Consider the following 288,358-nt stretch of genomic DNA (forward strand, 5'->3'; position numbering starts at 1 on the left):
AAGGTACTTTCACAGGCATAGCAACAAGCACTGAAAACTGGGCATCTTTAAAAGTAACTCTTGCCAGGACCATTTCCTGCCCCAGGACAATGGCTGCTTTTCTACACTGGAGAGAGCTTTCTGCTTCTCTTGCTGAGGTATCTTTTGACTACCAACTGGGAAACTGTAGGTCAAACTCTGGAATTCTATAAGCCCTAAGTGGGGAGAATGGTAAAAAAAAAACAACAACATGGAAAGGAAAAAGCCAGAGGAAGATTATTTGCAAACAGACTGAGGGCAGGCAGGATTTTTCATCACCCCTCCCCAACAAGATCAGCACTTTACCTAAATTTGAATACTCCTCTGACTTCAGAATTCCTTTTCCTGCTTATTTCTTATCCAGGGGAAAGATTTGTGATGCAGAGTTTAGGCCTATAGCTGGGTGTCATGCTATAAGCATCCCTGCAATGCCCTGTATAATTGTTTTAACCCAGAAATGCCCTAGATGGCCCCCAGTCCACCATCAGGTACACTGATCAGGTACATCAGGTCACTCCTCTCTGGCTGGGGCCTGATGAATGTACTTTGGTTATGTCAAGGGGATGTCAACCTTTCATGTCAGAAGGGCTGAAAGATGCAGCCTGATTAGCAGGGTAGGAGGTGTACCACCAGGACCAACAATCCATGGGCAGCACAGACACAGCTCTACCAATTAAACACTAGAGTGCTTCCAATCTGGGTGGGAAACACACACTGCCCTACACTCACCTGAGTGCCCTCCTGGGGCTTCTCCCAGGACTGGAAGCTAAAGGGCTAATGCCAGGCACAGGGAGGGAGCCCCTGGGACCCTATACAGCCTTCAGCCTGCACCCTGTCACCTATTTTCAGTAACATCCCCTAAATATACAGCCTATAAAGGCAAGAGACAGATGAAATGCAGGGCAATCCTGAGTTACCCTTTCCTCCGTGACGGCTCTGTCACTCAGACACAGAGCAGGGCTCACCTCTCCCAGGCCCTAAGTGATTTGTGCAAGTGACTGTTGAATGCAAGTGGGAGTGCAAGAAGCGGACACAGAATAGAACAAAATGGAGCAAATGGTTGTTGAACTACAGATAGCGATGGCAAAGGAGTTGATTATTGATGGCTTAGTGGAATTTGGATGGTGCAGAATGTGCAAGGAAAGATTGATAAGTTGACAGAAACGTGCAAAAGAGTAGTTGTTTGGCAGTGAGTGTGCAAGCACTGACTGTTAAGTGGCACACAGTGGCTGTATAGGAGGGGAAGCTGGAAGAATAGTGAAGAGTAGTTGATAACACGGCCCCAGGGAGTATTCAGTGACTCTTGCAGTGGGTGCAACAAGACTTTGTTGAATAGCACACAGTGGGTGTGTGAGAATAGAAAATTTGATGGTGAGCATGGGAGGAGCAATTGTTAAATGCTGCAAGAGTGTGCTGGAGTGAAAGTGGGATGCACACGCATAGATTGGCTGTTGAACTGCACATGGCGAGTGTGTAAACAGTGACTGAATGGCAAAGAGGTGTGCAAAGTGTGAAGTCAACTGGAAATGACAGTCATTGGCTTTTGAATTGCACAGTGAGTGAGCAAGGAGACACTGGTCAATGTCATAAGAAGTGGGCACTGGATGAAGCAGAGTGACCAGTGAATATGCGGGGAGTGATTACAATGGTCCATTTTATGTGCCAGTGTGGTCAGGTCATGGTGCACAGTTGTTTGGCTAAATGCCAGTGTCTGGATGTTGCTGTGAACTCAACAGACTTTAAGCAGATTACCTTCCATAATGTGGGTGGGCCTCATTGAATCAGTTGAAGATGTTAAGAGCAAAGGACCTAGGTTTCCCAAAGAAGCACTTCTGCCTCTAGACTGCAACACAGAAACCCTGCCTGAGTTTCCAGCCTTCAGACTCAAGACCGCAAGGTCAACTCTTCCCTGGGTCTCCAGCCTATCCTGCAGATTTAACAATTAACAGCCCTTAACACCTCTCTTTCTACACATATTCTATTGGTTCCATTTCTCTGGAGAATCCTGAAACTCTGACTATTGAGTGTAATATAGGTGTGCAAGAAGTGGAAACTGGATGGTACATACAAGTGTAAAGAGTCTGCAATGACAAAAAATTCTGGACAGGGCAGAATGAGTGCACAAAGAGTGGTTGCTGAATCAAACACTGTTTGCAAAGTGACTTTAGATGGCGGATAGTGGGTGTTCAATGAGTTGAAGTAGTATGGTGCAGAACAGGTGTATGAAGTGTGGAAGAGGCCCAGGTTCCAGCTGGCCTTTTGGGCCCTACCTGGCCTGCAGGGAGACCTTGGGCAAGGCCCTCTCCCTCACTGGGTATGCAGCTGCTAGGGTGGGCTTAGAGTCTCTGAAGGGGAAAGGTGGTGCTGTAGCAAGCAGGAGGGGGATAAACTCACTGGTGCTTTGCCTTGCCCTACTGCCAGCAGGGCCCAGGTGGCATGTCAATGATGTACCTATGACACTTGGGGGGCTTGCATGAAGGACAGCACATGAGGCCTAGAGCCCTGACCAACAGACATCTTTGGCTCAGTGCTGGGGAGGAGGGGGGCACAGGTGGTTCTAGTGTGGGACAGAGACACAGGCCTTTGGTCTTGGGGCTGCCTTGGGCCCCAGTGTCTCCACCCTACACTGAGGGTCTTGCTCCAGTGGGAGATGTGTGGACTCATGCAGGGATGTGGTGCTACTGCAGAGGGGGCCCTGCTAGACGAGCCAGCTGCCCTGCACAGCTGAGGATGGGAGGCCTGTCAGCTTGGATGCTGGCCTTTGCTGAGGGAAGGCTGGCGGGGTGGGGGAGAAGAAAACCTAGCCACATGCCACCCCCACTCCTGAGTCCCCAGCACATTCCCAGCCTCCTTGCCGTGGGTCCAAATGACCAACACCTCCCCATGCAACCCCCCTCACCGGATCCAGTTCCCAGTCCTGGCTGGGACTCACGAGGACAAGGAGCCTGGACCCTCTGGACAGGCATCGGGGCCCCAGGGATGCCAACAGACAGCCAGGACATGTCAGACCCCAAAGAGCAGGAATTGTGCCTGGGACGCCGAGGTGACAGTTCAACAGGGAAGTGACACATCCCAGGCCACACAGGAGGACAGAGCTTTATTTCCAGAAGGGACCCAGCACAGGGTGACTGCCTTCCACACTGGTGCCTCCAGGGTCCCCCAAGGATGTGCTGCACCCGATCCTTGCAGCATGCACTAAAGGGATGTGGTGGCGGCCACAGCCTCCCCCAGCTGCTGTAGGAGCTCCTCTGGCCGTGGTGAGAATGCACTGGTGTCCACTCTCTGGAAGTCAGGGTGGGCCACCACGGACTCCAGCACCTCAGCTATGCGGCCGATGTCAAAAGCGGCCTGCTCGGGGCCCAGCCTGGTGCCCTTGCCGCCCTCCACCTTGCCAGGACCCATCCCCTTCGCCAGGAGGAGAAGCCTCCTTTCAGCAACGACCTTGAGGAAGTGATAAAATTCCTCGAAATTAATCCCGGAGCAGGACTTCATGATGACCTGGGCCAGAAAGGAACAACCAGTGAGCTGCTGCTCACTCACAGCTCTCGGCAAGTTCTGCTGATCCTGCATCGAGTCCAGGCTACAGAGGGCCCTGAGACACGGTCCAGTCCTCGAGGATGGAGACACCTGGGTGCCAGCCGGTGATCACACGGGTCTGAGTCCTGCAGCCTGGGAAGCCCCAGAACCCTCACTCACATAGGTAGGCCTGGTTGCCACCAGGCCCCCAAGACTACAGATCTGACCTTAGAGACCACACCCTCCCTTAAGACTGCAGGCTGTCCTGGGGGCTTTTCCATACCCTCCCCCCACTGACGCCCTGGGCCAGGTGAGCACACTCTTGCCCTTGCCTGTGGTCCTGGTTCAGGTGAGCCCCCTACCAATCCCCCCACCATAGCCCTGGTGAGCCTCATCCTGTGCCCCCCTCCTGCTCAGACCAGTTGTCCCACCTGGCAGTGGTGGTGCCAGTCGGGCATGCTGTCCCTCCAATCAATGATCTCCTGCTGCACGGCACAGAGCTCCTGCTGCAGGAAGTGCCACATGTTGGCCAGGTTACAGCCGTTGACCCAGTTGTGGTTGATGGAGATGGTGTCCTCCTGGAAGGGGGAGGGCACAGGCTGTCCCCGTGAGCCCACAGGGGGCACCGCCCCCTCCCCATCCTGAGGTCCTCTCAGCCTTCCTCAGCTGGGAGGAGCTGCTTCCATCTCCCAATGGGAGCCAGCAGAGAAGAGGGAGCTGGGATCATTTGAATCCACCATTAGCCCAGAATGGGGCTCCCTAAGGGCTGGGACAACCCCACAGTGTATGGACCCCTTGCCCATTGTTGCCCAGGAAAGCAACATGGGAGGGAGGGAAAGAGGCTGGGGGCCCTCAGCAGTGCTGCATGCAGGGAACCAACACAGCCACATGCAGTACCATCCTTGCGCATGGCCTGCCCCATCCCATACCCAGGCTCTCCCAGAGGGACAGCCTACCCACTCTATGGGATCAGGGCGGGTGGGCTCGGCCCTCTCTCTGCAGGAACGCATTTAGGAAGGTGCCGAGGACAAGGAGAGCTGCTGAGCAGGCCAAGGGGCACAGGTGAACAGGGGTAAGAGTCAGCCCAGTGAGCCCTGTGGCCTGTCTCCCTGACCCGTCTGGGCCACGGCACATGGGGTAGGGAGTGCCCAGCATACCAGGTTGTGGACTTGATGGTGCCACCCACTGGGCACAAACACCATCTCGCCTGCCTCCTGTGTGACCTCCAGTGGTGGGCTACAGTGATCTCGCATGGGGTGTAGGCGGCTATCCAGGAGTGTGGGGGAGGTCACATCGTAAGGCAGGCTACCGTGGCAATCCCGCAGGGCTTCTTCTTGCCCCGGTGGGAAGAAGAACCACTTTTTCCTCCCGCAGATGTTGACGGACCAGCTGAAGGAGCGGAAAATGTCAGCATGGAACGGCGACCTGTGCAAGAGCTTCTGTTGGTGCTGTGTGGCTTGGATGTGGGCTTTGCTTCTTCTGAATAGACTGGCCAGGCTCAGAGGCCTCAGTGGTCCCCAGCTCTCACACCTGGCCTGTGAGCCAGGTGGGAGGGCCAAACCTCCCCCACCCCAGAACATCACACAGGAGGTGCATGAGCTCTTTCCACAGAGGAAAGAGGGTAAGTGGGCTTAGAAATGCCAGACCTGGCAGCCAACTCCATGACCTGGCTAACAGGAATCTCTGAGAGGCTCTGGGCAAGAGCTGACACACCAGCAGGAAGGTTCAGGAGAGTGACCAGGGACGGGGTGTAGGATGGTGGGTGGGAGCAGACAGGCGGTTACCAGGTGCCGGTGGGCCCCATGTAGATGAAGCGGTAGTCATCCACGTCCAGGGCATCCCAGTACTCGTTGAGCCAGTCAGATGAGAAGTATATGGGCAGGGTGAACACGCCCTCCGCCGAGGAGTCCCTTTAGAAAGTGGCATGAAGCTACAGCAGAAGTGGCTACAAGCCAACCTCCCGGCACCCACGTCCTGAGTGCATGAAATATCATGAGAGCTTTGAAATTATGTGAATGACCCTGACCTGCCTTCTGGAGTCAGCACCAACCGCCAGAAGTGGGGCCACCTCAGACCACTCAGCCATAGTCCAGCCACCAGATGACCACAGCCCCAAGTGGCCCTAGCTGATCCCTGCCCAAACGACTGAACCAGAGTTGTAAGCAGATGAAATGGCTTTTGGGGGTGCTGTGACACAGCCTAGACAACTTGTACAGGCAGTGACCTAGATGTTCCGGGCCGCTCCCACACCCATTCCAGGATTTCAGCTTCTGGCTGAGCTGGGGTTTAAACGCATCATCTGCATCGTGCTGGTTTCCCGAATTTGGGGGCCTCCTCCACTTTTTTAACCACACCAGTGACCTTGATTCTGCCGAGCAGATTCAAAGCCACAGGCCCAGGCATGAGGACAGCCGAGGTACACGGAGGTCCTTTTCAACCCCTCACTCCCCTGGATCCATCCCTACAACCCAACCAATGGGCTCCCAAACAGAGGAGCATTCTAAACCAGCCCAAGGGAGAGTGCAGTTCTACCAACAACATGGTCACACAACACTCTCGGTCAGAGGCCTGACAGGGGAGAGCCTTAGTAGTACCAAACCACCAGTAGTTCCCCAAAACACCATGCAGGTCCCTCTGCTGCCATGCCTTTGTACAGTGACAGACTCGTGCTTATCGTTCAAAACCCTGCTCAGATATCACCTCCCCTGTGGCTACCCCTGCATGCCTGATCCAGGCCTTCCTTTGTTCTTCTTGTTTTTGGGGTTGCCACGGAAAACGCAAGACACTTCCTCAAGACTGAATTTCAAATAAACAGTGAACAAGTTTCTAGGATAAGTATGCCCCTTGTAATACCTGGGAAATACTTATACCCAAAAAACTACTCGTTGCTTATCTGAAGCACAAATTCACAGTGCACGAGTGTCCGAATCTAGGAGTCCCCATCTGTGCTGTTGGAACATGAGTCCGTGAAGTCTAGGACCAGAGTCTGGTTGCATCCTAGTGACTGTCTGCTGGGCCAGGTCTCTCTGACAAGTAAGAAGCTGTGTGGCAGATAGTACCAAGGGCAAGCTTTGAGCAGGATGCTGGTGCCCTTCATGTACTCTTGGATTTCTCTTGGGAAACACAAGGGCCTGAATTTTTTTTTTTTTTTTTTTGAGTCTTAGTTCCTGCATCAGCAAAACAAGAATTCGACTGTTCACTCATTCATTAAATGAGCACCTGATCTGTGCCAGGGCCCTGTGCTAGATGGCGGGGGTCTGACTAGGACCTACTCTCTGCTTGTGAAAAGCACACCCCTGGCAGGGGAAATGGCTACAAAACCTGAGGACCGTCTCAGAGAGTGGGAAGGCCAGCAGAAGGGGTGGGGCTGCCCACAAGAGCGAGACGTTTCTCAGAGCACATCCTTTGAGCTCCCCAGGTGGAAGAAGCATGTGGTGAGTGGCAACAGATCTCGGAAGGCCTTGTTAAAGAGTTGGCATTGCTTGTTAGTGATGGAGATTTTTAAATGGGTGGGGCACAGTCCTGCTGGAAAGCTCACTTGGACTTTAGCAGCGGGGTGCAGGACTTGAGGCGGGGCAGCTAGTCTGGAGACTGGCAACAGCCAAGGTGGATGATAACAGGCCTGACTTGGAGAAGTAGGTCTGGACAGGGGAGGCTGGTCCCAGGGGCATCTGAGAGGACAGGCAAAGGCTGGATGCTGCCAGTTAGATGGAGGTGAAGCTGACAAGCATGGTTCTGGGCAAATGTGACAAAGAAGAGGTGGGTACCACAGCCCATCTGTGCCTCTGCCAGGCCCACATTCCTCAAAGCAATCAAGCCTGTGCAGGCATGGTGAGATGGCCATGATTGGAGAGAATGACACTTCCAACCACGCCGAGGAAAGCAGGTTAAATTCCGAACTGGGGAAAAGATGAGTTCCTCCGTGTGCAGCCAGGGCTCATTCAGAACTGAAAAGCAGTGCTGTGGCCAGTGCTCCAGGCTCCTTTACCTGCACAGATGCCAGTCTTTGAGATAGAGACAGCCCCGTGAAGAGGAGTAGTTTCCCTGAATGTACTCTTTCCAGTAGCTGATGTAGTCTCTGAGGGGCATGTGTTCTTTGGGGTTGGAGTTGTATTCCCGGACCCCACAATTTGCAACAGGTACAACCACGTCTCCTGAAAGGAAAGGGTCAGGGACAAGACTTTTCTGAGAGTCCTCCAGCCTGTCAATCCTCCCTGACCCTGTCCGCCCTCCCTCACATTGCTACACCGTCTCCAGGTGAATTCTTCTGGGGACTGACTCATGCCTTGCCTCCCTCAAGCCCTCTGTGGCTGTCCTCATTTGCGCCCTCCCTCACAGTCCGACCTAAGAGTCTAGTCCTGTGTTTGCACTGCATGCTGTTCTTGCCCGGGGCACTCACGCTCAGTCCTTACCATAGTTCTGAAGCAGATAATCGAAGTTGGGCTTTCCGCTGGGTGTCACCCAGAGCCTCCTGCTGCCCCAGCCCTCGGTGAAGGCGCTGGAGAAAACACACGGTAAGTTAGGGAGCAGGTAACCCTTGAAGAAGTCGGCGTAGGAAAAGGAGTCCGGCTTCTCGATGAAGTCCACACGGTCAAGTTGCGGGCCGACCCTGCGGGGGAGACACCCCTCGAGGCCTCGGAAGTGGCTCTCGGCGAACACGCGCGCCTCCCTGTCCATCCCCGGCCAGGTTCGGCGTCCTGGCGTGCGGGGTGCGTGGGGTGGGAGTCTGCCGGGGGGATCTGGAGGGCTGCCGGGAACAGGGCGGGGCTCGGAGGGGGGGTCGGAGGAGCTGCCGGGCACAAGGAGGGCTGCGGGGCGGTCACAGGGGCTGCGCGGAGTCGGGAGGGGCTGCTGGGGACGGAGCGAGTGCTCCTGGAGGTCCAGAATGCGGCTTCCGGATTCCCACTTCTCTGCTCTTTAAACAGGGAGGTGAAAAAGGAAGTATTTGCTAAACCTACTTCCGGAGTACACGCTCTGAGCACCCGCGGCTCACAGCCCCCCGCCGGCCAGAGTGAAACCGGCGAGGTACAGGCACTCATAGGCCGCAGTCGTCCCGGAGCAGTCGAGCGGAACCAAGAGCCCGCGGTCTAAGTTCCTGCCGGAGCCTGAAACACAGCGAGCCAGTTCTTGGGCGCATGCTCGCTGCATGCTACAGCCCTCACCCGGCGCAGGTACGGGAGTGGCCCACAGCGCCATCCTCCCAGCTCCGGGTCCCCCGCCCTCCGCGGCTTCAGAGATTGTTGAACGGTGTCGGCCTCGAGTCCTGTCGACTTCGCGCCTCCCCCGCGACTCAGGTAAGGTGTGTCTCCAGTCTGCAGCTGGGCCTGTGCCCTTCCGTCAGGGTCCCTCCTAACGCAACCGCCGAAGTGAGGACTCCTCCTCTTTCCAACGTTCCAAGGACTACGGAAGGTGGTGGGATGTGGGCTGGGCTAACAGAGAGGCACAAGGGCCAAAGGTGGGGTCTTGAGGGATGCTGGGGACCTGGAGGGGATGCTGGGGGACTAGGGCGATGATGGGGACTTGGAAGGAATGCTGTAACTTGCCGGTGATGGTGGGACCTGGTGGGGATGCTGGGGGACTAGGGAGGTGCTGAGGGCCTAGGGCGATGCTGGGGACCCGGAGGAAATGCTGTGGGCTAGGAGAGGATGGTGGGGCCTGAAGGACATGGTGGGGACCTGGAGGCATGCTGGGGGACTAGGGTGATGGTGGGGACCCGGAGGGGATGCTGGGGGAATAGGGTGGGTCTGAAGTGAAGGTGTGGGGGATCAAGGGTGGGGATATGAGGCTGTGCACACCAGCAGACCTGAAATGGGGGACATCAAAGAGGGACTTGGGTGGGGGTGACACGTCAGGGTCTCAGCATATTGGAGAAATAGATGTCCTTCCTACCCATATCAATATGGAAAGGAAGAAAACAGTTTCATTACTGTATGAGCAGATTACATGCATGTAAGGCATCTTCAAGAGAGTACAGAGCTGGGCAGAACATCATACATCTTACACACAAGAAAGCAGAAGAATGAACTGTTAAGACCTCTCTGATCTCCTTGAGGGAAAAATAGATGCACCTGTGTCGTCTGCGGCTGATGAGAGACTCCTGCCTCAGTTCTGGAGGTCCGTGTTTACCGCTCTGAGTCAGCAGGTGGTGACTGCCCTGTAAAATCTGAACACTGAATTTGTTTCATTCCTGACGAAAGGAAACACTCAAAGGGCAGGGAAGGGGCAACTTCTTCCCCTTTATTAAACAGTGAAGATGTAATCTTGTTTATTTACCCTTATAGATGGCATAAGTGAGATTCTGGGGATATGAGGGCTCTGAGCTTTGGAGCGGGGCTTGAGGGGGGACTCTTTCCAAAGGGTATGAAGCTTATGCAGAAGGTGAACAGCGAGGACCAGAAGTGGGGAAAGGCAGAGAAGCGGAGGACTAGGAAGAAAGTGAGTTAGGGAGAGTCTGAAGTCCAGGCAGAGGAGAGGTCTAAAGTGGGAGCTGAGAACATGGGCAAGATGGGACAGTGGAGAGTTCGTTGCAAGCAGAGCAGTGTGAGCGGTTGTGTGATTCTGCGTGCACTGTACTCCCTTCCCAGTCTGTCTCATTGTACCTCACATGGTCAAGCTGTGGAATTCTTCATTGGGCCAGTGTTGGGCAGAAAGTTAGAATGCACTGGGAAGTTAAAATGGAGAAAAAGAGTCACCCTTAATTCCATCCAGAGATGAGCATTTTTTTGTTTCTTGATATAGAGTTATCCTTCCAGGCATGCACTCGTTCATTTTTTTTCTCTTTGTCCCTCCCTGCACACACACACACACACACACACGTCTCTCTTTCTATTTTATATGTATGTAAGTTTATATATGTAAGCTTTTGCTGCTTTTAACTTTTTAAAAAAATTAACAGATGTCAATTTCTTGCCACATATTGACCAGATGTTCCTTAATTATTTGATTTTAGTTGTGGTGAGTGCAGATCATGGAAGGCAAATAGAAAAAGTGTGGGAAGCAGAATGTTCATAATTGTCTAAAGAACTGGGAAATATGGCTCAAAGTTTGCCTCACAGGGGAAATATGAAACTCAGATGGACATTGCCTGGGAAGAATCCCAGGATTCCAGCTTCTGAAGCTCTGTGGTTGAGACTAAGTTTCATAAGAAAGGGGACACTTTAGGCCAGCAGGTCCACATGCTCCCCAGGATTGTTGGGGCAACTGAACCAGTAACTCAGGGTAGGAGAGAAGGTCTCCTTTCTTGAGCATTTGCCCTGGGCCAGGCATTTTGTCCTGTATTTCCCCTAGTTCACATGATGGCTCGCTGGTGTTGACAGTATTATCACAGCTGTACGCATGAGGCTCTGACATAACTAGGGAGAACAGGGGACTGGAACACAGGTCTGTGTCCCTCCAAGGCCACTAGACGGCAGCCCTGGCATCACCTGGGAACTGGTGGGAAATGCAGATTCCTGGGCCCCACCCTGACCTGACTCAGAATCTGGGAGCAGGGTACTGCTCTAAGCCTTGTCACATCTCAGTGACACAGCCACAGAGGGCCAGAAAGAAAAATGGCAGGAGGGGAGTTTAAAAGTTAGCATTTTGTGGGAAATGCAGTGGGAATAACATAAAATCCTAGTTCTCTGCTCTGAGAGGTTAGAAAGATAGCACGTACCATGTGAATAGGCTATGTTATTGCAATGAAACACCCCCAAACCTCCCTGGTTGAAAGTGGTAGCCTCTGAGGAGCAGGAGGTGAAGGTAATGGAAAAGACTGGCCACTGGTGCCTGGAGACACTGCTCCCACTGTTCTGACTCTAAGCCTTCTTGTGGTCAGGAGTTATTGGAAGGTGTATAAAATGTTGCTTGGTCTGTTACTTTGGAAATTAACTAAAAATAAGATGTTTACTTGATACTGGGTCTACTCCAGGGCACAGGTCTGATGGAAGTGCTAAAAGAGATCCGTTATACTAATTGCAGTGTGTTAATAAGTTCAGTCCCTGTGACCTTTCATTTCTTCTCCAGGAGCATCACTGTGTGAATGAGTCTCAGACACTCTTGAGGTACCTTGCCATGACCTCCCCTCCCCAATTCAGCAGGCATGTTGTGTTTTCACTGGGAGATGTGGGTTCCTGTTTACAGCAGGTGAGGACCGAATAAGAACTCCGTGAACTTAGCATAGAGTGAAGACCTAGTTCAGCAGATAGAGGGAAGAAAACTGTCCACAGAGGACACAGTTAATGTTTTCACATCATACGATTTGTGGTTCACTCAACACATTTAATGGGTTCCTATGATGCACCAGCATTATGCACAAGGCACCCTCCTTGTAATGTTTGCCTTCTCCATTGTTTTGACTGAGTTGGTCAACATGTAAGCACATTCACAGGCTTTTTGGAATTATGGTGAGTGCTGTGGTTGGTGAAGGGGCAAGGATGCCACTGGAGCAGAGACCTGGAGAGTGAGGTAAAGTTGGCTGTTCAGAGCCCTAGGAGCAGCAGGTGGGGAGCCTGAGACAGGAACAGAGCAGAGTAGAGAGAGGGTACAGGCTGGGCGGTGAGGCTGTAGTTAGTAAAGCCTACGTGACTTGGGTGGCGACTTTGGAGTTTACTCGAGGTACATAGGGAAAGGTTTCAGCAGAAGAATGATATTTTCTAATTTTGTTTTATGACTGTCACATTGGCTGCTGGCTAGAGAACGGGTAGTGGGGGGCAGAGTGAAACAAGGAGGTCAGGTGGGAAGTTGTCCAGGAGAGTAATGACAGTGTTGCATAGTCGTGTGGCTGTGGGGATGGGGGGCGGTGCAGAGGGCAGATGTGAGATACAACTGCCAAAACTTGCGGACGGATTGAGAGGGATGAGGAAGAGGGGATCCAGGAGAACTCACCTGGCAGTGCCTTCACTGAAATGCAGGAGCAGATGGAGGGGCTTGCTAAATTGCAGATGCCTGTTAGATGGTCAGGTGGAGATGCCCAGGCAATACTTAAGTCTCAGAGAGTCTGGGCTGGAGAGGGAAGTTTGGCAGGGCAGGCAACAGCTGGAAGGTGATATTTAATGCCGTGAAACTGTGTTGACTGACTTAGAGAGTATTGATTAAGAGGACCAAGGTTGTGACCTGGTCATTCCAGCATTTAGCAGTCAGGTGGAAGAGGAAGAATCAGCAGAGGAGACTGAAACAGGCCCCAGGGGGTGGGAGACCAGGGGAGCATGGTGTCCAGGAAACCAAGACATGATGTGTCTCAGGAGATGGGCAGGTGTGTTGGACAGAGGTTAGAACAGATGTGGGCATTGGATTTGGCCACCTGGAGGCCTGGACAGAGAAGTGTCAGTGAGTGGCGGGGACAAGAGCCTGTCTAGAGGGGGAGATTCCTGGCGGGTGGCTGGGGGGCAAGCACCGGGAAGCATTTGGAGTCTCTTGGAGGAGCAGTAAGTGGAGAGGACTGCGGGGATGTGGGGAGGGTGTCTGTTTTAAGATGGTCTTAGAGCGTGAGTGTAAACTGATGAGATGATCTAGGACAGGTTGGTAAACTATGGCCCATGGGCCAAGTCTGGCTGCCACCTGTTTTATAAGTGAAGTTTTATTGGAACAGCCACACCCCTTTGTTTCTGTATTGTCGCTGGCTGCTTCTACTCTACAATGGCAGAATAGTTTAAGGGAGACCATGTGCTCACAAAGCCTAAAATATTTACTACCTGGCCCTTAGGAAGAAAACAGCATGCCCTTTCCTAGTGTTGAAGGGATGGAGACCAGACTAGAATCTGGTCTTTGAGGGAGGGAGCGGGGACACTGCTTCCCGCAAACTGTGCACGGAGACCAGAGGAAAGGCAGGACACCCAGGGACAGGTGTGGTATCAGAGTCCTCAGCTGAGGGAGAAGGGAGGGTGTGGGTGGGGTCATTCTAATGCACACGGGAATGTTGTTCTCACTTTGGCCCTTCCACTTAATCCTCATTTATTTTGGTCTGTTGGGAAAGCTGCCATGGAAATCTGTGGTAGGAAAAGTTGTGGCCACAGGTTTTTCCTTTTGCTTTTTCCTTGGTATTTGTCAAACCTGAGTACTTTTCTCATATTTCTTGTATTAGTACAATCATGAGAAGTGTTTTCGTTCTTCTCTTAAATTTTCTTTCCTCTAACTTTTATCTCTTTTTGGATTTTAGAATAGTTTAGAGCTGATATTGTCCTTGGGTCTTTTAGTTATTTTCATGGTTAAACAGAGGCCCAGAAGATGAAATAGCTTTTCCACAGTCATAAAGTTTGTGGCAGAGCTGGAGTTGGAACTACAGCATGGTTCCTTGGATGCTGCAATGCCAGACTCAGTAATTCTTTGGGGAATTTGTGCATAATCTCACTCAGTGCTCAAGGAATACCTCTCAGAGTACACATTCAGGAATGACAGCTCGGGTCAGGCAATTGTTAATATAAATTCAATTTTCATGCTAAATCAAAGTCTCAAAGTATGGGGAATAGCGGTAAACAAGATATGGCCCCTCCTCGACTCTCTTGGGGGTGGTTTATGGCAGACAGGGGGTGGCCAAGTGGCAGGAGGCTCTTTTCAGCCAGGAGGACCAGAGTCTAGCTGGTTTCAGGGGCTGACCCGAGCTGTGAGCACGTTGCACTGACTGAGGCCAGAGGTGCCTTGCCTCTGACATTTGTCTTGGATGTGGAAACACTGAAAACCGTGGTTGATGGGGTTAGTAGTCCCTAATTCTGAGAGTAAAAACTTTTCTATTATTCACATCTGAATAACTGCCGAGTGGCCTCATGGCAGGACAGTGCTAGCAGGTTGTGCAGGTGGCTCGCCGGGGACCTCACAGCTCATGGGGGACTGTAGGTGTGTCAGTCATAAAAGCTGAAGGTCTACACGTCCTTGCTTCCCTGTCCTGTGAGAAGCCCTAGTCCAGCGACACTCTGTAGTCTGTTTTATGTCTGTTTCAGAGTGCTCAGGTGAGTGTCCTTCTCACTAGGGAGAAAGGTCTGATGAAGACACTTTGGCTTTACAGTTCCGTTTGTCCAGAGTGAACTATTGTTAAAGAGGAAAGGCACCCTCCCAGCTGATCTGCCCCACGCAGGGAGCTTCCACACAATCCCACTGTGTGCAGGGAGCTCACAGATAAAGTCCCTAAAGAAGATGACACCAGTCTTCTGTACAGGAGGTCAGGAGTTTTAAACACCTGAGATCTTCATTAGCTTTCCAGTGACATAAGAGCATGGGTTTCCTGGATCCTTTACAGAGCCCTGCTGAGTTGGGAGTATGAGATTGTTTGTTTGTAGTGTTGAGATTCTCCTTGGTCTGGCATTCATCATCACGTTGCCTAAGAAGATGGATTCTTGGGTTTGTGTCTCCTTGGGGAAGTTTCTGACCCCATAAGCCTCAGGCTCCTCTGTGACTCAGAATGGTCATTCCTACTGACGCACAAGAAGGTGGCACCAGACCTGAGAGTGGAAAGTCTCTGCTTCTTCCTGCTCCAGCCCTGCTACATTCTTCAAGTAGGAGGTTTGCCTTCCTTATAGTCTTAATCTGCAGTAGTCTCTTCTAGAATGTTCTTTACCACTTACTGTTTTTGCAATTCAGTGCAAGTATCTGCAGTCTTATTGTTGCTTATCTTTAACTGTATATGTTCTGTCTCCTTACCCCTGTACCCTCTGGTCCCTGCACTGTATTGTATGTCCTTAAATATGTAGGTCCTAAGGCTATTACTTTTTCAGAATTGACACTCAGAGAGAACACTTGAAGATGCTAATGCTCCTGAAAGAGTATTAGCCAAGCTATCAGTGGACTTTTAGAGCTTCTGCCATGATAGAGTTGTGCTCATTCATTTGTTGAATGAAGTGAGTTGGAGATGATCTCTGTGGTCCCTCCAGCCCTGACATCATTTTGTTGTGATGACAAAATTCTCATGCTTAATATGGCAGCTTTCTTTTAGGTTTGTCCTAATTTCAGGTATTAGTACTTAGCAGAGCTGGTAAACTGGACTGATTTGTAGTACTGAGTAACGGGTTGATTGGCACATATGCATATCTGGGAAGTTTGGGTCAGTCCTTGCTACTGTGATTAAGAGAAGTTCTAGAGTGTACTTGGGAAGTACTTCAATCTGATTAACATAGGAGTTAAATTTATTTCTCTTATAATGGAATCAAGTTGTTTGGCACTTTAGTTTTGTGTACACTAGGCATAGTCTTCCTTTTTTTTTTCTCCTCTTTTTCACTGTCATGTTTGTTTTTGTGGCCAGGTGCTGTCTATAGCCAACTCTGATCAGGTGGTGAAAACTAATGAGACCAAATGACAGATTCTGGGTATGGTGATGTTTTAGCAGTCGTTAAAGAAATGGAATCAAGAGTAGACTCTTCACATTCCTAATAGATGAGCTGAGTTAGTTCTGTAGATACTTTGTAGTATTCACAATGATTGTAATAACACCTGTAGCATATATTAGGTGCCAAGTACTCTTCTAAGCACCTTTCACGTTATCAGTTCAGTTAAGCCTTACAGCTGCAGTGTGGGATAGGTACAATTATTATCCCATTGACAGATCAGGAAGTGGAGGTAGCGGTGCTGAGTAGCCAGGGGTCACACACAGATGAGTGGGAATACCTGCCATTGTCCGTATGAAAGGTTTGTGCTGTAGTCTTCCAGCTGTGCTGCTACCTAAGGCAGTGATTTCAGATGTTTTTGAAATTGTAATGCCCAGCTGAAATTTAGTTTTGGTATATCTTTCATATGTACATTTATTATTAATTTTTAATAAAATTTTATATTATTACTAAATATTTAGTAAATCCTTCATTGAAGTATTAATGAAGAAAAGTGAACAAATCATGAGAACAGAAAATGCACAAATCTTGAATTATCACAAAATTAATACACCCAGGGCAAGAAATAGAACATTACCAGCACCACAGAGTCAAGGCCTCCTTTCTCTCTAGTTATAACCACCATTCTGACTCCTGTTTCTGAACTTTTCATACTTATTTTTAAAATGAATTAAAGTTTGGGGAAAGTTTTAATTCCCATAAGTCAAATAGAAACATGCTAGGGTGTTATGAATTGATAGAGTTGATTTGTAGAGTTTGCTTCCTAAATATTTAGCTTAATAGAGATTCTCATATGAAGAACCCATACCCAAAGTAGAATGATCTTTGCGTTGCACATCACTGTTGGGGATTGTGAAGGGTCTGAGACTTTGTTGCGGGTTGAAGAGTGAGCCTGTCATAGTTTTGTAGATGTGGCAGAAGAGAGGAGGCCCTCTGTCGGAGAGAAAGGGCCTGTTATGCGTGGTACAGCAGGATTCGTGTGTGCATCTGTTCCCCTTGCCCCCTGCATTCTGAGGGCCCAGGTGGATGCTGCATGTACCATGGGTTTGTGTCACAGCTCATGAGGGGACTGCTAGCAAATCTGCCCAGCACTTGCCTTCAAGGGGACACTGACCTATTATCCTGGTCAGGAAACAGATCTTCTTTCAACCAGGAGGGAGGCACTGTCCACAGTTATAAGGAAGATAGTCTGGGACAGTTTTTGGTACATAAAATTTTATGTTAGTTTTTGACATAAAATGTGGAGAAGCACCATGAAGAATTGCCTCCATAATGTCCATACCTTGTATGTACAGTATTTCATTAAGCAGTAGGATGAGACCAGCCTGAGCATTGACCTCAGCTATGCTGAGGGTCACAGACGGACAGATACCATAAACCACGAGTGTCTGTTCCATTCATTCAGCCACAAAGTATTTCCTGAGTTAGGATTATGAATAAAATATGGTCATTGCCCTTTGAGAGCTTGCAGTCAAATAACAAGTGGTCATCCTACCATTTAACAGGTACAGTAAGTGTGTGTAAGTTCCATACAGCCCCACAAGGGAGAGAGGATGGGAGAGGCCGAGGGCTGGATGGGGCCTCTCTTACTCTGGAAAGAAGATTGCAGTGGCAGTGGGGGGGTATTTTGGAGTACCAAGGGCAGGAGACCAATTAGACTGCCACTATAGTCCACTTAAGACTTCCTTACATTCCTTATCATGCCTACAACCCTATGAGCTTTGGGGTTTTGTTTGCATTAACATACTTCATATTTAATGATACATTGCCTAATCTCAAACCACTTTGTTTCTTTATAATTAGGAATCTCAATTCAATGCAGGTTCTTCAGGTGCAGGTACTACCTTTTTGTTTTTTGCTCTCCAGGCTTGTGCTGCTTGATGTGGCATCTAGTACAGTAATTACATTGAAGAGTCTGAGTCTTTAGAATATAACTCAATGAGGAAGTTTATAGAATTCCAGTGGACTCTAAGCTCCATGAGCCAAGGACTGTGTCGTTGTTTCTTTTGTACTTGCAGCCCAGCATGGCATGGTGGGGGCTTAAAACTTGTTAACCAAATGCAGAGAATCCCTGTACCCATTCTGTGAAAGTCCACACATTTCAATATTTTTAGAGATAATATGTCTTCTCCTATTTTTATAAGTGAAATCATGTCATAATTAAACTCGTGTGTGTGTGTGTGTGTGTGTGTGTGCACGCGCACGCGTGCGTGCATGCAAGAGAGAGAGAACGAGGAGGGAAAGAAGGAGGGAAGGAAGGAAAGAAAGAAGGAGAGAAGGAAGAGAAAGGAAAGAAGAAATACCATATTACTGGTGGACCTCTAATTGGAAGAGCATTGGACTAGGCATTACCCTGCCTAGTTCTAGCCATGTTAATATCATGAACTTGTGGTTTGACCTTGTACAAAGTCCTCATCTTTTCTTGGCCTTATATTGTTTATCTGTACAATGAGAAGATTGGACTAAGTGTTCTACAAGGGTTGTTTCAAATCTGTCATTCATGACTTTTTAAAATGCATCGATAGGGAATTCCCTGGCAGTCCAGTGGTTAGGACTCCGTGCTCTCACTGCCGAGGGCCTGGGTTCAGTCCCTGGTCGGGGAACTAAGATCACACAAGCCGTACAGCACGTCCAAAAAAAAAAAAAAAGCATTGATAAGTGCAAATGGTAGATAAGAATAGTACACCTTTGTTGTGTATAACTATATAAAACTATATATAAAATATATACATATAATTATATAATCATGTAGAACCCTGTAAAATTAGTTGGGATTACAAGAATGGAAAAGGTTGTCTGTAGGATTGTTTTCTGTATGAAACTAAGTAAATTTATAAAAATTTCAAAAGGAGAATGTTAGTTTGGAAACTTGTAGAGTGTGTAGTTGATAGGGGTCATCACAGCTGATGGTGTTCCTATGAAGAATCCTTGGGTGGTCGTTTCCAGTGATTTTCTTCTTTCGGTCACATCAGCTGTGGACCCTGGTCCCAGTGGGGGCGCTCTGGTGGGTGAAGAGCCCCTGGGGACCTTGATGCTTTGGGTCAAGCACAAGTCTGGCCCCAGCCCTTACCTCTCTGCTGAGTAGGGCAAGGTCTTCATCCTGCCTATCACAGGTGGTGTGAGAGTCCTTGCTAGGTGAGGACCTGGCCATGTGCTGGAGTCTCCAGTGTGCTTGGAATCCAGACCATACCGTTGCTGTCGGTGTCCTAGTGTCTCTAGTCCACGTGTGATGTCCTATTTTAGGCTCATCTATCCACTAATTTGTCCCCCTCTCCTTCAGAGGCAGAGTGACCTTGGCCGTTGTACAACTGACCTAGGAACCAGATGAGCAGAGACATCTGCGTCCACACCTGGCCATGCTCCTATTATTTAGAACTTGAGAAGCAATGGGTCCCTGGAAAACTTTCATTAACTTCTCTCTCACTAAAATTTATGACTGATAAAACTAGAGAAATTCTTGTCAACTTTCCCCTTTCTAGTATAATTGAGATCAAGAAAGAAGCTTCTCATTTTATCTTCAGTTCTATTACCATCCTGGAAAAGGACCACAACAAGCACTGGTTCAGTTCCTTGCAGCCTAGTCGAAATGTCGTTTTCAGCATCATTGAGCATTTCTGGAGAGAGTTGCTGTTGTCCCAGTCAGGAGCTGCTGTTGAGGAATCATCCTCCCCCATGACCAAGGGGAAGGAGTTGACTGGTCTGATGGCCTGTACCCAGAAGCGTCTGGAAGACACAGCCAGAGTCCTCCACCATCAGGGCGAGCAGCTTGACAGTATCTCGAGAGGCCTGGACAAGATGGAATCTGACCTGGATGTGGCTGACAGGTAAACAAACACTGTAATCCTAACCTGACCTTTGGATGGCTGTGGTATGGTATCTTTTCCATCATCCTGTATTTATTACACATTCAGCCTTCTGAAAACACAAGCTGTGCCCCTGTTGTGGACAGTTACACTGGGCTGACTGCTGTGGGCGTGCAAGTAATGAGGGCCAGCGTTCGCTAAGTGTGCAGTATGTGCCAAGGACAGTTTTAAGTGTTGAAGGGGGATTACCTCACTGAATCAGCAGACAAGCCAAGAAGAGTGTGTTGTTCTTCATTTTACCCATGGGGAAACTGAGGCTGAGAGGCCGGGTAATTTGTTCAAGATCACACACACTAAGTTTGTTAGCGTAGTTTATCTTAATTTCTTTTCCATAGCTGTAGAGCAGCAAGGTTTGAGCCAAAGCATTTTGGCTTCAGAAGCTGCCATCTTAGCCACTGCATTAGCCACTCTCAAACCTTCAGTCTTGGGGACCACCCCACCCACCTTACAAACTGAGGACCCAAAGGGCTTTTGTTGATGTGGGTTATATATACCGCTATGCATCATATTTTTTTAAAACTAAGAAATTAAATAATTATTTATTTAAAAAGTACAATGATAAATCCATGACCTAGTAACGTAAATAACATTTTTTTTAATGAAAAATAACTTTTTTTTTTAACAACAATTTTTTTTTACTAGCAGCCTTTTATTTATTTATTTATTTTTTTTTTAAGTTTTTTTTATTTATTTATTTATTTATTTATTTTTGGCTGTGCTGGGTCTTCGGTTCGTGCGAGGGCTTTCTCTAGTTGCGGCAAGTGGGGGCCACTCTTCATCGCGGTGCGGGGACCGCTCTTCATCGCGGTGCGAGGGCCTTTCACTATCGCGGCCCCTCCCATTGCGGGGCACAGGCTCCAGACGCGCAGGCTCAGCAGCTGTGGCTCACGGGCCCAGCTGCTCCGTGGCATGTGGGATCTTCCCAGACCAGGGCTCGAACCCGTGTCCCCTGCATTAGCAGGCAGATTCTCAACCACTGCGCCACCAGGGAAGCCCGAAAAATAACTTTTATAAAGCAAAATGTGTAGTGAGAAGAGTGGCACTGTTTGAGATTTTTGTACCTCTCTTTAAAGTAAAGCTTAGCAGAAAACAGCTGGATTCTCATGCCTGCTTCTGCAGTCAGTCTGCTGTGATATCACAAGTCACAGGGTATCTGGGAACTCCACTCTACACTCATGAGAGAATGAGAGTAAAAAGCCAAATAGCCAAATAGTGTTGTAGTATTGTATGAGGTGACTTTGACCTCCCAGACTCCTTTGGAGGGTCTCAAAGACCACACTTTGAGAAGCGCTGCACTGACTATAAGACATATAAAGTAAGTCAGGGATCTTAGAGTCTAGTAGGAATAACCTCTCTCGCATGTCTGGAATGGTTGCTTGAGAGCTCAGGATGAGGTGGCAGCCTCTCAGTGATGGGCCCTGAGTGTGGGCCCCCCGTCTCTCAGACCAGGGCTGCATGGCTGCTGTTTGTGAGACCCCTTGCCTCTGAGTGACCCCACTCTGCAGTTACCACCTGTTGCTATTTCTAAGCACTGTATGGTAAAGGGCATCGTGCTAGAGCTACAGGGAACAGGGCCCTGCATCTTATTCTTAGAGGGGGTGCTTATGGTGGTTGAGACGTAAGATCACCAGACCTTTGTGAGTTTTCCTCATGGGAACATGGCTAGACATTTTTCCACCCTCTTTTGCAGTTTGGGGTTTATATGACTGAGTTGTGGCAGAAGTGATGTAGGTCACTTGCAGGCCTGGTCTCTAAAAGCCCTCCTACCCAATCTCTAGTACTGTTTTCCCCTTTACCTGCTGGAATCCCCCAGGACTTGAAGGCCTTAGGACAGAAGCATTAGTTAGGCAGAGTTTAGGACCTCAAATGGCTTCCCAGAGCAGAACCCTGACCCCAGCCCTCAACTGGACTACAGTGTGAACAAGAAATAATCCTCTGTTGGGGCTAGGCCCTTAAGATTTTGGGAGTTGTTTGTTATAGCAGTCAGCCCTCGCAGACTAACACAACATTCCTGTAGGAAATTGAGACACCTATTAAATATCTTCAGTACATAACAGGACATAGAGAGCAGAGATTTAGAAGAATGTTCATTTGCACTGGAAATCAAAGAAATGCACACTAAAATAATGGAAATCTAGGTTTTAACGATCAAATTAGTAACAATTAGAAGTAAGAATACACAATACCAACTGAGGATAGTGAATAAGCATTTTCATACACTGCTTATTAGGAATGACAATTGGTATAATCCTTTTGGAGGACAATTGGGTGGTTTGTAAATCTTCTTTTGACAAACAACAAAGTGAAAGGATGAACCTGAGGCTGGGAGAAAGTATTTGTGATACCTACCCATATCCCAACAAAGGATTAATACCCAGCTAGTTAAAGGCAAAATGAGAAAAAGGCAATTCAGCAGAAAAGTTAGTAAAGGCCGTTGATTGGAGTTTAGGCTAAGAAGCTACTAGAACAGAGATCCAAAAATATTGTGATTGAAATAAGCTAGACCTCCATATAATGGTCCAAAGGAAGGTAGTTATCCCAGGCAGGTAGAAAGCTCTGCTTTGGGCCTTCACCTCTAGCTGCATGTTGTCTAGAAGGTCTCCTGTCTTATCCCATGGTACCATCACTACATCAGAAGTTGCTGGTATCACTCATTCGCAGCCAATGGGAAGGGGGAACAAAGAGGGAGGCCAGGGAACCTCGTCTTTAAGAAGGTGACCCCAGAGTTGCACATATTACTTCTGCTCGTATCCTACTGGTAGGACTTAATCTCATAGTTACACCTAGGAACAAAGAAGCGGGGTAGTTGTGAGAGATTACTCAGGTATTCCATTATGGAAGGAAGAACAGGAAAATGGATACTAGGGATCATTAGTTGTCTCTGCGACAGTGTCTCACAAATGAGAAATCCCAAAAGACCAATGAAAAGGGAGTTCAGCATCCCTTGTAATTAGGGAAAGGTACATTAAACCAACACGTGTATTAGTTGGGTAACACCAGCTGTTGGTTAAGATGTGGGGTGATAAGCACTCTAATGTTTTTGTCAATAATATGAAATGGTTCAGCCACTTAGGAGAGCAGTTGTCAATACCTAGTGAAGCCAGAGGTGCACAGACCCCATGACTGTGACCTTGCTCTTTCAGATGTGTATCTTAGGGAAACATTGGCACTTGTGCACAGTGTGTGTGGACATGAACTTTCATTAAAGGATTGTGGACGGTAGCAAGCAATTGCAATCAGTTGCTTCTCAAGGGGGATTGGGTATCTAAGCTATGTTTTAGTCACAAAATAGACTAATTCTTTCATGGTAACTGTTATATGTTAGATCTATACATATCAGCTTGAATAAATCCCAAAGCAGTATTAAAAAAACAAAGCAAATTGCAAAGAGATGTGTACAGCAGGATACCATTTATAAGGTGTTTTTTTAATATGCCAAATAATACTATAGGAAAAACATAGAGTTAAAATACGAAAACCTGAACAGGAAGGGTGCATGCAGGCCACCATACTGTGTAGTTCTGTGGTGAGTTATCCAGAGAGCAGCTGACTGGTGTTCCTGGAGTGGTCTTGTGGTTCATGATGCTCTTTGGTGTGGGTCCTTTGAAGTCGATTGTGGTAAGCCCTCAGTGAGCTCTCTAATTTGTCCATCAGAGCTGGGAAAATTTCCTGTATTATTTCTTTGATAATTTTTCCCCCTCAGTTTTTAAAATGTGTTCCTTTTGGAACACCCCCTTTTTTTGTTATCTGACTTCCTGAACTGATCTTCATTTTTCTTTCTCCTCAACCTTTTGTTCTGCTTTTATTTCTTGAATTTTATCTTCCTACCTTCTATTTCTGTTATCATGTTTTTAATTTCCAAGACTTATTTTTTGTTTTCCAATGTTCCTTTTGAATAGCAGCCTATTATTGTTTCATGGATGCCCTATTCTCTTATCTCTTGGGTTGTTATGGATAGCCTTGTCTTAGTATGTTATGTCTTGTATGGGAAGGCCTGGGTGGACTGTGAAATTTTTGGTTCTGCTGAAAAGGGCTGTGGTCACAGTGTTTGAGAGCAGTGCTCTGTGGTCTGAGAATATCTGGTCTCTCTTCCCATGACAGTCCTAGATTTATGCAGTTATAGTGTTTTCAGTAGTCTTCACAAAATGTGGTCTCTTCTCTCTCTCTCTCTCTCTCTGTCCCTCCGTCCCTCTGTCCCTCCTTCCCTCTCTGTCTCCCTTTCTATCTCCCTGTCCCCCTCCCTCTTTCTTTCTCTTTCTGTACTGAGAGTGAAGGGTGAGTTTTCTGAATTCTACGGTTTTTGGAATCTCTAATCTGATTAGATTTAAAGCAACTAATAACTCTTATTTCAAGTGGTATAGAAGGCACTGATGATGTGGCAATGGTGATATGTAAAATAATCATCATGGGATACTCGTAATCAAATATTTTAAAAAGGCTCTGAGTGACCATGTATTTGATACCTAATAACATTTTTGTCAGACTAATGAGTAATGAGATTGGCTGGCTGCTCTAACTCTACTGGACAAAGTGTGGAAAGGAAAGGATGGGTTCAGAGTGCCCCATAATGACCTGAACATTTCTATATCTGCCTTGAAAGAAAACCTTAGCTCCCGTAGCTGCAGCACTGAGATCTTTGAAAATCAGATCCGGTGTGTGTCATCCTGTGAGTGACTAAATTACAATGTAAATTGAAATCCCAACTTTGCATGGTGTCTGCTGTTAAACTGAGGGTATTGATAGGGGAGAAATGGGATCCTGAAAATTGGAATGTAGACATATGGGAAGATCCTGATGAAACTGAGAAAACAGAACCCCTAAATTCTGATGAGTCTTCTTTGCCAGTAGAAGCAGCCCTTCCTCCCCTATCTGAGGCGATTAACCACACTTTGCCTGAGGAAGCTGTAGTGGCTTCCCCCGAGATAATTGCTTTGCAGGACAGTGCAGATTTCCTTCAAGACCCCCCCCCCCTTTGCTTCCAGGTATATTGTTAGAGTTAAGTCTCAGCACATCCCAGAAGATGAGGCATAAAGTGTGGCCCATGAAGAGATGCACTGCACTCTGAAAGAACTGCATGATTTTTCCAATTTATACAGACAGAAATCCAGAGGGTATGTGTGAGAATGGATATCTTGTGTGTGGGGTGATGGTGAGAGGAATATGAAGTTGGATGGGGCTGACTTCACTGAAATGGACCCACTAAGCAGAGATCCTGGATTTGTTACCATGGCTCGAGGAGTTAGAAAGGCTCTAACAGTTTGGTTGGTTGGCTGAGATGTGGACTAAAAAGTGGCCTACACTAAATGGAGTTTGAAATGTCAGAACTGCCTTGGTATACTCCAGAGGAAGGATCCAAGACTGAGGAAGATTGGAATGGTAGAATAGATATATTACGTGAGATCTCTTCACCCATCCTGGCAGGGTCCAAGAAGCCACACTTTTTACCATGACTGTGAGCAATAAATTTTTAAGGGGAGCCCCAGCATCCTTGAGCTGTGTGGTTGCTCTTCTCTGTAGGCCAGAAATTACAGTGAGAAGTGGCTGCCACTGAGCTGGGATCCTTAAATGCAGCAGGGATAATTGGATCCTGGGGTGGCAGGGCTAAGTGGTAGCACTTAATCACCAAAGACAGTTGGGGTTGGTTACCATAATGGACAGCAGAGTCAAAGCAGCAATCAGAATAGTCTGACTCCCAGAGACCTATGGCATTGGCTAGTTGGTCATGTGCCCCTAGAAGAGAAATAGTTGGGCAGTCTGCTCAATTCTTACTTGATCTGTTAAGCAGAAGAGTTTTAGGTCATGTGAACAAGCATCTAACCTGAATTAAACAAAAAAAAAGTCACGGCTCCTTAATTGATTTTTAGATTTGAACTGGTTTACACACCCAGAACCCCTTGAGTGATGGAGAAGGTGGGTCCCCTTGTGGAAGGACCCCAGTATGCTACCAAATTTTGTACTGTTAATCTTTCTCCCAGCCTTCCCCAGAGAGACATATGGCATTTTACCAGGGTGACCGTGCATTGGGGAAAAGGAAATCAGATTTTTCAGGGACTACTGGACACTGGCTCCAAACTGACACTGATTCTAGGAGACCCAAAACATCACTGTGGCTCACCTAGGGGCTTATGGAAGTCAAGTGATCAGTAGAGTTTTAGCTCAGGTTCATCTCACAGTGAGGTGGCCCCTGAACCCATCCTATGGTAATTTTTTCTAGTTCTGGAGTATATAATTGGAATAGACATACTCAGTAACTGGCAGAATCCCCACGCTGGTTCCCTGACCTCTGGAATGAGAGAGATTCTGGTGGGAAAGACCAAGTAAAAGTCACTAGAACTGCTTCTACTTAGAAAAATAGTATACCAAAAGCAATTTTGCATTCCTGCAGGGATTATAGAGATTAGTACCACCTTCAAGGACTTGAAGTATGCGTGGATAGTGAGTCCTGCCCCATCTCCATTCAGCTCACCTATTTGTGCAGAAAAAACATGGATCTTTCAGGACAGTGGATTATCTTAAACTTAACCAGGTAGTGACTATAATTCCAGTTGCTACTCCAAGTATAGTTTTACTGCTTGAGCAAATTAACACATCCTCTGGTACCTGGTATGCAGCACCTGATCTGGTAAATGCTTTTTTTCCATCCCTGTTAGTAAAGACCACCAGAAGCAGTTTCTGTCAGCTGACAAGGTCAGCAATATACCTTCACTGTCCTACTTCAAGGGTATACCAACCTTTCAGCCCTATGTCATAATTTAGTTCACAAAGATCTTGATGCCTTTCTCTTCCACAAGATAGCATGCTATTAATGCTGATTGGACTGTGTAAGAAGTAGCAACTACTCTAGACTCATAAGACATTTGCATATCAGAGGATGGGAAATCTGACAGAAATTCAAGGGCCTTCTACTTCAGTGAAATTTTTAGAAGTCCAGTGGTGTATGGCTCATTGAAGTATCTCTTCTATGGTGAAGGTTAAGTTGTTGCATCTGGCTCTTCCTACAACCAGAAAGGAGGCACAATGCTTCTTAGTGTTTCGGAAGCAACATAGTCCTCATTTGGGTGTGTTACTCTGGCACATTTACCAAGTGACTCGAAAGCTGCCGGTTTTGAGTAGGGCCTAGAGCAAGAGAAGGCTCTGAAACAGGGGCAGATTGCCACAGAGCTGCTCTGCCACTTGGGCCATATGATCCAGTGGTGTATGATGGGTCAGTGGCAGATAGGGGTGCTCTTTGGAGCCTTTTGCAGACCTCTATAGGGAATCTCAGTGCTCACCCTTAGGATTTTGGAGCAAAGCCCTGCTATCCTCTGCAGGTAACTACTTTCCTTTTGAGAAACAGTTCTTGGCCTGCTACTAGGCCTTAGTAGAGACTGAACACTTAACCACAGGCCACCAAGCTGCTATATGAGCTCGGCTGCCCATCATGAAGTGGATGTTATCTGACTCACCAAGCCACAAAGTTGGGCATACTTAGCAACACCCCATCATCAAATGGAAGTGGGATACAAAAGATTGGGCTCAAGTAGGCCCTGAAGGCACAGGTTAAGGTGCCTGAGGAATTGGCTCGAATGCCATGGCCGCCCCCACTCCTGCTACACTGCCTTCTCTCTCCCACCCTGCATCTGCGATGCATTCCTTACTTGGGGAGTGCCCTACAGTCAGTTGACTGAGGAGGAAACACTGGGGCCTGGTTCACAGAGGAATTTGAGAAATATGTAGGCACTACCCAGAAGTGGACAGTAGTGGCATGACAGCTCCTCTCTGGGACATCCTGAAGGACAGTGGTGAAGGGAGATCCTCCCAGTGGGCAGAACTGCAAGCAGTGCACCTGGTTGTTCATTTGTGTTGGGAAACGCAGTCGTGTGCATGCAGTCTTTTTTATCCCTACTTGGCCTCTTAAGAATGGGCCTTGGGGCTGGAATACTTTATTACCAAGAGATAAAGAGCCCACACAGCCTATGCCAGGCTTATTACCTTGTGGGGGAATAGCTTTCCCTTTTACAGTCTCCACCAGTTCTTCTTTTGTTCTGCTTAAGCCTGTACATCAGTGGCCCTCAAGCACACCCCCAGCTTTCAGTTTTTCAGACTCCATGGGGGTAGGGGAGGGGTCCTTCTGCTGTGGTACTGAGGGGTGTGCATGGGCCAGTTGCCCTCCATTAACTGCTGGAGGGACCTGCTGGCCATGAGGGACCTATGCCCACTATTGGAGCTGATCTTGCTCTGTTTCTTCTCTATATGAGTAAAGCTCAGTAAGGCGTTACTCCATCCAATGCTTAACTGTGCTGTGTTTCGTGGTGACTCCAATGCCAGGGCGCTGTGGGGAGACGTGTTTGGAGTCCTCCTCTGGGATTAGTGGCCGATGAGCAGTACTCTGGTCAACAATTGCTTGGAAGGAGGAATGGCCAGGGGCTGAATTGTGTACTGATTGGCTGTGGCCAAGTGGTTTGGCTGGAGGTTCAGGGACTGGAAGAAACACGATTGGAAACTTCATGATGAAGAGGTCTGGGCTAGAATTATATGGAGAGATCTCTCTGAGTGGGCAAAAAGGTGAAGATATGTCCCATGTGATTGCTCACCAGAGCACCTCCTCAGCAGAAGAGAATTATAAAAACCAAATGGATAGGAAGACCCATTCTCTAGATACCGGTCAGCCTGTTCCCCCAGTCCATCCTGTTATCGCCCAACGGGCCCATGAACAAAGTGGACATGGTGACAGGGATGGAGGTTATGCTTGGGCTCAGCAACATGAATTTCTACTCACTGAGGCCACCTTGGCTCTTGCCAGTGCTGTGTGTCCAGTCTGACAGCAGCAGAGATCCAACACTGAGTCGCCAATATGGCGCCATTCTCTAGGGTGTGCAGCCAGCTGCTTGGTGGCTGGTTGATTACAGCGGGCTACTTCTCTTGTGGATTCTTTGTATATGGCAAGTCACTCTTGCTGCTTTCAAAATTTTGTTTTTGAGTTTCAGCAATTTGATTTTAATATGTCTCTTTTTTATCCTCCTTGGAGTTTGTTGAGCTTCTTGGATGTGTCCGTTCATGTCACTCATCAGATTTGGGAAGTTTTCAATCAGTGTTTCTTCAAGTATATTTTCTGCCTCTTTCTCTTTTGTCCATCCGGAATACCTGTAATACATGTGTTGATCTGCTTGATGGTGTCCCGTAAGTCCTTCAGGTTCTGTTCATTTTTCTTCCTTCTTTTTTTCTTTCTTCCCCTCAGACTGGATAATTTCAGGTGTATAACCTTCAAATGTGCTGATCCTTCATTCTCCCTGCTCAGATCTGCTGTTGACTCCTTCTAGTGAGTTTTTCATTTCAGTATTGTACTTTTCAGCTCTAGAATTTGTTTGGTTTCTTTTCATAATTTCTATCTTTTTATTGAGATTCTTATTTTGTTCAGACATTATTCTTCTGATTTATTTCAGTTCTTTCTCCATAGTTTCCTTTAGCTCAGTGAACATATTTAAGACGGTTGGTATAATATCTTTGACTAATAATTCAAATGTCAGGGCTTCCTCAAAGATGGTTTCTGTCAAATTTTCTTTATTTTCTGTGAATAGCCATATTTTCCTCTTTCTTTGTATGTCTTGTAATTTTCTTTTTAGAACTACACATTCTGAAGATTATGTTTTGCTAGCTCTGTTGTGGACCGAATGTATGTGTCCCTGAAATTCGTGTATTAAGTCCAAACCCCCAATGTGATGATGTTAGGAGGTGGGGCCTTTGGAAGGTAATTAAGTTTAGATGAGGTCATGAGGGTGGAGCCCCCATGATGGGATTAGTGTCCTTGTAGAAGAGGAAGAGACTGGAGAGAAAGTGACTGTCTGCAAGCCAGGGAGAGAGCGCTCACTAAAAACCAAATCTGTTGACACCCTGATCTTGGACTTTTCAGCTTCCAGAACTGGAAGAAATAAATATTTGTCGCTTAAGCTACCCAGTCTGTGGCAGCCCAAGCTGACTGATAATACTCTGGAAATCGAATTCTCCTATGCCTCAGGGGTTGCTGGGTTTTGCTTGCTGAGGGTTGGAACTGACTTTTTGTGACTTTTCCAAATTATTTTTGCAAAACGTGTATTCCTTGTTAAGTGTGGTCACTGAAGTTCCGAAGAAGGAAAAAGTAAATAGGTTTTGTTTCTCTCAATTCCCTCCTGGCTGGGAAGCCACTTCAGCTCATGGTGGTAGAAAACTCTCTGCCAGCCTCTCAGCAATCAAAAGCCCCAATCAGACTCACAATCCCAGTTTTTGGAGGAAAGGTCTTTATTGCCCACCCTGGCTCCAACAGGCCATACTAAGAATACTTGCGGCTGTCCCACAGCTGCCAGCTATGGATTTGTGGGATGGGGGTTGGTAGCTGCTACTGCTTGAAAGCAGAAGTTGATTGAAATTATAGTGGTCTCTCCATCAAACTCACTGCTGGAGGCTGCAGATGTTCTCCTTGACCCAGAGTTCCAAAATAGTTGCTTCAGACAGTTCTTCCAGTTCCTTCATTTTGCTGGAGGGACAGATTCCTGCAGCTTCCTATTCCACCATCTTCCCTGCTGCCACTAACTATATGGCTTTTATGAATAGATGCTGCCCTTCATGTACCATTTCATTCTGCGGCAAATTTCATGGAGGTTTGCTGTTTTTCTGTATTTAGCAGTTTTCAAGGTAATGACTTTGTTCTTTATCATCCTCAAAAGATGTTCAATTATTATTTTTAATATCCTTTTGAATCCCTGGATTTACAAATATTTGAGTTTCAATCCGTTGCAGTTAGTATCTTATTGAACTTTAAACTGTTCCATCTTTGAGCATGTTGTGACATTTTTAATCCAATAATTTAGCAAGGAGTAATGTCTAGGATTGTAAACCTTAAATTATATAATATCATGGGTTCCTGGACAGTTCCTGTGACCATTTTTTACACTTTAAATATAACTCTGTTGGGTGAATGGTCTGCAGACAAATTCCAGGTAAAGTCCACATTACAGAGCAGAAGCAAGGGGTGGCGCAGAACGTCAGAGTGACTGGAGCAAGTCTTGTCGGTGAGGTTGGCGTCCAGAGGCTTTATTTGCAGCTGCCTTTTGGGAGGGAGTTAAGAGCCCTGGTTCCCTAATGCTCATTCAACAGCCATGCAATTCTTTAATCAGATCTTTACCACTTCCTCACGTTCTGTGGTAAAATAAGGACTACATAGTGAATTTTTAGAAAACAAAGTTTATTTACATATATTAAAATTCTGGATTAGACACTTCCTACTTTTTGGTATTACGTATGTCAACCGAGAAAAGAGGCACAGCTAAAATAAACAAAAGAATTTATTTGGTGTCTTAGAACCATTACCTCAGTTGTTTGTCAAGACTTGTGATTGGAAGATACAATTACACTTTACGTTTCATTGGGTCTCTAAGCACTTTGCATAGGATACTAGGAAATCTGTTGTTGGAGTGTCCAGATTTCATCTTGGAAATGCGGCCCCAGCAGTCACGCGGTCAGTCATCTGCCTTTGCCCAGTACAAGAGTAAAATTTGCTTCCTGCTACATCAGCATGAGGTGGAGTTCAAATCCAAAAGGCAGCCTGTTCTGTTCAGTTAAGCACACAGGGTCACACATGTCTCTTTAAATGAAACGAGGACATGTTAGTAACGCAGATTTGATCGCAGTTTGCTGGAATCTACTTGGTGAAATAATTGGTCTGATTCTGTTTTCACTGGGGTCTGTGAGTAAGTAGTATTGTCTCAGTCTTTATATGTTGGAAAATGCCTTTATTTTACTGACACTGTGAATGATAATTTGGCTCTTCACAATTGAGCCAAATTTAGCTCAACATTTTGAAAATGTTTTTCCATTGTCCTCTTTGCATATATTATTGGTAAAGAGAATTTACTGTTTCTTTCTGGCTAATGTTTTTTTCCCCTTATTTTAGATGTTCTGATGTTTTTTTACTCCAATGTGTCTGTGTAGATATTTTAGAACAGCTTTCTAATTTACATACCGCAAAATTCACTCATTTTATATGAACAATGATTTTTAGTAAATTTACAGAGTTGGACAAACATCACTATAGTTCAATTTTAGGACATTTCTATCACCCCTGCAAGTTGCCTCAAGCCCATTCTCTTTCTGTATTGTATAGGGTATTATCTTATGGGACTCTGGACATTATCTTCTGTTTTAGCAGATCTTCCTTTGACACATTGCCCCGGGGAGTAAGAAGCTGATTCTTCTTACTGCCATGTGGGGATGAGCATCCAGATTCTCCTCTTGGCCCTAGTTTATGCCTTGGGATGGAAAAGGACACCTGTTGCTACTGACTGGGAGTGGAATTTCAGGTTTCCCCACAGGCCTCTGCTAATACCACCCTGATTGGGAGAATGACGGCTGTCTTGTTACCCCCTCCTGGCCTATGTTGACCTGTAAGGTTTCCCTCATTACTGCTGGCTCCTCACATGGCCTTCTCTGACACTACCCCAGTTAAGAAGAAGTACCCCTCAGTGCAGGTAGGAGAGGGTCCATGTCTAGGCTCCTCATGTGTTTGCTGATGAGGGTGGGAGTGGGCTGCACTTCTTTCTGGGGAGTTTGGCTGGAGTAGAGATGTTATTGACTAAAAGTTCTCTGTCTTGACAGCTTCCCCTTTTCTATCGGGTAGGGAGAACAGGCTTTCTTTTATTTATTTATTGTCTGTTTATCCAGGTTTCTGGCTTCTTCAGGACTCAGTTCAGAATATAGTTAATAAAAAGAGAACTCGCTTCCTCAAAGTTTCTGAAGTCCTGAGACCTAGCCAGCCTGACTTTTTCTCTCCACTCTCCATAATCTTATGTGTGTTTCATATATAATATCCAGGGTTTTAAGCTGTATTTAGTGGGGAGAACAGGGAGAAGCGTATCTACTCTATCTAGTCCTCAAATTGGAAGGCCTTCAATTGATCTTGTCTTGTATCCAAACAACTTTCTGAATTTGTTTATTAGTCCTAGTGGCTTCTGTGTGGATCTGTAGGATTTTCCACCTGCAGAATCATGTCTTCTGTGAATAAAGATTGTTTTACTTTTTTGCTTCTAATCTTGATGCCTTTTATTTCTATTTCTTACCTAATTGTACTATCTAGAAGTTGTAATACAGTGTTGGCTGGAAGTGGTGAGTGCAGACATCCTTTACTTGCTTCCAGTGTTAGGAGAGAAAGCATTCAGTCTTTCACTGTTAAGTTTGATGTTGCCTGTAGGTTTCTGATATCAGATTGAGGAAGTTCCCTTCTGTATCTGGTTCATTTAGTGTTTTTATTAAGAATGAATATTGGGTTTTATCAAATGCATTTGCACCATCTATTGAGATGGTCATGTGGTTTTTGTCCTTGATTCTGTTAATACAGTGTAGTACATTAATTGATTTTCAGATACTAAACATTTCAGATATTTTTGTTCTTGTGATAAGTCCCACTTGGTCATGGTACATAGTCCTTTTGGATTTGGTTTGGTAACTTTGTTGGGGATTTTGTGTCTGTAGTCATGAGGTTTATTGGTCTGTAGTTCTCTTTCTTGTGATGTATTTATCTAACTTTGGTTTGGGTAATACTGTCCCTCATCTGTAGTTTCTGGAGAAATTTGTGAAGGATTGGTATTATTTCTTCTTTAAATCTTAATAGAATTTACCACTGATGCCAACTGGGCCTGAGTTTTTTTTGTGTGTGGAATATAATTACCAGTTCATTTCTTTACTTGAATAGGTATATTCAGATTTTCCTTTTCTTCTTGAGTCAGTTTAGTAGTTTGTGTTGTTCTAGGAATTTTTAAATGTTATCTAAATTGTCTAATGTAGTGTAAAGTTGCTTGTGGCTCCCTTTATAATCCTTTTCATTTATGTAAGGTCTGTATTAATGTTCTGCTTTCATTCCCAATTTTAGTAATTTTTTTAAAAGATTATTTATTTATTTATTTATTTTGGCTGTGCTGGGTCTTAGTTGTGGCACGCAGGATCTTCATTGTGGCGTGCGGGATCTTTTAGTTGCCGCATGAGGGCTCCTTAGTTGCGGCATGTGAACTCTTAGTTGTGGCATGCATGTGGGATCTAGTTCCCCAGGGGTCGAACCTGGGGCCCCTGCACTGGGAGCGTGGAGTCTTACCTACTGGACCACCAGGGAAGTCCCGATTTTAGTAATTTTTGTGTTCTTTCTTCTTGGTTGGTCCAGCTGAAAAGTTTGTCAATTTTGTTGATATTTTCTAATAATTAACTTTTGGTTTCAATGATTTTTCTTTTATATTTCTCTTTTCCATTTCATTGATTTCCTCCCCTCTTTAATTTGCTCTTCTGTTTTCTTGTTTCTTAATGTGAAAGCTTATGTTTTTGATTTGAGATCTTCTTTTGTAATACAGGTTTTATGGTTATAAATTTCCCTCTAATTACTGCTTTAGCTGCATCTCATAAATTTTGGTATGCAGTATTTTTATTTTTATGTAGCTCAGACCATTTTCTAATTGTCCTCAGGATTCTTTCTTTTACCCATTGGTCATTTGGAAGTGGGTTAATTTCCAAATATTTGTGGTGTTCTGAAATTCCGTTCTGTTGATTTCTATTTCTTTCCATCATGGTCAGGGAACAAAGATACTTTGCATTATTTAAATATTTTTAAATTTATTGAGACCTGTTTTATGACTTAGTAAGGAGCTGGCAAATGACAGCCTATGGACTAAATTCATCCTACCTCCTATTTTTAGAAATGAAGTTTTATTGGGACACAGCCATGCCCATTCATTTGTGGTTGTTTTCCTGGTCTAATGGAAGAGTTGAATATTTGTAACAGAGGCAGTTGGTCCTCAAAGCCTAAAATATTTATTGTTTGGCCCTTTGTATAAAAAGTTTTCTGACCCATGGTCTAGCATAGTGTCTATGTGGGAGAATGTTCCATTTATACTTGAGAAGAGTGTACATCCCAGTGTTGTTGGATGAAGCGTTATTTAGATACCAGTTAGATGGAATTGGTTGATAATGTTCAAGTGTTATGTATCTTTGATGGTTTTTTCAGTCCATTTTGAGAGGAGAGCATTGACGTCTACAACTATTATTGTTGAATTGTCTATTTCTCCTTCAATTCTGTCAATTTTTTCATCATGTATTTTGTGATTCTATTGTTAGGTGTGTATTTATTCATAATTGTTGTTTCTTCATAATGAATTGACCCTTTTATCATTATAAAATGACTCTCTTCATCTGTATTAATTTAAAAAAAATTTTATTTTGTCTAATATCAATAGTATAACTCTACACCTCCTTTATGATCACTGTTTGTGTGGTGTATCTTTTCTCTTTTTACTTTCAATCTATATCTTTGAATTTAAAATGTGTCACTTATAAACAACATATAGTCTGATCTTTTTTTTTTAATCCAGAGTGACAACTTCTGCCTTTTGATTACAGTGTTATTCATTTACATTTATTCTAATTATTGGTATGGTTGGATTTACTTCTATGACTTTGCTATGTGTTTTCTATATGTCTGTAGCTTTTTTTCTTCCTGTTTCTCCTTTACCACCTCTGTGTGTGCATTAGATTTTTTTCTAGTGTACTATTTAAATTATTTCATGATTATTTTAAAAATTATTTTCTTAATTGTTATGTAAGATATTACAATATACATCTTATGATCTATTTCAAATTAATACCAATTTAATGTACTCCATTATAGCTTCATTCCCTCCCCCACCTTTGTGCCATTGTCATATATAGTACATCTATATATATTTTAAACCCAATAAAACAGTACTATAATTATTACTTTGTACAGTCTTGTATATTTTAAAGAAATTAAGAGAAGAAAGAAAAATATAGAATATTTTATTCTAATCCAAATACTGCTTTCAGTACACATCATTTCTACCTGTGGACTTGAGTTACCATCTGTTGTCACACTCCTAACCCCCTTTTATGCCATTATTTGTCATATATATTATATCTTTATATGTTATAAGTCTCAGTATAATTTAAAATTATTATTTTATGCAATTATCTTTTAAATCAGTTAGGAAAAGTAAATAAAATACTTACATTCTCTAATTACCTGCATGATCTCATTACCAGTGCTTTTTGTTTCTTTGTGTGGATTTGAGTTTCCTTCTGGGGGTGTCATTTCTTTTCAGCCCAAGGAACATCCTTTAGTCTTTTTTTCAGGAAACAGGCTTGCTAGCAGTGAAGTTTCTCAGCATTTATGTGTTTGGTAATGTATTTTCCCTGATAGTTTTGCTGGTGTAGAATTCTCTACTGACAGTTTTATTTCTCTCAGAACTTGGCTTTTGTCATCCCACTACCTTCTGGTGCTCATTGTTTATGATAGAGGTCAACCATTAATATTATTATGATTCCCTTATTCATGATAAATCATTTTTCTGTTGCTGCTTTCACAGTTTTCTCTCTGTCTTTGGCTTTCAGTGGTTTAACTAAGATGTATCTTACTATTGTTTTAATTTGAGAAATTCCATTTGGTTCTTTTTTATATAATTTCACTCTGATTTAATAGTCTCTGATGAACCATTGTCACCATACGTTTCTTTACTCTTTTTAACATGGTTTTCTTTAACTCTTGAACATTTATAATTACTTCTTTGACATCTTTACCTCTTAAGTCCAGTATATGAGTGCTCTCAGAAATGGATTCTGTTGACTTTTTTTCTACTCCTGTGTATGAGTCACATTTTTCTGTTTCCTTGCATATCTCATACTTCTTTGTCGAAAACTTGGCATTTTAAATAATACATTGTTGCAACTCTGGATTCTGATCTCCCTCCTTGCCACAGGATGGTGGTGTTGGTGGTTGTTTTTATTTGTTTACTCATTTTAGTAACTTGCCTGAACTAATTCTGTGGAGTGTGTTTCCACTGTCATGTGCAGCTTTTTTATTTTTGTTTTTTTTAATGTTTTAGTTTTTAAACATGGCTTGGTTCCTGGTGGTTGTCCCTGCATCAGCATAGCTTAGTGGTCAGCCATTGATTAGTCAGAGGTTATGTTTAAGTGCCTTGTGCTGACAAGGCTCTACCCTTTGCCATTGGATCTCTGTGTAGATTTGGGGAATACTTTCAAAATTCAGATACTTTAGAAGTCTGCCCATTTTTTTAACTTTGTTTCTGATCTTAGAAGACATTGACTTTTTCAACATGAGGCATACTGTTACATGTACGTTTTTTATACATACATACATGTATGCTTTTATAGATGTCCTTTATCAGATTGAAGAAATTTCCTTCTAGCTTGCTGGGTTTTAACATGAATGAGTACTGAATTTCGTCAGAATCTTTTTTTGCATCTTTTGTGATGATCATACAGTTTTCCTTTTGTTTTTCTACCAATGAAATAAGTTGCGTTGATTAATTTTCAAATGTTAAACCAACTTCAGTTTCCTAGGATTAATATCACTTAATCATGATGATATATTCTTTTTTATATATTATTAGATTTGACTTAATATTTTCACGGAACTCTATATCTACATTACTGAAGGATATTGTTATGTACGTATTTCCTTGTAATGTCCTCATCAGGTTTAGGTATAGGAGTTATACTGGTCTTGTGAACTAAATGGGCAAAACATTCACTCTTGTTCTATTCTTTGAAAGAGTTGGTATACAGTTATGATGATTTCCTCTCTTTATATTAGGCAGAATTCATCAGTGAAGCCACTTGGACCACAGTTTTCTCTATGGCAAGATTTTAAATTACAGATTCAGTTTCCTTGTGAGGCTATTCTTATTATTAAATTATTTCTTGCCTCAGTTTTGAAATTTGGGGTTTTTCAAGTGTCTTGTCTATTTCATGTAAGTTGTCCAATTTATTGGTATAGAGTTGAGTATAAAATTCCCCGTAAACCTTTCAAAGGCTAAATGATCTGTGGTGATGCACCTTTTTTTATTCCTGATATTGGTAATTTCCATTTTCTTTATTTTTTTCTTTATTATTTCTTGCTAGGGGTTTAATTTTAAAAATTACTTCAAAGAACCAACTTCTGGCTTTGTTAATATTTTGCATTTTTTCTGTTTTCCATTTCATTGATTTTTTAAAACATAAATTTATTTATTTATTTATTTTTGGCTGTATTGGGTCTTTGTTGCTGCACGCAGGCTTTCTCTAGTTGCAGCAAACGGGAGCTACTCTTCATTGCGGTGTGTGGGCTTCTCATTGTGGTGGCTTGTCTTGTTGCGGAGCACGGGCTCTAGGTGCGTGGGCTTCAGTAATTGTGGCACATGGGCTCAATAGTTGTGGCTCATGGGCTCCAGAGCGCAGGCTCAGTAGTTGTGATGCACGTGGGCTTAGTTGCTCTGCAGCATGTGGGATCTTCCCAGACCAGGGTTCAAACCCGTGTCCCCTGCCTTGGCAGGCAGATTCTTAACCACTGTGCCACCAGGGAAGCCCCCATTTCTTGATTCCTACTTTTCCTTTCTTCTACTTACTCTGGGTATAATCTGTAACTTTTTGAGGTAGAGACTTAGATCGCTGATTTTAAACCTTCCTAAGAAGTTTTCAAATATATGCATTGAGAGATATGCATTTCCCTCTTATGACTGCTCTATTTGCATCCCCCTGTTTTTTTGTGTATCATGTTTTTAGTTTCATTCACTTCAAATATTTTCTAATTTCCTTTATTTTAGAATTGTGTTTAGTTTCCAAATATTTGAGGATTTTCTAGTTAACTTTTTGTTATTGATTTCTAGTTTCATTTCTTTGAGGACAAAGGATATGCTCTATATAATTTCAATACTTGAAATTTATTGAGACTTGTTATACCCTTTTTTTTTCTTCCCGTTTTATTGAGATATAACTGCCCTACCATACTGTGTAAGATTGAGGTCCAGTATAATGATTTGACTTACATACATTATGAAATGATTACCACAGTAAGTTTAGTGAACATCCATTGTCTCCGATAGATACAAAAAAGAACAGAAAAAATTTTTTTTCCTTGGGATAAGAACTTTCAGGATTTACTCTCTTATCAACTTTCATATAGAACATACATCAGTGTTAATTAAATTAATCATGTTGTATACATTACATCCCTAGTACTTAATCTTATTATTGGAAGTTTGTACCTTTTGACTAGCTTCATCCAATTTCCCCTTCCCCCAGTCTCCACCTTCAGTAACCACAAAACTGAGCTCCTTTTTTATTAGTTTGTTTTTTTGTTTTTTGAAGTGTAATTTACCTACAGCACTATATTAGTTTTAGGTGCACAACATAAATGTTGTGAAATTTCTGTACATTACAAAACAATCACCACGATAAGTCTAGTTACTATTTGTCACCATTCAAAGATATTACATTATTATTGACTATATTCCCCATGCTGAATTTCATCCCTTTGACTAATTTATTTTGTGCCTGGAACTTTGTACCTTTTAATCTTCCTCACCTGTTTTACTCATCCTCCTCTCCCTTCTGGCAACCACCTGATTGTTCTCTGTATCTTTGACTCTGTTTCTGATTTGTTATGTTTGTTCATTTGTTTTGTTTTAGATTCCACATATAAGAGAAATCATACAGTATTTGTCTTTCTCTGACTTATTTCACATTGCATAGTACCCTTCAAGTCCATCCATGTTGTTGCAAATGGCAAGATTTCAATCTTTTTTTATGGTTTCCATTGTATATATATATACTACATATTCTTTATGCATTCATCTGTCAATGGGCACTTAGGTTGCTTCTGTAGTTTGGCTATTGTGATTAATGCTTCATTGAAAATAGAGGTGCATATATCTTTTTGAATTAGTGTTTTTGTTTTCCTCAGAAAAATACCCAGGAGTGGAATTGCTGGAACGCATGGTAGTTCTAGTTTTAATTTTTTGAGGAATGTCCATAATGTTTTCCATAGTTTTCTGTAGCTGTACCAATTTACATTCCCACCAACAGTGCTCCAGAGTTCCCCTTTATCCATTTCTTTGCCAGCATTTCTTATTTGTTGTCTTTTTGATAACAGCCAACTGACAGATGTGAAGTGATATCTCATTGTAATTTTGATTTGCATTTCCCTGATAATTAGTGATATTGAGCATCTTTTCATGTGTATGTTGGCCATCTGTATGTCTTCTTTGGAAAAAATGCCTGTTCAGGTCCTCTGCCCATTTTTTTAATTGGTTTGTTTAGTTTTTTTTGATGTTGAGTTGTATGAGGTCTTTGTATATTTTAGATAGTAACCCTGTACATGTACATTGTTTGCAAGTGTCTTATTTTTGCTTATGTTTCCCTTGCCTGTGGAGACATATCCAAAAAATATTGCTAAGACTGATGTCAAAGGGTGTACTACCTATGTTTTCTTATAGGAGTTTTATGGTTTCAGGTCTTAAATTTAACTCTTTAATCCATTTTGAGTCTATTTTTGTGTATGGTGTGAGAAAGTAGTCCAGTTTGATTCTTTTGCATGTAGCTGTCCAGTTTTCCCAACACTGTTTATTGAAGAGGCTGTCTTTTCCGGATTGTATATTCTTGCCTTCTTTATTGTAGATTAATAGACCATATAAGTGTGACTTCATTTCTAGGCTGTCTGTTCTGTTCCATTGATCTTTGTGTCTGTTTTTGTGCCAGTACCTTACTTTTTTGATTACTGTAGCTTTGTAGTATAGTTTGAAATCAGAGCATGATACCTCCCACTTTGTTCTTCTTTCTCAGGATTGCTTTGGCTACTCTGTGTCTTTTGTGTTTCCATACAAATTTTAGGATTTTTTTTCTAGTTTTGTGAAAAATGCCATTGGTATTTTGATAAGAATTGCATTGAATCTGTAGATTGCCTTGGATAGTATGGTCATTTTAATAATATTAATTCTTCCAATCCATGAGCATGGTATCTTTCCATTTGTTTGTGTCACCTTTGATTTCTTTCATCAGTGTCTTATAGTTTTCCAAATATAGGTCTTTTACTGCCTTAGTTAGATTTATTCCTAGGTATTTCATTCTTTTTGATGTAATTGTTATTGGGATTATTTTTTAATTTCTCTGATAGATTGTTATTAGTGTATAGAAATGCAACAGATTTCTGCATATTAATCTTGTATCCTGAAATTTTACTGAATTCATTGATGAGTTCTAGTAGTTTTTGGTGGATCTTTCGGATTTTCTACATGTAGTATCGTGACATTTACAAACAGTGACAGTTTTAGTTTTTCCTTTCCAATCTGGATTCCTTTTATTTCTTTTTCTTGTCTAATTGCTATGACTAGGACTTCCAATACTATCTTGCATAAAAGTGGCAAGAGTGGGCATTTTTGTCTTATTCCTGATCTTAAAGAAAATGCTTTAAGCTTTTCACTGTTGAGTATGATGTTGGCTGTAGGTTTGTCATATGTGGTGTTTATTATGTTGAGGTATGTTCCCTCTAGACCCAATGTTGAACATTTTTATCATAAATCAATGATGAATTTTATCAGAAGCTTTTTCTGCATCTTTTGAGATCATATAATTCTTATTCTTCAGTTTGTTAATGTGGTGTATCACATTGATTGCTATGCAGATACTGAACCATTCTTGCATCCCTGGGATAGATCCCACCTGATCATGGTGTGTGGTCCTTTTAATGTATTGTTGAATTTGCTTTGCACATGTTTTGTGGAGGATTTTTGCTTCTATGTTCATCAGTGATACTTGCCTGTAATTTTCTTTTTTTGTAGTGTCTGTCTGGTTTGGTATCAAGGTGATGCTGGCCTTGTAGAATGAGTTGGGAAGCATTCTTTCCTGTTTAATTTTTTGGAATACTTTGAGAAGGATAGGCATTAGTTCCTCTTTAAATGTTCTGTGGAATTCACCTGTGAAGCCCACTGGTCCTGGACTTTTGTTTGTTGGGAGTTTTTTTTTTTTTTTTTTTCTTTTTTTAACATCTTTATTGAAGTATAATTGCCTTACAATAGTGTGTTAGCTTCTGCTTTATAACAAAGTGAATCAGTTATACATATACAATATGTTCCCATTTCTCTTCCCTCTAGCATCTCCCTCCCTCCCACCCTCCCCATCCCACCCCTCTAGGTGGTCACAAAGCACCGAACTGATCTCCCTGTGCTATGCGGCTGCTTCCCACTAGTTATCTATTTTACATTTGGTAGTGTATATATGTCCATGACACTCTCTTACCCTGTCACATCTCACCCCACCCCCTCCCCATATCCTCAAGTCCATTCTCTAGTAGGTCTGTGTCTTTATTCCCGTCTTGCCACTAGGTTCTTCATGGCCTTTTTTTTTTCCCCCTTAGATTCCGTATATATGTGTTAGCATACTGTATTTGTTTTTCTCTTTCTGACTTACTTCACTCTGTATGACAGACTCTAACTCCATCCACCTCATTACAAATACCTCCATTTCATTTCTTTTGATGGCTGAGTAATATTCCATTGTATATATGTGCCACATCTTCTTTATCCATTCATCTGTCGATGGACATTTAGGTTGCTTCCATGTCCTGGCTATTGTAAATAGAGCTGCAATGAACATTTTGGTACATGACTCTTTTTGACCTATGGTTTTCTCAGGGTATATGCCCAGTAGTGGGATTGCTGGGTCGTATGGTAGTTCTATTTGTAGTTTTTTAAGGAACCTCCATACTGTTCTCCATAGTGGCTGTATCAATTTACATTCCCACCAACAGTGCAAGAGTGTTCCCTTTCCTCCACACCCTCTCCAGCATTTATTGTTTCTAGATTTTTTGATGATGGCCATTCTGACCGGTGTGAGATGATATCTCATTGTAGTTTTGATTTGCATTTCTCTAATGATTAATGATGTTGAGCATTCTTTCATGTGTCTGTAGGCCATCTGTATATCTTCTTTGGAGAAATGTCTATTTAGATCTTCTGCCCATTTTTGGATTGGGTTGTTCGTTTTTTTGTTATTGAGCTGCATGAGCTGCTTGTAAATCTTGGAGATTAATCCTTTGTCAGTTGCTTCATTTGCAAATATTTTCTCCCATTCTGAGGGTTGTCTTTTGGTCTTGTTTATGGTTTCCTTTGCTGTGCAAAAGCTTTTAAGTTTCATTAGGTCCCATTTGTTTATTTGTGTTCTTATTTCCATTTCTCTGGGAGCTGGGTCAAAAAGAATCTTGCTGTGATGTATGTCATAGAGTGTTCTGCCTATGTTTTCCTCTAAGAGTTTGATAGTGTCTGCCCTTACACTTAGGTCTTTAATCCATTTAGAGTTTATTTTTGTGCATGGTGTCAGGGAGTGTTCTAATTTCATACTTTTACATGTTCCTGTCCAATTTTCCCACCACCACTTATTGAAGAGGCTGTCTTTTCTCCACTGTATATGCTTGCCTCCTTTATCAAAGATAAGTTGACCATATGTGTGTGGGTTTATCTCTGGGCTTTCTATCCTGTTCCATTGATCTATATTTCTGTTTTTGTGCCAGTACCAAACTGTCTTGATTACTGAAGCTTTGTAATATAGTCTGAAGTCAGGGAGCCTGATTCCCCCAGCTCCATTTTTCGTTCTCAAGATTGCTTTGGCTATTCGGGGTCTTTTGTGTTTCCATACAAATTGTGAAATTTTTTGTTCTAGTTCTGTGAAAAATGCCAGTGGTAGTTTGATAGGGATTGCATTGAATCTGTAGATTGCTTTGGGTAGTAGAGTCATTTTCACAATGTTGATTCTTCCAATCCAGGAACATGGTATATCTCTCCATCTATTTGTATCGTCTCTAATTTCTTTCATCAGTGTCTTATAATTTTCTGCATACAGGTCTTTTGTCTCCTTAGGTAGGTTTATTCCTAGATATTTTATTCTTTTTGTTGCAATGGTAAATGGGAGTGTTTTCTTAATTTCACTTTCAGATTTTTCGGCATTAGTGTATAGAAATGCAAGAGATTTCTGTGCATTAATTTTGTATCCTGCTACTTTACCAAATTCATTGATTAGCTCTAGGAGTTTTCTGGTAGCATCTTTAGGATTCTCTATGTATAGTATCATGTCATCTGCAAATAGTGACAGCTTTACTTCTTCTTTTCCGATTTGGATTCCTTTTATTTCTTTGTCTTCTCTGATTGCTGTGGCTAACACTTCCAAAACTATTTTGAATAATAGTGGTGAGAGTGGGCAACCTTGTCTTGTTCCTGATCTTAGTGGAAATGGTTTCAGTTTTTCACCATTGAGGACAATGTTGGCTGTGGGTTTGTCATATATGGCCTTTATTATGTTGAGGAAAGTTCCCTCTATGCCTACTTTCTGCAGGGCTTTTATCATAAATGGGTGTTGAATTTTGTCAAAAGCTTTCTCTGCATCTATTGAGATGATCATATGGTTTTTCTCCTTCAATTTGTTAATATGGTGTATCACATTGATTGATTTGCGTATATTGAAGAATCCTTGCATTCCTGGGATGAACCCCACTTGATCATGGTGTATGATCCTTTTAATGTGCTGTTGGATTCTGTTTGCTAGTATTTTGTTGAGGATTTTTGCATCTATGTTCATCAGTGATATTGGCCTGTAGTTTTCTTTCTTTGTGACATCTTTGTCTGGTTTTGGTATCAGGGTGATGGTGGCCTCGTAGAATGAGTTTGGGAGTGTTCCTCCCTCTGCAATATTTTGGAAGAGTTTGAGAAGGATAGGTGTTAGCTCTTCTCTAAATGTTTGATAGAATTCACCTGTGAAGCCCACTGGTCCTGGACTTTTGTTTGTTGGGAGTTTTTAAATTAATAATTATAATTAGTCTGTTTGTATTTTGTATTTCTTCCTGACTCAATCTTGGAAGTTGTACATTTCTAGGAATTTATCCAGTTCTTCTAGATTGTCCATCTTATTGGCATGTAATTGTTTGTAGTAATCTCTTACAGTCCTCTGTATTTCCGAGGTCTCATTTGTAACTTCTTTTTCATTTCTGATTTTGTTTATTTGGGTCCTCTCTCTTTTTTTCCTTGATGAGTCTGGCTAAAGATTTATCTTTTCAAAGAACCAACTCTAAGTTTCATTGATCTTTTCTATTGTTTTTTTAGTCTCTATTTCATTAATTTCCACGCTGATCTTTATGACTTCTTTCCTTCTAACTTTGGGTTTTGTTTGTTTTTCATTTTCTACTTCCTTCACGTATAAGGTTAGGTTGTTTATTTGAGATTTTTCTTGTTTCCTGAGGTAGGCATATATCACTATAAATTTCTTTCTTAGCACTGCTTTTGCTGTGTCTTACAGATTTTGGATTGTATCTTTCCATTTTCTTTTGTCTCCAAGTATATTTTTATTTCCTCTTTGATTTCTTCCATGACCCCATTGGGTTTTCCTAGCATATTGTTTAGCCTCCATGTCTTTGTGTTTTTTGTGGTTTTTTTTCTTATAGTTGATTTCTTGTCTCATAGTACTGTGGTATGAGACCAGAGTTATCTTAAACTGTCCCCATTTTTTAAAATTTCTCTTTCTTTTTTCTGTTCAACTTGGGTGATTTCAACTACTCTGTCTTCCAGATCACCTGTCTGTTCCTCTGTATCATCTAATCTGTTGATTCCTTCTAGTGTATTTTTTAGTTTCAGTTACTATTTGGTTCTTCTTTATATTTTCTGTCTCTTCTTAAGCTTCTCACTGTGGCCATTCATTCTTTCCCTGAGTTTGTTGAGCTTCTTTATGATCATTACCTTGAACTCTTTACTGGGTAGGTTGCTTATCTCCACTTCACTTAGTTCTTCTCCTGGGAGTTTATCTTTTCCTTCGTTTGGAACATGCTCCTTTGTCACCTCCTTTTGTTTACCTAATTTTCTGTGTTTATTTCTATGAATTAGGTAGATTGGTTATGTTTTTGATCTTGGAGAAGTAGGCTTGTGTAGGAGACATCCTATGGTGCCCAGCAGCACCAGAGTTATATGATCTAGGGATGCCCCTGTGGGCATGTTGGTAGGCAGGGCTGTCCCTGTCCCAGTTGGCTGCCAGGCCTTGCCTCATACAGAGGCTGTTGGCCACTGGTGGGCAAGGCTAGGTCCCAGAGCGGCCAACTGAGTGGCCCTGGGGTTTCCTGAGGCTTATCTCAGCCTGCTGGTGGGTGGTGCCTGGTCCCGGTGCAGTTGACTTTGGGGCCTGGGGGGCCTTGGACTGCTGTCTGCAGGTGCTGGCAAGTCCCGGTACTGGTACCAGCTTGCTAGTATGTGGAGCAAGGGCCTTGAAACTCCTGGGGCTGGTGCCAGCCTGCTTGTGGGCAGAGCTGGGTCCCAGTATGGTCAGCTTAGGGCCTGAGGTCCCGGGGCTGGTTCCAGTCCATTGGTGGGTGGTGCCAGGTGCTTGTGTGGCTGACTACAGGGCCGTGGGTCCAGGACTGGTCTCAGCCTGCTGGTAGTCAGGGTCATTTCCTCATGTAACTGGCTGCTCAGTGTGGGAGGTCCCAGGACTGTGGCCGACCTGCTGGTGGGTGGGACCGTATCCCGGTGCAGATAGTCTAGTCACCAAAATGACCCTTGCCAGCACCAGTGTCCTCATGGTAGAACCTAAATGGCTCCCATAAATGGCTGCCACCAGCATCTATGTCCCAAGGGGGAGTTCTGGTGGCCTCCTGCCTCTCTGGCAGGCTTCTCCAAGTTCAACAAGTGGGACTGACCTAGGCTCCTTTCAAATTACTCCCTCTGTGCTGGGTCTAAGAGCATGTGAGATTTTGCTTCTGTTGTTTAAGAGCAGAGTTTCTGTTTCCTACAGCCCTCTAGCTCTCTCTTATGCAAGTCCCACTGGCCTTCAAAGTCAGATGTTATGGGGGCTTATCTTCTGGTGTAATACTGGGCTGGGGAGCCCAGTGTGGGGCTTGGACCCATCACTCCTTGGGGAGAACCTCTGCAATTGTGATTGTTCTCCCTTTTGTATGTCACCTACTTGGGGATGTGGGTCTTAACTATACTGTGTCTCCACCCCTCCTACCCATCTCATTGTAGTTCCTTCTTGATAACTTTAGTTGTGGAAAATTTTTTCTTCTAGTCTTCAGGTCCTTCTCATCATTAGTTCCTCTGTAAGTAGTTGTAATTTTGGTGTACCTGTGGGAGGAGGTGAGCTCCAGGTGTTCCTTCTCTGCCATGTTGACCACTCTGTTATATATAATCTTTTTGTCGTTATTGTTTATATTCTGAATATACTTAACAGAGTGCATTCAGCATTTGGATGATGTTTCTGTAAATATCAGTCAGGCTTGAGATGGTTGAATAGTGTTGTTCAAAATTTCTATATTCTTATTAATTACTTTTGTCTTCTTGCCATATCAGTTGTGGAGAGCAGTTTGTTAAAATCTACAACTACAGGTATGATTGTCTATTTCTTCTTTTAGTTTTTGCTTAATGAATTTTGAAGTTCTGTTATTAGATGCATGCATATTTACTATCATTAAGTTTCTCTTTTGGATTGATCCTCTTATTATTATGCATTGTCCCTCTTTTTCCCCAGTAACACTTCTTGTCTTAAAGTTTACTTTTGGCATGATATCATTTTACTTTACTTTTCCAATCCCTTTACTTTCAGTGTATCTGTATCTTTATATTTCACATTGCTTCTTGTCAACAAGATATAACTGTGTCTTGTTATAGACTGACCATCTGCCTTTAAAGGCTGACAGTCTGCCTTTTAATTAGAGAATTTAGTCCACTTACGTTTAGTATGATTACTAATATAGTTGTGATAATTCCACCATCTTGTTATTTGTTTTCTGTTTATTCCATTTGATCTTTGTTCCTTTGCTTTTCCTTTCCTGCTTCCACTGTTTTCCTCTCTTATTGGCTTTTTAGATATATCTCTTGATATTATTAGTGGTTAATTTAGAGTTGTCCAATGTAGTAGCCACTAGCCACATTAAAATTAAGTTTAAAATTCAATTCATCATTGCATTAGCTACATTTCAGGTGCCCAGTAGCCACATGTCCCCATTACTGGATTAAGCAATACAGATTACTGAAGAAAGTTCTATTAGACAGCTCTCTAGAGATTATGATCAGGATTTATTTTGGTCAAAATTACCCCAGGTCAAGTGTGAAAAGAACAATATTCTAGTCAGAAGATGTGTGTTTTTGTTGTGTGTCTACTTCTGGTTAGTTTTGTATCTGTAGGCAAATGTCCCACTGCTCTTAGCCTCAGTTTTCTTTTCTAAAATGTGGGGATAATAATTCCTGCTTTTTCTGCTTCATGGAGTGCTTGTGGAAAAGAAAACTATAAAATGGTAACATTCTTTATAAAAGTCAAAGCAGTTTTCAAAAAAAAAAAAATTAACTGATTGACTACTTTCTGTGTTTTGTTTGCTTTTTTAGGTTGCTGACAGAACTGGAGTCTCCTTCTTGGTGGCCCTTTAGCTTCAAGCTTTGGAAGATGCCATCAGAAACAAAGCCCAAGTGGGACGCCTCAATGGCTAGTTCCAAAGCTTTTGGAAAAGAAGGGATAGTGATCAAAATTCCTGCTGTTATTTCCCAAAAAACAGAATCTCATGTTAAACCAGGAAGGCTCACCATCCTTGTTTCTGGGTTGGAAATCCACAACTCAGATTCTTTGCTCATGCACAGATTTGAAAGAGAAGAAGTAGATGACATCAAGGTTCATACACCTTATGAAATTAGCATCCGCCAGCGGTTCATTGGGAAGCCAGATATAGCTTATCGTTTGATATCTGCCAAGATGCCAGAGGTTATCCCCATTTTGGAAATGCAATTCAGCAAGAAGATCGAGTTTTTAGAAGATGCCTTGATGCTCAGAAGCACTAGAACCTCTCCCCTAGCAGAGAAGGGCTACTCAGTCTGGCATGCAGGTGAGTGATCATCAAAACAGTCTGTGCACAAGACCTCTAAAGTCACAGTCAGACTCAACACACCCATGGTGCGTTACCATGATGCATCACATAGAGCAACTGCCGGTTTCAGCTCACTAGTGACTACCTATTTGTTTGTAAATAAAAATAATTTCAGGCCATTTTCCTTAGTACTTACCATCTGAATCTCAAATCACTCAGGTTTATCATATACTTGAGAGCTGTGCCTTTTCAAATAGGTCAGAAATGGTTTTGGTGATGCTTTCAGAACAAAGGAAAGCTCCAAGTTAGATGTTTTCACCTCTTTCCTCTGTTTGATTTGAGAACCAACACTTTAGGGTCTTAACTAGCATCATCCCCACCTGCTCTGGTGTGTCTCCAGTCCCTTCCCCCGACCCAGCATCACACTCGGTTTTCTTGGCACTAAATTGAGTGCCAAAATGTGCACATTTGGATATCAGATGTGCATTTGGATATCAGAATTTTTGAAAACTATGCAGCATAGTTTTTGTGTGTTTTTTTTTTAGCATCCCAAAAGTGTTGTGAAACCCTTGCTTTTCTTGGCATTGTGGCTGCAGTATCCTCTTTTAGGTCTCTGTGGGGCATGGAGGGTACAGCTGAGTTTGGACTGAGGTTCGAGTGTGGGTGGCAGGACATGTGGATATGTCCCCAGGTCCCAGCCTCCTCCCTAGCATAGAATAACTTAGTGGTATCTGACTTCTCAGATTTGCCATTCTGATGGATGTCAGGTGGTATCTTAAAGGCATTTTTATTTTTTTGATTGATTGTGAGGTGGAGCATCTGACGCCTTTTAGTTGTTTTTTGGTCCCACAGATTTTGCTCTGTGGGTTGCTTGTTCTGGTTTGTTTTGTTTTTTTTTTCCTACTGGGCTTTTTTTGTTTTTCCTCTCTGATTTGCAGGAGTTCATTATTCATTCTAGATATTCATCCCTTGTTGACTTTCGAAGCTACCAATACTTCTCCTAGACTGTCAGCTTCCATTACAGAAATCTTTAATTTTGCTGAGGTCAGATTTATCATTTTTCCCCTTAAGTTTATTTTTGAGCCCTGCTTAAGAAATCCCAAAGTCATAAAATATTCTAATACTAGCATTATAGGTGACATTACTTCTATGTTAGAGTGATTTTTCTAACAAGTAATAGTCTTTTCTTATTAACTTCGATTGCTAGAGTTTGTTTAAAGTAAGAGATATGTTTGTTACTATTCCAGTTCCTTTTCTTTTTTCCTCTTAAGTGATTGATTTCAATTCCAATATGTAATCTGTTTCCCTAACATATGAATATTTTGATGTTATTCTAGATGACTTCAAGTTTCAAAAAGAAATTACTTGATAATAGATCTGGTCCCATAAGTATGAAAATGTTGGAAATGTTAATGTAAAAACTTAATTTAGAAACTTTCTTAATTTAGAAACTTACGTTTCCAGATTTTTCTTTGGCCCCTCATTCAAGGCAGGACTCAGAAGCTGGCCCATAAAAGAGCCAAGAAGGGTACACTGTACCAGCCAACATAAGATCCTGACCGGAAGGGCCCTTCAGGAAAGGCCATTTGCAAGCTCAGCCGGGTAGCCTCTCTGATACCCCAAGTCTCTGAGTCCCTCTCACTGCTGTTTTCCTCTGGGAGGAGCCTCAGCAGTGAGAGGAGGGAGGAGGCCCCGGCTCTCCAGATGCAGAGCACCATGGGCTCTTGGTTCTGACAGTGCTGTTGGAGAATCCCCCTGTGCCAGGCGTGGTGCCGGGTACCCACAGTCCTGAAAACAGTCCTTCTTACGGAGCTCTACCACATTCGTGGGTTTTATGTTAGGCGTGGTGGTTTCAGAGAGAGAACACGGCATAGAATGTTACACATGAGATGGCAGATGCGAGCATGTCACGTGTGTCACAGAAAGTCACACTGTACAAGCGAGAAGAGTGCAAGCTTGCTGCGCCTTGCTGTCATGGAGGGTGGGTCCCGAGGAAGATGGGATGGTAAGCTCTGACTCCAAGCATACAGGTGGCAGGTGGGGCTAGAGAGGAGGGAGTGAGCGCCAGGGCCTCTGCAGCCATAATCAGACTGCAGGAAGCTGAGTGAGTGCAAATTCTGCAGGGCCACCAATCAGGAAGGGGAAAATGGACCTCTTGTGCACAAGCTGAGGCTGCTGACCTGAGGCTGAACGTCTTTCTCCTCAGGGAAGCTACAGATCTACTTTTAACGTTTTTCAGCTGATTGAACCAGGCCCACCCGATTGTCTAGGACAGGCTCTCTTCACTAAAGTCAGCTGACTGAGAGCCTTCACCACGTCTACAAATACCTTCCCAGTAACACCTAGATTAGGGTTGGATTGAATAACTGGGGACTATGGCCTCACCCATCACAGTAACGGATTGTATATGTATGGAATGAGCTGAGCCACATCCACAGTGACAGATGGGTTTTCATCTCAGTGCTAACTTTAGCCTGTGGGTAGGATCTCTACAATGTGTCTGAGTCTGGACTGAGCATGAAGTGCCATTCTCCCCTGGTGAAGCCTCCCTGCGAAGGGGAGGCAGGTGTACCTTACAGCTGTGGATTTGGAGAGGTGCAGGTGACAAGGAGTTACGTTTGGAAGAAGCCGGCATGCTGAGTTCAATAAGCAAGATGGTATCTCATTTGCTTGGAACTTCACAGTAATCCTGCACAGGCCTAGCAATGAGAACTTACTTCTCATTGTTACCTCTCTTGTTGTTGTATCTGTCAGCACCTCTGTTTTTACTGTTCTACACTGGAAACTACAGAAACAGTGGCGGTAGAAACCATGACTTTGACATCTCAGAAACATATTTCTCTCCTCGATGAGCTATTTTGGTAAATTGTGTGGCCAGAAGGTGGCAGTCTAGTAACAGGGGACCAGTGTTAGGAACCAGTGTCCTAGAAGAACTTTCCAGAGACCTCTGTAGTAATGTATAGAGTAGACAGGTTGAGGGCCTGGGGTGGCCAGGCCAGGACTGGGAGAGGAAGAGAGTCTCCTGGGCGTCAAGGGCTGGAAATGATACAGGTGGGCAGATCCCACCTTAAGGAAGAGCAGTTGCAAATTGCTGTTTTTCTGCATAGTATCTTTAAAATAATCTTTTAAATTTTAAAATAGTTTCAGACTTGAGAAAAAGTTGTGAGGATAGTACAGAGAGTTCCCATGTCTCCCACACCCAGTTTTCCCTATTCTTGTCATCTTACATTAGTATCGTTCATTGTCACAACTAATGAACCTGTATTGATACACCTTTATTCACTAAAGTCCATATTTTATTCAGATCTCCTTATGTTTTACTGTTCCAGAATCCCATCCAGGATCCCACAAGATATTTCAGCATTTCATCTCCTTGGACTCTTCTTGACTGTTACAGTTTCTCAGACTCTCTTTGCTTTGATGATCTTGATGGTCTTCAGGAGTAGTGGTCAGGTTTTGTAGACTCTCCCCTGGTTGGACTTTGTGTCATATTGTCTCATGATCCACTGCGGTGATGGGTTTTGGGAGGAAGCCCACAAAGCTCTTATCATATAAGAGCAAGGTCCGTGCATAGCATTTTTAAAGAGTTTTTTGGTACTGATTTTTGTTTTCACTGTTTGCGAACTGTCGCCTTCTGAGAGGGGCCTTCTCTGACCACCTAATTTAAGAGGACTAGTTTCCCATTCACTGATTCTATAGAAATCTTGCCTAACACTTGCCCTCTGGTTTGCTGTTCAACTTCCCACACTGGGATGTGTCCTCCAGAATCAGACACAAGTCTGTCTTTTCTCACCCCATCTCCAGCACCCAGGACAGGCCCAGGTAACCAGAAGGCACACGCATCTCTGTGTAATGATAAATAAACTTCTGAGGCATTGAAGTCTCTGCATAGGGTCATTAATTTAAGATCATCTTTTGAAATAGTAAAGTTCTGACCCTGGGACACAGCACCATGCTGACCACCAACAGCCTCCATGTGGTCACTAGGACACAAGCACTTCACTGACTTCAGACAAGCCCCATGTTATTAGTTTATTAGGACACGGTGACCCCCTGACTATCGACAGACCCCCGGAGAGTTGCTTGACCCTCAACCACTTGATCCCTTCCAAGGACTCATGGGTCAGTTGAGACTGCTGTCTCTCTCCATTTCAGCTTTCTCTCTGTTACACTCCCTGTTGTATTGAGGACATGGGGCGTTTTGTGTTTTTTTTCTGAAAGGGCTTCCCACCCCAGTTATATAAGCTGCTGGATCCATCCCTGGGTAGAGTAGGCATTTTCCTGTGTCATCAATGGGGCGTTTGGGGCCCAGAGACAGGGAGAAAGATTTGCTCAAGGCTGGACAGGCTTGGAGCGGTTTTTCTGCTCCCAGGTCAGGCCCTGGTGGTCTTTGGTCTGAACTTGCAGTGAGGTCAGGAGTCTATGTCTCATGCACAAAGGAGACTGGCGTCCCAGTGCTGCCCCTGCCAGCGCAGTCCTTACTCAGGGTTTTCCTCGATGCCTCCTTGTTCTTGGAAAGTGGAATCCTCTGTAAGGTAGCATGTAGCTTGAACAATCTGTGATTATTTTGTTTAACTGAGATAACTAATGACTTTTGAGACAAAAACCATACTATACTGAACTAAATTAATTTTTTCAGAAGATATTTCAAAGCATTGAAGTAACTGAGTCAGCAACCCAAGTCTCAACACAGAGTTTGTGGGGGTGGCCGAGTTTTGTATTAGGCAGGATCCTGCTGATCCCACAGCTCGTTGTGAAAAACATCTCTGATTAGTATATTCCAGGAAGAAAAATCCTCAGTTTTGGTTTTCTGATTGTTTAAGTAATCCCATTTGTTAAACATTCAAAAATAGTATGTCTCTAACTGTAACATAGCTGTAGGTGTTGAAATGGAAACCAGAGTGACAGTGCAGGAGCACAGTGCTGGGCACAAGTGTGAATTAGACATGGGCCGTGCTCTCAGAGAAGCTAGTTGGGGAGATCCCAGTTTGAAAAGATGCTGAAAAAAGATAAATAGCAGTGCAGTACCAAGCAAGTTACTGTCAAAGGTGTGTAAACTGAATGGTACCAGGACAGATGAGGGAAGATTGCTGTTAATGGAAGGGCTGAGTGGAGAACATGTCTCCAGACTTGGGCTAGGGGACATCTGTCTGTATGACATGTGCAGAGCAGGGGCATGGTGGGCAGGAATAGCATGCTGGGGTCAGGGTGCCGGGGTGGCTGGAGCAGGAGTCTGCAGGATAAGGAGCAGACTGGGAAGGAGGAGAGTATAGGCTGGATGAGGAGTTTGCTTTCACCCATTAGGCCATAGAATCACTGTTAACATAGACAAGTGAAGTGCACTTTGCCATCATGTTATCACTGATAACGTTTTAACGTCAGGTATGTTAGTTGGCCTTTCCTTTAGGCTAATAATATCTAGTAGAACATGTCCTCTGTTGTCTAATTTAGCTCTGATGGTGTCCTGTTGCTGTTTTAGAAAAGTGCTTTTCATTATGTAACATCTTAGTGACATTTAGATCATGTAAGACCAGCCGACAGTGAGTTTTATGCTATGGAAAGTTCTGTGCTAATTAATAAGCCCTTAGGATGTTGGAGTAGTGGCACTTTGGAGATTCCAGGACACAGGTTGTAAAATCAATTTGGTTGGTTGCAACCAGCTTTTATATAAAGAATAGAATAGAAAAGCACATCTGAGTACATGGTGTGTACTAAGGTTTTTGTCTTGTGAAACTTTTTCAGACCTCCAAGGTGCTTGTACAGGTGTAGTAGTTCTGTGTAGGAAGCACTTCGCACAGTGGTGCACAGTTAAAGGGCATGAAGACTCTCACAAAGGGCCTCCTTCCCAGTGGAGGTGGGCCTGGGGAGGGCTTAGGCCCACTGTGTGGAACCCTCGGGTCTTGCCTCCATGCAGGTTTTGCTTCGCATCAACTGGTTCCTGAACTCACTCCATCTGGCCAAGACCCTTTTCCTCTCTAGGATCCCAAGAAACATGCTTTCTTGTCATCATGTCTTCTTTGCTCAGCTAGGTAATCTCAGGGATTGTTAATTTGTAAGAAATTTTTTGAGAAATAAGAATAAGGGGATGTTTGTGTACCTGTTGGAGGTGGCTGGTCTCTCCCCAGGGAGGAGGGGCTTGTGCAGTTGGTGTGTCCTGGATTCACCACCTGGGTTCCTGCTCTTCAGGCCCAGCAAGAGCTTTACCCCAAGATGGATTTCCTTTCCTAACAATGCATTTATCAGTTGCTCCAGGCTGCTCGGATGAAAGGCAGCTCTGCTGACTGCCACTAGGGTCCTAGGAAGGAAGTGGGGTGTCCTGCTTTTGCCCTCCCATTTTGCTGAAGCAGAGAAATCTGCTCAAAGGAGTTGGTGCTGGAATCCACACTGCTGGTTCTCACCCCAGTATGCTTTCAGCTTTCCAGCATCCTAATAAATAAACATGGCTATATTGACACATCTGAGGTGGTCTGTATTATGGAGAAAAGCAGGTGACAGACTCTAATCTATGCTCTTATCTGGGCCTTACAGTGCCAGGGTTGCAGATGGAGGCAGCGCTTTAAATAAAGGATTATCACTGTTCCTTGCCCAGCTGCTCTTCTGCTTCTTAGAGAGACTACCCAGGCATAGATGTGTGAGTGGAAACACCCCTGAGCAGTGCCTTGCCACGTGCAGCAGTCTGGCTCACCCCTACCTTAGCACAGCTCCACATTCAACTCTGCTTGACCTGACTAGCTGACCATTTCATGTGCTCTCTAGAACCACAGTGTTTTGTGGGGTAATCAGATGGTAATGCAGTTCCTAGTAGTGTATTTCATGTACATTTCACCAGGGCTCAACAAGTATTATGTTTCATACTCCAATCTATTGTCCTCTCAAAAAAAAAATCACTCCTGTATAAAGCATCTTTCTTCTAAAAGCCAGTTATAGAACTAGATCCTGAGTATTTACAGTATTGCACACTCTGATCAGTGTGGGGTAAGGAAGCAGCCCTGGATTGGGGTAGAAGGCAAGGCTCAGGCAGGTCCCACATTCAGTCAGCTCAGCAGAGGTTCAGAGAGGTGGACTCACTGCTCCCGCAAACACAGAAGCTCTAAACCAGTAGATGCCTGGGAAAACACTTCGTCAACCCAAAGAGCTCTGACAGTCTTAAACACCACTTTTTGTAAAGTTCTGAATGCCCTTGCGTTGTTCACACCTTCTAGAAGATGCCACCCTGTTTGACTTTCCATTTCAGCATCTGGGCTGATGGACCATGCCATGCACTGTGAGCCCTCCTCAGGGAGCCATGAAGGGAGGCCACTTCAGCTACAGACGAGCGAACCGTTAATTTCCGAGGGGGACAGCCAGGAACTGAGACAGGTAACATGCATTCGTAGTGTCGTGTCCTCCCCTGCAGGCAACTCACTTCTCTTTCTTGCCTAAAAACAACTCTCCACTGATTTATGCTTGCCTGTCACCTACACGGAAATGCTGGGACATCCACCTAATTTGCTCAGCTCCCTATAGCTTGAGGAAGGGCATTGCCCATTCTGAGTCCTTGCGTTTTGTGGCATGCAGACACACATAGCATTCCTGTGCACACACAGTGGTCTTGGCAGCTGCCTGTGCCTGTTGTACGTGTGTATATGTCTGTACATGTGGGCTCAGATGCACATGTAGGCTGTGTATGTGCACGATGTGTGTGTCCACGTGGGCTCTGTACACGTACATGTATGCATGTGTGGTGTGTGTACTGTGTGCACATGTGCACACCTGTATGTGTGTGCCATCTGTGTGTGCACTGCCTGGGCATGTACAGTTGAGGGCGCTTGCTCTCAAGTGCTCAACATAGGTTCTTGCGGAGGCTTGCCACTTTTTGTCCAGGAAGTTGAAATTTAAACAATATTTGATAGAAATACTTGCAACTTATCTTCCTATGTTAATGCTGGACAACACAGTGGCCTATTCTTTTTCCTTTTTTAATAATTATGTAACAAATACCTAGATGTTATATCATTTCATTCATAAATATTTCAGTATATAGCTTTAAAAGATAAGAACCGTTTTAAAAAATCGGCACAATACCATACTCACCTTAAAAAAGTAAAAAGTAAATTCCTTGGTATCATCAGACATCAAGCCAGTGCTCAAATTTCCATAGTTACCTCATTTAGGAAAATGTGTTGTATGTTTATTCAGATCAGGATCCTCATGAGGCCGGCCTGTGTGTTGCATTTAGTGAAGTGCCTTTAATGCATAGCTTTCTTTCCTCTGTCATCTTGTCTTTTTCCTTTGCAGTTTATTTGATGAAAAAACTAAATCGTTCCTCTGTCAAGATTTTGCAGCTTGCATCTTCCTGACTTGGTTTCCCCAGCTCCCAGCAGGTGGTGAACTGCCTGCTCTCTGCCCTGGTACTCCTGTAGGTCGGTTTGTAGCTCTAGAGTCTCCGTCAGATTCAGGCTCCATTTTGGAGAGACTGTTTCATTGGTGGCAACCCACACTTACATCAAGGCATACAAGAGACTGTATGTCTTTTAAACCTGTTTTTAAATAATTTTATTCTATGTGTCTACATAGGCATAGACTCCTTTAAGCTCAGCCATTTCCATTTTGGGAAAAAAGTGTTCATCTTTTGCTATGAGATATTTTAAATATACATGAATTGTCACTTTTTCCTTCTGATCTAACTTTTTTTTTTTTTTTTAAATTTTTTTTTTTTTTTTAATTTTATGGCTGTGTTGGGTCTTCGTTTCTGTGCGAGGGCTTTCTCTAGTTGTGGCAAGCGGGGGCCACTCTTCATCGCGATGCGCGGGCCTCTCACCATCGCGGCCTCTCTTGTTGCGGAGCACAGGCTCCAGACGCGCAGGCTCAGCAACTGTGGCTCACGGGCCCAGTTGCTCCGCGGCATGTGGGATCTTCCCAGACCAGGGCTCAAACCCGTGTCCCCTGCATTGGCAGGCAGATTCTCAACCACTGCGCCACCAGGGAAGCCCCTGATCTAACTTTTAATCACTTTTAGTAATGCCACGGAGACATGCCGCTTTCTAGCTGCAACTAGCAGATTCTACAGGTTACTAATCACTTCTTTTGATAGGCTTAGTGACTCCAGAACACTGCAGATCTTGTGTGCCTTGGGGCTTGAGAAACCCTCATACTATAAAGGCAAACTTAACCTGTTCTCATGAAAGTGGGTAAGAGTGCATATAGGCCTCAGCCTGGTAGGATCTGAGACCCTCCTCTCCCACCCTCCAATGAAGGTGTCTGTGGCTGAGATGAGCTCTTCTATGTCCCACAGTTGTGTTGAGGCTGAAGCAAGAACATGGGTTTTTCATGGGAAATGTAGGAATTTTATCTGTTAATTCTAGTGGTGGCCATGTAGTTTGAGAGGGCCCTTGCAATTTCAAATAACCAATCTCTACTACCATGTATATACAGTGTGCCCTTCCCCTAAAAGCTGTGATAGAATGGGAGAGGTCAGGATGAGTGCACCAACAGCTGTGAGTAGAATAAGATTCCTCAGTGACCACTGAGGTCACCATTCTTTCCCATGAAAGTGTGTTTCTTATGTGGTTGGTCCTGACTGTCATCAACAAGTCTTAGTGAGCCCTGTGGCATCCATGCTGGGAACAGCAGACGCCATGGTCATGAATCAGGATGCTGGCTTCGGGGCAGAGGACACGGTGATCCCTGAGCAGTTAGGCTGGGAAGACCCACCCACAGGAGGGGCAGGTCTTTGTGCTAGTTAGCTGCCTCATTCTCCTTCCCTGCAGGGAGAACCTAATTTCATAAGAGGTTGTCCTTTTGAGGTAAAACACATGTTTCATATTTAGAGAAGAATTCTGAACTGTGTCGTTGAAGCTCAAGCATAGGTAGGAATGAGTTAAATTTCTGGGGAAAATGAAAATGCAAGAAAATCTCCCTCCATTCATCTGTGGTTTCTGTTGCAGATGCTATTAAAGTCATTACGTGGAAATGGGTTTTGGTGACTTAAACTGCAGTTGGGGTGCTAGAGAGAAGATTTGCCGTGATTTCCTCAGGGAGCAGCCGTGCTTAGTGCAGTGTGCCAGCTCCCTCTGTGCTGGGCCCCTGGAGCGGGCATGTGGGCTGCGGTTAGGCCCCATCTGCTGCGTAGCTGTGGCCGTCCACCATCCGCTGTGGGAGGGCACGTGGTGGAGGAGGCTGGGAGAGGAATCAGAGTCCCTCAGATGGGTTTGGCAGAGTCCCTCAAATCATTTCCAATGTCTGATGTGCTAACCTTTCCTGCCTCAGAACTCCTGCTCTTTCGTTACTAAGTCTGTGGCTACCATATATTTGATACAACATTTGGAAGTGATAAAACAAAAAGCGGTGTGGCTCTGTCCTGAGGACATTGCAGTTTTACATAAAGTTTCTTCATAACTTCTTAATCTCCACTTCTCTGTCTTGTCCTGTGTTTGGTGTTTTTTCATCCTGCCTCCCTCTTTCACCAAGAAGGAATCAGAATGAAAAGCTGACCCAGGTCTGGTCTCATGGTTTATCAGGCTCTGCAACAGCCCTGGCACTGGGAACAGCAGTGAAGGAAGACTTGCACTGGATGTTCTCATCATTTCCAATAAAGAGGGATGCACAGAGTGTGGATTCATGGCAAGTTTTTAGGTCATAGTTTTGAACTTTCTGTTTGATCATATTCGGCATTTAGTCTGCCTACTGTATGTGGTATCTTTATAAACAATAAATGCAAAACACAAAAATTAAAAACTGAGGTGATTAATTCAGTTCAGTCAGAAGGTTCGTTTACTGGAAAACCTAGCTAGTCAGCTGGCGTGAGGGGAAGAGTTTATTGAAAAATCAGCCCTGCGGATGCCTGTGCTGGGGAGATGAGTGAGGCCCAGGGCTTTTGTCTCTGTGTTGCTCAGCAGAGCCAAGTTCCACAGGTATCTGCACGGGCAGTTCACTGGATCTTTCCTGAAATAATTCTAGGCCGGAAAGGATGCTGTGGTTCTCTACTTGCTGTGAAACTATCTTAAGAAATTAATGTCCGCCTTTTCTTTTTTTTTTTTTTTTTTAACAAATATATATATTCATTTTCACATTTTTTTCCATTATGGTTTATTATAAAATAATTTTATTTTCTTTTTTTAGAAATTATAGAATACATTTCATCTTCTGTAACTCTACCATTCTGGTCTTTTCCCCTGTACTATGTTCCCAGTTATTTAAATTTGTCCCAATTCATCTGTCTCCTCTCCTAGTCAGGAAAAAAAAAAAAAAATCTGTCATTTCTTGCATAACCTAATCTATGTAAAAGATTGTGTTTAACAAGTGTTCTTCAGCCTAAACTAAATGTCTGAATCAGTGAATTATTTAGCCGTGGCTTCAGTGAGTTATTTGGAGAAGACAACAGATCTGGGTGTCCTTGGATAATTGTCAGAACAAAGTCATGAGACAATGAGCAAGGGGTGATATCCATGATGCTTCTCATCAGTTGTGGCAATGGACTAGACCACACTTCAGGGATGCAGATTCCAGAACTGATACTTCTTAGGAAGGAGGGGATGGCTAAACTGGTGGGCCCTCAAAAGTAGAAAGGCAAGGGCAATGCACTCCAGCTATAGGACCACCGAACAGTGCTGGGACGGTGTGCAGACACCTTTGTTGGAGTGGGCTCTGTAGAGGGGTCTGGGGACAGAGAGCTGGACATGTCCACTCTCTTATCAGTACCTTCATTTAGTCTGGGTTTTGTCCTGTAAGCAGTTTGGAATCATTGAAGATTTTTAAGCAAGGAGTCATGAGATAATTTCAGATTTTTACCCGTTCTCCTCAGGTTCTCCTATTGTCCTCTGCTGCCTTCTGAATCTTTTTCTGACTGTATCATTTCATTCGTTAATTATGGGGCACAGTTAGATGGTTAGTGTTTTTATTTGTGGCTTTGATACCAGCCTGGATATTAGCAATGAACTAGGCCGTTTATTTAAATATGTGTTACTCTAATTGTGAATTATTAATAAATGTTTCTGATATCATATCCTATGTCATTTCTAAACGTTAAACCATAAGAAGAGCCTTGGTAACCAGGAAAACATAGCTAGTAACTTTTGAGGTCCACACACAGTGGACATTTCAATAAGAGGTCATATGTCCTAGTATGAGCCCTGGTCTAGGAACCTGGCATCCTGGTACTGGTCCCAGCCCTCGCTGTCAGCTCTGTAGTCCTGGGAAGGCTGGTTTGCTTCCCTGGCCTCAGTCTCCACCTCTGAAAAGGGCACTGACTCGTAGAGTACTCCAGTATCTACCGTCTAATGTAGAATCCACTGCAATGAAATGAAAGCTGAGTTACAGAAAAATGTCACGCCTTACTTTTAAGTATTCGTTCATGGTTTTCCTGTCTGCTCTGTTGGTTAACTAGGTCACTGGTAACGATGAGCATTAGTTTGACAGACAGGAGACAGACACGCGGTGCCCCCACCGCTAGCCCAGCCCTGCCTGCTGTGGTTTCATGTGCCTCCCACTGCTGCCTTCTGTAATTGCCTGGGACAACCAGCTCTTCTCCACAGCAGCCTTCAGAGCTCCCATTATGTTGGATGTGGTCACCACTCTAGCAGAGGCCCATGTTGCCTGTGGTAGTGGTTGTTTGGAGTGGGAGGACCTGTCAAAGCGTGTGGCTGTGTGTCCTCTGCAGTTGACAGAGAAGGCTATGTGGCCACACCGGACCTCCCTCACATAGAGGCCATGGTGTAAACCTGAGCTGCATGGAGGTGGCATCTGCCCTTTGGGTCCAGATACCCAAGCAGATGAATCTTGGGGATGTATTCTGTCCCTTCCACTGCCCCTGGGAACTGTGGACGGGGAGGAAGCTGCCAGATAAGGAACTCTAAGATACTGTGCCAAGGACAGGATTCCAGAATGTACCAGCATCTCAGTGAACAAATTCTAGAGCAGCTGCTTGGCTGTGCAGAAGGTAGAATGCCAAGGAGCAAGAAACAGATGCTCAGGCATTTAGACTGGGAGGATGACTTGTTCCCCCTTTGGAACATTTTCCTGTGCTCTTGGTCAGCTTTTAAATGAACCTCAAGTCTTAAAATCAAGTGTTTGATTATATTGTTATTGAGTGCCTGGCTATGGAAGGTTACATATATTATAACCATGTTTTTTATTGTGGTAAAATATATAGAATAAAATCTTGCCATTTTAACTATTTTAAGTGTATAATTTAATATCATTAATTACATTCAAAATATTGTGCAACCATCACCGCTCTCTATTTTATTTCCAAAGCTCTTTTATCACCCCAACAGAAACTCTGTTACCATGAAGCAGTAACTCCACATTTCGCCTCCCCCCAGTCCCTGGTAACCTCTAATCTTCTCTCTGTCTCTATGAATTTGCCTATTCTGGGAACCTCCTATAAGTGTAATCCTTTTGCATCTGGCATTTTTCACTTAACATAATGTTTTCAAGGCTGATCCATCTTGTAGCATGAATTGGTACTTCTTTCCTTTTTATAGGTGAATAATATTCTGTTGTATGGTTAAAACATACTTGGTTTATCCATTCATCACTGATGGACACTTGGATTATTTCCACCTTTCAGTTCTTTTGGACATACACCTAAGAGTAGAATTGCTTGGTTATAGGATAATTCTATGTTTAACTTTTTGATGAGCTGCCAAATTATCTCCTTAGCAGCTACACCATTTTACACTCTCACCAGCAATGTATGAGGATTCCAGTTTTTCCACATCCCTGCCAACACTTATTTTCTTTTTTGAAAATTTTAAAATTATTCTAACTATCAAATAGAATAGATAAGGAGGTAAGGGTTGGAGGTAAGGGTCCAACTTCATTCTTTTGCATGTGGCTGTCTAGTCATCCCAGCACCACTTGTTGAACAGACTATCCTTTCTCCGTTGAGTAGACTTGGCACCCTTGTCAAAAATCTGTTGATCTGAGGACTCTATTCTATTCCATTAGTCTATTCTTATGCCAGTACCAAGCTGTTTTTATTACTATAACTTTGGGTAAGGTTGAAAATTGGGAAGTGTGAGTTTAATTTCATTCTTCTTTTTCAACTTGTTTTGACTATTCAGGGCCCCTTGCAATTCTATATGAATTTGAGGATTAGCTTTTCCATTTCCGAGTAGGGGGGCTGTTGGAAATTTGATAGGGATTACATTGAATCTGTATATCACTTTGAGGAGTATTGCCCTCTTGCCAATATTGTCTTCCAGTCCAGGAACACAAGATGTCTTTTATTTATTTAGATAGTCTTTATTTCAGCATGATTTTATAATTTTTAGTCTTTCACCTGCATGTTTTTTTTTTCCTAGGTATTTTATTCTTTTGGGTGCTATTATAAATGGGATTATTTTCTTAATTTCTTTTTCTGATTCTTCATTGCTGCTGTATAGAAGCACAACTGATTTTTTTTTTTTTTTTTAGAAATTCACGTTCTTTTATTTATTTATTTATTTATTTATGACTGTGTTGAGTCTTCGTTTCTGTGCAAGGGCTTTCTCTAGTTGCGGCAAGTGGGGACCACTCTTCATCGCGGTGCGCGGGCCTCTCACCATCGCGGCCTCTCTTGTTGCGGAGCACAGGCTCCAGACGCGCAGGCTCAGTAATTGTGGCTCACGGGCCCAGTTGCTCCGTGGCATGTGGGATCTTCCCAGACCAGGGCTCGAACCCGTGTCCCCTGCATTGGCAGGCAGATTCTCAACCACTGCGCCACCAGGGAAGCCCCAGCACAACTGATTTTTGTGTGTTGCTCTTGTATCCCGTAACTTTGCTAAATTTGTTGATTAGTTCTTCTAGTTTTCTTGTGGATTCTTTGGGATATTCTATATATATAGGGTCATGTCATATGAAAATAGAGATAGTTTTACTTCTTCATTTCCAGTTTGGATACCTTTTATTTCTTTTTCTTGCCTACTTGCTCTGTCTAGGACTTCCAGCGCATAGCAGTTACTGTGTAGCAGTGTTGAAAGTAGGCATTCTTGTCTTTTCCTGATCTTAGGTGGGGAGGGCTTTCAGTCTTTCCCCATTGAGTATCCTATTAGCTGAATTTTTCATAAGTCCCTTTTTTTGTGTGTGTGTTTTAAGTTTTTATTTTATTACAGGCTTTTCTGTTTCTAATCATTACAAATGTTTTCAACATTTCATTTATCTGCTCTGTTGTATTCCATTTACATTTCATTATGATTCCCATCTGTCTATCATATATTCAAGTCATGTCTACTATTTTCTTTTTTTTTTTTTTAATTTTTATTTTATATTGGAGCATAGTTGATTAACAATGTTGTGTTAGTCTCAGGTGTACAGCAATGTGATCCAGTTATACATATACATGGATCTATTCTTTTTCAAATTCTTTTCCCATTTAGATTATTACAGAATATTGAGCAGAGTTCCCTGTGCTATATAGTAGGGGTTTGTTGGTTATCTATTTTAAATATAGTAGTGTGTACATGTCAATCCCAAACTCCCAATCTTTCCCTCCCTCCCACCCTTCCCCTCTGGTAACTATAAGTTCATTCTCTAAGTCTGTGATTCTGTTTCTGTTTTGTAAATAAGTTCATTTTATCATTTTGGGGTGGGGGGGTTCTGCATATAAGCGATATCATATGATATTTGTCCTTCTCTGTCTGACTTACTTCACTTAGTATGATAATCTCCAGGTTCATCCATGTTGCTGCAAATGGCATTATTTCATTCTTTTCAATGGCTGAGTAATATTTCATTGTATTATTTCATAGTAATATTTCATTTCATTGTACCACATCTTCTTTATCCATTCCTCTGTCGATGGACATTTAGGTTGCTTCCACGTCCTGACTATTGTAAATAGTTCTGCAATGAATGGGGTGCGTGTGTCTTTTCAAATTATGGTTTTCTCCGGATATATATGCCCAAGAGTGAGATTGCTGGATCATATGGTAGCTCTATTTTTAGTTTTTTAAGGAACCTCCATACTGTTCTCCATAGTGGTTGTAGCAGTTTACGTTCCCATTAACAGTGTAGGAGGGTTCCCTTTTCTCCACACACTCTCCAGCATTTATTGTTTGTAGATTTTTTTTTTTTTAATTTTTTTTTTTTTTTTTTTATTATGTTTATTTTTGGCTGTGTTGGGTCTTCGTTTCTGTGTGAGGGCTTTCTCCAGTTGCGGCGAGTGGGGGCCACTCTTCATCGCGGTGCGCGGGCCTGTCACTATTGCGGCCTCTCTTGTTGCGGAGCAGAGGCTCCAGACGCTCAGGCTCAGTAGTTGTGGCTCACGGGCCCAGTTGCTCCGCGGCATGTGGGATCTTCCCAGCCCAGGGCTCGAACCCGTGTCCCCTGCATTGGCAGGCAGATTCTCAACCACTGCGCCACCAGGGAAGCCCTGTTTGTAGATTTTTTGATGATGGCCATTCTGACTGGTGTGAGGTGATACCGTATTGTAGTTTTGACTTACATTTCTCTAATAATTAGCGATGTTGAGCATCTTTTCATGTGCCTCTTGGCCATCTGTATGTCTTCTTTGGGAAATGTCTATTTAGGTCTTCCGTCTGTTTTTTGGATTGGGTTGTTTGTTTTTTTTTGGATATTGAGCCACATGAACTGTTTGTAAATTTTGGAGACTAATTCCTTGTCAATCACATTGTTTGCAAATATTTTCTCCCATTCTGTGGGTTTTTTCGTTTTGTCTATGGTTTCCTTTGTTGTGCAAAAACTTTTGAGTTTCATTAGGTCCCGTTTGTTTATTTTTGTTTTTTTTCCCATTCTAGGAGACGGCTCAAAAAAGATATTGCTGCGATTTATGTCAAAGAGTGTTCTGCCTAGGTTTTCTGAGTTTATTTTTATTTTATTTTTTTTAAGAGATTGGAGTTTATTTATTTATTTATTTATTTTTGGCTGTGCTGGGTCTTCGTTTCTGTGCGAGGGCTTTCTCCAGTTGTGGCAAGCGGGGGCCACTCTTCATCGTGGTGCGCGGGCCTCTCACTATCGCGGCCTCTCTTGTTGCGGAGCACAGGCTCCAGACGCGCAGGCTCAGTAGTTGTGGCTCACGGGCCCAGTTGCTCCGCGGCATGTGGGATCTTCCCAGACCAGGGCTCAAATCCGTGTCCCCTGCATTGGCAGGCAGACTCTCAACCACTGCACCACCAGGGAAGCCCTCTGAGTTTATTTTTGTGTATGGTGTTAAATAATCTTCTAATTTCACATGTAGCTGACCAGTTTTCCCAGCACCATTTACTGAAGAGACTCTCTTCTCTCCATTGTAGAGTCTTGCTTCCTTTGTCATAGATTAATTGACCATAGCTGTGTGGGTTTATTTCTGGGTTTTCTATCCTGTTCACACATTGGTCTATATTTCTCTTTTTGTGCCAGTACCATACTGTTTTGATGACTGTAGCTTTGTAGTATAGCCTGAAGTCAGGGAGCCTGATTCCTCCAGCTCCATTTTTCTTTCTCAGGATTGCTTTGGCTATTCGAGGTCTTTTGTGTTTCCATACAAATTGTAAAATATTTTGTTCTAGTTCTGTGAAAAATGCCGTTGGTAATTTGATAGGGATTGCATTGAATCTGCAGGTTGCCTGGGGTAGTATAGTCATTTTGACAATATTGATTCTTCCAATCCAAGAACATGGTATATCTTTCTGTTTGTATCATCTTTGATTTCTTTCATCAGTGTCGTGTAGTTTTCAGAGTACAGGTCTTTTGTCTCCTTAGGTAGGTTTATTCCTAGGTATTTTATTCTTTTTGATGCGGTGATAAATGGGATTGTTTCCTTAATTTCTCTTTCTGATCTTTCATCGTTAGTGTATAGGAATGCGAGGGATTTCCGTGTATTAATTTTGTAACCTGAAACTTTACCAAATTCATTGATGAGCACTAGTAGTTTTCTGGTAGCTGTTTAGGATTTGTTATGTATAGTATTATCTCATATGCAAACAGTGACAGTTTTACTTCTTCTTTTCTAATTTGGATTCCTTCTATTTCTTTTTCTTCTTTGATTGCCGTGGCTAGGACTTCCAAAACTATGTTCAATAAGAGTGGCAAGAGTGGACATCTTTGTCTTTTTCCTGATCTTAGAGAAAATGCTTTCAGCTTTTCACTGTTGTGTATGATGTTAGCTGTAGGTTTGTCATATATAGCCTTTATTATGTTGAGGTTTGTTCCCTCTATGCCCACTTTCTGGAGAGTTTTATCATGAATGCGTGTTGAATTTTGTCAAAAACTTTTTCTGCATCTATTGAGATGATCATATGGTTTTTATTCTTCAATTTGTTGATGTGGTGTATCACACTGATTGATTTGAGGCAGTGAAAAATCCTTGCATCCCTGGGATAAATTCCACTTGATCATGGTGCATGATCCTTTTAATGTATTGTTGGGTTCAGTTTGCTAGTATTTTGTTGAGGATTTTTGCATCTATGTTCATTAGTGATATTGGTCTGTAATTTTCTTCTGTGGTATCTTTGTCTGGTTTTGGTATCAGGGTGATGGTGGCCTCATAGAATTAGTTTCGGAGTATTCCTTCCTCTGCAGTTTTTTGGAATAGTTTCAGAAAGATAGGTTAAGTGCCTTTTATCATGTTGAAGAAGTTCTCTTCTAGTCCTAGTTTTCTGACTTTTTATCATGAAAGGATGTTGGGTTTGTCGTTGCCATTTCTCCATCAATTGAGTTGATTGTGTTTTTTTTCTCTTTGTTCTAATAATGTGGTATATTGCATTAACTGATTTTCTAAGGGTGAACCACCCTTGTATTCTGAGATAAATCCTACTTGGATTCAGTTTGCTAGTATTTTAGTATGTTGTGGTTTTGTTTTCATTTGTCTCAAAGAATTTACTAATTTCCCTCTTTGGCCCACTGGTTGTTTAAGAGTGTGTTGTTTGATTTCTACATACTTGTGACTTTTTTAGTTGTCCAGATTTCCAGTTTCATTTCACTGTGAAGGTACTTTCTATTACTTCAATCTTAAGTTTGAGGTTTATTTTGAGGCCTACCATGTGGTCTGTCCTGGAGGATGTTCTGTGTGCACTTGAGAAGAATGTGGGTTCTGCTGATTCGGATGGAGTATTTCATGTATGTCTGTTGGGTGCAGATGGTCTATAGTGTTGTTCAAGTCTTCTGTTTCCTTATTGATCTTCTATCTTGGTGTCTTATCCATTATCAACATCTTTTTATTAACTTTTAAAAATAGTTAACAAGTATTAGATGGTTTTTGGTTCAGGCTGGGAAGTTGGTTTTGTGCGGTTTTTAAATGTGAAATTGGACTGAATGCATGAACACAGTGTTGAGGAGGCTGCGTGGCCTTGGGCAGCATATGTCTGTCCATCCCATCTGTGGCATAGGGCTGGGGACTGATTGTTGGAAACATGGTTTCTGGTAGCCAGTAAGTACCTTTGCCATGTTAGCCATGTGGCCTTCAGCAGGCTTCACATTTCCCTGAAAAAGTACTACTATCACTTTTTACACAACAGGGTCCTGCCTTGAGGCTTGCATGGGTTTGAAGTGAGGATGAGGCCTGTACCATATGGAGCAGAATTCTGGCACATATTGAGTTCTAAATAAATGTATCAGTGGGGCCCCAACTGTCTTTGACCCAGTCAACTCTGAAGAGCCCCAAACTTAATGCATTTTCTGTTTGTTTCATATTCTGAGAATGTCCCTGCTGAGGCATTTACTTCTGCATGTAAGATGAACCTTCAGTTTATTGAGCATTTCACTTGGTAGGGATTCCATTGCTCTCTTAAAAACGTGGTTCTCATCATGGGAAGCTCAATTTATGGTCTGATAGCAGCTTGGCTTCCAGGACCCCTCTCTAGTCCTGGGAGGTGCTTTCCCTGCCCAGACCTTGAGTTAGAGGGGCCATCTTTGCTGTGGGCTATTGGGGCCATTTGTAACTGGAGACCAGTCAGCAGACTTCAACTGAGGGCTAATAGATCCCTGAAGACTCAGCTCTCAGAGTCTTGCTGTACAGATGCAGCCATGGTGCCTAAGGCAGGTTTGTGCTCAACTCCTCCACCCTCTGCACTGAGGGGGGGTCGTGAGGAAGGGAGCACCGTGGTGGGGGGAGCTCCTTAAGAGAGAACCCTGTGCTGCCCCTGTTCATCCACAGAGCATCCTCAGGTCCTCAAGGAATGCAGCAGAGAGGACAGAGTGGGATGCGGGGGCGGTCTGTGAGTGCTGAATGTGACAGATTGTAGCCTAGAATATTCTTTACAGCCTCCAGAGCTTTGGCTGAGAGGGAGCCAATTTTCCCCTCTTTACCTTCTCTACAGCATGTTAATAGCCCCAACTGGTAGAATTGCAGACAGCTTGATTTATCCCAGCTCTATTCTTAAATGGTTGCTAGTTTCTCACTGCAAGGAAATTCAGTTTTTCAGTGGGGCAGTTTAATAACAAGATCAAGGCAAACAGTCTAGCTAATACTAACTCACGTTAGGTGCTTAATATTAATATACTAATACTCTAAATCCTGGAGTTCTATCATGAGGTAGAGCAAAACGTTTTTTTTCAGACTATAAGTTGAGGCAACCACTAGCATATTGTAGACATTTTAGAAATATTAAGGCCCATACTTGTATGTACCATGTCCTTACACAATGAAAGCACAAGCCTGGTTGTTTCAGGACCCCCTTGGAGGCACAGCTTACAGCAGAGCTTGGGGCCTCTGATTCCCAGACTTTCACACCTTGATAGCTGGCATGAGGCATACAGTTAAATACATCTGTTTTGGTAAGTGAACCTCCTCTACTGGATGAGCTATTTTTCCATAATTTATTTTCTGTTTTTATAAACAAAATGGGAATGGTTGGAAGGCTAAAATGTCTCCATATCAGCTCTTATATCAACCCAGACGGTGTCTGTGCCGCCTTTCTGAGGTCTGTGGTATTGCAGAGATGGAGGTCGCTGTAGCATGTGACCAAAGCAGAAGGTCTTCCTCTTCCAGAGAGGACAGTAACTTCTGCTCTGTCCTGGGGACCATGTGCTGCCTCCCACTTCCTGCCTGAGTCATCTCGGCTATCCCCCTTGCCGGTTACTGACGCTAGTGAGTGAGCCCAGCATCCTGCCTGTGGGGAACCAAGCCTCCTGCTCTGGCTTTGTTGAGCGCCTGTGACCCCTGAGCTGAAGAGCACTGAGTGTTTCTGTGGGTTTTTTTCCAAGATGCTGCTCCCAGAGGTATTGGCATGTATGTTTTTATGTCTTAACTTGTGGTTATGTGCATTATATATTTCTTTGGAGTTAGTTTCTCCTAAAACTCAACGTACTATTAATCAGGTAATTTCTGTGTAGGTGCAAATGTGGCTAGAAAGATGGCTGGCTGCTAGGTTTATTTATTAGTGGAGCAGAAACTTGGGGAAAAGTCCATTTTGACCCTGGTCTTTGACTCAGAGCCCAGCGAAGGCTCATCTGAGAAGCCAGTTGATATTCCAGAGGCTGGCAACATCATACATTGATGACTAGACAGCTTGTCATCCTGGGCCGCAGAAGTAACAACTGTTTTTAAGGTTTGGCCAGACTTCATATTCTCCATTCTTTCCATCCCATGTTATATGGAATGCACACGATGCCATTTAATTACTTCAGTCCCTTTCTTAAAGGAAAAAGACACTGGACCAATATTCCAGAGGTGCTAGTAGTTTGAAAGTTTACTCAGTAATTTTCTTTGCAGACTTAGTAGCTGTAAAGATCTTGCTTATATTTTTGCGGTATTAATTAATTTCAAGTGCAGTTTTGGCAGACCAACCAAGGGTCTCAACTGGCTGCATAGAATGGGTGCTATTTTTAAGGCCATCATCTCAGTGAAGCTTTTTCCAAATGAAATTCAACAGGAACCAGCCTTTATTTGGACTGTACACTCAGTAAAATGCTCAACTTTTGTAGGCATGTCAGCAGTTCTTACAAAATAAGTTGTATGTGCCTTTTATTACTGTGCTTATTAAGTGTAGACTCAGGAATGTAGGTGTTCTTGCTTTTGCCACTGTTTCATTTTGGAAAGAGGCAGTTGATTCATCCTCTAGAGAAAGATGGCCATGGAAACGTAGGACACATAAGGTCAGTCACACAAAGTGGCCCTTGGTGGAAGTGCTATCATGTGGTGATGTGGTCCTGTGCTACCTGGCACAGTAGCCACTGGCTACATGTGGCTACTGAGCACTTAAAAAGCAGTTGGTCTGTGACTTCCCTGGTGGCGCAGTGGTTAAGAATCTGCCTGCTAATGCAGGGGACACAGGTTCGAGCCCTGGTCCGGGAGGATCCCACATGCCGCGGAGCAACTAAGCCCATGCACCACAACTACTGAGCCTGCACTCTAGAGCCTGCGAGCCACAACTACTGAGCCTGCCTGCCACAACTACTGAAGCCTGCACGCCTAGAACCTGTGCTCTGCAACGAGAGAAGCGACCACAGTGAGAAGCCCGCGCACCACAATGAAGAGTAGCCCCCGCTTGCCATAACTAGAGAAAGCCCGTGCGCAGCAATGAAGACCCAACACAGCCAAAAATAAATAAATAAAATAAATAAATTTATTTAAAAAAGCAGTTGGTCCAAGTTCATACTAGCTTGCTAGGACTTCATATAAAAAAAGAATATAAAATATCTCATTAATAATTGTTTATATTGACTTCATGTTGAAATGATAATGTTTTGGGTTGATTGGTTTAAATAAAATATATTATTAAAATTAGTTATACTATTTACTTTTTATTAGAAAATTTGAAATTGCAGTTATGGCTCTCCCCTAACTGGACATCTTGCCACAGTTGCTCAGGGCTCTAAGAGCTGGCACAGGTTCTGGGGTGTGTGAATGGACTGCCTATCCCTGGTGGGAGCCCTTTTGCCATTTTTTAAGGGTCTTATGCAATTTCTTTCAGTGTCTCAGTGATGTGACCTCTGAGTCATGGCCATGACATCTATTGTCCACGCATCGGTCATGTCAGGGCCGCACTGGGAGCTGAACCCCAAGAGCTTGAGCAAGTCGCCCACCCTTCTCAACCTCATCTGTGAAACAGAGTTAGATTGAGGATTAACAGGGAATAGTTAGGGCACATTGCAGGGGTCTCATAACTCCTATCCTTATTTAGGATAACTGGGGGATGAGGAAACAGAAAACAAAACCGTGTATATATATATACTTTAATCCCCAGTTTTCCTTTTCTCTGAGAGTGTACGGATGTTGGGATGAGAAAGCAAGATGAAAAGGCCACACAATATTATCAGCAGTGCTTATGTGATAGGCAGTAATTTGCATTTGGATTTTGGAGGAATTTTATTTTCTCCTCTAAGTTCTGTTTCCTGGTTTTCTATGTGCACTGTTATTATCGGAACAGAACAGGACAGTTGACTATCTGCAGGCACTAAAGGGAATACGTGGCTGCCTTGCTGAAGGCCCATCTCCTGCCACCAGCGCACGTGCAAACAGTGATTGTTTACAGTTCAGAACCTGGTGGTCCTGAAAGACAGTTCAGTTGAAAATAAACTTGACCACATTCTGATGTGATTGACAAGGATGTAGAGGTAGCAAAGAGAGCCGCAAGGTCTGTGCGGGCTGATCACTCAACGTAGGAGAGAGACCTCCTCAAGGGTGTCAAATCGGATGCAGGTGTGTGACAAAGGGGACATTTTGTGCAAGTTCCTGGTAGAACGGCCTTATTATCACACTAAAATGGAGGTAACGAGGAAGGAATAGTTGACCAGAGAGAACAGCATGGAAGACCTGCCTAACATAGTGATGAGTGGTGACTTTTTTATTATGCTCTCTGGGCCTCAGCCATATGAGATCATAGAAATGAGAGATGGAAAAGACCTCCTGTATTAGGTCATCCAGCCCATCCCCTCCAGAGCTGACTGACCCCACAGTGTACTTTCCAGAGCTCCGTCCAGTTTTTCAAGTGACTCAACTGATGGAGTTTCCACCAGCTCCCAGAAGGTGCAGAAAGGTGGTGTCTGAGACGGCTAACTTGGATCTGGATTTATTCCTCTTTCTCATGACGAAGATCCCAGCGACGATGCTTTGTTTGAAGAGAGATGTGGGGGTGAATCCCACCTCTGTCACTAACTTGCGGATGACTGTGGGTGACCCCAGCTCGCCTCATCTCCACATCCCCCTCCAAAAGTTGGGGTGCTTTGCTGGGCTCCTTCAGTCTGAGCATTCTAAGACTTGGCGGCGGCACCTTACATAGCACTTTATGGTTTTCACAGCTTGTTCACATTTGTGATCTCATTTGAGCCTCACCATTCTTAGGGCAGGAGTTGATCTTATTATCCTCCTGGCCATCTCCCTGCCTTTATTCTGTTTCTTGTTCATCAGATGAAGCAGTTCTCCCAGGCAGTGGGTGCTGGGCCAGGTGGTCAGGCATTCCTTTTGATTCTAAGCACAGAGCTGCTTCCATTTGACCTCATGGGTACTATTATGCCTTCTGAGACACCACACGGGTACAGTTTACTCTCCTTGAGGTGTGACCTCCTTTCCCGGCAGTAGCACTGCTCAGGATTGTCCCAGGCCACCTGTGGAACCTAGAGCTTTCTTGCCTGTGTCACCTGGTGGGACCTCTGGGGGTAGGGGGTGGGATTTCAGTGTGGAGTATGATATATTATCAATAGATTGCACTTGGGGTCCTCTGAGGTGGTCACCCAGGCTGTTCACTAGTGACATCCATCCCTGTGTGATAAAGGACTTTGAATGGATCTGTAGGCAGGTTAATCCACTGGGAGTTAGTAAGCAGGGCACCACAGGCTCATCTTAATAATTCAGATTCTGCAGTTCTTTTTCTTGACCTAACCAATGATCTGAAACTTTCCCTAAAAGAGGAGAGGTATTAACATTTATTGCAAGTAGTTGGTCATTAAGATTCCTCTTAAAAATCATTTCTTTTTGTGTCGGCTTGGGGATATTAAATTTTTAAACCCAGGTTCGGTAAGTATGTAATTAAAGTACATTTCACAATGCAACTAGTCCCAATAGAATTGTAATACAATGCTGCTCTTAACTAGTTTACGAAACTATATGAAGGATGACATGAGTCACAGAAATGGGGACGAGGGGCTGCCATCGAGCCTGGTCGGCTCCCTTGGTCTAGCCATGCTGGAGCAGCCCTCCACGCTGTGGGTGCCATCCTCCCCTGTGGCATCACTGTGTGTTTATGGTATTTCTGAGTGTCCTCCACGTGTCTGCGCCCACAGATATCTTTTTCGCCTCTCCACAGAACCCCGCCGTCTCCCAGTTTTTCTCAGTAGGCCCACGGGGTTATGTCGTGTAACCGCTTCATCACCTTGGGTTATTTGTGCTGTGTTTTGTTCTGCCTTTTGTATTTGTATGTGAAATATTTCAAACATATAGACAAAAAAGTGTTTTGCCTTCTTAAATTTTGTTTTTCCAGCTTCAGTCTGCAGTTAGGCACTTGGATGCAGAAAGGTAATGAAAACAATGATTGGGTGAGAGCTGGAACTCAGATCTGAGTTGTAGGATCCAGATCCCTGGTTCTGCCCTGTGCCGCTACTGTTTGCAGGAATTCCACGTGGATGTGGTAACATTCCCAGCAAGGCTGTCAGGGTTGGTGAAACAGCAAACCGTGGGTTGGAAACAGCAGTGCCGCAGGGGTGCATCTCCTGGGGCTGTGTGGTCAGTCTCCTTGCTTATGGCCTGGAGCAGGGCCAGAGAGCAAATACGTCATCTTCCAGCAGCTCTACCTCGCTGAAGGTCAGTGCCAGAAAGTGGCAGACCTGAGACCCAAACCCAGGGTCAGAGCTGCAAGCCCTGGCTCTGTGCTCAGAGTGTTCATCATTCCCATTGACTTACAAATTTTCTTAAGTACTGTAAAAATAAGGGAAAGAAATATTGTCTGTTTTTGAGAGTATAAGAAAAGGCACCCCTCCTATCATTTGTGCTTCTCTTGCAGATCCTGAGGAAACTAAAAGATCTCGCGTTGGATGCCGAAACAGAGCTGGAGAGACAGGATGAGGCCTTGGATGGCATCACTGCAGCTGTGGACCGGACAACCTTAACCATTGACAAGCACAATCGACGAGTGAAAAAACTGACCTAGAAGGACAAGAAAGCATAGAGGTGACTGCTTTTGTTGAGAATCACTTCTCTGAGTACGTTGTTCTCAACTCCTGCATGCTTCCTTTGAGATGAAGACCCCAGGAAGTCATTCCAAGCGCCCTGCCCCAGGAGGTGCACAGCTGCCCCAGGGTGAAGGGCTGCTGTTGACGGCTGTGAGCAGCTTAGCTTGGGGTGATTGTGGCTGCCACCAAGGGATTCCCTTGCAGGGAGCTGAAAGTGCAGCTGGAGGAGAGGAGTTGTGCCTGCAAATACAGCGAGCCGCTTCCTCCCAAGGCCCTCTCAGGCTGCCTGTGGAGTCAGGAGCACACACGCATTCAAACATGGGCTGAGCCCTATTGAGGTGGCCACGACAGCGAGGCGGCTCTTCATTCTGAGGGTGGGCTGCACCCAGCACTCAGGGACCACTTTGCTTGGCCACAATCCCAGGTCTCCAGTGGCACAACTAGCTGCATTTTCATCCTTTTTCCATTCTTGATAAGCATAGAAAGGATGGTTTAAGTCTCTGTGAAAGAAATCTACTTATTTCTAACCCTCTGCCTATCTGAACACTGCAGGCATAGCCTATGTCAGCAAAATCTCTTCTCCAGGATCACATTCAGGTCTGAGCCTGCCTCTCCTGCATGGGCTGCTCAGCACAGACCCCACTGCCTTCACTTTGTTCCATTTTTCTTTGGTGGACAGGTCAGTTTCTTTCTGGTTGTATTGTAATTTCTAACCAAAGCTGAGTCTAGTATACCTCGAGGTCATCCTATAAGCATCTGAAATATTCTTTCACTGCTCAGTTTTTAGTCAAACATGAAAATAGTACATACTGCACCTATTTTAAGAAGTGTTAATTTTTGCTTTTTTGCCCCATTTCTACCCGGAAACAAAAGAGAAATGCTAGCTTTAGAATATTTTTTGAAGCTATGCATTGATGCTGCTTTTTGCTTGGTTTTGGGTATCTTAGTGTGTCCCTGGGAGAGCCCCTCATGGGGAGACAAGAGGAAAGTAGAGAAGTGGGTGACCTCCTCCCATTCTCACAACAAGCCACCTCCAGACGGCTTTGAAATAACATCCCAAAGAACCTTGCACGGAGAGGCTCAGTTAGACCTTGTAGAGATGTTACTTTGAAGCGCCTTTCCTACACCCCTCCTGGGATGGCGCCCGCAAGCCCTGTGCTGCCCTGCTGCACCACTCCACTTGCATACTAAGTCCTGGATCGTTTTAAGAATTAATTCACAGATGCAGTGTTAGTTTTCTGGGGGCTGCCCCAACAAAGTACCACAAACAGGAGGCTTACAACAATAGGAATGCACTTCCGGAGGCCAGAAGTCCAGGATCGAGGTGTCGGCAGGCTGTGCTCCTTCTGGAGACTCTAGGAGAGGATCATTCCTGCCACTTCTAGTTGCTGGTACCTCCATGTATCCCTGAGCTTGTGGCCACATCACCCCAGTCTCTGCCTCCATTGTCATGTGGCCATCTTCCTGTGTTTCTGTGTCTCAAATCTCCCTCTCCTCTCTCTTATAAGGATCCATCCTAATCCAAGGTCATCTTATCTTGAGATCCTTACCTCGATGACATCTACAGAGACCCCATTTCCAGATAAGGTCACATTCTGAGATTCCCAGTGAGTATGCATTTTGGGTCACCTAGGGATGCCCAGCCTTGTCGTAGCTGACCCATTCCAAAAAGACATGGAAAGTAGCACTTTCAGAAGGTAATGTTCATAAGGGTCTTTCAATTCTTATCTGTTTTGCAATTTGGTAAATTATATTCCTAGTCTCTGTTTGCCTTACTTGGTTTGTACTTACTAACCTCCAAAATGAGAGGTGGACCTGTTCTTTCAAGGTTTCCCACGCTAATGCCGGCATGTGAGCAGTTGCCCTTGACCTTTCCTGGCACATCAAGTGGTGGAGCTCTTGGAGCTCATGCTCATTGCAGGGGGTCTGAGCCCCGTGCAGCCCCTTCTAGTGCTTGATGACAGGGAGGTCGGGGAGGACACGGCAGATGTGAAGATGTGTCAACAAGGACAGTTACTGAGAGCTCATGCCTAGAGGCAGCGGCAGCTGGATCACGTCCCTAGGGAACTTGGAGGAATGCTGGAGGAAAGGCAGCTCGTGCCCTGGGCACAGGGCAAGTGCAGGTGTGCAGGCTGTGCCCAAGTACTGTAGCTTCTCACAGCAGCCCATGAAGAGTGAGTCCCCCTGAGGTAGAGTATGTGGTTCTCACCGTGGCCACACACTGGGCTCATGCCAGGGACTCAGAAGATACAAACACACACGCACACATGCGTGCACCGACCCCAGGCCCCTCAGTCAGAATCTCTGAGGGTATATACATGACCCAAATGTTTCTAATGAGCAGAAGGGGAAGATCCACAGGCCAGGTGACTTACTGCCACCAGACCTGCTCTCTCTCTACAACTAGCTCTAGAGAGCCCTGAACAGCTGAAATGAAAACGAATCTGTCCCACTCATCATGCTGTTCTGAATCCAGGTGGGCACTGCTCAAGAGTTCCCAGTGCAGCCTCCAGCGGCCAGCCAGCCTCTGCTTGTCCTGAAAACGTACCACCCAGCACTCATGTGGCATCAGGGCCGTACACACCTCGGCTGCTAACAGGCCTCTGGAAAGCAGGGGGCCAGGACTCTGTTGGTGATCCCTCGCCAGGAGCAAGCCCTGAGCTCTCTGGGCCTCACGCTGTCCTAATCCATCACCTGGGGATGCATAAAGCCCAGACACTCTGGGCATGAAGGTGTGTGGTACAGAAGACATTGTACTGTTAGAGGATTATTCTCCGGGCCTTTTCTCTCCCATGAATAGTTAAATTGATAGAGACTATGGTCTGTTTATGTGGAGACTTAGAGTGTAAAAAGAAAAAAAAAAAAAGGCCATCAAGAGCCATTTTATGCTATTTTTTTTTTAACCTTGGCCCCAGAGTTAACTATTTTAACCTTAACCCCTTCCAGTAGCAGAAAATCCATGTGCCAAACTGTTAGTCACCAAGGCTGAAACAAAATTGCCAGGAACCATATAAAAACCAGGCACTGATTCCCACAGCACACTAATTCCCCACCCCAGGTGCACTGATTCCACCTCCCATTGCTCCCTCAGCTTATGGTGCACTGACTCTGCCTCCACACTTTAGACATGGGAAGGACACGAGGGGGAACAGATGTTGTGATGCTCCTAGAAGCAGTAGCAGGGGAAGGAGATGAGCAGGTAGGCTGGTGATCTCTCCTGCCATCCTCAGGCAGCCCAGGTGGTAAGTGCCGTGATGGCTAGAACCAAGTGGATCCCATCAGCTGAGTAGACCCTCCGGAGAGTGGCAGGAAGGGCACACTGAGCCTGTTGGCATCATCATGGCTGGTGTTTGGATCAGGGCCTATTGTGTCTCCTGTTTTGTTTTTTACTTTCCTGATGTGGAGTGTGTCCTCTGACACTGACATTGGATTTGTGTGTGGGGTCAGGCTCACCCACATGAGTACCAAAATCTATTTGCCGCTGTTTAGCCTGTGACTGAGGGAATTATGAGGGGATTATGTTAGTTTGTTGTCACCCCGTAAGGTGTTTGTACTTCCTAAAACATATAACACTTTGAGCGCAGTTTTACCCTCTGTAAAGGTGGGCAGAATACAAGACCCACATCTAATGCAGCTGTGAGACCAATATTGAGCTGAAATGAAACTGCTTTGACATTCATCAAAAATGGCTGATCCTTTTGTTTGTTTAGGGCAGAAGTCAGCAGACTTTTTCTATAAAGGGCCAGGTAGAAAATACTTCATCTTTCAAGCCATATGGTGTCTGTTGTGAACAAATGGCCGTGCTATGTTCCAGTAAGACTACCTGTGAGATTAGAATTTCATATATGTCATGTGTCCTGAAATGTTATTCTTGTTTTGATTTTCTTCGTTCAACCATTTGAAAGTTCAGACATGTCCTTAGCTTGCAGGCCATAGGAGAACAGACGGCAGGGCTTTGTAGTCACCTGCCCAGGTAGGTGTGTTCCTTTTGAGGTTTCACATAAAGTTGTCCAGCATTGTCTGTCCTGGAGGGCAGCTTACTTCCCTCCTCAGCCCCAAACTCAAGCATGGCCTTAGCTCTTCACATGGCACTGCTGCTGGTGGCCAAAGCTGAGTCTAGGGTTGCGGCTGGGAGGGTTCTGGGTATCTTTGCCATAAAAGATAAAAAGGGCATAATGAAAAAGGCAAAAATGACATAATGAAACATGAAAAATTAATGACAAAATCTTTAAAAGATTTTATTGTGGAAAAATGAAAATACTAAAAATATTTTAATACAATTAAAATGTGTGTAGATTCATGGTTATAGTTGTATTTGGGTATAACTTAGAGGAAGTGATGATACTTCCTTTCTCAAAGTCAGTCATTAAGGATTCAGGATCTAATGTCAGTTGTAAGTTCTTTACGATATAAAAAAATCTTTTGTCTCTTCAGGTTTTTCTGGAAGTAAAATGAACAGATGAAGGATGCTATTTCTTATCAATGTATTTCTTGTGTGTAACTGGTAGTACATATCTGGACTACATTTAAATGTTCCATCACATGTCCAGTTCTTACATTTAACCAAATCATCTAAGCAAGATCTGTGCCAAATGCCAAAATTCTGGCTACATCATGTACTCCGCTATCAAATAGCAAAAAAGTTTCACCATTTTCAAGAAACTTATGCTCATCAGGAACCACATAACCATTTATTTTTGTGGGGGATAGGAGGTCCTAGATTCTTCTTTTCCCTCCGACTTCTAATATTGCATAAGTTTGGTAAAGAAAGCGTTAGAGAACAAGCTGCCATATCTAAATTAGCTAAAGAATTGATCATTAATGCTCTCAAAGACTGTTGTGAATTAGTTACTTTATCTTTTATGGCAGAATTGCCATACAGCCAATTAGTTGCGTGACCAAACTGCTTGCAGCAAAGATGCTCACAGCAAACATACCGTTCATAGGCTGGGAGACCCCTACCACCTTGTTTCCTGACTGTGCTCAGCTGTTCAGAGCCTCAAAGCCTGCGCTGATGGCACAAAGTCAGACCTGTTCCTTTTAAAGGCAGAAACGGGGAACAGTAGAGAGAGGGGAGTGAGACGGGAAATGGCAGGTACTGGTTTCCACAAGTGATCTTCTCTGGAGGCCCAAAATCAGCACACACACAAATTTTAGGAGAGAGGAAAAAACAAAAGTCAATCCTTGAGACATTTTCAAATAACACAGGAAACTCAACTATATGCAGTCAGTTGGGGTGGGGGCTTTGGTTTTGGGTTTGATGAAATGGCCTCTCGGAGACAGTTGTATTGATTGGGGCATCAACCCTGGCATGAGACCACACGACAAGCAGGTGCCTCCAAGGACCCACTGGCCTCACCTGTGAGGAGTCCCCTCCCCTCTCACTGCTCCCAGTTTAATTATTAGCTATGGGTTTGAATAAAACTTGAAACACTTGAAAATTGTAATCAGTTTTCACATTTGCAACTGATTTCTACAGCCACGTAATATCTCAAGCTTTTGGCACCCATCTGGAAACTTAGAACAGCAGTGTGTTTGCCCAGGAGGTAATTTTCCCTGATTCATTTTGAAAGTGAAAAGTCACAGGGTTGGTCCTTCAGCTAGGGTGGTCCTGCTTCCCAGAAGGACTGCTCAGTCTCATCCCTCAGCTTCCTCAGTGAGAAGTAGACCGGCCTGGGCAGAGTGGGGGAGGCATAGATGCAGAGACAGCAGGAGCTGCTCGCCAGCCCAGGAGAGCCATTCAGGGGCCACATGCAGTGTCCAGGTGAGGAGACCCAGGCTGCAGGGGTGGGGAGCTATGAGCAGGACCATGGTCAAGGCTGTGTTCTGTGGGCCTGACTCATGTCCTGGGCTCTCGATGGTTAGGCAACCATGTCCAGGCCATCCCATCATGAGTGGCTACTGTCCTGGGGGGCACTGGTGCCGCACTAACTGTCCAACATGTTCTCCCACCAGGTCTGAAGCAGCACTTGTTCCTCAGAGCCCGCTGGATTTTACTCTTATCACCTATCACAACCTCTGCCCCTTTGTCTCACCCTGGGGAGGCAAGTGTGGGCTAGGGAATGGGCAACTCACTTCCCCCATCTATCCCTTCTGGAGGTCGGAGGGTTAGGGAGGTCTAGGGCATGTTTCCTAGAATGAGTAAAAGGCAGGGTGCAGAAACCCAGCTGTACATGAAGGAGGGTCAGGGCCTCACAGGTGTCCCAGGATGCCTCTTCCTCCACACTCTTAGGCTGTTTCCACCCGTCAGCAGTGGCTGTTCTGTTCCCACGCCTGGCCCATGGAGCTGGTGCTGAGAGATTAATGAGGCTGGCCCTTTTTTAGAGGCTCAGGGCAGATGCCTTGGAAAGGGGTGGGAGGTGGGGTGCAGCCATTGGGCTCCCACACCATGGAAGGTGAGGACAAGCAGAGAATGCACAGCCTTGTGAAGTCCCTTGGGTATAGTTGTTTGGCCCTTGCGCTGCATTTTCCAGTGGAAATGACGCTCTAGAGGGCAGTTTGTTTCCTAATGTGATGGCAGCATTGAGATGCACAGCATGGGAATGAAGATGATAGGGATGGGTCAGAGGGCAAGGCCAGGGATCCCATTCTCAAGTGCCCAGTACATGGGTCATCTGTGAATCAAACACTCAAGTCTGCTCATGTGTGCTGGCCTTGCTCTGAGTGCTTACAGAAGCTCCCCAGAGGGGAGCTCTGTTTACCTTTCTTATGGGCAAGGAAACAAACACCTAACTCCCACCCAGGGTCGGCACTCAATCCTCTGGGGGCTGCTGAGATCCTGACTGCCCAACAGGAACAAACCCACAGGAAGGGCTGTGGGGAGAAGGGAAGGTGTCCCAGGTCGTGGGTGTGGTCTGGATGAGCCAGGGTTACTTACAGACCCAAACCCACCCATTTATGGCCCATCTCATAGAAAACTGGTTTCTCTTCGGAAGCAGGAGCTGCCTGCTAAACTTTCAGACCACCTTTCTTACCAATTGGCTTGTTCATGTAGGACATTGCCTTGGTGCGGGAGGGTCACAGAGGGGGGGTTGAAGCAATAGCTGGGGAGGCGGTGAGATTGCCCTCTGGGACACTCACTGTCCTGATCCCTCCAGCTTAACCCCAGATCAGGAGGTGCCTGAACCTGGAGCCTCACTCGCTCTGTGTGCTTGCTGGAGTGTGCGGTCATGAGGAAAGACACCATGGCATCTTGTTCAAGCCCACTCTGATCTCTGGGTCCTATGAAGTAAGCACTCTGCCCTCTTGGCATCATAAGCTAGCCTGAGGCTGCTGACAGCTCCACCCACTCCTGCTTGCTCAGCTCTCCCTTGTCACACTGCCCAGCACAGGAACATCATCATGGGTGGGGTCTCCCTGTTACTCTGCCCTCAGGGTCCACAGACCTCAGCATGGGTGGGGTCTCCCCATCACCCAGCCCTTCACTCTTACCAGACCTTACAGCATGGAGTAGGGTCTCCCCATCACCTGGCCTGGCTGCAAACTGTACAAAAGAGCAGATGGAGGTGTATGATCTTCCTGGAGCTGCTGTAACAAAATACCACAGACTGGGTGTCTTGAAACACCAGAATTTAAGCTCTCACAATTCTGGAGGTCAGAATTCTGAAATCAACGTGTCGGCAGGGCCCTGCTCTCCTCAGAGGCTCTAGGGGAGAATTCTTTCGCCTTTCCACCTTCTGAGGCTACGTCTCTCCATTTCCACTGCATCTTCGCATTGCCTCTTCCTCTTCTGTGTGTCTGTCTCAAAATTCCCACTGCCTCTTTCCTATAAGGACACTTGTCAGTGGATTTAGCATCCACCAGGTAATCTCGCATGATCTGCTCATCTCAAGATTCTTAACTGCATATGTAGAGACACTTTTTCCAAGTAGGTCATATTTACAGGTTCCTGGAATTAGGATTGGACATATCTTTTGAGGGCAACAATTCAGCCTATTATAGTCTGCCTGCTGTTCCTCCTAAATTCACATTCATCCCACATACAAAATACATTCACTCCATCCCAAATCTCCAAAAGTCTCAACCCATTACATAACAGCTCTTCATCCAAAATCTCATCTAAATATCATCAGCTCTGATCTCATCATCTGAATCATCTAAATCCAGTATTGGTGAGACTCTTGGTATGGTCCATCTGGGGCAAAATTCCTCTCCATCTTTGATCTGTGAAACCAGAAAACAAATTATCTGCTTCCAAAATACAGTGGTGGGACAAGCATGTGATACATGATAGACTGTTCCTACTCCAAAAGGTTGGGGGAGGGGAGGGGGAATGGAAGTTAGGAAGGGTCACTAGAGTTCCTGTTTCCTGTCTGGCATGTGAGGAGCTGGGAAGTCGCTACTCCATCCTAACAATTTAAAAGCTGAACAAACTGAAAATCAACAACCCTTCTCGGATCCATTAAAGAAGTGAGTTCACAGGGCAAAACTTCCTAACTCATTCTATGAGACCAGCATTTCCTTAATACAAAACCAGACAAAGGCATTACAAGAAAACTACAGACCAATATTTCTCATGACCATAGATGCAAAAATCCTCAACAAAATATTAGCAAACCAAATCAACAATGCATAAAATGATTACACACAATGACCAAGTGGGATTTATCCCATGTTTGTAAGGCTAGTTCAACATTCAAAAATCAATCAATATCATCCATCACATCAACAGAATAAAGAAGGAAAATCACATGATCATATCAATAGATGTAGAAAAAGCATATGATAAAATCCAATACTCATTCATGATAAAAACAGCAAGCTAGGAACAGAGGGGAGCTTTCTCAACTTCATAAGGAACATCTACAAAAAAATCTACAGCAAATATAATGGTGAAAAACTAGAAGTTTTCCTGCTAGGATCAGGAACAAGACAAGGGTGTTCCTTCTCACCATTCCTTTTCAACATTGTACTGAAAGCTAATGCAATAAGATAAGAAAAAGAAAAGTATACTGATTGATTGGGAAGGAAAAAATAGAACTGTTTATGCTTGCAGAGAATATGATTGTTTATGTAGAAAATCTGATAGAATTGACCAAAAAAACCCAAACAACCTGCTGGAACTGATAAACAATTATAGCAAATTTGCAGGATACAATGTTAGTATACAAAAGTCACTTCCCTATTTCCTATATAGTCACTTTCCATTGATGAACATGTGTAATTTGAAATTAAAAACAATGTCATTTACATTAGCACCCCTCCAAATGAAATACTTAGGTAGAAATCTAACAAAATATGTACAAGATCTCTATGAGAAAAACTACAAAATACTAATGAAAGAAATCAAAGAAGAGCTAAATAGATATTCTATGTTCATGGATAGGAAGACTCAATATTGTCAAGATGTCAGTATTTCCCAACTAGATCTATAAATTCAATGCAATTCCAATCAAAATCCCAGTAAATCATTGTGTGGATATCAACAAACTGATTCTAAAGTTTATCTGGAGAGGCAAAAGACTCAGAATAGGTGACTTGATATTGAATGAGAAGAACAGAGTCAGAGCATAACCTGACTTCAAGACTACTGTAATGCTATAGTAATCAAGACAGTGTGGTATTGGTGAAAAAATAGACAAATAAATAAGTGAAACAGAATAGAGAGCCCAGAAGTAGACTCACATGAATATAGTCAATGGATCTTTGACAAAAGCGCAAAGGCAATACAATGGAGCAAATATAGTCTTTTCAACAAATGGTGCTGGAACAACTGGACATCCACATGCAAAAAATAAAAAATATGAATCTAGACACAGACCTTACATCCTTCACAAAAATTAACTCAAAATGGATCATAGGCCTAAATGTAAAACATGAAACTATACCTAGAAGATAACATAGGAGAAAACCTAGATGACCTTGGGTATAGTGTTGCCTTTTAGATACAACACCAAAGTCATGATCCATGGAAGAAATAACTGATAAGTTGGACTTCATTAAAATTTAAATTGTCTGCTCTGTGAAAGTTACTGTCAAGAGAATGACAAGTCAAGCCACAGAATGGGAGAAAATATTTGCAAAACACATACCTGATAAGGACTGTTGTCCAAAGGACTGAATGAACAAATAAACTGTGGAGCATTTAGACAATGGAATGTTACTCAGCACTACAAAGAAATGAGCTATCAAGTCATGAAAAGACATGGAAGAACCTTAAATGTGTATTACTAAGTGAAAGAAAACAATATGAGAAGGCTACATACTCTACGATTCCAACTATATCATGTTCTGGAAAAGGCAAGACCATGGAGACAGTAAGAAGACCAATGGTTTCCAGGGATTGCAAGGAGAAAGGGATGGATAGGCAGAGCACAGAGGGTTTTTAGGGCAGTGAAACTACTCTGTTTGATACAAATATAATAATGGTTATATTTGTCAAAACCCATAGAATATAACACCAAGAGTGAACCCTAATGTAAACTATGGACTTTGGGTGATAATGATGTGTCAGTGTAAGCTTATCGATAATAACATGTACCCCTCTGTTGTGGGATTTTGGTAGTGGGAGACACTCTGTGTATGTAGGGACAGGGAGTACCTTCTCTATACCTTGCACTCAATTTTGCTGTGTAAAACTGCTCTAAGAAAGAAAGACTACTTAAAAAAAAATACAAGGAAAGGAGGGAAGGAGAGAGGGAGGTAAAGGAAGGAATGAAAGCAGTCTCCAGTCCCAAGCAATACTAAAATCCAGCAAAGTCCCTTCAGTTTCAAGACCTGAGAATAATCCTCTGTGATTCAAGGCTTTGCCCTCTGGGCCCAGCTCCACTCTTGGAGTTATTATTCCTTTTTCTTGAAGGATAGAACATGTCAACAGCTCAGTAGCTCTATCAGCCTGTTGCCTGCCTGTAGAATTTCAGAAGTCCAACAGCCCTTTTTCCGCTCCATCCCTTTCCGTTTAAGCTGTCAGTGTTTCTGCTGATTAACATTCTCAAAAAAACTTGTGGGTCTCCTGTGTTTGTCATGGGGATCCACACCATAGACAAGAAGATCCTCCATAGATCCTTCCTGGGTAACCCCATCTCTATTCCTGGCTTCTGCTGAGATGGTTGAGTGCATCCATGAGGTCACACCCTTAATCTCTTCAGCCACACTGTTGGCTTTCTCACCAGTGCACACTTTCCCAACCATGAATCTCCTAATTTTAGCCTCTTTTGCTATCTGAACAGGCTGAGAATTTCCCAAATCATCAGGTGCTCATCATTTCTGTTTAACAGTTCCTTCCTCAATTTGTCTCTTCCCTCTCAAATGTTACTGTAAACAGCCAGGAGGTACCAGGCTACACCTTCAAAACTTTGCTTAGAAATCTATCTCTTCGTGTTCATTTACAAGTTATGCTTTCCACCCAACAGTAGAATACAGTTCAGCTGAGTTCTCTGCCACTTTATAATAAATTTCCTCCAGTTTCCAATAACATGTTACTCATTTCCTTCTGAGCACTCACTGGCAGAGTTTTTAACATCCATATTTCTACTAATAGTCTATTCAAGGCAGTTTAGGCTTCTTCTATCACGTGTCTCAAAACTTTTCAAGGCATTACCTAATTCTAAAGCCACTTCCTTATTTTTAGGTATTTGTTGCAGTGGCACCCCACTCCTGGGTAATAGAATCTGTATTTGTTTCCTGGGACCATAACAAAGTACTACGAACTGGGTGGCTTGAAACAACAGAAAGTTACTCTCATAGTTTCGGAGGCCAGAATTCTGAAATCAGGGTGTTGGCCGGGCTGCGTCCTCATATGGGCTCATCTGGGGCTCCAAGCTCATCCAGGTTGTTGGCAGAATTCAGCTCCTTGCAGCAGTGAGACTGAGGTCCTCATTTCCTTTCTGGCTGTCAGCTGGGCTGCTCTGAGCCCCTGGAGGTCACCCATGTTCCTTGCCACATGGCCCCTCCATCTTCACACTAGCAGCAGAGGCCAAATCCTTCTCATGCTGTGAACCTAGGACTCTCCCTTTGCAACCAGTTGGAGAAAACTACTTTTAAAGGAAGTCATGTGATTAGGTCAGGCCCACCTGGATATCTTCCTATCTTAAGGTCCACTGATCTGGGACTTTGATACTATATATCTGCAAAATCCCTTTGCAACAGCACCTTATTAGTGTTTGATCAAATAACTGGGAGAGGCTGTGTGTACACCAGGGCAGCAATTTTGAGGGTATCTTAGGATCTGCCCCTCTCTTTCCAGCATCCAGGAAAGCTGTGGCCCGGCCCTCACTCCTCACCCACAAGGAGTAGACGCATCGACCCACAGTTCTGGCTCTCCTTGCTGTCTGTAGGACTTCAGTAAGTTACTTCCCACCTTTGAAGATTCATTTCTGCACCTATAACATGTGGATTCTGAAGATCCACTGTCACAACCAGGCAGAGCCCCTGGCCCAGGCTTACTTCCTCTCTGTTTATCTGGGAGACACCCCCACCCCTGATGGCTGTGAGATGTCCTCACACTGGCTTCAGGAGCTAGGAGAGAGTGAAGAAAGGGCTTTGCGAAGCCACTCCTGTTCCAGGAGGCTGTTAGTGCTGAGGGCCTGGGAGAAGTCCCCTTCCTCTCCTTCACACGTTTGAGGAGATGGAAGGAGCACAATGAAGCCAATCATGAGGGCTGCAGCTGTGGGGAAGAAACCCCCTCACCCTCTTGGCCTGGTGAGCGAGGTGACCAGGTGCCTTTGTCATGTCAAAAGGAACCTCTTGCTATGGTTCCAGCAGGCTGTTTTCAGGGTGACAGCCAGACCAGAACCTGCAGCGGGCCAGGGAGGTACAGCTGGGGACTTCCAATGAAAATGGCCAGCTGGACACCAGCCCCATCCACAGAAATGTTCCTATTTGTTCCACATGTTCGGCGTGTTTTTAGTTTAATGGTTTCTATTGTGGTGCAGTGTTTCCAGCAGTAAAGTCAGGGCAGACAGGAGGTAACTGTGGGCCCAGGATCCCCATATAGCGAGTAGGGCACTGCCCAGTTGCCAGTGATCAGGGGTGTGAGTAAGGGTCTGAGAGGGGACATCATGGTTTGCTGCTGTTTGTGGGTGCAGCTCACGCCAACAGAAGGGCAGTGCAAAGGGAGAGGACAGCAGGAAGAGATGCAGACCTGAGGGGTGAGGCCTCTTCGGAGCTCACTCTGCTCCATGTGGGGTCCCTCAGCGCTCTGCATGCTGTGGATGGATTGGCGAGACAGTGTTTCTGATGGGGAGCTGGCTCTGCCTGATTGGAGAGCAAGTCCAGAGCACCCTGCCCTCTGGGGCTTGAATCTTGTCTGTTTGAAAGCAGGATCCCCTTGAGTTTAGTTCCTTCCCACAGCATTTCAGTGCAGTAGACATCAAGCATTTCTGACAGTCATCGAGCACAGGTGGTGAGCTCCTATCACTGGAGGTGTTCCAGGAACCAGGGCACTCTCAAACAGTGACTGTGCTTTTTTTGGAGAAACTGCCATAGGGACCTGTCCATCATGTAACATCATGTAATGCTGTGGTTCAAAAACCCGCCTTCCTACCTGCTTGTTACAAGAGGGTCCCTAACTCAAACTGCTCGTGTTTGGGCCTGAGACAAGTCTGGCCCTTCTGGCCAGCACTGAGATCATCACTTTGTTCAACAAACACCCCTCAGCTTCTGGGAGGGAAGAGAGGCAGTCCCTGCCTTGGAAAGGCTCAGCATCCATGGAGAGAGGGGCCGAGGCCCAAAGCGGGGCAGAGATCTTCTGATAGCACCCAGAGCACTAGGAGGCGCCCTCTGATTGAAACAGAACGGGGAGAACAAGCCAGGGCGTCTGAAGTTCTGGGTGAAGTGCTCAGTGCCGTTGACACATCTCGTGATGAATCAACTGACTGCATGGAGCAAAGCTCACCTGTCCAGTGCCTGGGAACCTTTCTGGAAATTGCCATGGAGTGAGTCTCTGGGAGACAGAGATGCAGATTCTCAAGGTGGCAGGCCCTCGGGACTACCATCTTCTCTCTCCTCTTTGCACCAGGGCTGCAGGAACCCCGTGGGGAGGGGCCCACCTGTAGGAGGGTGCTTGGCAGAGGAAGCAGAGACAAGGCCCCAGTCTGTGTTCTCTGCTTTTGGCCCCCACTCCCCCTGGGGAGATAGGGCAGGTGGCTGCAGCATGCTGGTATTCAGGGTGAGCCCTAAGCAGGCCCAGAGGTGATACTGGAGCCCCCATTAGGGTCTAGGTGCATCAGCTATACCCACGTGCAGCTGGGTTCCTCCACCCTTCCAGTGGGGCCTGCCAGGGGTGAAGTGGGCACATTTATACCCATAAGGGCATGCCTGGCACACAGTTGGCATCAAACCCCATTTAGGGTCATGGCTACATGAAGTCCAGTTGGATGGCATGGGGGAGGGCTCCTGAGGGGGTATGCCACTGGGAAAAGCTATTTTTATTGCCCTAAACCTCAAGCCTCCAGCTTGGGTGTGTCTCTGAGCAGGGGAGTGGTGAGCATGGCGTGGTGGGAGTGAGGAAGCAGAAAGCAGAAGGCCTGGGCAGTGTCCTGGGGAGAGGGAGGGGTGGGCGTTCCTAAGGCCCCTTCCTGTAAAGAAGAAGGCCCCATTGCTTGGGACAAGCACAGTCCTGCAGGAGGGTGTCGGCGGTCCCTGTGGAAGGACTCCACACTTGGCACCCGCCTCTGACCAGTCTCTTATTTTAGAAAGAGGGCCGGACATTTTGTGCATTTGTACGACTGAAGTTGCTGTGTGCTTGGCATGACTAAATCGCAGACTCTCACCAAAAGCAGATGTTTATCTCCAGATGCCATCCCAGCGAGCACATGGCCTGAATAAATAAATAAATTACTCTGCAATTTCAGAAGTAAAGCATGCCTGTCAGTATTGGCTTTCAGTAATTTTCAAGGGAGAAAGTTCCAAAACAAAAGTCTGCTTGGATTTGGAAATGATACCTCCTTCAAAGCTTAATTCTTTCCTTATGTTCAGAGTCTGATAAAAATGAGATACAGATTGAGGCCTATTTTAATACAGTCCTGCTATCTGTATAGTGCTAAAGGATCAAGATAAAATTTTGTGCGGGAAGTATTTTGCTCATTCATTTGTTGAGCACACTCACCTCTGAGTGTGGGCTTGCCTGGACCCCCGCCTCCGGACCCCTGGGAAGATGTGAGAGTGAGCTTATAGCCACAGCGAGGCAGAAGTGGGCTGGGCAGTGGTCAGATGGCAGGGAATTTGGACATGGGCAGGGGGAGGGCATCCAAATGGAGGGGACAGGCGACGGAGGGGGCAGGGTGCAGCTGGTGCAGAGCTCAGGTGGCATCTCCCAGCAGCTGGAATCTGGAGTGTGTGGAAGGTGGGAAGGGGTGGGCTGTGAGCTGCTTTTCTTTATGAGGGAGGTCTTTGGTAAGCATCAGGGTGGGGGAAGCAAAGGACCCACACCCTCCAGGCACCACACCTAGACAGGCAGACAGGGTGAAACCCTGACAGGTGTTCTGAAAACAATAACTGAGGTGATACAGTGTTACCTGCACGGTGGTACACCGTGGAGCCTTCCGGACAAGTGTGTCTGCATGTAGGCCACCCTCAGCTTGGGCAGACATCAGCAGACCACGGGAGGCTCCCTGCTCCTTGATGAGGGTCCCACCTTCTTTTTTTTTTTTAAACTTTTTATTTTATGTTGGAGTATAGCCGATTAACAGCGTTGTGATAGTTTCAGGTGCACAGCCAGGCAGGTCAGCCACACGTATACATGTATCCATTCTCCCCCAAACTCCCCTCCCATCCAGGCTGCCACATAACATTGAGCAGAGTTCCCTGTGCTATACAATAGATCCTTAGGGTCCCACTTTCTGAGCAGACCCATGGCCTCCTCAAGCCCTAACCTTCAGCTCCTCAGGCCTTGGTCACCAGGATTTGCACAGGATACTAACCAGGAGCCCTGCCCAGGGCCGGCCTCTCTCCCTCCCGATTCCAGAGCTGGGTTTGGTCAGGGGAGGCATGCCTGGGGTGTCCAGGGGTGCAGCAGGAACAGCCTTGTGGGGTGGAAGAGAGAGGGCTAGCCTGGCTCTAGGGCAGAGGAGCCAGTGGGAGAGAGTGTTCTGACCTGTAACCCACCAGGCTCCCTTGGTGCTGTTGCTGTGTGTTCCTGAGCCTGGGTGAAGACACATCACAGGACAATGGTGTGTGTACGTGAGTGTGTGTGTGTGCGTGTGTGTATTGGGTGTGGGGTCAGGTGTGTGCGATGGAGGGTATGTGGGTGGATTTAGAGGTGTGTGTGCATGGGTATGTGTGTGGGTTTCAGTGTGCATTAGTGTGCATGTGCATGGGTGTGTGTATATGTGTGTGTGCATGGTGTGTGCAAGGGTTTGGGTGTGTGTGTCAGTGTGTGCACATGTGGTTTTAGGATTTGTGTGAGTGTGTGCATGAGTATGTACATGGATTTGGGTGTGGGACCTATGTGCATATGAAGGGTTTGGGGTGTGAGTGTGTGTGCATGGGTGTGTGAGAGGGTCTGGGTGGGTTGGGAGCCTGGACCAGGGTGCCCTGTGGCAGGACAAGGAGTTCTGCCTTCTAATAACCGAGGTCAGCCATGCTCTGTTCTGTCATCAGGCAGTGGCTCCCAAAGAAGCTGTGCAGCCCTGGGCAAGGGTGGATCTGAGGCTGTCTGCTCCAGACTTTCCCCTCTACCACCCACAGTACATTAGTTGCAACATCTGAATTAGGAAATGTGAGTATTCTCAGCCACGGCGGTTGAGGGAATGGTGCTCGTTTGGGTGGCGTGCCCAAGATACTCAGCAGCCACTACTGTCAGCTGCACATTGGTGTCCCTTAGGGAGATGGAAACCTGTGTCTGGGGCAGAAGTGTTGTCGTCTCAGAGGGACTTGAGTTTGGTCTCCATGTGTGTGGTCAACTCGTGCTCCTTGCCCACTCCAGATCCAGCGTGTGATACACGTGCTCTGTGTGGGCTCTGGCTTCCCATCCAGGTGTGTGGTCCTTCCGTCTGATGTTGAAGCCTTCCTATTGGTGACAGCCAGGTTGTACTGGCACTAGTAACCATCATTCTCTTTTTCATACTCTGTGCACTCCCCATGCAACAGTTGACTAGTCCCACCTCAGCACAGAGCACAGCAGTCCTTGGACTACATCACTCCATCTGAGTGGCCCGCCAGTGTGAGTCACAGGTCACAGCGCCCAGTAACTACGGAAGACCAGCAATCTGTGCCCTATCCAGTGGACACCAAACAGTACTGCTTTCATCAAGTTTTGGGGCCACCATAAGAACTTTTTACTCTTCTCCCAGTCTTCTGCTTCAGTCACAGACCCTGGACCTTTCACACCCCAGGGAGGAGTTTCCCAGGATGTGGGACTTTGGCATGAACACTAGGATGTCACTTCCCTGTCCTGGGACCTGAGGAACCCTAGTGAATGCAGGGTCCACATGGTCCCTCTGAAAAGGCACAGCGGTAAAGAAATTCATTAGCCAAAGTGGCTTCACAGCGCTAAAACCTCCCACGTGTGTTTCTCAAATAAGCAAGGCACACACATCCTTTGTGGGGGCATACTACACTAGTTTCCTGTGCTCTCCCAGCTCCACCTCCACTGCTTCCTCCCTCCATGGGAGAGGGACCGCATGCTCATCAGAGCACTCCAAGGACTAGCTGGGAAGGGCACAGGATGTGCACAGCCACGGGGCTCCCTTCAGCCCATCTGCTGCTGGCTTTGAGCGGCCCAATGCCCCACCGGACACCAGGGGCCCTGTTCTTAATGCACCACCCAGGGAAACTTGGGTCGAGCTCTGGACTCTGGGAAGGCTGAGGAAGCTGGCTCAGACATAGAATTTCTCTTGGAAGGACAGGAGTTGTGGCACCCCAAGTTCTCTGCAGAGCAGCAGAGAACGGTATCACCATCTTCCCCGGTATCACCCCCCACTCCTGCCCCCCAGGGCGGGGTGCCACTCCTAGCTGGCCAGGCTTTGGCTCCTGGCTGGCTGAGAGCTAAGGATGGGGGAAGGAAATGTGCAGTGAGACAGCTACGCCAGCTCACCTAGGCCCAGGATCCAGACAGGGATGGTGACTCCCGCGGGTGGGCCCACACCCAGCTCCTCACTCTAAGGGGCAGTAGGACCCTCATGGCCTCATCTCTTGGACCCCGTCCTCCCTGAGTGCTGTCAGTTCCTCCCCAATTGCTGTTGGTCCCACTCCCCACTGCAGTATACGCAGTGCCTTGTTACAGCCAAAGGAAGCCTTTGGGCCAATTTTCCACTGAGGAAAGGGAGGCTGCTGTCCGTCCTCCCTTCCTAAGCCTGGCTCATCTTCTCCTTGAGTGATGGACGATACTGCACAGAGCTCAAGGAGAGGCAGCTCAGGAGGGTTTAGGAGGAAGAGAGGCTCCCGATTTAATCCCCACCCCCTGACAAAGGGAAGGGAAGCTGAGGTTCTGCAGAAGGAGAGTGAACCATCCCCTAGGCTGCCCAGGGCCCCGCTGTGGTGAGAGCCAAAAACAGTCTTACCCTGAGAAGGAGCATAGGGGAGACAACCTCTGAGTCCACCGTCTGGGCAGAACCATCCTGCCCAGGAGGTCAGGCGTTTCTCCCCAGCTCTAGTCCTGTATTTTCAGGTCTTCACTGAAAGAGGCCAAATGAGTTTCAAAAGGTTTAAGGAAATCAAAATTAAAAAGTAGAAAAATTCACAAATACAGAATCTGCAAATAATGAGGGTCAACTAATTAATGGTTTGTGTTTACTTTCTCTCAGGAAGGATCATGCTGGCTTAAAATAAAAACATGTATATGGAATGCTTAAAACTGGAAAAAAGCTTAGGAAACTCTGGCTTGTGGAGGAGGAAACAAACCAGGATACTGGGTGGAGTCACCTTGGGAGGCTAGGCCAAGGCCAAACGGGCATGTGAATACCTACTTTTGTCATATCTCTGGATGAATGTGGGCAAGCTGAAGAGTTCACGGCAGAAATAGGTTTTTCCCACACACCACCTTCCATGCAGATCTGTCTGGGGTCCTTCTTTAAGGTACTAACTGCATGCTGCAGTTCTGGAACCCTCCTGGTTCTTCCGTGACCCACAAACATTGGAACTAAATGTCTGCATAGATTAGGGATGGCTCCAGGGTCCTTGCAAGCGTTGGGTGCTTCTTTACTGACTTTTCTAATTTATAATTAAAAATGCAAGCAGCTGTGTGGAGCTTTGCAACACAAGTTTTCCTTCCCTGGAGCTTCTGGATCAGTGTCTTGATATTGCAAGGCAAACTTAAAAACAAAACATTAAATTTCCTGTAAAACCAACAAAATAAATTGTAGCTGAGACTGACCATAAAACAGCCTCTTCCTTGACTACCATGGTAAAAGTCACAGTTTAAACACATAGTAGTAAGTATATCATTAGACTGCTTTGAAATCAAGCTTTAAATCCATGATCTCCTCTCTGGGATTGTTCTTCAATTGCAATTCTCATCTTATTTATGGATTGACCATTAAACATTAATTCCTATGATAATAACTGGTCCTGAAGAACTGTTTGCAGTAGTAACTGTGCAGACACATTCTCACCAGGTGCCCTGCAGGGTGGGAGCCTGTGCACGTCCCCTCCAGAACTGATGTTTGCCTTTTAGTACACCTTGTGGTGATATACTCAAAACTATTTTAGCAGATATTCTTTGTGAGAGGAAAGAAGAGGGGAAATTTATGCTGGAAAAATAGTTTTCTTCCCTAGTTACTTTTTAATCTACATAAGGAGAAGGAGGTTATTTTCAGGTCAAACTCTGACTTGCAGACACAGCTAGAGTGTTTGACTCTGGAAGCCCATGCTCCAAGGGCCATCAGAAGAACTTTCTGGCCACGCATGCCCTGAGGAGCAATGCCAACCATGAGCTGCTGTCAAGTTTCATGTCTTCCTATGATGTCAGGTACCTTTGTAATGTTATGCAATGTTTCTATACATTCAGGATTTTGTCACACAAACTTCCTTCCCATGGAACTGGGCCCAGAAGGAGGAGGTTGTGTCTTCATCACCTTTGGTGGCCACTCCATGGAAGCAAGCCTTCCATCACATGGGCTCCTGGAGCATGTGCTACTCCACTAAAACCAATGTGGGAGAGCTGTTCTGGGACTTCATCCCCCACCAACTCAGAGGTAATTATGCAGTTATTTATTCATATGTGCGTGTGTGTGCGCACACAGAGGCATACACACACACAGACACATATGTGCAGACAGACTCAGGCACATGATGCTCATGGAGACACAGATATGAGGAGACCTGCAGTCCCACACAGAAACATGCAGACACACAGACACATGGAAACGTGCAGGCACATGCAGACAGGCACACACACAGCATATACTCAGTGTACCTTGTTCCAAAAGTTTTTAGAGCAGCTTCTAAAGGATGCATAAAATATCTCAGAAAATAGATTAGTTACAAGAAAGAAAATTTGGGAAAAGGATAGTGACTTCAGATGGAGGTAGGAATAAAAGCTAACAGAAAGCATAACGATGCTAATGCAGTGACAGCTAGCTCTCCTACATTACTCACCATGTGCCTGGGCTGAGGCATGTGTGATTATCCTGCGATCCCCAGGTGAGAAGCTGCATGTTCAGCCACCTCTTCGGGCATCTTTTGATGGTGTCATCATGTGAAGCACAGAACCCTCCATCAGGAACCCCTCTGAGCCACGTTTGTGAGCAGCACCAGGCAATGCCTCGCACAGGTCGGTGCCTCTTGGTGACAGAACGGGATTCCCTCCTGAGGTCTCTGTGTGTGTGCTCTGCTCCCGCAGCCTGGGTCTGGCATCTCTCATGCCCCAGATGAATGCTGTGGCTTTGGCATTTACAAAGGCCATTGCTGGAGCATTGTGGGCTGTTCTCTTGGGCCCAAATACGGTTTGGAGTCAGAGAAGATATTTTAAGGAGGAGTGGGGGGTGGCTCATGTTTGGACACCCCCTGTGTCACCATCTCTGTCCTTTTTGTTCAGAGGAATGATTGGCAGCCAAGAGACCTGTCCCAGCTGTGCGGCCATGTGGTCCCAGGCATTTCCTTCCCTCTCCAGGCCTTTCCAGCTTGGCCACCTGGTCAGTAAGGGCCTGCTGCTTCTTGGGCCCTTTATTTATTTATTTTTTGAGGCAAGGAATACGACTTTATTCGGAAAGCTGGTAGATCGAGAAATGGCAGACTAGTGTCTCTGAAAAACCATCTTCGGGCCCTTTAAATGAGCTTGTTTTTCTGGTCAGACTAGACTCCGCACTCACATGATGGGAATAGAAACCACAGGCGGGACCTCAGAACAGAACAGGTGCAAATCCTCAACTGATAGATGCCACCTGGCAGCCTGGAAAAGCTAGAGTGGAAGAGAAGCAAAAACTCAGGTAAAACCCCACCAAGTGAACAGGATCCTCATGGGGCAGGTGCATGATCAGGATCCTGCCAGTCTTTGCAGCACTCATACTGTCTGAAGCTCTCCTGTTTGCTTAAATCCTTATCCATCCCCACCCAACAACTGCGGTGTAAGACCCATAAGACCTGGGACTTTATCCAAAATTATTGATGAGTGAGTTGGAGGTTCCATCTCAGGTGCCCATTGGGCCTCATAGGCAGCCTGAGTGAGGTGGAGCAGCCCAAATGAGAGGGAGCAGCATGAGTGAGAGGGAGCAGCCTGGGTGAGGTGGAGCAGCATGAGTGAGAGGGAGCAGCCTGAGTGAGAGGGAGCAGCCTGGGTGAGGTGGAGCAGCCCAAATGAGAGGGAGCAGCATGAGTGAGAGGGAGCAGCCTGGGTGAGGTGGAGCAGCATGAGTGAGAGGGAGCAGCATGAGTGAGAGGGAGCAGCCTGGGTGAGGTGGAGCAGCATGAGTGAGAGGGAGCAGCATGAGTGAGAGGGAGCAGCCTGGGTGAGGTGGAGCAGCATGAGTGAGAGGGAGCAGCGTGAGTGAGAGGGAGCAGCCTGAGTGAGGTGGAGCAGCCCAAATGAGAGGGAGCAGCGTGAGTGAGAGGGAGCAGCCTGGGTGAGGTGGAGCAGCATGAGTGAGAGGGAGCAGCCTGGGTGAAGTGGAGCAGCCCAAATGAGAGAGAGCAGCCTGGGTGAGGTGGAGCAGCCCAAATGAGAGGGAGCAGTATGAGTGAGAGGGAGCAGCCTGGGTGAGGTGGAGCAGCCCAAATGAGAGGGAGCAGCATGAGTGAGAGAGAGCAGCCTGGGTGAGGTGGAGCAGCCCAGGTGAAGTGGAGCAGGTAGTGAGACAGAGGCCTCAAGAGAGGAGAAGGTCCAAGGCCTGCACATGTGTACTTCACTCTCTGAGCAACAGCATGCTGGAGTTGAGTCACAGCTATAGTCCCCCAAGGGACAGTTTGAAGGGTGCTCAGCTGTCATACTTGGTTGTTTCTGTCCAAGCCTCATCAACCATGCGGTTTCCTTTAATAAGGACAGGAGCACATCGTGTAAATCTTTCCCATCCTCCCCAGTGGCCCCCGGTGGCTTTAATCTAGCTGATTATGGTCTCTGTTACAACTAGGTACTTAACTCTGCCATTGTAGAGTAGAAGCAGCCAGCGACAATACAGAAACAAAGGGGTGTGGCTGTTCCAATAAAACTTCACTTATAAAACAGGTGGCAGCCAGACTTGGCCCACGGGCCATAGTTTACCAGCCCGTCCTAGATCATCTCATCAGTTTACACTCATGCTCTAAGACCATCTTAAAACAGACACCCTCCCCACATCCCCGCAGTCCTCTCCACTTACTGCTCCTCCAAGAGACTCCAAATGCTTCCCTGTGCTTGCCCCCCAGCCACCTGCCAGGAATCTCCCCCTCTAGACAGGCTCCTGTCCCCGCCACTCATTGACACTTAACATCTACCTCTGAGGTGCTTGGAGGGTACCACCTATGAATTCTATCTGTGATGTCCTGTGAGGGGACTGAACAACGGGATACAGGGTGGGCTCACCACTGTAGAGAGGCCCACAGTGAGTGGGAGCTCCGTGTACACTCACAGTCAGGTTTTTGCAGTGGGGAAGGGGACACCTGGGGTCTCCTGACCAGAGTGGGACTCTGGGTGCTGACCAAGGGGTGCTCTGATTCACAAATCGTGCAGCCCTGGATGCCTATGGAGTGTTGACAAACTGCTGGGATGTAACGGGGTTTGCAGAGGGTGGCAGAGGGGCCTTGGCTCAGGAGGACATGCTGGAACTTCCCTAGTCAGAGACAGCAGGGCAGGCCAGGCCCAGGGTCCAGGAAGCTGCTCTGAATCCCAGTTCCTCTTGGCAGAATCTAGACTCAGGTCCCCAGATGCTGGAGAGGCACTCGGTGGGCTCTGTGGGGCAGAGCAGTAGGGGTGGGATGTCTGGGCTGCAGTCTGGAGGAGAGAGGGAAGGGACCAGCTCCTGCTGTCCCTCAAGCCTGCTGCTGACCCATGTGATGGACCGGAAACGTAATTTAGAAAATCCTCATGGCATCCCCGGAACTAGACTGGCCTGCTGCTTCCAGGAAGGGTGGAACCGCCCTCTTGTCCCCTGGGGTGGGCCAGGACCAGTGGGACCACCAAGATGACTCACAGGAGGGCCAAAGGCCCACAGCCAATCCCAGCCTTGAGTTTCTGGTGTCTTAGGCCCACAGGTATATGCTCTCTCCTGGGCAATCAGGCCTGGGCTCTGCAGTCAGGGTTTTCCTTGTGCTTAGGCAACCCCTGGGTTGGCTGGGACTGACATACACGTCACCTCCTTTAACCTGCCCCCTATTGCCCTTGGAGGGGTCCCTATACCCCAGGCTGGCTGCACTCTCTGAGTAGGGATGGACCTCCTGAATGAATGAGAGGGTGATGCATGAAAGAGAGCTGTACAGGCAGGAGAGAGGCCCGAACTTGCCCTGGGCAGCTAGGAGCTGGGATCTCCCAGGTACCCCCAGCAGCCGGTCCTCAGGCCAAGTGGGTCTTGCAGCCCCAGCTTGGCCACCATGTCCCACCCAGACCCTGCCCCCCCCACTCTCGCCTGAACTCCCCACACCAAGGATGCTAAGCTCATCAGTCCCCTCCTGGCCCTGCCCCAACTCCCCAGAGACCCCTCCCAGGCAGGGACCTTACCTCTCTCTGCCAGCGGTTCCCGGCACCCTGCTCCTGCCCTCTCCTGCTGCACAAGCTTGGCCAAGACCCCCAAGGAACCGGGATAGTTCCTCCTCTCAGAGCTCAGCACAGGCTGTTCCTCCACATAGCCTCCTGGCCCACTGGACCCCAGGGCTTCATCCCTCAGAAGGGCTAAAAGAGGTGGGCTGCTGCCCAGGGTCTCACCCAGTGCTGCTGCCTCTGGCCCCGCGTTGTCTCTTGAAAGTTTTTGGAAAGTCCTGAATGGTGAGGTACTCAGAGTATCTGATTTCACACATCCTCGACAGACTTCAAAAACAGGAGTGGCTGGGATCTCTGCTTCCTTCTCTGGAGTTATCCTGCCTTAGCATCCAGAGTGTGGGCTTCCTGAGGGCCGTGTTGGTTTTCTGGGTGTCCTCCCCTCAAAGAGCCAGTTGAAGGAGGAGGCTCAGCTGTAGCATCCAGCACATCAGTGGAGTTGCTGGGTCACAGAGGGGAGGGGCTTCAGGGATGCAGGTGAGGCAGGGGAAGGGGTGACACCCTCCAGCACCTGAGGCTCACTCCTTCAGGGTCTGTACGGCTCTGAACCCTCCCTGCCTCACCTGGGTTTCAAGGTACAAATACAGATTCCTGGGCCCCACAACAGACCAGGACCAGAAGCCTAGGGAGCCCAGAGATCTGCATTTGCAGCCTAATGACTCTGAAGCCTGTGGCGTGTGAACCCCTTTCTCCAGAAACGATAGTACCCAGTTACTAAGACCCCTTCCCCTGAAAAATGTCTGACGGAAGTACTCCTTGTTCCACATGACCCACGCAACCAGGGAGTGGTCACCCATCATGGCAGTGTGCCCTGGCCGTGGGCTCCATGACTGGGGTTAGGGCAGAGTAGGCTAGAGGACTCACCTGTGGTAGGGTCTGGAGGGTGTGGCCCAGGGCCTGTGGGTGCAGTAGAGGGGCCAAGGGAGACTGCTGAAAAGGCCGCAGGGTGACCAGGGCCCTGGTAGGGGAGGGAGCCTCAGTTTGGACACCTCTGAGCTTTCCCTGAGGGCTGGTCCAGAGGCACTAAGACAGGTATCACTGAACTTGTATGGACCAGCTGGCCTGCCTGGGGTGGGAGATGGCTCCCTGAAAGCCCAGGGTGGGCTATGATGCTGGGTACATGGGCCAGGGGCTTCCAAGTCCTGGGCCCCACCCTCAGGCAGCAATCTGGTGTCCACTGGGGGAAGCCAACACTACAGGCAGGTTTGCTGACCCCCCATGGCCATCTACCCTAGGCAGGTGTGGCTTGGCCCTGTCTGACTCTCCTCCTGCTCCTCGCCTGTCTTGAGTCAGCACAGGGGCCTGGGGTGCAGAGGTGTCGATGAGGCTGAGGTGCTATGGGGGAGGTCCCACCCTTCCTGGGACCCCCCAGTCCACACTGAGCGGGCTGTCAACAGTCTCTGAGAAGACACCACTGGTGGTCCTCTCATCCCTACAGGACAGAGTCTCTGCTCCTGTCCTACTGCACTCTCTCTCTGTGCACCTTGTCCTGGTCACCCCCAACTATCCCACCTGCCCTTATACTTTTTATTGAGGTGAAATTTGCATAACATGCAAGTAGCCATTTTTAAGTAACCATTTTAAGTTCAGTGGTGTTTGGTGCGTTCACAATGTTGTGAAGCCACCATCTTTATCTAGTTCCAGAACATTTTGTTACCCCCAAATAAAATGCCAATAAACAGTTTCTCCCCATTCCTTTCCCCCTGGCCCCTAGCAACCACCAACTTGCTTTCTGTCTCTGAATTTACCTACTCTGGACATTTCATATAAATGGAGTCAAATAAAATGTGGCCTTTTGTGTCTGACTTCTTTAACTTAGCACAATATTCTTGAGATTCATCCATGTTGTGGCATGTGTCAGTACTTCATTCCTTTTTATGGCTGAATGATCCATTGGTGGATATTGGGCTGTTTTCATTTTTTGGTTATTGTGAATAATGCTGCTGTGAACATGGGTGTACATGTATTTGCTCGAGTCCCTGTTTTCAGTCCTAGGGACTCCATCACCTAGGAGTGAAGTTGCTGAGTCATATGGTAATTCTATATTTAACTTTTTGAGAAACCATCATTCTGTTTTCCACAGTGGATGTACCACTTTACATTCTCATCAGCTGTGTACACAGATTCCAATTTCTACACGTCCTTGCTGACAGTTGTTATTCCCCCCCACACACACCCTTTTTCTTGTATCTCAGCATGTGTAAAGTAGTATTTTGTTGTGGTTTTAATTTGCACGACCCTAATGACTGATAATAATGAACATCTTATTATGTGCTTGCTGACCATTTGTATATCGTCTTTAAAATGTCTATTAGTCCTTTGCCCATTTTAACTGGGTTGTTTGTCCTTTTGTTGGTGAGTTGAAAGAATTCCTTATACTGTATACTAAACTCTTTTCAGATATATGATTTGCAAAATTTTTCTTCTGTACATTGTCTTTCACTTTATTAATAATGTCCTCTGATACACAAAAGTTTTTAATTTTGATGAAGTCTATTTTTCTTTTATTGCTTGTAGTGTCATATCTAAGAATTCATTGCCAAATCCCAGATCATGATTTGTCCCTGTGTTTTCTTCTATGAGTTTTATAGTTTTACATCTAGGACCCATTTTGATTAATTGAGGTGAGGGTTAATTTGAGGTAGGGGTCCAACTCCATCTTTTGTGTGTGGCTATCCAGTTGTCCCAGCATCATTTGTTGATGAGATTCTTCTTTCCCCAAATGGTCTTTGTACTCCTGGTGAAATCCACTGGCCATAGATGCTTGATGTGTCCCTGTACTCCCAGCTCCATCCCATTGGTCCTATGTCTATCCCTATGCAACAACCTGCCTTGCATTTGAACCACCACTGTTCCCTCAGCTTCACCAGGACTCACATTCTTCCTGGGTACCTGGGTCCTGAGCCTCTTCCCAGCTTTACCTCTGATTGACTGTCCCTGCCTGAAGGGGGGTTAGACATGCTTCACACTAAGTCTACTCCAGCTGTGGCCTGTGGGTATCTGTGCTGGCCCTTCTCCACCACTGTTACCTGTGTCCATCCTGGGTAGTGCCCCACTAATGAGGAGGGCAGTGGGTCCTTCTCACCCACTTCTCACCCTCCTCCCCTCCTTCCACCTCCATGCAGTTGGCCCTTTCCTGAGCGGGGCTGGGCCTGGGTCCCTGCTCCATGTTCAAGTCTCAGAGCAGAGGTCCAGCATCCCTCATCCATGAGCCATCCTGGTCGGGAGTGTGGTCCCATCAAAATCCTAGGGCTATGGGGAAGCCCCAGATCTGGGAACTCAGGACTTGTTGGTGAGCCTGTGTATGTACATGTAAAGGCCCAGTTCTGACATCCACGCCCATGGGCTCAGCTCCCAGCTCGACCACGTCCATGGTCTGACCCTGGACTGGGTGCCCACCCTGTAGTAGACAGTGACCTAGTGCCGTGAGGGGCTGAGCCCATCTTTTCTACCCCTGCTTGGGCCTGAGCCTTCAGAGCCCCTGGGAAGACTGCAGCCAGGGTGAGTCACTGCTGATTAAACTAGGCAGGAATTTCCTGGGTGGGGTTATGGTCCTGGAACAGTCCTGCCCTCAAGAGGCATGTGGGGACAGATAACCACTGCTCAGGTATAGGGTTATAGATAACCACCTGAGAGGCTTGGCATTGCAGACTGGAAGCCTGTAGGAACTGGACCCTGAGGGCAGACCACAAGCTGACCTGATAGAGGGGACAGGGAGGGTGTGGGGGGCAACTGAAACTCAAAGTCCAGAGAAAAGGATGGCTTGTATGTGTGAAGGTGGGCACAGCTGGTGTGACCAGAGCACATGTGAACCTGAATTCTTATGAGTTCTTATGAGTGTCATCACATGTGTGCAAGTGTACCTGTGCATGTGCAAATGTATGCATATACATACAAGTGTGCATACATGCAAGTGTTTGTGTGTGTGACTGCATGGGTGTGGGTGTAATGTATACATGTAATTGCATGTGTGCAAGCATGCCAGAGTGTGTGCAATGTGTTCATGTACGTGAATGCACGTCTGAAAATGTTCGTGTGTGTACATGTATATTGTGTGAACATGACTGCATGTATGCCAGTGTGCTCGTGCATGCAAGTGTACTAGTGTGAGTGCATGTGTGTGTGAATACAACTGTGTGAGTGTGTTGTGCAAGTGCACCTACAAGTGCATGTGTATGCATATGCAACTGTTCATTTGTATGTTTGCCCGTGTGTGAGTACAAGTGTGTGTGTGTGCACAGTGCATATGTATGAGTATGTGTGTGCATGTGTGCATTCCAGAGTACCTGCTTGTGTGTCCAGTATGGACCAATGCCCTAGATGGTTGATAAAGGGCAGGGGCTCCAGCAACACCCTCCAGGTGGACATCCTGCAGCATCAGTGAGGCCTCCTAGGGTGTGGAGCAGAATTGCTATAGATTGGTGCAGACAGGCTCCTAGAACCCAGGTGGTGAGGACCAGGGTCAGATGGAGGCTGAGAGCTATGGTCCAAACAGTAAGAGGGATAAGCCCATAGCACAAGTGAAATGGACAGATAGGTGGGTACCCAAGGGAAGTGGTGACCCTCAGTTGAGAGTCAAGAGGTCTCAGGACTTGGGAGCAAGAGACCCTGTCCTGCCAGATTCCAGGTAATCTGGAATCACAGAACCCCATGGCTGGATTGGACATGGGCCTGAAGTGTCCCTCTCAAGGGCGGGTCCTGGCTGGCTCCCAGACTGTGGAGCAGGGTCAGCCCCACCTCCTGAGTCCCTGCTGGTCTCAGCTAAGGTTTGGATCATCCTCCAGCACAGCCTGGCTGGCACTTGTCCCCAGGGTCCTGAGCCCCATGACCAGGATCTCCCAGGGCCACCAGCCACCCAACCTGTGCTGCCTCAGGGCCTCCCCTACAGCTGTAAGAGCCCTGGTACCTGAAGGCAAAGGGTCCCAGGACCTAGAACAGTCTCTAGCTTTCTCCTCAGTGAGACCCAGTGCAACCCCAGGAGGCCCCTGGGGTCAAGAAGCCCTAGGGGAACGTGCCCCAGGGCAGGTGGGGAATAAGGAGAAGTGGACACTGGGCATGAGGCCCAGCCTAGAACAGGAGCTCAGTGCCCCCTGCCCCACCTGCCCTTCTCCCAGCAGGCCCCACCAAGAGGCCACAGGGTCAGGAATAAGACCAGGTCTGAGAAGAGGGGCAGCATGTTTGGCCAGGGGCAAGCTTCATTTCCTGTTCTAGAGAATGAAGACTCATGGCAGCTTCCCTCGTGGGCCTCAGGGACAGTGGCTGAGGCCTCTGCTCTCTGGAGGGACATGCCAGTGTGAATCTCCCCTGTCACCAGGGCCAGGCTGGGAGCTAAGAACCAGGGGCACCAATGGCCCCTTCATGGTGCCCCCAAGAAAAGTGCACAGGACACAACCCCTGTACCCACACATGGCACCCACACACAGCTCCACACATGTGCACAGCAAGGCCACAATCCCTGCTGTGCATGCATGGCATGTCCTGAGGACCAGCTTCCCTGGGGTCAGTCTTTCCCCATCCCTTTAACCTTCGTCTGTACAATGCCAAGGAGCCCCCGCAGTGGTGTGGGGAGGACGTAGCAACCTCCAGGCAGGTGGTGCAGGGAGCTCTGCAGCAAGCAAGGACACTGGACCCTGGTCATTCCAGCTTGGGTCTCCTGGACAAGGGACGATGCCCCATGGCTTGGCCTGGCTGGGGGCAGACACAGGCCAGGCGGACAGAATGGGGAAAGAAGACAGGCTGGGGCAGGTGGAGATGTGGGGCCACAGAACAACGTGTGCAGTGCTCAGAGTTATGACTCCACAGGCACAAGCAGGGTGGGCTTCTGGGGGTCCTGGGGCAGCTTCTTTCCTTCCTTCTCACTGGGTAGGCCCTCGCAGGGTAAGGGGATCTCTCTCACATCAGAGGACAGGGTGGTGTTTGGTCCTGGAAGTGGGGCAAGCAGCCCAGCCTCTCTCAGGGCTGTAAAAAAAAATTAATGAACAGAAACCCCAGTTAAATGGAGTCAGGAGACCAGAAGGGGGAGCTCTCACACCCTGCAACTCCTCTTCTTTCCTGGCAAGGACTCAGCCAATGAAAGGTCATAGACTCTTTGTTTACTGTAGCCCCCCCCCAACTTCCTTTTCCCCTCTATAAAAGTTTTCTCCTACCCTAGCCACACAGGGACTTGCCTGTGGCTCACCATGGTTGCAGACCCCAAAATGCAATTCTCTGCTGGAGTAATAACTGGCAGTCTCCAGTTATTTCACATTTTTGCTGGAGAAATAACTGGCAGTCTGTTTCAGGTCAACATTTTGGTGGCCCATATGGGGGTCAGAGAAGGCTCCAGAGCTAGTAAGCAAACAGGTGTGGGACCCCACTGTCGCTCACTGCTTTTCTTGCTGACCCTGGGGTTTGAAGGTACATCTTTCTCCTGGATCTGAGCTCATGTTCTCTTTGCATTTTGAAGCTCTCCAGGTTTTACTTGGGATCAATTTAAAGTTTCATCCTTTCTGGTTAAGGCCTTGTTCTGTATGTGAGTACTCATATGGCATTCTGTGTTAGCTTTCAGCAAATTCCCTTTGGAACAGGGGCTTTTTCTCCTGGAAGTGGCTAGTCTTCAACCCATTCCTTTGGGAATGGGGTAGGGGGGTGAGGGAGAGGCTGGTTTATTGGAGCTGTGCCAGTTCAGCCTTTGGCCCATTCCTTCGAAATAGGGGTTGTTCTATGGGAACTGGGCTGAGCCTTCGGCCTGGCTCCTCCAGGACCAAGCTGTTTCCTTAGAACTGGCTGCTATTAGGCCTGCAGGCTGTTTGAGTTGCAGGCCTCCAGAGCTATCTGAGCTCTTTAAACTGTTTAAACTGTAAACTGTTTGAGCTGTAAGCTGTTTAGGCCATTTGAAAATTATTCTTCCACTCTAGAGAAGAAACCCTGATAAATGGGATCCTAGTTACCTAAATATTTTGAGGTTACCCCCCGACACAGGGACTTTGGCTGATTTTATGTTTAAAAACCACAGTCCTTCCTCATGCACAATTCTAACTAAATGGACCAACCTAACCAAAGGCAATTTAGAACATTAATTACCATTATGGGAAAACTTGAAATCCCCCAACTTAATTTTCTTAAAACCAAATTAGACTACCATAGCTCTAAAATTTCCCAAACTGAATGGAATGCCTATTTTGATTGGTATTTTGAGGCTATACTCTCAATTCCCCTATATTATTTCTGTCACCAAATTTCCCTTTTTTCTGAAACTCTCTCCACTTCCCTTTCCTCTGAATTTGTTAGACTCTGTTCCTTTAAAATTAAGTCTTCTAAGGATCCAGAGGCTATATCCTTAATTTCTTATATGCCCTCCACTAAAGCTGAACTGTGAGTCATAGTCAAGGAATTTCCCCAAATAACCAAAGATCCTCAGATATTTTCTGAGGAATTTAATACAGTTATTCAAACTTATCAACCTGGTTTCTCTGACTTACATCAGCTAGTTCATATGCTTGTCACTGAAGGCCAGGCCCAGCATTGGATGAAAACCGATAACTGGGAAAACCTTGAAAGGTCTCTAGTATTACAACCAGGAGATCAGCCTGCTAACTTATTATATGATTAGGTTCAGGCAATCACTACACAACTTCATTGGACAATTCCTAGGGCTTTTCCAAAGCTTGTTGATTGGGACAAAAGTCAGACTTGCACACAAAAATCTGAAGAACATGTTCATGACTATTATAATTGACTTCAGATTATTTTTAAAGAAAATTCTGGTCTTCCTTCAGATGTTGATTCCACCAAGGTAGCTTTTAACTCTATGTTTATTAATGGACTGAATCAGGGCCTTACCTTTCTAGTAAAAAGGACCAGGATGGAATGAGAAACTGTGTCTACTCCACATTTAGTTAATCTGGCAAACAAACTTTCTAAATGAGTCACCTAAACGGAAGACTGCTAAAATGCTTAATCTTCAACTCCAGCAAATGATGGCCCCTAAGGGAAACCAAAACTCTTCTTGTTTCTGCTGTTATAGCAAAGCAATGATATTGGAAAAGAGATTGTTACAAATTTAAGTGCTTTAGGCACCTGCAGCCCTTTGACCAACTTTTCCAAAGTCCGTCCAGTTCTCAATGACGAGGCTCGAAGGAACAACAAATGCTCTTCCCAATATCCCCTCTTAATCAGCTTGGAGAAACACTTCTCCAGATTAGGGATGGGTCTCTTCCAGTACTAACTGACAAGAGAGCCACACTCTAGTACCAAAACGTTTAAATAGTGGGGATCTCTAATGAACCTCAACAGGTTCCTGTTTCTGAACCTATTCCCTTTTTCTTAGGCCCTCTGAGAGATCCACGCCCTTTTCTCTTTAGTTCCTCTGCCTCTATCCATTTATTAGGCCAAGATTTCTTAAAGAAGTATTATGCTGGAATTTTCTCCAAAAAAGAGGAAATAATTCTAGAATTTGACAGTAGTCATCAAAGTAACCAATCAGGTGAATTAAATGACCTTTTGACACTTTTTATTTGCTCTGTCTCTGATAGCAGAGCTGATTCTGGAAACACTGATAATTTGTCCATATTGAATTAGCTACCATCCTCCTTTGGGCAAAATCTCCAACTGATTTTGGCAAAATTCACATCTACCTCTCATCAAGATTCAAATATATCCTTCAAAGCCTCTTCCCAGAATGTATATATATAGTAATATAAGTAAAGAAGCCCTTTAAGGCACAAAGCCCATAATAGAAGATTACAAAGTTCAAGATCTTATTATCCCTTGGACTAGCCCCTGTAGCACTCCCATTTTATCAGTGATAAAACCTAAGGGCCTAGGGTGGAGGTTTGTCCAGGACCCCCAAGCAATAAACAACATTGTACACCCTGTTGTTCCTAACCCTTGTACTAACATCCATTCCCACCGGAATTGATTTGTGCAGTGCATTCTTCATACTCCAGTTGATAGAGCTAGCCGATACCTTTTGCCCTCACTTGGGAAGAAAAACAATTCACCTGGACAGTATTGCCTCAGGGTTTTACTGGGAGTCTCACAAATCCTGAAGGCTGATATGGATGACATTATGTTCCCTAGAGGGTCTACTCTGTTGCAGTATGTGGATAATTTGCTTCTTTGCTCTCCTTCTCAAACCTCCTCACAGGAAGGCACCTTCCACTTGCTAAAACTTTTAGCCTTAAAGGGATATAAGGTCACTAAAGAAAAACTGCAGTTTGACCAAACCCAGGTTTGATATTTAGGGCATCTGATATCAGAACAAGGGCTATATCTAGATCCAGATATGCTTCATTGTGACCCAAGTTTCCCAAAACCCAAGAATAACTGCCAACTGCAAGGTTTTCTTGGGTTAGTCAGTTATTGGTGAAATTGGATTCCAAATTTATCTCTTATGGCCAAATCTCTGTATTTTTTTTACTAAAGAATAACAACCCCAACCCAATTTTATGGGAAGAACCAAATAATATAACTTTTAAGGCCTTAAAGGAGAGTGTGATGAACTCACCTGCCCTTGGGCATCATAATTATCAGATTCCATTTTTGTTTTTTGTATGTGAAAAGAAAGGGTATGCCCTTGGGGTACTCACCCAAAAACAAGGGAACCACCATCAATCCACAGAGTATTATAACCAGAAGCTGGGCCCTGTGGCATGCGGATAACCCACTTTGCCTTAGGGCCATTAGTGCCACTGTCTTTTTGGTGAAGGTCACCGAGAAAATCACGGGATCTTCTTTAACTATTTTTGTACCTCATACAGTAGAAGCTCTCCTGAACTTTCATCCCACCCAATATTTCTCAGCCAGCTGCCTCACCTCCTGTGAAGTCCTTTTGTTAACTGTTCCTCATGTAATGCTTTTGCATTGTGGTAACTTTAACCCTGTTAATCTTCTTCAACTGCTTAATGCTGATGGACCACTTCCTGACTCCTTGTGATGAAGCTCCTCTGCGTAATGCTGAGTCTCATGGTTCACTGATGGTTCTTATTTAAAAGGTAACAATGGTCACCACAGAGCATTGAGTAGAGTTCCCTGTGCTATAGAGTAGGTTCTCATTAGTTATCTATTTTATACATAGTAGTGTATATATGCCAATCCCAATCTCCCAATTCATCCCACCACCACCCCCACCCCCCAGTATACATACGTTTGTTCTCTACATCTGTGTCTCTATTTCTACTTTGCAAATAAGTTCACCTGTACCATTTTTCTAGATTCCACATATAAGCAATATTATACGATATTTGTTTTTCTCTTTTTGATTTACTTCACTCTGTATGACAGTCTCTAGGTCCATCCACGTCTCTGCAAATGGCACAATTTCTTTCCTTTTTATGGCTGAGTAATATTCCATTGTATATGTGTACTGCATCTTCTTTATCCATTCCTCTGATGATGGACATTTAGGGGTTGCTTCCATGTCCTGGCTATTGTAAATAGTGCTGCAATGAACATTGGGGTACATGTATCTTTTTGAATTATGGTTTTCTCCTGGTATATGTCCAGGAGTGAGATTGAAGGAAATTCAGAAAAGAGGGGATATATGTTTACATATAGCTGATTCACTTTGCTGTACAGCAGAAACTAACACAACATTGTAAAGCAACTATACACCAATAAAAATTAATTTTAAAAATTTAAAAAATGAGGTTTAATATCATCTTAGAAGTAATATCACCATATTATAATCCAGATAGTCATCATGTTTATGTATTTTTCTTTTACCTTTCTAGGGATAATCACATAATTCAGGATTAAAATGTAGCAGCCTTTTATAAGAAAATAAATAAAAGGTAACAATGGTAAATATTGTGCTGGGAATGCTATTGCAACCCCTTTTGATGTTGTTGAGGCAGCATCTTTACCAGTGGCTACCTCAGCCTGATACATTCTTACATAGGCTTACCCTTTAGCCACGGACAAAACCACCAATATTTATGTTGATAGTAAATATGCTCTCAGATAGCCCACGATTTGGGGATCTGGTGGAAGCAATATGTCTTCCTTACTTACAGCAGAAATAAAATTTAAAATGGCCCCTATGTTCAGGAATGATTGGATACGATATTTTACCTGAGCTTTAGCTATTTTTAAGATTCTGGGACATCCTATACTTGACTTTCTGGAAGCTAAGGGAAATCACCTTGCTGACATTTCTGCAAGGAATGCTGCCTTTAAAGGAACCAACAGCAGCCAAACCTCTGTCGTGGTCCAAAGGAATATTTCCCCCAAAGGATAACTTAGAAAAACTGGCTAGAGAAGCCCAACAACTGGCCTCAGAAAAGGAAAAATAAGATCGGAAATCCAAGAATTGTTGGTTCCATAAAAAGAGAAAGCTCTGGTTCAGACCAAATAATTTGGTTCAGACCAAATAACAGCCCAGTCCTACTGGAGACTCTAAAATTCCCACTCCTCACCACTGTACATGCCTTAATCCAGTGGTCTACTGAAAAAAGATAGCCTTCATGAATCAATATTGATGGGGAAACATTAACAAGGCTACAAAAAGTTCCTACCTCACTTGCCCTGCTGGTCCAAATCACAACCCAAGGAGGCCTACTTGTACTGCTCCTGGACATTTTAAACTGCCTAATGGACCATTTGAGTTCTGGCAAATGGATTTCATACAACTTTCTCTGTCTAGTGGATATAGATATGTTTTAGTCATGGTATGCATGTTTTCACACTGGACTGAAGCTTTCCCTTGCAGGCAGGCTACAGCCTCTTTTGCTGCTAAAGCCCTTTTGGAAAAAATTATCCCTATCTGCGGAATTCCTCTTGAATTCATAGTGATCAAGGAACCCATTTTATTGGTCAGGTACTTCAACATGTCTCTACAGGTTGGCTGGTTTTACGACTCTTTTACTGCACTTACCACCCTCAATACTCTGGTTAGTTGAATGCACTAATGGCACTATTAACACTCAACTGGCAAAATTCATAGAGACTCTCCAAATATCTTGACCAAAAGCATTTCAGAACTCATAAACTCTCACCCACTGAGATAGTCAGAGGATGCCCAATGTACTTACCTCCTGTCTCTTTTTGCCCACTACTGATAAAAGGAGAGATACTCCAATATTGCAAAGACCTAATTGCTTCTATTTAAAATTACCATGTTTTGGTAGAACAATCTTTTCACAGTGCACTCTCAAGAGATGAAGACCTTAAGCATCATACCTTGAAACCTGGATACTTTGTATATTGGAAAAGATACCTACAGAAAGACTCTCTTCAACCTCACTAAAAAGTGTCCATCAAATACTTCTAACCAACAGTTGTGCCACCAATCTCCAGGGAATAAACCTTTGGATTCACATGACACACCTAAAGAAAGCACCAAACTCTGACTGGACCTGCACATCATCTGGTGACCTGAAAGTAAAGATTTCCTAGAATTAAAGCAGATGACATCTGATGAGACAACTTTCCTAAGATATCCAGACCAAGCCTTGATATGATCTTGATAACATATGGACTTTAGATAAAAAGTGCTTGAGAGTTCTCCCTCCTACCCCTCCTTTTTACTCAAATGTAACCTCAATAGGTTTCCAATCTGTGTACTTACCCTCCGACATAGGACACTACACCCAGGAAAGGTCCTTCTTGGCTCTGAGAGAAAAAAAGCTGCTGAAACCGGAAAACCTGACTCTTGATCTGCAACGCTTTCAGAGATCAAAAAGGGAGAAATGTAAAAAACTAATAAACAGAAACCTCAATTAAATAGAGTTGGGACACTAGAAAGGGGAGCTCTCACTCCCTGTGTCAATAACACAACCCAATGGGAAGAAGAAAGACTCCTCTTTTTTCCTGGCAAGGACTCAGCCAATGAAAAGCCATAGACTCCGTGTTTACTGTAGCCCTCCCAACTTTCTTTTCCCCTCTATAAAAGAGTCCTCCTTTCCTTGCTGTGCAAGAGCTTGCACATGGCTCGCCATGGTGGCTGACCCTGAATTTCAATTCTCTGCTGATCCCGAATAAACCCATATTCGCTGGAGAAATAGCTGGCAGTCTATTTGTTTTAGGTCAACAGGACTCAAGCCAAAAGCCAGTGGCCCCAGAAGCTAGGCCATGAGAAGGGGGCTCTCCAAATAGCTCTCTTGTTGGAATGGGCCACATCCAGGGCTCCTCTTCCTGGGAGTCCCTGCCTGCCCTCTGTAGCCGGTTGAGAATAAAGGTCCAGGAGGGCAGGGTTGAGGAGACAGGAGCATGCTGCTCCGCCTGCTCCCAAGGCTGGAATGTGGAATGAGAGAAGGATCAGGTTTCCTCATTTGCTTGACAAGTTCACTTAACCAGTGGGATCTGAGCCCTGTTCTAATGGGAACCAGCTGTGGGAGGGGGAAGCTGTGTCTGGAAGGAGCACAGGCCACGTACATCCTGCTCAAGTCATCTCCCAGGGAAGACTTGGTGTAACCCTTCTTTTACAGCTGGGGAAACTGAGGCCCAGGGAGGTGGGCCACAATAGACCCATGTCCAGGGCTCCTCCACACAGACTGCAGCTGGGGATCCTTCAGCCAGGCCTCCAGATGGCTTCTCCTTGAGGTCACTGCCCAGGGGGACTGTCCTCAGGCCCAGGCAAAGCTTCCCAACAGGGTTGGCCCGGCTCCTGGTCTGTGTGCCTCTCACCCAGCCCTCCTTGACCAGAACCTGCCTGTCTGGTTTCCATGCTCCCCAGGGTGAAACTTGGATGTTCTGGCTTGCTCTTGTTTGCTTTCCTTCTCTTTAGTACCCTCACAGCTTCCCCTCAGGTTAGGGCACTCAGGAGTGAGGAGCGTTTCTTCCCACACCAGGTCTTGGGGGCACACAGGCTTTGTACATTGGGAATAATTCACAGGTCTGTCAGCTTAGGGTTGTTTCTGGGAAGGGTGATAGCCATGATGTGGGGAGTGTAACCCCAGCAGCCTGCCACTGGCAGTAGGAGAATCCAGGCTTATCCAAGCTGCCTGATCTTACCCCACCACATGATCTTCAGCCCTAGACATCCTCAAATTCAGCTCTTACTACCTCTTACTAACTATGTATCAGTTCGTTTTTGCTGCATAACAGACCATTCCCAAACTTGATGGCTTAGGACAACAAATATGTCTCATTTCTCATGATTCTATGGACTTCCCAGGTGGCTGGCTGGAGCTGAGTGTTATGATGTCTTCACACAGGTGTCTGGAGGGCCACAGGGGTCAGAGGCTGGATGGCACTGGAGTTACAGCTCATTGGGGCTTCCAGTTTGGCTGAGCCCTCCTGAAAAGGGCTAGGGACAGGGGTGGGGAACTGCAGTGGTGTGAGAGGTAGAGTGAGGATGCCCCTGGCCTGGTTTAGGCCTGGCAGAGGCTCCCAGGCAGGAGGCAGGTGGGAGCTACTTGGCCCAGCCCCTGGGTCTAGGCTCTGAGCACAGGGACATGGATCAGACCTATGTCAGTCCTGAGGATAAATGATGACCACACCTGGGGCTGATGCCTGGACCCAGGACGTCATGCCACTCGCAATCACTCAGGACCTATTGCAGGGCCAGGCCTCGCCCTCCTGGCCTCCTAGGTATGTCCTGGGTCTGTCTGGCATGGAGTTCATGGGGGCGAAGAGTGGATAGAGAACACTGAGGGCATGAAGCAAGGTGTGGGTGGGCTGGTCCCCGGACAGGAGCCCAGTATTGTTCCTGATATTTTCCTGCTACGCTGGCCTCAGACAGCGACTCCAGGGGATCAGAGACAGCCTGGTCTGAGCCCATCTTGCAGCTCATCCACCCCACTAACTCTGACTAAGGCCCATGAGGCCCAGCATGTGGGGCAGGGAATCCTCAGAACTGATCCTGGGAGAGGTCGCCCAGCAGAAAGCCCCCACAAGGGCAGGTTCCCAGGGGTGGCCTGAGTCCTCCCACCCAGGGGCATCATCCATGCCAGCTGGAGGCCAGCGTGGCTCTGCAGAAACAGGCCCATGAAGTGGAAAGCGCAGTCAGGAGGATCTGCGGGGCCACAACGGACTCCTGGGTCAAGATGAACAGAGGAAGAGCCATAACGCAGGGGTGGGAAGTACTAGTAGCGGACAGCCTGGGGTGGAAGGAGCAAGTCTATGGGGGACAAGTGGGTGGGGCAGGAGGGAACATGGAGGATGGAAGGAGTAGGCCTGTGGGGGACAGTCGGAGGTATAGAGGGGGACATGAGGGTAGAAGGAGCAGGTCTGTGGGAGGACAGCCCCAGGAGGACAGAAGGAGACATGAAGGATGCAGGAGGGGACTTGGGGTGGTGGGGAGGAATAGGCCTGTGGGGAACAGTTAGTGGGAAGGGTAAGAGAAGACATGAGGGGTGGAAAAGCAGGCCTGTGGGAAGGACAGTCAGGAGCTGGAGTAGGGGACATGGGGGATGGCAGGAGCAGCCTTTACGTGGGGACCCACACTCACAAACAACAGTGAATTCCCATGGTTTTCATGAGCTGTGTCAGGGGTCAGCAAACTTTTTCTCTGAAGGGCCAGAGGCCTGGGCCCTACAGTCACATCCCTTACCTCTGTGGCTGTCTCAGAAAAGCAGCCAGGATGACGCATAAATGATTGAGAATGACTAGGTTTCAATAAGACCTTATTCATGCACACTGAAATTTGAATTTTGTATAATTTTCACGCCATGATATACTTTACTGTTTTTTTTTCATTCATTTAAAAACATAAAATCATTCTTAGATGGCAGGCAATCCCAAAGCAGGTGTAAACCAGAGTGTTAACTTGAGCTAGAATGGCAAAGCTTTTAAGAATAATAACATGAAAATACAATAATATGCAATACTCAGCTGGCCGTGGAGATGGGCAGCTGTGTGCACTGCTGGTAAATGCTGCCAAGCAGCCCAGATTCTCCTAGGAAACTCCTTGGCAGTGTATTGGTGGGAGTTTAAGCTAGTACAGTCTTTTCAGGGGAATTTGACAGTGCCCACCAACTTTTAAATATGCTGACCTTCCAACCAGCAATTGCATTGAAAAGAAAATCCATCCCACAGGAATACATGTTGAGAGTGCAAGAATGTGGCATTATCTGTAAGACTGGAAAACTGTGATTTTTACTAGGGGGTTATTGAGATAGTTAACATTTGTGAAAGGATGTGTTGGTTACATGCATGTTAAGTGGGTTTACTTCCATTTCCACCTGTGTCTACATATTATCCCCTAGTGATGGGCGTGAGGATTGGGGCCTCTCCCTGGTCGCGGAGGAGCTGGGACAGCCTTCGTTGGGAGGCGGTGGAGCTGGAGCAGCAGAGGGGAGGGGGCCTCACCCGTGGCCGCCCTAGCTGGGGCGGGAGGCGGATTAGAGAACATTCCGCGGATGCCGCTGCCGGGCCTTCCTCGCCTGCCTGGCGGCAGCCTTTTGAGGCCTCTGGCTGACCCAGCTCCTGGCTCCTCCTCGGAAGGCAGCCCGAAGTTCCTGTCAACGTGCACCTGGCCAGGCCCCTCCTCATGATGCGATGCTCATCTCTGAACGCCTTAGGGGAGGAACCCTGCCAGGTGAGGGAACCCTGCCAGGTGAGGAGTCGGAGGAGGGAGGGGGAGGAACCTCTTCGGGTCACGGGCGGCTGGATAGCATATATCTGTGCGGCCCCTAGGGACAGTGGTCACTGACAGCTCCCTGAACAGCTGTCGGGTGTCCTGGGTGAGGGCACAGGCCAGCACAGCGCGCAGAACCCAAACTTAAGGCCCTAGCAAGTGCAACAGCCTCTCGGGTCCCTCTGCCAGCCCCCAAAGTAGGAGATGCCCTTGCAATCACACTGTGGTCATGGGTTTTTTTCATCAGTGCAGCTCAGGTCCCGACCCCCAGGTCTCATGGAATCTCCGAACACTGGTGGTGAAAGTGCCAGGAAGAGGTCAGCGTGGCCAGCCACCAGCCCTCACTATCCCACCATCAGACGCTTTTCTGACCGTAGGAATCTGCCTCCCATTTTCCCAAGTTCAAAGGCAGATGGCTGATCTGGGTGTGTCTGTCCCTGCTGCTCCCGTCTCCCAGGTCTTGTCTCATTAGCCGGGGAGGCAGGGGCTCTTCTCTGTGCTGTCCATTGCTCTGCTCTGATTGAAGGCCCCTGACCCACGGAAGTGCTGCAGGAGCCCTCTGACTGGGGCCCCAGCAGCAGACTTGATTTAGGTGCTGGGCTGGTTGGAGCAGCTCTGGCTCAGCTGGTCGCCAGTACACGGTGCTCTGTACTGACTCAGCTCCTGGCTGACCCACATTTAGGGCCTCTGAGCTTTCAGAGCTTCTCAGCAGATTCTCCCATAACCTCTGTGCTAACCTAAAATTCAGAGTTCAGGCCTCCACAGTCCTGCTCACACATGGTCCCCTCACCAATAAAAGGATATTTACGAGGTGTCCCCACATGGCAGGTACAAGGAGGACCTACCAGGCTGTGAGCTTGGGTGGCCTGCGCTTCTCCCACCTCTTACCTTAGCTCTGAGTTTGAGCTTAATAAAAGCCCTTGCTGCCTCCCAGGCAAGTTCAGAGCTCCCTGCCACCCCCAGGCCTGTGCTAGGACTCCCTGCCTCTTCCAAGCTATCCTAGAACTCTCGGCCTCAATCAGGCCAAAAGGTGGAAACAACCTAAGTGCTCATCAGTGGATGAATGGATAAACAAAATGTGGTATATCCATACAATGGAATATTATTCAGCCTTAAATAGAGATAAAATTCTGATACATGCTACAGCGTGGAAAGTCCTTGAAAACATTATGCTAAATGAAATAAGCCAGACACAAAAGGACAAATATTGTATTATCCCACTTACATGAAGTTTCTAGAAGAAGCAAATTCATAGACATGAAAGTAGAAGAGAGGTTACCAGGGATTGGGAGGAGGAGAGTAACAGGAAATAATTTAATGGGTACACAGTTTCTATGTGGTGTGATGAAAAAGTTTTGGAAATAAATGGTGGTGATAGTTGCACAGCATTGTGAATGTGCAACTTAATGCCACTTAATCGTATACTTATAAATTGTTAAAATGATAAATATTATGTTATGTATATTTTACTATAATAAGAAGACATATGATAAGAAAATTCACTAAAACGTTATTTGTAGTAGCGAAATATTAAACTATCAGTCAATAAACTATGGAAAAACATGCAGTGGGACATTGAACATTAAAGAGGAAGGAAAGCTAAAAACATTTGCCAGCTCTGATGACATTTATGGCTCAACATTCTTTATACCCCAACATGTCATGATTTCTGTTATTATTGGCACTTCAGTCCTAATAATAATTTTTTCCAATTTTATAGGTTAATTTAGTTCTTGAAATTAAGCACAAGTTTTTACATACTTCAGGTTAATCTTTTCTCCCTATATGTTTATGAACCAAAAACAGTCAAAACTGCTCATTTTATGTATTGTTTGCACACATGTAGGTAACATGCAGGTTTGAGTAATGGCATGACAGATTATTTTTTACTCTGAAGTCCAACCAAATCCTATTATAATCCCGTGAATAGTATGAGCTTTAACTTATGCCACTTTATGAGCTTTAAATATTTTGGAAATTTTAAAATTACCCTTTTTACTTACTTTTTTACTTTCTTGCTTTCTGATAATATAGGCATTTTAAAAGTGCTTCTTTGGGAAAGATATTTGTTTCTTTTCTTAACTTTTTATTGTGAAATGATTATAGATTTATAGGAAGCTGCAGTTATAGTACAAAGTGACCCAGGTAACTTTCATCCAAGATTGACACCTTTCACAAGTGTAGCATAATGTCAAAACCAGAAAATTGACATTGATACAATACAGGGAACTAGACTACAGACCTTGGTCAATTTTCACCTTTTTAAAAACCTACGTTCACGTGTGTGTGCATGCGTCTAGTTCCTTGCAATTGGATCTCATTAATAACCACCATCAAGGTACAGAACTGCTCCGTCACCATAGAGGAGCTCTAATACTGCCCCTTTAGACTTATACCGCCCCGAAAACCCACTTCTCCATAAAGCAACATCAAAAGTTGTCAAAACCAACTTTCTGAGTACTCTGGAAACTAATCAAAAGTTTGCCACAACCCAAGGAGCATTTAATAAAGAAAAATATATGATAAAGATTATATACCATGATGAGGTGTGATTTATATCGCATTTAAGAAAACATTGGCTAACCCAAAGTCATGAAGATTTACTCTTATGTTTTCATCTAAAAGTTTTAGCGCTTACATTTAGGTTTTTATGATCATTTTGAGCTAATTTTTATGTGTGATATCCTTATGCCAACACCACACTGTCTTTGTGTCATTTTGTAGCTTTAAAATCAGGAAGTATGAGTCTTCCAACTTTGGGTTTTGGGTTTTTTTTTTTTTTTCAAAATTGTTTTGGCAATTCTGAATCCTTGAATTTTCATATAAATTTTAGGATCAGTTTGTTGAATTATGAAAATAATAGGCAGCTGGAATTTTGATAGGAATTTTATTGACTGTAAATCAATCTGGGGAATATTGCCATCTTAACAATATTAAGTCTTCTGATCCATGAACATTGAATGTCTTTCTGTTTATTTAGATATTCTTTAAACTCTTTCTAGAAGGCTTTATGGTTTTCAGTGTGCATAGCTTCCACTTCTTCTATTTAAGTATTTTTTTCTTTTTGATGCTATTGTAAATGGAATTGTTTTATTAATTTCATTTCAATTGTTCAGTACTTCTTATTTTCCAAACTGGATACTTTTTATTTCTTTTCTTGTCTAATTTCCTTGGCTCCAGCAAAATGTTGAATAGAAGTGGTGAGAACAGACATCTTTGTCTTGTTCCTCATCTTATGGAGAAAGCATCCAGTCATTCACCATTAAGTATGATGTTAGCTGTGGAGGTTTTGCAGACACTCTTGATCACATTAAGGAAGTCCTTTATATTCCCAGTTTGTTGAGTGTTTTATTGTGAAAGGGTGTTGAATTTTTTCAAATGCTTTTTCTGCATCTATTGAGATTATCAATAGATAATGTAGATATGTAGACTTTGTTCTTAATCTATTAATGTGGTTTATTACATTAATTGATTTTGGGGTGTTAATCCAACCTTGCATTTCTGGCATAAATCCCACTTAGTCATGGTGTATAATTCCTTTCATTTGTCACTAGATTCGGTTTGATAGTATTTTACTGAGAATATTTATGTCTATATTATATGAGATAATAGTCTGTAGTTTTCTTGTGATGGTGTTGTTTGTCTTTGGTAACAGGGAAACACTGGCCTCAGAGAATGAGTTGAGAAGTGTTCCCTCCTCTTCTATTTTTGGAGGAGTTTGTGAATGAATGATATTAATTCTTTAAATTATTGGTAGAATTCACCATTGAAGTCATCTAGTCCAAGGCTTTTCTTTGTGGAAAGTCTTAAAAATTACTAATCCAATCTTTGTAATAGCTCTATTCAGATACTCTCTTTCTACTTGAGTCTAGGTTGTTTGTGCCTTTTTAGGAACCTCTCCATTTCATCTAAATTGTCTCATTTGCTGGCATACAGTTGTTCATAGTATTTCCTCATAAAACTTTTTTTTTTTTTTTTGGTAAATCATTCCTGATTATAGTAATTTGAGTTCTTTTTTTCATTGTCAGTCTAATTAAGATGTTGATCAATTTTGTTGATCTTTACAAAGAACAAATTTTTGGTTTTGTTGATTTTCTCTATTTTGTATTCTATTTTTTTATTTAATTGATTCACTCTAATCTTTATCAACTCCTTCCTTTTGTTTGCTTTGGGTTTAGTTTCTGCTCCTTCTTATTACTTAAGGTCGTTATTGATTTGAGAACTTTCTTTTTTTCATGTAGGCATTTGAAACTATAAAGTTACTCTTAAGATTTGCTTTAGCTACGTCTGATGTTCTGATGTGTTATGATGCTGTGCTTTATTTTCATTTATCTAAAAGTATTTTCTAACTTACCTTGTCATATTTTCTTTGACCCATTGGTTATTTAGAGGTGTGTTATTTACTTCCCATATATTCATTAATTTCTCAGATTTTATTCTATTATTCATTTCAGACAATTCCATTTTGGCTAAAGGACATAAGTGGTATGATTTTAATCCTTTAAATTTATTGAGGTTATTTTTTTTGACCTTGCATGCAGTCTATTCTAGAGAACATCCCATGTGTTCTAGAGAAGAATTCGTATCTTGCTGTTTTTGGGTGAAGCATTCTATAGATCTTAGGTCTAGTTCGTTTATGGTATTGTTCCAGTATTGTTCATCATTGTTTATCTTCAACTTTTGTTTTATCTATTATTGAAATGGATTATTAAAGTATTCATCTTACCATTGTTTAATTATCTATTTCTCCCTTCAATTCTATCAATTCTTGTTGCATGAATTTTGGACTCTGTTTTGGATGCATATATGTTTATAATTATGGTATCTTCATGATGAATTGACCCTTTTATAATTTTTTATATCTTTATTGGAGTATAATTGCTTTACAATGTTGTGTTAGTTTCTGCTGTACAACAAAGTGGATCAGCTATATGTACACATATATCCTCATATGCCCTCGCTCTTGAGTCTCCCCCCACCCTCCCTATCCCACCCCTCTAGGTCATCACAAAGCATCGAGCTGATCTCTAGCAGCTTCCCACTAGCCAACCATTTTACATTTGGTAGTGTATATATGTCAGTGCTACTCTCTCACTTCGTCCCAGCTTCCCCTTCCCCCACTGTGTCCTCAAGTCCGTTTTCTATATCTGCGACTTTATTCCTGCCCTGCCACTAGGTTCATCAGTACCGTTTTTTTTAGATTCTGTATATGTGCATTAGCACCCGGTATTTGTTTTTCTCTTTCTGACTTACTTCACTCTGTATGACAGGCTCTAGGTCCATCCACCTCATTGCAAATAACTCAATTTCGTTCCTTTTTATGGCTGAGTAATATTCCATTGTATATATGTGCCACATCTTCTTTATCCATTCATCTGTTGATGGACACTTAGGTTGCTTCCATGTCCTGGCTATTGTAAGTAGTGCTGCAATGAACATTGTGGTACATGTATCTTTTTTTTTTTTTAAACATCTTTATTGTAGTGTAATTGTTTTACAATGGTGTGTTAGTTTCTGCTTTATAACAAAGTGACTCAGCTATACATATACATATATCCCCATATCTCCTCCCTCTTACGTCTCCCTCCCACCTTCCCTATCCCACCCCTTTAGGTGGTCACAAAGCACTGAGCTGATCTCCCTGTGCTATGCGGCTGCTTCCCACTAGCTATCTATTTTACATTTGGTAGTGTATATATGTCCATGCCACTCCCTGACTTCGTCCTATCTTACCCTTCCCCCTCCCCATGTCCTCAAGTCCATTCTCTACATCTGCATCTTTATTCCTGTCCTGCCCCTAGGCTCTTCAGACATTTTCTTTTTTTTTTAGATTCTATATATATGTGTTAGCATATGGTATTTGTTTTTCTCTTTCTGACTTACTTCACTCTGTATGACAGACTCTAGGTCCATCCACCTAACTACAAATAACTCAATTTCATTTCTTTTTATGGCTGAGTAATATTCCATTGTATATATGTGCCACATCTTTTTTCCCCCTTTTGTTGTATTACTATACGTGTTTTACATATATGTGTGTGTGTGTTACAAACCCAATAATACATTGCTATAATTGTTAATTTACCTAATTTTATGTCTCTTTAAAGGATCCGAGGGAAGAAAGAAGAGCAAGCGTATAGTTATAGAGTTTATGTTAACTTTCTCATTTGCCATCTCTGTCTATCTTCATGTCTTCCTGTGAATTTGTGTTGCCATCTAATGTGATTTCCTTACCCACCCACCACCTTTGTGCTCTTATTATCATTATCAAATGTATTACATTTCTATGTTAATGACCCCAAAATACAATTATATACATATAGCTTTATGAAATTGCTCTTAAAATAAGTTAAAGGAAGAAAAGGGAGGGTGTATACATTATACTGTCTTTTGTAATTACTTATATAATTACCTTTACCAGAGCTCTTCATTTTTTCATGTGGATTCAAATTGCCATCTGTGGTCACTTGCTTCCAATCTAAAGAATTTCTTTATTAAATCTTGTGAAGCAACTCTGCAAGCAGCTAATTATCTTATCTGGGAATGTTTTTACTATGCCTTCATTTTTTAAAGATCGTTTTACTATATAAGATTCTTAGTTGATGGTTTTTGCTTTCAGCACTTTGAATATGTTATCCACTGCCGACTGGTTACCATTGTTTCTGATGAGAAGTCTGCTGTAAATATTTCGGAGTTCCCTTTTGATGATTCATTTTTCTTTTTCTGGTTTCAAGATTTTTCTCTTTGTCTTTTTCTTTCAATATTTCGACTATGATGCGTCTGGGTGTGTATCTCTTTGCGTTTCTTCTACTTGAAGTTCTTGAGCTTCTTGGATGTTGTGTTAGCTTCCTATTGCTGCTGTAACAAATTACCACAGACTTAGGGCTTAAAACAACACAAATTTATTATCTTATTGTTCTGGATGTCAGAAGTCTGAAATGAGTCTTACAGGGCTAAAATCAAGATACTGTCAGGGCTAGTTCCTTCTGGAGGCTCCTGGGAAGAATCTGTTCCCTATCTCCTCTAACTTCTCTAGGCTGCTGATATTCCCTGGTTTATGGCCACAGTAATCCAATCTCTTGCTACTGTCATATCTCCTACTACTCACTCTGACCCTCCTGCCTCCCTCTTATAAAGACCCTTGTGATTACATTGGGCCCACCCAAATAATCCAGGATAAATCTCCCTTTCTCAAGATCTTTAATTTAATCATTTCTGCAAAGTCTCTTTGCCATACAAGATAATGTTCTCTGAGAATTAGGGTGAGGACATATTTGGGGAGGCCATTCTTCAGCTTACAACAGATGTGTCAATTACTATTTTTCACCTAATGTGGAAAATGTTCAACAATGATTTCTTCTAACATTTGTTCTGTTCCTTCCTCCTTACCTTCTGGTATTCATGTTATGTATATGTTGCCCTTAATGGTGTCTAACATTTCTTGGAGGCTCTGTCAGTTTTTCTTCACTCTTTTTTCTTTATTCCTTCAGATTGCACATCTCTCTTCAAGACTGATGATTATTCTTTTACTTCAAATCTACTGTTGACTTCTCTAGTAAATTTTTCTTTTTGGTTATTGTTCCTTTTAGCTCCATAACTTTATTTGATTCTTTTTCATGATTTTTATCTCTATTGATATTATCTGTTTGGCCAGACATTGTCATCAGTTCTCTGAACATATTATAATATCTACTTTGACATCTTTGTTTACCGGAATGTTAGTGGCTTAAATATACAGGCCCTTTCACAGGCAGTTTCTATCACCTGTTTTTTATTCTTGTGTATCAGTCACACTTTACTGTTTATTTATATAGATTTTGTTAAAACAGGACATTTCAGATAATATATTGTAGTAACTTTGGATACTGCCCCCTCCCCCAGAAATGGGGCTTGTTGTACTGTTTGCTTGTTCATTTGTTTAGAGACCTGGCTGGTCTAGTTCAGTGAAATCCATTTCCCCTGCAATGTAGCCTCTGGTGTTGCTCCACGGAGTTAACAGTCTTGGGAATGTGTGCAGTCTCCCTGTCCACCAGGATGACTGTGGTTTTAGCTGGCTCTCTTTGTCTCTGTCTCCAATCTCCCCATTAAGTTTTTGGCTGGTCTGCCTCTACTAGTATCACACCCAACTGTTAGCCTTCACTAACTGCTAGCTGACTCCTCCAATGTTTATAACAACCCTGTGACATAAATTGCCCCACAATCTGATCCAGTTAAAGTCAAGCTCCTTGGTAGGGGCAAGGATGTTGCCAGTCTTTGAGTCTTGCTCCACCCATCCCCTAGGAAGAACTTTTGAGCTATGGAATAGGAGTTGTGTGTAGGGGCGGTGCACAGGAACAGGTATTGCTTTCCAGTTCCTGGCACTGCCCACTATGGAGCTTCCACAGCTCAGAGCCAGGAAGGAGGGGATCTGCATATGTTCACTGGCTGTTGAATCTACCTAGAATAGTTCTTCTGCCCCAAGAAGCTGGGGGAGATGGGAGTTTCAACTCTGCTGCTAAGACCACCAAAGTAGCTTCCCCAGTACACAAAGCTGTTTTGGAAAGAGTTTCTGCACTCTTCACCAGGCACCCACCCAGATCCTCCCTACATGGTGGAAGGTGAGGGTGGGAAGATGGATGTTGCCTGGCTGCCACCACCCACTCAAGGTAGGTCTTCTGTAGCATTGAGCTATGGAAGATAACATCTGCTGATGTTCACTGGCTGCCAGACCAATCCTGAATAGCTCTTCTATGCCATGGAAATTGAAGAGATGGGAAACATCTCTGGGAACTGAAACAGCAAGACAGAGATGTGAGGGACCGGATGCAGTCCCTAGCTCGAATGCCACAGTCTCTCATTTACTGAGTTTCCGTAGATTTTTTAAAATAAATATTTCTCAATTTGTTGTAAGCCCTTTGATCAATATCTAGTCTTTAAATGTTTATATCTGCAAATTTTGGCCAGGCTAATAGATGTCTTTCCAGGGGAGAGTTTTCCTTAAGCTCCTCACACCACCATTCTGGAAATCTTACCACATTCTTTTTATTGCTGAGTAGTATTCTTTTGTATGGATGTACTAGAATTTGTACAATCATTCACCCATTGAAGGACATTTAGATTATTTCCAGTTTTTTGCTATTATGAGTAAAGCTGCTATAGACATTCACATATAGATTTTTGTGTGAACAAAAATGCTCATTTCTCTGAAACACATGTGCAAGAGTGCAATTGCTGGCTTGTATGGTAAATGCTTGTTTAATTTGGGAAGAAACTGCCAAACTATTTGCCAGAGAGCCTGTGCTATTTTACATTCTCACCAGCAATCTTTGAGAGGTCTAGATTCTCAACATACTCACCAACATTTGGTATTGTCACTATCTTTTTATTTTACCTGTTATATTAAGTGTGTAGTGATATCTTATTCCCCTAATAGCTAATGATGTTGAACATCTTTTCATTTGCTATTTACCATCAATTTTACCATCTCTTTGATACAATGTCTATTCATGTCTTCTGCCCATTTATAATCAGATTGTTTACTCTTGAGTTTTGAGAGTTCTTCATATAGTCTAGGTGTGAGTCTTGTGTCAGATATATAATTTGTAAATGTTTTCTCCAAGTCTTTATCTTGTCTCTTTATCCTCTTGGCATGGTATATCATAGAGCAAAAGCTTTTAATTTTGATTATGTATAATTTATTAATTTTTCCTTTTATGGATCATACTTTTGGTGTCTCATCTAAGAACTGTTCACCTAGCTTTAGGCCCTGGAGATTTTTCTTCTAAAATTTTTTTAGCTTTTAAAATTTATTCATAAACCCATGGTCAATTTTGAAATAATTTTTTATGAAGTATAGAGTTTGGTTTACATTTTTTTACCTTATGAATGTCTAATTGCTCCAGCATCATTTGTTGAAAGACTATACTTACGCATATTTAAATGCTTTTCTGCCTTTGTCAGAAATTAGTTGGGCTTATTTCATTGGTATATTTCTGTTTGTCTGTTTTATTCTAGTGATCTATGTGTCTTCCCTCCACTAACATCACACTGTCTTGATTATCGCAGATATTGTAGTAAGCCTTAACATTGGATAGAGTAATTCCTCTCGCTTTATTCTTCTTTAAAAATTTTTTTTAAGTATGCAAAAGAGCCATTGCCTTTCCATATACATTTTAGAAGAAGCTTATTTAGGTCTACAAAATTTTTTTTCTGGTATTTTGATAGGAATGGTGTTAAATCTATAAATCATGTCCAAAATAATCCTTGGGGCTTAGGTTTTATGGATTTTACTCCCATGATTATTTATGTTATATGGCACAGTTGACCTTAAGATAGGAAGATTATCCTGATGAGTCTGACCTAATCACATGAACCCTTGAAAAGCAGAGAGCTTTTCCCAGCTAATAGCAGAAGGAAAAGTCAGAGAGATGCAAAACACAAGAAGGATTTGATACACTGCAGCTGACTTGAAGATGGAGGAGCCATATGATGAGGAATGTCAGTGACCTCTAGGAGATGGAAGTAGCCCCTGGTTGACAGCCAGCAGATAAACAAGGACCTCAGTTATACAGATTCAAGAAATTGAATACTGCTAACAAGAATAAGCTTGAAAGTGAATTTTTGCCCAGAGCCTCCACATGAGAACTCAGTCTGGCTGACAAGTTGATTTTGGCTTTGTGCAGAGAATTCAGCCACAGCATTCTGCACTTCTGACCTTATGAAACTGAGATAATGTATATATGCTTTTATTTAAGCTGATAGGTTTGTGATAATTTGTTATGCACCAATAGAAAACTAATACAGATTTTGGTACCAAGCATGAGCCGGTGCCTTAATAAGTACCTAAATGTGGGGTGGGTTTGAAATCTGGCAGTGAGTGGTGGCTGGAAATATTTTATAGAGTATAATGGGAAAAGACTAGATTGTATAGAAGAAAATGATAGTAGCAAAGTGGATGTTGAGAATGCTGCAGGTGAGTGGAAGAAGGAGGATCCTTGTTATGTAGTGGAAGAATGCTTAGCAAAAATTGTTTCCAAACTTCAAGAGAAGGCCTGGTTTCTACTTATTGCTACAGGAAAAATGTAAAAGGAGAGATAAATTGAGGGAAGATCTGTTAAACAAAAAGACACCAGGGCTTGATGATTTTGAAAATTCTCATCCATGCTCTTGCTTTTATTAGTAGTTTTCCCTTTACATTGCACAGTAATATTCTGTCATATCAGTGTACCACAGTTTGTTCATGCATCTGTCAGTTATAGGACACTTGGATTGTTTACTCTTTTGGCAATTATGAATAAAGCTATAAACATTTATGTACAGGTCTTGAACAAACACAAGCTTCCATTTCCTTTGCATAGATATCTAGATGTGGGGTTGCTGGGTCATACGGCAAATGCACATCTAACTTTACAGAAGACTATCAATGATTTAAAAGTGGCAGTACCATTTTGCATTCCCACCAACAACGGTTCAGAGTTCCAGTTGCTCCACATCCTTGCCAGCACTTGGTAATATCAATGGTGTTGTATGTATAGCAGTATCACATTGTTGTTTTAATATGCATTTTCCTAATAACTAATGATGTTGAGTATCTTTTCTCATGCTTAATTGCCATACATATATTTGATGAAGTGTCTTGAAATATTTTGCTATTATATTTATAACAAAATATATTATATAAATATATTATATATTTATAATATATTATAAGTATATTATATTATATAAAATATATTATATTTATAACAAAATAAATATATATAAATATATTTATTTATATTTTTGTTGTTATATTTTGTTATAATATTTTTATTTTCTTATATTAAGTTTTGAGATTTTTATATATTCTGGATATGTCACCTATCAGACATGTGTCTTGCAATTACCCCTACCCTCATGGATCGTCTTTTCATCATTTTGCCAACTTCTACAAAAAAAAAAAGCTTGCTGGGATTTTTATGAAGATTGTGTTGAATCTATAGGTCAATTTAGGGGAAACAGCTACTCTTAAGCAATATTGAATCTTCTAGTCCATGAATGTGGTATATCTCTACATTTATTTAGGTCTTCTTTGACTTCCTTTATTATACACATCATTCAGCATTTAGATATTACACACTTTTCTATATTTATACCTATGTACCTTATGATTTTTAGTTACTATTACAAGTAGTATTTTTAAAACTTTCAGTTTCCAATTGCTCATTGCTAGTATGTAGAAATACAGCTGATACTTGTGTACTGATCTTGTATCCTGCAACCTTGCAAACTCATTATTTCTAGTGGCTTTTTTTTTCTTAAAAGTTTTTTTGATCTCCTTGACTGTAGCACACACAAAAAGTGACAGTTCCCCCAGGCTCCGCCAGGAGTAGAGGAAGAGCAGAGGACAAGAGTGCAGAGATTTCTTTTTCCAGGCCTAGGCTTGTGAAAACCGATGGCCAAGTGTTAGTCCTCAGCAGGGCCCACAGAGGGGCTGTATTCCTAGTCAGCCCTCTTGAGTCTGGAGCATCAGCATCTTCAAGAATTCATTTATATTCAAAAAATACGGGGAGGGAAATCCACTGTTACTTGTTGAACTGGAAAGAATAAACTCCATGGTCTGAGGGAGCATCCATGGTCACTTGATTTTGCTGGCCGTTGTTCTCCTCAACCGAAAAAGAGGAAGGCACAGGGGTGTACTGGGAGATGTAAGCTCCTTGCATAGCTGCAGCTGTTGGCATATATGTGCCCTTGCTGCTCAGGGAGAGGTGGGCCAGTTGCTGGGTAAGAGATCCCATCATGGAGGCAGGCTGGAGAGAAATGGGATGATCGATATCCTGGTGTCAGAACTGAACATGAAGGCTGCATGAGATATGACTGGTGGTGCATCCAAGACGGGTTAGGTACTTGTAAGAGGAGATTTCTGAGTTACTCTCTGATATGAAGACACAGGAGATGGAAGATACGGGGACAGTGCAGACTGAGCAAGCATCCTGTTGGGGGTGATGTTATAAGGAGCTGAGTAAAACCCATCCTGAAGAGCTGTGGTGGGGTCATAGGTCAAGGCCATACCACGCATGTCTGCATTCCTTGGCCAGGCTGTCCATTTTGCATAAAATTTCCTTGGTTCTGTCGTTTCCTTGGACCCCCATCAGCAAATTTGCAAAGCAAGGGATCAGATGGGGCTGGTACTCCAGGAGGTGTCTTAATATATTTTCCATTAAAGTGGGTGATGATAGCTTTACACTTCTCTGTGGGGACTCCATCCTTGCAAAGCCAACCCCTCTGCTGGTCCCACTCATATCTCGAAGGATTCAAGTAGAGATAACCTGACCAAAGGACTTCAGCATTCCCTTCAGTTCTTGCTCATCCATTGAAAATGGGAGGTTTGAGATGTGTAAATTTGTGGGTTTCTGCTCCTGTTGCTTTGCCATCTGTGCTTGTACACCACTGGCTTTCAGTGTTTGTACAACTTTCTGTGTTGCTGAAGGGCTGTCAAAGTCCACAAGGCCATAGCCTTTGCATTTGTTTGTGGTCTTGCCCAGTATGGCCTTAGTGGAGACAAACTTGCCGTTATGACTGACACAACTTAACTAGGTCCTGGTCAGTAGTGCTTGGCTGCAATGCCCGGATGTAGAAGTTGATTTCACTCAGCTGGTCATTTACAGGTACTCCCACTGCTGCTGTTAGGGGTACCGTTGACTGGACTTGGTGGTGCCATTTGCTAAGACAATGGCACATATGACCAACCTGAAATTTATGCCCAAGCCGAAGTTCACAGAATTGGGATGTTTGTTCAGATTGTCTCTGAGCAAAACCGCATGCTGGAGTCTAGGTGTTTGTTCGACCTCCACGCCACGCTGTGAGGTGGGGTACTGAGGGCTGCATCTGGCCTTCGAATGTCGAAGTTCACTAAGAGACCTCTTGAACAGAGCTCACTCTTATCCGAGTGTAGAGAGGTACTGCTCTCCCCTCTCCCTGAGAATTCCATCATTCTGACGCTGCCGCGTCCTCGGCCTTCGCAGCTGTCCCACCTCAGCGTTCCCGCCCACAGCCTCTAGTAGCTTTTTGATAAATTATTTGGAATTTTCTACATGGGCAACCATGTGAACAGAAATGGATTCACTCTTTACTTTCTCTTTTTAGAAAACTCTTTTTATTTCTTTTTCTTCTTTTGTTACACTGGCCAGGAACTCCAGGACAATGTTGAATAGGAGTGGTAAGAGTAGACATCCCTGTCTTCTTTCTGATCTTAAGAGGAAAGCCTTAACTGTGATGTGAGTGGTAGGTGGCTTCCTCTTTCACCCAAGAATCCTCTAGAAGTTGTGGGTGGTTTTTTTTTTCTAGGTTTAAAGATGTTTTGGAAAAGCCCCACATTTTATTACTGATTTTGAGCTTTAAGCCATTGTAGTCAGTGGACATGACCTGTATTATATAAAAATTTGAGACTTGTTGAGATATTGCTTGTAGTCTATTATAGGCTTTTATTTTAAAGACATTCTACCTATATTTTAAAAGAATGTGTATTCTCTCCCCAGATTTCACAGTTACAAATCTTAATCCAACATTACAATAAGAATAGTATTTTTCTTCATCTATCTGTAAATGAACATTCCACTTTGCAAGCCCAAACTGCTTGTTATGTAAAACTAGATCTCACTTAGTTCAGGAGTTGTCCCCATCCTGGGAAGGATGATGACTTTGGTTATGCCAAGGCATTGACATGAAGATATCTCATCTTTGGTCATCATTCATCTTGCAGATGTGCATGGACTTTAATGGGACTCTGGTCATTGGCTCCTGTCCTTTCCTGGATTGACCTGATCCAAAACACATGGCTCCCACATTCACTGGTCTCTGGGCTCCATTCAGCCTCTCAGAGATATATCTCCCTGGGAAACTTGAGCTGCCCTCAAGCCCACCACTGATATGCTCGACACCAATACGCTCCCTATACCCATAGGGAAACTCTGGTTTTGATACTTTATGCATACTTATTCAGGAAAAGGGAGTGTATTTCCACTACAGCTCTCATGTCCAACACTTTTGTGGGAGTCTGGCTTCCCAGAACAACAAGGCACAGGGCCCTTTTGAGAGCTGTTTTGAGATGTATCTCTCTTGCTTCCCCTCTGTCACCTGCCCCTCAAGTTCAGACAATCTTTCCATACTCTGAGGGTAGACAATTATTTTAATTTTGAAAGAAAATAGATTTTTATATTAGACATATAAACATTTGGTGAAAATATAGTTTTATTCCCTTCATAAAGATTAGATTAAAATTTTTATTGTGATGAAATAGACATAGTATAAAATCTCTTTTAAAACATTTAAAGTGTACAGTCAGTGGCATTAAGTGCACTCATAGCATTGTGCAGCCATCATCACCATCCATCTCCAGAACTTTCTATTTTCCCAAACTGAAACTCCATCCACATTAAGCTAACTCCCCATTTCCCACCTCCCTCTGCCCTTGGTTACCACCACTCTACTTACTGTCCCTATGAATTTGCCTGTTCTAGGGATCTCATATAAGTGGAATCATACAGCATTTGTTCTTTTGTGTCTTGCTTATTTCACTCAGCATAATGTTTTCAAGGCTCATCAATATTTTAGAATGTATCAAAATTTCATTCATTTTTAAGACTGGATCTAAACTGTTGTTAAAGACATTCAATGAATTCTGAACTTTGATTTTTGTGTTTTTCATTTTTGGTTCTTTTTTGAATCTTCTATGTCAAATTTATAGTTTCCAGTTGTTAAAGAAATTTACAAGCTTGGTTTTATCCCCTTGAACATAATAAGGACATTTGTTTTATAGTTTACATTTGTCTTACTGATAATCCAAGTATTTGGATTTCTTCAGGTCTGTTTTTCTTTTTAAAAAAAAATTTAGTGTTTAAAATCCTTTGGAGGGAATAATAGCTTTCAGTTGCTATTCTACCTGGAATTTTATACCTTTCCCTGGTATAACTTTTTATATTTTGAAAGTATTTTGAAAGTCTGGAATGAGATTCAGAATTAGTTTATCTATACCAGATGAGTTCTTTTTAGAAGGACTGACAGACTAAATTAAAACAAAGAAAAAGAGAGAAAGAAAGGAAGGAAGAAAGAAAGGAAGGAAGGAAGGAAGGAAGGAAGGAAGGAAGGAAGGAAGGAGGATGGAAGGGAGGGAGCAAAGGAGGGAGGGAGGGAGGGAAGGAAAAAAGGAAAAGAAACCCTTAGAATGGAATATTCAATAATTTTTCTTTTGTTTGTTTGTCTCAAATATACTTTTCGTGTTTTGGAGTTTTCTGCATGAAACTTATGCTGTTTTATCAGCATTGTTTTACAATTCAAACATTTAGAAGGGAAATAATGTTTATATGTAGTGAAAATAACATTTATTATCTTCTATTCCAAAGCATCTCCACCCTTTGAGGGCACTAATATCTTCTTCATTACCTACTAAAGAATACTGTTTATTCTATTCCTATGTTATTCTCCTTCATCTGTCTAAATAGTTCATATCTAGTAGAGTGCAACCTATTTATAAACTTTGAAAACTTACAATTCAAAAAAATTTGCCTAATTATTCCCATTTGATTGCTTTAGAACAGAGGAAAATATTTTGACAGTATGGCCTGTGGGTCTTATCTAGCCCTTCACCTTTTACTTATAAATAAAGTTTTATTGAAACACAGTTGTGTTCATTTCTTTATATATTGCCTAAGACTCTTGCCCTATAATGGCAGAATTGAGCAGTTGTGACAGAGACAGTGTGACACACAAATTGTAAAATATTTTTTTATCTGGCCCTTCACAGAAAAAGTTTGGAGACCCCTGCTTCAAAAGATTGCTGTCCACTAAATCTTACTAATTGTGGAGGTCTGATTACTTCCTTTCCCAGATTTTTCTTTTTTTTATAGAAGTATAGAGGAATTACAATATTATATTAGTTTCTGGTGTACAACATAGTAATTCAATATTTTTATAGATTACACTCCATTTAAGGTTATTACAGATTAATGACTAAATTTCTTGGGCTTTACAATATGCGCTTGTTGCTTATTTATTCTATACATTGTAGTTTGTGTCGCTTAATCTTATACAACTATCTCACCTCTCCCCCCTTCCCTCTCCCTACTAGTAACCACCATTTTGTTCTCTATATCTGTGAGTCTGTTTTGTTATATTCATTACTTTTATTTTTTTAGATTCCATATACAAGTGATAACATGGAGTATTTGTCTTTCTCTGCTGTCTGACTTATTTCACTAAGCATAATATACTCTAGGTCCATCCATGTTGTTGCAAGTGGCAGAATTTCATTCTTCTTTACGGCTGAGCAATAGTCCACATCTTCTTTTTCCATTCATCTGTTGATGGATACTTAGTGTGCTTACATATCTAGGGTATTGTAAATAATGCTGCTGTGACCATTGGTGTGCATGTATCTTTTCAAATTAGTGTTTTTATTTTCTTTGAATATATAGTCAGCAGTGAAATTACTGGATCATATGGTAGTTCTATATTTAGTTTTTTGAGAAACCTCCATACTGTTTTCCATAGTGGATGCACCAATTTACAATTCCACCAAGTGTACTAAAGTTCCCTTTTCTCCACAGCCTTGACAATATTTATTATTTGTAGACTTTTGATGATAACCATTTTGACAGGTGTGAGGTGATATCTCATGGAGGTTTTGCTTTGCATTTCTCTGATCATTAGTAATGTTGAGCATTTTTTTCATGTACCTGCTGTCCATCTGTATATCTTCCTTGGAAAATTTTCTATTCAGTCTTCTGCCAATTTTTAAATTAGATTCTTTGTTTTCTTGATATTGAGTTGTATGAGTTCTTTATATATTTTGGATATTAACCCTCATTGGTCATATCATTTGCAAATATTTTCCCCCATTCAGTATGTTGTCTTTTTGTTTTGCTGATGGTTTCCTTTGCTGTGCAAAAGATTTTAAGTTTAATTAGGTCTCATTGGTTTATTTTTGCTTTTCTTTCTTTTGCCTTAGGAGACAGATTTCAAAAAATATTGCTACTATTAATGTCGAAGAGTGTTCTGCCTTTGTTCTCTTCTAGGAGTTTTATGGTTTCAGGTCTTACATTTAGGTCTTTAACCCACTTTGAATTTATTTTTGTACATGAGATGAGGAAATGTTCTAATCTCATTCTTTTACATGTAGCTGTCCAGTTTTCACAGCACCACGTGTTGAAGAGACAGTCTTTTCTCCATTGTATATTCTTGCCTCCTTTTTTATCAATGAATTGACCATAAGTGTGGGTTTATTTCTGGGCTCTCTATTCAGTTCCATTCATCTATGTGTCTGTTTCTGTGCCATGCTGTTTTGATTACTGTTGCTTTGTAGTATAGTCTCAAGCCAGGGCATGTGATACTTCGAACTGTGTTCTTTTTTCTCAAGAATGCTTTGGCAATTCAGAGTCTTTCTGTGGTTCAATATAAATTTTAAGATTATTTGTTCTAGTTCTGTAAAACTGTCATGGATATTTTGATAGGGATTGCATTACGTATGTAGATTGCTTTGGTAGTATGGATATTTTAACAATATTAATTCTTCCAACCCAAGAACATGGGGTATCTTTCCATTTCTTTGAATCATTTTTAATTTCCTTCATCAATATTTTATAGTTTTCAAAGTATAGGTTTTTCACCTTCTTGGTTAACTTTACCCTAGGTATTTTTTTTTGATGCAATTTTAAACGGGATTGGTTTTTTAGTTTCTCTTTCTGATAGTCATTATGTTGAAAAGCAACAGATTTTTGTCTATTAATCTTGTATCTTGCAATTTTATTGAATTCACTTATTAGTTCTAATCATTTTTTGGTGGAGACTTTTTCTTTTTCTTGTCTGATTGCTGTGGCTAGGACTTCCAATACTATGTTAAATTGAAGTGGCAAGAGTGGGTATCTTTGTCTTGTTTCTGAATTTAGAGGAAAGACTTTCAGTTTTTCACAGTCGAGAATGATGTTAGGTAAGATTTTGTCATAAATGCCCTTTATTATATTCAGATGTGTTTCCTCTATACCAACTTTGATGAGAGTTTTTATCATGAATCGATGTTTTGTCAAATGCATTTTCTGCATCTATTGAGATGATCATGTGATTTTTATCCTTCTGTTTGTTAATGTGGTGTATCACATTGATTGAATTCACCTTGTGAATATTGAATCATCCTTGCATCCCTGGAATAAATCCCACTTGATCATGATATATAATCTTTTTTATACATTGTTGGATTTGGTTTCAATATTTTTTTTTACATTTATAGGCACATGAAATAGCCTTTACTATTATTTCTGTTAACAATATATAACAGATTATCCAGTTGTTAATGATTTATTTCACACGTCAATTTGGATTTTTAAAATTTATAACATTTCTTCAATTTCCAGATATTTAAGAAAATAATTTATCTCTTTATCTCTTATTTTCTTTATTTAAGAAAATTATTTTTTAATTTGATTTTTATTTTATATTGGAGTATAGTTGATTTACAATGTTGTGTTAGTTTCAGGTGTACAGCAAAGTGATTCAGTTACACATATACATATATCCATTCTTTTTCATTTTTTTCCCCATATAGGTTATTACAGAATATTAAGTAGAGTTCCCTGTGCCATACAGTAGGTCCTTGTTTGTTATCTATTTTATATATAGTAGCGTGTATATGTTAATCCAAAACTCCTAATTTATCTCTCCCCCCCAATGATGTTTCATCTATCTGTAAATGAACATTCCACTTTGCAAGCCCAAACTGCTTGCAAGCCCAAACTTATGGTTATAAGTTTGTTTTCGAAGTCTGTGTGTCTGTTTCTGTTTTGTAAATAAATTCATCTGTATCATTTTTTTTAGATTCCACATATAAGTGATATCATATGATATTTGTCTTTCTCTATCATACTTCACTTAGTATGATAATCTCTATGTCCATGCATGTTGTTGCAAATGGTATTTTTCATTCTTTTTATGGCTAATATTCCATTGTATATATGTACCACATCTTCTTTATCCATTTCTCTGTTGATGGACATTTAGGTTGCTTCTATGTCCTGGCTGTTGTAAATAGTGCTGCAGTGAACACTGGGGTGCATGTATCTTTTCAAATTATGGTTTTCTCCAGATATATGCCCAGAAGTAGGATTGCTGGATCATATGGTAACTCTATGTTTAGTTTTTCTAATGAACCTCCATACTGTTCTCCATAGTGGCTACATCAATTTACATTCCCACAACAGTGTAGGAGGTTTCCCTTTTCTCTTCACCCTCACCAGCATTTATTGTTTGCAGACTTTTTCATGATGGCCATTCTGTTTGGTGTGAGGTGATACCTCATTGTAGTTTTGATTTGCATTTCTCTAATAGTTAGGGCTGTTGAACATCTTTTCAAGTGATTTTTGGGCATCTGTCTGTCTTTTTTGGAGAAATGTATATTTAGATCTTCTGCCCACTTTTTGATTGGGTTGCCTTTTTTTTGTTTGTTTGTTTTAAATTGAGCTGCATAAGCTGTTGGTATATTTTGGAGATTAATCCCTTGTTGGCTGCTTCGTTTGTATTTATTTTCTCCCATTCTGTGGGTTGTCTTTGTTTATAGTTTCCTTTGCTGTGCAAAAGCTTTTAAGTTTAATTAGGTCCCATTTGTTTATTTTTGTTTTGATTTTCATTACTCTAGGAGGTGGATCCAGAAAGATATTGCTGAGATTTATGTCAAACGTGTCCTGCCTATGTTTTCCTTTAAGTGTTTTATAGTATGCAGTCTTACATTTAGGTCTTTAATCCATTTTGAGTTTATTTTTGTGTATGGTGTTAGAGAATGTTCTAATTTCATTCTTTACATGTAGCTGTCCAGTTTTCCCATCACCACTTATTGAAGAGCCTGTCTTCTCTCCATTGTATAGTCTTGCCCCCTTTGTCATAGGTTAAATGCCAGTAGGTGCATGGGTGTATTTCTGGGCTTTCTATCCTATTCTACTAATCTATATTTCTGTTTTTGTGCCAGTACCATACTGTTTTGATGACTGTAGCTTTGTAGTATAGTCTGAAGTCAGGGAGCCTCATTCTTCCATCTTCATTTTTCTTTCTCAAGATTGCCTTGGCTATTCAGGGTCTTTTGTGTTTTCATAAAAATTTAAAAAAATGTTTGTTTTAGTTCTGTGAAAAATGCCTTTGGTAGTTTGACAAGGATTGCATTGAATCTGTAGATTGCTTTGGGTAGTATAGTCATTTTGACAATATTGATTATTCCAATCCAAGAACATGATATCTCTCCATCTGTTTGTATCATCTTTGATTTCTTTCATCAGCATCGTATAGTTTTCAGAGTACAGGTCTCTTATATCCTTAGGTAGATTAATATCTAGATATTTTATTCTTTTTGATGTGATGGTAAATGGGATTGTTTCCTTAATTTCCCTTTCTGATCTTTTGTTGTTAGTGTATAGGGATGCAAGAGATTTCTGTGTATTAATTTTGTATCCTGACACTTTACCAAATTCATTGATGAGCTCTGGTAGTTTTCTGGTAGCATCTTTAGGATCTTCTATGTATAGTATCATGTCATCTGTATACAGTGACAGTTTTACTTCTTTCCAAATTGGATCCTTTTTATTTATTTTTCTTCTTTGATTGCCATGGCTAGGACTTCCACATCTATGTTGAATAAAAGTGGTGAGAGTAGACATCCTTGTCTTGTTCCTGATCTTAGATGAAATGCTGTCAGCTTTCCCCCCACTGATACCAGTGTGAGCTGTGGGTTTGTCATATATGACCTTTGTTATGTTGAGGCATGGTCCCTCTATGGCCACTTTCTTGAGAGTTTTTATCATAAATGGGTGTTGAATTTTGTCAAAATCTTTTTCTGCATCTATTGAGATGATCATATGGTTTCTATTCTTCAATTTGTTAATGTGGTGTAGCACACTGATTGATTTCTGGATATTGAAAAATCCTTGCATCCCTGGGATAAATCCCACTTGATCATGGTGTATGATCCTTTTAATGTGTTGTTGGATTCCGTTTGCTAGTATTTTGTTCAGGGTTTTGCTTCTATGTTCAACAGTGATATTGGCCCATAAATTTCTTTTTTAATGATATCTTTGTTTGGTTTTTGTAGAGGGTGATGGTGGCCTCATAGAATGAGTTTGGGAGTGTTTCTTTGTCTGCAATTTTTGGGAAGAGTTTCAAAAGGATAGGTGTTAACTCTTCTCTAAATATTTGACAGAATTTACCTGTGAAGGTTTGCTAATACTTTGTTGAGGATTTTGCCTCTTCATTTATCAAAGATACTGGTAATTTTTTTTTTGCCGTGTCTTTGTCTGGTTTTGGTATCAGGGTAATGGTGGCCTCATTTATTTTTGATTTTACAATTTCTTGGCTATTAATCTTTGTACTAGCATATTTAAGTGGTTGATCCTCAGCCTTTACTATGTATTTGGTTTTTAAAAAAATTTTATTGGAGTATTGTTGATTTAAAATGTTGCATTTGTTTCTCTGTATGGCAAAGTGACTCAGTTATACATACACATATATCTGCTCTTTTTTAGATTCTATTCTCATATAGGTCATTACAGAGGATTGAAGCTATAAACTTCCCTCTTAGAACTGCTTTTGCTGCATCCCATATGTTTTGGATGGTTGTGTTTTCTTTGTCATTCGTCTCTAGGTATTTTTTTATTTCCTTTTTTATTCCTTCAGTGATCCATTGCTTGTTTAGTAACATATTGTTTAGTCTCCATATGTTCGTGGTTTTTTTTACAGTTTTTTTCCCCCTGTAATTGATTTCTGATCTTGTAGCCTTGTGGTTGGAAAAGATGCTTGATATGAGTTTTCTTAAATTTACCAAGGCTTGATTTGTGGTTCAAGATGTGATCTATCCTGGAGAATGTTCCATGTGTACTTGAGAAGAAAGTTTGCTCTGCTGCTTTCAGATAGAATGTTCTGTAGATATCAAGTAAGTCTGTCTGATCTAATGTGTCATTTAAGGCTTGTGTTTCCTTATTAATTTTCTGTCTGGATGATCTGTCCATTGGTGTAAGTGGGGCATTAAAGTCCCCCACTCTTACTGTGTTACTGTCAATTTCCCCTTTGATGGCTGTTAGCATTTGCCTTATATATTGAGGTGATCCTATGTTGGGTGCATATATATTTAAAATTGTTATATCTTCTTCTTGGATTAATCTCTTGCTTATTATGTAGTGCCCTTCCTTGTGTCTGGTAACAGTCTTTATTTTAAAGTCCATTTTGTCTGATATAAGTATTGTTACTCCAGCTTTCTTTTGATTTCCATTTGCATGGAATACCTTTTTCCATCCCCTCACTTTCAGTCTGTATGTGTCTCTAGATCTGAAGTGGGTCTCTTGTAGACAGCATATATACGGGTCTTGTTTTTGTATCCATTCAGCCAGTCTATGTCTTTTGATTGGCACATTTAATCCACGTACATTTAATGTTATTATCAATATGTATGTTCCTATTACCATTTTCTTAATTGTTTTAGGTTCGTTTTTGTAGGTCTTTTTTCTTCCCTTCTTCTTTTGTTCTCTTCTCTTTGGTTTGATGACCACTTTCAGTATTGTGTTTGGGTTGCTTTTTCTTGTGTGTGTGTGTGTGTGTGTGTGTATCTATTGTAATTTTTGGGTTTGCTGTTCACATGAGGTTTTGATTCGTCTGTCTATATATATATAAGATTGTTTTAAGTTGCTGCTCTCTTTCCCACCTAAAGATTTTCCTTTAGCATTTGTTGTAAAACTGATTTGGTGGTGCTGAATTCTCTTAGAGTTTCTTGTCTGTAAAGCCTTTGATTTTCCATTGAATCTGAATGAGAGCCTTGCTGGGTAGAGTATTCTTGGTTGTCGGTTTTTCCCTTTCATCACTTGAAATATATCCTGCCACTCCATTCTGGCCTGCTGCGTTTCTGTTGAACAATCAGCTGATAACCTTATGGGCATTCCCTTGCTTGTTATTTGTTGCTTTTCCCTTGTGCTTTTAATATTTTTTCTGTCTCAAATTTTTTTTGTCAGTTTGATTAATATGTGTCTTGACATGTTCCTCCTTTGGTTCATTCTGTATGGGATTCTCTGCACTTCCTGGACTTGAGTAAGTGTTTTCTTTCTCACGTTAAGGAAGTTTTCAGCTATAATATGTTCAAATATTTTCTCAGGCTCTTTTTCTTTCTCTTCTCCTTCTGTGACCCCTATTATGCAAATGTTGGTGTGTTTAATAATGTCCCAGAGGTCTCTGAGACTGTCCTCACTTCTTTTCACTCTTTTTTCTTTATTCTGCTCTGTGGCATTAATTTCCACCACTCTGTCTTCCAGCTCACTTATTCGTTCTTCTGCCTCCGTTTTTCTGATATTGATTCCTTCTAGTGTAATTTTCATTTCAGTTTTTGTAGTATTCATCTCTGTTTGTTTGTTCTTTAAATCTTCTAGCCCCTTGTTAAATATTTCTTATATCTTCTTGATCTGTGCCTCCACTCATTTTCCAAGATTTTGGATCATCTTTCCTATCAGTACTCTGAATTCTTTTTCAGGTAGATTGCCTATCTCCTCTTCATTTAGTTGTTCTTGTGTGTTTTTATCTTGCTCCTTCTTTTGCAACATATTTCTCTGTTGTCTCATTTTGTCTAACTTTCTGTGTTTTGGTCTCCTTTCCACAGGCTGCAGGATCTAGCTCCTCTTGTTTCTGGTGTCTGCTCCCTGGTGGGTGAGGTTGATCCAGGGGCTTGTGTAGGCTTCCTGGTGTGAGGGACTGGTGCCTGCCCTCTCGTGGGTGGAGCTGGGTCTTGTCCCTCTGATGGGCAGTGCCATGTCAAGGGGTGTGTTTTGACGTGGCTTTGAGCTCAGTACAACTTTAGGCAGCCTGTCTTCTGATGGATGGGGCTGTGTTTCTATCTTGGTGGTTGTTTGGCCTGAGGCTTTCCAGCTCTGGTTCCTGCAGGTTGTTGGGTGGGGCTGGGTCTTGGTGCCAAAATTTGGACCTCTGGGAGATCTCTCTCCAATCAGTATTCCCTGGGGCTTTCACTACCAGTGTCCTTGACCTCACAGTGAGCAATAGTCAACTTTCACCTTCCCAGAAGACACTCTAAGACCCCTAGGTAGGTGTAGCCCTGGGTTCTATTGAGGTACTGCTTTGTGCTGGGTCCCAGTGCAAGTGAGACCTTGTGTGAGCCCTCCAAGAGTGGAGTCTCTTTTCCCTCAGCCCTGTGGAGCTCCTGAACTCAAGCCATGCTGGCCTTCAATCCTAAATGCTCTGGTGATTCTTCTGCCTGATGCCAGCCCCTCAGATTGTCTTGGAGGACTATTTTATGTAAGAACATCCTGTGTAGCATGTGTGGGTTTAATACTTTTTGGCGCAAGTGTTGTTTTTATTATAGATGTCTGCCACCTCTCTCCTCAGTGTATGCTGGCCATTATCCCCTTTATAGGAGGTGTGACTGATGTTGTGAGGACCAGAGCCTGCACTGGATATTGAGCAGGGCCTCCCCTTTGCTCTGTGGTTGTCACTGTCCTGTCAGAGGAGGGGTCTGCTCCTTGGATGTTGAAGTATAGGCCCCCAGTTCTGTTTCTTAGCTGTGTTTCTGACCTGCAGTGTGAGGTAGGTGGGATTGGAGCACTCCCACTGGGAGGGAAGCCACTGAGTATTCCTCCTCTGGAGCTGTTCACCTGTGGGTGTGCTCTGTTGTGTCACCTTTCACCCATTGTGTGAGCTCTCAGATTACACTGCTGTTGGCACTGCCTATGGCCCCACCTTAACTATGGGTATGCTGGCAATTGGCCCTGGTGTCTCTCAGACGTACTTTTCACCAGGCCACCAGTGTAGATCCACTGAAGTTAGGTCCCAGGATTGCAGTAATCATGGATCTGGACCCACTGTGGGTGCTATGGGGGCAGCTCTGAGTCTAGCCTGGCCCAACCCTCCTGTGTATGTGCCCACAAAGTCTACAGCTGCTAAAGCTAGGCCTGTCTTGGCTGTGGGAGCACTCGTTGTCCGTTCAGATGTTCTGTAGGTGCTGAGTTGACAAGGCCAGTCGCAGGGGTTTCAATTCACGGTTTGCACAGCTGCAAAGAGAGATTTCAGCTTTACTTCCTTAGTTGCACGTCCCCAGGGGCTCAGCTGTGGTTTCAGCCCCACCTCTGCATGTGGGCCACCCACACGGGTCTGCTCCTGAGGCTGCCCTGGAGCACACAAGTCTGCCCCAGTGTGGAGGAGGCACAGAGGTGGCACAGTGACCAGGGATGCAGGAGGCACAGTGGCAACAGGTGCGCAGGAGAGCCAGAGGCCATGGGCACAAGAGTTGGCCCTGGCAGGGGCCCTTCCTACTGCCTGGCCGCACATGTGAGACAGCCGGCCCCAGCAGTGACTAGGCACCTTGGGGAGCCAGCAGTCATGGGCATGATAGTCATGGGCATGACAGACCCAGCGGGGACCCTTCCTATTGCCTGGCTGTGGGTGCAAGAGAGACGGCCCTGGTGGTGATGATGCACGTGGGAAAGCCAGCAGCTGTGGGGTGAGAGAGCCGGCCCTGGCGGGGGCCTTTCCTAACACCAGGGGAGGCAGGGGCAGGTGCATGGGGAGAGAGGCTGCAATGGCAGTTCTGCCCTGTACGTCACTTAACAATGGAGCTTTGATTCTATGGCAGTCTGGGTTTCCTCCACAAGCATTCCCAGTTGCAGATTTCCTCACTCCCATCCCCTCAGGCTGTCTCCTCACAGCCAACAGCAGTACTCTTCCTAGTTTGCTCTCCAAACCCCATGTTCCAGCACCCAGCCCTCATCTGCACTGGAGACACACGTCTCAGCCTGGGGCATGCAGCAGGGCTGTGGCACGGACCATGTGTGTAAGTCTTACTCTGTCCTGCCTGCCACAGACCAGTTGCTGTACTCTCTTCCGATAGCACCCAAAGCTCCCCTTCTTATCCCAACTGGTCTCTGTGGAGGTGAAGGGGGCTTCCCTGGATGCGGGAACCTCTCCTCACCTACAGCTTCTCTCCCAGGGGTGCCGTTCCTGTCCCACTTCCTCTCCTCTTCTTTTTCTTTTCTTCTTTCTTTCATCCTATCCATTTACGTGGGTATCTTTCTTGTCCTTTTGGGTGTCTGAGGTCCTCTGCTAGTGTTCAGCCAATGCTCCATGAGAGTTTTCCATTTGTAGATGTATTTCTGATGCATTTGTGGGGAGAGATGAACTCCACATCCTCCCACTCCTCCACCATCTTGATCCCACCTACATTTGTCTTTACTAGTGGGATTTTTCCTTTCCTATATATACTTCTTATTATAGCCTTTTCTTTTCCAATTAGAGAAAACCATGTAACATTTCTTTTAGAGTTGATTTAGTATTAATGAACTCTTAGTGTTTGCTTGTCTGAGAAGTTCTTTGTCTCTCCTTCAATTGAAATGATAGTCTTGCTGGGTAGAGTATCCTAGGTTGCAAGTTTTTCCCTTTTAGCACTTTAAATATGCGTATTATGCATATCCCTTCTGGCCTGGAAAGTTTCTGCAGAAAAATCACCTGTTACCCTTATGGGAGTTCCTTTGTATATAACTCTGTTTTTCTCTTTCTGCCTTAGATTCTCTCTCTAACTCTTGCTGTTATGATATGTCTTGGTGTAGCTCTGTTTGGGTTCATCTTGTATAGGACCCTCTGTGTTTCCTGTACCTGGATATTTGTTTCCATCTTCAGCCTTGGGGATTTTTCAGCCACAATTTCGTTAAATACATTTTCAAACCCCTTATCTCTCTCTTCTCTTTCTGGGACCCCTATAATGCAAATATTGTTACATCTCATTTTATCCTAAAGATCCCTTAAATTGCATTCATTTATTATTTGTTTTTCTTTTTCGGTGATTTTCATTATTCTATTTTCCAGATCACTTATGCATTCTTCTCTATCACCTAGTCTGCTGTTCATTCCTTGCAATATACTTTTCTATTTCAGTTATTGTATTCTTCAGTTCTGCCTGTTTCTTTTTTATATTTTCTGGTTCCTTGTTAAAATTCTCACTGTGTTCATCTATTCTTTTCCCTAATTCAGTTAGCATTCTTATTACTAACGCTTTGAATCTTTATCTGGTAAATTGTTTTTTTTTTTTTTCTGTTTCATTAGTTGTTTTTTCAGGTTTTATTTCTCTCTCTGTCAGTTGAGACAAATTCATTCCTCAGTCTTCTCATTTTGCTTATCTCCCTCTGTCTCTATGAATTAGGTGAAACAGTTACCTATGGTAGTCTTGAAGGATCCCTATACAGTCTGTGTGTGTCCACTGGCTTTGGTGGGAGAGCTGGATTTGACACGAACACAAGTCATGTTTTTCCTCAAGGTGTGCTGGCAGCTATCACCTTGGTAGGAGGTTGGACTAGAGATGGGGGTGTTAGGGCAAGAGCTAGGTGTGAGGTGGGGCTCCTCCCCTGCTCAGTGGCTGTCACCACCCTATTGGGGGTGGGGTCAGGTCTTATGTTGCTGGAGCAGAAGGCCTGAGGGTCATGTCCTAGCTGACTCAGTTTCCTTTAAGTGTGTGTTCTTCTCCCCACCAACACCAGCACCCTTGCCCCAGAGGGGAGCAGTGCTGGAGCAAAAGGAGCAAGTGTGGGTATTTGGCAAGGGTCAGGGCACAGGCTATTGTGGTCTGGCCACCCTCAGAAATCCAGACTGCCTCTGATGCACCACCTTTGCAATCGCCAGTAATGGCTGTCCTCTCCCTGTTCAGAGTTCCCTCAACATCTCACCACTGACTGAGCTCTTTCCTCAGTCATAGTAGCTCTCACTCCAGTGTGGAGCTGTGACACGAGGCAAGTGGTGCTAGAGCATTCCCTTTGCTCAGTCTGGGGAATGTGCTGTGCTGGTCACAGGAAACAAGTCAGCTACCCATGCAATTTTAATTTCATTCTGCTCTCTCCACCTTGCCTTGGGAGCAAGTAAGTGTCTCCACACTCCTCACAAGTGGAGTCCAGGCTTCCTACAGCCCTACTGTTAGTCCCACCAGCCCTCCAACCAGCCAAGGGGGTTCAACCCCACTACTGGGGTTCATCTTCCCTTTGTTGGACCCCAGGGCTCAGGCGCCCAATAGTGGCTTGAACTCCTCACTCCCCAAGGAGGGTCTTCCAACTTTCCTTCTGAGTCCTCTCCCAGGGGCACAGGTCCTGGCCTGATTACTTTTCTTCCCTTCCTCTTCTCTTCCCACAATTCTATGTGGATCTTTCCTACAGCCTTGGTTGTATGGGAGTCTTTCTGTTTATCTCCAGTTAGTTTTCAGTAAGAATTTTTCCACATGTAGATGTATTTTTGATGTGTTCATGGGGAGAGGTGAGTTCCATGTCCTCTTACTCCACCATCCCGACTCCTCTTTAGGGCTGTTTTTCTTCTGTTTCTCAGTCATGGTATATTGTCTCAAGTTTCTGGTCATCTCTGTTTATGTGCTGGAAAGGAATTTAAATGTTACTTTTGGAAATAATTTAAAGCTAAGAATGATATTACCATTTTTCTAAGAGGATTTTTGCTTGTTTTTGCTAGGCACAGGGTGCACTTGCAATCTGGAGTTAACTTACACCAAGTTCGGTTTTGAGATTTTCTGAGCCACCAGTGTGATTCAAGGCTAGGCTGCTGGCCCTCTGCTGACTCATTCCTAGGGTGAATCCTTTCTTGTTTCAAACCAAAGCAGGTGTACTTCGTCATGGTCCATAACCTTGGCGAATGCTGGACTCCTACTTTTGTTTCCGTAATCCCAAAAGACTGTCAAAAGTGACACAAAATCATTTAGCTGCCATTTCTGAGGCAGAAATAGCCTTGAATGCCTAACTTACCTCTAGATCTTCTTGCTCCACTGGGTCTGGTGGTTCATCACCATGTTTTAGATATTCTCAGCTTCTATGGAGACAGGTTTTATGTTTTGTCATGAATTTTTAATTGTCTTCATTGAGAAGATCATATTACATTTTTTGCCATTATTGGAAACGTATCCATATTTAAACTAAAAGTTTTAAAGTCTTTTCTCTGTCATTTATATTTATTTTTGTATGAAGTGTGAAGTAGAGTTCTTATTTTATTTTTCTTCTTGTGGATAGCCAATTTTCCAAATACCTTTTATTGAAAAGCTCCTCCTCTCAGTGTTGATTTCCCATGCCAGTGCACTTATATCAAAGGTCCATATACATAAAGCTTTAATCTTGAGCTCTATTCCATTATCAATTATCCATTACCAGTCCATTTTTGTCCTGGCATATGCACCACTGAATTTTTTGGGGGGGGGGTTGGGTTAATTTTTTTTAACATTTTTATTGGAGTATAATTGCTTTACATTGTTGTGTTACTTTCTGCTGTATAACAAAGTGAATCAGCTATACGTATACTTATATCCCCATATCCCCTTCCTCTTACGTCTCCCTCCCACCCTCCCTATCCCACCCCTCTAGGTGGTCACAAAACACCGAGCTGATCTCCCTGTGCTATGCGACTGCTTCCCACTAGCTATCTATTTTACATTTGGTAGTGTATATATGCCAACGCCACTCTCTCACTTCGTCCCAGCATAACATTCCACCTCCCCATGTCCATAAGTCCATTCTCTACATCTGCATCTTTATTCCTGCCCTGCCCCTAGGTTCTTCAGAACAATTTTTTTTTTAGATTCCATATATATATGTTAGCATATGGAATTTGTTTTTCTCTTTCTGACTTATTTCACTCTGTATGACAGACTCTATGTACATCCACCTCACTACAAATAACTCAATTTTGTTTTTTTTATGGTTGAGTAATATTCCATTGTATATATGTGCCACATCTTCTGTATCCATTCATCTGTTGATGGACACTTAGGTTGCTTCCATGTCCTGGCTATTGTAAATAGTGCTGCAATGAACATTGTGGTACATGACTCTTTTTGAATTATGGTTTTCTCAGGGTATATGCCCAGTAGTGGGATTGCTGGGTCATATGGTAGTTCTATTTTTAGTTTTCTAAGGAACCTCCATACTGTTCTCCATAGTGGCTGTATCAATTTACATTCCCACCAACAGTGCAAGAGGGTTCCCTTTTCTCCACATCCTCTCCAGTATTTATTGTTTGTAGATTTTTTGATGATAGCCATTCTGACCGGTGTGAGGTGATACTTCATTGTAGTTTTGATTTGCATTTCTCTAATGATTAATGATGTTGAGCATCCTTTCATGTGTTTGTTGGCAATCTGTATATCTTCTCTGGAGAAATGTTTGTTTAAGTCTTCTGCCCATTTTTGGATTGGGTTGTTTGTTTTTTTTGATATTGAGCTGCATGAGCTGCTTGTAAACTTTGGAGATTAATCCTTTGTCAGTTTCTTCATTTGCAAATATTTTCTCCCATTCTGAGGATTGTCTTTTTGTCTTGTTTATGGTTTCCTTTGGTGTGCAAAAGCTTTTAGGTTTCATAAGGTCCCATTTGTTTATTTTTGTTTTTATTTCCAGTTCTCTAGGAAGTGGGTCAAAAAGGATCTTGCTGTGATTTATGTCATAGAGTATTCTGACTATGTTTTCCTCAAAGAATTTTATAGTGTCTGGCCTAATATTTAGGTCTTTAATCCATTTTGAGTTTATTCTTGTGTATGGTGTTAGGGAGTGTTCCAATTTTATTCTTTTACATGTAGCTGCCAAGGTTTCCCAGCTGCACTTATTGAAAAGGCTGTCTTTTTTCCATTGTATATTCTTGCATCCTTTATCAAAGATAAGGGGACCATATGTGCGTGGCTTTATCTCTGGGCTTTCTATCCTGTTCCATTGATCTATATATCTGTTTTTGTGCCAGTACCATACTGTCTTGATTACTGTAGCTTTGTAGTATAGTCTGAAGTCAGGGAGCCTGATTCCTCCAGCTCCGTTTTTCTTTCTCTAGATTGCTTTGGCTATTCGGGGTCTTTTGTGTTTCCATACAAATTGTGAAAAAAATTTTTCTAGTTCTGTGAAAAATGCCATTGGTACTTTGATAAGGAATGCATTGAATCTGTAGATTGCTTTGGGTAGTATAGTCATTTTCACAATGTTGATTCTTCCAATCCAAGAACATGGTATATCTCTCCATCTGTTTGTATCATCTTTAATTTCTTTCATCAGTGTCTTATAGTTCTCTGCATACAGGTCTTTTGTCTCCTTAGGTAGGTTTATTCCAAGGTATTTTATTCTTTTTGTTGCAATGGTAAATGGGACTGTTTCCTTAATTTCTCTTTCAGATCTTTCATCATTAGTGTATATGAATGCAAGGGATTTCTGTGCATTAATATTGTATCCTGCTACTTTACCAAATTCATTGATTAGCTCTAGTAGCTTTCTGATAGCATCTTTAGGACTCTCTATGTATAGTATCATGTCATCTGCAAACAGTGACAGTTTTACTTCTTCTTTTCCAATTTGGATTGTTTTTATTTCTTTTTCTTTTCTGATTGCTGTGGCTAAAACTTACAAAACTATGTGGAATAACAGTGGTGAGAGTGGACAACCTTGTCTTGTTCATGATCTTAGAGGAAATGCTTTCAGTTTTTCACCATTGAGAATGATGTTGGCTGTGGGTTTGTCATATATGGCCTTTATTATGTTGAGGTAAGTTCCCTCTATGCCTACTTTCTGGAGATTTTTTAAAAATCATAAATGGGTGTTGAATTTTGTCAAAAGCTTTTTCTGCATCTATTGATAAGATCATACGGTTTTTCTCCTTTAATTTGTTAATATGGTGTATCACATTGATTGATTTGCGTATACTGAAGAATCCTTGCATTCCTGGGAAAACCCCCATTTGATCATGGTGTATGATCGTTTTAATGTGTTGTTGGATTCTGTTTGCTAGTATTTTGTTCAGGATTTTTGCATCTGTGTTCATCAGTGATATTGGCCTGTAGTTTTCTTTCTTTCTGACATCTTTTTCTGGTTTTGGTATCAAAGTGATAGTGGCCTCATAGAATGAGTTTGGGAGTGTTCCTCCCTCTGCTATATTTTCAAAGAGTTTGAGAAGGATAGTTGTTAGCTCTTCTCTAAATATTTGATAGAATTCGCCTGTGAAGCCATCTGGTCCTGGGCTTTTGTTTGTTCGAAGATTTTAAATCACAGTCTCAGTTTCAGTGCTTGTGATTGGTCTGTTCATATTTTCTATTTCTTGCTGGTTCAGTCTCAGAAGGTTGTGCTTTTCTAAGAATTTGTCCATTTCTTCCAGGTTGTCCATTTTATTGGCATATAGTTGCTTGTAGTAATCTCTCATGATCCTTTGTATTTCTGCAGTGTCAGATGTTACTTCTTTTTCATTCTAATTTTGTTGATTTGAGTCTTCTCCTTTTTTCTTGATGAGTCTGGCTAATGGTTTATCAATTTTGTTTACCTTCTCAAAGAACCAGCTTTTAGTTTTATTAATCTTTGCAATTGTTTCCTTCATTTCTTTTTCATTTATTTCTGATATGATCTTTGTGATTTCTTTCCTTCTGCTAACTTTGGGGTTTTTTGTTGTTGTTCTTCTTCTTTCTCTAATTGCTTTAGGTGTAAGGTTAGGTTGTTTATTTGAGAAGTTTTTTGTTTCTTGAGGTAGGATTGTATTGCTATAAAATTCCCTCTTAGAACTGTTGTTGCTGCATCCCATAGGTTTTGGGTCATCATATTTTAATTGTCATTTGTTTCTAGGTACTTTTTGATTTCTTCAGTGATCTCTTGGTTATTAAGTAGTGTATTGTTTAGCCTCCATGTGTTCGTATTTTTTACACATTTTTTTCCTGTAATTGATATCTAGTCTCATAGCGTGTGGTTGGAAAAGATGATACTTGATATGATTTCAATTTTCTTAAATTTTCCAAGGCTTGATTTGTGACCCAAGGTATGATCTATCCTGGAGAAAGTTCCATGAGCACTTGAGAAGAAAGCGTATTCTGTTGTTTTTGGATGGAATGTACTATAAATATCAATTGAGTCCATCTTGTTTAATGTGTCATTTAAAGCTTGCATTTCCTTATTTATTTTCATTTTTGTTGATCCGTCCATTGGTGAAAGTGAGATGTTAAAGTCCCCTACTATTATTGTGTTACTGTCGATTTCCCCTTTTATGCCTGTTAGCAGTTGCCTTATGTATTGTGGTGCTCCTATGTTGCGTGCATAAATATTTACCATTGTTTATCTTCTTCTTGGATTGATCCGTTGATCATTATGTAGTGTCCTTCTTTGTCTCTTGTAATAGTCTTTATTTTAAAGTCTATTTTGTCTGATATGAGAATTGCTACTGCAGCTTTCTTTTGATTTCCATTTGCATGGAATATGTTTTTCCATCCCCTCACTTTCAGTCTCTATGTGTCCCTAGGTCTGAAGTGGGTCTCTTGTAGACAGCATATATACAGGTCTTGTTTTGGTATCCATTCAGCCAGTCTACGTCTTTTGGTGGGAGCATTTAATCCATTTACATTTAAGGTAATTATCAATATGTATGTTCCTATTGCCATTTTCTTAATTGTTTTGTGTTTGTTATTGTAGGTCTTTTCCTTCTCTTGTGTTTCCTGCCTAGAGAAATTCCTTTATCATTTGTTGTAAAGCTGGTTTGGTGGTGCTGAATTCTCTTAGCTTTTGCTTGTCTATAAAGGTTTTAATTTCTCCATCAAATCTGAATGAGATCCTTGCTGGGTAGAGTAATCTTTGTTGTAGGTTTTTCCCTTTCCTCACTTTAAATATGTCCTGCCACTCCCTTCTGGCTTGCAGAGTTTCTGTTGAAAGATCAGCAGTTAACCTTATGGGGATTCCCTTGTATTTTATTTGTTGGTTTTCCCTTGCTCCTTTTAATATTTTCTCTTTGTATTTAATTTTTGATAGTCTGATTAATATGTGTCTTGGCGTGTTTCTCCTTGGATTTATCTTGTATGGGACTCTCTGTGCTTCCTGGATTTGATTCACTATTTCCTTTCCCATGTTAGGGAATTTTTTGACTATAATCTCTTCAAATATTTTCTCAGACCCTTTCTTTTTCTCTTCTTCTTCTGGGACCCCTATAATTCGAATGTTGCTGTGTTTAATGTTGTCCCAGAGGTCTCTGAGATTGTCCTCAATTCTTTTCATTCTTTTTTCTTTATTCTCTCTGCAGTGGTTATTTCCACTATTTTATATTCCTGGTCACTTATCCATTCTTCTGCCTCAGTTATTCTGCTCTTGATTCCTTCCAGAGAATTTTTAATTTCATTTATTGTGTTGTTCATCATTGTTTGTTTGCTCTTTAGTTCTTCTAGGTCCTTTTTAAATGTTTCTTGTATTTTCTCCATTCTATTTCCAAGATTTTGGATCATCTTTACAATTATTATTCTGAATTCTTTTTCAACTAGACTGCCTATTTCCATTTGTTTGGCCTGGTGGGTTTTTACCTTGCTCCTTCATCTGCTGTGTGTTTCTCTGTCTTCTCATTTTTCTTAACTTACTGTGTTTGGGGTCTCCTTTTCGCAGGCTTCAGGTTCATAGTTCCTGTTGTTTTTGGTGTCTTCCCCCAGTGGGTAAGTTTGGTTCAGTGGGTTGTGTAGGCTTCCTTGTGGAGGGGACTAGTGCCTGTGTTCTGGTGGATGAGGCTGGATCTTGTCTTTCTGGGCAAGACCGCATCTGGGTGTGTGTTTTGGGGTGTCTGTGAACTTATTATGATTTTAGGTAGCCTCTCTGCTAATGGATGGGGTTGTCTTCCTGTCTTGCTAGCTGTTTGGCATGGGGTGTGCAGCACTGTAGCTTGCTGGTCGTTGAGTGGAGCTGGGTCTTAGTGTTGCAATGGAGTTCTCTGGGAGAGATCTTGCTGATTGATATTATGTGGGGTCGGGGGGTCTCTGGTGGTCCAATGTCCTGAACTCGGCTCTCCCACCTCAGAGGCTCAGGCGTGACAGCCAGCCAGAGCACCACGAGTCTGTCAGCCACATGGCAAACCGATGCTCTCAGTCAATCTCCTGCACCACTGAATTTTAAGTACTATAGCATCATAATAAATTTTGGTATCTTGAGGGAAAATTTATCTACCATATTGTTCTTGGACCTTACCCTTCCACATAAATTATACATTTTAATACAAGTTTTTAGTGTATATTTACAAATATGTCAGGATTTTGATTAAAATCAAAATTTTAATCAAAATTTAATGAGTTTCATTAAATCTATAGATTGATTTGAAGATAATTATATTTATAACGTTAAGCATTTGTATCCATGAACATTGTGTATCTCACCATTTATAATTTATCTTATCCTTTGTTTGTTTATCTTTTTTTAAGATTTATTTATTTTATTTATTTTTGGCTGTGTTGAGTCTTTGTTGCTGTGTGTGGGCTTTCTCTAGTTGAGACTAGTGGGGGCTACTCTTCGTTGCAGTGTGTGGGCTTCTCACTGTGGTGGCTTCTCTTGTTTGCAGAGCACAGGATGAACCTCAGATGCATTATGCTAAGTAGAGGAAGCCAGACTTAGAAGACTACTTATATGACATTCTGGGAAAGGCCAGACTATGTGGATGGAAAACTAGATTAGTAGTTTAAAGGGGCTGGGGGAAGAAGGAGGGCTTGACAATAAAAGTGCACAGAGAAAATGGTGGTGGGGCTGAGGGGGTACAATGGAACTCATCTATAGCTTAATGGTGGTGGTAACAGGACTGTATGTATTTGTCAAAACTTGCATGATTGGTTACAATTTACTGTTTGTAAATTATATCTTAATCAAAAAGGTTTTGGCAAGTAGATGGCAGATCTATAAATAGTAATTGACGTAAGAGAATTAAGTACACCATGGAGAAAGCTGAAAACAAATTGATCTATAATAAAGAATTCTCAAAAAGAACCAGTGTGTCTGGATCTGACTGGGAAGGAAGGACTATTGGGGGAAAAGTGGTTTGAGAAGCAGTTATATCCGTAAAACTTCTCCATATCTCTAGTCTAGAGTACCTTACAGACTGTTGCAGAAATCTGGAGTTTTGTTTTCTCCCAGGAGTGAAACAGGTAATTCACATTGAGGAGTCTCAGACCAGTTTAAGGCCCTGGATGCCAAAACTGGAAGGTTAGGAGATGACATACTTAATGAAGAATGTTAAGGCATAGCCATCTCTGGGCTTCCTTGGTGGCACAGTGGTTAAGAATCCACCTGCCAATGCAGGGGACACGGGTTCAAGCCCTGGTCTGGGAAGATCCCACATGCCATGGAGCAACTAAGCCTGTGCACCACAACTACGGAGCCTGCACTCTGAATGCACGAGCCACAACTACTGAAGCCTGTGCACCTAGAGCCTGTGCTCCACAACAAGAGAAGCCACTGCATCAAAGAGGAAATCAAAAAATACCTAGAAACAAATGACAATGAAAACACGATGACCCAAAACCTATGGGATGTAGCAGAAGCAGTTCTAAGAGAGAAGCTTATAACAATACAATCCTACCTCAAGAAACAAGAAAAATATCAAATAAACAACCTAACTTTACACTTAAAGTAATTAGAGAAAGAAGAACAAAAAAACCCCAAAGTTAGCAGAAGGAAAGAAATCATAAAGATCAGAGCAGAAATAAATGAACAAGAAATGAAGGAAACAATTGCAAAGATCAATAAAACTAAAAGCTGGTTCTTTGAGAAGATAAACAAAATTGATAAACCATTAACCAGACTCATCAAGAAAAAAAGGGAGAAGACTCAAATTAACAGAATTAGAAAAGGAACAGGAGAATTAACAACTGACACTGCAGAAATAAAGGATCATGAGAGATCACTACAAGCAACTATATGCCAATAAAATGGATAACCTGGAAGAAAAGGACAAATTCTTAGAAAAGCACAACCTTCTGAGACTGAACCAGCAAGAAATAGAAAATATGAACAGACCAATCACAAGCACTGAAACTGAGACTGTGATTTAAAATCTTCGAACAAACAAAAGCCCAGGACCAGATGGCTTCACAGGCGAATTCTATCAAATATTTAGAGAAGAGCTAACAACTATCCTTCTCAAACTCTTCGAAAATATAGCAGAGGGAGGAACACTCCCAAACTCATTCTATGAGGCCACCACCACCCTGATATCAAAACCAGACAAAGATGTCAGAAAGAAAGAAAACTACAGACCAATATCACTGATGAACACTGATGCAAAAGTCCTGAACAAAATACTAACAAACAGAATCCAACCCCACATTAAAAAGATCGTACACCATGATCAAGTGGGGTTTATCCCAGGAATGCAAGGATTCTTCAATATATGTAAATCAATCACTGTGATACACCATACTAACAAATTGAAGGAGAAAAACCATACGATCATCTCAATAGATGCAGAAAAAGCTTTTGAAAAAATTCAACACCCATTTATGAGTTTTAAAAAATCTCCAGAAAGTAGGCATAGAGGGAGCTTACCTCAACATAATAAAGGCCATATATGACAAACCCACAGCCAACATCATTCTCAATGGTGAAAAACTGACACAATTTCCTCTAAGATCATGAACAAGAGAAGGTTGTCCACTCTCACCACTATTATTCAACATAGTTTTGTAAGTTTTAGCCACAGCAATCAGAGAAGAAAAAGAAATAAAAGGAATCCAAACTGGAAAAGAAGAAGTAAAGCTTTTACTGTTTGCAGATGACATGATACTATACATAGAGAATCCTAAAGATGTTACCAGAAAACTACTAGAGCTAATCAATGAATTTGGTAATGTAGCAGGATACAAAAGTAATGTACAGAAATCTCTTGCATTCCTATACACTGACAATGAAAAATCAGAAAGAGAAATTAAGGAAACAGTCCCATTTACCATTGCAACAAAAAGAATAAAATATCTAGGAATAAGTATCTAGTAATATTTAGGAATAAACCTACGTAAGGAGACAAAAGACCTGTATGCAGAAAACTATAAGACACTGATGAAAGAAATTAAAGATGATACAAACAGATGGAGAGATATACCATGTTCTTGGACTGGAAGAATCAATATTGTGAAAATGACTATACTACCCAAAGCAATCTACAGATTCAATGCATTCCCTATCAAAGTACCAATGGCATTATTCACAGAACTAGAACAAAAACTTTCACAATTTGTATGGAAACACAAAAGACCCCAAATAGCCAAAGCAATCTTGGGAAAGAAAAATGGAGCTGGAGGAATCAGGCTTCTGGACTTCAGACTATACCACAAAGCTACAGTAATCAAGACAGTATGGTACTGGCACAAAAATAGAAATATAGACCAATGGAACAGGAAAGATAGCCCAGAGATAAACCCACGCATATATGGTCACCTTATCTTTGATAAAGGAGGCAAGAATATAAAATGGAGAAAAGACAGCCTCTTCAATAAGTGGTGCTGGGAAACTGGACAGCTACATGTAAAAGAAGGAAATTAGAACACTCCCTAACACCGCTTACAAAAATAAACTCAAAATGGATTAAAGACCTAAATGTAAGGCCAGGCACTATAAAACCCTTAGAGGAAAACAGGCAGAACACTCTATGACATAAATCACAGCAAGATCCTTTTTGACCCACCTCCTAGAGAACTGGAAATAAAAACAAAAATAAACAAATGGGACCTTATGAAACTTAAAAGCTTTTGCACACCAAAGGAAACCATAAACAAGACCAAAAGACAACCCTCAGAATGGGAGAAAATATTTGTAAACGAAGCAAATGACAAAGGATTAATCTCCCAAATATACAAACACCTCATGCAGCTCAATATCAAAAAAACAAACAACCCAATCCAAAAATTAGCAGAAGACCTAAATAGACATTTCTCCAAAGAAGATATACAGATTGCAAATAAACACATGAAAGGATGCTCAACATCACTAATCATCAGAGAAATGCAAATGAAAACTAAAATGAGGTATTACCTCACACCGGTCAGAATGGCCATCATCAAAAAATCTACAAACAATAAATACTGGAGAGGGTGTTGAGAAAAGGGAAGCCTCTTGCACTGTTGGTGGGAATTTAAATTGATACAGCCACTATGGAGAACAGTATGGAGGTTCCTTAAAAAACTAAAAATAGAACTACCATATGACTCAGCAATCCCACTACTGGGCATATACCCTGAGAAAACCGTAATTCAAAAGAGACATGTACCACAATGTTCATTGCAGCACTATTTACAATATCCAGGACATGGAAGCAACCTAAGTGTCCATCTACAGATGAATGGATACAGAAGATGTGGCACATATATACAATGGAATATTACTCAGCCATAAAAAGAAACGAAATTGAACTATTTGTAGTGAGGTGGATGGACCTAGAGTCTGTCATACAGAGTGAAGTGAGTCAGAAAGAGAAAAACAAATACCATATGCTAACACATATGTATGGAATCTAAAAAAAAAAAAGGTTCTGATGAACCTAGGGGTGGGACAGGAATAAAGACGCAGATGTAGAGAATGGACTTGAGGACACGGGGAGGGGGAAGGGTAAGCTGGGACAAAGTGAGAGAGTAGCATTGACATATATATACTACCAAATGTAAAATAGAGAGCTAGTGGCAAGGATCTACATAGCACAGGGAGATCATCTCGGTGCTTTGTGACCACCTAGAGGGGTGGGATAGGGAGGGTGGGAGGGAGACGCAAGAGAGAGGAGATATGGGGATATATGTATACATATATCTGATTCACTTTGTTATACAGCAAAAACTAACACAACATTGTAAAGCAATTATACCCCAATAAAGTTGTTAAAAAATATATAACTAAAAAAATAAAAATAAAAAAATAAAAAAGAGAAGCCACCGCAATGAGAAGCCCGCACAGCGCAACAAAGAGTAGCCCCTGCTCACCGCAACTAGAGGAAGCCTGCGAGTCACAATGAAGACCAAATGCAGCCAAAAATAAAATAAATAAATTTATTAAAAAAAAAAAAAAAAAAAGACAGCCGTCTTCAACCTGAGCTGCCAGAACCCTGCAGTAAGACTCCTGCCATTCAGGAAGGAGTTTGGGATCATCTGGAGAAGCTGACAAGCCCAAGGGGGACCACCTAAAGATACTGACATCAGCAGCTCTCCCATGACTCATCCTGTTCTCTCACTAGGAAGCTCAAAGTAAACAAGCCATATCCACATCCCAGAGTTTCCAATCACCTTTTATTCCAACACTCATAATTTCAAATAGAAGACCAGACATCCAAGGAAAGCCTCTAAACACAGAAAATAAGCACCGAATCAATCAAGTTGAAAATAGCAATTTGTAGGAAACAAACTCAGCTGGGGGAAGAAAACAATTAAGTTATTAAAGATTTCAAGTTCCTTAAGGCTTAGATAAAAATGATGAATACATTTCATTTTATTCCTCCCACTGATCACAAGGCCACAAATCACCTACTAGAAGATTCTGAAATGTGGACAAAAGGAGGCAGACTAGCTAGGGATCCCAGGACTTGAAGAACAACCCAGTGGGGAGTTTCCTGGGGTTTTCTTTCCTCCCATGTGTCCAACTTGGGGTTAGAGAAGCCTGCAACCTCGAAATACCAACACACGATCACACACACACACACACACACACACACACTTAAGAAAAGTCAAAGGCCCAGAAAAGTGTTGCCCACCATGACAGAAACATTTTCGCTACCCTGCCTGTTCTTGGGGCAAACATGAGGAGAGCTGCACCCCTCTGTTCCCTAACAAGCATTGCAGACACTGAGTTCACTCGTAAGAGGCTATGTTCCAACCACTTTGCCCCTCAGTAAGGTGCTCCTCGTGGAACCTATAAGCCAAGATATCGCAACCTCTGCATTATTGACATTTGGGGCTGAAAAAGTCTTTGTTCTGGAAGGGTATTCTATGCATTATAGGATGTATAACAGTATTCCTGTAAAACCCACCAGATGCCAATAGCACACTCCCTCAATTCTGATAATCAAAAATGCATCCAGTTATTACCAAATGTGCGCTTGCAACATCACCCCTGATTGAGAACCAGTGCTATCTGACTTCCACAACCCCCTGCAGAAAGGATGGGACACACAAGCCAGACACATTGTGGAGACTGTCTTCTCTCCCCACCTGTAGTAGGAGGTAACACCATTCCCCATCTCAAGCCAGTACTGAGAAGACCGTGAGGTGGAGTCCTATCATCTGGGAAACATGCAAGGGGACAGACCAGAATAGCCCTGCAGAGACATAATAAACTAAACTGCTGTTGTAACCACAGTCCACCAGAGTGAGCCAGAATGTGTGTTCTGAACCTAAACAGGTTTGCAACTTGCTAAAAAATCAATAGAAGATTTAAGTGGGAACCAGAGTCTCATAGAGTAATGCTCAAAATGCCTAGGACACAGTCCAAAATGACTTGTCACGCTAAGAACTAGTAAACTCTCAATTCCAATAAGAAAAGACAATTAATAGACACCAACATCAAGCTAACATAGCTATTGAATTATTGGACAAGGATTTTAAAGCAGCCATTATAAAAATTCTCCATTGAACAGTTATGAACACACTTGAAACATATTAAAGGACAAGGAACAATGAAGAAAGAGAAATTATTGGCAATACATATAAAAGACAAGGGATTAATATCAAGAAATAGAAGGTACAGAGATTTCCCAATACCTCCTACCCTAACACATGCATTAACAGTCTCTGTGCCTTCTGTTTAATTTTGCTGTGAACCCAAAACTGCTATAGAAAATAAAATCTATTTTTTAAAAAAAGAAATATAAGAAACAGAGTAGAGGTTGGCAAACTACCTGTTTCTGTACATCTGAACTAATGTACATCTGTACATTCTGAACTAAGAATGGTTTGTACACTTTTTATTGCTTGGAGGTAAAACAAGAGAATATTCTGTGAGATGCAAAAATTAAATGAAATTCAAGTTTCAGTGTCTGTAAATTCAGTTTTATTGGAACAGAGTCCCGTTCATTTCTGTACGTATTGTCACAGCAGCAGAGTTCTGAAGTTTCCAGACAGAAGGCTTAAGTAGCATAAGGCATTTTTCCATCGCTTTTTCCCCAACACCTGTATAACTTGCTCTATGCAATGGCACATTAGCAAATATGATCAAGAAGAGGCGTGAAAAGTGTTTTTACATTTCTGGAATGCTGCAACTGAGACATGACCAAACCCCAGCTTACCGGCTGGATGTTGGGAGACACAGGACGAAATTATTTCCATTGCATCAGCCAAGAGTGGGGAGAGAAACCAATGACCATCACCATCCGGGGCGCAAGACCACCCAGAGTCTACTGACTACCCTCTAGGGAGTGAGACCACGGCGAGCCAGCCATAGCGGGGTGGGGGGGGTGATGGAGGGGAGGATCATTGAGAGCTGGCTCCCAGCCGAGGAGTGAGAAGCCGGTGTTTATGCTGTCGCGCTTTAATGCCATCGTGTGCCTGGGCACTGTCGCGTGTTTGTGCCGTCACAAGTTGCGTGCTCTATGCCTCGCATCCACGAGGCACTCCCACCTCATGGCCGCCGCGTTGACCGGCCCTCGCACTGGGCCTGGAGAGTCCACGACCCCGATCCTCCTCCTGCTCCTGTTTCTCCTGCCTCACACCCAGGCTGCAGCCACGGCCCCCAGGCACCCTGCCAGTGAGGGGGTCGCCTTTAGCCGTGATGTGGGTAGGACCCCTCCAAGCCCCGGTTGGCGGTGGTCCCTGTGGTGAATCCCGGGCTTCCTCGCCGCGAGGGTGGAGACCCAGTCTTCCGCGGTCCTCCCCCTTTTGCCTCTTCCCACTCACCCTCCTCGGCTTTGCCTGTGGCCAGGCCTGCCCTGGTGCCACTGCTACTCGCATACTCTGTCCTTCTTTCCTCAGCTTGCGGCCAGCGTCATATGCAGGGGAAGATCATGGGAGGCGTGGATACCCTCGAGAAAAAGTGGCCGTGGCAGGTCAGTGTGCACTATGCCGGCTTCCACATCTGTGGGGGGTCCATCATTGATGAATACTGGATCCTGTCAGCCGCCCACTGCTTTGACAGGTGAGTGGGGAGTGCTGGATACCATTCCCATGGAGGTCTAGGGCTGCAAGACCAACCACGTGGGTCACATAGGACTGGGACTTCTTGGAGGCAGGGGAGAGAGTGGGACCCAGCACACAGCTCCACCCACTACAGTTTCTTGCACAGGGCTGAGGGCTCCTTTAGGGCCCTCAGCTCTTCCAGAAAGGTGTGGAACCACAGAATAGGATGAGAGGTGAAGAGAGGAGCCACAGCTTAGGGTGAGAGGAGAGAAGAGAGGACAAATCACAGGATGAGAGGTGATGAAAGACTTATCTTCATTGGCAGCTCATTGTACATCTGACAAGCTCACCATCCTGGGCTGTCCAGCAGGTCTTGGTGGGTCCCTGAATCCTCCATGGGCTCAGGTCAGGACTTTGGTGGGAGCAATTCTGCCGACAATCAGGTCCCTACTGTGCTGGAAGGGCTTGCTTTCCACGTCCTGGCTGAGAACTTGGATACCCAGGCTGCCATGCTCCAGGACTCCCTGAGCCTGTGATCTCATGGAAGCTCCTCTGCCCAGGTGCAAGGTGTGTGAACCACTATGCCTTTGTCCTCTGTCTCTACAGGAACAAGATTACTGAAGCATTTGATATATATGTGGGCCTTGTGGACCTCAGAGTTGCAGGCAGTCACACCCAATGGTTTGAGGTGAATAAGGTGATCATACACCCCACATACAAAGTGTACCATCCTGTTGGAGGCGACATCGCTCTGGTGCAGCTGAAAACTCGCATTGTGTTTTCCGACTCTGTGCTTCCCATCTGTATTGCACCCCCAGATGTGACTCTTTCGAACCTTTCTTGCTGGGCTACAGGATGGGGATCCATCTCCCAACAAGGTAAGAAAACAAAGTGCAGGGTCGATCCCATTATTGGAGCTTGTGGAAGGGATGATGGCTCTATGACATTACAGGAGAGAACATGTTCTGTCCATTAAGGGGTTGCAAGTATCTGAGGATTGGAATCCCTATCCATCAATCACTATCTGTTTCTCTGTCAATGTAGAATTTTGTTTTACTCCTGGCTGGCTTTGTTGTTTACAGAGAAGTAGTTACATCTACTTTGAGTGTGGAATTAATATTTAGTATACCAAGAAACAAATTTCCAAGCATAGTTTTTCTTAAGATTTTAAATTCAATTTAGAGATAATCTTTTTTTAACCTATGAAAAAACATTTTAGTTATTCTAGTTATCCATAAAAGCCTTGCACTTTCTTTCTAGGTTTAAATCTGCATAATTTGGAATTTTTATGGCTATTTAAAAGATTGTTTTTCATTGCATTTGCTAATCAGACACAGCTGTTGATTTCTGCACATTGATCTTGTTTCCAGCCACCATATAGTACTCATTTATAATATTTCGTCAGTTGATTTTTTAATTGTTCTAGATATTTTAATACCATATTTTCTTCAAATAAAGATTGTTTCATCACTTCCTTTCCTATATTTTATCTTTTATTTATTTTTCTTATTGCAATGGTTAGAACCTCTAGTAGAAATGTTGCTAGGTCTCCTTTTCTTGTTTTTTATTTTAATGGAAATGCTTCTAATGGTTTACTATTAAGTCTGTGGCTTGGTTTGGAGATTTCAGATTGATATCTTATACCAGTTTAAGAAAGTTTCATATCTGGTTTACTTAAGTAAAAAAAATTATTGCAGTTAAGTGGATGTAAATTCAGATTAGAATGTTAAAACTTTAAATGTTAAATGTAGTCCCCGTGGTAACCACAAAAGGAAATTAAGAAGGAATTTAAACATTTCACTACAAAAAATCAACTAAATGCAAAGAAGACAGGAATACAAGAAAATGAGGGGGGAAAAAAGCTATAGGGCATGTAGGAAATAAGTAACAAAAAGACAGAAGCAAGTTCCTCCTTATCAGTAATTACTTTAGATGTAAATGCATTAAACTCTCAAATCAAAAGACAGAGACCAGAGTTAGGGAGATATAGCCAAGATGGCGGAATAGGAAGACCCTGAGCTCACCTCTTCTCACTGGAGCACCAAAATTACAACTACTGATACAACAACTATTGATGAGAAAGACTGGAATCCACCAGAAAAGATTTTCTACAACTAAAGATATAAAGAAGGAACCATGAAGAGATAGATAGGAGGGGCAAAGTCATAGTATAGTCAAAACCTATACCCTTGGGTGGGTGACCCATAAACAGGAGAATAATTACAAATATGGAGCTTCTCCCCAAAGAGTAAAGGGTCTGAGCCCCACATTGGGCTCCCCAGTCCTGGGGTCATGCACCAGGAATATTTGGTTTTGGAGGCCAACAGGGCTTACTTTTGGGAGACCCAGAAAGCTGTAAGAAATAAAGACTCTTAAAAGGCACATGCAAAATCTTACATGCTCCAGGACCCAGAGCAGAAGCAGTGATTTGAAAGGGGCCTGGGTCAGACCCACCTACTGATCTTGGAGGGTCTCCCAGAGAGGCAGGAGGCAACTGGAGTTCACCCTGGGGACACAGACACTGGTGGTGCCATTTTGGGGGGCTCTTTCTACCACATGGACACTTGTGTTGACAAGCGCTATTTTGGAATCCTCCATCTAGCTTATTAGCCTCAGAATTCAGCCCTGCCCTTGCCCACCAGCCTATAGTCACCAGTACTGGGACTCCTCAACTCTAGCAACTAGCTGGTCTGGATACAGGCCCATCCACCAATAGGCAGGTTGCCTTAAGACTTCCTGAAACAACAGCCACCACTGGACATGGCCCTGTCCACCAGATGGCTCAGGACCTGGCCCCACATGTCACTGTGCAGGCAGGAGACCCAGGGCACACAAGGCCCTGCAGCCAGAGACACCAGGACACAGGTCCATCCACCAGTTGGGAGGCACAAGCCCCAGAAACCCCTGGGGCTGGGCCCTACCCACCAGTGAGCTGGCTCTGGCCTCAGGACCAGCCTCACCAACCAGTGGGTGGATAACAGGCCCAGGACAACTGCAGACACACAGCCTGCTATGGCAGGATCCAGCTCACCTACCATCAAGCTGGCACCAGCCCTGAGACAAGCTGGGCCTGAGCACTGCCCACCAGCAGAGCAATACACATGATTTGGGACCCCTAGGATCTGCAATGAGAAACCCCAGGCCCTGGCTCTGCCCACCAGTGGGCAGACATCAGGTCCAGGATCTCCTGGCCCCTGGCCCCACACACCACCAGGTGTATACCAGCCCCAGAAACACCACAGCCTTTCACCCTATCTTGTAGGAAGCAGCCAACTCACCAGTATGCCAACACTAGATCCAAGAATCCTGACCCCACAACCACCCACACCAGAACCTTGACTCTGTCCCCACAAGTGAGCCAGCACTAGCACCAGGACCCCATAGTGTTATTCAGACAGCCACCTCATGACCTGGCACCAACAACCAATTGGCAGCCTCCACACAAAGCAGGGCCTGGCAACCAATCTGACTGGGGGTCAGCCATGCCTACCAGACAATCCTCAGCACTCAGCTTGCCACAGCAGGAGGACCCACACAACCCACATAGGGGGCATCACTAGAGCATATAGCTCTGGTGACCAGAGGGGATTACACTGCTGTGATGCATAAAATGTCTCCTACAAAAGGCTATTTATCCAAGGTTGGAAAATGTAACCAACATACCAGATACATAGATATTAACACAGCAAATTAGTCAAAATGAGGTGATAGGGGAACATGTTCCAAATAAAGGAACAAGATGAAACCCCAGAAGAAGAACTAAGTGAAGTGGAGATAGGCAATCTACCTGATAGAGTTCAAGGTAATGATCATAAAGATGATCAAAGAACTCAGGAGAAGAATGGATGAACAGAGCGAGCAGTTAGATGTTTTAACAAAGAATTTGAAAATATAAAGAAGGCCAAATAGAGATGAAGAATACAATGACTGAAATGAAAAATACACTAGAAGGAATCAACAATAGACTAGATTATACAGAGGAACGGATCATCAAGCTGGAAGACAGAGTAGTGGAAATCAATGAAGCTGAACAGAACAGAAAAAAGAAAAAATAGAGAGAAATGAGGACGGTTTAAGAGACCTCTGGGACAACATCAAGCATACTAACAATTGCATGATAGGAGTCCCAGAATGAGAAGAGAGAGAGAAAGAGGCAGAGAACATATGTGAAAACATAATAGCTGAAAACTTTCCTAACTGGGGAAAGGAAACAGACATCAGGTCCAGGAAGCACAGAGTCCCAAACAGGATCAACCACACCAAGACACTTTGTAATTAAAATGACAAAAATTAAAGATAAAGAGAGAATATTAAAAGAAGCAAGGGAAAAGCAACAAGTTACATACAGGGAACTCCCATAAGGCTATCAGCTGACTTTTCAGCAGAAACTCTGCAGGCTAGAAGGGAATGGCATGGTATATTTAAAGAGTGAAAGGGAAAAACATACAACCAAGAATAATCTACCTGGCAAGGCTTTCATTCAGATTTGATGGAGAGATCCAAAGTTTTACAGACAAGAAAACTTAAAAGAGTTCAGCACCACCAAACCAGCTTTACAAGAAATGTTAAAGGGACTTCTCTAAGTGAAAAAGAGCCACAACTAGAACATGAAAATTATGAAAGGAAGAAACTCATCAGTAAAGGCAAATATACAGTAAAGATAGTAAATCAACCACATACAAAGCTAGTAAGAAGGTTAAAAGATGAAAGTAACAAAACCATCTATATCCACAATAAGTAGTTAAAGAATACACAAAACAAAAAGAAGTAAAATATGATGTCAAAAACAGTAATCTTGAAGAAAGGGGAGTAAAAATGCAGTGTTGTTAAAATGCATTTGAAAATAAAAGATCAGCAATGTAAAATAATCATGTGTATATATAGAAGCATTATATAATGTTAACCACAAAGAAAATCTATAATAGATACATATATTTATACATTATTTATATTGGAATATTTTGATTTCACCTTCATGTCTGAAGGATAGTTCTATTGGATACAGAATTCTTCCTTGAAGGGTTTTTTCTTTCAACACTTTGAGTCTGTTGTTCTACTGCCTCTGGCTTTCATTGTTTCTGGTGAGAAGTCAGCTATTAACCATACTGTTTATCACGATGTAATTGGTTGCTTTTCTCTTATTGATCTCAGGATTTTCTTTTGTCTTTGGCTTTCAGGAGTTTAATCATATTGTGTCTAGATGTGTATCTCTTTGTGTTTATCTTTCCTGAGGTTCAGTGAGATTCTCAGATATGAAGATTCTTTTTCATCAAATTCAGGATGTTTTGGGCCACATTTTCTTCCATTGTTTTTTTGCACTTCTCTCTCTCCCTCCCCCCCTCCCTTTCTCTCTCTTTCCTCTCCTCTTCTCACCTCTCTCCTTTCCCCTCTTTCTGGCAGTCTTGTTACATGTGTGTTGATGTGCTTCATGGTATCCACAGGTCTCTAAGGTCTGTTCACTTTTCTTCATTTTTTTTGCTCTATTCTTTTTTTAAATGAGTTAATTTATTTTTGGCTGCGTTGGGTCTTCATTGCTGCTCTTGGGCTTTCTCTAGTTCTGGTGAGCGGGGGCTACTCTTCATTGCAGAGCACGGGCTTCTCATTGCAGTGGCTTGTCTATGTTGTGGAGCACAGCTCTGGGCACGTGGGCTTCAGTAGTCGTGGCTCGTGGGCTCTAGAGCGCAGGCTCAGTAGTTGTGCCACATGGGCTTAGTTGCTCCACAGCATGTGGGATCTTCACGGACCAGGGCTCAAACCCATTTCCCCTGCATTTGCAGGCAAATTCTTAACCACTGCGCCACCAGGGAAGTCTATGCTCTATTTTTAAAATTAGATAACTTCTACTAATCTAGCTTCAATTTCACTGATTATTTTTTCTGCTATCTCATATATTCTGTTGATCCAACCTACTGAATTATTAATATTGGTTACTGAACTTTTCAACTTTAGAATTTCCATTTTATTCTCTTTTTATAGTTTTTGTATTTCTGCTAAGATTCCCTATGTGTTGACTCATTATCATGATATTTTCATTTAACTTTTTAAATGTAGTTTAAAAAAATTCTTTAAACATACGTATAACAACTGTTTTGAAATATTTATCAACTAAAATCAACACCTGGGACCACACAGAGCTTCTTCATATTGACGTGTTTTTTCCTGAATATGGGTCATACTTTCCTATTTTTTGCATAGAATTTTTATTGTTGAAAATTGGGCATACATAAAACATTGTAAGAACTTTGGATTCTGATTTTCCCTGAAGATTTTGATTTCTTTTGCTTTGTTTTGAGTAATTTGCCTGGACTTAGTTTGCAGAATCTCTCTTGTAGTTTGTAGTTGCTGAGGTCTGTGCTTATTCTTTTATTCTTAATTCTTATATTTATTATTTTTATTCTGGCTTCCTAAGTGTCACCACTGTGTCTTAATATCTCATTGATTAGCCAATGATTTGGGCATCTCAAACTTCTAAGGCTTCCACCTTTGACGGTGGGTTTTGTGTGGAGGCTGGTGAACACATTTAGAGTCTGTGTGACTCTTGAGTCTGCCTCAGCTTTTACTTTTCACTGAGCCCACTTGTGCCTCCATGTTTATACATATAGTTACACAGTCATCCCAGGGATCAGTGGAGATTTATCTAACCTTTCTATTGCTCTCTTATTTCCAGAGTCCCCATAAATTTCCTTCAGAGACACTGTTCACCCCACCCAGAATGACAGTCTCAGACCAACACTGCTTTAGGTCTTCCTTACTCATTTCCTACAAATCTAGATACTTTAAATGACAGTACAAAGTGTTGGGTTTTTTTAGCTGTCCCCTCCAAATCAAGTTCTCTCCCTCTGGCAGAAAAACTGCTTTCCCAGCCAGCCCTACCAAGGTAAAACTACCACAGTGACAGAGCAGAGATAGAGGGGTGTCAAGGGTGGTGAAGCCCCAGACAACTAGGTCAGACTTTTGCCATTGTTACCCAAAGTTCCACCAGTTGTTCATGAATAAGCACCTCTCAAGTTTCCTTTGCTTTTGTTTGACCTATGGAGCCCTGAAATTTTTTAAAATAATTTTGTTCAGTTTTATACTTGTTTATTGGAGAAAGGGTTTGCTGACATCTTCACTCCATCCTAGCCAGAAATCCCATGTGTAGACTTATTTCTAAATTATTATTTTGTACTGTCTGTTTGCTGCTTTCTTTTAAATATTTTCCCTGTCATTCTCCCTTTCCAGTAGACTGATTTCCTTTTTTTTATTAATTAATTAATTTTATTTTTGGCTGTGTTGGGTCTTTGTTGCTGCATGTAGGCTTTCTCTAGTTGCTGAGAGTGGGGGCTACTCTTCGTTGTGGTGCACGGGCTTCTCATTGCAGTGGCTTCTCTTGTTGTGGAGCATGGGCTCTAGGCATGTGGACTTCAGTAGCTGTGGCACACGGACTCAGTAGTTGTGGCTTACAGGCTCTAAAATGGAGGTTCAGTAGTTGTGGCACACGGGCTTAGTTGCCACGTGGCATGTGGAATCTTCCCAGACCAGGGCTCGAACCTGCGTCCCCTTCACTGGCAGGTGGATTCTTAACCACTGCGCCACCAGGGAAGTCCCTGATTTTCTATATTAGTTTTTTACTGTCTACTGTTCTGCAAGTTAAATTTCCAATTTTTAATCTTCTTGTAGCTCTTCTTAAATTTTTAACATGCATACCTGAACATACATGAGTTATGAACATATATACTCATGTATGTTCAGGTATACATGTTATCCAAAGGAAAAAATACCCTGTTTCATATATTTATAAATATAAACATATATATGTTTTATTATTTCATGTTACTTCCATTTTGTATGTTACTGTTTTCCAGTATTTTCATTCCATCTTTTTTATACAATCAAGATTATTCTCTTTTACTGTTTTATACAGGACATGCTTATCTGGCTTTATGCACATGTTAATCTAATTTCTTTATTCCTAGCATTATACTTCTTTCAATTAGGTTTACTTTCCTTATTTCCAAAGAATATGTTACAACTCTTAAACAAAAAAGGATTAAAGGAGAAATCACATATTAAATTAGAAAATATTTTGAGATGAATGAAAACAAAAACACATCACCAAAACTTATAGAATGCAGTGAAATCAATGCTCAGAGGGAAATTTATAGCTATACAAGAAGTCAGACCTCAAATAAATAGCTTCATTTTATGACTTAAGGAACTATAAAAAGAACAAGCTAAACCCAAAGCTAGCAAGAGGAAGGAAATAATGAAGATTAGAGCAGAAAAAAATGAAATAGAGAATAGAAAAAATTAGAGTGAATGAAATAAAAGTTAGTTATTTGAATAGATCAACAAAATTAACAAAACTTTAGCTAGACTGACCACACACACAAAAAAAGAAAAAGTACAAATAGCTAAAATCAGTAATGAAACAGGAAACATCACGACTGACCTTACAGAAATAAAAAGGATTATAAGATAATACTACAATGAATTCTATGTCAACAAATTAGATAACTTACATGAAATGGGAAAATTACTATAAACACTCAAATTATCAAAACTGAATCAAGAAAAAATAAAAATTCTGGATAGATTTATAACAAGTAAAAAGATTGAATCAGTATTCAAAAACCTCTCAACAAAGAAAAGTCCAGGACCAGATGACTTCACTGGTGAATACTACCAAACATTTTAAGAAAAATTAACACGAATTATTTTCAGATTCTCCAAAAAATAGGAGAGGAGCTCATTCTATGGGGCTAACATTACGCAGACACCAAAGCCAGACAAAGATGCCACAAGAAAAGAAAATCACAGACCACTATCCCTCATGAATATATATGCAAAAATCGTCAACCAAATACCAGCAAACTGAATCCAACAGTATATTAGAAAGATTATACACTACAACAAAGTAAGATTTATTCCTGGAATACAAAGGAGGTTCAACACACAATAATTGGCCAATGTAATATACCACATTAAAAGGTGAAAAAAAACCATATGATAACCTCAAATGATGGATAAAAAGTATTTGACAGGATCCAACATCCTTTCATAATTTAAAGAAACACTCATAAAACTAGGGATAGGAAGGTACTTCTTCAAGATGATTTAAGGCATTTATGAAAAACTCACAGCTAACATTATACTCAGTGAAGAAAGACTGAGAACTTACCCCTAATATCAGGAACAAGACGGGATGCTCATTTTCACCACTGGTGTTCTATATTGTACCAGACTCTAGACAGATACATTAGGCAATAAAAAGAAATGAAAGGCATCCAAATAGGAAATGAAGAAGTAAAACTCTCTCTCTTCGCAGATGACAGACAATAAACAAATTCAACAAATTTGCAGGGCACAAGATCAACACACACAAAAATCAGTTTCTATACACATTAATGAACAATTGAAAAAGGAAATTAAGAAAACAATTCCATATCATCCAAAAGGAAAATTACCTATAAATAAATTTATCCAAGGAAGTGAAAGACTGGTATACTGAAAGCTACAAAACATTGCTGAAAGAAATTTTACAAGACCTAAATAAATGTAAAGACAAGTCACGTTCCTGAATTGGAAAACTTAATATTGTTAAGATGTCAGCACTCCCCAAACTGATCTACATACTCAGTGCAGTCTCTATCAAAATTCCAACATTTTGCAGAAATGGAAAAACTGATCCTCAAAATCCTATGGAATTGGAAGGGAACCTGAATAGCCAAAACAGTCTTGAAAAAGATCAAAGTTGAAAGACTCACACTTCCTGATTTCAAAATTTTCTACAAAGCTACAATAATCAAAACAATGTGGTACTGGCATAAGAATAGATATATAGATCAGTGGAATAGTACTGAAAGCCCAGAAATAAATGCATACATCTATAGCCAATTGACTTTTGACAAGGGTGCCACTCCATTAAATGTGGAAAGAATAGTTTGTTCAACAAATGATGATGGGACAACTGAATATCCACATTCAGAAGAATGAAGTTGGACCCCCATCTCACACCATACACAAAATTTTAAATGGGTCAACAACCTAAATTTAAGAGTTAATATAAAACTCTTAGAAGAAAACATAGGAGTAAATCTTCATGACCTTGGATTTGGCAGTGGATTCTTAGATATGCTTTGTCTTAGACTTCATGTTTAAGAAATCATGTAGCATGTATTTTTTCTCTTTCCTTAATCCTACTGTTTGTGAGATTCATCCACATTGTTGTTCATATCAGTAGTCATCTTGTTTTTCTGTCATTCAATCTTCCATTGTATGAACTTGGCAAAATTTCTTTTATCCATATTCCTTTAGATAGACATCTGAGTTGTCCCCAGTTTTTAGGTCATATGAAAAAGTCTACAACAAATATTATTGTATAAGTCCTTTTGTGAACATATGTACTTGCTTATCTTGGGGATATACTTGGTAATAGAATGTGTTGGCTATAGGGTGGGGTAAATTTAACTTTATTAGAAACTGTCAAACAGCTTTATAAACTGGTTGTGACTTTTTATATTCCCATCACCAATGTATGAGAGTGCTAGTTGCTCCACATCATTGCCAGCACTTGATAGTATCAGTCTTTTTCACTTTAGCTATGCTGATCATTGTGTCGTGATAGCTTCTTGAGGTTTTATGATTTGTAGAAGTTTTAATATATTCTAGATACATGTACTTTGATAGGTATGTAAATATTCTCTGCTAGACTATGGCTTGTTTTTTTTTTCTTTTATATGTAGGGTCTTTTGTATCCTGCTTATGAAGACTTGCTTATTGTAAGCTCATGAAGATAATTTCTCCATTTATCCTAGAAGCATTATGAGTTTAATTTTTACCTTTAGTTATAAGATCCATCTAAAATTAATTTTTTGCATGTGATGTGAGGAAGAAAAACAAGGTTCACTTTTTTCTATATTGATATTCACTTGCTCTAGCACCATTTGTAAAGAATATCGCCTTTTTCCACTGACCTGTATTGGCACCTTTGTCAAACATCTTGTGACTGTATGTGTGTGGGTCTACTTCCAGGCTTACTATTCTGCCACGTGGATCTCTCCAGTACAACAGTGCTGTGTTTACCATAACTTTATGATGAGTCTGGTCTTACACATCCTCCACAGTTGTTTCTCTTCTTCAAGATTATCATGGGCATTCTGAGTCCTTTGCATTTCCATGTGAATTTTAAAATTAGTTCCCCAATTTCTACAATAAACCTGCTAAGATTTTGAATGACTCATTGTTTTCCATGGCTCTTGGCACTGTTCTCTGAGATATCCTGCTCCTTGGCTACTTCTCAAAAGGGCCTTGAAAAATACCACATTGAGCAAATTTCCCAGCCTCTCCTGGGGCCCAGAGCCTTTTTGACATTTCGAACATCACACTACCTTTTAGCCCAGACTGGCAACCCTTTTACATGTACAGGTCTTGAGCTGTGTGGTCCTGCTGGTTATGGCTGAGCTTGCCTGTGTATCTGATGGTTGTCTCTCTATGGGCTGGCCTGTGACAGACTGAGCTGGAGTGCTAGACTCTGATTCATGCATCTTTCACTGTCCAGCAGGCTGGCCAGAAAATGTCCACAGGCAGTGGTGGAGAAACACAACACCTTTTTTTAAACATCTTTTTGGAGTGTAATTGCTTTATAATGTCGTGTTAGTTTCTGCTGTATAACAAAGTGAATCAGCTATATGTACACATATAACTCCATATCCCCTCCCTCTTGCATCTCCCTCCCACCCTCCTTACCTCACCCCTCTAGGTGGTCACAAAGCACCGAGCTGATCTCCCTGTGCTATGCGACTTCTTCCCAGTAGCTATCTATTTTACATTTGGTAGTGTATATATGTCAATGCTACTCTCTCACTTCGCCCCAGCTTCCCCTTCCCCTTCCCAGTGTCCTCAAGTCCATTCTCTACGTCTGCATCTTTATTCCTGTCCTGCCCCTAGGTTCTTCAGAACCTTTTTTTTTTTAGATTCCATATATATATGTTAGCATATGGTATTTGTTTTTCTCTTTCTGACTTACTTCACTCTGTATGACAGACTCTAGGTCCATCCACCTCACTACAAATAACTCAATTTCGTTTCTTTTTATGGCTGAGTAATATTCCATTGTATATATGTGCCACATCTTCTTTATCCATTCATCTGATGATGGACACTTAGGTTGCTTCCATGTCCTGGCTATTGTAAATAGTGCTGCAATGAACATTGTGGTACATGACTCTTTTTGAATTATGAGAGAAACACAACACTTTTTGAAGCCTTTGCTTGCAACACGTCTGCTCAAATCCCATTGACAAAGCATGTCATGTGGTAAAATTCAGACCTAAGGACTGAGAAAATACATTATACCTCTCAATGGGAGTGACTGCAAAGACATATGGCAAAGGGCATATATGTAGGAAAGTATGGAGAATTGGATTCATTAATGAAATTCATTTCCCCTCAATTTATAGTACTACTTAACAGATAAACACTTAACATAGTATAACTCCATTTCCCCCTTCAATTCCTTATGCTATTGTTCTATATTTTACTTCTGCACACTATATTGACTTTATTGTTGCTTTAAACCTTCAGTAATCCTCCAGCATACTTTTCAATAGTCTCATTTTTAACCTCATTCAGGAAATGATTGACCCAACGCTCAAATTCAGTTTACTCTGAAACCAGGACCACTCATCTCCTAGCAATATTTCTTGTCCCCCAGGTTTATCTTACAAATGTCTGCACCCCAACCTCTGCAGGAGGATGGGGGGATGCACACCCACGATCTCTGTAGGCCCAGATCATATGCATTATCCACAGTACTCTCATCCTAGGAGACCTTTCCCAAATTCATCCCAGTCCTCTCTCCCTTATCAGACATCCAGTGTCATTTCATATGTCTGGTATCTGTCTATTTTGCTTTCTTTGGCCATCAGGGGCAGAGAATGGGAGTCATCCTAATTCTTGGTTCAAAACACATTATTCATTGGTTCATACGTGATCCTCTTTATGTTTGTTTATAATAATATAATGCATACCTATGTAAACATCTCTCAAATAGGGAAATTAGAACACTGTAACTTGTATCTGCTTTATGATCCTGACCCTCTTAGGTCTTCTCATTTGAGGGAACTTCTTAGCACAAATCTTCTTTCCTTTTTTTTTTTTTTTTACTGTGTTAAAATACACAAAGTATAAAATTTACCACCTTAACTATTTTTAAGTGTTCAGTGGTGTTAAATACATTCACATTGGTGTGCAACCATCACCACCATCCATCCCCAGGATTATTTTCATCTTGTAAATCTGAAACTCTATACCCATTAAACTATGTGTGTGTGTGTGTGTATATATATATATATATATATATATATATATATATATATATATATTCTTTTTCAGGTTTTTTTCCATTACAGGTTATTATAAGATATTGAATATAGTTCCCTGTGCTATACAGTAGGTCCTTGTTTATCTATTTTATATATAGTAGTATATATATCTCAGTTTGTCTCCCCCTACCCCCACTATCCTCTTTGGTAATCAGAAGTTTGTTTTCCATGTCTGTGAGTCTGTTTCTGTTTTATAAATAAGTTCATTTGTATCATTTTTTTAGATTCCACATATAAGTGATATCATATGATATTTGTCTTTGTCTGACTTACTTCACTTAATATGATAATCTCTAGGTCCATCCATGTTGCTGCAAATGGCATTATTTCATTCTTTTTATGGCTGAGTAATATTCCACTGTGTATATATACCACATCTTCTTTATCTATTCATGTGTCAGTGGACATTTACTTTGCTTCCATGTCTTGGCTATTGTAAATAGTGCTGCTATGAACATTGGGGTGCATGTATCTTTTCGAATTACTCTGGGTGTATGCCCAGGAGTGGGATTGCAGGATCATATGGTAACTCTATTTTTAGTTTTTTAAGGAACCTCCATACTGTTCTCCATAGTGGCTGAAGCCACCAACAGTATAGGAGTGTTCCTTTTTCTCCACACTTTTTTAGCATTTATTATTTGTAGTCTTTTTAATAATGGCCATTCTGACTGGTGTGAGGTGATACACCAGTAGTTTTGATTTGCATTTCTCTAATGATTAGCGATGTTGAGCATCTTTTCATTTGCCTGTTGGCCATCTGTATGTCTTCTTTGGAGAAGTGTCTATTTAAGCCTGCAAAATTTCCTTCCTTTTGAAGGCTGAATAATATTCCATAGTGTGCATACACCACATTTTGGTAATCCATTCATCAGTCAGTGGACACTTGGGCTGCTTCCATGTTTTAGCTATTGTGAATAATGGTGGTATGAAGATGGATGTATGAATAGCTATTTTAGCCCCTGCTTTCAATTCTTTAGGTATATACCCAGAAATGGAAATACTGGGTCAAATGGTAATTCTATTTTTAATTTTTTAAGCAACCTCCATTCTGTTTTTCATAGTAGCTGTACTGTTTTACATTCTCACCAAGAGTGCACAAGTGTTCCAATTTCTCCACATCCTTGCCAACCCTTGTTGTTTTCTGTGTTTTGATGGTAGCCATCCTTATGGGTGTGGACTGGTATCTCATTGCAGTTTTGATGTGCATGTTGAGCATTTTTTCATGTGTTTATTGGCCATTCATATGTCTTCTTCAGAGAAATGTCTATTTGAGTTCTTTGCCCATTTTGGAATCGGGTTGTTTGGGTGTTTTTGTTGTTGACTTTTAGGAGTTTTCTATATATTTTGGATGCTAATACCTTATAAGATATATGATTTGCAAATATTTATTCCTAGACCATAGGTTGCCTTAAAAAGGCAACTGTGGATACTGTCTTTTCATGTACAAAATTTTAAAATCTTCATGAAGTCCAGTTCGTCTGTTTTTTCTTCTGTTGCCTGTTCCTTTGGTGTCATATCCAAGAAATCACTGCCAAATCCAATGTCATGAAATTTTCAACCTATCAATATTTTTAAATCTATTGAGATTTAATTTGTGGCCTAAAATATGGTCTCTCCTGGAAAATGTCCCATGTGTACTTGAGGAAAATGTTTATGCTGTTGTTGGGTGGAATGTTTTGTATATGTCTATTATATCTAGTTGGTTTATTGTGTTAAGTTCTCTGTTTCCTTGTTTATCTTATGTCTGATTGTCCTATCCATTATTGTGAGAGAGGTATAGAAGTCTGCAAATATTATTGTAGAACTTTCTATTTCTCCCTTGAATTCTGTCAGTTTTTGCTTCATATATTTTGATGTAAATATTTATAATTGTTATATCTTCTTGCTGTTTTGAGTCTTTTATTAATATGTAAGGTCCTTTTTTGTCTCTTATAAACTTTTTTGATTTAAAAATCTATTTTTTTTTCTGATATTAGAATAACCACTCCTGCTATATTTTGGTTACTATTTGCATGAACTATCTTTTTCCATTTTTTCACTTTCAACTTGTTTGTGCCTTTGGATCTCAAATGACTCTTGTAGTCATCATATAGTTAGGTCATGTGTTTTTAATACATTCTGAAAATCTCTGTCTTTTGATTGGAGAGTTTAAGTCTATTTAGATTTAAAGTAATTATTGATAAGGAGGGACTTACTTCTGTCATGGTGGTACTAGTTTTCTATATGCCCCATAGCTTTTTTGTCTCTAATTTCCTGCATGACTATTTTTTTGTATTTAGTTGATTTTTTGTAGTAAAATGTTTAAATTTCTTTTCTTTCCTTTTGTGTATACTTTATAGCTATTTTCTTTGTGATTATCTTGGGGATAATCACATTTAACATTCTAATTTGAATTTACAACAGCTTAACTTCAATAACATACAAAAACTCTGCTCCTTTAGAGTTCCACCCACAGCCAATTTGGTTGTTGATGTCACAAAATTACATCTTATACATTTTGTGGCCCCAAACATAAACTAACAATTCTTTTAAATGCATTGGTCTTTTAAATCATGTAGAAAACAAAAAGTGCAGTTACAAAACATTGTTACAATAATACTGCCTCTTATCACTAACAATGTATTTATTTTTATTGAGATCTTCATTTTTTCATATGCCTTTAAGTTACTGTCTAGTGTCCTTTCTTTTTACCTGCAATACTCCCCTGAGCATTTCTTGCATGGCAAGTCTAGTGGTCACAAACCCACTCTACATTTGTTTATCTAGGAATTTCTAAGAATAGCTTGGTTCCTCCCCGCTTTGGAGAGACAGTTTTGCCAGATTAAAATTCTTGGTTTGACAGTTTTTCTCTTTTATCACTTTAACTATATCTGTCCATTGTCTTCTGGTCTCCAAAGTTTCTGATGAGAAATATACTGATAATCTTATTGAGGATCCCTTGTATGTGATGATTCTCTTCTCTTTTACTGCTTTCAGAATTCGCTCTTTGGCTTTGGCTTTTGAAAGTTTGATTATAATGTGTTTCAGTGCGGATCCTTTTGAATTCATCTTTCCTGGAGTTTGTTGAGCCCCTTGGATTTTTATATTTATGTCTTTCATTAAATTTGCAAAATTTTCAGCTATTATTTCTTAAAATACTCTCTCTGCCCCTTTATCTCTCTCTTCTCCTGGGACACCCATAATGTGTATGTTGGCTTCTTGATGGTGTCCCACAGGTCCCTTAGGCTCTGTTTGATTTTCTTCAATCTTTTTTCTTTCTGTTCCTCAACCTCAACAATTTCCATTGTCCTATCTTCAAGTTCACCGATTCTTCCTTCTGCCTGCTCAGAGCTGCCTTTGAATACATCTAGTGAAGTTTTCATTTCAGTCATTGGACTTTTCAGCTTCAGAGTTCCTTTTTGTTTTGTTTTTAGATTTTCTATCTTGGTTGATAGTTCCACTTTGCTCACACATTATTTTCTTGACTTTCTCCACATCTTTTAGTTCTTTGAGCATCTTTAAGACCATGTTTTAAAGTTTATCTAATATATCTGCCTTTATGTCTTTCTCAGGGACAGATTCTGTTAATTATATTTTTCCTTTGATTGAGCCATTTCCTGTTTCTCTGTATGTCTTGTGGTTTTTTGTCGAATACTGGACATTTTAATCTAACAATGTGGTAGCTATGGAAATCAGATCCTCCCCCTTACCCAGGGTTTGCTGGGTTTTAAAAAATTTGTGCGTGTTAGTGATTGTTGTAGGCTGTCTCTGTGCAGAGGACCAGTTTGAGGTTGAGATCTTATGTTTTTTCTCAACCTTTACCTGGGCATGCATGGTTACTTTCTAATTTTCCCCATATATTCAGTTGCTTTTGAATGTCCTAGTCTTTAATGTCTGGATCCCAAAGAAGAAAAGTGAAAAATGAAGGGAGAAAAGGGCCATGGCCCCATAAATTCCCTAGAAGTCACTTCAGCTGGAGCAGGAGGTGCTTGTGACAATTTGGAGAGGTGCAACAACAATGGCTGCCTCCCTCTTTGTGTGTACCTCTGTGATCAGAGCAGCAATCAAAGCACAGATCCCCAATATACAGAGGACAGGGTCTTCTTTGCTCACCCTGGCTCTCACATGCTGTGTGCAAGCTCTCCAGGAATATGTGTACAGCCACCTGTCCCAGGGGTGGGGGTGTGTAGCTGTTACTGTGCTAAGAGCTGAAATTGACTAAAGTTGACTGCAATTTACCCTCCAAGCCTTCAACAGATTCTAGAGTTCCAAAATACTTACATCAGACAAATTCTGCCAGTGCACTTGTCCTGGTGGGAGACAGATTCCTAGTGTTTCCTGCTTGGCTATCTCCCAGGATCCTCTCCACAAATCTCTCACAGACAATCATGGTATATATATGGATTCCAGGGCATAGAATCCACTACCCCTCAGGAACTAAGGCCACAGATTGGGAAGCTTGGACCTAAATAAAAGAGTGGCAGGTTCCATTCTCTTCTAACTGGAAGCTGCCTTTATATATCTTTTCATCCTGTATGAGACCCTGGGCCTGACTTACCCTTCATTCAAGATACAACCACAGTGTTATGGCCTTCCCTCAGCAGAACTCAGTGAGAGAACCATCTAGAATGCAAGAACATGCTCTAGGATGCACAAATCAAAAGTGGTCCAAGTAACCCTAGGGCCACCTAATGCAGTTTTGCAGTTTCTCAATCAAGGCCAAGAAACCAAAAATAACTAGAAAGTAGCCCCATCTTTATTTAGGTCGCTTAGATAACATTACATGGGTTCTGACTTCAATACAATACATATTTCTTCTTTATTTCCCTCTTCTCCTATTCCACACCAGCAAACCTCTGAAAATTACCAGCAACAACAAAAGAACTCTCTGACACTCAGCTCACAAGACCACACCGTTTCCCACTCACGCAACTCTTTATTGAATGTTCTTCAGTGAGCGTCTGTGGTCTTTTTTTTAGCTTTTAGAATTGTTTCTTTTTTCTGTATAAACATTCATGAAACTCTCAAATCAATACATTTAACATTTTCACCATCTCAAAAAGTTCTCTTACTGCTTTGCAGCCAAACTCTTTCTTCTAAGGTAAGTATTGTTCTCATTTCTGTCCCCATTAATATTTTATGTTTTTGGACTTTATATAAATGGAACTACAGTACTCTTTTGCTCAATATAGTCTGTAAGATTTATTCATGTTTTGCATGTATCATTAGTTCCTTTTTGTTTATTGTTGAGGAATATTTAATCACATAAATACCAAAATTAATTTGTCTATTCTTCTGTTGACTGACATTTGGGTTGCTTCAGTTTGGGGCTATTGTGAATAAAACTCTTATGAATATTCTCTTACAACTCTCTCTACATATGTGCTTTCATTGCTCTTGGGGGCATACATGACAATGTGTTTACTTATTTATGCAGTTCTGAGAAACTACAAAGGATTTTCTGAAATGTATGTACAATTTTACACTGTCAGCAATGAATAAGAGTTACAGATCTCTTCGTCTGAAGAAGTCTTTATTTTACCTTCAGTTTTGAAAGATAATTCTAGATATAGAATTCTGGGTAGACGGTTTTCTGGTTTTATTTTGCTTTGCAAGAGGCTGCTTCATTTTATTCTGGCTTGCATAGTTTTTGATGAGAAACTTGTAACTCTTATTCGTGATCTTCTGTGTGAAATATTTCCCCACCTCCCTGTCTTCAGGATTTTCCTTGACTTTGTTTTGCAGCCATTTGACTATGATTCCTTCTTTCTTTCTTTTCTTTCTTTCTTTTTCTTTCTTTCTTTCTTTCTTTCTTTCTTTCTTTCTTTCTTTCTTTCTTCCTTCCTTCCTTCCTTCCTTCCTTCCTTCCTTCCTTCCTTCCTTCCTTCCTTTCTTTCTTTCTTTCTTTCTTTCTTTCTTTCTTTCTTTCTTTCTTTCTTTCTTTCTTTCTTTTTTTCGTTGAGCCATGCAGCCTGCAGGATCCTATTTCCCTGACCAAGGATTGAATCCATGCCCCCTGCAGTGGAAGGGCAGAGTCCGAACCACTGGACCACCAGGGAATTCCATTGACTATGATGTTTCTAGGTGTATGTGTTTGATTGTTTTATTCTGGCCTGGGGTTCTCTGAACTTCTTGAATCTCTGGTTATTATAGTCTTTAATTTTGGAAATTTCTTGGCCATTATATCTCCACATATTTCTTATCCCCTGTACTCTCTTCTTCTGGGAATAATTCCACATATGTTATACTGCTATTGTCCCACAGCTCTTAAGTGCTCTGTTTTGCTTTATTCCCCACTCTTTTCCTTTTGTGTTTCAGCATGGGTAATAGCTATTAACCTATCTTCACATTCATTGATTCTTTCCTCATTTGTGTCCAGTCTGCTGATACACCCATTGAAGTAATTTTTTAATCTCTGAGAATGTGTATTTCTGGCATTTCCAACTGGTCCTTTTTTTTTTTATAGTTTCCATATCTCTGCTTAAATTCTTTATTTTTTCATGCTTGTTGTTTACTTCTTAATAATTTCTTCAACATATTAATCATAGTTATTTTAATGTTCCTTAAATATACTTTCAACATTTTGGTCATCTCTGGGCCTGACTGTGTTCAATGTTTTATCTCTTGACAGTCGGTCCAGTGTTTTATTCCCGCCTTCCCCATACCTTTGTGTCTGTGCATGTGTGTGTGTATATATGTGTATCTTTTAATTTTTGGTTGAATGTTAGACATTATAGAAGAATATTTAAGACTAAAGTCTCTGTACCCCAAAATAGGCATTCCTCTTCTTCTGCCAAAGCATTAGTAGGGTGGGGCAGGGCTGATTCAGGCTAGTGAGAACTTGAGCTGGGTTGTGGCTTCTGTTGTTGCTCTTACTGACTTCAGAGCATCAGAGGCCTCAGGTCCCTCCATGGTGGGCTGCTGCAATGTTGTGCTCTGTCTGAGACCTGGGGTGTTTCTCTGTTCCTGCTTCACCCTTCACTTCACATCTCTGTACACCCACAGCACATTTTGCCTGCCCTCCAGAAGAAAATTGCTGTTCTTGGTATTCATTACTAGGCTGCTATTGAGAAGGAGGAAACTTGATCCCCTGATCCAGCCTCAGCCTCAGGCAGAGCTGTGGGTCTTAGATTTGGAAATGGACCTCTGTGCACCAGTACTCTACCTTTGGGGCAGCTAACCTCTGCTTTGTATCTGTGATGGCTCTGAGAGGATCTAGACCCTGCCCTCATGGTAGCAGACCTCTCATGTTACTGATGTGGGCTCTTGGCACCTCAGATTTTCCATGGATGTCGGGCTTGTTTCTACTCTTCCTCCAGAATAGTCCACCTGTACCAGGTCCTGAGGGCAGGAGTATGTGGTGGCCCCACACACACACAACAAGTAGAAGACTTCTGCTCCACATGTGAGTAGGGAAGGAAGCTGTGTTCTTACAGGTCCCCAGTGGTATGTGGTCATTTTCTGAACACCTGCGCTGAGGTGCCCTCTCTGTGGATCCCTGCCATACCCCAAGTATATTTCATGAGCTGCTAGTGGAGACCTAAGGGAAAGACCTACCAGTGAGTGCAATCCTCCTCTTGTCTGATTTCTCATCCTTCTGAACTGGCACACTAGCCCACAATTGAAGAACTCATTGAAATTACAGCTAGCTGACTTCTCCCTTTCACTTCTGTGATATACCTCTTCCTTTGTGCTGTGCTAATAATTGTGCAGAGCTCATCATTCTGGCCCTCTGTCCACCTGGTTCCATGTGGGCCTTGGCATCTGTGTAAGCATGACAGGGATATTTTACCCTGCATCTACACTGTTTTCACTCAATGTCTTGGTTGCTCCACAAGACTCTCCACTCTTGACTCTTGACTCTGGGAACTGTGAAGTCTAACCTGGCCACTCTGCCCTTCCTGTGGAATTGTACATTCTGCACACATGGCTCGGGGTCCAATGGCAGACTGGGGGCACTGAGGCCCCCTGTGTTCCCTCTAGGGTCCTTCTCTCTGGAGCACCCTCCTTCTGGCATCTGCCTTTGCGGATTCCAGCTGCCTGTGCTCCTCCTCATGCCACAGCCTGGAGTGTGCCCCAGGCAGGATGATGGGGCCCTTGTAGACCTTGCCTCATCTGTTCTCTTTTCTCAGGGGCCACAGCCCTGCCCTGACTCAGGTCCAATGGGAAATAATTGCCTGCTGGGTAGACATGTTTACTGCTAGCTTATGGTAGAGGGAAGTTCACTCCCAGTCACCCCACTGTGGGCACAATGAAAGGCCTCAGGTAGATTTTTAGCTGACTTTTAGTAGTTAAAGATATTTCCTAACTGCATTTTACTGTGTTGCTTCTCCGGCATCCCCAGCCCTGAGTTTTTTGACTCCTTCTATTGCTCTGCATTCCTATTTGCAATCATATAATTCTTCCATGGCTCCTCTCCTGATATTAACTTGCCAACACAGCAGCAACCGCAAACACTGCTGATATTCTGCTTCCCCTTTTCTTCCTTGAGGTACACATTCATTAGCTCTAAAACTGATTCCCCACCTACCGCAGACTATGACATCCCCAAATATATGCCCCCACTTGATACCCAATTGGATGAGTCTTTAACCTGTGAGAACAGCTCCTTTCCAGGCAGAGCAGGCCCACTTGCACATTGGTCAGGAAGTGCAGGTTTTCTGGGAGCAATTACTATATCCATTGGCAGAGACAAGGACACATGGAGTGACAACCCACAAAAATTGGAGGCTACTTTCTTGCACGCATTCTGTGTCATCTGCTCACTCTCACCCAGGGACTCAGCTGATGGAGCTGTTTGCACTTGAGCCGCGGCAATGGGAATGTAATGGGCTGAACCAAGTCCTGGCTCTTACATCTCTCTTAGGAAGTGTCGTGTGACACATATTTAAACTTTATTGACCAAACACTGAGTCCCCATTGCAGAGAAAGGGGCCATGTGGAGGGTGGGAGCAAGAGAAGGCGCTCCAGTGTGAGCCCACTAGGCCTTGGGGCTTGGTGTGCCCTGTGGAACAGGTGTGAGAAGACCATTCACTGGGCCTGCACTCCTTTCTGACAGGAGACACTTCAGACAAGCTGCAGGAGGTGCAGCTGCCTCTGATCCCATTGCGCCTATGCCAGCTGCTCTATGGACACACGTCGTACATTCTGTCGGACATGCTGTGTGCCGGGGACCTCAGGGACATGAAGACTGCATGTGAGGTACGACCCACTGTGGGGGCGGGAGGCTAAGCCCAGGGATTTCAGATCTTCCATCTGCTTTAAGCCGGGGGCACTTCTGCCAGTTGGGTAGGTGGTTCCAGACCACCTGGCTCCTGTGGGGATCAGAAGTACATCTCCATGCAGCCATGGGTTGAGTGGGAGGCCACAGGGTAGCTTATGTGCAAATGGAACACAGACCTCAGTCAGGCCCTGTGGACCCAGTGCTGGCCAGAGCAGCCCAGGGCTCCACGTCTGCCCAGGGGCCATGCCTGCTGACTGTCACTCCATAGCATCCACTCTCTACTAGCAGGACAGTGCAGTGAACACTGCTTGCCTGCAGCAGGGCCTCCCCACTGACAAGCTGGGGCTGCGTGAGTGGTAGGATCCTGGCACCATCCCACAGTGTTGGCATTGGGCCACCCTCATGCAGGAGGCCCCAAACTCCCAGTTCACAAGAAACTCCTCTTTTTTTCAGGGTGACTCTGGGGGCCCACTTGTCTGTGAATTCAACCACACCTGGATGCAAATTGGAGTAGTGAGCTGGGGGCATGGTTGCACATACCCTATGTATCCTGCAGTTTATGCCCGAGTCTCCTTCTTCTCAGAATGGATTCGTTATCACGTAGAAAACACACCCTTACCTCTTCAGCCACTCCCTACCCTCTCCTCCGCTCTGGGGGCTGCCATCAATGTCCTTGTGACCTCGCTGGCTGTCCTGTCAATGTTGTAAGGACCACAGCCCTCATCCAGCTTCTTCATGGCTGCATGCCTCTGTTCCTACCCAGCTCCAGCCCAAGTCTTCACACATCTGAGCAAGGTGAGGGCAATCAGCCAGGCCCACATGCGAGGTCCAAGAGGAGGCTGACCAGGGCCACACCCAGGAAGGCAGAGGCTGGTCTCATCACAGAAGGGCGGGGGTACATGGGAGAGCAGAGCATATTGGTTGAGTGCTCTGAGATTTGGTAAGATATTAAATATTTACAGAGCAAGTGTCCCAGAAGTCCTATGTTCATCTTTCTACCCAGAGTGCAGGCTCCCTCATGCACACAGAGTATGTTCATCACCCTGCCTTGTCAGACTGACAGAAGGGTGAGAGGAGAAGGATAAACCAAACTGAAGCATCTCTAGAAAGGATAGCTATACAAACCCTGGTGTCTGGATATAGAATCCAGGGTGTGACCAAAGCCAGGGCAAAGGGAAGGTCGTCATCTTAAAATCTTAGACCTATCAATATAAAAGAGTTTTAAATATTCAAACATCTAATTTGGAAAATAGAAAACATGAGCTGAGAGTAGGCACACAAAGGAAACTAAAAAAGATAAAAGCAGAAATCAATAGCCAAACATCAGAAAACACTAAAACTAGCATTTTAGAAATATAGATTTTGAAAAAAAAAATCAAGAAGTAGGAAAAGAAATCATGAGTACAATCAAGATATAATGTGAGGGGACTTCCCTGGTGGTGCAGTGGTTAAGAATCCTCCTGCCAATGCAGGGGACACGGGTTCGATCCCTGGTCCGGGAAGATCCCACATGCCGCGGAGCAACTAAGCCCGTGCACCACAACTACTGAGCCCGCACTCCACAACTACTGAAGCCCGCGCACCTAGAGCCCGTGCTCCATGACAAGAGAAGCCACTGCAGTGAAAAGCCCGCGCACCTCAACGAAGACCCAACGCAGCCACACACACACAAAAAGATATAATAAGACCAAAAATACACAAAACAAGAAATGACAATTAAGCACAGAAAATTTAAGAAATCATAAGAGATATTGTACACCTCTATATAAATAAATTCAAAATGAAAAGTATCACTTTTTAGGAAATAACTAATTTACCAAAACTAACCTCAGTAGAGACAGAAGACTAGAGACCAGTTTCCATAGAAGAAATGGGGAAATTTAAGAAAAAATTCTCCATCCTAGTAAAAGTCCTTAGCTGAGATGGCCTCCTTGGGAATCATATCAGGCCTTCAACCACAGGATTGTCCCAATGCTGTCCATGTTGTTCCAGACACAGACAAGGGAAGAGAGTGTTGTGAAGACAAAAACTGATCACACAGAAAACAATTAAGACAATCCAACTTGTCAATTAAAAAAAAATCCTGATGAAAGATTAACAAACAATTCAACATTATTTTTTAAATAGTACATTATAATCATGTAGGATTTATTCCAGTAATGCAAAGATGATTAAGTAGTAGAAAACCCATAGATATAATTCACCATACTAATTGCTTTTCTAAGGAGAATAAAATTAATGAAAAGGTGTTTAATAAATTCAAAACCCATTTCCAACTTTTAAAAAAGGAATCAATGGATAATAAGATATATATACCTCAGCCTAAAAGTTAGCACTTTCCTTAGTAAGGAAACATTGAGTGCCTTTCTGCTGAAGTTAGGGCACAGAAATGTTGCTCCTCTATCCCCTGCTCCTTAACACCGTATTGGAAGATTGGCCACCACAGTGGCACGAGAGAATCATCCAGAGAAATGGAAAAGAGCCTTTTAAACTACCTCCTATTATAAAAAAGAGAGCATATCTGGAACACCCAAGAGAAAACTATGAAACTACCACAAATAGTAAGAAAATTCGGTAAAGTCATTAGATAAAACATGGCAAAATCAGTCTATATTCCAGTTAGAAGTTACATAATGGAAGACAAGACTCCAATTATAATAACAACGAAAGAGATAAGATACCTATGACCTTAACAAGAAATGTGAAAATAGATATGAGGAAATCTTTAAAATACTCCTGGGGAAAAAACAAAAACCAAAACAAAACATCACACATACAAAAGAAAAAGTAGATTTGGATGAATGATAAGACAGCCTATATTCTTGAACAGATCAATTCAAAATGTGCGTGTGTGTGTGTTTTCTGGAGCTAGATAAATTGATTTCAAAGTTTAAATCAAAACACAAACAAGTGAGAAAACCCAGGAATAAAACTAAATATGAAGGCTATGGTGGGGACTAACCCAGCAGAAATTAAAATATCCCATAAAGATGCTGCAATTATAACATGCCATAAAGACTTGACAATTTGTGTCTGTGCATACACACCAGTGGATAAAACACTCAGAACTGAGCCCAAGTACATGTTGGAAAATCAGTGTATGGGAAATGTGTCACTTTAAATCACTGAAGGTATTTAAGTTTTCAAAAGTGCAATTCGGCATGGCCATATAAAGTTGGTCCCAGAAACAGTATACATCCTGACCAAGTAGACTTTATTCCAGGAATTTTGGAATGATTGAACACTACAATTCTTTTAATAGTCAAAACATAACCACATTCATTCCATGCAACAGTCACAAGATATTTGTTGAACACCGCTGTGTGCCAAGCACCATCAGGGCCTTGGAGTGACAAGAAGCACCTTGGCGTGAAGCTGAGATGAAGCTGCACTCGGGGCCAGAGCAATGCATTCCCATCATTGTGATCTGTGATGTTTGCAACACTTGAGTATTTTAACAGCAGTTGGTTAAGACAAACTTTAACTGCATTTGATGTCTTTCCCTGCCTCTCCTTCATTCTCATCCAGGGCCACTGGGGATCCAGCTAAGGGAGAGTCAGTGCGTGATACATCTTCCCACATTGCACTTATTTACATGGTATACATCCTTCTGTGAAGAGGTGAGTAATTGCTAGCCATTTGGGTGCAGCAATGCTGCCAGGAACACTCAGGCCCTGCACTGCGCGGCACAGAGGCACAAGCTCGTCTGCAAGCGAGAGTTTAGTTCTTACCACTCAGCTCAGGATGGAAGCTCTCTGCCGTCAGGAATATAGCTGATAATGCAGCATGTGCAGTAGTGAACATACCAAACATCTCCTGTCTGAATGGAAGTTCAGGAAATACAACTTACTCAAATCCCTGTGTCAGTTGGCCAGAAAACTTAAAGTACACAATGGCGAAGTGGCCATTGAAGCTGAGTGCTTCATGCATCCCAGATGACCTTCATGCCTTAGTTCCTCTTCCTGGTCTGCTTTGGCAAAGTTTTGCTGGTTCCTGGTGAAAAAAACAACACACTATGGCTGCAGATGCAGCCAAACTGCCTGGAAAAGTAAGTGCTCCAATGACACAACTCCTACACACATATGTCAGTGCATCAGAGACCACCACTCAGTAGAACAAAGCGGCAACTTAAAATGCATCTTGAATTGCTCTTGTGGAGGCCTTAATATCAAATTAATTTGTACATTTTTTTCAGTATTATTGATCATATTAAAATGCAAATAATGACAGGCAGGGAGTAACCTAGTCAAACAATAATCAAGAGAAAAAGAAGCCAAAAATGCAAACCAGAAAAAAAAAGAAAAGACTTCAGAGACAAAACTTCTCTTATTACATCCAAATGCAAACTAAAGACTCTGGTAGTCAAAATCATGAAGGAAATAAGGATAACAGTCATGAGAACCAGTTGAGAGAGAATGGAAATGACAACAGAAGAGTCGAAGCAGTTTATGAGAACAAGGACATTCCAATCATGAACTGAAATAGCAGAAGTGAAAGTGACAACACACAGTGAGAGGGCCAGAAGGGTGGGCACAGCAGGTTGTTTTGATGAATTTGTTGATCTTGGTGAGTCCCATGTTCTTCCACTGTGAGTGCAGTTCATCAACACTGCTAATGTGAAAGAATTTGTTTTTCAGGCATGATCACAATAATATTTACAGAGAATCAAAGAGAACACACGTCTAGAAGGTTCAACCAATGTTTAAACATGGTTTTAGGTGGTCAAACTTCTATGATGTCTTGGTAAGCTCTCCAAGACTAAAGTTTTCACTTACTGTTGTGTTTTAAACTTTTTTTCTTTTTTTATTGTGGTAAATACACATAACATAAAAATTAGCATTTAGACCATTTAAAAGTGTACAGTTATTTCAGTGGCATTAAGTTCAATTTACATTGTTGTACCACCATCACCACTACTCATCACCAGAACTTTTTCACCTTCCCAAACTGAAACTCTTTACCCATTAAACAATAACTCTTATTCCCTCCTTCCCTAGTCCCTGGAACCCACCATTCCACTTTCTGTCTCTATGAATTTGCTACTCCAAGAAACTCATATAAGCGGAATGACACAATATTTGTCATTTTGTGTCTGACATTTCACTTAGCATAATGTTTTCAGGGTTCTTCCATGTTGTAATTTGTACCAGAATTTAATTCCTTTTAAGAGTGAATAATATTCCATCAGATGTATACACTACATTTTGTTTGTCCATTCATCTGTCATTGGGCATCTGGGTTGTTTCTACCTTTTGGCTAATGTGAATAATGCTGCTATGCACATTTGTGTGCAAATATCTGAGTCCTGCTTTCAATTCTTTTGTGTATATACCCAGAAGTAGAATTGCTGGATCATATGGTAATTCTATATTTAATTTTTTGAGGAACTGCCATACTGTTTTCACAGCAGGTGCACCATTTTACATTCTCAACAGCAATGTACAAGGGGTCCAACTTCTCCACAACTTTGAAAACACTTGTTTTCTGATTTTTTATAATAGCCATTCTAATGTATGTGTAGTCTTGTGTTTGGATTTACGTTTCCCTAATTATTAGTGATGTTAAACATCTCTTCATGTGTTTATTGGCCATTTCTTTGGAGAAATGTTTATTCAAACCCCTTGCCCATTTTTTATTTGGTTGCTTTCTGTTGTAGAGTTTTAGGCATTGTTTTTATATTCTGAATATTAATCCTTTATGTGATTTGCAAATATTTTTTCCAATTCTGTGGTTTGCCTCTTTACTTTTTTAGATTTTTTATTGTGGCAAAATACATATAACATAAAGCTTACCATCTTAACCATTTTTAGTGTACATTTCAGTGGTATGAGATACATTCATCTTGTGTGCAGCCATCACCAACATCCATATCTTTTCATCTTGCAAAACTAAGACTGTATTTATTAATGACTCTCCACTTCCCCTCCCCCAATCCTGCAATCATCATTCTACTTTCTGTCTCTATGAATTTGACTGCTATAGGATCATATAAGTGGAATCATACAGCATTTGTTCTTGGAACCATACAGCATTTGTTCTTTTGTGACCAGCTTCTTCCACTGAGCATGTCCTCAAGATTCATCCATGTTGTAGCATATGTCAGAATTTCCTTCCTTTATTGAGCTGAAGCTATTCCATTGCCAACACTTATTTTCTGCTTTTTGATAGCAAGCATCCTAATGGGTGCGAGGTGGTATCTCATTGTTTTTGATTTGCATTTCTCTAATGAGCATCTTTTCATGTGCTTGTTGGCCATTGGTATACCAACTTTAGAGAAATGTCTATTTAACTCTTTGCTGATTTTTAAAATCAGGTTGTTTCTTTTTGTTGAGTTATAAGAGTTCTTTGTATACTCTAGGTATTAACTCATCACATATATGATTTGCAAATATTTTCTCCCATTCTATAGGGTGCCTTCTAACTCTGCTGATTATGCTCTTTGATGCACACTTTTTAAGTTTGGTGTAGACCATTTGTCTATATTTGCTTTGCCTTTACTTGTGGTGTCATATCCAAAAAAAATCATTGCCAAATCCAATTTCATAAAGCTTTTCTCCTACGTTTTCTTCTGGGACTTTATTAGCTTAAGGTCTTATGTTTAGGTCTTTAATCCATTTTGAATTAATTATTGTATATGATATAAGATAAGGGCTCAATTTTTAAAAATTGAACTACAGTTGATTTACAATGTTGTGTTAGTTTCAGGTGTACAGCAATATATATTCTTTTTCAGGTTCTTTTCCATTATTATTTATTACAATTTATCTCTCCCCCACACCCCACTATCCCCTTTGTTAACCATAAGTTTGTTTGCTCCTAAGTATTTTGTTCTTTTTGATACTATGGTAAATTGAGTTATTTTCATAATTGAATTTTGGATTATTTGTTGCTAGTGTACAGAAATACAATTTATTGCTGTCTATTATTCTTATGGCCTACAACTATTATTAGTTAGAACTTTTTTTTTAAATTAATTTATTTATTCATTTATTTTTGGCTGTGTTGGGTCTTCGTTTCCGTGCGAAGGCTTTCTCTAGTTGCGGCAAGCGGGGGCCACTCTCCATCGCGGTGCGTGGGCCTCTCACTATCGTGGCCTCTCTTGTTGCGGAGCACAGGCTCCAGATGCGCAGGCTCAGCAGTTGTGGCTCACTGGCCTAGTCGGTCCGTGGCATGTGGGATCCTCCCAGACCAGGGCTCGAACCCGTGTCCCCTGCATTGGCAGACAGATTCTCAACCACTGCTCCACCAGGGAAGCCCAGAACATATTTTTTATTTTTATTTTTTATTGAAGCATACTGGATTTGCAATATTGTGTTAGTTTCAGGTATACAGCAAAGTGATTCAGATATATATGTGTATATATATATATATATATATATATATATATATATATTCTTTTTCAGATTCTTTTCCATTATAGGTTAGTACAAGATATTAAATATAGTTCCCTGTGCTATACAGTAGGTCCTTGCAGTTTATCAATTTTATATATAGTAGTATGTATCTGTTAATCTCAAACTCCTAATTTATGCCTCCCCGCCTTTTCCCTTTGGCAACCTTAAGTTTGTTTTCTGTGTCTGTAAGTCTATTTCTGTTTTGTAAATAAGTTCATTTGTATCATTTTTTTTAGATTCCACATGTAAATGATACCACATGATATTTGTCTTTCTCTGTCTGACTTACTTCACTTATATGATAATCTCTAGGTCCATCCATGTTGCTGCAAATGGCATTATTTCATTCTTTTTATGGATGACTAATATTCCATTGTTATATATATATACCATATCTTCTTTATCTATTCACATGTTGATGGATATTTAGGTTGCTTCCATATCTTGGCTATTGTAAACAGTGCTGTTATGAACATTGGGGTGCAGGTATCTTTTCAAATTAGAGTTTTCATCTTTTCCAGATTTAGGTGCAGGAGTGGGATTGTGTGATCATATGGTAACAATTTAGTTTTTTAAGGAACCTCCATACTGTTCTCCACAGTGGCTGTACCAATATACATTCCCATCAACAGTGTAGGAGGGTTCCCTTCCCTCCATACCCTCTCCAGCATTTATTGTTTGTAGATTTTTGGTGATGGCCATTCTGACTGTGTGAGGTGATAACTCATTGTAGTTTTGATTTGCATTTCTCTAATAATTAGCAATGTTGAACATCTTTTCATGTGCCTCTTGGTGGTCTGTATGTCTTCTTTGGAGAAATGTCTATTTAGGTTACCATTTTTTGACTGGGTTGTTTGTTTTTATGCAATTAAGTCACATGAGCTGTTTGTAAATTTTGGAGACTAGTCCCTCATTGGTCGCAACGTTTGCAAATATCTTACCCCATTCTGTGGGTTGTCTTTTCATTTTGTTTATGGTTTCCTTTGCTGTGCAAAAGCTTTTGAATTTAATTAGGTCTCATTTGCTTATTTTTGTTTTTATTTCCGTTACTCTGGAAGACAGATCGAAAAAGATATTGCTGTGATTTATGTCAGAGAGTGTTCTGCCTATGTTTTCCTCTAAGAATTTTATAGTAATAACTTTTAGCCAGACTCATCAAGAAAAGAAGGGAGGGGGCTCAAATCAATAAAATTAGAAATGAAAAAAGAGAAGTTACCATGGACACCACAGAAATACAAAGGATCATAAGAGACTACTACAAGCAACTGTATGCCAAAAAAATCGACAGCCTGGAAGAAATGGACAAATTCTTAGGAAGGAACAATCTCTGAACCAGGAAGAAATAGAAAATATGAACAGACCACCACAAGTACTGAAATTGAAACTGTGATTAAAAAACTCCCAACAAACAAAAGTCCAGGACCGGATGGCTTCACTGGTGAATTCTACTAAACATTTAGAGAAGAGTTAACACATATTCTTCTGAAAAAGTTCCAAAAACTTGCAGATGAAGGAACACTCCCAAACTGTTCTATGAGGGCACCATCACCCTGATACCAAAACCAGACAAAGATACCACAAGAAAAGAAAATTAGAGGCCAATATCACTGAGAAACATAGATGCAAAAATCCTCAACAAAATACTGGCAAACTGAATCCAACAATACATTAAAAGGATCATACACAATGATGAAGTGGAATTTATCCCAGGGATGCAAGTACTTTTCAATATCCGCAAATCAGTCAAAGAGATAGACCACATCAACAAATAGAATAAAAGCCATATTATCTCCCTCCCTCTCACCCTCCCTATCCCACCCCTCTAGGTGAGAGGGAGGGAGACGCAAGAGGGAAGAGATATGGGGACATATGTGTATGTATAACTGATTCACTTTATTATAAAGCAGAAACTAACACACAATTGTAAAGCAATTATTCTCCAATAAAGATGTTTTAAAAAAACCAATTTGAACATACAACAAAAAATTAAAAAATTTAAAAAATAAACTTCTAAGATACACAAGTAAACCTAAATTTTGATGCCAAAATTAAAAAAAAAAAACAAAAACCATATGATCATCTCAATAGATGCAGAAAAAGCTTTTGACAAAATTCCACACCCATTTATGATAAAAACTCTCCAGAAAGTGGGCATAGGAGGAACATACATCAACATAATAAAGGCCATATATGACAAACCTACAGCTGACATTGTTCTCAATGATGAAAAGTTGAAAGCATCTCCTCTAAGATCAGGAACAAGACAAGGATATCCACTCTTGCCACTTTTATTCAACATAGTTTTGGAAGCCCTAGCTATGGCAATCAGAGAAGAAAAAGAAATAAAAGGAATCCAAATTGGAAAAGAAGAAGTTAAACTGTCACTGTTTGCAGGTGACATGATACTATACATAGAAGATCCTAAAGACACTACCATAAAACTGCTAGAGCTCATCAATGAATTCAGTAAAATTGCAGGTTACAAAACTAATACACAGAAATATGTTGCATTTCTATACACTAACAATGAAAGATCAGAAAGAGAAATTAAAGAAACAGTCCCACTTACCATCACATCAAAAAGAATAAAATACCTAGGAATAAACCTACCTAGGGAGGCAAAAGACCTGTACTTGGAAAACTACAAGACACTGATGAAAGAAATCAAAGACACAAACAGCTGGAAAGATATACCATGTTCTTGGATTGGAAGAATTAATATTGTTAAAATGACCATACTACCCAAGGCAATCTACAGAGTCAATGCAATCCCTATCAAATTACCAATGTCATTTTTTACAGATCTAGAACAAAAAAATTTTAGATTTGTATGGAGACACAAAAGACCCCGAATAGCCAAAGCAATCTTGAGAAAGAAAAATGGAGCTGGAGGAATCAGGCTCCCTGACTTCAGACTATACTAAAAAGCTACAGTAATCAAGACAGTATGGTACTGGCACAAAAACAGAGATATAGATCAATGGAACAGGATAGAAAGCCCAGAAATAAATCCCTGCACCTGTAGTCACTTAATCTACGACAAAGGAGGCAAGACTATACAATGGAGAAAAGACTGTCTCTTTAATAAATGGTGCAGGGAAAACTGGACAGCTACATGTAAAAGAATGAAATTAGAACATTCTCTGACACCATACACAAAAATAAACTTAAAATGGATTAAAGACCTAAATGTAAGATTGGATACTATAAAACTCCTAGAGGAAAACATAGGTAGAACATTCTTTGACATAAATTGCAGCAATATTTTCTTGGATCCATCTCCTAGAGTAATGGAAATAACAAAAGTAAACAAATGGGATCTAATTAAATTCAAAAGCTTTTGTGCACAAAGAAAACCATGAACAAAACAAAGATACAACCCACAGAATGGGAAAAAAATTTTGCAAATGATGCCACTGACAAGGGGTTTATCTCCAAAACTTACAAACAGCTCATGCAGCTCAATAGCAAAAAACACAAACAACCCAATCAAAAAATGGGTGGAAGACCTAAATAGACATTTCTCCAAAGAAGACATATAGATGGCAATAGGCACATGAAAAGATGCTCAACATGGCTAATTATTAGAGAAATGCAAATCAAAACTACCCTGAGGTATCACCTCACACCAGTCACAATGGGTATAATCAAAAACTACTAACAATAAATGCTGGAGAGGGTGTGGATAAAAGAGAACCCTCCTATGCTGTTGGTGAGAATGTAACTTGGTGTAGCCACTATGGAGAACAGTATGAAGTTTCCTTAAAAAACTAAAAATAGAGCTACCATATGATCCAGCAATCCCACTCCTGGGCATACATCCAGAGAAAAGCATGGTCAAAAAGATACATCCACCCCAGTATTCATTGCAATGTTGTTTACAATAGCCAAGACATGGAAGCAACCTAAGTGTCCACTGATAGATGAATGGATAAAGAAGATGTGGTATATATGTACAATGAAATATTACTCAGTCATTAAAAAGAATGAAATAATGCCATTTGCAGCAACATGGATGGACCTGGAGATTATAATACTAAGTGAAGTAGGTCAAACAGAGAAAGACAAATATCATATGACATCACTTAGATGTGGAATCTAATAAAATGATACAAATGAACTTATTTCCAAAACAGAAACAGACTCACAGACTTAGAAAACAAATTTATTGTTACCAAAAGGGAAAGGTAGAGGGGGAGGGATAAATTGGGACTCTGGGACTGATATATACACACTGCTGTATTTAAAATGGATAACCAACAAGGACCTACTGTATAGCACATGGACTCTGCTCAATATTCTGTAACAATGTAAATGGGAAAAGAATTTGAAAAAGAATAAGTATACGTATATGTATAACTGAATCACTTTGCTGTACACCTGAAACTAACACAACATTGCAAATAAACTATAGTCCAATATAAAATTAAAATTTAAAAAATAAAATAAAATAAAAGACTATGTAACAGAATATATGATTAGGGTGGAGGAGGTAGAGCTAAGTTCTCATATTATCCAGGATGACTAAAAGTTCTGGTTAATTTTATTCTTTGATTAAATTATGATTATAAATTATAATTTTTAGAATAAAAACTGAAAGAATAGAAACAGAGTGTATAATTATAAATAATAAAGGAGGAAGTGGAGGACTTTATCAGCCAATCCAAAGGCGGCAGGAAAGAAGAGAAAATGAACCAGCGTAAGGGAAGGAAGAATAGGAAGCATGCAATAAAGTAGTAGATTTAAACCAAAAACACACCAGCAATTACTCTAAATATAAATGTACCAGACACTCCAATAAAAATCAAGCGTGGTCAGGCTGGTAAAAAACAAACAAAAACAACAACAAAAACCATATACTATTACAAGAAATGTACCTAAAACAAGAGAAGTTAATTAAATAGAAACTAAACATGTGATAGAGAGGATCTATAAAGTCAAAAGTTGGTACTTTGAAAAGGCTATTCACTTTTCAAAGTCTTTAAGTGGTTGTTTTTTATGTTTTATCCAAGTTTATAGTTGTTATTTGCAGGAAGTTTGGTCTGATAGGCACTACTTAGCCATTCACAGAAGCAGAAAACATATTAATTAACAGAGAAAAATCATATGTTTATTCCAATCAATGCAGAAAAGACATTTCATAAGCTTCAACTCTATTTTTGATTAAAATACACCCAGGGCAAACTGGGTATACATCAGGGAAACATCCTGCCTTGGCAAAGGCTCTACGCAAATGTGAGAACATTCACTGTGGGAAAACATCTCTGTGCAGCCTTGTGCAGACTGGGAACTCCGAAAGAGTGCTCAGCACGCCCCTTAGTGCTTATAGCATATTGACATCTTGGCCAAGGCTGAGTAGAGGAAGGACTGGAAGGGAAGTAAATCTGATGGTATTTCATATGATAGGCTAGCCTGTCCTCTTAGAAGAATCAACAGAGTCAACAAACTATTAAAACAATGTTTAGGGCTTCCCTGGTGGCGCAGTGGTTGAGAGTCTGCCTGCTAATGCGGGGGACACGGGTTCGAGCCCTGGTCTGGGAGGATCCCGCGTGCCGCGGAGCAGCTGGGCCCGTGAGCCACAACTACTGAGCCTGCGCGTCTGGAGCCTGTGCCCCGCAACGGGAGGGGCCGCGATGGTGAGAGGCCCGCGCACCGCGATGAAGAGCGGTCCCCGCACCGCGATGAAGAGTGGCCCCCACTTGCCGCAGCTAGAGAAAGCCCTCGCACGAACCGAAGACCCAACACAGCCAAAAATTAAATAAATAAATAAATAAAGTAGCTATAAAATTAAAAAAAAAAAAAGCTAGCTTTAAAAAAAAAAAAAAAAACAATGTTTAAAAATTCAGCACGTTTTCCAGACACACAATCAGCCTACAAAAATCAATAGCATTTTTTGACACAGCAATAACTAACCAGAAAACATAATCACAAATAAAGATAAATGGAACTGTTAAGAACACATAAAACTTCTCTGGAGGAAACTTTCCAAATCTAATAAAGGCAAAGAAGGCATAGAAAGTGAAATGAAAGATAAAAAGACATTGCACAGTCTTGAATGAGATAATGCAATATTAGTAAATGTCCATTTCATTCCAAATAAATCTATAAATTCAAAATTCCACAATGTCAGTTCGTAAAAGAAATTCCATAGATTTAATTTTTAAAATGTATACAGTGGAATAAAGGTTTTTAAATAGCTAGGTCAACATGAAATATAAGTGTGAGAATATGAATGAATACCTACTTCAAATCCACGGTGGTTTTCATAACAAGGGTTTGATTTTGGTGAAAGACAGATAGGCCAATGGAAGAGAAGAGAGAGCTCAAAGAGACCCAGGTGAAAAATGTGCCACTGACAAGGAAAGGCCAGGCTGTTTAGTGTAGACAGCATCAGGAAGAGGGGCTCACCACAGGATGGAAAACAAAACTGGGTTTTACCAGCTCCACCTATGGCAGTGGCCTCTAGACCAATTAAAGACCTAAACACAAAACTTAAAAATCAGCGTTAATCAAAAATGCAGAACATCTCTGCAACCAAGGAGTGGAAAAGAACTTCTTATACAAAAGTTTCAAAGCACAAACCATCTGGGGAAAAACAGTCATCTAATTCCAGCAAGTTAAAGAACGTCTTTTCAATGAGGGACCACGTGGACAAAGTTAATGGACAACTGGAAGAATGTAAGAAGTCTGAAATGCCTAAAACCAACAGGTGAATAATGTCTAAATACATAGTGTAATCTTGCAAATCAGTCAGAAAAGGCAACAGCTCAATAGAAAATGGACTAAGGCGTGAAAACTCAGTTTACATATGAAGAAACCTGACAAGTTGCAGTATACAGGCAGAGATGCTCAGCCTCATCACCAACCACTGCTGCTAGGAATGTCCACCGGTGCTGGCCTGCCAGGACACGCAGGCACTGCTGCTTGAGGTGAATATACACTCACCCTAGGACCCAACAAGTTCCTGCCTGTATCTCCTTCCCCTACAGATCCTGAAAGGGACAGGGGAGGATTCAAATCACTGAAATTTGGGGGCTGGGGGGTGGGAGAGTGGGGGGGCCAACAACTGGCTGCCCACCATTAGGTAGGTGAAATGTGGTGAGCTCACCATGGAATAAGCGGCGAGGCAAATAAAGTCAGGATCTAGGGGCACACGTAACACCACAGGTGACCTTACACACCTCACGTTTGGAGAATAAAGTAAAACAGAATGAAAGTTAAAGTGTAAATGGTTTATATAAACTAAAAATGCATGTGTACAGGCTCAGTGGCTGGGGTGAACACCTGGTGGTTCATAAAGAGTTAAGCATGCAGTTACCATATGACCCAGCAATTCTGCTCCTGGGTATGTACCCAAGAGAAATTAAAACAGCTATTCAAACAAATGTTTGTACAAAAATGTTCACAACAGCATTGAGTAATAGCCAAAAGATGGAAACAACCCAAATGTCCATTAACAAATGGTAAACAAAGTGTGGTTCATCCACACAATGGAATATCATTCAGCCATAAAAAGGAATGAAATTCTGATACATGCTGCAACATGGATGAACTTCAAAAACATGTTAAGTGAGAGAAGCCAGTCACAAGAGGACACATATTGTATCATCTCATTTATATGAAATGCCCACAAGAGGTAAATCCAAATAGACAAAGCAAATTAGTTGTTGTTAAGGGCTGGGATGAGGGGTAAGTCGAGTATGACTGCTAATGGGTATGGGTTTTCCTTTTGGGGTGATGAAACCATTTGGAATTGGAGGTTGTACAATAGTGAGAATGTACTTAATGCCCCTGAACTGTTCACTTTTAAATGGTTAATGGTTAATTTTATACGTGAATCTCACCTAACTTTAAAAAAAGGCAAGCTCACAGAATAATACACATATTGCAAGGACACATTCCCATAAAAATGCACCTTGAAAATATGTAAATAATTGCCTCAGGTGGAGGGGGTTAAGAGGACTGGTGTGGCAATAAATGGGCATAAAGAAATGCATAGATAAAACTGAGAAGAGGTGGACCTGCCCACCCAGCAGGACAGAGGTCCCAAAGAGAAAAGGAATGAAGCAGAGGACATCCTCCCAGCGGTCAGGGGGATGGCTGGTAAGCCCCCCGACTGTCCCAGTCTCTGGCAGCTGGACCTCTAAGCACAGCCCCCCATAAATGGACACAGTCCCTGGCACTGGCGGGCCCTGGGCAGCACTCAGGCGGGAGAGACGCCCATACCTGAGGGGCAGGAGAGATGGGAGGCTCCTAGCAACACAGGCTTCCTTCTCACCTCCTGGGAGGCTAGGCAAGCCTATCCACTGTCTGTTTTTCCTCTGATGTGGCGGTGCTCGATCCTCTCTCTCACTGCCTAGTAAGTTTTGCTTGAATGCCAGGGTCCTCTGCATAAGAATAGTGGAAGCTACTGGTCTTTTGGTCCCCTCTGCTGGGCAGGCGGCAGGCGTGGTCTGATGACCTTAGTTATATGGGGATGACCCAGGATCAAGGCTCTGTGCAGTCTAGTCACAGCTCCAGGAACTTCAGAGAAATCCTGTGTGTTCCCCAAGGTCTTACTCAGGTCTCCACATCAAAGACAGCTGGAAAATGTGTTTGTCTCTTGAGATTTTTGTCTTGGACCTTAATCTGCTGTCTGAAATTTCAGAATTTCTCCTACTCGGGAAACAGTCTTTGTCTTTGTGGCTCTTCCAGCTTGTCACCCAACCCAACAAGCTGCCAGGACTCTGCTGGTCCCTCTTTTCCAGCCACCCACAGCCAAGCCAAGCCACAACATGGCTGATAGGAGGCCCAGAACAAGCAAGTGCCCTTGGAAAGGCCTTCCTGGTCCTCAACTCACCCCACCAGGGCTCTCTCCAGCCCTCCTCCCACTGACTGGCCTTTGTTTCCCCAACACCACAGGACTGTGGAAACGTTTATTCTGTCTGTAGAGCATCTCAGCCTGTCCTCTAACTCTGCTGCCTACAGAGCTGTAGTCCTGAGAGGCCTGGCAGGGAGACCCAGCCCTGTGTGGAGACCTCTTCAGTCTCAGTGTTACTCAGGTCCAACATGTCCATCCAGAGCTCTGCTTCTTCTCACCATCAACAGGCAGGGGCCGTGGAGGGCGTGGACCAGCAGCTTCCTCCCTGCATCTGCCCTGAATTTCTGCGGTTCCTTGGGTGGCTGTCTTGGCGTGTGGTCTCATGTCAGCTTGCCTGCGAGTTTGTTCCAGGCTAGGCCATTTTCAATTGTTGTAGGCCATGTGAGGTTCTGATGATGTGATTTTCTTACAAATGAGACTGTGAGGAGGGCAGGCACATGGGCTGCGTTTTTCTCCTGCTCCTGCCTCCTGTGAGCACGGTGATGCCATAGGGCCACACCCGCCACCAGCTCCTGGGCATGCAGTCTCCAGGCACCCTCCAAGTAGGACCATCCCTCGGTGGGCTGTAGAATCAACTTTTGATCCCTGGCCTGACAAGGCCTCTGCAGAGCCACAGAGTTCCTTAGTGGCCACTTCTGAAAGTCTCACCTAGCTACTTGTTACTTAAGAGAGAAGTGTAATTATTCTGTATATTGATCTCCAATCCATTAAATCTGATTACCTCTCCAAGTGTTACAATATTTGTCTGTAGATTCTTCTTAGGTTTCCAAGTTAGGTCATCAATCATCTGAAAATAAAGGGACTTTACTTTCTTTATTTCCTTTGTTTGCCTTTCATTTTCTTATTACTTCTAGGAAGGCAATGATAGTTTTACAGTAGAAAAGGCATAACTATAATTAACATCAAAGGAATAAAAGAGAAAACACACATGAGCGTTTCGAACACTTTTGATAAAATTCAACACGAAATCACGATTCAAACATCACAGGTCCATCCACCTAAACCACACTGTACACACAGGCAAGCATGCAGGCAGGCCTGTATACAGAGTCCTGGCATCAGCCCAGCACTGCTCAGTCCCCTGCCAGCTCCAGCTCACACCTCAACGTTCCTCCAGGAACTGACAAAGTAAGACAAGAGGCTGCTTTCTCAGTCATGGCCTGAGCAATCCCACTGCCAGGGGGTCTTTCTCAGTCAGCCCGGGAGCAATCTCCTACCTCCCAATTTGTCTGTGTGGGTGAGTTTCTATACCCAGAAAGACCTGCTGCAGGCAACTGTGAAGTGAGCAACGCCTGGCTTGGAGGTGCTGAGTTACAGTGGCAAAAATGGCAAGTTGAATCTAGCAGTTTCCAACATTTCACTTGTTTGAGCATGGGGAGCTTTCAGAGGGAGTCCAGGTGTGCACAGATCACAGGGACCTAGAAGGCCTGGCCCTAGGGACTCCAAGAGCACAGCTTCATGTCTAGTCAGGCCCTGCAAGAGCAGCTGCAGGGGTGCTTGTGGGGCAGGGACCAGTGAGCAGGGCGCCTGGCGTCCAGTGGACTGCAGCATGTGCAGATCTCAGGCTGGGCACTGGGCCGCTCCCTGTTGGCCCCTTTGGGCAGGGGTCCTGCAGTGTGTGTATGCCTACCCCAGCAGGGGTTGTGGGAAGGGAGCCTCAAGGGTGATGTTCTTAGGAGCCCTCTGTTCTGCAGGACAGTGTCGGGGATACTGCACGCCCGTGTGCAGAAGGATTTCAGCTCTGGCCTTTGGAGCCTATGTCTGTGAGTGAGCAGGCAACTGAATCCAGAGTGGACAGAGGAGTTGCTCCCCACCAGCCTGGTCTGCCCCATCCAGCTCTTGGTCAGCTCCCAGGGGATGCCTGACCACCAGATTCTGGTGGATTATGGTGCCTGGTGATCAAAGTGAGAGTTCAGGAAACAGGAGGGCCAGTCTCTTCCCAGCCCACAGCAAACTCTTCTCTTCAGGGGAATTCTGGGGGACTGTTGGTCTGTAAATCGAGCCACATCTGGATGCCACGTAGAAAAGGTTGTCCTCCCTGTGTTCCCAGGGAGGAATGTGCCAATTCTCATACTGCACAGAATCGATGGATTTCATATCGCTAAGTATACTGCCACCTCCTCAGGGGTGTCTCAGGCCCCACAGGGGACCCTGCTTCCCTGACCCTGCCAGCACCTCAAGGTCGCTCTATGTCTCTCAAGACACAAAGGGTTCACCCTGCTCGCCAAGCTTCTTAAGCTCCAGCCTTTCAGGCAGCATATTCTCTCTCCCCAAATCGCTTTACCTTCTGTCCATTTGCATCTGTCATAGCGGTCACCACCTGGGTAAATGGACTGTGGAGGGACTGAGTACAAGAAGGAAGAACAGGCTTTGGGTGCCAGAGCTTGAAGCAAGACTAGAAGGGGTGTGGTCCTGAAGTGGCTGATGGGCACCCAAGGATTACATGCAGGAGACGACGGGCTGCTCTGAGCTGTAATCGTGTCTGAGATTTTATAAGGTCATTGAAGCTTTACAAAAAGGGAGACCTGGAATTCCTGCATTTGTTGCCCTAACATCAGGCCCCTTGACCCCTTTGCACACACAATGTCTCAGTGTAGCAGCTGCTCAGAGCCAAGGCCTTTTTTTGTTCACCAGTTTGGGCTCCTTGGTCCTGCTGGCAATCTTGCTACTTGCTACCTTAAGACTTAAGGTCTGCTTGCATTCAACACTTCTGTGTTCTCTCCTCTAGACTTGAGGAGACCAAGATGGGTGGGTAGCTGAGCTCCTCAGACTGGCTTTCTGGGAGAGCAGAGGAATGAGGTCAGAGAACACTCTGCCTAGAGATGGTAGCTTAGAGTATAGGTTGAAAGCACTCTTTACTATTGAACACACACAGACATAATAGGAAAAACAAACTTGACATGTACACAACCAAAAGTCAGTTGGGAAATAGCATAAAGAAGATAAATCTGACAGAAGAGCTTAGATCAAAAGAAATGGAATAATAGAGCAGTTGCTTTGATAAAGAAGATGTGGTACATATATACAATGGAATATTACTCAGCCATAAAAGAGAACGAAATAATGCCATTTGCAGTAACATGGATGGACCTAGAGATTGTTATACTGAGTGAAGTAAGTCAGACGGAGAAAGACAAATACCATATAATATCACTACATGGAATCTAAAAAAAGGGGATATGAATGAACTTATCTTCAAAACAGAAATAGAGTTACAGATGTAGAAAAAAAATTATGGTTACCAGGTAGTAAGTGGGGGAGGCATAAATTGGGAGATTAGGATTGACATATACACACTACTGTATATAAAATAGATAACTAATAATGACCTACTGTATAGCACAGGGAACTCTCGTCAATACTCTGTAAAGGCCTATATGAGAAAAGAATCTAAAAAAGAGTGCATATATGTATATGAATAACTGATTCACTTTGCTGTGCAGCTGAAACTAACACAACATTGTAAATCAAGTATACTCCAATAAAAATTTTTTAAAAATAGAGCAGTTCCTAAAAGGACTTTAATTAGCATATTTAATATATTCAGAGAGATAGAGGATAGAGTAGCACCTAGGGTACAAGGACAGGATGCTCTGAAGTAAACAGAGATGGCTGAAAATGTTAATTTGGGGAATTAAAAATATATAATCACTGAAATTTAAAGATCAATAGTGTGTACAAAGTATTCCATAGCAGCAAAACTGTCCTTCAAAATGAAGGAAAAATGAAGACATTCCCAGATCAGCCAAAGGTGAGGAAGTGTATTATGACTAGACTTGGTCTATAAGAAATGCTAAGAGGAGACCTTCAAGCTGCAATGGAAGAACACTGGACAGTAGATTGTAACTGTGCAAGAAATAAAGAACACTGTTCATCATAATTGCACAGGTGAATATAAAGGCCAAGTATTACTGTGTTTTGGTTTGTGACTCCCCTTATGTTCCTATATGATTTAAAAGACACATGCATAATACAGTAATTAGAAATCTATTATAATGTGCACACAAATGTATAAAGGATGTAATTTGTGTGAATGTACTAAATGCCATGGAACTGTACACTTTAAAATGGTTACTGATTAATTTTATGTTATGTGAATTCTACCTCAATAAAAACAAATAAATAAAATCAGTACAACAGCTTGTCTTAGGCCAGTCTCCCCAGGAGCAGACCCTGAGATGAGGATTGTTGTGCAGGCAGTTTATTAAGAAAATATTCCCAGGAGAATACAGGCAGGCAGAGGGGAGCCAGACAGAGATGAGGAAGACTTGATGGAGGTAACGTCCAGTAGGAGGTGGCCTCAGCCTGGCCCTGCATAAGGACTGTGAGTGCCACTTATGCCTCAAAGCTGTCTTGACCTGATTCAGGACATCTGGGCTTTCAAACGTTCATACCCAACTTTCATTGGCTGTGGTCCACCCTGGGGGACACAAACTTCCAGGAACTTCCTGTTCTCTGCAGGCATACTGGCGTCAGAAGTCAAGGTCAGCTTGCCAAAGAGGGGTCACAGGTGCTGATGATTGAAGTTCAAGTATACTATGGTCCAAGGAAGAGAATCCCTGGAACTTGGGTGGTCTGCAAGGGTCTGCTTCAGGCCTTAAGGTCAGAGTTGGCCTCACTGACAGCCCTGTTAGTTTACTGGCATATCAACTAGAGAGAAATTCCCAGCATACAAAACAGATAGAAATAAAGGCTAAGAAATATGGAGGACAATGCAGAGCAACAACATACTTCTAATAGCAACTTTGGAAGGAGAGAATAGATAGAATGGTAGAGAGGTAAAATCTGAAGATACAGTGGCCAATAATTTTCCATTAGTGAAAAGAAAGTTATGAGTCTTCTGTTTGATTAATCTCACTAAAGACCTAGATGCATATTCTTTTAAAAGTCCACTTAGACACATCTTTGTAAAACTTTGGAATACCAATAGCAAATAGAAAAATCATAAATGTTCAAAATAAAAGGATAGAAAGAAAGAGATTCAAATTGAAATCAGACTACCTGATAAGGAATATATTGAATAACAGAAGACAATGCAGTCATATCCTCAAAGATTAAGGGAAAACAAATTTGAAGTTTCTACACCCAGTTAAATCAGTCAAATAAATATGAATGGAATAAAAATATTTTGCCAGATATACAAGGACTCATGATGTTTACCACACAGAATCTCACTGGAAAATACTATAGAATGTACTGCAGTGAGAAGAAAAATGAGCTCAGAAGTATGTTCTCTGATTACAGTGAAATTAGACTGGAAATCAGTAACAGAAAGATTTTCTAAATGAAAATCCCAACGTGTTTAAAAATTAAGAAATACACTTCTAAATAACTTTTGAGTCAAAGAGGATACTAGAAAATAGTTCAAACTGACTATTATCAAAAATGAAAAATATCAAAATCTGCTCTGTAAGACCTACCCTACAAGAAATGCCAAGGGCGTCCTTCAGGCTGCAAAGAAAGATATAAACAGTAGCTTGTAGCCATACAAAGAAATAGCAGTGATACAGGTACCTATATTGATAAGCATAAAGATCTGTTGAATTATATTATGGTTTGTAACTTCTCTTCTTTCCCTATATGATTTAAAAGACAAACACATAAAACAATAATTATAAATCTAAGTTAATGAGCACACAAGGTATGAAGATGTAATTTGTGACAATGACAACATAAAGAAGGAGGACAGAGCTGGATAGAAGCAGGGTTTTTGTACACTATTGAAGCTAAGTTGGTAGTAATTAAAACTAAATTGTCATAAGTTTAACGTGTTAATTTTAATCCTCAAGGTAACCACTAAGAAAGTAACTAAAAAATATACAGAAATGGAACTGAGAAGGGAATCAGAACAGTTTGCTAGAAAAACTCAAACAAAAAAGAAGGCAGTAATGGAGGAATTGAGGAACAAAAAAGATATAAGACATATAGAAAATAAATAGCAAAATGATAGAAGTAAGTCCTTCCTTATCAGTAATTATTTTAAATGTAAATTGATTAAACTCTCCAATTAAAAGGCAGAGACTGGAAGAATGGTTACAAAAACAAAAACAAAAGTATGATCCATCCATATGTTATCTAGAAGAGATTCACTTTAGATACAAAGACACAAATAAGTTGAAAGTGAAAAAGATATTTCATGCAAATATTAACCAACAAAGAGCTGAAGTGGCTTTACAGACAAATTAGGCTTCAAGTAAAAAATGTTATAAGAGACAGAGAAGGACATTATATGTTGAAAGAAGTCCCAGTCCATTAAGAAGATACAACAATTATAAACATATATACACCTAACAAGAGATCCCTAAAATATATGAAGCAAAAATTGACAGAATTTAAGGGAGAAATAGACAGTTCTACAAGAATAGCTGAAAACTTTATGCTGCACTTTCAATGATGGATACAACAACAGACAAAAGATCAATAAGGACATAGAAGATCTGAACAACACTGTAGATCAACTAGACCTAACAAACCTAAACTCAAGCTAGCAGAAGTAATGAACTCGAGCTAGCAGAAGTAAATATTAGAACAGAAATAGAGAATAGAAAAATAGAGAAAATCAATGAAATGAAAAGTTGGTTCTTTGAAAATATCAACAAAATTGACAAACCTTTAGCTAGACTTGACTAAGAAAAAAGGATAGAAGACTCAAATTGCTAAAAATTAGTAAGTGGGGACATTACTAATGACTTTACAGAAATAAGATTGTAAGAGAATGCTATGCCAACAAATTAGATAACCTAAGTGAAATGGGCCAATTCCTAGAAACACACAAACTACCAAAACAGCCTCAAGAAGAAAGAAATCTGAATAGACATATAACAAGTCAAGAGATTGAGTCAATAAGCAAAACCCCTCCAACAAAGAAAAGCTGAGGACTAGGTGGCTTCACTGGTGGATTCTATCAAACATTTAAAGAAGAATTAACACCGATCCTCCTCAAACTCTTCCAAAAATTAGAAGAGAAGGGAACACTCCCTAATTCATTCCATGAGGCCAGTATTATCCTGATGCCAAAGCCAGACAAAGACACCACAAGAAAACTAAAAACAAACAATATCTCTTATGAATATAGGTATAAAAATTCTAAGTAAAATACTAGTAAAAATGAATCCAACAGAATATTAAAAGTATTATACACATCAACTATACTTCAATTAAAAAATAACTTTTAAAATAGTATTGTATACCATGACCAAGTGAGATTCATTCCAGAAATCCAAGGATGGGTCAACTAACAAAAAGTAATCAATGTAAAACACCATATTAATAGAATAAAGGGAAAACACACATACCCATCTGAAATAATGGGAAAAAAAGCATTTGACAAGGTCCAGCATCATTTCATATATATGAATGTCATTTCATAACATTCAGTAAACTAGGAATAGAAGGGAACTTCCTCAAAATGACAAAAGGCCTATGTGAAAAACCCACAGCTAACAGCATACTCAGTAATGAGAGACCGATGAGTTTCCCCTGAGATTAGGACAAGACAAGGATGTCTGCTTTCCCCACTGCTATTCAACAGTGTATTGGAAGTCCTAGTCAGAGCAATTAGACAAGAAAAGGAAATAAAAGCCATCCAAATTGGAAAGAAGAAGTAAAATTATCTCTATTCTCAGATGGCATGGTTTTATATATAGAAAATTTAAAGAAGCCACACACACAAAAAATCAGTCCTAATAAGTGAATTCAGCAAAGTTGCAAGATACAAAATCAACACACAAAAATCAGTGTATTTACAAAATCAACACACAAAAATCAGTGTATTTGTATACACTAGCAATGAACAATCTGAAAATAAAATTAAGAAATCAATTCCATTTATAATAACATCTAAAATAATAACATACTTACCAAGAATACTCACCAAGGAAGCACAAATTTGTACATTGGAAACTCAAAAAAAACATTGTTGAAAAAAATTAGAGACCTAAATAAACGGAAATACATCCCATGTTCATGGATTGAAAGACTTAACATTGTCAAAATGGCAATACTCCCCAAAGTGATCTACAGATTAAATGAAATGCCTATCAAAACCCCAATGTACTTTTTGCAGAAGTGGGCATGCTAGAATATGTCAGTTATATGAAACCAGAAACCACCACCTGCCACATTCCACAGGAGGACCTCGAAAACACTGCGTGTATTAAGGGCATATGGTGTGCCCCAGAGAGCTGTCCTCTGTGGGCAGAGCCAAATGTAGGAGATGCTGTTCCCAAACTGGGCTCCCTGGTAACTGCGGGGATGTTGGGCTCTGGAATAATGGAGGTCAGGGCAATGCATGACTATCAGAAGCAGGATGAGCAATTACCATAATGGGCAGCAAGGTCAGAATGGCAGCCCGGGGAATCTGACCCTCAGGCGTCTATAGAGATGAAATTGGTAAGAACTTGGTATTTCTGAGGCAATATAGATAGGCAGCTAATACACAAAAATATCAGAATGAGAATCCAGTGGACCCACCACCTCTCCCAGCAGTCGGAAGCTGCCTTTGATTGGCCTCTGGAAGGTGCAGATGAGGCACCAGCTTAGAGGTAAAACCCTACAAGGATGGGGCAGTATGTCTCAGAATGTGGCATGCACTTTAAATCAGTGGCTGCTATATGGTGTAGAGATCTTGGTTCTGAAAAAGAGAGAACTCTACCAGGGAGTGCAGTAAGAGTCCCACCAGACTTCAAGTGATAGCTTCCACCTGACTGAGCACCTCTGCTGGCAGGGCTAATGGGCCTTGATCATCATGAGGAGTTGGGCTGGAGCCACAGAATGGAGGCAGGGGCAGAAAGAATATGTTTTGGACCCAGGCAATCCCTGGGGGTGTCTCTCGCTCTTCCCATGCCCAGTTGTGACTCTTAAGTGGCAAATGAAGTCACTATGGCCTGAGGAGTGTCTCAAACTCCTCAGGGATGAGGACCTGGGTTATCCCCTGCCCCAGGCAAGCCACCAAGGCCAGCAAAGGGCAGTGGGAAGTAGAATGGGGAGGGGGAGGGTGATGAGTATCATCGGGCTCAGGACCTACTGCAGCAGCAGGATCATGGTCTATCCCACCGACTGTCCTCTTCAACATTTTCTAAGAAAGTGTGACCAACAAAATCTCAAGGAAGCTAGCCAGACAGAGTGGATTTAATAAGAGAAGTGAGGATGTGGTGGATGCCCTTGGTTTTTCTCCCAGATCCTCTGTAGCAGCTGGTGTGCCCACAGCCAGCTGCTGTGAGTGTTGGCTGGAGCAGCTCACAGCTGCTCTTCTCAAGAGGGTTATACTTGTCCAAGTGGGAGTGCCTGGTCTGGGAAGCTAGCACCACCCCCCTGCAGGGCAGACCTGAGCCTGGGACCATGAAAGATCTGACAGGATGGCCAGCCCTTTGCCTTAAGGCTGCAAAAACTCTGCCACCAGCTCTTGTGCAAGAGCTTTCCTCTGGGCTTTGGTGCAGACCATATCCTGGCTTAGCTTCCTCTTCCGCCTGCACTGCTGCTCCACGCCTCTTCTCCTGAGACCACTCCCTCCCTCCCTGAGTCTGCTTTAACACGTTCAATAAACTCAGCCAAAGACAGGTCACCATTTACAACAGAATAAAAAAAAAATCATCTACCTAGGAATAAATGTAGCAGAATATGTGCAAGAGCTCTACCCAAAAAAACTACAGACGGTGTTATAAGAAACTAAAGAACCCTTAAATAAAATGAGAGCTATGTCATGGCCATGAATTGGAGCACCCAATGCAGTAAGGTATCAATTCTTCCCAAGCTGGACTACAAAGTCAATGCTATTGCAATAAAAATTCCATTGTATGAATTTACAAGCTGATTCTAAAATTTATATAAAAGTACAAATGTACTTAAAACGTACAAAAGCACACTATCTTAATTACTATGATAAAGCTATAGTAATTAAGATAGTGAGGTACTGGTATACAGATAAACAAATGGGCCAAGGGAATGGAATAGAGAGCTGAGAAGTAGACATATCTCCACGTGGACACTTGCTACAAGACAAAATAACTTCAGAGTGGTAGAGCAGGGGTGGTGCTTTCAATATCTACCTGGAAAATAACAAAACTCAATTCCTACCTCTCACATTGTCAACTGCAGGTGCATTTAGATCCAATTGTGAAAGACAACACAAAGCTGCTAGAATGTCTTCACAACCTGGTTGTAGGCAAATATTTCTTTAAAAGAGTGTATGCACACACGAAAAAGCATTAGCCATGAGTGAAAATATGAAATTTTTGATATTGTAATTAAAATTTTCTTTTCATCGGAAGACACTACTGAGATAGTGAAAAACCATAGAGTTTAAGAAAATATAACTCATAAAACTGACAAATACGAAGAATTCCAAAAAAACCAAGAAAGACAGATAACCCAATAGAAAAATGAATGAGACTTGACTGGACACTTCTATTTTTTTTTTTTGACACTTCTTAAAAGAGGATATTCAAATAACCAACTTATTACTCATCAGGAAAATGCAAACTTAAATCATAGTGAGATACAATTACATACCCACCACAATACCTAATATTAAAAAAAAAAGACCATATGGAACAATGAAAATTTTCATGCACTTCTGGGAAAAGTTTAAATTGGTTCAATTGTTTTGGCAATATCTACTGAAGTTGAATATGTCTCCATCCTTTGACTTAACAAACCATTTTTAGGTATATACCCAAAAGAAATACGTGCACATGTACACCAAGAAATACAAATAAATTATGTTCCTAGCTTCATTATTCACAATTGTCCCAAACAGGGAAAAAAACCAAATATCCACCAACAGAAGAAGGTATTTTTAAAAGTGCTATATTCATACAATGGAATACTATACAGCAATGAAAATAAACAGATTACAACAAGCAACAACATGCATGAATCTCACAGCTCTAATATAGAGTAAAAGAAGGTGAACACAACAAAACACATACTGTGTAGTTCCACTTATATAAAGTTCAAAAAAAAGGCAAGGCTAAACTATGGTGTTTAAGAATACAGGTGTTAAGAAAAGCAAATAAATTGTTATAAAGTTGGGACAGTTGTTGCCTAGAGGAAGTTACAAGGAGGAGGAAAGAGAGAGTGATTAGGAGGAGCACACGGATGCTTCTGGGTTGCTAGATGCATTCTATTTCTTGATCTGGGTGGTGTTCCCACCATAAAGGCATTTCCTTCATGATAACTTGCAGCTGCACAATCTTGTTTTGTGAAATTTTATGTATGGATGTTATTTTTTAAATGAAATTTTTTTTTGTTTTTTGTTTTTTTTTAATTAATTAATTAATTAATTAATTAATTTTTTTAGCCGTGTTGGGTCTTCGCTTCTGTGCAAGGGCTTTCTCTAGTTGCGGCGAGCAGGAGCCACTCTTCATTGCGGTGCGCGGGTCTCTCACTATCGCGGCCTCTCGTTGCGGAGCACAGGCTCCAGACGCGCAGGCTCAGTAGTTGTGGCTCACGGGCCTAGTTGCTCTGTGGCATGGGGGATCTTCCCAGACCAGGGCTCGAACCCGTGTCCCCTGCATTGGCAGGCAGATTCTCAACCACTGCGCCACCAGGGAAGCCCAAATGAAATGTTTTTAAAAATGAAAAACAAAGGATGCAATTACACAGCTAACTTATAAAAGCAAACCTTCAGGAATTAACAGGATTTTTTAAATGTAAAAATGTAAAATATAATCACTGAAATTTTAAAGAGACATGCACATAGTGGATGGGTTCAGCAGCAGATTAAACATAGTTGAAGAGAGAAGTCGTGAAGCAGAAGGTGTATCCAGTGAATTTATCCAGAATGCAACAGAGAAGATGGAAAATATGAAAAAAAGATTAAGAGGCACAAGGGGATACAATGAGAGGATCTAGTCTGTGTCTGGAATCTCTGAAGAAGAAAGTGGTAAGAATTTATTTGGGAATGGCCACAAACATTAAGAGAGCTATATATTAAGAGAATTTCCCAGAAGTGATGAAAAATATAAATTCACAAGTGTAGGAAGCACAACATATCCTACACCTAGACATATTATAGTAAAATTGAAGGATATCAACAACAAAGAGAATATCTGGCAAGAACCCAGAGAGAGAGAGGAGAAATCACCTATAAAGGAAAGACATATAGACTTCTAAACAACAATTGAAGCTATTGTTGTAGCCTCCAAAATGGCCTCCAGTAACCCTCACCTCATTTGTGCCTTTTTGTAGTCCCCTCTCACACTGAATAGGGTTGGCTCTGTGTGACCAACAGGATATTGAGGAAGTGATGATGTATGACTTCCAAAGCTAAAACATGAACAGCATTCATGCTTCCACCTCGGTGTCTTGGACTGCAAGTTCTGGAGAAAGTCAACGACCATGGAAGGGGAACACTCAGTAGACCTGTGGAGAGGTCCTTGTGGAGACAAACTGAGGCCTTTAATCAACAGCTACATGACTGGCCTACCCTGGAAGCAGATCTCCAGGCCTTCAGACAGTATCCAACCTCACTACAGATCTTGAGGCAGAACAGAACAGCCAAGCCACTCCCAAATTCCTGATCCACAGACACCATGGAAAATTATTTTTGTGTTAAGCCACTAAGTTTTGACGTAATTTGTTTTGCAGCAATAGATTCAATTCATTAGAATAACAGCTACAAAGTTTTGAGAGAAAATGAATGCCACCATAGAATTGTATACTGAGCAAAAATCTATTCCTCAAGGACAAAGGCAAAATAAAATCATTTCAAGATGAACAGAAATGGAGGGAATTTAACATCAGAGCCTGCTCTCAAGGAATTCTCAAGTATGTGCTTTGAGAAGAAGGAAAATAATCCCAGGACAGTCCAGTGTGTAAGAAGAAATGATCAACAAACAAAACAGTAATATGTGGATGAATCCAAACAACCATTGTCCATAAGACAATAAAACAACATCTAATTTGTGAGGTTAGAGAAAGAACTAAAACACTCAACAATACTAAGTTGGAAAGCGATGATTGGAGCTAAAACGTTCTAAAGTACTTTTATTGCCTTGGAGGTAATCAAATATTATTTAAGTCTCTGTTAACTTAAATAGTCAGGTAACAGCTCAAGAGGCAGCACTGAAAGACTAGAATCAGCAAATATAAATTTCAAGCCTGTATAGAGAAAAATCAATAAGGGGGGGCGGAATATTAAAACAAAACTCTCCATTAAGGCAAGAAAGCGGAAGAAAAAGAAATATTGGTTAAAGTGGAAATAAAAACATAAAATGAAAGAAACAAGTCCAAATATATCAATAATCACAGGGCTATTCTTACCACTTAAAACACAGGATCATATTGTTTTTTTTTTTTTTTAAAAGCTACAACTCCCAGTTCTATGCTGTTTTCAGGTAACACAGTATAACAATGGAACGCAGGGAAGTTGAAAGCAAGAACACAGGGAGAGATACATCAGGCAAATATTGGCCAAAAGAAAAATGATATGGTTATAGGAATATCTGACTCTGAGAGAACACATGGCAGAGAGGACCAATACTGATGGGGAAAAGCTCTCACATAAGGTTGCTCTGGGGCACAGACCCTCCTGCTGCAGCAACAGCAGCACAACTTCCCAGGTGCTGGCAGCCCCCATAAGAATTCCCCATCTCTTAAGCCATAACACAGTTTCCAACACCATGTGTCATATAGATCAATGTCTCTCACTGCAAAACAATTCAATTAGAAGTTAATACCACAGGACTTCCCCGGTGGCGCAGTGGGTAAGAATCTGCCTGCCAGTGCTGGGGACACAGGTTTGATCCCTGGTCCGGGAAGATCCCACATGCTGCAGAGCAACTAAACCCGTGTGCCACAACTACTGAGCCGGCGCTCTAGAACCCGCAAGCCACAACTATTGAACCCGCGTGCCACAACTACTGAAGCCCGCGCGCCTAGAGCCTGTGCTCTGCAACAAGAGAAGCCACCGCAATGAGAAGCCCGTGCACCGCAAGGAAGAGTAGCTCCCACTCGCCGCAACTAGAGAAAGCCCGCGCTCAGCAACGAAGACCCGATGCAGCCAAAAATAAATAAATTTACAGAAAAAAAAAGTTAATATCACAAGATAATTTTTTCAATCCCCATATATATGGAAAGAGAGTTTCTAAAGAAGTTTAGCAAGGTGCATGGATTTGAGACCAATATAAGAAGTCATTTGATCTTTCTATAGCAGCAGGCATTAGAGAATACTATAGAAACACCATTTACAGTAGCAACTGCAACCATTACCAAAAAAAGGTAGCTGGGACTCAGTCTAGAAAACGTGCAAAACCTGCATGTCATAAAATCATGTCATACATCATCGCACACTGCCAGGAGAGTTAGGACCCACGACCGGAGCCTTCCCAGGAGCAGCAGCCCCTCGAGGACCCCTCCCACGTGGCGGCCAGGCGCAGGACCGTCGTCCTGGGTGTGAGCAGCCATTGGGCACCTGCTCCGTCTCTGCAGCTGCCTGCTGGTGAGCTCCGTATTTCCACACCCTGTCCATCTGACCCACCACCCCCCCACCCCCACCAGCCTAGGAACCCCCAGGCGGTGGGCAGCCGTCCTGGAGGCTCCAATGGGCTCGGCAAGCAAGTGTAAGAGGAGCAGGTGCAGCCTGCCCAGCATGTCATGCCCTCGGCCTCCTTGCCGATCCCAGTGAGAACAGGAGCGCACAGGTCTCTGAAGACCTGAGGGGTGGAGGACGCTGAGGTCTCTTTACAAGGTGGACATTCATGAATGCCACATGCTTGCGAAGGACGCCTCCCATACCCCATCCCCGCCCCAAACCAGCGTCAGGTGTGCCCCACAGACGCAAGGCAAGGTCATCGAGGCAGTGCCTGGGCCACCACACCTGCCACGTACAGCATCTCCATCCTCACCCACAGCTGGTGCTCACAACACCCACTGCTGCTCCTAGTGAGTCTACAGTGAGTCTGCGGGGCTAGGCTAGGGTGGCTGGGGACAGGCTCTCCATGGGTGGGCCAGGCTGGGGCGGGGCCAGGCCAAGGGCGGGATCATGGTGGGCGGGCTCTCAGTGGAGGCGGGGCTAGGCTTGGGGCGGGGCTCTCCATTAGTGTGGGCAGGGCCTAACTGAGGCAGAGCCAGGTCACCCTGTGCACTTGTGGCCCTTCCGAATCACAAAGGTGGAGGTGGTCTGGCATGCCTGTGTCCAGGAGCGAGGGGAGAGGGCAGGACCCCTGTCAGTGGGCTCCATGGGTGGGTGGAGTTGCCCCTTGGGAAGGCAGCACAGGGGTTGGATACCGGAGCGGGCTCAGCGTGGAGAGAAATAGAGGATCATGAAGCAGAGAAATGTCACGTGGCCTTTAAACACTGACAAACACCCCTTTTCCTGGACATTTTCAAAACGTATTGCATATACAGTAGTTTCATTAGCCAACAATTCTGAGGGCTACCCAAGGTCGAGCCATGGAAGTGGATTTGTCCCCAGTCTCCAAGGGACATGAGCATCTGGGCCAGGAGTGGGTCATCCTCCCCTGCTTGGAGGTTCTGGGATGAGGGACATCCCCGAGTCTCCCACATCAGTTTGCTTGTGTCAGCAGCAGGCATCTGTGCACCGCATGTGTAGGTATGCAGTAAGAATTAGGGTAGGTGGGGACTCTCCACAGTGAGGCTGAGACACTCTGTTGTCTGAGCCCCAAAACATGCAAGAATGTCCTGGGCCCTGGGCCAGGGCAGGAGAAGGGCACAGGAGATAGGACAGGAGGAGAAGGGAGAAGGAGGGAGATGGGGAAGGAGGGAGGAGGGGCAGGAGCCAGGAGGAAAAAGGAGGGCAGGAGAGAAAAAGTGGGAAGAGGGAAAAGGGGGGGAAGAAGGGGACAGAGAGAGGAAGAAAAGGGGAGAAGAGGAGAAAGGAGGGGGGCAGAAGAGAGAATGGGGCAGGGAGGAGGGTCATCAGAACCAGCTCCCACCCCTGTGTGGTCTGTCTCTAGGGGCTAGGGGAAGCAGAGGCTGCCCAGGTACAGATAAAAGAGAGTGATGAAAAGGTTAGAGGTCAGGAACCTGCTCAGGGTTGGGAGCTGCTGGGGCAGCATGCGGGGGGTGGGGGGGTGCAGGCCCAGGTCTCAAAGTGGAGCGACACAGGTCTCTCCAGGACTTTCTGGCCCCTGATGACTAAGTTAAGCTACCTCTTCCCCTCAGGTCCATCAAAATCAAGGATTTGAGTCCTCATGGTGTATCACCAACCCCAAAACGCAAAGCTGGACAAGCCAGAGGACCAGATAAAGTCTTGTGTCCTGCCCGTACTTACTGAGCAAGTCAAGGGTCCTGGTCACGTTACAGCCAGAGTGCTTCTTGACCACCATCCTCACACCTTCCAGACATGGCCACTGGGAAAGTTCTGGGCCCCAGACCAGGCCAGGAGCCAAGCTGTGGGCAGGTGGACCACCTGGGTGTGGCAGGGAGCTTGCCCAATTCTAGCTGGACACATAGTGTCTAAGTGTTCAATGACCATGCAGGTGCCAGGACAAAAACAGGCTTCCCCTGCACAGATGAGGTGGGAGAATTGCAGGCTGAAGGCTCCTCTGCAAGGCTGCACGTGATGCGGAGAGGGGAATGGAGACATGGGGGCGCTACAAGGTGGGAGGAAGGGGAGGGGATCTGAGTCCACCCCTCCCTCTCTCTCCAGCACCACCTCCACTGTGGCCCAGGCTGACAGCTCGGCCTCTGAGCCTGTTATCCACGTGTCTGGTGGGGATGTGTGGAGAGCATCTGGTGTCAGGAGCCTGGGGTAGTGATAACTGCTGACCCCTTGCTCCCCTCCCAGGTTCTGCATCTCACACAGTAGTGTCAAAGTTTTGGAGGCGGGGCAGTCAGCCAGACTCTTGTTCCTCAGAAGTTCTCACAGCTCAACAGAAGGGATGCTCTCAGGCCCTCAAATCCCAAAAGTCAGACAGCCCTCCCATCCCCCAACAAAGACCTAGCATTCAACTTGACGAATGACACAGCCCCACGTGCCAGCCTTGCCTGCACACACCTGCATCCTCACAGCCATGGCTCTGCAGGCCACCTGCCCATACTTCACAGGTGAGGAGACCCCCCAGGGAGCCTGAACCTGGTTTTGTCCCTACCTGGGTGTAATGAGCTATAGCTTTTAACCTTTCTGAGGTTGTTTTCTCACCTGTGAGATGGATCATAACAGGCTGCCCTCCTGAACAGCATTCAAAGCCAATGTCCATGGGTGGTGCCCCTCCCCAGCCCCCGCCTGCTGAGCCCCGAACCAGGAAGGGCCTGGCAGGTACCTGGGACAGATGTGTCCTTCCTGGAGGGCCAATGCCCAGATGGACAAGCAGGTGAGGGGACAGAGCAGGAAACAAGAACAGGAGGTCTACTCTGGCCCAGCACAACCCCTCTCCACAGAACAGCCCGTGAAGACCCTCCGTCAGGCCCAAGGGTTCAGCAGGGACAATAGCTGCCAGCTGTACCTGGGTCAGGGAGAAGGCTGTGCCCCACCAACCTCAGGGTCAAGGCTATGACCTCATGGGGAGGCGTCACCCCTTCCCCGCCTGCTCAGTGATAAGTGTCCAGGCCAGGCCTGCTCCTGCCCCTGGCTGGAGACAGGAGGGTCATACAGACCTTGCCAACACAGACCCCAGTCTGTCCCTTTGGTTGTGCTGCCTGTCTAGGATTCCATCATGGCAGTCCCCTCCTGGAGTCATTCCTGAGACAAGGGTCATTTGATCTCCTACAGGGCCCATCACTTCTGAGTGGATGGTTCCTCAGGCCAGTTCAACTGCGGTTCCTGGAAGGGGCCGAGGTCTCTGGTACCCCCACCCAGGCAGGATCTGGGGCATGGGATGGCAGCCCCTGCGAGGAGAGCTCCAGGGCGCAGAAGCCCTTTCCCCTCCGCATTAAGCAGGACGTTTGTTGTTGGGCCTGGGAGACGACCTCCCAGCCCCACCGCAAGCCCCTCCTCTTTCAGGGTCTCCAGGGGCCCCTGATCTGCGAGGCAAAGGACCCCTGCCCTGCAGCTCAGCGCTGAACTGGCAGGCTGGGCCGGGCTTCGGCCCCACCCCTACACCGCGTCCCAACGTACCGCAGAGAACATTTGAACCCTGGCAACCAGTCCCACTCCCGCCCCTGGCGCTCTGCTATGGCCACCGCTGCTGCTCAGGTCACCTCTGGGCTTGCGGGAGCCTCCACCCCTTCCCCTTCTTGGAACCCACCCCACTCCCCTCTGAAATCCCCTCTCCTCGCCCAGCCCCTTTCCCAGGACTCTCCCCCAAGCCCCTCCCCTTGTCCCACCCCTCCCTCTTCTGGGGACTTCACCCCTCTGACAGCACCTCGTCTCACCCCGCCCCCTCCGGGGGACTCCCCACCACCACCAAAGGTTTTTCCCTTTCTCCTTCCCTTTCAGCCTCTCCCAGGCCAGTTCTGTTGTGAGCTGCCGGCTCCCTGCTCCAGGGATGTGGGACAGAGAGGCTGCGGTTGCTGTGAGCAGGGTAGGCCTGGAGCTGCAGATTTAAATTTAATGTATGTCTCTGTGCAAACCGCAGGTGGAGTGCCTGCTGCTGTGGTCGCATTCTCCTGCCAGCCCTTATGCTGAGGAACTCTGTCCCAGAAAGGCGCCTGTACGCTCCAAGGCATGCACCCTCTCCCCATCCGTAAGTGAGTTAACAAGCGGGAATGCAAACCAGGATGCTGTCTTAGACCCTGCCCATTCACCCAAGGACCTCTCCCACTTCTCCTTCCTCCCCCTCTTCATTACTGGGTGCTGCATACTGTCAGTGCTTAATAAGTGCTGAGGACTGACACCCCACTGTGGCCTCCGGAGGGGTGGGAGTAAAGATCTTCACCCCAGGAAACGGGTGGAGGGGGCAGCAGGGTCCCCTCACCTACCCACTGTGCCTGGAATCCCCACCCAACCCCTTCTACCCTTGACTGTCCCAGAGCTTCAAGAGAGAGGCCCACTTTAAGTGCTGCACCCCCAGGCTATGTCCTGGTCAGGCCGGCCCCCTAATCCACAGCCCAAGGTCTCGCCGACCACTGAGTCCTCAGGAACCCCAGGGAGGGTGGGGCAGTTGAACCACCCCCTAATCCTCCAGCCCCAATCCTAGCTGCTCTCTACCCTTCTGCCTGGCCCATGTCCCCCAGGGCAAAGAGAAGACCCAACTGGACAGGCGCTGTGGGGGTCATGGGAATGTGGGCTGCTCTGAGCTCCCACCCCACCCACCCAGGCCTCACGGTCTGGGGACGCTCTCAGGCTCCTCTTCCCCAGTGACCCAGGCACACACAGGCCCTGGTGATCACGAAAACAGCACTTCACCCGCCCCATGCTCCCCACCCCCCCCTCTACAACTCTCCACATAGCTTAATGCCCAAAACAGAGTGAGGCCACGGGTGCTTGGAGGCTGGGGCCACGATAGAACCCAAGAGCGGATCACACAGTGTTCCTTCCCTCCGTCTCCATCTCAGAGAGCTATGAGTCAGCTGGGGTGGCCCTGACAGAGGTGGGGGGCTGTTCTCATGTGCCACCATCTCCCCAGCCCTGGCCAGAGCTGGCAAATATACATACGTACATACAATCTTTAAGAAAGCAGCCGATATTTCTGTACGGAATTACAGCATCAGCTCCCAGCTCCCCCCACCCCACGAAGATCTCTGGGATGCTCTCCCAGGACAGAATGAGCCCAGCCCCTCTCCCTCCAGGAACAGGAGAGAACTTCTATCCCGTGAAGGCCTGGGAAGGGAGGGGACTAGGGAGGGTTGTTCTGCAGCAGCAGGGAGCATGTGTAGGATGGGAAGAAGCGGGGTGGAGGCCTGTGGATATCCAGATCTGAGGAGAGGCTGACTGGATCCCCTACAGGACCCTTCTCCCCAGGAAGCCCTTCCCCAGAATCCCCCTCCCCCAGGACACCCCTCCCCTAGAACCCCCTCCCCCAGAAGTCCTGCCTAAGCCTCCCTCTCCCTGACTGGGGAGCCAGCCCAGCTCTCAGCTCCTAAGTGGGGCTCTTGGTTCTTTATGAGTCTCCTACCCCATAAAAGGATCACCGCTGTGCACAGTCCAGAACCTCTGGAAATAGCTGACAGCAGCCCTGCAGGCCCTGCCAGGCCCCTGGCAGCCCTGGGTTGGGCGGATGGGAGAGGGGCTGCTCTGAGCGTGGGAAGTATGGGCTCACGACCCACAGAAGCACTACGGTTGCTTCTCCTCAGGTCTCGGTCTCTCAGCGGGCCTGGTTCTGGTCTCTCTGTCCTGGGGAGCTGCAGCCAACCTGGCCTTGAACATGGGACAAGCTGCAGCCCTGCCCTGCCTCAAGCCCTCCCACTGACCGAGGCCCAGGCCCCTCCCAGGAATGTCCAGAGGGACCAGGTGGGGATTGACAGCAAATGCCTCCGATTAATAAAAGGTTTGATGGGAATTTCATATGTTGATGTGGATCCTAAACATTTTCCAGGAACATCTGGCAGAGGTGGAGCCCTGTTTATGCTCACGATGAGAGTGTTTTTTTCCAGGTCCTCAGCCTGTCTCCTTCCCTGGGCCCCAGTGGGGTCTCTGGGTTGCCACCCACCGCCTCGGCCTGAGCCCACCCCTTACCCGGGAGCAGAGAGTCACTGGAATGGGAGCCAGAATCCAGGTCCACCCCTGGGAGGGGCCTCAAGTCTGATTCTTCCCACTCACCTCTGCCTGCCTCCTTCCTCCTCCTACCAGTACAGGAGAAGAGTCCTTCCTGGACGCCATCAGCCCCGCAGGTGCACAACCTGGGGAGGGGGGCAGCCTCTGCAGTATGGGTTGGGTTGGGTTGTGGCCCCCTCTGGCCCTTACCCACGGTGGCTGCCTCCAGCCTACACTCACACACACATGCACATGCACACACATGCACACACGCACACACACACACACACACACACACACACACACACACACACACACACACACACACACACACACACACACACACCAGGACCTGGGGCTTCTGCGGTCCCTGTGGGAAGGCTCCAGAAAAGACAGGGCAAAGCAAACCAGGGTCTGTCTGAGGTGGTGACAGGAGAGAGCTGCACTCCAGGGCTAGGTTGGGCCAGGATAGACCTGGAGATGAGAGGTGGGGTGAGGGGTACCCAGGGCAGGTCTGGAGGTGACAGGTCAGGGGCGGGTCCCTGGAGGGGTCAGCACCACCCCAACGCCGCTGTTTGACAGGCCACGTAGCTGCCGGCATCCTCAGCAAAGACCTCATTTGAGGCTTTGTGGGGCTCAAACAGATCTCGTGACAAGTCAGGCTCCAACCAAAACTATGCCAAGTGGGTAAGGGCCAGGCGAGACTCGTCCCCTAAGCTCCCTCGGCCTTAGTTCTTAATCCCAGGGCAGCAGGTAGACAGTGAGCGTGGAGTCCTGGACTGAGGCCAGTGGGACTCATAGGTACTAATCCCACCCCTAGGCCCCCCGTGGGGGTTGGGAGCCAACGTCATGGGGTGGGGGGGCTCCTGTCAGCGGGGCACAGCCTGTGCCCCCGCTTCCCCCAGCTGCCTCATGCCATCTGTGTGGCCCTTGTAGGAGCCACTGTTTATCTGTTTTCTTCTCTCTTTTTTTCTAATACAATGCAGCGGAGTGGCGGCAGACGCCACATCCTATCTCCTTATAAAATGCATGTGTGTGTGCTGCGGGCCCGTGGGCAGCTCCAGCCCGGCAAACTGCCCCCACTGCCCTGGGTCCCAGTGGATCTCAGGGCCGGCCCTGGAGACCCCCAGACACTTGCACATGGAGGCTGGGTCGGCTGGAGAGCAGACCTGACTAGGAGGGTATGGGTGGCAAGGTCCCCCTCCACTTTGGGCAGCCTGAAGGACAGCCCCGGGCACCCGAAAGCAAGATGGGGCCCACCGTCCTGGGCCCTGACAAGGTGCCCCTGGGGCCTGGGAGCACAGGCCCACGCTTTGGCACTGGGGCTCAGGGATTATTCCTGCTTCCCGTGGGAGTGACTAGATGGGGAAGGGGACTGTTCTCTATCCCCTACTGCTGGGCTTGCGGTGTGGAGTGAGAGGGGCATGTGTGGGCCTGTGTGAGGGTGCCCGGCTGCTGTGGGGCGTGGTGGGAGCATGAGGCCTCCCTCAGGTTGGGGCGGGACCCCATCTAAGCCTCAGCACCAAACATTTGCTGCAAATTACAGCCAGTGTGTCTCTTAATGTTTTATGCTTTTCCTACAGAGCTAATCTCTGCTACCTGCAACACCCACCAGACAGACATCCTCAGCCAATCCTGTGTGAATAGGCCCAGCCCAGCCCTCCTGGTCGGGGCCCAGGGGACATGCCACCCCCACCAAACCACAGTGGCGCCTGGACTAGGTAGATGCATGAGATCACCTTAGGCCCAGATGTTCCAGGCCCCAGGTGTCCGCAACCCAGATGGCCATGACCCAGATGATGCCCACAGCCCAAAGAACAGGAGGGTGGAGGGTCTGGGGCCAGCTCTCCGTCTCCACCTCAGCCCAGCAGCAGGGCTGCGTTACCAGGTGTCACCTTCGGCTGCCTGCCCCTACCTACCCGGGAGCCTGTCCTTCTGCCAGCACTGATAGGACCTCCTCTCCAGCACTCGGCGCAGGTAGCTTACCTGTCAGCCCAGTGCCCCCCACCTGCCTGCATGGTCCCACATGCCAAGGAGCCTGGGAAGGCGGGGCCTGCCCTCAGCACCTCATGTGGGGGACCTGCTCCCATCACCTCCTCTCTGTACCCACCCACCCTGGGGCCCAGCCAAGCTGCCCCTGAGGCTGGCTGTGTCCTGGCCACTCGCCTGCCAGCTGGGCCAGAAGCCACTTCCCTCCCCACTTTCCCCTCAGCCATCAACCCTCAGGGCCAGCACCTGTCAAAGAGGCCCCTCCCAGGACCCCCACTCAGGAAAGGCGCCTCCCAGCTTCCAGCTCCCACACCAGAACTGTCCAGCCATACACCCCCCCCGGCCTCCCTCCAGCCGGCAAGCCCCCTACAGTCCCCGCCTGGGCCTGCCTTTTAGGTCTCAGAATCCCCACCTCCATCCTGCTCTGTTTACCTCTACGCTCCCCTCCCCAAGGGCACTGGAAGTTGCCCTCCTTCTATTACCTCCAAGCTCAGCAAGCTCCTGCCCTGCCCCAGGTTCAGCCACACTCACCTAGGGTTTCCTGGAAATGTCATCCCAACCACTCTGCTGCCCCCTGGGTGGAGGTGGAGGGAGTTGGCTGTTTCTGCTACCCAGAATGGCTTCTGTCTACTTCCTTCTCGTCCTCAGGAAGGACCTCTGACTCCACCCCTATCCTTCGGAGAGTATCTGGGAGTGGGCTGTCCCTGGGCCCTCCCCCAAGCCCCTCAGCATCTCTCAGAGGCATTGGTCAGCGCCTCTTGGCAAGAATCCTCCAAGGACACCTTAATCCGCGGCCTGGTTTCCGAGGCCAAAGGCCCCAAAGTGCCTCCCTGGCATTCCAGGTGAAGGTCAGGGACCCCAGGAGGGAGGGAGGGTAGGGAAAGGAAGGACCCACAAAGGGTGGGAGCACAGAGGGGATGCAGCTGGACCCCGCACCCTACGATGCAGCAGGGGGTTATCTCCATAGGAAGGTATCTTCAACATTTCCTTCCCTGGGCCCCAGCCACTCCATGTCTGTCCATCAGTCTGTCCTCTGTACTGGGCCTGGGGCTTCCATCTGTCCTGCCTGGGGTCAGGGTCAGGACTGGGAAGAAATGAAACGTTTTCTAGGAGACTGCAGCTTACCTGGCCCTGAGTAACAGACCCTGCTCAGCATCCCCTTGGTGTCAGTTGCCTGCTATTTTCACTAAGCAATCTATAACGAGCCTTCTCCCGTGTGAAAGCAGCCATTCTCAAGATGGACCTCTGGGCCTTCATGCCCTTGGGGGTTATTTGAACTGTGAGCTAAGGGTGGCTGTGCAACCAAGCAGCTCCTAAGTGAGGTGAGCACTGCCAAGGCCCCTGGACCACCTGCTCTGGGGACAACCACCACTGTGTCGCTCAATCAGCACTGTGGAGAGACCCTCATGAGAGACACTGAGGCCTTGGCCACCAGCCTTCTCCAGCCCAGCAGTCACAAGTCAGCCCTCTTGGAGGACAACTGCTAGTGAGAGGCCTCAAGCCAGAATGGCCGGACAGACTCCAAAAAGAGGCAGTAAATGATTGTTGATTATTTTGTTGGTCACTCAGTTTGGGGCTATTTCTTACGCAACCAGAACACATTCCCCCTAAAGCCACTGCCGGGTGGTTTTCCGGGTGTCCATGTGTGTGATCTGCCATCCTGAGGGTGAGTCATGCCAGGCCCACCAAGGCATGCAGCACATGTGTGCCCACAGAGCTGCTAGGTCCCAGAGCTCCCGGTATTGTACCCAATCACCGCCTGACTGTCAGTAGGGATATCTGTCCATGTGTGTCATGGCCAGGGTGTGACATGAGGGCCCCTAAAGGGTGCAAGAGAACTGTTTCCCAGGCAGAGGGAAGAGGGAGGACGAGGATGCACCCACTGGGGCAGGAGGCCTAGGACCCAACACTGGATGCCATGGCTCCTGGCCCCCAGGAGCCCATAGGAGGTGCAGAGGCAGGCAGGGCCATGGCAGTCAGCTGCCCTCCCTGGGGCCTCGGCCTGATGCAGTGGATCCCCGGGTAACCTACAAGGTCCACAGTTGCGGGGCAGGTAAGGAAGGCCCGAGGCCCTGACCTGTCATGTGCACCGCCCGTGAGGAAGGCCCAGTCATTCTCAGGGCCCCTCCCCTGACAAAACCACACATCCATCCCTGTCTACCTCTCCAGCATGGCTTCTCCAGGCTCCTGGTTCAGAAACGGGGCATTAGTCCCTACCCATCCCCCCTTACCTCACCCACCCAATGCCAGAGCCAGTCCTGTGTGCAGATAGAGAAACTGAGGCCCAGAGGGCTAGTGAGGAGAGCCTGACTCAATATGGTCCCCTGGGACCAGAAGTCACCCCAGAGCTTTGGGGAGCTTCCGTCCATCTGTCTGTGCAGGGAAAAGCCTGTGGCCATGACCCTGGGAGCTGGGGGCTACCCTGAGGGTCTGGGGGCTTTGTCCAGGTGGGCCAGGAGGAGAAGGCCAGTCCTGGCCCATACAGGCAGAAGGCAATGCGTGCAGAGCTGTGAAGGCTGACCTGGAGTGAATGGAGGAGCCAGGCCTTTGTTCAGCCACACTTGCACACACACACTTGCACACTCACACACTCATGCTCACATATGCACACAGCCCCAGGAGAATGCACGCACACTCATGCACACACAGAGTGTACACTCGTATTGATATATGCATGCACAAACTCCCAGAAGAATACACACACACACACACCCCAGGAGAACACACACACTCACATACACACCCAGGAGCATGCACACTGGCACACGCAGGCGTGCATGACTGCCAAGTGCACCATGGGCGTTCCCTCAATTTCTGGCCTGGAGCTGGTTAAGGCTGTCACCAGCTGCCCCCCCCCCACCCTGCTCCTGTGCTCAGGGAAGCTTTATAGGAGGCAAGGTGGAGGCAGCCATCACATGGACCCTACACCAGGCCCAAGGATCTCAAGTGCCAGCCCAAAGGCCTGGCTCCCGGGAGGCGGCCGCCGGGTCAGAGCACATGTGAGAGGTGCGGGCGGTGCCCTGCGTGTGCACATGATGGACCCAGGGGCTTGATTTACGATGGGGCTCCCGCACATAAAGGCGCCGTGTTAAGCACCGGCATAAAAATAATATATAGGTTACCGCAACATTTTTATGACCTTCCCCGGCCCTGCCCTGGAATGCTGGGATCCAGCAGGTGAAATAACACACATGTCAGCGGCTTTGCGGAGCTGAGTGCATGGGGAGCCTGGGCAGCCAGGACGCTGAATCTGGGCCCTAGTCCTCCTGGGGAGGCAGAACCAGGATGGTGTCGGGCACGCCTCTGAACCCCAGAGAACCCGCAGCTTGGACCAGGGTGGTGCAGGGGCATGCTACAAGAGGGGATGCCCTTCACGTACTGTGGGCAGGCTGCAGAGGAAGACTGCACTAGAAGAGCCTGTAAGGGCTTGCAGCCACTGTGGGGACCAGAGAAGGGTGAACCAATGCAGGTAGCCTTGTGGCAGGGAAACAGGACCCTTGCATTCATGACAACCTCTGGCTGCAACAGGGACAGAGAGCGATGTGGGTGGTAGGACAGCAGCAGACCTCCCCCCCCCATAGGAGAGGGGCATCCCCCCGGGGCCATTTTCCTTGTCTGTGAGACAGGAAGTTGCAGAGTCTGTGAGCAAAGCCCTGTAAAACACCTGGTCCTGCACAAATCTCACAACATCGTCTGTCTTGGTGTGCAGGCCAGCCCAGGCCTTGGAGCCAACAGGAATTGCCCTTTCCCTCCAGGGCCAGGAGAGCCTGAAGACCTGAACTGACAGTTGATAGGGTAGCCAGCCCATGTGCCCACAGCCCATGCTCCCGAGTCCACTCACCCACCTGCACACCGTACCTCTCCGGGCCTGGGGGCCCCTCCTCTGAAGCCTTCCTGAGCTGACCACATAGATGCCAGGCTGCAGCCTCTGCGGCCACAAGCAGACTCTGCTCAGCTTCAGCCAGTTGTCCTGAGCTCCCAATGGCCAGCAGAACCTGAATTTGGAGACCTGCCAGGCTGGCAGGAGAATGTGGCCAGCAGGGGCAGGTGAAGCTCAAGAGGCTGCCACTCACCCTGCCCCAGGACCTCTAGCACCCCAAGCCTCCCCACTGGGGCTGGTTGCAGATGGGCAGAGTCCAGGCTCAGGCCTCTAGCTGGGAGGGCCCTGGCTTGGCGTGGCCCTGGGGACTGGAGACCGATGCTGGAGAGCCCTCCATGAGATGTCCCTGACACACGTCCAGTCCCTGGGGCTGTGGCAGCCTGGGGCCACACACTACAAGGCCCCAGAATTGCCCTGGTGTCCTCCATCCCTGGTGTCCTTCAACCTCTGCCTGTTGAGGGGCTCCAGGTGGGGGAGGCCTGAGTGTGAGGCACCATTAAGGAGGCTGGGAAGGGAGGTGGGGTCAGCCTGCCCCAGGCCACAGTGGACTTTTTGAGGGGGGCCTCCATGGGGCTCCCGAGCACCCCAGGGCCCGGGGGACCAGGAGTTGGGGGACCTGTGGGCAAGGCAGGCATAGTCCAGGAGTCTGCACACCAGGACAGGGGTCCATAAAAGTGGCTACGGGAGGGCCTTGGAGGGAGTCCACAGAAACACACATGTCCCTGCAAGAAGCAGAAAATGCCAACCCCCCCCCCAGGACGGCCCCTCACTTGAGCAACCTGGGCCACCGTGGGCCCCACAGCTGCTCACCAACCCCTCATCCATGCCAGACCTGTTGGGGTCCTGGGACTGCAGTGGTGACAAAGCCAACTGGAACTTCAGCCAAGGTGGGGTGGGGCCGCCCGGGCCAGTCGGGGGTCAAACAGCAGACAAATATGGAATTTTTATAGGACATCAAATAAGTGCCAAGAAGAAAAAACCAGGACCCCGACAGAAGATACTGGGACAGTACCCTCCAAGGTTGGGTTGGCTGGGACAGGACCCTCCAAGGACAAAAGAACAGAACTGCCTACGAGGCCCCTGCTACAGAGTGGGACAGAAAAGACAAGTATGAAGGGCATAAAGGTCAAGGAAACCCAGCAGAGCTTACCCTGGGAGCAGGGTCTCTACTGCAAGAGGGGGTACAGGCAACAGGATTTTGTGGTGTGGAAACTGAGAGGCCAGGTGCGGTGTGTCTTTGCACCCACTTTGCCCATTGAGTTTTCCACAAATACCACCGCGATATTTTAAGCTCTACACACTGTGCTAGACCCTTGCACACCCCTGCCAGGAAATGGGGGCTCTCCCGTCAGAGCTGGGGACTGTGTGATCGCTTGGACGTGGATGTGGGTGCTCGGAGTGACCTCCAAGATCAGGCACTGAAGGGGACACAGCCTCCACCTGGAGCCCGTGCTCTCTCACTCTCCCTCTGCCAGGACCCCAGCCCCACCCACGCCATGCTGTGAGGAAGCCCAGGAGTGGATGCACCCCACAGGTCCCAGCCTGGCTTTCCAGCCCCTGTGGCCGAAGGGAGCGGGGATTAGCTGTCCGCCAGCTCCTGCCCAGTCGAGAGCCCGGAGTAGGACAAGTACTGCTGCTGGGAGCAGCTGTGTCTCCGGGGTGGGGGTCATGTAGCCCCCACCCTGGACCGGATGGCCAGCAACAGGTGCTGGGCTCTGAGAAGACTATGGGCACCACTTAGGGAGCTGGTCTGGACCTGAGCCTGGAAGCCACAGGGCAAGGACTCAGAGAGAAGTGCTGTGGTTCTGGATCACACCCAGCCAAAAAGGAGATCGCGAAGGAATTCTGGGAATTCACGGGGAGATGGGGATGAGAGGGGGCGGGGGAAGAAGGAGGCAGAGGGCACCATAGGACTCTGGCGTGGGTTTTCTGGGTGCTCCAGACTCCCCAAGGAGGCTGTACAGGACTTAACCTTTGTTCTGCTTTTCTGAAGTCCACAAGAGCTTGCGTCACATTTATGAGCAGACAAAAATTATTAACCCCTTAATGGCTCCCTGCCCTCAGGCTAAGGCCAGACTCCTGGTCTGCTCCCAGAGCACCGTGGCTGCCGCCGCCCCCAGGCTTCCCCTCTGTCCTTGTCCAGGTCTTGTCCCTCCTCCCCAGGGCCTCCCGGCACTGGCCTCCAGGCAGCGCCCCCCATCCAGGTCCACAGGGAAGCAGGAGAATGGGGTAGGGCCCTCACAGAGGCCTGGTGAGGGAGAAGTCTTGCCCCAGAAGACGTGAGACTCAAGCATCAGGCAAACAGCCAGCATCCAGGTGCAAAGGTGAGACAGGACAGGCCACCCAAGGTCGCATCTCAGGGTCCAAGGGCAGGTCTGTGGGGCCAGGACCCACATCCAGGGTCAGGGATGCTCTCGGCGGCTAGCTCAACAAGTTACACCACAGAGTCTGGAGAGGGCAGTAGGCCCAAGGGCCGTCAGAAGTCTCAGGGCTGTTCCCTGGAACCAAGGAAGGACCTCGGTGACTCTTAGTTCCTGAGCATGGCTTCTGGGTAGCTATGTGGCCTCAGGACCCTCGGGGCCCAGGAAAGAGAGAGTGATGTCCAGGAGACACACAGCTGGGGGGCGGAGGTTGGGGGTATCCTTCCCTGCAGAGACCAAGTGGTTGCAAAGCCAAGACCTCACGCAGAACGCACGTGCCATCACGAGGGAGATCAGGCCCCTCTGGGGTTTGATACCACGGGAGGAAGGTGGGTGTGCAGGGTGTGCTCTCAGACCTGGGAGAACAGAACAGGGGGGGCATTGCCCCCCACCCAAAAGGCCATGGGCTGCCTCCCAGTGGTCCTGTCCTCCCAGGTTGGTGGGCAGTGGTTTGGCTTCAGCCCTGCCAGGTGGTGAGCCCATAAAGCTGGGAGAAGGGAGGAGGCCATATCCTGGCCTTGCTGCCCTTTCCCCCAGGTGAGCCTCCCTGAGCACATGCAGGTTCACGGTGAAAGCCTGAGCAGAGGTGAACCTGGCCAGAGCTCACGCTCCGGCCTCAGCCACAAAAGCCTGCACAGGAGCAGGAGATGCCATCAGCACGGGAGCCCCGAGGAAGGTGTGCGAAGAACCTGCGGAGAGTAACGCAGGGGCAGCAGGGGGCGAGCCTTGAGCCTCCCAGTCTGGCATTTGGGGCTTTCCAAGGATCGCTCCTCTCGGCCATGCTAACCTCCACAAGCCCAGGGGGCATTGTCCCAGCCCAGCCAGCACCTCCCCCTGCGGGAACTTCCCTGGCCACTCACTTCTTCCTTAGAGCAGCCATCCAGAGGTGGGGAGACACCAGTGGGGGTGCAGGGAGATTCTACAATATAGAGCCCTGGGGGCGGGGTGAGGCCAACCTAAGAGCCAGTCCATGTTGGGGCATGTAGGGGGTCCCCAAATGCCCACCCTTGCAGCCACAGTCCAGGGGTCCTCCAGCATCAGGGGTGCTGGTGCTGGTCCCCCACCCCCGCCCCAGCCTCTCCACCCACCCCGCCCCACCCCAGCTCTCAAACATTCACAATCTGGAAACAGCAAAGACAAAACAGACAAAACACAAAAACAAGGCGAAAGAAACCACTTATCCCCTGGAGCATCTTGGACATGTTTCTCCTGGACATTAATAAAATAAACCTATGCCTTTGAAACATGGCTTGGGGAGTGAAATTCTTCCCCGTAAGAAGGGGAGAAAGTGGTTAGGGTTAGGCAGAGCAGCTACAGCCTAGAGGCTCAGGACAGAGCACGAGCCAGAGAGCCTGGGAGCACAGACACCAGTGCCAGCACACAGGACGCATCCAGGGTGCCTGGCACCCACGATCCACTCAGGAGACACTGCACCCACACGCACACATCTGCTCCCATGAGTTGCAGAGCCTGCAGCTGCGTGCACACATATGAGGCCCTTCTCTCTGCTAATTGGGAAGGGAGCACAGGCCCCTGCTCATGACACATGGGCACGCAGAAGTCCTCCTGGAGCCCACGCCAGCCACCTCAGCGACATGGGGGACCCCAGGAGCCTGGAGGGCAGGAGAACCTTGAGGACCCCTGGACCACTCTCAGCTCCAAGGGCAGTAGACCGGGCCACAAAGCACTCCAAGCAGGGCCTGAGGCTCACCCCCATAGCCCCTTGGATTCCTGGATCTCAACTTTCTCCAGTCTCAGCTGCCTTTCCTGGGAGGGACTCTGTGGGCAGTGGTGGGCACGTGGGGCCCATAAGGAGAACCAGCCCAGGACTCCAAGCCTCTGGCCCCTGGGCAGTCTCAGCTCTGGAGTATGGCTGGCCGGGAGGGCAAAGTCCAACTGGGTCCCCAAGCCCTCATTTCTTACATTCTATGCAAGGGCCAGATCTGATAGGCAGGATTCTTCTCACTGAGTGCCCCTGGGCCAGCCACTGGTCCTTGCTGGGAGTCTCATTGGGCAAAGGAACTCGGTATCTAGCTGCCCCCCTAAGCCAAGTACCCCAGGAACAGTGTCTGAGCTGTCAGCCAGCAGAAAGGAGAGGATAAAATATGTTTGTCTGTGGGTTGGGGCGAGAGGAAGGGCATGGAAGGATTCTGTGTAGCCTCAGCCTGCTCCCTCCTCTGTCAAAGCCTCAGTCTCCCCACCTGGATGTCCTCCTGGCATCCATCGGCTCAGCGATTTGTTCATTCACTAAATGGTTCATTCACTCGACCCCTGCCAGGCCCTTGGGGCTGGGACCCCAGCCTGCCCTGGAGGACCCACAGTCAGGCCAACCAGCAGGGGGCAGTGGGGGCAGACCAGGATGGAGCAGCATCCAGGGACCTATCAGCATCCAGGGGCGAGAGTCTGCCCTCCCTCCAGGGAGTGTAGTCAGGGCAGGTAGCCCAGGCAAAATGCGTTTGAGATGGGCTTTGCAGTGCAAATAGGAGTTCACAAAGCTGGAGGGGTGCTCTGGGCAGTGGGGGACTTGAAGGAGGGTGGTGCCTGTGGGCCGGGGGCTCTAGGGTCCTATGGCTGAAATCTGAGCCTGGGAAAAACGAGCAGGAAAGAATAAGGGCCAGAAGGGTTCGGGCAGGTCCTGAGGGTGGTGAGAAGGGCAGGGTCTGTTAGACTCCATTAGAAACAATCCTTCCTCCTCCTCCAAAGCCATGGCCCCTGTCGCACCCACCCACAAACCCCACATGGGCCAGCCCTCACCGTAGCCCACGGGGGACACAAAGATGCTGCCCGGTGTCTTGACCCTGCCCCACACAGCCTGTCCCAGGGGGTCCTCCCACATCACCCCTTCAAGAGGAAGAGGGCTTCTGCTCAAGGACGGGCCTGGGGACCACTGGAGTTCAGGTGGTCCTTCTTGGCCTTTGGGGCAGCTTCAGGGATCCCAGCTGCTCACAGAGCCCCCCACTGCCCTCGAGGGAGGCCAAGCAGAGTTCTGGGTCCCACCTGCACAGCCTGTCCCTTGGAGCCCCCCTCACCCTGAAAGCTTCAATGTCCTCACCCAGGAAATGGGTAAATGAAGGCCACCACACAGGACTGCAGCAAGGGTGACATGAGGCGCTGGGTGTGAGGTCCATGCCCCTTCCATGTCCACCCTCCCTCCAGGGGGCCCACGCCCTCCTAGGAGGGTGGATACACATGCAGGGGCCCTAAACTGCTCAAAGTCAAGAAGAAGCAGAGCCAGCTCCGAGCTCACACTCCTTTTCATTTATTCCCTTTGGATTCATGTTAGCACTTAGAACAACTCCAATTCTCAAGTATTCATGAACTACGTTAATTTTTTTCTTTAAAAAGTACTGGGGGGGCTTCCCTGGTGGCGCAGTGGTTGAGAATCTGCCTGCCAATGCAGGGGACACGGGTTTGAGCCCTGGTCTGGGAGGATCCCACATGCCGCGGAGCAACTAGGCCCGTGCGCCACAACTACTGAGCCTGCGCGTCTGGAGCTTGTGCTCCGCAACAAGAGAGGCCGCGATAGAGGCCCACGCACCGCGATGAAGAGTGGCCCCCGCTTGCCGGAACTAGAGAAAGCCCTCGCACAGAAACGAAGACCCAACACAGCCAAAAATAAATAAATAAATAAATAAATAAATAAATTAATTAATTAATTAATTTTAAAAAAAGTACTGGAATTTGATTCTTAAAATCTCCCTTACACAGTGGGACTAGAAGGAAACAGAAAGTCCTGATTCACGGGGGCAGCACATCCCCGTGAAGGATCTCCAATAGACCACCCATCCTCCACAGGCTAGGAATGACGCAGAAGACAGACCACAGAGCTCTCTGCGACCCCCACCCTGGGCCTTTGTCAAAAGACAGATTCTGACCCAGCAGGTGTGGGGGGCGCTGGGAGCCTGCTGAGGGTGGTGTGCAGCCCACACTCTGAGCAGCAGAGGCCACAGCAACACACATCCCGTCTCGCTAGAGAGGATGGAGGTGGCTATGCCAGGCCAGGCGGGGCCCAGGTCAGTGCAATAGTTTAGCCCTCTCCTCATGGTCCGAAGATGGCTGCTCTGGTCCGATGGATGCCCTCTGAGTCTCATGTCTCTATCCCAGGCCAGAAGAAGGGAATGAGGACAAGGGCCAGAATGGACCACAGAGCCTTTCTTCTCTCATAGAAGTTTCACCCAGGCAGGTGAGCAGGCCTCCTCCCAACACCTGCCTCCATCTCTTTGGCCACAGGGACTCCACCAGGGGCCTCATGGCCCAAGGTGGGGTGGATGGGACAGTGTCACTCCTCAGTGAGGCCCAGGGCAGACCAGGGCCAGGACTCAGAGTGACACTGGGGTTTGGGAAAATGTCCCTGAGAAGACGACACCTGAGGGAAGGATCAAAGTGGGTGCTCAGGGGGAATCGAACCAGGCCTCATCCTAGGGAGTCTTTGGGGCCACAGACCTGGCGGAGTACTGTAGAGTCCCAGGTGGGAGCTGTGCGAGGGCATGATGACCTGGAATTGAATGGTGCAAGAGCTGGGGGTGGGGGGGCTTCATCAAGTGGCCAAGAGGAAGGGGTATTCCGGGGTGGGCAGGCGGGGTCCACCTGAACAAGAGTTTGGCAAAACCACCCATTGGGTGCCTGAGGCCATGACAGACACCCTAGTTGTAACATGTGCTTTTTCTGCCAATATGCTGCACAGGAAGCTGGACCCCAGGCTCCAGAGGGGGAACAGGCAGCAGGAAGCCGGGCCTTGTCCAGGCCCTGAGGCACCCACTGAGGTCCCAAGTGGCTGGAGCCAGGACCTGGGAGGAGTGAGGGAAGCAGGCCAGAGTCTGACCATGCAGGGCCAATGCTGGTGCAGACATCCTTCTGCAGGCTCAGAGACCCAAGGCTGGAGCAGACGAGCCAGGGGTCAGAGCAGTATATGCCCACAGGGTCCTCATCCCAATGTGCAGGGGAGAGAGGGTCACAGTGCTGGACCCTGCTCTGAGCACACAGCCCTGCGGTTTGAAGAGGGGGCGCTGGCCACACATATCCCCTCCGCAGGTTTCCCCAGCCAGGCTTGGAGGCCAAGGGTGATGCACGCCTGCCCTGGCAGGTCCCCGTGCTGCCACTCAGGGCCAGCCAGATGCTGGGGATGAGGGCCTGCCAGCTACTGACAGGTTATAAACCATCTGCCGTGCAGTGGGAAATCCCTTACTTCCTGGGCTCAGGAGTGAGGGGCTGAGAGCAAGGAGAGGAAGTGGGGGCCCTTGGGTGGGAACACACAGATGGATTGGGGTGTGGGCTCAGCCTAGGACTCTGTGTCCAGCTGACCCTACCCAGAGATCCCTGCAGTGTCCTCAGCCATGGGGAGCTCCTTACTTCCCAGAGCAACCCACAGTTCTGGGGGAACCATCCCCCACTTCAGCTCTGCCAGGACTAGACCCACACAGTGAGCCTCAGATGGAAACAGGGCCATGTCCTTCCTCCGGGCTGAGTGGCCCCCCACCCTGGCTGTTTCCTCAGTGTCAGCCTCATAGCAATCTAGAGGATGAATGAATGAGTAGGTGAATAAATGAGCGGGTGAAAAAATGAATGAATGAAAGAATGGATCCATGGATGGATGGATGAATGAACAAATGAGTAGATGAATGAATGATTGAATGAACAAATGAATGAAGAAATGAAGCACCTGCTCAGTGGGGAATGAAACATCTGCTCCTTAGCAAATACCTCCTGGGACAAGGGGTCAGGGTGGCTAACAGGTGCAGGCCAGCAGGAAGCCCAGCTTCTTTTCTCAGGAGCACCCAGGGACACGTCCTGCAGGAAATCTGAGGCCCTGCCTGCAGCCCAGCCCACCCTCCTCCCAGCCCTGGACGCTCATGCATGCCCATGGGTCTCCTTCCTCACCTGTTAACCCCGAAGTGGGTGGGGTGGCAGGAGGTAGCAGAGCCAGCCATCACCACCCCTGGGACTGCATGCATCACAAACCTCCTGGTGCCTTAGTTTCCCTACCTGTGAAGTGGGTCCAAGTCACTGTCCTCCTCTGGGGTCGCCTAAAGGGGGTAGTATACACACACAGCCATGCAGCACACATAGAATCATGAAACTATACACAGAACTACAGATGCACACATGGAACCAGGAAGCCACACACGGAAACATGAAGCCACACACGGAAACCACACATGGAACCAGGAAGCCACATACAAAACCATAACACTGCACACCATCACACCTTTTGTCAGTCACGAGAACCTTGCACACAAACCACACTCTCACATGCACACACATCAGAGAACTCAGGGTTTCTTCTGCAGCTCCCAGGGCAGGGACCCAACAAGTCCCAAAGAGTGTGGTCAAGCCTCCTATGGTGTCCTCAAATCTAGCCTGACCCAGCCAGTTCCTTCTGCCACGCCTTTCTGGGGCTCACCCCTCTGTGAAGCTGTTCCCTCCTCCAGGAAGCAGTCTCTGAAGGCCCAAGAGGAAGTGAGATCTGGGCCTCCCAGATGTAGATGGTGGCAGTAAGCAGCAAGGGAACTGGGGCAATGAACACGCCCCTCTGAGCTTCCTTGTCCTGTGTGCACAATGGGCCGTGCAAGCACTCACCAAGGTACCCTGCCACCCGCAGCTCCATGGCTCTGCCCCAGGTGTGCAGAACTGCCCTGTGCCCTCATGCAAGGTGGGCGAGGGGGGTTCCCAGGGGCCAGGATGCTGGACCAAGCAGCGTGTGGCCACTTGCTCTCTGAAGCAGACTGAGATCTCAGACCTCATGCCCTGTTCGCCCAGAATCTCGGGATTTGAACCCCCTCAAAGAGCCCTCCCCAACCTCTAGGCCCACAACCAAGACAGGGCATCCCATGTTTCTAGCCTCTCCCAGGACCTCTCCTCTCTCTAGTACCCTCCCCCAGAAGCATCATAGGAGGCCGCCAGGCCAAGGGGGATACTGGTTGAGCAGAGGCCCAGCTTATCTGGGGAGCCTATCATCTGAGGGAGGGAGAGCCCTGAGGTGACAGGAGAGACACTGAGGCCGCCGCACTGGGGGGAAAGGTGTCCTTGAGCAGGAGGATGAAAACATTAGGAGCAAGACCCTTCCAGCACGGAGCTGAGGAGCACCACGGAGCACCAGCCTGCATGGAGCCTGTGACAGAGGCCTCTGTGTCTGCAGTCATCCCAGATCCACTGACCACATCCTGGGTCCCACAGCAAGCCAGGTCTGGGCGCTGAACGGAGGATAGATGGATTGTCAGGTGGACTAGTGGGGTGATGAAGGCTTAGTGTCCGTATGGCCAAGTGTAGATGACTAGGGTGGGTGGAGGTGTGGACTGGTGGGGTGGCTGGGGGTGGGAGCTGGGTAAGGGGGTGGGGGTGAGGATGGGGAAGGGGGGTGGACAGATGGAAAATGGACTGATGCAGACTGTTGGGGGTTCCCACCCTCTGGGAGACCACAGAGCATCAAAGCTTCCACAGGAGGCTGGCTGGGTGGGCAGGGGCACAGAGGCCCCTCCTTGTCTTCCCCACGGGCACAGACGTGCTTGCCATCTCCCACTTTGTTTGCCTCCAGCTCCCTTCAAAGCTTTTGGTCCCGTATCAGCATCTGACTCACACTGTTGTGTGCATGTCGGCTCCTGTAGCACGTGCACATGCTCACACACACACACACGCTCCCCGTCCATCTCAGCTCACCACACTGCTCCCAGACCCAGCCTCTTCACCTGTCACCCCCTCTGCCTGCCTTGGGCACCCCCCACCCCGCCTGCCCAGCAAACTCTACGAGCATCTATTACGCTAACTTCTGTGCCAGTTCTCCTTTTACTGACTCTAGTGAGTGGGATGGGGTGGGAGAGCAGGAGAGGGGGACACAGAGACTCACAGGGGAGGGACCAGGCAGGGGGAGACTGCCGGTCTTCAACTGCCACATGCTGCATGAACAGCTGGATCATAGGACAGCACCACCCCGGCCTGAGCTGCTGATGCAGGGAGACAGGTTGGGGATACAAGGACCCAGTCCTGGTGGGAAGAGCACAGGCCCCAGGTCTCCCAGACACCCCTCTACACACAGCAGCTCCCACTAGGCCCAAGAGTGATGGACAGACCCTCACCCGACTCAACTCTCCCCAACCGACCTCCTTGGGGCCCCTCCCCACATCTCGATGAGGACCAGGCCATTGTCACCACCCTGTCACCTCAGCTTCCCCTGGTTATGCTTCCTGGGTCAGCAACACCTGACACATTGCTTGCTTGCTAGGTCTGTCTGACTCTATCTCTCTGTCTCTCCCTCTCTCTCTGTCCGTCTCCTAAAATTCTTCTCCCCGCCGAGGGTGTGGGGAGGGATAACGAGTTGTAGCCAGCAGCTCCCACAACTGATGCTCTGTTGTTGCAAACGTCCCTTCATGCAGGGCCCAGACGCCAGGGGTTCAACACAGGAGTAGGGCACAGTCTGCTACCCATCATGCCCTGGACATGAGAAACCCAAATTCCACTCTTGGTGGGGAGTGGCAACAATCCACCCATGGCTGTGGAGAGGAGAGCCCCTCCGTGTTTCCCCCACACTGAGGCCACCCTGCCCGACTGTGGGCTCCGTGCCACCTGAGAGCACGAACCTAACAGCCATATACATGGAGTGCTCATGGGGTGACCACACGTCCCCGATTCCCCCATCCCAAGTGTCCTCGTGCATGTGAGGTGACCAGCCTTCTCCATTCTTGACATTTTTCTCGGGTTACTTATTCCTTTGCTCCTGGGTCCCAGTCACTGTCTAGAACATTCTCCCCTGAGGTTGGCTGGTACCCATGGCTGGGGCTGGCATGAGGTTAGTTATCTGGTCTCCCCTCCACTGAGTTGCCCTCAGCTGATCACCGTGGTCTTCATCCAGTCGCGTGCCTATGTGGCATTGGGCCTCAGTTTTCACCTCTACAAAATGGGAACAGAAACCTCTGATCTGCAGCCTTGAAAAGGCCCGTCAGCAGCCAGGCAGTAAGAAACGTGTGCCCTGGCGGGTGTGGCCAAGTCGTGGGTGGCCTCAGGCCCCAGGCCTCTCCTGGCCCCTTCCCAGCACCAGAGCCTCGTTACTCACACCGCCAGCCTTCCCACTGCATCAGCATTGAGGTCCCTCACCAGTTCACTCACTCATTCATCCTTGTGCAGTTATGGAGCACCAACACCATGCAGGTCCCTCCCTCTGGGCTCACAGTCTCCTAGAAAAGAACCAAATCACACAGGAGGCTGACTGGGCCCGGAGCGGGCAGCAGGGCCTCGGCCACCCTGGTGAGCGACCCTCTCTCCTACAGGCTGTGGGAGAAGGTCTTGGGCCAGGGAAGGGGCAGGTAGAGACCCCCACCCTCCTGGTCCCTCTCTGCCCTGATGCCCCCATTGCAGGCTGCCTCTGTGTGTTTTCTTCTCTAGTTCTGCCTCTGGCGCTCCAGGTGCACCAATGCTTCCCTTGCTGGACCCCATTCAGGGTGAGCCTGGTCCAATCCCGGCCCCTCCCCAGTCCTCCTGGCCAGCTCTGCTCCCCTCAGCTAGAGGAGGATGACTTCACCCTGCCAGAATCCAACAGCACGCAGTATTTACATAAACATTCCCCCACCCCTGGAACTGGAGTGCGGAAAGGCAGGCGGCGATCTGTGGGGCTGCTCAGCCCCCCACACACTCTGAGCTCCAGGCAGCCAGCCCAAACTGCTGTCCCTCTCTGAAGCTGCTTCTCAGGCTGCAAATGGGGCCAAGGAGGCTTCCCCCATGCACAAGCCCAACTGGAGAGGCACCTTGATGGGCAGGAAGCCAGGATTCCCGTCGCCCCCCTCTCCCTCAAGGCCAACTCACCCTGAACCCAGAAAGTCCCCTTCTCCCCGTAGGCTTGAAGGACAGACCCACTAAGAAAAGAAACATTCTCGCTCAGAGGGGCACCTTGGCCTGGGGCAGGCAGTCCAGGAAGACTGTCTGTTGGAAGTAGCGGCAGCCTTGAGTCTTAAGTGATGAGAGGCAGATGAGAGGGTGAGGAAGGTCCAGGCAGAGTTCAGAGGTCTTGAAGGGGCAGGCCACAGGAAAGGAGGGGACACTGGCCACCAGGACCGGGCAATCAGGGCAGGCCTTACGATCCAGCCAGGTGTGGCCCCAGGCTGACCCACAGGGGAAGTGGCAGCCCCTAGCTTTCTGCATTTGGGGCCTTGAGAAGAAGACTGGGTGGGGAGAGATGGTGGGAACTAGCCTCACAGGTGTGGATGGCCAGGGAAATGGTGGCATGGAAGGGGTTGCCCAGGAGAGAAGCCCAGTGGGGGTTGCAGATAAGGGCACCCAGCTGCCTCTGGGCCTGGCTGACTGACCCCTCTTTCCAGCATCCCCAAGGAAAGGAAGAAGAGAGTCCTGGTGGGAGGAAGCCCCTGCTCTGTGGCTGCTCCCCTCTGTTGACCTTTCCCAGCCACCATCCAGATCAGGACCCCTGTCAGATCTCAGAGCATGTTTCCCATCAGTTCCAAGCTGGTTCCTCTGCCCCCTGGTTGCCATGACATTTGATGTGGACGCTGGAGGGGGCAGCTCTGGGTGTTCCTTGCTGACACTGCTCACCCGGGGTTGAGGGCGCTGAGGGCCTGCCTAGGCCTGGGGCCCGAAGGTCTGAGGCACCCTGGTCTTAAGCCTGGGAGGGCTCCAGCCCTTTGGGCCTGAGTTTCTCTACCCATGCATTGAGAAGGTTTAGAAGGCCCCTCCTGCAGGTCCAAGGCCAGGTAGGTAGACAGAGGGCTTTGTTTGTCCTGGAACCCACAGAACTGCTCCAAGACAAGGGTCTTGGGCCAAAACGGAAGAGAGGCCATCACTGCAGCCCCTGCCCCACCCAACTTGAGGGGGCAAGAGTCCCCCCAGGGCCCTCAGAGATCAAGGCAGCTGTGGTCACTGGACGGAGATAAGGTGGGAGAAAGAGCAGAGAGAGAGGAGCAAGGGGGCTCAGGCGGCCTCAAGTGCTCACTGCCAAGTACTCCCAGGGGGTAGAGGCTGCCAGCAGCAGGGGCTGTCCTGGACCCTACCCAGAACTCCTTGCTGCAGCTACTTGGGCCGAGACAGTAATGCCAAGGTGCCTGGGACACCTTGCTGCCCCAGGTGAGCAAGAAAATCCTCCCCCACACCTCACAGCTGTACCAGTCTGAGGCTGGGGGCCTAGGAGACCCGAGACATTGTGGAGTGAGGGGAGGTCCGTCTACTCTAACCACCCTCCACCTCCCCAAGACCTCTGGGCTCTCAGATACCACCTGGGAGAGCTGCAGATTCAGGAAAAGCTAGCCTCAGAGAATATAGAACCTGTCCTTAGGTCTGGGGATATGGGAGATGTAGCTCTCCCTTGGGGACTGGTCTAGGGGACACAGCACTGCCCTGGGCCTGGGGGATATAGCCCTCCCTGCACTGGGGTCTGGTCTGGGGCCCCGACTATGATCATAATGGCAGACTGGTCCAGATACCCAGCTGAGCCAGAAGCCAAGCCCTTTCCTGGCCATGACCTGGGCGGCTCCCACCCTCGGGGCCTGGGGAGAGGCAGGATTCAGCCAGTGTACAGCTGGCTGGTCTGCAGGCCCTGCATTCCCAGCACCCACTGGAGCATGTCCCTGCTGCAGTCCAAGCTTCAGCTATTCAGGAACATTCCACTCAAGGCTGGGACCCACCCTCCCGACATCCTGGACCCCAAAGTCTGCAGGGCTGAGCCCTTGCCTGACCTGCTGATCTAGAGGGCCCTGCCACCTGGGCCCATAGCACAAAGAGGGGGAGACTGTGGGGAGCTGTGGGGGACTGTCCCTACCAGCACCCCCTCGCACAGACCCAGCCTGAGAAGGTGTGTCACTGCCACCAGATGTGGCCCCAGGATTCCACCCAGCCGTGTGGGCAGGGCAGGCCAGGCACCTCAGGGGGCCCTCGAAAGGCACCTTTCATGGTGCACTCGAGCTGCATTCAGTTCTCTCTTTAGGAGCATGCATGGGGTCGGGGGGCTGAGGGACTCTCACAGCTGCCTCCCAATAGGAGGGCCAGCTTCCATGGGGCCTGCCTGTCTTCTCTGAGTCTATTCTTTTTTTTTCTTTTTAAGATTTTTAGAAATTTCATGTAATGTCTGAAACATTTATATTAACATATTTCCATACATATTTCCATACAAATACAAATATAAGATTTTTAGAAATTTCATGTAATGTCTGAAACATTTATATTAACATATTTCCATACAAATAACCCAATGAAAGTTTAGTATTAGTTGTTTTGTTTGTTTTTTTATACTGTAGGTTCTTATTAGGCATCAGTTTTATACACATCAATGTATACATGTCAATCCCAATCGCCCAATTCAGCACACCACCATCCCCACCTCACCGCAGTTTTCCCCCCTTGGTGTCCATATGTCCATTCTCTACATCTGTGTCTCAACTTCTGCCCTGCAAACTGGCTCATCTGTACCATTTTTCTAGGTTCCACATACATGCATTAATATACGATATTTGTTTTTCTCTTTCTGACTTACTTCACTCTGTATGACAGTCTCTAGATCCATCCATGTCTCAACAAATGACTCAATTTCGTTCCTTTTTATGGCTGAGTAATATTCCATTGTATATATGTACCACAACTTCTTTATCCATTCGTCTGTTGATGGGCATTTAGGTTGCTTCCATGACCTGGCTATTGTAAATAGTGCTGCAATGAACATTCGGGTGCATGTGTCTTTTTGAATTACGGTTTTCTCTGGGTATATGCCCAGTAGTGGGATTGCTGGGTCATATGGTAATTCTATTTTTAGTTTTTTAAGGAACCTCCATACTGTTCTCCATAGTGGCTGTATCAATTTACATTCCCACCAACAGTGCAAGAGGGTTCCCTTTTCTCCACACCCTCTCCAGCATTTGTTGTTTGTAGATTTTCTGATGATGCCCATTCTAACAGGAGTGAGGTGATACCTCATTGTAGTTTTGATTTGCATTTCTCTAATAATTAGTGATGTTGAGCATCTTTTCATGTGCTTCGTGGCCGTCTGTATGTCTTCTTTGGAGAAATGTCTATTTAGGTCTTCTGCCCATTTTTGTTTTTTTTTTGTTTTTTTTTGTTTTTTATTTATTTATTTATTTATTTATGGCTGTGTTGGATCTTCGTTTCTGTGCGAGGGCTTTCCCTAGTTGTGGCAAGTGGGGGCCACTCTTCATCATGGTGCGCGGGCTTCTCACTATCACGGCCTCTCTTGTTGCGAAGCACAGGCTCCAGACGCACAAGCTCAGCAATTGTGGCTCACGGGCCCAGTCGCTCCGCGGCATGTGGGATCCTCCCAGACCAGGGCTCGAACCCGTGTCCCCTGCATTGGCAGGCAGATTCTCAACCACTGCGCCACCAGGGAAGCCCCCTGCCCATTTTTGGATTGGGGTGTTTGTTTCTTTGATATTGAGCTGAATGAGCTGTTTATATATTTTGGAGATTAATCCTTTGTCCGTTGATTCATTTGCAAATATTTTCTCCCATTCTGAGGGTTGTCTTTTCGTCTTGTTTATGGTTTCCTTTGCTGTGCAAAAGCTTTGAAGTTTCATTAGGTCCCACTTGTTTCTTTTTGTTTTTATTTCCATTACTCTAGGAGGTGGATCAAAAAAGATCTTGCTGTGATTTATGTCAAAGAGTGTTCTTCCTATGTTTTCCTCTAAGAGTTTTATAGTGTCCAGTCTTATATTTAGGTCTCTAATCCATTTTGAGTTTATTTTTGTGTATGGTGTTAGGGAGTATTCTAATTTCATTCTTTTACATGTAGCTGTCCAGTTTTCCCAGCACCACTTATTGAAGAGACTGTCTTTTCTCCATTGTATATCTTTGCCTCCTTTGTCATAGATTAGTTGACCATAGGTGCATGAGTTAATCTCTGGGCTTTCTATCTTGTTCCATTGATCTATGTTTCTGTTTTTGTGCCAGTACCATATTGTCTTGATTACTGTAGCTTTGTAGTATAGTCTGAAGTCAGGGAGTCTGATTCCTCCAGCTCCATTTTTTTGCCTCAAGACTGCTTTGGCTATTCGGGGTCTTTTGTGTCTCCATACAAATTTTAAGATGATTTGTTCTAGCTCCGTAAAAAATGCCATTGGTAATTTGATAGGGATTGCATTGAATCTGTAGATTGCTTTGGGTAGTATACTCATTTTCACAATGTTGATTCTTCCAATCCAAGAACATGGTATATCTCTCCATCTGTTGGTATCATCTTTAATTTCTTTCATCAGTGTCTTATAGTTTTCTGCATACAGGTCTTTTGTCTCCCTAGGTAGGTTTATTCCTAGGTATTTTATTCTTTTTGTTGCAATGGTAAATGGGAGTGTTTCCATAATTTCTCTTTCAGATTTTTCATCATTAGTGTATAGGAATGCAAGAGATTTCTGTGCATTAATTTTGTAACCTGCAACTTTACCATATTCATTAATTAGCTCTAGCAGTTTTCTGGTGGCAGTTTTAGGATTCTCTATGTATAGTATCATGTCATCCGCAAACAGTGACAGTTTTACTTCTTCTTTTCCAATTTTTATTCCTTTTATTTCTTTTTCTTCTCTGATTGCCGTGGCTAGGACTTCCAGAACTATGTTGAATAATAGTGGTGAGAGTGGACATCCTTGTCTCGTTCCTGATTTTAGAGGAAATGCTTTCAGTTTTTCACCATTGAGAATGATGTTTGCTGTGGGTTTGTCATATATGGCCTTTATTATGTTGAGGTAGGTTCCCTCTCTGCCCACTTTCTGGAGAGTTTTTATCATAAATGGGTGTTGAATTTTGTCAAAAGCTTTTTCTGCATCTATTGAGATGATCATATGGTTTTTATACTTCAGTTTCTTAATATGGTGTATCACATTGATTGATTTGCATATATTGAAGAATCCTTGCATCCCTGGGATAAATCCCACTTGATCGTGGTGTATGATCCTTTTAATGTGTTGTTGGATTCTGTTTGCTAGTATTTTGTTGAGGATTTTTGCATCTATATTCATCAGTGATATTGGTCTGTAATTTTCTTTTTTTGTAGTGTCTTTGTCTGGTTTTGGTATCAGGGTGATGGTGACCTCATAGAATGAGTTTGGGAGAGTTCCTTCCTCTGCAATTTTTTGGAAGAGTTTGAGAAGGATGGGTGTTAGCTCTTCTCTAACTGTTTGATAGAATTCACCTGTGAAGCCATCTGGTCCTGGACTTTTGTTTGTTGGAAGATTTTTAATCACAGTTTCAATTTCATTACTTGTGATTGGTCTGTTCATATTTTCTGTTTCTTCCTGATTCAGTCTTGGAAGGTTATACCTTTCTAAGAATTTGTCCATTTCTTCCAGGTTGTCCATTTTATTGGCATAAAGTTGCTTGTAGTAGTCTCTTAGGATGTTTTGTATTTCTGCGGTGTCTGTTGTAACTTCTCCTTTTTCATTTCTGATTTTATTGATTTGAGTCCTCTCCCTCTTTTTCTTGATGAGTCTGGCTAATGGCTTATCAATTTTGTTTATCTTCTCAAAGAACCAACTTTTAGTTTTATTGATCTTTGCTATTGTTTTCTTTGTTTCTATTTCATTTATTTCTGCTCTGATCTTTATGATTTCTTTCCTTCTGCTAACTTTGGGTTTTGTTTGTTCTTCTTTCTCTAGTTTCTTTAGGTGTAAGGTTAGATTGTTTACTTGAGATTTTTCTTGTTTCTTTAGGTAGGCTTGTATAGCTATAAACTTCCCTCTTAGAACCACTTTTGCTGCATCCCATAGGTTTTGGGTCATCGTGTTTTCATTGTCATTTGTCTCTAGGTATTTTTTTATTTCCTGTTTGATTTCTTCAGTGATCTCTTGGTTATTTAGTAACGTATTGTTTAGCCTCCATGTGTTTGTCTTTTTTACGTTTTTTTCCCTGTAATTCATTTCTAATCTCATAGCGTTGTGGTCAGAAAAGATGCTTGATATGATTTCAATTTTCTTAAATTTACTGAGGCTTGATTTGTGACCCAAGATGTGATCTATCCTGGAGAATGTTCCATGCGCACTTGAGAAGAACGTGTAATCTGCCGTTTTTGGATGGAATGTCCTATATATATCAATTAAATCTATCTGGTCTATTGTGTCATTTAAAGCTTCTGTTTCCTTATTTATTTTCATTTTGGATGATCTGTCCATTGCTGTAAGTGAGGTGTTAAAGTCCCCCACTATTATTGTGTTACTGTCGATTTCCTCTTTTATAGCTGTTAGCAGTTGCCTTATGTATTGAGGTGCTCCTATGTTGGGTGCATATATATTTATAATTGTTATATCTTCTTCTTGGATTGATCCCTGGATCATTATGTAGTGTCCTTCCTTGTCTCTTGTAACATTCTTTATTTTAAAGTCTATTTGATCTGATATGAGTATAGCTACTCCAGCTTTCTTTTGATTTCCATTTGCATGGAATATCTTTTTCCATCCCCTCACTTTCAGTCTGTATGTGTCCCTAGGTCTGAAGTGGGTCTCTTGTAGACAGCATATATATGGGTCTTGTTTTTGTATCCATTCAGCCAGTCTATGTCTTTTGGTTGGGGCATTTAATCCATTCACGTTTAAGGTAATTATCGATATGTATGTTCCTATGACCGTTTTCTTAATTGTTTTGGGTTTGTTTTTGTAGGTCCTTTTCTTCTCTTGTGTTTTCCACTTAGAGAAGTTCCTTTAGCATTTGTTGTAGAGCTGGTTTGGTGGTGCTGAATTCTCTTAGCTTTTGCTTGTCTGTAAAGCTTTTGATTTCTCCATCAAATCTAAATGAGATCCTTGCTGGGTAGAGTAATCTTGGTTGTAGGTTCTTCCCTTTCATCACTTTAAGTATATCATGCCACTCCCTTCTGGCTTGCAGAGTTTCTGCTGAGAAATCAGCTGTTAACCTTATGGGAGTTCCCTTGTATGTTATTTGTCGTTTTTCCCTTGCTGCTTTCAGTAATTTTTCTTTGTCTTTAATTTTTGCCACTTTGATTACTATGTGTCTCGGCATGTTTCTCCTTGGGTTTATTCTGTATGGGACTCTCTGCGCTTCCTGGACTCGGGTGGCTATTTCCTTTCCCATGTTAGGGAAGTTTTCGACTATAATCTCTTCAAATATTTTCTCTGGTCCTTTCTCTCTCTCTTCTCCTTCTGGGACCCCTATAATGCGAATGTTGTTGCGTTTAATGTTGGCCCAGAGGTCTCTTAGGCTGTCTTCATTTCTTTTCATTCTTTTTTCTTTAGTCTGTTCTGCAGCAGTGAATTCCACCATTCTGTTTTCCAGGTCACTTATCCGTTCTTCTGCCTCAGTTATTCTGCTACTGATTCCTTCTAGTGTAGTTTTCATTTCAGTTATTGTATTGGTCATCTCTGTTTGTTTGTTCTTTAATTCTTCTAGGTCTTTGTTAATCATTTCTTGCATCTTCTCAATCTTTGCCTCCATTCTTATTCCGAGGTCCTGGATCATCTTCACTATCATTATTCTGAATTCTTTTTCTGGAAGGTTGCCTATCTCCACTTCATTTAGTTGTTTTTCTGGGGTTTTTTCTTGTTCCTTCATCTGGTACATAGCCCTCTGCCTTTTCATCTTCTCTCTCTTTCTGTAACTGTGGTTTTTGGTCCACAGGCTGCAGGATTGTAGTTTTTCTTGCTTCTGTTGTCTGCCCTCTGGTGGTTGAGGCTATCTAAGAGGCTTGATGGGAGGCTCTGGTGGTGGGTAGAGCTGTCTGAGTCTATTCTATTCAGGGTTTGAGCATGCACTCACCACCACTGTTATCGACCAGCTCTGTCAGTCCCTCTCAGCAGGGTCAGGGAGAGCGGAGGTATGGCCCCAGCTCCCTCCTGGCCCTGAGGCGGTACAGGAATCCCGCCCAACCTCAGCCACTGAGACATTCCCCTGCACGACAAATCACAGACTTGGTAGAAATCAGGCCCAGGCCACAGCGGAAGACCACGTGAACCCAGATGCCCAGTAATAAAACGTTTACAGCCTCCGTGTCATCCTCGGTGTCATGTGTTCATCACATGTGGCCCCAGTGAGCTATTTGGCATGGAAATCGCCCTTCCCCTTGGGGCCACAGAAATGTCACTGGCTGTGGCCACCATCACCAATGACAGTGACCAATGTCCTTCCTGGCTAGGGCAGGGGTTTCTCGACTCCACCCATCTGCTGTGTGACCTTTGGGGAGCTCTCTCACCCTCTGTCCACACCCCAGAAGTGACTCTGAGACACACGCAGGGTGGGTAGGGAGCAAACACTGTAGGAGCACCAGGATTGTGGATCTGATGGTAAATCATGGCCACAAAGAAAAACCGGTCAGGGTGACACTCAAGGCCCCGCCCCTCCAGGACCACCGCCCTCCCCTGGGCAGGAGGCTTCGTGGGTTGAGTGCCAGGACTCTGAGCTGGTGGGGCTGGGTCTTCATTGCTTTCTCATGCTGGTCCACACCACCCAGCCCCTGGGTAACCCTGAGCGTGTGGCCCACAGGAGGGGGGTTCCCCAGCTCCACATACCGGAAGCTTCCAGGCCCAGAACCCGTGATCTGCTAAGAAGCATTGACTTAACAGTAGCCCTGGCCCCATGTCCCCTGTCCCTCTCAGCCCCATGTCCCTGTGTCTCTGTGTCCCAGGTCCCTCTCAGCAATCTCAGCTCACTCACACACAGTCACACACACAAAGTCACACATATTCTTATACACACTTACATAGTCACACATGTTCACAAGCTCAAACATCAGCCCTCTTCACCTCCCCTCCTCCTCAGCTTCCCTCTCCCTCCCTCTCCCCCTCCAACAATGGGTTTCCACTGCCCCTCCCCTCCTCCTCTCCCTTACCTCTCCCACTTCCCCCTCTCCCCACAGCTGGGTCTACGGGAATGCCCTCTCTCCTGCACCATCAGTTGCTCTCTCTTGCCCTCTTGTTCCCTCTCATCCAGAACATGGTATGGGGGTGGGGGCACCCTCTCCCTGTGCTCTTATCTCTAGGCTGCTCTTACGCTGTGTTTGACCCCCGCACATGGTTATGGATATGGTTATCCTGTATCCGTTTGTGTATTGCAGTTCAGACCTTGCTCTGCACCTGAACTTTTCCTCCAGTCTGGGCTATCGGGCTCCGTGGGGCAGGCTCTCTGAGGACCTGCTTGGCAAAGCACGGACCAGAGAGGCAACAACACCATTCACTCTCTGCCCCTGCAACTCCTTGCTCGCCTGAGTTGTGACCAGTATTCAGGTGTGAGTCCTGCCCTACGGTGAGCAGCAATGGGGAGGTCACTCTGCCAAGCACTCTGAGCAACTCTACACCTCGCACTGCAAGCCGATTTCCTGCTGGGGGGTGTGTTTCCTCAGGCACTGGCTGGGGCTCCTTTGTGGGCAGAAAGTGGAGACATCTTTCCCCCTTACTCTCTTCGCAGTGGCCAGCAGAAATACTTCTCCAAATATAATCAACATCAGTGGTCTGGTTTTTCCTTATGGTTTGTGCTCTTACGGTGTGTTCATAAAGTTTTTCACATATATATTTTCCTCCATTAAGCTGATAGTTTCAGTTCTAAAGTTTACATCCTTAATTTCAGCATCTGCATATATCAGGTGCTCAACAGGTGTTTGTGAAATGAGTGAGTGAATGATTCTTTAAAGAAAAGGTCTCTGGACTGCACAACCCTGTCCCTTCTCTGCCCCTTTCCAGCCTGGCTCCCCAAGGGGTCTACATTCCTGCCCCACTGGTCCTCAACCTCCCCCAGGAAGCCCTCTGTGGCCTGGCCACTGACTTGCTGGGGCCAAATCCACCTGCTTGTCCTTCCTTCTTTCTCTTGGTCACCTCAGAGCATTGGTGACATTGTCCGCACTTCCTTCACTTTCAGAATGACTTTTTAAGGAGGTGAAATTGATTAAAGCAATTTATCTTTTTAAATCAAGCAAAACTAAAATGTACCATGGGAGTAAATCATTACCCCAGACTCCTTCAGTCAGAAGTAAACCTTGTTTACAGGAATTGAATTTTAATCCAGGTCTTTTCCAGGCATCACACATGGTCCAGGGATCAACACATAGGCAGAAGAAAGGAGAGAGCGGGAGGGAGGGAGGAAGGAGGAAGGGAAAGAGGGAGGAGGGAGGAGCCAAGTGAGGCAATGAGATTCAAAGATTTACTTGCTGAACTTGGGATAAATGTCTCTTCAACACATGAGATACATGCATGTTTCTAAATTATCCTTCTAGGATTAAAAGAGAGAGAATATGCGAAATGAGGACATTGGGCTGGTCTCCATTCAGCCAGCACTGGTATCTGAGAATGGATCTGTCCCTCCTCCTGGCCCTCTCCTCCCCCGAATCCAGGTGTGCCCTCCGCAGCCTCCTGACTTGGCAAGCTTTCTACAATTTGCTACAATTCCTTCTCTTTATTTCAGTGGGCTCAAAACTCACTCCTTCCCCTCAATCCATGCTTTCTACCGAAAACTTCCCCATTCTAAGCTTTGTACTTTGATTTGTCTTTCCAGTGGCTGGATCTAATCACAGGGAGAGGACCTGTTTTGTATTGTTTTTCATGAGGACCACACATCCTGAATTTCATCAATCCTGGGACATCTGCCATCCTCCTTGCACCCCACCCTATTCACACCCCTGGGGTCCCCCCACCTCTACCCCAGCCATCCCAAGGTTTCCTCCCCACTCTCTGGGTGGAGCCTTGTTCTCTACATCCCCTGAATTGCTCTATGCAGCACTTCAAATAGTTTACCAGAAAGGGTGTGTAACAGAAGTGAACTTTCTGAGAACTTGCCTGCCCAGAATGCCTCTGTTCTGGTTTTTTATGCAAGCTTGGCTAGGCGTGGACTTCTAGGTTGGAGATGACTATCCCTTGGAGCTTGCAAGGCATGGTTCCGTCTTAGTCTAGTATCCCCCCATTGCTGATGATGTCCAGTATCTGTTCAATCCTCAGGGCTCCATGTGCACATGAGTTAGGAATGATCTGGGTATCAGACAATAAAACCCAACCAGTGGGAGCCTAAGTAAACAGACGTTCATTTGTTTTATTTTATTTTATTTATTTTTACTTTTTATTTATTTATTTTTGGCCGTGCCGCATGACATGCGGGATCTTAGTTCCCTGACCAGGGATTGAACCCATGCCCCCTGCAGTGGAAACGCAGAGTCCTAACAACTGGACCGCCAGGGAATTCCCATGTTCATTTGTTTTAAATCACATGCACACAACAGAAACAGAAGAGGCAGAGTGGGATTAGAGCAAGAGCTCTACAGGGTCACTGGGGACCTAAGCCTTTTCTATTTTTGCCCCTTCGTCCTTCATGTGTGGCTTCTGTACTCATGATACCAGGATGGCTGCTGCAACTCCTCCATCACAGCCTGTGTTTGAGGCAGGAAAAGGATGGAAGGGTATACAAGTGATGAGCAAAATGGGCATTCTCTTAGCAAGCTTTTCCCTTTTATTAGAGAAAGGACACTCTCCACAGGAATTTATCACCACATCTCCTTGGCCAAAACTGTTAGGTGACCACCATGGCTGGAAGATAGCCAACAAGAAGTTGGCCTATTTTTTTCTCACTAGATTTCTTGGGCTTTATCTTTCATTTTTTTATTTAAAAAGAATTCTTATTCCACCAGACATATTTTCATTTCCAATAGTCCACTTTTGTTTTTATTGTTCCTTTTCCATAGATTCTACACTTGTTTTATGTAATTCCTCCACAAATCTTTCTAATGACACTGATGAGTTTATTTAAAACTCCTTTCTGTGCCCTGAATTGTTTCTGTTTCTTCCAATGTCATTTTTTGGGAATATCTCCCTAGAGTTCCCAGAGTGACTCTCTGAACACTTTCATTCTGTCTAAAAACCCTAGAATCCAGAAAGCAAGGAAATCTGCATAGACTGATGGGACAGAAAAGCCAACTTGGTGGGGGCGGGGGGGTGGGGTGTTCCTCCTAGCCAAATTTGGAAAAATGTGAACACTTGAAGAGTAACAACATCATTGCATTGTAACATGTTGAATTAAAAAAAGAATCTGTGTGTCCTTGGCAATGGGAAAAAGCAAACAAAAGTTGGGGAGGGAAATTTTCTTCATAGAACAATGACATGTAATACATGTAGCAGAAATGATAGAATTTGGAAATTGCCCTTTCACAGGCACCAGTGCAATCACTGCTTGGAGCAGAGTATCCATGAGCCCCAGGACCACTGATGGAGTAGATTTCTCACCAGTCACAGGAAGACCACGTGCCTGCACGGCACAGAGAAAGGGCAGTTACCACTTAGCCCATGACCTGCCTCGGTATCCCTGAAGGGGCAAACAGGTACCTCCTTGATTGGCCCTGGATCAGAAAACAAAAACCAAAAACAGCTATGCAGTGATGTTGTTCCACTGATGTTGAATAGTCAGTGTGAAGACAATAGGGAGTTATGTGGATGAGTGCTCGTGTTCCTGGAAGATACACTGGAGAATTACGGGGCTGAAGTGTCAGGATGTCACCAACATACTCTCAAAAGGTAAAAATAGATGTGTATGTTTTTAGAGAGTAAACAAAGCAAACGTGACTAAATTAACAACTGTGGAATCAGTACAGGATACATGGGAGTGTGGCAGGTAGACTACCAGATGTCCCCGGGACCCCTGGCCCTGTGGCTTTAAACCACAACTCCTGATAATCTGTTATGCAACAATACATGACTGATGCTCATCGTTGGATGGTCACAAGTTCTCTTTCAAAGTTGGGGAGAAAATCATGTGGATATGCACAGTTGCCCCTGTGATAAAATCCGCACTGAGGTCTTGTAGGCTGGTCCCGGCCAGCCCTGCCCCCAGGACCTCGCCCCACTCTAGGCCTTGACCCTTCCAGTCCAGGTTTGGGACATCCCAGCACTTCCCACACAGGCTACGAGGGCTGTTCCACCTGCCTGCTGTGCTGCTCCTGTCTTCTCATCCCCCATGGCATCAGGGCCCCCCACTGTCCACCCCAGTATCATGAAACCCCAACTGCCCCTATGTTCCTCCTCTGCCCTCCTCCATCCCCTCCCCCGCCTTCTCCTTCCCTTCCCCTCCCCCAACCTTCTTCCTCCTCTGCCTTCCTCCCTCTTCTCCCTCCCCTTGCTTTCCACCCATCTCCTCTCCCCTCTCAGCTTCTCCTCTCCCTTCCTCTTCTTTTTCATCTCTCTCCTCCCCTCTCTCCTCCTTTCTCCCCTCCCCTTCTCTCCCCGCTCTGGAAGGTGGGCCTCTGGCTGCCCAGCTAATAACCACAGCAGGAGCCTCCCAGCTCCGCTCCCCAGCTCCAGCCGTTTCCATGGACGAGGGCCCACACAAACACAGGATGCTGCAGCTCCCCCTGCCAGCCCAGGACCCCCCGCAGCACAGGGTTGGTGGCAGATGAGGTCATTGCCACAGGGGCCCCACGGGCCTGTTGGGGGGGACTATTTGTTTGGCCTTGTTTCTGTGGCAACCTGCTAGACCCCTCCTTCACTCCATCCACGGGGGTGTTTGCTGGTGCAAGGGACGAAGCTGCCCCTGAGCCCCCAGCTCCACCTCCAAGGTATGCATAGGGAAACTGAGGCGCAAGAGCCAGGCAGAGGCAAGACCATGCAGGGTCAGGACACTTGTCCCCAGACCGGGGTCTCCCTGTGCCCGGGAACTCAGACGAACATAGGCCAAGTGGGTCCGAGGCACACAGCCCGTCGCCCAGAGCAGGGGTCCTGGCTCTGCCCAGCATCTGTCCTGCCCAAGGATCAGGCCCCTGACCTATGTGCTGGACAGTGGGCCGAGAGGGTCCTGTCCCAAGAAAGGAGGCCCTGGGCAGGGAGTGAGGAGGGGCTCAGAGGGCAGGGCAGTTTCCAGAAGAGGCACTGTGGCCAGGCACCGGGGAGGAAACCATGGGCAGCCCAGGTGGGGAGGAGAGAGGCACAGTCACAGGCTGGGGTGGCTCTAAGAAGAGGGGGGTGGAGACAGGAACCTGGAGGAGGAGCTGAGAAGCAGGAGGGCAGGTCAAGGCAAGGCTGTATGCCCAGGGCACCAGTACATAAGCCCACTGCATGCTGTTGCCACTGTTGTCCCGTCTGTCCAGAGGCCTTTGCAGCAGCCAAGAGCCTCCTTAGATGGGGGCAGTCCCAGGAGGGGTGGAGTAGGCTCAGGCCAAGGGCATCAAGACCCCCAGAGCAGGGCCAGGAATGGGGGCTGTGTGCTCGCAGTAGTGGGGTCCATGTGGCCCTAGCCCGCCCACAGCCTCCCAGCTTTCAGTACGTCAATGCTCTGGGCCTTCAGCCCTCCTGGGCAACCTCCTTCTCACATCCCTCATGGGCTGCCCCCTGAGCACCTGCTGTGCATGGCCTGGCCAGACTCTGACAGAGCAGCAAGTGCCACTTCCTGTGGTTCCTATGGTCCCGGGGCCTCCAGGGTCTCACAGCAAGAGGCAACAGGGCCCCACCATGGCCTGTCTGGGCTCTCTGGCCATGGTGAATTGGCCTCACTTTTTCCACCCTTTCCCTCCCCCTCATCTTTCTCTCCCTCCTCCCCTTTCTCCATCTCCTCCCTCCTCCCCTCCCCCTTCATCTGCCTCTCCACCTCAGCCTGTCTCTGAAGTCATCCTGGAAGGCAGGTGGGATCCAGCTGAATACCTTCCCAAAGTGCAGGCCCGTCTGAGACGTTACCTAACCGCACCTTCTTACCTAATCCCCCAGCCATCTCCTGCTTCCTGCGCCTGCCCCCACCCCAGCAGGGCCAACCTGGGCTCGAGCCCAGACTTGCCTCTGGCCACCTGTGGTCTTGGGCTGCCTCCCCAGGATGTGGTCCTACAGGGCAGGCCTTCCCCTGCCTCAGATTCTGGGCGGGCCAGCACGAGCTTTTCAGCTGGAGGAGGCCAGAGACAGGGGCAGGAGAGACTACAGTCACTGGGCAAAGCGGGTAGCTGGAAAGGAGAGTGACAGCCCAGCACTTTGTCCTCACAGCGCGCACATTCACGCATACGCACGCACAGACACGTGGACCCAGCGCCCCCACATGTTTGCACACATGCACACAGACACAGACACATGCAAGTTTAGCCAGGTGCACAGAGCTCATCCACCGCGTATGGAACCCAGGATCGAGGGGAGACCTGGGTGCCCAGATAGCGATCCTCGGCAGGGGGCTGAGTGCCCAAGTAGGAGGAGGTTGGCCCTGGCAGGAGGCTGTGCATAGTGACCTGTCCAGCCTGGCCTGCCCGGCTGGCCCCTTCTCCCCTCTGCAGCCCCCACCCGCTTGCAGCCCGCAGCCTGCACCTGGGTTGGTTTCAGCTACAGTTTCAGCCACCCGTCACCCAGGAAGAATGGCCACATTCAGGCTGCCTGCTCTCTAACCCAGGCAGCTCGCAGCCCTCTCGCACCCGGGGCACAGAGGCCTGAGCCCGCTGCCTGCCCCTCCATAGCGGTGCCGGGGAGGAGGTCTCGGTTTTCACAACGTGCGAAGACGGGGAGCTGCCCCCACGGGCCCCCCACGTGGCGAGAGGTCCCTCAGCCCCCCTCTGCCCTGTTGCCACCCACCCCCCATCCCTCTCCTGTGGATCCCGGTGCCTGGCTGAGGTGCCTCTCGGAGCTGCCAGCTCACCTTCGGCCTGGCAGAGGGTCTGGCTGGCATCAGGAGGAACCATTCGGTCTCCAGTGGCAGCGCTCAGGAGGGCAGAGAGGGGGTACTGTAAACCTTCCGCCTGAGCACGGTGGTTAGGCAGATAATTCCACATTCCTCGTGCAGCAGCTCCTCTCCTGGGTATCCAGGGGGACTTGGACAAGACCCGAGGCGGCAGGGAGGTGACCTCCCAGGAGAGGGGCACCAGGGGTCCAGCAGGGCATATCACAGCTGTGGGGGAGGAGGACACACGAGATGGGCTCGAGGGAAGACAGAGGCCAGCAGGGAGGGTGGAAGGGCTAGGGACTGGGGACAAACTCGGTGGGAGGGGCTTGTGTTGGGCCCAGAGGACCCCAGACTCAGAGCAGGTGGACGGACAGATGGACAGGCTGTGTCAGGGACTCAGTGCTGGGATGAGGCACAAGGAACCTGCTTCTGGAAGAGGTTGCAGGCTTAGAGTGAGGGAGAGAAAGCTGGGGGTCCAGCAGGCATCCTGAGAGGAGGCAGAGGGCGCCCTCCGGCTAGCCAAGGGCCCCCACACACAATGGGGGGGGGTCACATGCCCACCTGGGATAGAGAGAAGGTGGCCAACACAGGGGCCTAATGCATGTACCGCAGGATGGGCTGAACCTCCAGCCGCTCCCTGAAGGACACAGGCCTTGAGGTGATGAGGGAAGAATTGCCAAGAAAGAGAAAGCCTTCTTTCCTAACTGGGCAAGAGAAGGAGATGTGCTCTGTCCTGTCCAGCACAGCGCCTGGGCCCACCCTTGCTCCACACTCCTTTCCCCGCTCAGGGACCAGGTCCCAGGTCCCCTGGACTGCAGTGGTTGGGGCTCTGTCCCCCAAAGTTCACAACCACCTGAACTTCAGGATATGACTTTATTTGGGAAAGGGTCTTTGCAGATTATACTTAGTTACTTGAGTCAATGATTTCAAGATCAGAGCATCCTGGACTGTCTAGGTGGGCCCTATGTTCCATGGCAGGTGTCCTCATCAGAGACAGAGGGGAGAAGACAAAGAAGACACGGAGATGGCCACATGAAGATGGAGACAGAGACGGGAGGGATGTGGCCACAAGCCCAGGAATGCCTGGGGCGCCAGCACCTGGAAGAGGCAGGAAGGATCATCCTCCAGAGCCTCCTGAGAGAGCTCAGCCTGCCCACTTCTGGCCTCCACAGCTGGGAGAGAACAAATTCCTGTTGCTGTAAGCCGTGGCCCTCACCCTGTTTGTGGTCATTTGTTATGATTGCCCCTTGACTAATACAGGGGACAAAGCCCCCCAGCAGTCCCCACACTCCTGTTCCAGAGGAGAGAGTGAAACGGCCTCAGCAGGCACTCTGGTAGAGATGAGGGTTTGGAGGCCCACTGAGAGCACTGCTTGAGGGTGTGCTGGGACACAGGCCAAGCTAGAAGGAGCTGGGCACGTGGTCCTCCAGTGCCAGCCTATGAGAGGATCCATGGGGCCACTCAGTGACGGGGGACCTGGGATATGGTCCCTGCACATGAGAGCTGCTGCATCTCCAGGTGCTAACAGGAACTACCACCCCTCCCACCTCTGGGGAGGGCTGGGCTGGACTTGGTCTGTGAGAGACCTGTAAACCCTCTCACCTCCCTGGGCCCTCCTCCCTCAGGCCTCCTCCTCACACAGGCCCTTCTCCCCAGGACCACTGGAACCCCTCTGAAGGCAGCCAATGAGATGAGGCTATAATTTAAAAATACATTTATTTAGTGTTTCCATTTGTTTCTGTTCTGTTACACAAGGCCATTAAATAAATACATTCTCCAAGTCACTCGAGTACACACCTACTCGCTATACAGATGAGGTAGAGAAATCAACAGGCTCACACAAGACTTCTCTCGTGTGTGAATGCCCCTCTCCTCCCGCCCGCCTGGACCTGGCCCAACCAAGCTCGGAGTCACGTCTGTGCACGCTGAGCAGAGAGCAGGTGGCCGGGACCCGCCTGGCCCTCAGCATGGCTCTGCCCCTGCGGCCCTGGGGGGATCGGGGGATCTGGACCCCGCCACAGAACATGTTTTCTTTTAGAGATCCTCTGCTGCACAGAGAGAAGCATGTTAATGAGAGGCTCCGTCAGCGGGAGTTGTTTCTTTGCTTAGCAAGACATTCTGATATATATTTATGTATAAACAAACCAGCCAGCAGACATTTTCAATCTGCCTTGTTTAAAAAAATACTTTTCTTAATATTTATGACATAGAGCTAAATGTGGTATTTGATTAAAAAAAAATCCTTCCTCTGACTTGCCGCCTTTCCAGACCCAGCAGTGACCGAGCTACAGTCTTGTCATAGAAGCAATGGCCAGCTCTGCCTGCTCCAGGCCCCAGCAGGTGGGAATGCTTGGGGACAACTGGGACGCACCCCAGCCTATCCTCACCCTCTCCAGCCAGGCGTGAAGGAGACCGAGGGGCAGACCCACATCATCCACTGTCCCCTCCCAGGGGACATGCCTTGGCTGCAGCACTCTGTCAGCATGCAGTTATTCATGGGGATGTTCTCTGAACCACAGGAGAATAAACTTTACTATTTACACTATAAAACAGGGACAAAGAGACCCACATCCACATAAATAGGTTTTCTTTTAAAAACAAAGTCCCCAGGGTTCCTGAAGCCCCTCCTGGACTCCGAGGAATCCCTTCACTCAGTAGTTCCCGTGTCCACGCTGCCACCCGGCTCTGTGCTTGCCCAAACCCCAGCGCACACCCTCGGAGCACAGTCATAGAGCTCAGCAGGATGGGCCCAGGGCTGGAGGCCCCACCAACATGGGAAGTAGAGCTCCACACCTAGCAAGGGCACAGGGCAGAGGCCACACCCCAGCCAACCACTGACCACATCAACACAGTGTGCATGAGCACACACGCCACACACATGCACAGACACGCTTACGCACATGCATGCACGCACACATGTATGCTCACACATGCACATACAAGCACAGACACCACACATGCACAAACATGTGCACACGGTCACACACATACATGCATCCATGTACGTTCATGCACACCCATGCACAGATGTGCTCACATTCTCATGAACACACACCACATGCAGATACATACACATGCTCACACACAAGCATGCACGTGCACTTATGCATACACACATCACATACTCACACACATGTACACTCATGCATGCACACAAACATGCTCATGCACACACACCACACACTCATGCATGCATACACACATGCACACATGTGTGCACACACCCTCAAACCAAATCAGGTCAGTGCTGGCCATCCTTTTCCCTTCCCTGCAAAATCAACAGCATGGCCAAGGAGAACAGCCTTCCATTTGCCATATCCTAACCTAGACTCTCTCCACCCATGTCTGTCCCCACCCTGCCTCCCCCACAGTGACAGAGAGCAAGCTGTGCCTTCCTCATGAAATGAACCTCCAAGGGGCTGGCCCTGCCCCTCTGCCCATGCCCACCTCTGGAGGAGAACAGGCCACCTTCTGCCACCCCCAGCCCCAGAATCTGCATTGAGGAGGCCAGAGCGTGGAGCCATGTGCCTGCAGGGTGCAGAGCAGGGCCCGTCCACTTCCCAGGCCAGCCTTGCTACGGGTAGCCGACCTGGACCATGGGACCTGGCTTCCAGAAACCCTGAGGGTGGCGGCCAGACACAGCCTGCTTTACTTCTTCAAAAACAACGACAGCATGTCTCTCTGGATTTAGTGGTTTCAAACGACAAAGCAGATCAGGCGAACAGTTTAGGAGGGGCCGTGGAGGGGAGGGAGAAAGGGGTCCCTCCAGGGCAGGCTCTGCTGAGAGGGGGAGGAGTCACAGCCTGGGAGACTGCAGGGATGGAGAGAATAATAATTATATATTAGTTAAATAAAAATAACTTAAAAGTCACTGATATCACTCCAAAGAGAAGTACTCGATGTCAGAGGGGGCCGGCAGTATACCCCCTGCACCTGGGCAGCCAGGCACCTGCTCTCTCTCCTAGTGGTTTGACTCTCTAAGCCAGTGCTGGTGCAGGACAGGCCACAGGCAGCTCACACAGGGGCCGTGTGGCCACGAAGGTGTGCCCGCTGCTCCTCAGAGGGCACCCAGCGCAGGAGGGGCACCTGGTGACTTAGGGGGACACAGCTTGGAAAGCATCTGTGCAAAGCTCTCAGGTCATGGGGAGGGACAAACAGAGGGGATGCAGAGGTCAGACTGGGCCTTTGAGACGGGGAGACAAAAGGGCGGAGATGGCCAACCCAGCCAACCCCCTGGCCTCTGCCCGTGCCTTGTCACCAAGTATACTGGGGGCGCCCAGGTCAAGGACTCAGCCCCTGCAGGTGTACACCCCTCACATTGCACACACTGCCTGCACCCCTGCAGCAGCCTGGCCAGGCACAGGGGCTCAGCCCTTGCAGGTGTAGACCTCCTCGCGCTGGGTACACTGCCTGCACTCCACATAGCAGCACCAGCGCACCTGGCACTGGCAAGGCCGGGTCACCACCCGACTCTGTGTGTTGTGACCACGCCCGCAGCAGATGCTCTCGCAGTTCTTCTCACGGTGGCACCTGCGGCCGGCAGTGCCTGGGGAGAAGCGGCCGGCCAGGCAGAAGCTGGGTGAGTCGTCCAGGTGCACTAGCTCCGGTGTGCGGGGCAGTGGGTCGCCGCCACCCGTCCCTGTGGCGCGGCCCCGCGGTGGTGAGAGGGCGCCGGCCTCGCCGGTGGCCTCATTGGTGGTGCTGCCCACCTTGAGTGCTGTCTCGTACTTGTGCTTCAGGCGCTTGCCCACCTCGTGGAAAGGCGCCAGCTGCCGCCAGCACGTCCGCACGGTGCAGGAGCCTGACACGCCATGGCACTTGCACGTGGTCTCCACCCCGGCCTTGATCACCTGGGAGGGAGGTGGGCATGAGGGCCACTCTGAGCAGACTGGAGACCAGTCCCCAGGCACCACCCTCAGAGGGGCTGGAACTGCCATTCACCCCAGGGTCAGACCTCATGGCCCCCCAGACCCAGGCCCAGGCAAAGGGGGTCACCACTGCTCATCACCCAGGCTCCCTGGCACCCACACTGTCCCTCCCTCTCCAAGCCATGGACCGCCCAGGACAGAAACCCCATAGCCAGCACCACACCTTCAGAGTGGCCACTGCAGCACCCTGGACCCACCTCCTGCACCATCATGGCCCTGCCTTCCCATCCCTGCATCCCAGGCTGCCCTCTGCAAGGCAGGGCACACCTCCCCACTAGCCCCCCCTGTCAGCAACCCCCCAGGACCACACAGTCTGTCCTCAGCAGTCTGCTCCTTGAAAAAGTAAGGACAAGCAAGTTAGCTTGCCTAGTGGACAGAACTGGCCACTAGAGTCTACGTTTGAGCTGACCATGCCCCTGTCTGAGCATAGGGATCAGATGCTACTGCATGGGCAGGCACTGTCCCCCACCCTGCTAAGAGTAACCTGGGAAGTGGGAGAAAGCCTCCAGAGAGGTCCAGATGGGAGGGGGTTGCACCCACCCCACACATGCAGGCAGGAGCAGGCATGGCCCAGCACCAACACTCCGCTTGCGATCTGGGAAGCTGCCTAAGACCCAGGCTGGGCCCTTCCCCTCCCAAGACTTGGGTCCAACCTGCAAAGCCGTGGAGTCAGCCCAGCTGTCCCACGGGGCCTCCTGCCTGACTTCCCACACTGGGGTCCCTAGAGGGACACGGGGAAGAAGAACAGCAGGGGAAGGGGAGGTCCCTCTCCCAGTGGGCCCCAAGCCAGGCCTGAACTCCCACACTGCCCCCCGGGAGAGTCGGCTCAAGGGGGATTAAGAAACATAGCTGCCCTCCAGCCAGGCAACAGAAGAGTCACATTTAATGATACTTTGCTGAGAAACCCGGACAAATTTAATTAAAACGAGGCTTACCCAGGACCAGTGGAGCTAATGGAGCACTTTCATATTCTGACTTTTCATTAATAGCTTACAAAAGGGCGAGTGCAGAGGAAAAGAAAGGGCCTCCCATGGGGGATTTAATCAGCCTGCACCCCTCCCCAGGGGGTGGAAGGAGAGGCAGAGCTCCTGTGGAAAAGGGGGAAATTGATTCTTTAATAAGCCCACACCTCAGAACTCTGGCTTCTCAATAAAGAGGGGCTCAGAGTGAGGCTGGCATTAATTACCTCACGCCCCCCTCCAGCCCCCAGGCTGGGGCTCCACATCCCAAGGGCTGCCCAGCAAGCACGCAGATCCCCCTCCCAGCCCCTGACTATCCCACAGCTCAGGCTGAGCCTTGGGAGGCGTTTGATTGTCCAGGCTGTGCAGGGACTAAGAGGGTGGGGTGTTCTGTCCACAGTGAAGGTGGCGGGACCCGATGCCTCCTCCAGTGGCGTGGAGCCAAGGGGCTGGTGGGTGGGTAGAGAGCGGCTGCGGAGCCAGGTCCCCCCAGGCCCAGCCATGCCTGCAGCCAGCAGCTCCCAGAAGGGCCCAGCAAGAGAGCTTTTCACCTCGAGTCTTTTGTTTCAAGTTTCCTCGGAACAGTCCTGGCCACAGACAGGGCCCCTGAGGTAGAAGCAGCCTCCCCAGCTTGAGCCAGCCATACCCCCAGCTTTTCCCCGGGACCCCTGGACTACACACTTACCCGTTTGCTGTCCACCTAGGTCCCTGGTGACAGGACCACCCACCCCTCAGCCCTGGCAAGTAGGGCCCAGTCCATTGTCCTCCTGGTTAGATGGTGCCCAGCAGGGAGACCCTCCCTGTGGCCTTGACCACCCAGGACCCACCTGCCTACTCCCCAGCCAGCAGCAAGTAGGCCTTCTGGTTCCACCCAACCATGGGAGGCCATGGGGCACCCCTCCATGGAGCTCCGCACCATGACAACTAGTATCCCTGTCCATCCGGTAAGTAATGAGTCTTATAAGCAGAAGGACTGGAGGCCCTGGCTGTCACCAGTGGCTGGAACAGAGCCCCAGAGGCAGCTGACTTCACCTCCTCCCAGCCCTCTCCCCCACCAATGCCCCTCCCTCAGCCCCTGCACCCCAGCCCTTAAACACATATGCACCCTGCCCACCCCTCTGCACTTTCCCGCCCTGCTCCCCAACGCACGCCACCTGCAACCCCACACCCACCCCACGCCCTGCCCTGTGCCCTGTGCGCCCCCCACCCTGCACCGTTTCCCACTCCGCACCCCACCCCGCTTGCCTTCACACCCACGAGGTTGTTGTGGAAATCCACACGGGCTCGCAGATCCTTGCTAGACCGCCGACCCAGGAACTCCTTGACGAACTTGCTGCTGTACTTGAGATTGTCCCCGCAGCCACCCCACTGCCAGGCCTCTCGGTTCTCCAAGTCAGGGGCCTCATCACAAGTGCAGCGCTCCATGCGGCCTGCACTGCACGCCTTGGCCAGTGCATGCGTCAGGCCAGCAGAGGAGATGGCGTAAAGGAAGGCTGTCTCCTTGAAGCCTGGGGTGGTGGGGGCAGGGGCAGGTCAGCAGGCCACAGCGGCCCCCGTCTCACTCGGGTGCAGCCAAAGCATGGCCTTCCCAGGCACACATTCCATATAGAGCAGGGTCTGCGGGAAGCATCCTTCCTGGTGTGTTCCACGCAGGGAGGGGCATACCTGCCTGGGCTGCCATGTGCACCTGGGGACAGGAGGTGCTCCCTTGTGCCCCAGACATAGGACTGGTCAGGGGCAGGAGAGAACCCAGAGCGTACTGGGCCACAGGTGTGCCCAGCAATCAGAGACCTTATCCATCCGGGTCTCCAACCTACTAGACTGGCCAGGGCCCTCTGTGAGCCTTGCCATGCCCTGGGCCTCAGGTCCCTAGTTTTTTTTTGTTTGTTTGTTTTTGTTTTTAACATCTTTATTGGAGTATAATTGCTTTACAATGGTGTGTTAGTTTCTGCTTTATAACAACGTGAATCAGCTTACATATACATATATCCCCATATCTCCTCCCTCTTGCGTCTCCCTCCCACCCTCCCTATCCCACCCCTCTAGGTGGACACAAAGCACCGAGCTCATCTCCCTGTGCTTTGTGGCTGCTTCCCACTAGCTATCTATTTTACGTTTGGTAGTGTATATATGTCCATGCCACTCTCTCACTTCGTCCCAGCTTACCCTTCCCCCGTGTCCCCTAGTTTTTAAAACAAGGCTGTTGAGAGACTCAGATGAGAGTCCCCCTCGGCACCCTCATGCAGAAGGAGACACGAGAGGAGGCTCCGTGCTCAGGGCTGGGGCACCAGCTGGACCCCTGCCCCCGTGCCCAGGCACTGGGCCTCAGCCACTGCCATGTGGCAAGAGCCATCAGAGCCGCCCCAGGCCCTGTCACAGCTGCCCACATGCGCCTTGTGCCACCAGCAACTGTTCCATGCAGGTGTGAGAAGGGACCGGGCATGGGGGAGAGGGCAGGAGGAAGGGGAAGCGGGGAGCAGGGGGGTCAGATCCCACCCACCGCCCAGTCACCTGGAACTCAGCTGAGGTGATGCACTAGGGGCGCACACCAGGGCTAGGAGGTCCTGCCTCCCTGCTCCGGCCCGGTGTCCCAGCACACTCACCTCGCTTGAGCAGGCTGGCCCGGTAGCGACCCTCCAAGGTACAGTTCCAGCGCTCAAACCGGAACTGGTACTGGCACTCGAGAGCACTCATGCTGACCGCTTCCACCAGCGTCTCAGCCACACCGGGGTCCCGGCGGCACATGCGCCGCTGCTTGCGCTCCAGCTTCAGCCGGTCACAGGCCTTGTAGTGTGCCTGGGCAGCTGCTTCCGGCTCCAGGGTCAGCGGGAGGATGGTCAGGGGCTCACTGCCCGTCAGCCTGGGCACAGAGAGGCCAGAGTGAGCCCTGCCCCAGAGGCAGAAGGTGGGCACTGGGCGAGGGCTGCAGATGCTGGGACAACAGAAGAACCTGCTCGGCCGGAAAGCATGGTGGCAACTGGACAGGAGCCCCAGTGGGCCCACCTGGGGGGCAGGAGGGGCAGCAGGCTCAGGGACAGGTACAGAAAGGCCACAGAGAACCTGGCAGGGGAGGGGTGGTTCGAAGGCCGTGGGACCCTTGCCCACCAGGCGTCCTCTCTACACCCGCTTGCCCCCATGTCCATTCACGCCCTGCCCTGCCAACTGCTTGTGGACCCCTGCCTGGCCCCCTGAATGCCCTGGGTTCTCACACTGGCTGCCCAGTGAGCATACCTCAGGTACCCACATGGATGCTGACCCCTCCCCAACAAGTCCCTTCAGGGAGTCACACCCCAGCTGACACCAGCCTCACTGCCCAGGTCTGATGACAGGGGAAGGAACACACGGCTAGAAACTCATACACACACACCTGGGAAGACTGCCCAGCCCAGGGTATTGGCCAAGGGCAGACAACCAAGGCAGGGAGCGGGCACAGTTGCCTCAGGCCACATGAGACGTACATCTACCATACCCTCCCCGACCCACTCCCATGTCTGCTTACCCAGCTCGCTCTAGGACCCCCACCGTCTGCCATCCCCAGCTAGGGGTGCCCCCCACGGCCCTGTGGTCCCTTGAGGATGGCCCTGGCTCACTCCCTGTCCTCCTGCAGCCTGTGCAGACGGCCCCCATGGTTCCAATGGAGTCTCCCGGAATATGTGCACCAGATGGGGCCTCCCAGCCCAGGACCCAGGTGCCACCCAGGAAGTGGGATCCTGGTTCTGTGCATCTCCACCTCTCCTCTTGGCTGAGCCGAGGCCCTGGCCTGGGTCCGTCTTCCTCTGTCTGGCCTGCCTACCCCAACTCCTTACCACCTGCTCCATCCAGGGACTGACTGGCTCTGGCCTTCTGCCTGCTCTGTGCTCAGAACCACGGGCCTCAGTGTCCCCAGACAGACAACTGCACATCTGGGCTCCAGGAATGTCCAAGCCCAGCCCCACCCAGACCTTCAGCCCTCGGGAGGGAGAGGTGCCCACCTGGACGTGAATGGGGCTCAGAGCCCACCACTAGAGCATCTTTAGAAACAAGCCCTAGCCCCCACCTCTCCCCTCAGCCAACCCCAGGAACCAGGGGTATCAGGAGTCCACAGATACTGGAGCCCCACACCGTGCCCCATCCCCTTTCTTGCTGTCCTTCCAAAGCCCCCTCAGGGGTACGGTGGCCACTGGGCTGACAAGGAGAGCTGCAGCTTCCTGCAGGGGAAGGGATGTGGGCAGGGCCTTCTAGAACCCCACCCTCTAACAGACTCCAGCAGTAATGCTGCAGGTTGAGGTTCCCCTGGGGACAAGCTGGGGTACCACATTTTGTAGCTGCATGCACACACTCCAGCATGCCCTGCCCTGCCTAGTGGAGAGGGGAGTCGCTGCATCCACCCTGGTAAGGGTGGGGCCCGTGCAAAGCAGAATCAGCCCTACCCTGAGGCCTCTGCACCCCGGTCCCTGAAGGAGTTGCCCCTGTCTCACCCTCACTGATCAGCTCCCTGAGAACAGCAAAGCAGGGTGCTGAGGCCCGGGAACCAGGCTGACAGGAGGCCCAGGCAGCACTGGGCAAGGAGGCCACCAGAACACCAGAGCAGACTGGTCAGGCCTAGGGGTGCAGAGCAGAAAGGACCACGACCCCCGACCTCTGCACACTTAGGTGCAGCATGAGTGAGGCCATGGTGGGCACCCTGAGAAGACCCACCCCAGGCCTTGGCCCTGCTCTCCACAGTGCTCAGAGCTAGTGTACCAGTGAGCTGTGGGAGAGCAGAGGTGGCAACTGCTCCCAACCCCGAGACCAGGGGTGTGGGTAAGCAGAGCCAACAGAGGCATCCCTGCCAGCTCAAGTCTGTGCAGACATTGCTGAAGGACCCATGCCCCTCTCCGTAAGCAACACTCTGAATCAGGAGGCCCCTGGGTGTGCAGTGGGAGGCCAGCATGGGTGCTGGCTAGAGGAGAAGCTCCAAAGGTCCCTGAGACACGGACAGATCCTTTGTGGGCCACTGAGCAGCGGGGATGCAGAGACCTTCGGGGAGAAGACACATGAGCTTGGAGCTGGGACGATGCATTGGAGGGGTAGCAGCACATGCCAGCCCCAGTTACCTGCACCCCTTATCTAGCGTTAGGACTTCATGCCTCAGGACATGGGGATGTGGCAGAGGCTGACGTCAGGGGGCAGTTTTGTGGACTTCCAGGCCCCTGCCTGAGGACAGCTGCTGCGCTGGGGCAGGGAGCAGGCAGGGGCCCAAGGACCCTGGGCTGGAGGCCGGAAGAGCCACACTCCTCACACAAAGACAGCTCACACAGTGGAGACTTGTCCCCAGACAGGAATGTCAACAGCTGTGCCCAGAACTGCATGCCACATGGCTGAAGCACTGTAGCCTCCAACCAGCACATCCCCCAGGCAGGATTCAGATTAACCAAGCTCCCACCGCTGCCAAAACATTCCGGTATCCAAGAAGACCCCTACTGTAAGGCCATCCTGGGGAGACCTGGGGCCGGGCTGGAAAGGGACGAGGAAAGGGAGACAAATGGCAGGTGATGCTGCCTTCCAGTCTTCCAGGAGGCATTGGGGGTGCCTGTGTCCAAATTCTGCACATGGGCACTGAGGACAGGGCCCCCCCCCCAACCCGCTGCCAGCCTGTGTCCACACTGCACATGAAGAGCTAACTCAGGGGTCCCCCACACCCAGGGCCAGCCCACATAGCTATAGGTAGTTTCACTCCCGCCTGGCCTCAGCATGTCCACCAGGGTATCAGAGGCAGCTCCATAAACACAGCCACAGGCAAGCTGACACTTTCCTGAGGCCAGGTGGGGTCTACATCTGTTCTGGGCAGAAGGATGTGGAGGAAGGGTCAGCTCAAGTCCAGGAATGGCCATCTGAAAATCGTGTGGCCACATGGCTGAGGCCTGAGGCCCAAGGGCCAGGCCTTTCCCCTGAGCCATCACCCAGCTCCCATGGTAGGCATGAGGCTGAAACCCAAGAGGGCAGCACTGCTCTACCCCCCAGCATCCCTCATCCCAAGGTGGCATGTCCCCACCTCTCTTTTATGGGGGCCCAGCTGCCCCCTGCCCAGGCCCCCTTAACAGTCAGCGTGGGCTCAGTGCCGCCAGCCTGTGAGCTTATGGCCTGGAGTGCAGCGACAGAGGACAAACCCTCACGGAGGTGCCGGGGTGAGACGATGCATGGGGTACAGGGAAGAGGGTGGCCGTCAGGTGGGTCCGGGCTCAGTGGAGAAGGTCCCAGGGACAAGAGGCAGAAACGACAACACAAAGAGGAACCCACAGAAGTGCTGGAGGAAAGAGGAGAGGTTCATAAAACGTTCCTAGAGTCAGGAAGGCTTTTGTCCGAGTGACTCAGAATCCAAAATGCCTTGAAAATTTAATAAATTAGACTATCTAAATGTACGAGAATCTCTGCACAGCAAAAAGTAGCATAGAATCCAAAGACCAACAGACAAAGATCAGAGGAAATGCTGCAATTCAGATCCCAGGCCAAGGACCACGTTTCTTTGCTTGTGTGTGGGCATGTGCATGTGGGCACATGTGCATGTGTTGCATGTACATATGTGGACACAGGTGTATCTTTTCCTCTAGATCAATAACAAAGGAATCAACTGTTAATTGGATACAGGATATGAACATACAGTTCAAGGGAAGGGAATATAGCTGGCTGTTAAAAACTTATTTGCATTTCACTCAAAAAAATGCAAAATAAAACTATATTGATAGGTTATTTTTCATTCATCAGAAGAGTACAAATCAATGTCTGATAGGATTATTGTCAAGGACACAGGGAAGGAGGTGTTCCTCCCTTGGCTGGAATTCTGGACTGACATATCTATAAAAATTCACCCACCAATTCTCTTTCTAGAAATACAGACTACAGATATGTTATCTTAAAACATATAAGCAAAAAAAAAAAAAATTTAATGTCAGCAAGAAAAAACGTACAAGCGTATGTCACTCACATGTTACCCAATGCAATGCTGTCATGCAAAAACACTGGAAGCACTGTTTGTTATTCAAAAAGACTGGAGATTGGCTGAATAAATGGGATCCATCCACTCCACTATTCAGCAGGCCTCAGAAAAGCCGCAGCCCACCTGCTGTGTACACTCAGTGCAAGGCACAGGCCTACCTCTGCAGAGTACCTGCGTGCACACCTGTGGGTGCACGGGGCAACCCAGGATAAAGGCGGCCTGGGGCAGAGGAAACACATTCTTCTCCCTACGGCGTGTGAGCCACTCACACGTTGTCCCATGCACATGTGGCCCATTCAAAATGACAAAGTTCAACATACAGCCAGTGGCATGGAGAAGCCCCCTACAGGCTCTCAGCCCTGTATGCCAGCCTGGAGCAATGGGCCTCTGCCCACACAGCCTATCTCCAGGGGCTGCACCTTCCAGCCCAGAAAGCGCCCAGGCCACCTGGCACAGCACAGACCCTCCAAACGCCCAGCTGCCCACACAAGTGCACCTGCCACTGTGCTCAACACAGCTGCCCCTCCCTCTCCGTGGGCATCTGGTCTGAGACAGGCGGGTCGATGGGCACATAAGCCTGCCCGGGAAGCCCATGGAGGACATGAGTCCAGGTTGGCTGCCCTTGCTCCACCTGGCTGTCCTCTCCCAGCGCTGGACCCATTTCCTGGGAGGAAACGAGATCTAAATGTTGGTCTGGCACTTTACAACACTCAGGTGTCTTCAAAAGATATAATACACACATGGAAGTGAGCAGCACAGCTGGGAAACACAGCTCTCACCCAGCTCAAGAAGCAGCCTTGTGCCCAGGCACTCTCAACTCCCATCGCTAATGTCATAAACAACCCCCTAAACATCCTCCAAAAGCTTCCCCACCTTGCTGTGCACATCCAGATCTCCATCCAGCTGACACCAACATTTGCCCATGAAGTTTGGTGGGGCCAGCATCCCTCCCTCAGGATCCCAAAGGTTCCATCTCCTCGCTGCTCTGTGATGTAAGAGCAGCCTCACATGTGGCTCATTTCCAGGCTCCACCCTGGGATTCTGTCAGGAGCTCCTTCCAACAGATTCCAAGGGCACATGTTGGCTCTCTGCACTTGCACACACATGACAGGGTTTGCTGGGGTGGTCATGACTGCTCTGTGCAATTTTTTATATAAATTTATTTATATATTTTTGGCTGCATTGGGTCTTCTTTGCAGTGTGCGGGCTTTCTCTAGTTGCGGTGAGCGGGGCTACTCTTTGTTGCAGTGCACGGGCTTCTCATTTTGATGGCTTCTCTTGTTGCAGAGCACGGGCTCTAGGCGTGTGGGCTCAGTAGTTGTGGTGCACGGGCTTAGTTGCTCTGCAGCATGTGGGATCTTCCCGGACCAGGGATCGAACCCGTGTCCCCTGCATTGGCAGGCAGATGCTTAACCACTGCGCCACCAGGGAAGTCCCCTGTGTGTGCAATTTTGAATCTCTCCATTGGTGAGAACAGCGTCTCTCTCCATTTACTCAGAATTCCTTCCTGCCTCTCTCTGAAGTCTTACACGTTCCCTCACTGAAGTCTGAAGTCTTACAGCCTCCCACAGGGCTGCCCTGTATTAGAGTCAGTCTGTGTTCCAGAGTGATAGTGTATAAAAATAAAATAACTTTATAAAGTCAGTCTTCCCTCTGTTGCTGACCTACAAAAGTCCAACTGACCCAATGCTGATTTAGTATTTGGTGACCTTGCTATGTGTTATAATTCATCTCTGATGATTTTCAGATGTTCTGTGTACAATCATGCAGTCTGCAGAGACACCAGTCTATTTTCTTACTAAGCGGTTCTTCCTGCCTTCCTACACTGGCTAGGGTCATCAGCATAATCGTGCAGAATCTGCCAGCTACCCTCTGGGACCCAGCCTCCTGACCCCCAGCTCCACAGCCACCAGCCAGCACAGAGCTGTCCAGTGCCCTTGCCAGCATGTGTGGCCATGAAGTGAAGGAGAGAATTGTGGGCACCCCCACCAGAAAGTGGGGACCCTCATCCTTGCTCATCTCTGCTACCCAGACCCACCTCTCCAGACGCAAGGGCGCCCTAAAGACTGGCACTACAAGGCCAGAGACCAGGAGTCAATGCACTCACAGAGCCAGAATGTGATTGCTACATGAGACAAACGACTCCCATCATGCTTGAGGGTCTGTTAAGACAATTGGCATCACCCAGATTTAGACAACGGTGACGACAGGCATTCCTGTCTGACTCTTGGTCTTAAAAGGGAAGCTTTTGCCATCTCACCATTAAGCATGAGGTTTGCTGTGTGTTTTTCTGGACACCCTGTATCAAGTTAAAGAAGTTCCCTTCTGCTTTTAGTTTGCTATGAATGTTTTTAAAATCACAAATGGATGTTGAACTTTATCAAATGTCATCCCTGAATCTTTTGATGTGTGATTTTTCTCCTTTAATCTGCTAAATTGAGGAATTTTACTAATTGATTTTTCTAATGTTAGACATTAAGCATCCTGGAATAAACCCAGTTGGCCATGATAGGTTTTATCCTTTCTCTGTATTGCTGATGTAACTTGATGATGTTTTGTCTAGGATGTTTGCATCCGTGCTTGTAATATTCTCCCATGCTCTTCCTGCTGAGTTTCAGTGCCTTAGCAAGAGTTTTTTTTTTTTTTTTTTTTTTTTTAATTTCCTAGAAGAGTTGTGTCAGATTAGAATCATGTCTTCTTGACTGTTTGGTGGAACTTGCTATGAAGCCATGCAGGCTGACCTTTTCTTGGTGGAAAGATTTCCCTTTCTGATCCAATTTCTTTTTCTTTTTTTTAGAACACCTTTATATATTAAGATATAATTCACTTACCATGAAATTTGCCCATTTAAAGTATATAATTCAGCGTTTTGTAGTATATTTGCAGATATGTGCAAACACCACCACAATTCTAGGATATTTTCATCACTTCAAAAAGAAACTACAGGGGCTTCCCTGGTGGCGCAGTGGTTGAGAGTCTGCCTGCCAATGCAGGGGACACGGGTTCGAGCCCTGGTCTGGGAAGATTCCACATGCCACGGAGCAGCTGGGCCTGTGAGCCACAATTGCTGAGCCTGCGCGTCTGGAGCCTGTGCTCCGCAACAAGAGAGGCCGCGATAGTGAGAGGCCCGCGCACCGTGATGAAGAGTGGCCCCCGCTTGCCGCAGCTAGAGAAAGCCCCCGCACAGAAACGAAGACCCAACACAGCCATGAATAGATAAATAAATAATAAATTAATTAATTAATTAAAAAAAAAAAAGAAACTACATAGTGTACTCTTTAGCTATTACCTCCCTATTCCCCTCCCCCAACTCCTGGCAACCACTAATCTACCTTCTGCCTCTGTGGATCTGCCTGATCTGGACATTTCCTACAAAAGGAATCAAACAACGTGTGGCCTCTTCTGACTGGCTTCTTTCACTTAGCACAATGTTTTCAAGGTCCCTCGATGTGGTAGCATGTAATAATATCCCATTGTATGGATATACCACATTCTATTTTTCTACTCCTCAGGTGATGGACGTTTGAGCTATTCACTCTTTTATTTATTTTATTTATTTATTTTTTGGCCGCGTCCTGCGGCATGAGGGATCTTAGTTCTCTGACCAGGGATGGAACCCGTACCCTTGGCATTGGGAGTGCAGAGTCTTAACCACTGGACTGCCAGGGAAGTCCCTGAGTTGTTCACTCTTCAGCTATTGTTCATAATGCCACTATGACCACTCATGTACACATTTTTTTGTGAACATATGTTTTCATTTCTCATGAGTATATACCCAGGAGTGGAACTGCTAGGTCATAGAGGAATTCTCTATTTAATTGTTTGAGGAACTGTCAGATTGTTTGCCACAGTGGCTATACCACTTTACATTCTCAATGCCCCAATTTCTTTGCTTACTATAGTATTAGTCAATATTTCTATACCTTGAATCTGTTTCTGTTACTTTTTTGGTTTTCTCCATTTCCTCTGAATTTGCAGATTTATCAGCATGGAACTGTTCATTACATTCCCTTGTTTTTCTTTGCAGAATCTGTGACGATGTTGCCCGTAGCTGGACACTAGCACTCTAAGCCTCCTCTTCACTGGGTTAGTCTCCTCAGATGTTTCTAAGACCTTCCCAGAGAGGGATCAGTTCATCTCTAACGCACGTTTTTTTGTTGATTTCTGCACTACTTCTACTTCCTTTCGGTTTACCTTACTTCTCTTCCTCACTTTTGTGATGGACACTTGTTGAGTGCTTCCAAGTGTCTCTCCACTTCTAAAATATGCATTTAAGCTACCACTGTGGCTGCTTCAGTCTCTCCGAAACTGCAGCCTCAGGACACCAGACTGAGCCTGACACAGCCCCAGGTCACTGACTAAAACAGTCACAGCTCAGATCACTGTGCTGAGTCTGAGTCTCTCTCTACTCTCATTTCCCTCTTTACCTTATGGCCCATTGAGCTGGTGTGTTCTCTCTCCATCCTCTTATGTTCTCTATCCTTACATCGTCTGTCTCTCACCCAGAGCCTATAATTAGACTCAGGACCTGACCACAACCCCAATCACCTCAGCCTTATGCCTGGAACATTTCATCCACTGGGGTCCTGGGGTCTCAGTTTATCCTTTCTGCTGGCCATGCCTCTTCTTTTTCTTTTCTCCTCTCCTGCCTTCTTTTGAGTTATTTTCATTATTCTGCTTTTCCTTTTGTTAATTTGAAGTCATATATTTCCATTATTTTTATGGTTACCCTCAAAATTACAACATGAGTCTATAAGTTACCCATGTTCAGTGTTGGTCAATACCACCCCCTTCTCGGTAATATGAGGCCTGAGAACACAACCTTGCTGACTCCCTGGAATTATATGCTGTTGTGTATTTTAGTTCTACATTTAGGACCCAACAGGAAGTTGTTCAATGTTCCCTTATCCCCTCCTTCCCTGTGACCTTCTCTTTGCTGTTCACTCCTTTTTGTGTCTGGAACACAGCAGGGCCATTTCCCATGCCTAAGCTGCGGCGTCAACATTTCCTTCAGAGCAACTCTCAATTTGTCTGAAAATGTCTTTATTTCACCCTCATTTTACAGTAATCTTCACCGAGCGTAGAGTTCTTGGCTGGCAGTTATTTTCTTTTCATGCACCAAGTGGATGGTCCCACCACCTCCTGGCTTTGCTCTCAGTTCTGAACTTAGCTGTCAGCCTGACAATCCTTGGAAGGTAATCTGTATTTTGTTTTTTGGGATTGCTTTGGTGTTTTGCAGTTGCAATCTGTCATGTTCTGGCATGAACTTTTTTTTTTTTTTTCTGCTTAGAAAGACACTGGGCCTCTTGAATCTTCTTGATTGTTCTGATCAGTTTCAGAAAATTCTCAGCCATTCTCTCCATATATCACCCCATCAGTTCCTCTTCTCTTCTACCTCTGGGCCTCTGGTGAAGCATGTGGGACCTCCTCACTGTGTCCCCAGGTTTCTCACCCTCTCTGCTTTCCATGTATCTGCCTTCCCATGCCACACTCTGTGTAATTTTTCTTGACCCATCTTACAGTTTGCTAATTCTCTTCAACTGTTTATAATCTGCTTTCAAATCAGTCTACTACTTAAAATTTTTCCCAGTTCTATTTGGTTTTTCCAAACTTGCTGGGTCAGTTTTTGTGGCTTCTCATTCCTTACAGATATCCCAAGCTTATCTTGCTCCTGAAAGCACAGTGAGAGTTGTTTTATTCAGTGTGGGATGCTCTGTTTACTGGTCTGCTGCCATCATTTCTGCAAGTCCTTGGCTGCATTTCCTTGCACACCAAGTTATCTCTGACCATACGCTGGTCGCCGTATTTGAGAAACTGTTTGCAGGAATAATCTGAAGCACAGGATAAAGATCCCCAAAATTCACAGCCACCTGGAACCTCAGAATGTGCCTTCTTTGGAATAAGGGTCTTTGCAGAAGTAATCAAGGTAAGGATCTTGTGACCAGATCATCCTGGATTAGGTCTCACATTGCTGAGGGCTCATCCCCCTGACGAGCTCTGCAGAGAGCACACTCTAGCCCTGGGGCAGCAGGAAAGAACCTAGGACAGACAGAGCCAAGTCTGGGGAGGCCCAACCCCCTCTGCGGACCAGGCCTGAGGCTGTCATGCCTGACTGCTTGGGGACTACTAGCGCAGCCCCTCTGAGCACCCAGCCAGAGGTGCTCACATCCTCACATCTGCCCCAAGGACAGCCAGGTAGCAGGACGGGCATTGTCGGAAGAGGGTGGGTGCAGGTTTGGCCCACGCTGGTACTGGAGCCATCCTTGTCCCACATCACTCAGCCCCTAGAACACCTCACCCCTTCCCACTCACAGTTGGGGTAGGGGAACAGATTTCGATTGCCCTTCCTCCTGCCTACAGGCCCAGCCACCCCAAGGGCCACCCTGCCCGCAAACCCAGCTCCCTGGGCATGGGGAGCTGAGACCCTGGGCTGGGCGGAAGGAGAAGAGGCCGGAGTTCCAGAAGCCACAGCGCCCTGCCAAGGAAACCTCAGCCCCACCAGACGGCGTTTAATTTCTGTGTGAATCAAATTCAAAACAAATTCCAGTGCTGAGAACTGGTTCTGAGATTAACCCTCCATCCTCCCATGGCCTGCAGCCTCCCACCCAAGCAGGCGGGTGTGGGGTGGGCATAGACGCCACCAGAGCCTGGGGCTCCCCGAGAGCTCCACCATCACTTGGTGTCCTGCCATGCCAAGGAGGAGGTGAGGGCCAAGGGATGGGGATGAGCAGGGCAGGAGGGCAGCTCCCTGCGTACAGGTCACACTGTGGCAGAGACCTTGTGTCTATGACAGCTGTCACCTCCATCAGCTGTGAGAACTGCCAGGCCCCGACTTCCCCACCCCATGGGGCCCGAAGATTCCAGGGCACGAAGAGCTCTTGGTCAGTCCGCAGATCCATCACTGTCCAAGGGACTGCCTAGCGAAGGCCTGGCCACCCTGGGGGTCAGCTGGCAGACACAGGTCTCAGCAAACTCCACTACACTGGGACCCACAGCACTGCCCACCAGGCCTGGCATCCACAAGCCTAACAGAAAGGTCCTCGCCCACACTTGGCCCCTGAAGCGAGCAGAACTCGTGGGACCCCCAGACTCTTGAGGGCCACCAGCCAACTGCCCCCTTTCCAGAGCAGGACGATGGAGCCCAGATTGGACAGTGGCATGCCAAAAGCCCCCAGGAAGGTGGCTGAGGCTGCATGGGACTCCCAGATTCACTGACTGCCGCAAGGAGAAGACGGGCTGCAGTGGCTTCATGGAGGAACCACGGTGACCAGGCCACCTCTGTGCCCTGGTCACCACACCCCCAGGCCTCAGAGATGGCTGTGGACCCACGACGGGGCTGCCACAAAGGACAGGCAAGATGCAGGGCAGGTGCTTGGAGAGCCACCGGACCCCACCACCACTGCCGCCACTACCAGCATCACCTTGATATCTGTTTTCGTTCCTGGAACTGGCCTCCCAGGGACCTAGCACCATGCCAGACACAGACGGGGGACACTGGGACAGCCTCAATCAACACCCCACCCTGGGGTGGCCTGAGGCAGCCACTGCTGCTCCCTCTGTCCAAGAAGGAGCCAGGTCTGGTGTGCTCTGGTCTGGGAGCCCCTGGCAGCTTCCACTCTCGGGCCAGACCACTTCCCTGGCCACGTCTACCTCAGGTATCGCTAAGAAAAACAAACGCAGCTTGAGGCTTGCCTTTTTCCATTCCCTCGTCCGGCTGCCGGTCTCGAGGTGCAGGGCCTGCCAGCTGGGCGGCCGGGTTTCCTCCTGTGGCTAGGGGCACCAGGCCAGCCAGGGACCTCACTGGGAGGAGCAGGGGAGCATGGCGGGCCGTGCCCGCAGGTCACAGAGCCAGATGGCCAGCACACCACCCAGGTTGACACTGTCCAGAGTGGGGCTGCCCTCCTCTGGAGACCCTGGCCCAGCCCACAGATGTCTGTTAATGATTCGCCCCTGCAGGAAAACAGGCTGGTCATCATCCAGCCCATGCTACCAAGCCCCACTCCAGAGGCCTGCTCAGACCTGCTATGCACCATGGGCGGCCACCTGCTCCCACCTCCCCGACCCTCGCTCAGTGGGGTCCTCAGCCCCCGCCTCCCACCTGCCCCCTGGGAGCTCCAGCGGAGCCCTCTGCCCTCAGCACGGCACCCACAGCAAAAATGCCCGCAAAGCCTCTGTCCAACATCCAGGCCCCCTTGTCTTGTGTCTGCTGCACCTGGCCCACCATCCGTGCACTGGAAGGTGTAATGGCCCAGCCAGCAAGTGTGGGTACAGCGTGGTGGGGGTCAGGGCCAGGGGTGAGCAGGGGGCTGGGCCACCTGGTGAACGAGCACCTCAGACCCCACACCAGGCTCCTGGGTGCAGAGCCAGGAAGCGGAGGGGAGACAGGGTCCATCACAGGCCTCGGAAGAGCCAGCCCAGCGCAGTTTGGAGGAGACATCACAAGGGAACCTCCTGGCTTCCCCAGAGGTGAGCTACAGGTAAGGAGCGATACTTCTGGGCTATGCTCTGGCTTCCTGGAAGAGGCAACAGCTGAGGCAGACCCAGGAGGATGGGCAGGCCCATGAGGACGGTGGCCCTGTTCCCCACCCACCAGAGGCTGACCTTCAAGCAGAGACCTGGCCTCACCCACTTCCCAGACAACTGCGCCTCCTCTGAAACCTCCTGCAGTCTGCTGAGCCAGGGTGGGCACTGCAGGGGCACCCCCACCTCTGGGACAATACACAAAGGGAGCCGGGTGCCCCCCAGGCTGGGATTAAGGGGGCTGAGTGTTGGCCCTGCTGACAGGTGTCATTTTTCTACAGCCAGGAAAGCCAAGCCAGGCCCCTTATCAGCTCATCGCTCCTCCCCGAATTCAGGGCCCACAGCCCCCCGGGAGGAATCGTGTGTGTGCATTCTTTTCCAGGAGAAAAAATGCCCACACACTTCTATTGTCCTCTATATCATAAGGCCCCTGGGGTGGGTGGTGGGCGCCACCCTCAGTCTGGGGCCACCCTGGGAGCCTGGGCAGGATCATGCTAGTGCCCGTGGCTCTGGAGTCAGGTCCTGGACCACAGTGGCAAGGACGGGGGTGAGATTAGGCCAGCTGTCCTCCCGTCCAGACGGCCGCCGGCTGTGGCAGAACATCTGCTCACACAGCTGAGGGGAGCCAGATGGCGGCGGCTTCCTCCTCACCTCAGACCCCACCAAGAGGCTGCCGGACTCCACGGCCTGTGTGCACGAGATTCCCAGCCCAGAGGCCCAGCCCTGGCCTGATGCTCCCACCTGCCTCTATCTGGTCTCTGTATTAGGGGCCCAGGGCAGGGCCCCCCCAGGAGCCTATGGAAGGGGACAATAGGCCAGGCAGGGGCCAACGGTTTGGGAGTCCACAGCCCCCCCAGAGAAGACTGGCCAGGAGAAGGGGGGAGGCAGGAGGGACTCTGGAGACGAGAGACGCAAGGGGCAGTGAGCTCCCCAAGGGATCCCCTCTGCCTCCCCCGCCTGCTCTTTCCAACTGCCTCCCCATGTCTGCCCTGGACCCATAGGCTGGGAACCTGGAACACCTCGGTCCCTATGCTGGCGACAGAGGTCCTGGACCATGAGTCCAGGAAGAATCCCCTCTCCTTTGCAGGCAGGAAGCCCAGGCCCCTCCACACACCACCTCTCTACCCTCTCCTGTCCCTGGAGCTCCCTTCCCTGACCTGAAGCCCTCCCCACATCCCCAGGCACCTTCCCTCAGCCTGCTGCCCCTGCCCTGCATCCCTCGTCACCTGCTGTTCTGAGGTCTCACCCGTAGGGCTTCCAAGGGGCCTCAGCAATCTCCCTGCCAGCCCCTCAGCTGCCCTGGACACTGTGGATAGGGCCCCATCGCCTGGGCCCTCCCCCACCTCAGCTGCCAGTGCAGGCCTACCCTCTCCTGACCCTCTGAAGCACACTGCTCTCCATGGTCTCTCCCTCAAACACCAGATCTGAGGCCTTGCAGGACTGTTTCGGGCATGTCTGTCCGGAGGTGGGTCTCCATGGGTAGCACCTGCCCTGTTGTCCAAACCCACGTGACTCCCCAAGCTCCTGCCTGATTAGCTCACAGCACCACCACCCCTGGCTGGGGAATCCCCTGGGACACCTCCCACTCTGTCAGCCCCTCCCTAGCCCCAGTGGACTCTGGGTCTCCCCAGCCTCTCTGTGAAAGGCTGACCTCCCCTACAGGTGAGCCCAAGCCCTCAGCCCCATACGCAAGCCCCCCAAGCCCCTGTCAGAGCTGTCTCATTCTCTCAGCAGGGCTCCATCTTATCCCTTGCCCACTCACAGGCTCACCGTACAGCCTTGTCATTCTACCATTAGGCTTGCTCCTGCTGCCCAGGAAACCTTCCCTCCTTCTTTCTACTCTAGGGACCAGCTGGGAGCCCCTCCTCCAAGCAGCCAGCAGGCACGTGGCCACACAGGACCACCAGCTGAGCCCCAGGCTCAGTATTCAGAGAAGCAGAGGAGATGCCCTCACCTCCTGGCACTGGGCAGTCGACCCTCCCTGACCCGCACTCAGAGCCCACCCTCACCCCAATGACAGCAGCCCCTCTGGGGCAGACCTCGAGCACAGTGCCAGGGCCCTCAGCTAGCCCCAACCCCAGACCAGGCTCCAGCAAATGAACAGCCACCTGCACCCTGGCCCCCCAACACAGTCCACTGGGGGCCAAGCAGGGGGAAGATCTGTTGTGAAGACCCATGGGTGCAGCCCCTGTATGAAGGGGTGAGAGCATGCCAGCTCACAGGTCAAGAAAACAGGTTCTCCTCAGTCCAAGAACAGATCTAGAACATTTAAAGAGCTCTTACAACTCAACAGAAAGACAAACAACTGAGCCAAAAAGTAGGTAAAGAAACTGAATAGACATTTCCCCAAAATAAGACATTATAAATAGCCACTGTGCACATGAAAAGATGCTCAACATCACTAGTCATCAGGGAAATGCAAATCAAAACTACAATGAGATACCACCTCAAATCTACCAGGGTGGCCAGGATTTAAAAACAAACAAAAAAATATGTTTTCTTTAAAATCAGAGAATTAACAAGCATTGGCGAGGAGTGGAGAAATTGGAACCCTCGTGCATTACTGATGGGAATGTAAAATGATGCTGTGGAAAACAGTTTGGTGGCTTCTCAAAAAGTTAAGCGTAGCATTACTATATGATCCAACAGTTCTACTTCTAGGTATGTACCGAGAAAAACTGAAAACATACAGCCAAAAAAAAGCTTGTACACCAATTTTCACAGAAGCATTATCCACAATAGCCAAAAGGTTGAAACTACCCAAGTGTCTATCAACAGATGAATAGGTGGAAGAAAACTGCCATATGTCCAGCTAGTCAAATATTATTTAGTCACAAAAAGGAATGATGTACTGACTCTTGCTACAAAGGTGAATAAATCGTGAAAACAGTATGCTCGGTGAAAAGAGCCAGACGCGAAAGGCCACATATGGTATGATTCCATTTATGTGAAATGTCCAGAACAGGCAAATCCACAGAAACAGAAAGTGGATTAGTGGTTGCCAGGGGCTGGGGGAGGGGGGGGGACGGGATATGAGGTTTCTGGGGTGATGAAAATGTTCTGGAATTAGATAGCGGTGCTGGCTGCAGAGCCTTGTGGATGTATTAAAAACCACTGAACTGTATACTTCAACTAAGTAAATTTACAGGATGTGAGTTACGTTTCAATAACAAAAAGGCCTTTGGCCCTAAGGCCAATTGCCCCCCCCACCATTTGCAATGGTCCAGAGCACCTCAGCTGCCTTTCAAACTGGCTCCCAGCACCCCTCATGGGCTAGGGAAGCCCTTAGTGTCACGCCTGGTGCTGCCTCTTCCACGCAGGCCTCCAGGCTACTTGGACCAGAGAGTTGGGACGAGCCCAGACCTCACAGCAGTGCCCCACTCCCCCACATCACCCTGCAAATGTTTCCTGTATAATGTGGAGTGCTGAAGCCAACACCATGAAAGAGCCTCAGGGCTCACCATGCTCCTTCTTACTTCTCTAGAAGATTAATCACGTTGGAAGCCTCAGGCCTCCGCTGGCCTGTGCAGCCCCTGGATGCCTGTCTAGCAGTTTCCCCAGGGGCCTCTACTGGGGGCTGGCTCAGCACACACACGGGACCTCTAAGAAAAAGGCAGCAAGGTGCTGGGGAGCCCAGACCCTGCTCTGGCAAGCACAGACCCCCAAAATCCCCAGCTCCAGCCCCTGGCTCCAGGCTCAGAGGAGCACAAGGGTGGCTTGCCCCAGGGCCTGGGGCATCCCTTCCTGAGCAGGTTTCAGCACACAAGGCCCACCCTTTAGCTCTATATTCTCACCTGAGGATAACGCCAAGAGAGGAGCAAAGTATGGGAGAGCCCACCCAGATCTATGGGGTGGGGCAGGGGGCTGGTGGTTGGCAGCAGGGAGGGGTGTCCAAGTTTGTATCTCAAACTTGCCACAAGACCTTGGGACAGCCTCTTCCTGCTTAGAGCCAGGCTCCACTTCCTTCCAAGAGAGCATCAGGCCAGCTGTCTAGGCCCCCAGAGCACAGACATCTCTGTAGCCCCAGGAGAACCAGATGGAAACACCACCTGCTAATCACACCAAAAAGAACGGTCAGGCCAGGGAGGAAGAGAGGAGAGCCCCTTTCCCATGGCAGGCAGGTGACCTGGAGGGCCCTGCCTGGTGGCCACAGGCTGAGCAGGACAGCAGGAGCAGGGCGGGTTGGGTTGCAGCCTGGGGGGGTGGGGGGGGCGGGGCAGGGAGGGCTCCCACCACCCACGTGATCCTCCCCCAGGCCAGCCTCTCTGGGTTTCTGGGCTGTAACTGGAGCTGCCCTGCCTGTGAGCCTCTGTGCCAGGCAGAGCTTTCAGAGTGGGGGAAGGGAGAGGAGGGCTGGATCCCAGCTCCTTCCCCCTGTTCCCTCTGTACTTGGGGTGGGGAGGGAAGCCCCAGCACAAGGCACAGAGAGGCCCCCTGGCTCCGGCCCAGCCCTGCCTGGCCCTGCCTGCCTTGGGCCATCTCCTCCTCCCCCTCCCCTCTGGCTCCTGCCCCTTTACTAAGCCAGGAGAAAGGGCCCCAGACCCAGGCTCAGCCAGTCACTGCTAGCCAGAGGCTGGGCCTCCATGCCTGGTGCTATCCTGAGTGGACTCCAGCACCAGGTCCCTTACCTCCTCTGCCTGTGGGGCTGGCACAGAGCCTGCCATCCTCCAGGACCTCCGTCCACCAAGCTGAGTCTTGTCTCTCTTGTCTGGTGGCAGGGGGAGGGGGGAAGTGGGGTGTACCCCCAGCAGAGGCAGCAGAACTGCTTTCTATGCTACCCACGGGGCAGGACTTGGGAAGCCTCACTTGAGGGGGCCTTTGGGATTAAGGAGCAGGGCCAGAGGGCTAGCTGAAGAAGCCACAGGGGCTCCAAGCCCTCCTGACTTGCCACACAGCCACTGGCCACACTTCCCTGAAGGTACAAAGTGCAGAGAAAACACGGAGAAAAAGAGGGATGCTACAGGGGTTGGGATGGAGGGCGGGAGCCAGGACCCTGACCGCCACCCTGTGGGCCTGATCTTCCCAGAGAGAAAAGGCCAGCAGCAGGGAGACTCCAAGCAGAGCACAGCGTGGCGCAGACAAGCCTAGGGTGTGTCTGAAGCCTGGTGAGCAGACCCATGGCTGAGCCCGGACAGCGAGAAAGCACAGCTGGCTGACAGGCCATCGTGACTCACCGTGGACCTGCAGCCAGACAGCCAGCCTCTGACCCTCCCTCTGCCCGAGAGGGTGAGGCAAAGGCTGCACAGATGGCATGCAGGGGCGTGCCAGCCTCTGCACAGCCTGAGTCCCAGGCAGGCCAAACCCACAGCCACAGCTCTGGCTGCGGGGTGGGATCTCCAGGGTAAGGAGACAGGGAGCTGACCCTGGAAGACAACCCAGGAAAAAAGAACAGGAGAAGGGGGAGGGGGGAGAAAAACACAAAGGGAAAGTTTCCCATGAAAATATTTTATTTTCTTTGAGAACAGGATACACCTGCAGGGCTTCTCGCCCAGTCGGCCTCTCCCCGCCCTGGCAGTGCCACATTTCTGGACCAACGGGGCCCTCTGCCGGCCAGGCCGCTGCGCGCCGGCGCCTGGTCCAGGGAAGAGGGAACAGGTGACGACGGGTGGAGGGCGGCAGCCCGGGAACGGCCGCAGGGCACGCAGGACAGGGACTGGGCAGGACGCGAGGGTGGCCTCGGCTCCAGGAGTGGCACGGGGTAAGGAGGCGGGGAGACTGGGGAGATCCGGAGGACTGCCCACACGATGCCACCCAGACCCCGGTGTGCCCATCTGCAGATTACAGCGAGGGTCCCCAAAGCTCGCCCGGCTGGACATCCCAGATCTGGGAGCGAGGAACGAGGAAGGGCAGGAAGGAACGTCGGAGAGAGACGAGCCCAAACCACACTAACTGCTGCTGCGGAGAAGCGCGCAGGGCAGCGACCCTGGAGGCGGCGGGAGGCAGCATTCACGGCTGGGCTGGGCCCTGCGCACCGGAGAGGTCCCACAGACGCGCTCCCGCGAGCCGGGGCCCGAGCGAACGTCAGAAGCAAAGCGCAAGAAAAATAAAATTCCTCCAGTCTGGAGTTTTTTTTTTCCCCTTTGGGGCTCAGAGCAAGGAACATCTGGATTTTGTACGTATTTTTTTGTTGTTGTTAAATTAACTTCTCGAGGAGAGAAAGGAGGGGGAAACTGCAAGGGGGGGTGGGTGTGCAGGGGCCAGGGAGGCTCCAGACGTTTGGCAAGAAATCCTGGCCTAAGGGAGCCGATAACCAGAGCTTGGTCCCGGAGCTCCAGGGAGCCTCACGCACGGCCGCGGGCGCGGCCGCAGCGACTACGGCTCCGGGGTCACGGAGGACCGGGGCCTCACGCCAGCCCGTCGGGTACGCCGGCCCCTCTCCGTGCTCCGCGCCACGGGGACACCGACTCGCGGACCCAGCGTCGCGGGCTCCGCAAACAAACAGCTCCAGGCAACCCGGGGGCCCTCGCTAGCCCGGGCACCGCGCCCCGCGCACCTGGGTCGCCCCCGCCCTCGCGACCGCGCCGGCCTCGGGCCCGGCCCGCCCGCCCCGCCCGCCGGGCCGCCGAGGCACCTACCCGAAGTAGGCGGCCGAGGGGCGCAGCGCGGCGAGCAGCAGCGTCAGCGCGAAGGCCGCGGCCAGCCAGCGCGCCAGCAGGGGCCCATCCAGCATCTTGCCGCGCCGCGGCGGCTGACCATCGCGCTCCCGGCCCCGCGCTGGGCGCCCCGCGGCCGCCGCCCTCTTATAGCGCCCGGAGCGCCAGGCCGGGGGCGGGGCGCCGGCCAGCTGGCCCGGCCCCGCCCGCGCCCGGGGAGGGGTCACGCCGGCGCCGGGGGCGGGCCGAAACCGGAGCCAGCGCCCCGCCCAGCCTCGTTGCTGCCCCGCCACTCGGGTCTCAGGGCGCACCTCGCGCGTGGGAAGGGAGGCACGCGAGGGGGCGGGTGGGAACCGGGGCGGCCGGAAGGGGCGGGAGCGTGGCGGTGGCCGGGGGAAGGGAACGAGCCCCAGGGCGGCTGTGGGGGTGGAGCCAAGAGAGAGCGTTGGTGGCCTGGGGCAAGACGGCGGGGCCGGCGTTGGGCGGCTAGCCGGGTGGGAGCAAGCGGGTGGGAGCGTTGGGGAACCTGGGGTGGGGGGGACTTGGGGCGGCCGCGGGGGCGGGGTGTGGCCTGGGGCGGGGCCAGGGCGGAGCTCTTGGCCGCGACGCAAGGGGTGGTGCCGCAGGGGACTCGGTTGTCGGTCTGGAGCTGGAGCGCGCGCGTCGGCTCCCGGAGGAGTTTGCGTGAAAGGGGAGACAAGCCAGCAGGTGATGCCTCTGCTTTTTGCGAAGACTGACAGTTCAGGAAGCGAGGCCAGAGGGGCTCTGCTCCCTGGTTTGTTGTCCTGGGAATGAGGCGACCTGATGAGGGATGATGCGGGCCGGGTCGCTCAACCTTTTGGGACCTCTGTCTTCCTATCCTTAAATCAAGGGAGGTGAGCTAGAGGCTGAGGTCACTGCCAGCGCTGATCCTCGGGTGACCTCCTTCTCAGAACCTCTGTACAGTGAGAACTGGACAAAGGGGTCTTGGCGCTGCTAGAGGTAAGAGGAGTTGCCAGGGACACGGAGGAGAGATGACGCAGAGCCACTGCTAAGGCAAGTTAGTGTCCGAGAACCCAAAACCCAAATTAAAACAGGTAACACAAATTACCAGACACAGGATGGGGTCAAGGAGAATCCTTAGAAACCCCTGAACCAGGGGTTCTCCATGTCAACAGCTACAGACCAGGGAGAAGAGCACTGCTCTGGGGTCTAGGCTGTGGAATAAGTGTCCACGAAATGCCAGCCTTCAGATGACACTAGAGGCTCCATGGGCCCACTAGGCCAGGGCTACCAGAGCCCTCAAGTCCTGGGCCTGAAGGGGAGAACCCAGCTCCTTATCAGACATCTGTACTCAGAGTTGCTGCTTCTGGGCACAATGACCCAGGGTCTGGGGGTCTGAGCACCCCCCAAAGGCTGGGCTAGTGGGCTCTGAGGATCTACTGCTTTGTGACCTGTGTCAGGACAGTGCTGCGAGGCAAAACAGGAGGGCAAAAGATGTACCCTGACAGTCGCCCGTAGAGCAGGACACATCCTTGGGCTCTCACCTCTCTTAGAAGGCCACCCAGGTGAGCATACCCCACCCTGCCTGGGGACCTCGGTGCTTGGCTGGGTGAGAAGAGGGTGGGGAGAAGATGGGGCCTGAGCAAATCACTTCCTCTCTGGGCCTCAGTTTCCCCATCTGAGACCCATCCAACTCCAGGGAGTCGTGTCTTTTTCTAAGTTGTAATGTCACGCTGTAGAAACCTCTGCCCATAGTTCTACCTCTCTGTGGGTGTGACCAGCCTCACATCATTCCCCACTCCGGGGACTCCTCCTGTGGGAGGGGGCCCTCCAATGCCCTCATCTGCTCACACCACACTCGGCCACCTCACCAACAGGGCTGGCACAGCAAAGAGAACACCAACCAAAGCAGCCCCAGCCCACCCGGACTGCAGGGCTTGGGGACACCCTGTCATCCCCACCTCTGAGGGCCTCAACACCGCCCCCAGGGCCTCCACCTGAAGGCCTGGCTCCCACACCCGGGAAGTGTGAGGCATGGGGTGAGGGGACGCAAAGTGATGACATGTTTAAAGGCACAGAGATTACGTCCAAAAAAAAATGAAGTGTGAGATTGTAAATGTGTGTCTGGAAGGCGCTGTAGGCCTTATAGAGTTCCATTCTGTGGGGAGTGGAGTGTTCTCTTCTGGCCACCCAGAAAGTCCCAAGGAAAGAGGCGGCCAGCTGAGGTTCCTGCCAGTAAAAAGGGGACTGGAGAGATGAGCACCATCTGTGGAAGGGGAAGGAGGGCTGGGGTTCTGCTTTCATCGGGGGCTGTCAGCTCATAGCAGCTTGGGGGGCTGTCCCAGCCAGACTGAGTGGCCCTATGACACCTGATTTTGAGTGCTACGCCTCCCCCAGGTATCAGCAGGGGAGGGATTCTGAGAGACCCCTTCAGTCCAGGGAGTGAGAACCAAGGCCTGTAGGAGGACCAGGCTTCGCCGGGCCATGCAACATGGGAGTGGAGTGGAGTGGGGGGTGGGGGTGGGGGTGGGGGAGGGGGGGCAGTGCCCGATGCAGAGTGACGTTGGGAATACACCTGAGGGTCTGGGAGAGGCTGCCCCTACCCCCTGTACCTGGGGTGATGGCAGCAACTGAGGTGGTGCCACCAGCTACCCCGACCCCAGCTGGACCTGGGGGCACAGGCTCCCTCACCCAGGAGTCTCCCAGGCCTCATACCTCCCCATCAGGTCTGACCTCCTCGCCCCGCCCCTGCCTGCATTCCCATCTCCTCCATGGCCAAGGTGGCCCTACTGCCTACAGACCTCAAGGCGCCCATGCAGTCTGGACCTCTTCGGAGGGGGGCCAGGTGCTTCCCACCTCTGCGTCCACAACTCCTGCCTCCCCCACAACCAGCCCCAGCCCACCTTTGCAGCTTCTGGTCACTTGCAACACCTCCCCTGGCCATCCCACGTTGGCCTGGCCTCACTGTGTCTGCCCAGCGTGGAGAAGGAAGGTAAATTAACGTGGAACAGCCACTGACAGACCAGCACCTGGTTCAGTTGACCCTGGATGGTAAACTGAGGCCTAGAGAACTCGGCAAATTAGCTCAAAGGACACAAGGCAAGTGGGGGTGGGGCAGTGGCAAACACATGATCCCAGTCTCCTGCTTTCACCAGCTAAGCCACCTCCAGATAATCTTGCTGGCCTCAGCACGGCATGAGGAGGGTGTGTTATCCAAGGAGGTCAGAGCTTTTTCTTCCGGCATAGCATGCTCTGGCCATTGGCAAAGTGGCCCCGTGTTTCTGTTAGAGAAACCTCGGCTTGGGGCTTCTTTTATTCCCCCTGCCATGGCCACCCAAGCCTGCTTGGCACAGGCCAGCTTTCTGGGAAAGGACATCCAGAGTATGAGGCAGGACAAGCTGTCACTAGTCTGGGGGCTGCAGCCACCCTGTGCAGCATGAGGGAAAGCAAGGAGTGGTCCAGGCTGGGCCGCATCTCCACCCTGTACATGTTCCTAACCAGAGTTATGGCAGTGCTCTCCAAGGGGCTGATGGGCACAGCTCGAAGAGGACCTCATCAGCACAAGGGAGGGGTGTGTGCTGTGAAACAAAGCCCACCCTGAGACAGGAAAGACAAGGGTGGTAGGCTGTGAAGGCTCACTGGCACTTTTGCAAACATCCAACTTCATGGAGACCTTGGCCCTGTGAACTGCCAGAATCATGCACAGCAAGGGGTCCTGAGCATGTTGACACCCAGCCATGCAGAGGGGGCTACCCAGGTCTCAGCAGAACAGCAAATTCCTGCAAAGCTGGGGGTGCCCACCATGACCTCAAGCTGGGCAAGGGCAGCCCACCTCCCTGGGCCAGGCCCGCCCGACATCTTTAAGGCCTAGTTTGGATGCAGAAGCAAGGCCTCAATTGTCAATTCAGTGACTTTCTCAGTCACCTCCTTCCAGGGCCAGAGACAGAGACAGAGAGAACGCACAGAGGACCATCTTCCCAGCTGACGCCCACCCACTCCTCAGCTACTCAGGCCTCAGTTGCCCAGCCAACAGCATGATGAGAATGAGGTTTGGGGAGGATCTAGGAGGGCCAGACTGGGGAGGTTGCACTGCCCAGATGCTGCCCAGAACAGGGAGTGGTTCTCTCAGGTGGTCTGGGAGGAGTGGGTGAGCAGCTGCTTATCAGAAAACATTGCCTAATTGGGGCCTAATTGGGAAGGTTTATGGGGCCAGGAAGGGGGGCTCCTTGGGGAGACGGTGAAAGCCACTCATGAGTCATTTGAAACTGAGCCGGACAAAGAGCTCAAGGAGAAATGATCCCACCCAGCCTGCCAGCCATGGGTAGAATGAGCTCATGGGCTCTGGGATGCACATGCATGCATGTGTGTGCACGTGTGTGTGTGTGTGTGTGTGTGAGAGAGAAAGAGAGAGAGAGAGAGAAAGGGAGGGGAGGGGAGGAGAAGAGAGGAGCTGTGGTACTCACACAGCTGGGACTCAGAAGCTGAGCCCTGCAGAGCCTCCACTGCGGGCCCCATCACTGCATGGCCAGACTGCCCCCTGCAGGTCGGGGAGGGAAGGGCCCAGTATCTCAGCCAGCATCCTGGCTTAGCATCGTCACCCAGCATCCCAGCCAGCTTCCCAGCCAACATCCAGTTCAGTATCCCAGCCAGCATCCAGGCCAGCATAAACATACCTCCTCTGCAGTGCCCAGCACAGGACCTGTCCTGAGACAGATGCCAAATGGACATGGAGCTTATTTTTCACAGTGGGACACCATCTGTTCACTCCACTTCATCCTCTGTGAGATGTGTGTTGGAGACTTGGATGCCTAATAAACATTTTAACGTGTTTATTCAAATGTTTAAAACTTGTTTTGAAAGAAATGTAGATTCACATGCAATTGTGAAAAATAATAAGAGATTCCTTGTACCCTTCACCGGGCTTCTCCCAATGGACAGTATGACAGCCAGGAATCTGACATTGACAAAATCCATCGACCTTGCTACATGCACTCATCTGTGTGCATGTGTGTTTAATTCTATGCACTTTTATCACACATGGAAGTTCATTTGTCCACCACAGTCACACTGAACATCTCCATCACTCATGGAGATCCCTTATGCTGCCCTTTTATAGCCACACACCCCTGGCATCTATTAATCCACTCTCCATCTATCATTTTGTCAGTTCAGGAATGCTATATACATGGTATCATACAGTAACCTTTGGGGATTGGCTTTTGCACTAAGCAAAATTTCCTGGAGATCCATCCAGGTTGTCAAGTGTATCAATAGCCCCTTCCTTTTGATTGCTTCATAGGATTCTACTGTATGGATATACCATTCACACATTGAGGGACATCTGGGCTGTGTCCAGTTTCTGGTTATTATGAATAAAACTGCTGTTAACATTTGTGTACAGGTTTTATGTGAACATAAGTTTTATTCGTCTGAGATAAATGCTCGGGAGAGCAATGGCTGGGTCATATGGTAGTTGCATGTTTAGTTTTGTAAGAAACTGCCAAACTGTTTTCCAGAGTGGCTGCACTGTTTTACATTCCCACCAGCAATGTACAAGAGATCTAGTTTCTCCACATTCTCACCAGTATTTGGGGTTGTCACTGTTTTTTTATTTTGGTTGTTCTTATAAGCATGCAGTGGTATCTCATTGTGGCTTTAATTTGCATCTCCCTAATGGCTAATAACGTGGAACATTAATGGATTTTATTGCCTCTTTGGTGAAATGTCTATTCATCTTTTACCCATTTTCTAATTGAATTTTTTAACATTGAGTTTTGAATGTTCTTTGTATATTGTAGGTATGGTTTCTTTTGTCAGATGCTGTTTTGCAAATATTTTCTCCCAGTCTGTAGTTTGTCTTTTCATCCTCCTCACCTGGGCTTTTTCAGAGCAAAACTTTAATTTAGTATTTCCTTTTATGGTCATGCTTTTGGAGTTATGCCTAAACTCTTTGCCTAAGCCAAGATTCTGAAGATTTCTTCTATTTTTTAAATAAAAGTTTTATAGTTTTACAGTTTACCTTTAAGTCCATGATCCATTTTGAGTTTTTATATAAAGTGGAGGTTTAGGTTGAGGTTCATTTTTTTGTCTATGGACATCCAGTTGCTTCAGCACCGTTTGTTATAAAGGCTTCTTCCTCCATTGAACTGCTTTTGTGCCTTTATTTTTAAAAAATCAGTTATGCATATTTGAGTGGAGCTATTTCTGGATTCACTGTTCTGTTCTGTTCATGTATGTGTCTAACCCTCTGCTGATACCACACTGTCTTGATTTCTGGAACTATACCGCAAGTCTTAACGTTGGATAGGGTGATTCTTCCACTTTGTTCTTCTTTTTCAAGACTGTTTTAGGTATTCTCAGGCCTGCACCTTTCCATATAAGTTTTAGAATAAGCTCGTCTGTGCCTACCAAAAAAAAAAAAAAAAAAAAAAAACCTTACTGGGATTCTGATAAGAATTACATTAAACCTATAGACCAATTTGGAAAGAAGTGGCATATTTGCTATGTTGGGTCTTCTAATCCATGAATACAAAATGTGTATTTATTTAGGTTTTCTTTGACTCCTTAAAATCATCATTTTGTAATTTCAGGGTAAAGATCCTGCATGTTTTGTCAAGTTTATAACTAAGTATTTCATTTTCTTCGGAGTGATTATAAACAATATTGTGTTTTACATTTCAGTTTCCACATGTTTGTTGTAAGTATATGGAAATGTGATTGACTTTTGTGTGTTGATCTTACACACAACCACACAGAGCTTACTTAGTGCTAGAAGGTTTGGCTTTTTTCTTTTAAAAGGTTCATTGGGATTTCCTACATACAATAGATAATTATGTCATCTGCCAATAGGAACATTTTTATTTCTTCCTTTCCTACCTGTATACCTTTTATTCCTTATCTTATTACACTGACTAGAACTTCCAATACTATGTTGAAAAAGAGTGGTGAGAGCAGACCTCATTGTTCTTGAACATTAGGGGGAAAGCTTTCATCTTTCACCTTTAAGTATGATGTTAGGTGTAGGGGTTTTTTTTAGATGTTATTTATCAGTAGGGAAAATTCTCCTCACTTCCTAGTTTGATGAGAGTTGTTTTCATAAATGGATGCGTTTTTTCAAATGCTTTTTCTATGTCAGTATAAGCATATGATTTTTCTTCTTTAGCCTGTTGATGTGATGGATTACATTGATTGATTTTCAACGGTTGACCAAGACTTACATATCTGGAATGAATCCCACTTGGCCATAGTATATAATTCTTTTTATACATTGCTAAGTTCATTTTGTTAATATTTTGCTGAGAATTTTTATTTCTAAGTTCATAAGTGATATTAGTCTGTAGTTCTCTCTGGCTCTGTCTCTATCTCTGCCTCCCTGTCTCTCTATCTCTATCTCTCTTTGGTACTGTCTTTGCCTGGTTTGGGTATCACACAGGGTAATACTAACTTCCTAACATCAGTTGGTATCTATTCCCATCTCTTCTATTTCCTAGAAGAAATTGTATAAAATTGGTGTAATTTCTTCTGGTCATGGGGATTTCGTTGGGGGGGGGTGCTTTTTATTTACACCAATTTTTGAAATGGTTATAGGATTATTCAGGTAGTTTATTTCATCTTGGTTGAGTCTTGGTAGTTTATAGTTTGTGAAAAATTGATTCATCTCTTCTAAGTTGTTGGATTTATAAGTATAAAGTTGTTCATAGCTTACTTTATTATCTTTGTAATGTCCCAGGGCCTGTAGTGATGTCTCCTGTTTCATCCTGATTTTGGTGATTTGTGTCTTCTCTCTTTTTACATTATTCAGTCCTGCTAGAGTTTATAAACAATTTTAAAGACTAGCTTTTAAAAATTGATTCCTCTATTGTTTTCTGTTTTTTATTTCTTCCTTCTTGCTTTGGTTTTATTTTGCTTCTCTTTCTAGTCTCTTGAGACAGGAACTTAGAATATTGACTTGAGACCTGCCCCCTTTTCTAATGTAAGCATTCAGTGCTATAAATTTTCCTCTCAGCACTGTTTAGCTGCATCCCACATATTGTGACATGTCGCACTTTCATTTTAATTTCCAAATATGTACACAACGAACAACAGAGCCTCAAAATCCATGAATTGAAAACTGATAGAGCTGAAAGGAGATGTAGACAAATCCACAATTATAGTTGGAGACATCAACACCCCTGTCAGCAATTGATAGAACTACTAGACAGAAAATTAGCAAAGACATTTAAGAACTCAACAACCCATTGACCAAGAGGGTCTGATAGACACCACCCAAAGTACATTCTTTACAAACACCCATGGAACATTTGCCAAGATGGACCATATCTCATGGTGTGAAATAAACCCCAACAAGTTTAAAAGAATTGAAATCACACAGGGTGTGTTCTCTGACCACAGTGGCATCAAACTAGAAATCAGTGCCACAAAAGACACCTGGAAATCCTCTAAACACTCTGAAACTAGACAACACACTTCTAAGCAATCTATGGGTCAAAGAGAGTCTCAATGGAAATCTTTAAATATGTTTTTCAAATTTAA

General features: G+C 45.8%; 4 protein-coding genes and 1 pseudogene across 11 annotated transcripts; 2 read left to right on the top strand and 3 right to left on the bottom strand.

Annotated features, from left to right (window-relative positions):
* Positions 1-3,100: 3,100 nt before the first annotated feature.
* Positions 3,101-8,459, bottom strand: JMJD4 (jumonji domain containing 4). 2 transcript variants are annotated; one of them, XM_007169887.3, is made up of 6 exons: positions 7,947-8,459; positions 7,523-7,688; positions 5,319-5,444; positions 4,692-4,923; positions 3,966-4,112; positions 3,101-3,516 (listed from the first exon to the last, which is right to left on the bottom strand). In XM_007169887.3, exons 1-6 carry the CDS (start codon positions 8,209-8,211, stop codon positions 3,214-3,216), a joined length of 1,239 nt encoding a protein of 412 aa, XP_007169949.2. In that variant the 5' UTR covers positions 8,212-8,459; the 3' UTR covers positions 3,101-3,213. The 2 variants fall into 2 exon arrangements, with proteins under 2 accessions (XP_007169949.2, XP_007169948.2); XM_007169886.3 differs by having other exon boundaries at positions 4,692-4,959; positions 7,947-8,458.
* A 124-nt stretch (positions 8,460-8,583) lies between these two features.
* Positions 8,584-158,692, top strand: SNAP47 (synaptosome associated protein 47). Of its 6 annotated transcripts, XR_009006893.1 has the most exons (7): positions 8,584-8,828; positions 19,105-19,648; positions 47,875-48,365; positions 55,582-55,706; positions 74,183-74,349; positions 86,536-86,633; positions 158,580-158,692. XR_009006893.1 is itself a non-coding variant. In XM_007169893.2 (6 exons), the coding sequence occupies exons 2-5, from the start codon at positions 19,149-19,151 to the stop codon at positions 74,327-74,329; spliced, it is 1,263 nt and encodes a 420-aa protein (XP_007169955.2). In that variant the 5' UTR covers positions 8,584-8,828; positions 19,105-19,148; the 3' UTR covers positions 74,330-74,349; positions 158,580-158,598. The 6 variants fall into 6 exon arrangements, 5 of the variants coding, with proteins under 5 accessions (XP_007169955.2, XP_007169954.2, XP_007169952.2 ...); XM_007169893.2 differs by lacking the exon at positions 86,536-86,633 and having other exon boundaries at positions 158,580-158,598; XM_007169892.2 differs by lacking the exons at positions 86,536-86,633; positions 158,580-158,692 and adding an exon at positions 91,380-100,997.
* PRSS38 (serine protease 38) lies at positions 114,769-223,071 on the top strand. The gene is made up of 6 exons (XM_057540419.1): positions 114,769-114,850; positions 158,580-158,742; positions 159,330-159,601; positions 181,125-181,267; positions 216,023-216,130; positions 222,946-223,071. Exons 1-6 carry the CDS (start codon positions 114,811-114,813, stop codon positions 223,069-223,071), a joined length of 852 nt encoding a protein of 283 aa, XP_057396402.1. The 5' UTR covers positions 114,769-114,810.
* On the bottom strand, positions 127,432-128,567 carry LOC103019533 (RNA-binding motif, single-stranded-interacting protein 2-like; annotated as a pseudogene).
* Positions 223,072-253,588: 30,517 nt separating the features above from the next.
* WNT9A (Wnt family member 9A) lies at positions 253,589-279,982 on the bottom strand. Of its 2 annotated transcripts, none has more exons than XM_057540999.1 (4): positions 279,827-279,982; positions 260,380-260,636; positions 259,034-259,284; positions 253,589-256,739 (listed from the first exon to the last, which is right to left on the bottom strand). In XM_057540999.1, the coding sequence occupies exons 1-4, from the start codon at positions 279,919-279,921 to the stop codon at positions 256,257-256,259; spliced, it is 1,086 nt and encodes a 361-aa protein (XP_057396982.1). In that variant the 5' UTR covers positions 279,922-279,982; the 3' UTR covers positions 253,589-256,256. The 2 variants fall into 2 exon arrangements, with proteins under 2 accessions (XP_057396982.1, XP_057396981.1); XM_057540998.1 differs by having other exon boundaries at positions 259,022-259,284.
* Positions 279,983-288,358: the final 8,376 nt, after the last annotated feature.

The sequence above is a fragment of the Balaenoptera acutorostrata genome, chromosome 2 (assembly GCF_949987535.1).
Source record: "Balaenoptera acutorostrata chromosome 2, mBalAcu1.1, whole genome shotgun sequence".
In the NCBI taxonomy this organism is placed as follows: Eukaryota; Metazoa; Chordata; class Mammalia; order Artiodactyla; family Balaenopteridae; genus Balaenoptera; species Balaenoptera acutorostrata.

Coding starts and splice junctions, on each gene's coding strand:
- JMJD4 (XM_007169886.3), bottom strand. CDS start 8,211: ATGGACAGGGAGGCGCGCGTGTTCGCCGAGAGCCACTTCCGAGGCCTC. Junction 4,960..5,318: donor ATGGGGCCCACCGGCACCTG/GTAACCGCCTGT, acceptor GCTCTTGCACAG/GTCGCCGTTCCATGCTGACA. Junction 4,113..4,691: donor ACCATCAAGTCCACAACCTG/GTATGCTGGGCA, acceptor TCCCCCTTCCAG/GAGGACACCATCTCCATCAA.
- SNAP47 (XM_007169893.2), top strand. CDS start 19,149: ATGAGCAGAGACATCTGCGTCCACACCTGGCCATGCTCCTATTATTTA. Junction 19,649..47,874: donor GACCTGGATGTGGCTGACAG/GTAAACAAACAC, acceptor TTGCTTTTTTAG/GTTGCTGACAGAACTGGAGT. Junction 55,707..74,182: donor ACAGCCAGGAACTGAGACAG/GTAACATGCATT, acceptor CTTCTCTTGCAG/ATCCTGAGGAAACTAAAAGA.
- PRSS38 (XM_057540419.1), top strand. CDS start 114,811: ATGCTCATCTCTGAACGCCTTAGGGGAGGAACCCTGCCAG. Junction 159,602..181,124: donor GGGATCCATCTCCCAACAAG/GTAAGAAAACAA, acceptor CCTTTCTGACAG/GAGACACTTCAGACAAGCTG. Junction 216,131..222,945: donor CATGCACCCTCTCCCCATCC/GTAAGTGAGTTA, acceptor TCCTGTGCTCAG/GGAAGCTTTATAGGAGGCAA.
- WNT9A (XM_057540998.1), bottom strand. CDS start 279,921: ATGCTGGATGGGCCCCTGCTGGCGCGCTGGCTGGCCGCGGCCTTCGCG. Junction 260,637..279,826: donor CCCTCGGCCGCCTACTTCGG/GTAGGTGCCTCG, acceptor CTCTGTGCCCAG/GCTGACGGGCAGTGAGCCCC. Junction 259,285..260,379: donor GGCCAGCCTGCTCAAGCGAG/GTGAGTGTGCTG, acceptor CCACCACCCCAG/GCTTCAAGGAGACAGCCTTC.